Below are 288,358 nucleotides of genomic sequence, written 5' to 3'. Positions count from 1 at the left end.
AAGTGACAGGTGCTGTGTGTCTGATTCCCTGAGATAAGAACTTAAATATTTGCTGATGTTTTTCTGCTGTGCATTCATGATTGCAGGGTATACAATTGAACGTACAACCTTTCTTAATGTTGGTTGGAGATTTTCATATGTAGCTGTAATACTTTCCATCTCTGACCTCAGCGGGGAAAGCACAGTGCTCCACTGCTCAATAACAAAGGCAGGTTCCTGAATGAGCTTTTGGTGAGCAAGCTCCTCAAGTAGCAGCTCAATGTTCAGGGCCGGTTTTTGCTATGGGCAATGTGGGCGAGCGCCCTAAAAAAAAAAATAGACTGATCCCAGGCCACACAACACAAACTGCTTCCAATCCAAATAAACTGTATTTCATTCCTAAAATGAACATAGACCCATATACCTTCATGTTATTAGCTGGGTTATGTGAAAAAATGTAATAAAAACAAAAATTCTGTGCAGTCATCTACGTGAATGTATTGATTGACGGGTGAACGGACGGCGTTAATGGGAAAAGCAAAGGTAATAATGTGGAGTCATCATGGATCATCATCATGGTGAAAGACCAAAGAAGCCATCAGGTGCCCAGTTTAGAAAGAGAAGAAGATAAAGGGATGCAGATTTCTATCAGTGACCTGAGTGGCGTAGGCTATAGGCTATCTGTTAGCCTCTTGCTAATATGCTGCTATTAGCCACGACTGTGTTTGATTTTTAGTCTTGCTGAACTAGAATTAGAATTGAGGCATCATGTCATGCAGCTAATTTCACCCAAAGGCAACCTGGTGTAGTTTGTGTTTACAACACAACATGTTAATGTTAAAGCCAGCTGTAAACAGGGTGAAAAAAGCTGCTACAGTCTGAGCTCTGTTGGTATCGTAACTGCAGGAATCTGTTTTTATGCTCCATACAGTAGCCTTAATTTTTTTTATTTTAGCTTTCTTTGGTTATTTTTAGGATTTTGAGGTTATTTAAGGATTTCTGATTGATATTTATATACTGTTTTTAATTTATTTATCGTGTTTTTTCTCAGTTCTTTTTGTACCTTTTTGTATTTAAGATTATGTATAATAAAACAATACAAATAATTTAATATGTTGTTATGTTGGTGGCGGGGTAAGTATTTTTTTTGGGGGGGGGGATGGTTCGCCCAGGGTGTAAATCTAGCCAGGACCGCCTCTGTCAATGTTACCAGCAGTTGGTACTCTTCGACAGTTATGGAGATCCATGATTTCCAGAAGCTCTTCTCTGTCCACACTCTGAAAATCTGAACTGTAAGATTCAAACACCATTCGATCGGACTCTGTAACATACCTAAGGAAGCTATCAACAAGAGGACTCTTTATACAACCAAGAGCTGCTTGCTCCAGCATTACTGGAACAAGTTTTATAGGCAGGTACTTCTGTTTTTGCCAGCCAAAGGCAATGATTCGGCCAATGCTTTCCCATTGTTGCTGTCCAAAATCATGACGCAAGTAGGGCACCTTAAAGTTATTGCCCATTGTGCACTGTTCATAAAAGTCCTGCCAAAACTCGGAGAGGACATCCCTCAAAACTCCACCGTCATCAACAGCCTTTTCTCGCCTTCCATCAGGAAGCACCACTTGAATACATATGTCCTCCTGAGTGACACTTGGATCACAAAAATGTGAAATTAGTTCTTTCAGGATTTGGCCACGGTGAAGAACAAGGATTTTTTTAAACCCATCTCTCTGAACAATGGGCTCCTCCAACGAATCAAAGTGTGAAGAAGAAAGCACTGGACCAGATGACTGTGGAGACAGCGGAAGGGTATCATCAAGACTGAGACTATCTGTGTTAGAAATGTGTCCTGTGAGAAAGGTTACTTCCCAATCAACGTGGAATTGAACGCACATGTCGGAGCACCCGACTCCTCCCTGTCCACGCCCCTACTTAAATACTCAAATCATATTTAAATGAGCCCTGCACCTGCGATTCCCCTCTGTGTACGGTCAGAAAATAAAGAAAAAAGACTGAATAAGACAGAAAAAAGAAGAACTTCACGGAAAGCGAGATTTCGGTGCTACTTTCTGAAGTGGAATTTATAAATGGAGAGAAAGACTAATTTTAAATCTTATAAATAACAAAATGTACAAAGGTGAAAGCAAGATAAATATAAAAACCGAAGTCTGAGATGTAGAGAGATATTAATCTGTATATTGTTGAATAAATATTGTGCCGTAAAGGAACCGAGTGTGTCTGCTTTGTGTTTGCAGTGGTTTGGCATTATTATAAATATATATATTTATATATATATATTTTTATATATATATATATATATATATATATATATATATATATATACACATATATATATATATTATTCTTATTTTATCATGAACTAGTTAATTCAGATGTTGTTTTTTCACTTTTAAACTGATCTGAAACGTACACTCGACTGATTGACTGAAAAACTACATTTTCCAGAAAAATGCAAGCGATTCTGTGCTCCCAGCTTTTCAAACTTTTCAAACTTGAAGACATGACAAGCAGCACAGCCCAAATTCCAAAGAGGTTTGGGGCGCCGTGTGAAGTGTAAGTAAAGATTGGAAGCTGCCAAATTCAATTTTATTTACACTTTAGACTGGATCCCAACTTTTTGGAATTGGGGCCGTTATTTTAAGTTGAATGTCTTCAGACACAAACTGCGAGTCACACAAAAGGAGCAGGTTATCATAATGAACGAGTCTTGTACTTGGTCGTAGATATTTTGCGCCTTTTTCTCATTCTCAGGAGCTGATGTTACCAGTGTTAATTCAGATGTTGTTTTTGTTAGCGATGTTGGAAGTAAATGCCTAGAATTTAATTCATTGTGTAGAGGAGTTGCAGACTCCCTATACAAGCAATTAAATATAGTCAGAGATTAGTCATGTAGCATCTGGTACAGTTGGTGTGTTAGGGGCTCCATGTAGGACAGAGGAAATAGTTGGTGATGGAAACTGTTTCTTTAGGGCAGTTAGTCAGGCCATTAGTGGCACACAAAAGAACCATAGGAAGATTAGGCTTGCTGTTGTCAAGCAGATGGAAAGCAATCCTGTGGCATATCAAGGTATTTTGAGGAATCCAGATTCCTCAATGGCAGAATAGCTTGTGGTGTTAAGGATGCGTTATGTGTGCAGTTGGGCTACAGAGCTCGAGATTCAAGCTGCAGCAGACTGTTTATGTGTGAGTATTTTCACATATCACAATGACCGTTGGCTTGAATATGGTTGTCACAAACATCAATTCTCCAAACAGGCAGTTTATGTAAAGAATTGCAATGGTAACCATTATGAAAACGTAGTGTGTGTTCAATAGCCTGAAACACAGGCGTGTTATGGTTATTGTAAAGTGCAGACACGTGATGGATACAATTTCAGACACCAAACACTGTATGTATTTAACGAGCAACCTGCAGAACAGGCAAGACAAAGTTTACATATTTTACATATACAGGAAAGCTTTGGCAGAAGGAAAGCCAGAAGGAAAGAAGTAAAAGAAATTATGCTCAAAATAGTTTGTATAAGGAATAGCATAAGGCTATGAGTAAATTGAAATATAGGTTATATAGACAGTGTCAAGGAAATTAATAGGACCATGTACAGGACTAATGTCAGGTATCAAGCCAAGAAGAAGGAAATGAGAAGAACCATGTACAGGACTAATGTCACGTGTCAAGCCAAGAAGAAGGAAATTAGAAGAACCATGTACAGGACTAATGTCACGTATCAAGCCAAGAAGAAGGAAATGAGTAAGAAAATGAATAGGAACATGTATAGGACCCCATGTATGTTTTTGCCAGCCAAAGGCAATGATTAGGCCAATGCTTTCCCATCGTTGCTGTCCAAAATCATGACGCAAGTAGGGCACCTTAAAGTTATTGCCCATTGTGCACTGTTCATAAAAGTCCTGCCAAAACTCGGAGAGGACATCCCTCAAAACTCCACCATCATCAACAGCCTTTTCTTGCCTTCCATCAGGAAGCACCACTTGAATACATATGTCCTCCTGAGTGACACTTGGATCACAAAAATGTGAAATTAGTTCTTTCAGGATTTGGCCACGGTGAAGAACAAGGATTTTTTTAATCCCATCTCTCTGAACAATGGGCTCCTCCAAAGAATCAAAGTGTGAAGAAGAAAGCACTGGACCAGATGACTGTGGAGACAGCGGAAGGGTATCATCAAGACTGAGACTATCTGTGTTAGAAATGTGTCCTGTGAGAAAGGTAACATTGCCACTGTCTTCTAAAATGTCAACATTGATTGCTGCATCTAGCTCTTGGACACTGGACAAATCACCCATGTCAACAGTAGAGTAAACTAGGTGAACATTATCACTGCTGCTGTTTGTCAGGACACTGCTGTTTCCAACATATATGACATCAAAACTGTCTGGTGCTTTGGATTGAGTCAGTGGTGTGTGAACCTGAGAGTGAGTAGAAAAACTTAAAGCTTCTTGGTCATTTCCACTGGGGTTGTCTGGTTCTGAGTCACGGCCACTGTCCTTTTTCTTGGTTGTTAGGTAAAATCGCAAAAGCGGTAGTTTTGTCTGCTCATAAAGTTCTCCAACGGTAATATGTTCATCAAGTGAATGTTCCTGAAAATCTGTCATATCAAACTCAAAATCTGTGATTCTTCCCTGTGAATTTCTTTGAGACGGAAAAAACAAACCCACTGCCTTTTCAATTCACTCATTTTTTCTACAGTCCTTTGACATCATTTTTTCTTGTTCCACCACCTTTCTTTGTCCTAACTTGAAAAAACTTCCCATCTCGAGAATTCAGCCATCCTATCTCAACTTTTCGCATACTTTTTTGAGCATTTCTGATGGTAAAATTTTCTGAGATCTGCTTCTGATCGCTGCCTTTGTTCCTTGAAATCTTGGCTCTCAGTCGGTCAAAAAGTTTTGATTTCCGGCCAGCAGGATCATTTCCCCTCCGTCTGCAATATCCAAGAAGCGCCAGTCGATCACCATAAGATGGGAGATACTCCTTAAGCTGCTCATCTGGCATGAGCAGAAGGACACTGGAGTCAATCTAGAAAAAAAAATGTTAAAACAGTTATTTAACCTATAAATAAATAAGTAAAAAAATAAAAAAAGGCCAAATGATAAAACTTATCTTTCTTCACTATGTCTCTATAATAGTGTTGTATGATAACTGCTAAATGGTACTGATTTCCTCAACAATCTAACTACCTTCTCCTTTTCCAATCGTTGTATGACTTCCTCTGAAACATCCCGTGATTTTAAGAAGTCACATATCTCTTCCATCCTGTGACAGTTACACACAATAAGTAATGAATAACGTCTAATAAAATATAACATTGCAAAAGATTTATTATGAACATGATAGTAGAGTTGGATGATATTACTGAAAAACGATGCAAGCATTTCACATCAGTTTATATCAATAATTATTAATTAGTTGTTGTTTTGGTTTTTTTTATATCTGAAATGCTGCCAAACTAGTGATGTGATCTTTCCTCTTTTATCCACAGCTTTCACACCTTTATTTATTTATTTATTTTTTAAAGTTATGAGGCACGGTGGCGAAACATGAAACTGCTGCTCCGCAAGTTACTCAACAGCTTGTGGCTAGTTCACCAGTGAGTGAGTGAGTGAGTGAGGGAGTTGAATAATGCCATCAACCTGGCTTAGCTGGCCTTGAGAGGTTGAGTGGCTAAAGCCTTTCCTCTGCCTACATCCTCCAGAATGCTCTGTGGTTCTGGATCAGAGTTCAGAGAATATTCTATATATTGAATATTCTATCAGACGTACCATCTATTGATATTGATCACGTGTCTATCGTGATATATATTATTGATTTATTGTCCAGCCCTACATGATAGATAGAAATATTATTTCAGGCTCAAGATCCAGCTAAAAAAAAAAACAGGATAACAGACAACCAAGCAGCTATACAGATCTGCAATCACAAAGCAATACACAAAGAAACTACATAAAAGTCCATCCATCCATTTTCTATAGCGCTGAATCCGTTGGTCGGGTCGCGGGACTACATAAAAGTAATAAAGAAAACTCTACCAGTGTCTCCACAACTAAATGGTAAAGTGTAGAGCTTAATTTTGAAAGTTCTGTGTTTACATTTTTCCCCTGAAACATTTTAATGGTTGAACACTTCCCAAAATTAAATTCTCATCTTTGTAAAACGATCAAGTACATGAACATCATCAGAATGATCTTAGTTTTGATCTTAATTGCTTTCATCTAAACACACAATATGACAAATTGGATTTTTACAGAGTTGCAACTTACCTCTGTTTAGGTTCAGGTCAAAGGAACCTCCTCTGTCTGTCTCTTTAGGCCCTGTAGGTATCCTGAAAGTTGAGTAAAGTTAAACAGTTAAAATTTTCAACAGGGCCTGCCTGTTTTTATTTTTTGTTGTTTAGTTCCTTATTTTTCAATTTCTCTTATTTTTAATTGCTTTTGTAGATATTGTCAATCTAAAGCTGTAGACCTCCGGCATTAGCTTAGCTTAAATGTACATGAAACTGTTAAGAAAACAGGTTGGAAACTGATGTATATCACTGACATATTTTACTCTTGTCTATATATCGACTAAAACAATTTAACGGGGAAGATAGTGAATCACATTATGCATAACAAAACATGTGCATACAACAAGCTGTGGGGTGTGTTTTAACCTACTAGCTCGTGCTTGTATTTATGCCGCAAAATAATTATATATACTAACTTGTTGAATTCTTGGAGAGCATTAACAAACTTTTTTTCACACTTTGAAATAAAAACGATCTAATTAACGGACTACTTCAAAAAACCCAATTAAATAATGTCATATAACAAGGTTAACGCGCTTTGACGGTTAACCTGCGGCTAGCTAACGTTGCTATGAAAACGACCGCTGTACACACCACCACACGATCAAAAAGCATTTAAAACGAAAGAACCTTGGAACCTGGCAACACTAACCGAAACTATCCAGCAGCTTTTTTCTGATACCTGTACTTACATTTCACGCTGTTTTTCTAAGGAGACTTATCTCTCACTGCTCCGGTATATAGAAAGTCGAAATTATGACTTTGAATCTCATAATTATGACTTTGAATCTCATAATTATGACTTTGAAAGTCGAAATTATGACTTTGAATCTCATAATTATGACTTTGAAAGCCAAAATTATGACTTCCTGTTGGTCTTTTATTTTTTCTTTCATGGCGGAAATGGGCTTCCATAGTTTTGCGCCACTATATATTGCGGACACGAAATCGTGACGTCATTAACACCGCTCGCGCTCGCAGACGCTGCAACTATGCCAGAGCCTTTAGACTCTAAAGAGGAAAGTTACGGTAATGTTCATTTTGACAAATTGTACCTCAAATTTTGATTTATCTGTAAGCTGTCTTCCTTTCCAGCTTTATCTGAAAATGTGTGAAGGTGTGTCGTTGCTGGTCCAAGCTGTGAGTCTGCTTCAGTGCATTAAAGGCGCATTTCTGAATCTTTTTGCCTGAAATGTGTGAATCCTGAGTGGATGCAGATTACATTTGTGGTGTGAGCACTAGAGGGGAGGAGATTTGAGCAGGTGGAGCCATTTAACAGCGCAACATAACAAAGTAATTACAGCCTCTCTGTACAAAATGAAATGTGTGATGTCAACGCTGCTTAATTAATCATTTATTTGCTGAGTTGGAGTCCTGATATTAGGCCTACAAAGTGTAGAGATAGTGTGTCAGAACACTGAAGTCTCCCGGCAGACAAGATGAACACCTGTTGTTTTTCAGCCTTTCTTCTCAACATATAAGCCAAAGTTACTTCTTCCAGTCCAAAGTGGTCAACTGGTACTACTAGGCTACTTTTCTTTTACTCCCTCAGAGATGCTGCCTAAACCTGAGAACAAAGTTCACCCGCAGGGGAGACACGGACCAAACTGTGAAGTTCCTTGTTCTAAAAAGGTGAGTGTTTTCAGTGAGTGCTGAGGGAATTTTATTCGCTCTGGAAACGTCTCTGTGATCCTACGGAAGAGTAGCCTATTAGGGCCAGGCATAAGAAAAAATATTTATATTTTGCCTGTCGAGAATAAAGTAATTAGATGATGGACCAGAGGAGTTTACTTTTTTTCTCGAAAATTCGACTTTATTCTCGACAGGCAAAATATAAATATTTTTTCTTATGCCTGGCCCTAATACTCTTCCGTAGTGATCAATCTGAAAGCTGAAAAGGCACACGGGAAAAATCTTTAGACACACATCTACTTTATGGGAAGATCAGATACTTTTAAAGCTTTAATTAAAGCTGTCAATACATTTTTCAATTCAATTCAATTCAAAGTTTATTTCTATAGCACATTTAAAACAGCCTCAGCTGACCAAAGTGCTTCACAACAGCAACTGCATCACGAAAGTCATCAATAAAATCAATAGGAATGACTTTCAAACACAGATAAAAATAAAATATGAGATAAAATTAGCAATAAAATAACAATAACAGTAACAATAACAATAAAAGTACCAAGCCAAGGTGAAACTCCATTTCAGCTATGGAAGGCCAGGGAAAAGAGATGTGTTTTTAGTCCAGATTTGAACTGGCCTAAAGACTGAGAGGATCTAACAGACAATGGGAGGCTGTTCCACAGTCTGGGTGCTGCCACAGAGAAGGCTCTATCACCTCTGGTCTTTAGCCTGGATTTGGGAACAGCCAACAGGAGCTGGTCAGCTGACCTCAGGGCTCTGAGTGGAATGTAGGGCTGCAGCAGCTCACTTAAATAAGATGGGCCCATGGAGTTTAAACACTTAAAAACAATCAATAAAACCTTATATTTGACCCGAAAGCCGACAGGGAGCCAATGAAGGGCGCACAAGACTGGGGTGATGGATTCGCGCCTCTTTGTTTTGGTCAGCAGGCGGGCTGCAGCGTTTTGGACGCCCTGTAAACGCTGCAGAGAACGCTGGTCCAACCCTATATATAAAGAGTTACAATAATACAAACGCGATGTTATAAAAGCGTGGATTGCTCTTTCAAAATCAGCCCGAGGAAGATAAGATTTAATCTTGGCAAGAGTCCTCAGCTGGAAAAAGCTGGCCTTGATGACAGTGCTGATGTGCTTATCAAATTTAAACAGGGGGTCAACCATCACACCCAGATTCCTAACAAAAGGACGGCAGTAGGAGGACAGAGGGCCAATCACACTGTCATGTCCATGCAGGGGATTACTTTGTCCGAACACCAGAATCTCAGTTTTATTTTTATTTAGGTTCAGAAAGTTCAAATTCAACCATGCCTGTACCTCCACAAGACAATCCTGCAGCATTTTTACTGCCGACTGGCTGTCATTTGCGGTTACAGGCAGGTAAATTTGAACGTCGTCTGCAAAGCAGTGAAAAGGGATTTTGTGCTTTTTAAAAATGGAACCCAGGGGGAGCATGTACAGGGCAAAAAGAACAGGTGCTAATATCGACCCTTGGGGAACACCATAGTTCAGAGGAGACATACTGGAGGAGTACTGTCCAAGGTTTACACAAAAACTCCTATTAGAGAGATAGGACCGAAACCAATTTAGTGCTGTACCTTTAATGCCAACAAGTGTGTCCAGGCGGGACAGAAGGATACTGTGATCCACAGTATCAAAAGCTGCGGACAAGTCTAAAAGCAATAGGACTGTCGATTTCCCTGCGTCAACAGTTAAAAGAAGGTCATTAAAAACTTTTAAAAGGGCCGTTTCAGTGCTGTGACGCAATTTAAAACCAGACTGAAACTTTTCACCAATTTCATTAAGATCTAGATAAGTCTGCAGTTGGACATAGGCAACTTTCTCTAAGACTTTAGAAACAAACGACAGTTTAGAGATAGGTCTAAAGTTTGACAGCACATTTGAATCAAGGTTGCTCTTTTTGATGAGCGGATGGACCACAGCATGTTTCAGAGCAGTAGGAAAACAGCCAGACATCAGAGAAGCATTCACCATTTTTTCAATGCAGGGACCAATACAATCAAAGATATCTATAAACAAACGACCAGAAACAATGTCTGATGGGCAGGAAGAAGGCTTTAACTGTTTAACAATTTTAGTCAGTTCATTTATAGACACGGGCTCAAAACATTCAAAGGCAGCATGGCAAACTGATGGGGCAACTGGATCCACAATAGTTAAATGAGACGATCTAAGATCAGAAATTTTGTTTCTGAAAAATGTCAGGAAGTCTTCACAGAGGTTGGATGAAGGCAAAGCAGCGTTTCTGTCACACGGACTTAAAAGAGATTTCAAAGTATTAAAAAGCATTTGAGGTTTGTGACAATTTGAAGAGACAAGATTGGACAGAAAGCTACATTTAGCAGCTTTAACTGTTCTCTGATATTCAGCGAGTCTATCTCTTAGGACTTGCAGAGAAATCTGAAGATGGTCTTTCTTCCACCGGCGATCAGCGCGCCTACACGCGCGCCTGAGTTCACGCGTACGCTCGTTTAACCAAGGTTGTGCCATAGGTTTTAAGCGCTTCAGCCTAAATGGGGCTACTGAGTCCAAAACCTCTATACAAGTTTCATTAAAATAAGAAAGGAGTTCATCCGGAGTAGGGTTTTCCAAAACATAGTGATACGTTTCACTGAAAGCGCCAGAGAATAGGGAAGCGGTCTGGGAATTTATTGTGCGCACCCGGCTTACCGGGGCGCAAGGACTGTCCACACTCTGTGACAGCGTTACCGAGAACAGTACAGCAAAGTGGTCAGAAAAGTGAGTTTCACAGATCTCACTTATATTTGCATTAAGACCAAAGGACAGCACCAGGTCCAGGGTGTGTCCTTTTTCATGTGTCGAGCCCGACACCGACTGAGTCAAGTTAAAAGAATCAATCAGATTTAAAAAGTCTTTTGCTAGTGGTTTGGATTCACAGCAGACATGGATATTAAAATCCCCAACAATCAGAAATTGGTCATAGTTCAGCAATACACTTGTCACAAAATCTGTAAAATCCTGAATAAAATCTTTATTAAACTTAGGAGGGCGATACACCAGAGCACACAGGACTGGAGTATCAAAATTGATGACAAATGTCTGTAGCTCAAAACTGGAAAATGAATCTGCCGGTACCTGCCGACAGGTGTGACAGGATTTGTATACTGTTACATGTTGAATACATTTACTGATCGAATAAAAGCCCTGCATTTTAGTGTTATAAAATGCCCATGTTATAAAGGCCCATATTATCTGGGCCCGAGCCCGGCCCTGGCCCGAGGGGGTGGAGCCCCAGCCCGGCCCGGTCCGACAGGTTTTCAGAATTCTCAGGCCCAAACCCGGCCCTGCCCGACTTTTTATTTTTTTTTTAACCTCCCATAACAATGTTTTAGCGATAGAACGCTATATTCATTGAGTGCGTTCGTAAATTCAATCTGCCGCTCTGAAAATGGGATAACGCTCTGCAGTTAGAAAAAAACAGCATTCTATTTTTCTGTGAATATAAGCAAACGGTTTCTGACAGATCAAAATGGACATAAAAGAGCAGGTTAAAATAGGGGCTCATGTTTCGATCAGCAGCTTGAGAACTCGTTGATATAGGCACAGTTATAGACCACAGACCTTAACTGAGCACTTTTAATGGCATAATGGTACTTTTGTCGTTTTGGGTATTGTTTAAATTATTTCGTTTTTTTAAATGAGCGCACAGCAAGTTGACCTGAGCAATTATAATAGGCCTATAGGGTAATAAACACTTATATCCAATCATAAGGTAGGCTACAAAACCCAACAAAACGCTTAAACCTTATTATAGTGTTTATTAGGCTAAACGTAGCAAAAGCCTTTTTCTTCTTCTTAACAAAGACAACAACTGTTGCCTGGGCGTAGTCAACTCAAAAAACAAGTCTTCATCTGAACATGGCGATACAATTATAAGAACAACTATAGCCTATAAGAACAGCCTATACGTCCAATTTAACAACAGTGAGCCGCTTCACATGGCAAAAGTCCTCCGTTGTTTCAACACCACAAGAGGAACAGTCTATTTGGCATCATGCAGAAAAAGAATAGCATCCACCGTTTCAGGGGCAAGTCCAGTCCTCCTTTCTTCTATCACTCTTCCAGCTGCGCTAAAAGCGCGCTCCTACTGCTACTGCTGGCCGGGACTTCCACCAGCTCAGTGGATCCCTTCCATCAGCTTCCATGGTGAGGTTGAGGCTGAGGTAGACATGGATTTCATCAGTATCCTCGTTCTCCTCTCTGACATTTTCCCACGCGTCCTCAAACTCTGCCAGTGCTCTCCTCTTTGGTGCGGGACCAGTATGGCGTGATCTTTGTGCCACCAGGTGAGCGCGCAGTGACACTGATTTGAGGGCACAGATCTATCTGAAGGAACAATAATTTTAAGCGTGTGCGTATGAATCTCACACACGCTCGCTCATAGGTACTCGGACACGCGCTCAACTCTGACAAACTGCTTGCTCGCGGCTCTGTCTCTGCGCTCGCAACTCTGTTAGTTGTATGTAAATGAGCCACGCCACCAGCCAATCACAGACTGGTATTTGTGTGATAAATAATAAAAAAATAAAGAGGAAGAATTGTAATAATCATGTTAGAACTGGTGTAGTTGGGTGCTAGCTAGTTACTGATTACTGTTGTAGGGTGTCAGGGATAGGTCACAAATATTTTAGAGAAAGAAACCTAACATCAACTTTTTTATTTGTTTCTCTTTATATTCTTTTATGTATTTTTAATGCTTCTTCCACTCCCTGCTGCAATGCTTTTATTTTATGTAAAGCACTTTGAATTGTTTTGTACATGAAATGTGCTACAAATAAATTTGATTTGATTTTGATTTGATCAAAATCTAAAACGGTAGAAAAATAAAACTACACCAGCTTAGGAAATTAAATGTTTGAAGAATTGAAGTGGTTGTTTTTACCTAGTAAGTTATGAACTATAGCAGCTGACCCACAGTTTTTTTTTAAACTTTTAAACTTTAAACTGATCAATTGTGTGATTGGTTTAATCTGTAATGGTTACTGGTTTGACAAAAAAATATAACATCTAGTTTAATTCCTTTAGGGTGATGGTAGAAGTTCAATTGAGTCTGCACTGCAGACTCTGCTGTGATTGGCTGGCACCTATGAGCGAGCGTGTGTGAGATTCATACGCACACGCTTAAAATTATTGTTCCTTCAGATAGATCTGTGCCCTCAAATCAGTGTCACTGCGTGCTCACCTGGTGGCACAAAGATCACGCCATAGGTACAGCAGCTGCCACTCGCACTGCGCCCGACCCTGCGTAAATCATAACACAATTAGGCTATTTATAAGGCCAAGGCCTATAGCTACATTAATAGGCTACAGGGAAAGTAGTTTGTTGGTTACGCCGGAGCGTAAAGTAAAAAGACAAATAGGCCAAATGTAATGGGCAATAATAGGCTAATAAAACAAAAATACCTGATTGTGTAGACTGCTCCTGCCGACGCGCATCCTCTCCCTCCCTGAAGCGGTTTATCTGGATTCTCACCTGTTGCTGGATGTCGGTCCTCTCAGCGAGAGAAAACATTCGTAGTTGGTTGAACTTTGGCCATAAAAAGATGGCAATTTTATGAAGTGGCTGGATTTCGATTTTTTTTCATTAACCAGTCAAGGTTGGCGGATGACAGCCTGGGAAGGAGTATCAATCACGTCTGTTTGGCAGTGACTTTTCAGCTTGTTGGCCCAGAGAACGACAAGGTGCAGTGTTGGGTATTTGTCCCCTTAGCTCCTTTTGCGCGTCGCTAAATGGGCGCAGAAATTCCACCAGGAAGGCTAGAACATCTGGGGAGACATCACGCAATCGTGCGCTCTCACCACGGCTCTGAAGAAGCTCCTGCAGCTCTGCATGGACTGACTGAATTGACTCCAGTGTGAGGAAGACTGTGCTATACCTGGTCTCTGCCATTTGTTTAACAGTTCTTGGCAGCTGACTGACCAGGCCTGACTGTTTTAGGTAGCGGACTAAAGCCTTGGCCGCCAACAGGGTCTCTGCTACTTCTGGGACTACTTCAGCCAGCTCATCTGTGTTTAAGGCATGTCGGAGGACTGTGTTATACAGGTGAGCTTGACAAGCCAGGTGCCTGTATGGACGGAGAGCGGCCAACACGTTTGCGCCCTGGTCGGTTACCCAGACAACATTGTTCATAACTGATGCATCAAAGCCGAGGACTGTGACTAACTGCTGTTGAAGCTCTTTTCGGATATTATCTCCTGTTTTAGCATGGTTTGGGAAACATGTTGTGGTGAGTATAGCTTGCTCCTGAGTTCAAATGTCGGTGTTACATAGTGACATGTGATAGCCATGTAGCTCATCTTACGGAAATCATCCGTCCACATATCTGTAGTCATGCCAATATTTATGAGTGACATCACCTCCTTTATCTCCTCAACTGTCCCTCCTCTCCTTTCACTCGCCATAATTTTGCACCTTCGGGAGATTGTAGTGGGGTCGGGGAGAACTTCACTGGCTGAAATGCGGCCATGTTGCACCGACATTTATAAATTCCTGTGCTAAGTCTCTGAAACCTACTCCCACAATCGTTTCAAATGGCCGAATGTCCATGCAACAGAAGTTCACACATTTTCTTGTGACCTCTGACTTCACCCTTTCTGGTGGTGGTTTTGCGAAACTGTAATAATTGCCCACACTCAGTTGTTTGTGACCGCTGCTGGATCCGTCACATACACGTTCAAAATGTCTCTGATGTGATGAACCAGTTTTTTTGCTGTCATATGACAGAACAGCTTCGCATAGGCTACAACACACTGAACAAACCCGTTTGGCTCATCTTGAAGGGTTGTAGGCCTAATGAGATGAAACTTAGTCCAGAACTGAGCTTTTCCCTTGTTGTTCACTCTCTTCAATTCACCATTTTCAATCTTTTTCTTTATGTCGTTCTCCATGTTTGTGGGAGTCGGGAAGTCGCGCGAATCGGATGTGTGAGGTACCGTATGCCTCTATAAGGGAGGTGCTGGCGCGGGGCAGAGCAGCTGATGCTGCGTTCAATTGTTTCCATTTAAACACAACACAATTCTTTAATTAGCAGGGGTTTTTTTTTTTTTAAATAATTAAATTGATTATTATTTTTTTAATAATTAAATTGAAAAATAAAGGTGCCCGAGCCCGGCCCGTGTCCGAGGTAATTATACGGTCGTCGGCCCGACGGCCCCCTCGGGCCTATAGGGCTCCAGTGCAGGACTCCACTGCATTTGAATTTCTGCTGCCGTAGTAGTGCAGTATGCAGGAAATATATCTAAAATAAAAGTTTGCTTTATACACCGTGGAGTGTGAAGTGTTTTTACATGAATGGAACCTTGTTTATTCAATAATATGCCGTTGTCTATTGAAGAGGAGCTAGTTTAACCAATTTATATACTGCTCGGTACTATATTTAATTGAATGAGTCATATTGCATACACTGAGAATAATGTTTGGAATGTAAAATCAAAGTAACTATTTATGTTACTGAGTAATACAGCAAGTAATGTTGTGAGTACATCTTTCCCTGAAATGTAACATTGATTAAAAGTAGCATGAAATATTATCAAGCGGATGTACTTTGTTTGTATTCACTTTTGGATTCTTCTGTTATTTTGTGATAAACCTGAACTACATTGCATATTTTGCCTATAATATAATATAATATTAGTATCAGCGGTAAACCCTTCATTCACAGCCGGGTCCTCACCGCAGTTCTGTCCTGTGCAGTCAGTTAGAGGTTCGGTCAGGTTTCAGCATCCGGCTCTGCAGCCGCTCAGCTCTGACATCATTGATGCAGTGCTGAGAGCGAGCCAGCACCCACAGCGCCGACTGCAGTGGCTGCTCTCTCCCGTCATGCTGTCGGCCCGCAGCTTGACTCAGATCTGATCTGCACAGGGATGGTTGGAGGCTGAGTTAGACTCACAGCTGGTTCATACTCTTCATACGATCAGTGCAGCTTCTAACACCTGTCCCTCTCCCCTTCCTTCCAGTGCTGCTGGATCAGGAACAACATCTACAAGAAGGAATGTCACTTTTTTGAAAAGGATCTCAGGTAGGCTGAGCTACCGTTCTCTGATGATTGGACAGTCTCTGAACTGACCTTGTTTTTGCTGTTCAGTGAAGCAATGATACTGTGAGAAAAGTGCCGGGGGGGCATTTTCATGATAATTATCAGAGGTCTCCAGTAGTCTACTTTGACATAACATAGAGCTGAAAGCAGAAGTCTTTGCAATGTGCAGCAAAAAGATTAAAAGTTAAAAAAAATAATTAAAAAGCTGTAACATGGTAGTTTTTTTGTTTGTTTGTTTTTTTTGTTTTTTTTAAAAAAAGCAGTTTTGACTACTAAATGTCAACATCTACTATATGTCTAAGAACTTTTTCGTTTTTTAAATGGACGAAAGCAGGTTAAAATAAGGAAACGTGAAAGACCACTCAGGGCTGAGAAGAACTATGTTATAATGTTTTGAACTTCTGTTGGCCAACTGTCTGAAGTGTCAACAAGAAATGACAGATGAAGGCAACTCCGGAAGGTTTTCTGACAAAACTGCATATCTGACCATATGGTGTAAATGACTAACAATTATGTTTTTCTACAAGAGTGTCACAGCCCGGCTCTAAGGCTGTAACAAAAATGGGAGACAGACGAAAGCTTCCAAATTTCAAAACAACTTTTATTTACAAAAATAATCTAAACTAAAGAAACGTGGAAGTCAGTTGTCAGTCGTGTATGCATGCCTGAGTGTGTGAATGTGTAAGCGATCAAAAAACAACAAAACAGAAGCCGCCCTGCAAGCCAAAGGCAAGTCAGGAGGGATCGAAACTGGCAAGAGAGGAGCTTTTGAAGCACAAGCCCCAGGTGTGGCTCAATCAGTCTGACGAGCACTCCGCCTTACTCTCTGCAGAAGTGAAGAAGCAATAAAGAGAACAGGGACAACTAGTGGAGCGGAGGGGTCGTCACAAGAGGAATTCTGTAAGTGTGGCTATTCAAAGGCTGCTCATGAAGCCATCAAGCCAGAGGACTTCACAGGGGAGACGTGGGACAGACACAGACATGTCCGTGAGGTGCCCACTGATGCTTTTGGAGACATCAGCTTTGGTGGTTTGGGGCAAAAGACGGGCAAGGTGAACCCACTCTCGCTCTCAATACGAAGAACATTTCTGTGTTTTATCCTGCTGCATACATGTCCTCATCTGTGCCTTTTCCATATGCGCTTGTGTGCGATGCCCATGGCCAGTATGCACGAGTGTCCGCAGACACCAGCCCTGAATCGCTGTACCACTTAATGACTGAACAGTGGGAACTTTCGCCTCCCAACCTGCTCATCTCAGTGACCGGAGGAGCCAAGAACTTCTACCTGAAGGCTCGTCTCAAGAACATGTTTCACAGAGGACTCATAAAAGTGGCCCAGACGACAGGTCAGTGAGCCAGGGAGAGAGAAATATATGTGTGTTTGATCCTAACATGGAACAATCACTAGCCAGAAAATCTGTAAAAGTACGAGGTATATGAGTACTGATGTTTTCTCCACTTGCATTCAGATTCAGACCATTTGGTGGGTCAAACGTATTTAAACATAAATCTGAAGGCCTGAATGGTTCATTTGTTAAACTTGTTCTTCTCCTTTTGTTTTCACATTCCAATCAACTCTATAAATGTAACACTGCATGATCTCTCAAGTGAGAGTGAAACCTGACGGTGGACATGCTGTGTCGTTCTCAGGTGCGTGGATCATCACAGGCGGTACCCACACAGGTGTGATGAAGCATGTGGGGCAGGCTGTGCGGGATTACACTCTGAGCAGCTCCATGCAGGGCAAGATCGTGGCCATCGGAGTGGCCACGTGGGGAGTGATTCACAACAGGGACAAGTTGGTGGATCCAGAGGTAGGATGTACACATTCTTCATTTATATGTGGCAGACCCTCATCATCTGCATAATTTACTACCTTTTATGACTTATTGTCTCTCTGAATGTTCGTGTTTTTCCCGGCAGGGTTGCTTCCCTGCACACTATTCAATGGACACTAAAAGCCAGGGCAAACTGTCCTGTCTCGACAACAATCATACTCACTTCCTGCTGGTGGACGACGGCACCAACGAACGCTACGGTGTAGAGATCGAACTGCGCTCTCATCTAGAGAAATACATCGCCAGGGAGCAACTTGGACACAAAGGTTAAAAGAAGCTGATGCATTAATGCAGAAAATCTGAAAGCTTTTACAGACAACATCTCAGGGGTGATTCTTTTTATCTGACCTGCTTTTAATATCGATTTTTGTTGTCTAACATCTAGAGAGTGGTGTGACCATCCCAGTGGTATGTGTGGTTTTGGATGGAGGACCAGGCACGCTAAATGTGAGTCAGAAGTTTTTAGCTTTCCATCCTTGTGTCCTGCTCTTACACCTATCTGTGTCTCCACTCAGACCATCTACAATGCCATGCTGAACGGCACACCGTGTGTGATTTTGGAGGGCTCCGGGAGGATAGCAGATGTAATCGCCCAGGTGTCGGGACTGCCGATCAGCCGGGTCACCATCGATCTCATACAACAGCTGATGAAAAAGTTTTTTGGGCAAGAGTACGAAAGCTTCCCTGACCTACGTATTATAGAATGGACCAAAAAGGTTTGTGAACTCACAGAAGAACTCAGCAATTAGATTTATATTTTCATACTGGAGGTGTTTCACTGAGTGAGTGAAAACCTGACCTGCAGGTGGTCCCATGAAGAAAGCCATTAAAATGTTCTTATGGATATCTACTCACTTTAGTTGGCATTCTGAAGCATAAATAACCTCGTGTTCATGCTGCTGGAAGACAGATATCACCAAAAATCAACAGAATTCTTGAGAGAGCTAATTAATTTAATAGTGTTGACACGTCTCAGTCACTGCAACCCTCAGTTGAATTAAGCAGGTATGGCAAACGGATGGATGTCCCAGACCATGGTTGTGAGTGGTATATAAAGTCATGTATACTGAATAGCATTTTTCTGCAGCCAAAACACACAATATCAAAGATGTTTAGCATAAAAGTTGCCGGTTCTGCAGATGATCTCATATGAATGCACAAATTTAAGATCACAGAGGCCACTTGATTATCTCAGTTGTGATCAACGTGGTCAGAAGTTAGTACAGGGTTGCAAACAATCAGACCTGGTGAGGTTTACTAAGATTACTTCTCAGGGCTCAGAAAACATCTGCCAAATTGTTATGGCGTGCTGCATTTTTCAAGACATGGCAGTGGTGCAGTGTGGTTCCAGTCATGACTGCTGTCCGATGAAAAAGGCAGTCTACACCAAACCCTAAATACATGCAGGCTGGTTCAATTTGTGATTCAGGACCACAGACAGCACATGAAAGTGAGACTATAAAACAGAAAATTCACTAAACAGACTTTTTTTTTTTTTTTCAAAAAAAGGCAGTGATTCTGAAATGTTTGCAGTCGTCATATGGGAAAACTGACCATTTGGAAATACTTATCTTCTCTTCCAGTTAGCGACCTCGGGACCACCCAGGTGATGAAAAAGATTGTGAAATCCTTTGAAATGGATATTAACATTCAACCACACAGCTCAATTCAAACTAGAGCCATTAACGATGTTTCCATGCACGTCAATATTCTGGCCATTGACATTATTCTAAATAAGTCAGTATTTAAATTATAATGTTAATATAAGTTGCATAGAGAACATTGCATCCGTATTCCCATTTACATGTTACACAGCATAGTTCCATAAGTGAGTTAAGCCCACTTTACATCTCCCAACACAATTATGATATTTGCGCCCATCCATAGCCTTCGTTATACATACTTACAAAATACTACTCGAGGTTTCTCCCTGGCCCTAAAAGTGTTCTTCTTTTTACCCGCAGCCTTCTTATCTTTCACCGACTACTACTTTTGGAGCCAGTCTTGCCAAATTATGGAGAAACCTTATCTATGAAAACAAGTCCAAAAAAGTCACGAGGTTCTTAAAAAGAAGTCCATAGATCCTTTTAGTAACTGGACCTGGCAACTGTGGGAAAAGAAGGCTTGCATCGTAAAGTTAGTGTGTATTGCCAGATGCAGTGAAAACTCCAGGATGGATTATTACTGCAATTAAGGTGTATACATGCCAGCATAATGTGAATAATACCCCACATAACATAACTTATTCATTTTTTTTCCGAAAACGACCCTAATAGGATTAAGGAAATGCAGTTTACACCACATTGTGTTATTGAGAGTAAGGACTTAACTGGTTTATTAAGAAAAATTGCTCTGCATGTCAACATAACCATTTACAGTAAGAGTCTGTTTTTGTAGACAACTGTAGGTGCACTATAGGACAGCAGTCTCATTCCAGCGACTTTTGCTTTTTTTCTTCCTTACAGTGATTTAAAAGGGACATTAGTTCCCATGATACCATCTTAGATTTTGTCCAACAAACTCCGACGACAATCGATATTCTAAAAAACGTCTTCCTGCCATTCCAAATCAATCATCCCAAATGGATAAAATCTTCTCCTTTCCATCAGGTCTTGGCAGTATCTCCTCTTCTCGGAAGAATTAGAACTAAATTGGTTAATGCAGATTTTAGTAAATTGCTTTGCCTAATTAGGTTAAGATAGAATTCTACATCCCAAAGCTTTTCTGATTTAAAAGGGAAAGAAAACACTACAGAGGGTTTTTGCGGGAAATAACACTTTGTACAACTGACCCTATGTCCCCTTTCTTTTCCAGATTCAGGACATCATCAGGATGCCTCACTTGCTGACCATATTTAGAGTAAGCGAGGACAATCAAGGGGATATGGATGTGGCCATTCTCAAAGCACTACTCAAAGGTAACTATAAATGCCTGACTTGACTGACTGCAGTACAGGCAACAAACACAGCATTAACTCTGAAGATGGGAAAGCTTTGTGCTAATACAGCTATTATAAAGTATTATGTTGCCTCACTGTCAAGTTTGGTGGTTTTGATGGTTCCCTCAGTAAAGCTTCAACTTGAAAAAGCCCGGTCGGGCAAGGAACAACTCGAACAATGATTTCCCCTTTTTGTGTCTTTATTCAAGTTCTTTTGTTGGATTGATTTTCTTGATGGAAGGGGTTGTCTCAATCAATTAGTTAGGTTGAAAACCTGGACACAAGAATGTAACAGAAAAGATGTTATTTCAAATTTAAACAAACAGAAAATTAACATTAAAATGTAAAAAATACAAAATAAAGTAATTACCAATCAATTACTAAGTAATTACAACTGTAATTAACTAGAAATGTAGAAAATCTAGAAAACTAGAAACTAGCCTTTAACTAGAAATGCAAACCAAACTAGTAGCATCTTAGCATTAAGTTTACCACAAAACCTTTAAGTTTAGTTTTAGGAGTAACATCAAAACACAAATAAATGCAACTTGCATAACTAAGTAAGAAGTAAGTTAGATGGACAGATAAGTAACTTAAGTGGAGTAACAAAAGCACAAGTCAAATTAGGTGGCAGGTTTGCCTTTCCAAACCGTTTAAAAGTTTGAGCCACTAATCAAAAAGTAGTAAACAAAAAGGTTTTAGCTCTTCAAACTACACATTTAAGCCAAACATTCAAACTACAAACTAAAGAATCACAAGTGAAACATTCAACTTAAAGTCAGTTGTCAACCGAGAACAAACATTTCACATGTGCACATGTGAAGGATCAAAGTTCTTCCATTTCTACATTCAAACAAAAGGTAAGTATTTAAGAAAGTCAAATCTCCTACCAGTTGCTTCTGACCGGTGAACTGAGGGATTTTTTGGTTTCTTTAGTTGGTTTTTGTTTGTCTTTCTCCAAGCATTTGCTCTGAACAAACATTTGCTTCTCTCTCCTCTGCTGCATGTGTTCATCTGAAGTTAAAATTGCCATCTTTCAGGTAGTTTCTCTGTCCAGACAGGAAGTCAGTTGGGGTGCTGTGGTGTGGTTGTTCCACTGATGGTCTGCCCCCTGTAGGTCCAGCTGAAGACTGGTTGTTTGGATTGTTGTGAATGTGAATGTGATGCTTTGGATGTGCTGTTCTGTCAGTTGGCGTGACACTCAAAGAAAGCTAAGAGATTGGTCTGTGGTGTGAAATGCACTATGATCGACGATGAGAGATAGATTTGATCTACTTAGAAACGTGCAGTGCTTCCTCCAGACTTTTTCGGCCTCATTAAAACATATTATAGCCAGGCTCAATACATAGTGTGCATGGAAGAATGCTGATCCAAAGTGCACAAAAGTGTAAGTCCATCACACGAGACATTCACCCAATTAGATTATGATGAATGGTCCAGCTCGTGTGCTTTGTTCATGTTTTTCGCCACTTGGCTCCAATGAATCATCAAAACACTGTCAGACATCCACTGTCTTCTCCATCTTTGTTTATTAGTAAAACATTTGCTTCCCATGGCCTCAATTATTCCGTCATTGCAATGCATCGTCGTTAAAACCTAATGGTTTCAACTCTGATATCACTGTCAGTGATGTCAAGGTAAAAGTGATAAAGGATTATTAAGAAATATATACATTTGTCAAAAAATCTATTTATCATAGATATTGAGCAAAACACACCAAAAATAACCTGGTTCAGTTTTAGCAAATTACAGATTAGCTTGTGTCCTAGCTAGTGATTAAATATGTTTTTCAATATAATGATTGGACAAAGCGATAACAGAACTTTTTTGGTCGAAATGATCATCAGATCAATCAGTGGGTAATCAATGTAAAAGAGGGGAGAGGGACTAGATGTGGCATTTCCACAACAGTCTGAGTTTCAAGTAAGAGTAAAGACATTTATCTGCTGCTGTAAATCCTCCACTCAGCTTCGAGGAGCAATGAGACACAGGGAATCGAGTCCTGGAGGAGGCAGCTGGAGCTGGCTATAGCCTGGAACAGAGTGGACATAGCTGAGACTGAGATCTTCACTGAGGAGAGCCAGTGGAAGGTGGGTTTGCTCATTGCACATTACTCTAGAGAAGTAGCGTGATCTGAATTTAGCTGCATTTCACAAGCCATTATGTTGTTTTTATATGGGTGTAATGGAGTCACTTCCAAACGTGTTTGGAAAAGCGCATTTCTGGTGTTATGCTCCTGGAACATAACATCTCTGAGAGGTGACAAACTACTGGTGACACATTTTAATTTCCATATTGATGAACATCCCCATTAATTCTACTTTTAGCTGTATCATTGTTTTCTCAGTGTGGCACAGAACACATACAGCAATGGTAAAAAAGAAAGTGGACCCTGTTTTAATTCTAAGGTTTCACATGTTACATTTTAATTTGAGTTTTGTAAAAATGTTTAACAAAAATGTCAGAATGCAGAAGCAGTTTGTGAAACTCTAAGTACACCTCACGGTCCTGCAGGTCGTGGAACCACCTTTAACAGCAATAACCTGAAGCCACTGTTTTCTGTATGATGCTGTAAGTCTCTCACATCATTGTGGAGAATCTTTGACCATTCTTCTTTACAACGTTGCTTCAGTTCATTGAGATTTGCAGATAATAGTTTATTTATAGTAATAATGGACCCTAAATCGATCAAGCACTTCTAGACCAAATCTAGATGTTGTTCAGACATTTGACAAGGTTGTCTTTTCTACACCTTATTAACTAAATTTTGATGGATGGAAATAGTTTGAAATGACCTTGTAACTCTTCCCAGATTGATGGGCAACGGCAATTGCCGCTTTAAGATCACTGCTGATGTCTTTCCTCCTTGGCATTGTGTTAGCACCCACCTGGATGATCCTACCAGCAAACTGCCAAAACATTTGCCTTTTTTAGAGGTGCTCACACTTGCTGATGATAATTTAAACAAGTGCTTTTGATCACCAGCACGTGGCTGCTACTCACCCTGTTAATTCAAATTGAAGCAGTAAGGGGTGACTCAGTTTTTCAGACACTGCTTCTGCATTTTGGCAAACAAATACTAAGAAAACGTGAGTGTATAAACACACTTCATATCAACAAATGCTGTCGTGCCACCACTAAACTTTGTAAATGGACTAAATGAAAGCAGTCAGAAAAGCTGATGATTTAAGAAAAAAAGATTGTACCTTATATCACAAAAGTTTTATGATATTATTCACAAAGAGCAATTGTGCAATCGCTTCTTTCCCCCTGACATCCCTTCACTCTCATCTTCTAGTCCAGTGACCTCCACTGGGCCTTATTCTCAGCTCTGGTTGGCAACAAGCCTCAGTTTGTGAATCTGTTGCTGGAGAATGGCGTGGAACTGAGGGATTTCCTGCAAGAGGAGGAAACTCTGTGTAAGCTCTACCAAAAGCTGCCCAGCTGCTTCTTTCTACGCAAACTAGAGAGGCGAATCAGACCTCGTGCTCGCACAGTAAAAGGGGAAAGGATCTCATTGACTCATGTCTCTGACGAAGTGCGCCACCTGCTGGGCAAATTCACTGGGCCCATCTATCATCCCTCCACATTGACGCACCACCTCAGCATGTCTGTGGAGGAGACGTCAGTAACAGTGAGTGAATTTATCCAACATGCTTACTGTTTTGACTAAAATCATGAACAGTCTGTGGGGAATTACATTTGATTTAATCAAAGGTTAATTGTTAGTAAAAGTTGAACTGTTTTCCTACCATAACATGTCCTGTTGCAAAATAGTGAAATTAGTTTCTCAAAATTTCATGTTGCCATGACGATCCTTTTTCGAAGTTTCATGCGGCTACTTATTTTAGTGTTTCAGAAAAGCTCCACTCAGACAGAACAGTGCCGAGGACCAGAGGGACGCAGGCACAGACCTTTTCCTTTGGGCTGTCGTCCAGAACAACAAGGAGCTGGCTGAAATTGCCTGGGAACAGGTGATGAAAACACAAGAAGAGACTAAATCGACTGACAGTCCTTTGTGTAATGTGTATATGTATATGTGGGTATATGACCTTGCTTCTCGCTGTATCTGTATGAGTACAGTGTAGAGACTGCATGTCTACTGCTCTGGCTGCCACTAAGATCCTGAAGAAAATGGCAAAAGAAGGAAGCGACGCAGACCAGGCACAGGAGATGCTCGAGCTCGCCGATCATTATGAAAAGCATGCGATCGGTACGAGACAGACAGATGCTGCAGACGGGCTTTACTGACAGAGTTAGAACTGATCAGTGATTGTATATGCGTGTACAGGTGTGTTCAGCGTGTGCCACAACAGTGACGGAGAGCGCGCTCAGAAGTTGCTGGTTCGTGTGTCACACTCCTGGGGCGGAACCACGTGCCTGCGGCTGGCGCTGGAGGCTGATGATAAAAACTTTGTGGCTCTTTCAGGCGTTCAGGTGACGCAAAATTCAGATTTTTCTTTTTCGGGTTTAATAAGGCAAGAGTCTTGTAATTTGAGTCCCAAAAAAGTGCAACGGTCTGTATTGAGTCAGAGGAAGTCACAAGGAAAAGCCATTTTTCCATTTCCACATAAAGTAGCATTAAAGAATTTTTATGTGCCACTGATTAGTTAACTTGCTAAAGACACAGATATGAATGTTTGGTATCAAATCTCTTTAAAGATTACAGTCACTGGAGTGATAACAATCCCCGTCTTTCAGGCTCTTCTGACTCAGATCTGGTGTGGTGAGCTTTCAGTGGACAACCCCGTGTGGAGAGTGCTGATCTGCATCGTCTTCTTCCCTCTCATCTACACGGGCTTTCTGGTTTTCAGGTTGCTTCTGTGTAAAAGTAGTGTTGCCCTAACATTCAGCGTGGCAGAAATAGATTTAAAGATTCCTGTGCCCAGTTTATGATAATGTATGCAATATGAGACAGAAGATGTGAATTTATTTCACGTCATATACGGTGCATATTTGTCATACTTCATCAGTGGTGGTCACTAGTCTCACTGTGATTCTCCCCAGACGTGACGAACTCATACAAAAAGAAACTGAGAAGAATGAGGAGACAGTAACAGGAAGCACATTTGGCTCGTAAGTGGACAGTTGCAGCTTAACACAACTATTAAAGCTATGGTAGGTAATCCTAGAGAGCTAGCAAGAGAGCTAGCAAGATTCGAAAGTGTCCACTCCTCTAAGCTCCACCCCCCCCTCCCCATTCCGTCAGTGCTTCATCCAAAGCCGGTGGAACCGCATGCGCACATGGAGCAGGGAGCCGGCAGAGGGGGGCGTAGGCAGAAAGCAGAGGCATCTGATTGGTTTTTTGTAGGCGACCAATCCGAGATCAGCGGGACGCTGATCTCGAATTGGTCAGCTTTTTCTCAGTCCTGCAGCTGCCACAGAGGTCTGATTATTTTCGTCCCTTTTTCTAAATACATCTTGTATAGATTTCTCTCAGGATAGACGGACCATTTCACCCAGTATTACAAAATGTGTTTCTGAACAGGATTACCTACCATGTCTTTAAAGGATAACTGCGGTATTTTCAACATTAAGCCTCTTTTCTGAGTCGTCTGCAATGTTTTAGAACCCCCCTCACCGCTTTTTTGATGTTTACTGCTGTCTCCGGTATTTGCCTAATTTTGATCAACCTGCTTCAGAATGGCAAGTCATGTGCATATCCTAAAAGGTCCGTAAAAGCACCATAAACGTCCATTTTCAAAATCATCAACTCACCGGAGTGGTTACTGGTGTGCACTGGTAATCCATATCAAATTTCGTTGCGAAAAGTTGCTTCTGTCGTGTTTTATTTGACATTTTGTAAATCCCATTGAGTTCTACTGAAGACTGGATGTTCGTTGATATTACTCCGACACCGAAACCGGAGTATAGCAAGTCAGATTCAACTGCTGAGCGGAAGTTCATCCACGGCTGTGAGGTGGCTAAGAAAATAGTTCGAGCATGAACGAGCTGCCAAATAAAACACGACAGAAGCAACTTTTCGCAACGAAATTTGATATGGATTACCAGTGCACACCAGTAACCACTCCGGTGAGTTGATCATTTTGAAAATGGACGTTTATTGTGCTTTTACGGACCTTTTAGGACATGCACATGACTTGCCATTCTGAAGCAGGTTGAGATGAATCAAAATTAGGCAAATACCGGAGACAGCAGTAAACATCAAAAAAGCGGTGAGGGGGGTTCTAAAACATTGGAGACGACTCAGAAAAGAGGCTTAATGTTGAAAATACCGCAGTTATCCTTTAACTGGATCATCTATACCAAACTGAAAAATGTGTTTTCCGCCGGCATTGCATTTAAATGGGTTTATACACACCTTTGTATTTTTCATTTTTGTTATTTTGTAAGTAAACATTTCTGCTCAAAGGTGAGTGGAAAAAAAAGACAAAAAAAAGACACAAGAGTTGGAAAACAACCACTTAAAAGTCTCCTCATCCTGAGCCACCTCTCTGTCCACAGCGTGCAGCGTATGAAGCCTCTGGGCTGCTGGTCAAGACTGATGGGCCTGTACAGCACTCCACAGGTCAAGTTTTACCTTAACATTGTATCCTACTTCGCCTTCCTCTTCCTGTTTGCTGCGGTGTTGATGATTGACTTCCAGACCACACCCTCTGCTGGAGAGCTGCTGCTCTACATCTGGCTGTTCTCTCTGGTGTGTGAGGAGGTCAGACAGGTGAGAGGCTGCAGCGATACAAACAGTATCCCTAAAGAAGCACAGGGAGACAGAACATGTGAAAATTCAAAGATTTAACTTTTAATATTATTTACTTTTCTTTTTTTATGAAATAGAAACAAAATCTTGAATAGAGTGAGAGAGAGGAATGGAAAAACAGCGAGCACCAATTAGTTTCTTTCCTCTTTGAGCAGAGGTGTTGATGTTCTGTTTCGCTCACTGTTTTAACTTTGCTCTTTGAATAAAAGGCTGTGCGTGAAGTTTGTCGCAATGGATTCGTATTAGATATGGTACCTGGAACTTCCTGTACAATCTTCTGGCAATAATTTGGCGGCACAATAACATAATCAGGCAAAAATATACACGTTTTGCTTTAATAGATACCAACATGTTTGAACACAGGGCAAATATGGCATGAAAAAGAGAAGGGAAAGATCTGATTATTTTCAAAAATAGAGAAATGATTTAACTCTTCTTGCTGAATGTCAAAGTTTCTTTTGTGAAGTATGAGCTTAAGTGAGGCAGATATGAAGTTGATATAGACTGATACATAGTATTCCTCCAACTTTTTATCTATTTTATTCAGTTTACCAGGTTTTTAAGAGCAACTTTGATTGCACTTATTTGGCTTTTATCCCTCTGATGCGACCATTTTGTTCCTCTGGAGCCGGGGTTGGATTTCAAATAATTTTTTTTTTTTGGATGGGCATATTGAGTCAGCAAAAGAAATCAATCTATTATTTAAAAAGCACAACATTTAGAGTAACTTTTTTTGCTCTATTTTGAGGCATGCCTCCTCATTCTGCAAGCTGCTGAACGAGAGAAAACTATATTTGTTTCAAAATGTAGACAGCGCGCTCTCTGGAACCAGGTGGAAAGGCAGAATAACTTTGTTTTTTCTCGTCTCAATGGGCATTAATGAAATTTAAAAACACATTTTTTCCCCAGTATAAAACAGTGAAGGATCACATTGAGATAGTCCACATGCTGCTTCTGGTCTTCGGGCTGTATATTGCCCACGTGCTCCAGAGTATGCCATCTGTGAAGGGTTATTTGATTTAAAACATGCATCACATTTCTGAAATCCCATTTTAAATCTGTCTTTTCTTTCTCAGCTGTTTTATGATCCTGACGGTTTTGGGTTTCATAAGAAATCCAAGATGTACATCAACGACCTGTGGAATATTCTAGACGTCCTCTCCATCCTCCTGTTTATTTTAGGCCTTGTGTTCAGGTAATTTTTCGTGTGTCAGACAAACACCTCAGGCCTTGATAATAATAATTGCTGGATTATCTGTGACTCATCCGGGTTTGTCTACTTCAGGCTGACAACTGAGCTGTTCTATATGGGTAAAATCATCCTCTGCATCGACTTTGTGGTCTTCTGCCTCCGTCTTATGGCCATCTTCACTATCAGTCAAACCCTGGGACCCAAAATCATTATAGTCAGAAGGATGGTGAGAGCATTACATACCAATCTGAAAGCAAGTCAGCTTGATATAGTGTGATAGCAAAAGCAGAGAACAAAAGACCTCATTCCAAGTCACCTCTGTCTTGCTGGTCCTTTATATGGTGTCTGCTGATCAAATGAGCTCAGTGTGTTTATTTGAAGGTGCTCTTAGACAAAGTTATAGCTGTTTTTTGTTTTTGTTTGATTTCACAATAGATTTCAGTCTGTTAAATATCCAGGATGAGATTGTGTTCAATTACTTCAGTTATTCTACTCCTGATTTTTAAATGAGTCTGTTTTTGATTGCATGTTCAAAACTTTTATCCTTTGGCTTTTGTGGAGATTACACCTACAGCAAAAGGCTAAATGCTGAAACTTGTTACTGCAAAATATGGAATATGTTCCAGAAGGGTTTCCAGATCCAGCTTGCAGAGGTTTTTGGGTTTTATCATTTTTCCCAGTAAAAGTCAGAAAGAATGTACGTATCTGTGGTTGCAGCTGTGTTTGTTTCCTCTGTGTTTCATGCTTGTGATCCTTTTCTGTTTGTCCTCCAGATGATGGACATGTTCTTCTTCATGTTTCTACTGAGTATCTGGGTGGTGGCGTATGGTGTGGCCAAACAAGGCATTCTCATCCACAACGACAACCGGCTGGACTGGATTGTGCGCGGGGCTGTCTACGAGCCGTACCTCATCCTATTTGGGACTTTTCCCACAAATATTGATTGTGAGTTGAGCTGTATGCAGTTGTAGTATCACGCTTGTGATAGTTGAAGCACTATAAAGTTTTGTCTTGTGAAAAAAATCCTTCGTTTCTGCACATGTAAAGCTAGTTTTACCAAGATTCAGCGTTTGTCTTCTACAGATGCGGCATTCGATATAAACTCGTGCAGCATGAACGGTACGGATCCTCTGAAGCCCAAGTGTCCCGTACTGAATGAAAACCAAACACCAGCCTTCCCTGAGTGGGTCACCGTCCTCATGCTTTGTGTTTACTTGCTCTTTGCCAACATTCTGCTGCTCAACCTGCTCATAGCAATCTTCAAGTGAGTTCTCCTCCACGTCAAACTGCGTGCAACTTTTTGTCACTAGCCCCTTTCACACTGACGAATAACCCGCGTTTAATCCGCGAATTTAGCGTGTCCGCTGTTGCGTTCACACTGCCGACCCGGGCTGCCGCGTCAACTCGACTTGCCTTTCGACCCGCGTCGGACCCTAGTCTTTTTGCCGAGCCGAGTTTGATGTAAACGCAATCGACGCGGGTCGGACGTGGGCGTGACGTGAGGAGTTTAAAAGACAGAATGGACAGCTGATTCAGAACAACAGCGACAGGTGAGGACAAGTTTCACTCTGTTTTACATTAAGTTGGAGACATTTTTTAATATGGCCAACTGGGGAGACAAGGAGGTCCGCGAGCTCCTCAGCCTCCGAGCAGAGGACGTTATTTTCCGCCACATGTCGGGGACGGTGAAGGATGGACCTCTGCTGGAAGGGCTGGTGAGACAGATTGGAGAGCGCGGTTTCCCGTGTTTGTTTGAAAAATTTGATGCAGACAGGTGTATTTAACCCTACCGCCGACGCATGGCTTTTGCCTACGTCATTGTACACGCCCAGCATTTTATGTGTTTCGTGTGACGCTCTGCCACTAGGCAACGCCCCCTGAACTCGGCTTCAGGCGACACGGGTCACCAACACGCCAAGCGTTCACATTGCTCGACGCGGGTCGAAAGTGCAATTTGGACCCACTAAGGTAGCGGGTCGCAGTGTGAAAGGGGCTACTGTTAGCTTTTTTTTTTTCCTTTTTTGCCTCCGTGAGTAAGCCTTGTTGGGTGTTTTTCTTTGTGCATCTTCACAGCTATACATTCCAGAAAGTTCAGGACAACACGGACCGAATCTGGAAGTTTCAAAGGTACGAGTTGATTAAGGAGTACCACAGTCGGCCGGCTGCCCCGCCTCCTTTCATCATCCTCAGTCATGTCTACCTCTTCATGAAGACAATGGTGCTCTGCAAGCTTCCCATCATTTACAAAGAGTTCAGTAAGGACTGAGTCATTCATTTCTAAATATGTGGAAAGAGTTTAGCAACATGCTAAAACTTACTCCACACAGTATTAGGTAAGGCAGTGATACAAAGCATTGCGATGCTGTCTTTCAGAGAATAAGCTCTCAAAGGAAGAGGAAGAGGAACTGCTGTCCTGGGAAACCTTGATGAAGGACAGATACCTGCAGTCTGCACGGCAAGCGCAAAGCCAGAGCACAGAGAGACGCATCCTGGATACAGCCCAAAAGTAAAAAAAACCTGCGGGATTTATCCGTTTTAGTACTGCTGTACTTTGTATCCTCACCACATCTGCCACATTCCTAAACACCCAAAATATGACTGTACTGTCTGAAATAGTTTTCATAAGCAGCTTGTAAAGTCCCTGAGAAATAAAATGATACTGTATGTTTTCATAAACTTGGATCATTTCTATACTAACAATAATTGCCATGATTCCTAACTTAATTCCCACACATCAGATGGGAGGTTAGGAGGAGGAGATTCATACTGCTGACTTGTCCGTCTGTTAAATACAAAGCTGGGATCAGGAGATGGCTATATTAGCCCGAGTGCTGCTTAATATTTAATTAAGGCTGCGGTTGTGATCTTGAAACAGACACTGATATTCTTCTTGTTTGTTTCCTGAGGGTTACCACCATTACCGAGCGGCTGGAGAGGGAAGAGGAATCGAGCTCTGCTGCTGTGCTGAAGAGACTGGCTAGACTGGAGGAGCAGGTTGTGACCTGATTTTTCTTTGTCACTAATGTTGCACCTGTGCCTTTAAAATGCACGATGCAAAAAAAAGATGACGGGGACTCCTGTATTTGTGGACTGTTACTTGCAGATGACTACATTGAAAAAAATCTTCATGAGCAGCTATTAAAAGTATTTGACCCACTTTACTTTGCCTCATCAGCTGCAGTGGATTGTGGACAGTCTGAAGCGTCAGGGGTTTGCTGCAAAAGAATCACAAACACTGCGTCAGTAATCAAACTCCTCATTAATCATTACTGTTACATAAGTCTATGACGCTTTGTTTTTTTTTTTCATTTTAGTTCACTCCCACTTTGCCTTTCTTTTGCAGCTCCAGTCGTAGCAGATGAGTCAAACAGCTAACTCACACGCTTTCCTGTGCCTGAGGAGAAAGTGCAGTGGGAGGTGTAGCGGCCCACTTGGATTAATCACACAAAATGCTCAGAGCTTCGACTGGTGCAACTTTAATTCTCTCCTCTTTTCACCACCGACATTTTGACACCGTGAAAACTATAAAATGGACACAAAAATACAAATGCCATAGTACCATATTTCACAGATAATGCATAGAACCATGTTTACATTTTAAACTTAAATGAATCATTTGTAGTAAACGTAAGTAATGAATTTTACATGAAATTAACATTTTATGAGTTACAGCTCTAATTGAAAATAATATAATAATGACAATTTCCCTTTGTCTTAAATTAAATAAATCACTCATTAAATAAATACACCATTTGTCTCCTCCTACCTCCTTCTGCTTCCAAGGGCGCTAAGTTTGAGCTCTGTCTGCTAGCAGCCTATCTTCCACATCTCTCAGTGACGGTCTTTGCATGTGACATACAAATGACACAAAACAAGGAGCGAACCACAATAAAATACCTTTCACAACTTTCAACAGAATATGAAAAATGTGCCATTTACACTCCCACCAAATCCTGGTACAATGAATGAACAAATACACAAAAGCTAAATGAATTGTACAGGATTTCTTGACCCTTTGACTTAAATGAATAACTTCACATTGAACTATCAGAGGTATACAGGTGAACTGTACAACATCACAAACATTCAAGCAGTGAGTCTGCGCTAATCAGTTCTCAAGGAGAAGTACTATTTTTTAGATTGGCCTCTCAATAACTGAAGGTTTAGAGGGGGGATCTTGTTTTCTATGAGGCTTTCGGTCTCCTACTTGGACTTTGACTCGACGGACCAAGCTGTCGCTGTCTTGAACAGTCTCCACCACTCGTCCTAGTTGCCAATGATTTCTCGGGAGGTTGTCATCTTTAATAATGACAATGTCATTGACTGAGGTTGCGCTGAGGTAAGTGCCATTTCTGTCTTGTGGATATGTTGAGTAGATACTCCCTTTTCCAACGACCCCAGAATTGTTCAATGAGATACTGAACTCTCCTCCATCTCTTTGTGGCGTACAAATCCTCCTTAACAAATACTCCAGGGGGAGGAAGCGCAACTTTAGATTTCATCATGATGAGGTGATTTGGTGTTAAAGGTTCCATCGCTTGAGGATCATTTATTCCATCTACTTTTAATGGGCAACTGTTCATAATAGCCATGGCTTCATAGAACAGTGTTCTGAGAGAGGCGTCATCAAGTCGACCTGGGCACTGTTCAAAGGTAGCATTTAGCACGTTTCTAATGGTTCTAATTTGCCGTTCCCAGACACCACCTGCGTGGCTGGCAGAGGGGGGGTTAAAGACAAATTCGCACTGCCTTTCAGTCAGGAAGATTTCCAGAAGTTTGGTGTCATATTGTTTAAGTGCTTCCTTAAACTCATTTCTGGCGCCAACGAAGTTAGAGCCTTGGTCACAACGAAGTTGTCTAACAGCTCCTCTGAGACTGATGAAACATCTCAATGCGTTGATGAACGAGTCTGTCGACAAATCTTCGAGCATCTCAATATGGACAGCTCTAGAGTACAGACATGTGAAAATGAGTCCATATCTTTTGTATTCTGTGCGGGCTTTCTTTACAATGAATGGTCCAAAACAGTCCATGCCGCTATACGTGAAAGGTGCTGAGGCTTCAAGACGTTCTTTAGGCAGTTCAGCCATTCGCTGGTTCTCTGTCGGTCGTCGAAGTTTCCTACAAAGCACACAGGCGCGTATCAGCTTAGTGACCAGCTTGCTCCCACCAATGACCCAGAATCCATTGGCCCTAAGCTCCATTTGTGTCTGGGTTCGACCCTGATGGCATGTCTTAGCATGGTAGTGAGACACTATGAGCTTAGTTACAGGACTATTGTTTGGTAAGACGACTGGGTGCTTGACTTTGTGACAGAGAGATGACTGTTTTAATCTCCCACCAACACAGAGAAGTCCTTCCGACCAGATGGGATCAAGACTGAAGAGAGAGCTTGAGTTTGGAAGGTCCCTTTCACCTTGAAGCATCTTTATCTCATGGGGAAAGGCTTGCTGCTGTACGATCTTAATTACTGTCTCAGCAGCCTTCTCGCGCTCCTCGACAGTCACATGTTCACTATGTTGTTTTTGTTTAGACCTCAGTCTCTTGATTCTTGCAACCACCTTTACAAGTGTTGTCCATGAGGAAAACTGACTCAGACGCTCGAGGATGTCATTGCAGTTATTGGTCTCAGTTGCAAGAACCTGAATTGTCTTTACTTCAGGATCACCGACAAGTAAGTCTGCTGGACTGCTGGGTGTTAGATGTAATTCACGCTCCCAGAGAAATTTAGGTCCTCGCAGCCAGTTCGTTGAGTGAATGTCTGAAGCATGAAGACCTCGGGATGCGTGATCGGCTGGGTTTTCTGAGGTGTAGATACCATGACGCGGAAGGTGCCACTCTGTCTCTCCCTCAGATGTTGTAGGGGCAGATTCTGCATCACCCTTGTTAATGGTTTCCTCCATGAATGTTTTGTATTGATCATAGTATTGTTTGTTGGCCTTTAATTTTTTCTTAAGACACTGTAGGCGAACTGTGGCTAGCCTCTTGTTGTTTGGTAGGTTGGGTGGACTGTTGCCTTTGAAAGGGAGGGGCATCTCATAATGCCCGTCTTCCTTCTGCGTGATGTGGTCGCTGAGGAACTGTATGAAATGAACATCATCTTGGGACACATATTTATCTTCATAACTTCTCTCAATAAAGTCTGATTCCAGGGTCTTTAGAACATCTGTTGCCGTTGGAACTGGCAGTTATTTTACTGTTAGCCGATGCACAAAGCTTTGACTTCCTTGTCTGTCTAGGTGGGGGTTTGACAATCCTATTATACTCCATCCTAGTTCTGATCTCTGTGCAAACAGTTGATTTTTGTCACCTAAGACAACTTCAAGAGGAGCCAGTGCTGACAGACAGTTGTATCATATTAAGAGCCCTACATCACAGTCCTGAAGGGGTGGCAACTTGTCTGCCAAGTTTCTGAGATGAGGCCACTGTAATGCTGTTTCCTTCGTTGGAACGTAAGACTTATCCACCGGGATGAAGTCACGACTGTAGGCCTGCTGTAGTTGAATACAACTCTCAGAGTAGAGTCTCGAACTTGTAGACCATGAACACTCTTGCTCGATATGATTGTGTCGATGGCTGTCATGGTACTCAGTTTCAGCTTTACTGGCTGGACATCCACATTCAGCTTATCAAGGACATCTTCTATGACAAATGTTGAGTCACTCTGTGTGTCCAGTATTGCATATGTAAGTATTTCTCTGTGTGGTTCTTGTACTGAAGACACAAAGACTGGGACGATACTTGAGGTAGCAGAAGAGCGTTGTGTTGATGTATGGGACACGACCTTGTGTGTTTCCTGGCTTGCACGTTCTTCTGTGGAAGTGGAGCTGTTCGTTATTGCTTCCACAGGTCTTTGGTTCCTGTCTTTGTGCAAGCAGGTTGGGTGACGACGGCTGCATGTGTTGCACGTGTGTCGCCGTTTACAATCCTTAGTCATATGACCCTTTCTTAAGCATCCAAAGCATAGCCGATTTTCATGAACGAATGCCTTCTTATCTTCAACACTCTTTGCTGTGAAAGTGAGGCACCTTGTGATGCCATGAGTTTCACTTTTACAGACAGAGCACGGCGATTTGGTTTGCTGTTGTTCGTTTCTTGTTTCTCTTGAGCGAAACTATTTGGTTGTATGCTTGTGTTGAAAGCTTTGGCTCTCTTTGAAATTCTATCATCTACAGCAGTGTTTCCCAAACTTTTTTGGCCTGAGTACCCCCTGAGCCTTGTTGTCACACCACGAGTACCCCCTCACACATACAATGCGTGCGATGATTCTCCAAAAGTAGAGCAACACAGTGGTTATTACATGAAAATCATTTTATTTAATATCCTTAAAGCTGCGGTCGGCAACTTTTTTTTAGTCATATTAGCTTGAACTGTCATGGGATTCTGGAAGTAGAATATTAAATAGGCTGTTTAGGAAAAATAACGAAATCTGTAGCTCCCTCTGAAGCCTGTAATCATGCTTGCAAAAACCGAGCGCTCCCGGCTGTTTTTAACCAATCAAGTTAGGGTGGAGGAATCCTACCTGTCAATCACAGCTTGTGCACACGCTGCTGAGCGTGAGTCTGCCCCAGCTTGTGTGCGCTCACACTGGTGTGAACTCACGTGCACAACCTTGTCCACAGAGGGGGAGGGGTTTGGGGGGCGATTCGGAGCTTGTTAGAGGTTGGGGGAGGGACCTGAAAGTTGTATCAGTTCGAATTTTCCGACTTTAGACTCGTAATTTTGAAAACCTGCCGACTGCAGCTTTAACTTGAACATAAAATTCTCAGGCTTTCTCTCTCTTTTTTTTAACCTCAGTTGAATTCAACATAAGAATAAAAAACATTTTCTTGAAATATAAATAATTAACCAAAATAGCATAAATACTAAATCAAAATAATCTTCCTTTGTTATCTAACTTAAACAAGTAACATTTCTCTTTTTTTTAAGAATACATGAACATAACTCATTTCTCTCTCTTTTTAAGAATACATTAACAGGCCTAACTCATGTAACATTCATCACAAAACTGGAGTCTCCTTCATAAACAGTCCTCCATAAAAGTGTGACGCCTTAATAAATAAATAAATAAATAAATAATAATTTAAAAAAAAACTTCCCTTGCGCCACGTACCCCCTGCAGTACCTCCGCGTACCACTAGGGGTACGCGTACCCCCGGTTGGGAAACACTGATCTACAGGTTTGAAATTTATCAAGAATAGAGAGGCAATAGGGTTACAAGCTATGCGTGCCTCTCTGCTAAGGAACTCTGTGAAGCATGCAAGATCCGGATAGCTGCCAGATGTGTCAAGTTCATCCACAACAATTCGACTCCACTTTCGAACGATCCATTCTGGCAGTTTTTTGAGCAACTTGTGGTTTTCCTCACAGTCGTTAAGAATAGCTAATCCTTTGACGTGTGGGATTGCCTCAGTGCAGCTTTGGAGGTAGTCGGCGAACTCTCGTAGTGCTAGCGGATCATTTGTGCTGATCTTTGGCCATTTCATGAGCTTATCGCGGAAAGCTTTCTGTATGATGAATGGGTTCCCATATCTGTCCTGTAAAACTTTCCATGCTCTATTGTATGCATCCTCTGAATCTCGATAAAAGAAACCTTCAACAGCTTTGCGTGCCTCTCCAGCAAGATAATTTTTGAGATAAAACATCTTCTCACTTGCTGGAAGTGGTTTTCTGTTGATCAGAGTCATGAATGACATCTTCCAATCTGTAAACTTTAAAGGGTCACCACCGAACGTGGTGGGTTCAGGGATTGGCAAGCGGTTCATACTCAATGAGCTAGCAATTGCTTGTGCTAAACTGACAGACTCTTGGGTCATTGTCACTTCAGGAACTGCTTGGCGAGGTCGGAATGAAGCAGCGTCTGGATTCAACCAAGGCTCTGTTTGTGTCCTGTAGTGAGCTGAGCTAGTTCTGTTGTCATTTCTTCTTCAAAACTGTCATATGCTCTCACACGAGCTGCAGCTATAGCAACCTCTTTTGTTGCTTGTAACTGCTGCAGTTTTGCTCTCTCTTGTTCCAACTGTTGTCGCATTTCCACTTCTCTTTGTTTAATTTCTGACAACATTTTTGCCTCTTTAAGTTTCCATTCACTTTCTAGCTTGTGAAGATGTGCTCGTTGTGCTTGAATTTCTTCCATGGCTTTTGATTGTTCCAGCTTAGCAGCGATACTGGCTGAGCTGGAGTGTTGGCTTGATTTCTCTGATGACTCTGATAAACTTACACAGGGTATCTGCACATTTTTTATCAACAAATTTAATGACTTTTAAGACCTTTTTAAGACCTCTAAGAACAAATATTAAGACCATTACCACGGCAAAATATATATAAAAACTACACTCTAGACTGTTCGGTGTTGAAAAAAAGTCCAGTGTGAAATGTGTGCTTCAGTGACACTGAATTAGTGTGTCAACATGATCGCATAAGATTTGAACGCACAAGGGAACACCACACACTACAGGACAATCGTGCCCAATTTTCACACCTCTGCGAAGGAGAGGACACATAATGGCTCGGCGGCCAGCAATCGGATAAACCAATGAAGTGAATCAAACCTGTGAAAGAATGAAAACAACAAGTGAATGAAACCTGCACTCACCCATTATGAAGTTAACTCTGCCAGCCCCTCCATAATCTTGCCCCTGCTCAGCCAACTCCTTGACGTCGGGTATGGTTGGTAACGTTACTGCGGCTAGCATTAGCAACGAGGCTGCTAGGCTTGCTAAATCGGTAAGCATTAGGCTACTGAAGAAAGCTAGTCTTTTTAGCTACGTTATATTATCATCTTTCTTCTCGGCTATAAGTTAACCTTTATTTACGGCCACTGGCCCTAACCTGACGCGTTAGCTGTCAAATCACCGGAAGTTTTCACCGGAAGTACTGGCGCACACACAAAAGTTTGAACGTCAACGGTCGCCATATTGTGCACAGAGCGATAGAAAATCGTCTCTCCAGACATATCTTTCTTTCATTCCGCTCAGATGAAATTTAATGCCACTCTTCGAAAATCGGTGAAACTTAAGACATTTTAAGACCTTAAAAAACATATTTTTTATTTAAGACTTTTTAATACTATTTAAGGATCCGCGGAGACCCTGCTTACAGTTTCAGTTTTAGTTAAGCCAAAGACAGACCCATATTCCTTTTTGTTTAACGTTTCTCTTACTCTTTCTTTTTCAAGTTGATCGTTATAATTTTCATCAATAGTCTCTAGACGGTTGCTTATGAGGTCACAAATTTCCTTTGTCAGCACAACACAGGCATCCATTTTTTTGACAATCTCTGGCGTGGTGTTAGTTACGTAGAATAGGTTCATACTGCAGTTTTACAGCATCATACTTTGCTTGAATCTCTTCATGTAGTTTATTGAGGTCTTCTAATGAGCAGAGGGTTTTTAGTTTTGTCCTAGTCTCCCTTGCTGCTAGCTTCCAAGAGTCATAGGCCTTGTTAAACGTTTTTTCACGTTTTTTGGTGTCTTGGTCATGCATTTCTTGGCCTTTCTCTGTTAGCTTTCTCTCACATGAGCTAGACCTGAGTGGCGTGTCTGTGGGATTGTCTTTTTCTTCTGTTGGGAGTGACATCTTGTTTGTTTGTGCAACTGTTTCAAGTCTAGCGTGGCTTTGATTATCCTATACCTGAATTCACACCTATGAGCTGTAGTTACCTTTTACCACAGAGTAATATCTATATCAAGCATTTACAGATTATGGACATTCAAAGGGATTTTTAGCATGAAAACAGTAACAAGCGTCATAAATAATCGTTGTAGACATTAATAGCTTCACCTTTTTTAACCTTTTTCTAAACAGACATATTGTTAATTTTTAATCCCTAAAACACATACCATTTGTAAATAGTTCTCTTTTGCTCCTTAGCACTCAATGTCCTTTTCAGCATCCGTAGTTGTACCTTCAGTGTGCTGTGCCTTTTTAGTCTTGCCTGTACAGGATATCGGTGCGAGCGGAATCAGCTGGCTGGTATCGGTTTGGTAGCTGGATCTCAGATGAGGTGTCAGCTTTTTTGCAGGTTGTAGCAAGGAGTTTTCACTGTAGCGGCCCACTTGTATTAATCACACAAAATGCTCAGAGCTTCGACTGGTGCAACTTTAATTCTCTCCTCTTTTCACCACTGACATTTTTGACACCGTGAAAACTATAAAATGTACACAAAAATACAAATGCCATAGTACCATATTTCACTGTGACGGAGGAGCCGTCATAAGCTAGAACGTAGAACTAGAGTAAAGTCCGTTCCGACACACAGATACATACATACACCTGATTTAACTTACTTTTGGTTTCAGTGAAGCTGGAGCGGGTCGTCGTGGGTGCACACACGGTGTTCCTGCCTCAATCGTCATGCCCATCATAAGTTGTAGTTTAGTATCAAACATTTTGCGTGGTTTAGATCTGTAGGATTGGTTACTTCCAGGTGAGCGCTGCCGGAAGGGAGTCATGTGACAAAGCAATGGTGACGTCATCGGGATGCTTATTAATTTAGTTTGCATTTGTTAAACTGAGTAGATATTTTTGATTACAGGTTTTTTTATTTCATTTATTTTAGTACATCTACTGAATTAGTAGAAATTGTTTAGGGGTTTTCTTGTCTTTTGTTTGTAAAGAGGTGGGGTTTTATACCTCGGGGGCGGAGCCTATGGCTATAAAAACAGGGCTCGGTGCCACAGTCTGGGCTTAGACTCGCTACAAGTCATACTGAAGGTGATGGACTGTCTGAGTTTTGAAGGTACTGCTGTTTTTTCTGTTTTAACCTGCCTGGATGTCCTTTGTAATTCTTTTTTGCACTGCTGCTTCACTTTGTTTTTTGTTTGAGCCTTGAAGATGAGCACAATAAAACGCCATCTAAGTGAATTCCGGCATTTGGCTTTAATTTTTGCCCAAGTCATAACCGAGCCCCGCCACACACACAGATAATGCTTAGAACCATGTTTACATTTTAAACTTAAATTAATCATTTGTAGTAAACGTAAGTAATGAATTTTACATTAAATTAACATTTTATGAGTTATAGCTCTAACTGAAAATAATATAATAATGACAATTTCCCTTTGTCTTAAATTAAATAAATCACTCATTAACAGTGGCGGCTCCTGACATTTTTTTTAGGTAGTGCAATTTCCAGTCTGTGAAAGCTGCATCAGAGTGTCCTGTGCGAAGCTGAACCGATTGCACTGATGCAAACCTGTTATGTTCCCACACAGGAAATAAAATGTCCAATCGTCCAGAAACTCCTTGTCTTCCTTAAATAAACACAACGCAGAGTCGAGGGGTTATTTGGTCTTCCAAATAACCAAAGTGACTGCAATTTCCCCCCGTTATGTCCATAAGTACCATAAAAGTCCATAGGACTGAGGTATATTTGTCTAGGTAGCATAATTTATTGTAATAATTTTAAATAATTTTTTGTTATTTTTTGCATAATTTGCCAATCAGTTAATATTACACCTTAACCATTATTTATTTATTTTCCTCATATTGTTCCAGGATTCTATGAGATAAGTAAACACATAAGCTCTTAATGATAAGATTCATTCAATTTTCATTCTACAGAATGTATTTAAAATGACAGCATATAAATCCAAGTCAAGTGTTTATTGAAGTTTTGGAAAATATGACTTAGAAAAGCATAACCAGTTGTCAAACATGGTTAAGTGCAGCTTACTTATGTGAGATTTCTCTCTTTTTTAAATATAATACTGCACCGTTAACAATGAATGTGTCATTATACATTCTGCTATCATTGTCAACATTATATAAAAGATTTAAATCATTACAAGTCAATGATTGAGCACAAAAGGTTAAGTTATGTAGCTACATCAAATACTACCTGGAAAAATACCAGGGTTGGTGGAGCCCTGGGTTTCATCTTTGCCTCGCAAGGCGAGCCCGAAAATCCTGCAAAATTCTTCCAAACTTCCTTCTCCGCATTAGTACGACGACTAAAGGGTACTTCTTTCAGAAATACTACCGTATTGTTGCACTCGCCATGTTCTTCATAGAATGTTTTTTTTTTTTTTTTTTCTTTATTGAAAACCACAATGTTACAACAACAAGTAGAAAGTTCATGGTCCCGCGCAACAGACATATGACGAAAGCACGTTGTGCGTCGTTTGTGCGAGCACATAAACCCTCATAGAAAATGCATTGGGAACAGGATTTTTGAAAAAAACCGAGGTCCCATTCATGTGAATGGGAGCTTCCTGGTGCAAATTCGACCCTGACAGAAATCGCACAAAATGGGCGTAGCAACACCAGGCGCGACCTTAATCTGATTGGACAATGACATATACAACCAGTTTGCCTACAGCAGATCAGTCCCACCTTAGCAACTAGATTAAATAAATAAATAAATAAATACACCATTTGTCTCGTCCTACCTCCTTCTGCTTCCAAGGGCGCTAAGTTTGAGCTCTGTCTGCTAGCAGCCTATCTTCCACATCTCTCAGTGACGGTCTTTGCATGTGACATACAAATGACACAAAACACGGAGCGAAACACAATAAAATACCTTTCAACAAAATATGAAAAGTAATTCATTTGTTCTCGTGTTTTTACCAAATCTGGAGCAACGTGCAAATGTCGTTATGAGACGGGAGCAGAAAATCTAGCGTCAGCGTTAACAGGAAGTAAGGGAAGAAGAGCAGTGCTCTTCAAAATGAAAGCACAAAAATGTAGTGGCAGAACTGCATCATTTATCATAAACAAAATTAGCTGCCATTTACAGGAGGTACTTTGCACAAATCACCAGCTGCTGGGACTCAGAAAAATCACTGCGCAGAAAGATTGTCCAGGATTGTTGGATTCAGGTGGTTTTCATGTCCCGTTTTTTTTTTTTCTAGGTCAGCTTCAGCTGCTACATGCCAACTTATTATGCCTCTGAAGACTGTGGCGACCATATGGACGGGTATGTTTGGACATCAAAGGGCCAATCGTCAGATTGTGGGTTGCCTTTACTACTAAGACAATCCAAAAGGAGTTTCTCCTCAAATATTATTTTGCATATAATTAATAACCCTTAGTGACCAAGGCATACTAATTAAAACATTTTTTAAAACAATTTCAGTTGAACTAACTAACCGTCCTGACTGTGTCCACTGTCTGATTACAAAGCCTCTCCTTACATCTGCATATCTCTCATCTATTCTTTCTCCTAAAAGATCCGAACCAGAAGCCTTAGATAAGTACAGGTACGATACAATATAAGGTGAACTAGGCATCAAATAGCACGCTCAGCAACCTTAGAAGCAGGCCTTGATTTGTGATATGGATCCTCTTATCAATAGAAACCCGGGAGGGAGGACGGGCATAAGAGGACGAGGAGCACTCAGCCGCCTCGGTCCCAACCTGAATTTAGACCTTGTGCTCACACGGTAAGTTCTCTCATTGGCTTACAGAGATTTAAAAACATTGTTGTTCTTGCTTGGCACGATCTAAGACTTTCTGGACTTTCAGCTGGCGAGACAGCGAGAGGTCCGTTTTGGAGTACCTGGCCGTTTTGGATGAGAGTCGAGGAACCTTAGTTCTACCTGGAGTGAGTGCTTGTGTTTGCTCTGCTCAGGTGGTTTTTACTTTTTGCACTCTTAAAATAAATGTCCTGTTCTCTTGTGACCTTTAAACCTTCAGGGGCCCGTCGACTCCGCTGATCAGCTGCCAGCGACTCTTAAGAGAACCCTGGGAAAGAAGCTGTATGAAACAATAAATGCAAACGTATCAGAGGGAACAAAGGTGTGTTTGAAAGTTTTGGTTTCCTTCTTTAGAGTCGAGGTTTAAAGGCTGGCAAATGCATGATAAATACAAAACGCAGGACTAGAAGTGATGTGCAAATTCAAAGAAGCACAAGTATCAACATTAAAACCATTTAGATAAAAATGGTACTTTTACATTAAAGATACTTTTACTGGACACACTGGCTTTCGTGAGGGATCAGACTTGTAATCCAACATTATTCGTTTAGTTTGACTACTGCTTAGAGATGAGGATTCATTTAAAAATACTTTTCTCACTGAACTTGTAGTAGTTGAGTCTGACTTGATGATGCCGTGTTCCTGCGTTTCAGGTGTTTGAAGGCTACATGGATGACAGCAGGAACACAGATAATGCCTGGGTGGAAACCACCGTCTTAAACATTCACCTGGACAGAGCGAGCCAAGTGATGGTGGATGTCAACAATATGGTGAGAACACCCTTGGCTTATTATTATATGATATATTCAACACCCTCTATTTCTTATTTGACCCGCAATTGTCATCTGCATGTGATCATCTCCTGCCTCTCAGGTGGTGAGCGGCCACAGTGGTCTTCAGTGGCAGGAGGTGAGCAGCAAAACCAGACTGAGCTCAGACCAAAGACACTCACTGCGGCAGGTTGCAGCGCTGCACAACAGGAAGTTCTGACTGTCACGCTGCTGTAACCAAAAATGTGCCTCTGCATCCTCAGGTTACTTTCTGCCAGTCAGCATGGCCTCTTGTTAAGGCTCACGCAGATGCATTTGTGTTGCACTGAAAGCACTTGTGAAGAAAAATGTAAAAGACTCTAAAGCCATAAGTATGCTGCTGTGGATGAGCTGCGTCTGTACCTACACACTATGCTCCTGCACACATGTGAACACTGAGGGTAAATACTTCACCTACTCCAATACGGCACAAAGGCGCTGCACTTTCACTTCAATAGTTGTCTAAACACTATACTGTAGTAATTTATTATCATAGTAATGTCTTGCAAAATTGCTATAGTAATGCACAATTCTGTTTCCAGACAACACATATAAATCCATTTTGCTATCAGAAGTGAAATACCGTGTGTGAAAAAGATCACTGCATTGCAATATGAATGATTAAATGATGTCCCAACTATAACAGCCTAATAATCAGGGCTGGACTGGGGAAATTTTTCAGGCCGGGCATTTTTAACCAAGACCAGGCCACCACCAGGTATTGAAGGGGAAAAAATTAAGCGCGCTGTGACAGCGTGTTTTTTTTTTTTTGGTCCCTTAAACCAGGGGTTCCCAAACTTTTCCATGCCAAGGCCCCCCAAACAGTATTAGCTTCTGGCCGGGGACCCCCTTTGCAAACCACAGACAATACAAAATATGTAAAGAAACATCAACTTTTAGAACGTATTTTATTTCTTTTATTCACGGACAGTAGCTCGCCGTGTGAATGCAGCCGGACTAAATGCTCTTCTTTACGTCTGAAGAAGTCAACCGTTTTTTCGGACTCTGACGGATGTTTTTGTATCAAGTGACGCTGAAGTTTCGAAGGTTTTAAACACTCATTTGAGAGGGTCTCCAGACAGAGGACGCATTTCGGGCAATCGTGGCCATTTTTCTGTATGGCTGTAAAGCCAAACTTAATGTATGCTGCCTCATACTTTCTGATTTTAGTCGGTCAGTTCTTTCGGTCTCTTCCAAGTTAAAAATCTGTCCATTTTGGCTAAGCTACCTACACGCTAGCTTGAGGAGCAGAGCAGCTTCAGAACAGGCGCAAACTGCCAGGTCTACGATGTTTTGACTGGCAGCCATTCAGAAAGACAAGCATGGCAAATAACATTTTGATATGATATATTATTATAAATTGTATTTTACAATACTGATTGAAAAAAAAATTGAATTTTATTTTTTTATTTTTGCATTTTTTTCTTATCTTCACTCCAATTTTTTGAGGCGCCCCCTGGCGGCCCCCACTTTGAAAACCACTGCCTTAAACCACTGTTTCCCAACTGCTTTTGACGTGCGTACCCCTTAAGCCTTTTTGTCATACCATGAGTTCCCCTTCACTCATGCTCTATGTGACTATGCTGCACACATTTGTTAATTTTTCCACATACCCCCTGCAGTGTGCTTGCGTACCTCTGGTGGTATACGTACCCCTAACCCCTTGTTGGGAATCACTGCCTTAAACGATCAATGTGCACCAGGAGACACAAACATTTTTAACACTATGAGAAGCATTATGAAAAGTTCTCCCAAAATACTGTTATTATAGGCTTATCAAAATTATGATCTATTGACCGTAGGTCACATTACTTTTTAGACGTGTGTCATTTCTTTCAGCCTTGTTACTTAAATTTAAGTTAAGGAATTATATTAAAAGATTAATTAATTCATTTTAGTTAATATAATTATAATAAATGTAATACTGTAGGCTAAACTATGAATAATATATCATTACTTGTGTGATACAATGCATTATATAAAACAAGAAATGACTGGATGACTGTACCAATGACTGGATACAAAGGCTGAACTTCTGAAATTGCAATACACAAAAAGGCCACCAGATTGAGACAGTTGTTTATCTCACTACAAGCTACAAGTGACATCAAGGATTTCTTTTATTACCAATTTGTGTTGCTAATCAACTTAGAGAATGACTCTCAATTCAAAATAAAATGTTAGGTATGTGAAATTATGCCAGGACTTGGAAAGAATAGGATTTGTTTTCATCCATTTAATTTAGAATACAAAATAAAAAGGGATGATACACATAACAATAGAAGTTCAACATTTATCTTTATGAGTCAATAATTACTTTGTACAAAATAAAATAAATAGAAAAAAAAAAGTAAATACACAATTATATATTAAGAATATGAATATCAATAAAACAAACATTAAAATGCAAAAGGAATTGGTAACTTACATGCAGCATGCAGACCAATGAGAGCTTTCAAATGGACCCTGAGACAGAGACACACACACACACACACACACACACACACACACACAAACAAACCAACAAGTGAGAGGCTGATGCTGTCCCATCCTGTCTCTTCTCAGCAGCAACACCCAGCACTCCTTAAACATGGGAACCTTCAAAAGATGAAAAAACAGAAGAAAGATAGAAATGTGAGAAAAATAACACAGGTGATCATAGTAATGTATTTCTACTCTACAAAAACGTTCTAAGACAGTGACACAGTAAATGCGTGCTCAGATCTAATATGTTTTAATTCTAAATGACAGTGATTCTAATATAAGGTCTCATGTGCACTAAAGGTAGATACTGCTTTACGTTTTCTTTGCATTGTACTTTGTGCGAGGACAGAGTTCAATTTAATCTGATCCACTATGAGTGTTTCAAATCAGTGTCTTATTTTACCTCATCACAAAAGCAGCCTTTTCATCAGCTCACTCTTCTCAGCTACTTTGTCAATTATGACTTCGGTGTAGCATCCCCGGTTAAATGATGGTCTTACTCTCATACTGATGGATCACATGGGTTTTATTTTGATACTCTAACATTTTCCACCTTTTCCACCGTAAGAGCTGCAAGGGACAAGAAACATAAAAACATGACTTTTTTACAAATTCCTTGTGTTATAAACTGTAAACCATTTGAACCATAGTTTAATGAAACTAAATGATGAATTTTTAATAAATGACTGAAATAATTATTAACCATTCCAATCATGAATGTCTCCTTTTTTATCCTATTTCAAGACTTTTAAGACCAGAATAATTATTTGTAGGCTTACATGAAATCACACAAAACAGACACATGTATAGCCTGAACTAAACAAATCGTAGAACTCTAGGGTGGGTTGGGCAAGTAAGGGGAGTCACGATTAAGCTCTAACCTCACAGTTTGTTGCTTTCTCCCCCTCCCCCCGACTTATGGAAGGCCTCAAGAGGGAGCTATTTCGTGAGAAATGACTTTTCCGGTGTTTGTTCTCAGCACTGAGAAGGAAACCTTTTTCTTTCTAAAATGGTCACCCCATCAGTATCATATAAGTGGTGCTTCGTGTCAGTTATTAATGCACTTTAATCCATCCACCTCTCTAAGATAGTTATCAAAATGACATATATAGATGTGCAGATGTGTATACACTCAGTGCAGGGTTTTAGTCTCTTTAAAGTAGTACTTCTATGGGATGTCACATCCAACACAAGGCTATTTTTGTTCAAGTCTAAGGGTACAGCTATTTATTCTGGATTTTTTTTATTTTTTTGGTGTACAGGCTGTCATCAATTGTTGTCGGGTGGGAGGGACACGGCTGATTTTTTATTTTTTTTTTAAAGCCCCTTAACAGTTCTGTTTATACACCCTGCTGTGGTGCTGCAGAGCAAAAGGGTCTTTCTCGTGTGGGGGGGAGTAAGACGGCCATCCATTCGTCACGCCCCTGCAGAGACGAGGTCCCACCCAGACCTGGTGCATGTTGAGCCCTGCTGTCAGTACGCTGCTCTGTGGCTCGGTTGGTGTATGAAATATAAACAGATTAGAAATGATGAGTCTAATCAAGATGCTTCGAGGGAAGCTGCTGGATGAGAACACTGTACTAATGACGTTGTACAAATGGAGAGAAAGACTTATTTTAAATCTTGTAAATAACAAAATGTACAAAGGTGAAAGCAAGATAAATATAAAAACCGAAGATAAGTCTGAGATGTAGAGAGAAATGAATCTGTATATTGTTGAATAAATATTGTGCCGTAAAGGAACCGAGTGTGTGTCTGCTTTGTGTTTGCAGTGGTTCGGCATTATTTTATAATATATATATATATATATATTCTTATTTTATCATCAACTTTTTCACTTTTAAACTGATCTGAAACGTACACTCGACTGATCGACTGAAAAACGTAATTTTCCAGAAAAATGCAAGCGATTCTGTGCTCCCAGCTTTTCAAACTTTTCAAACTTGAAGACATGACAAGCAGCACAGCCCAAATTCCAAAGAGGTTTGGGGCGCCGTGTGAAGTGTAAGTAAAGATTGGAAGCTGCCAAATTCAATTTTATTTACACTTTAGACCGGATCCCAACTTTTTGGAATTGGGGCTGTTATTTTAAGTTGAATGTCTTCAGACACAGGCTGCGAGTCACACAAAAGGAGCAGGTTATCATAATGAACAAGTCTTGTACTTGGTCGTAGATATTTTGCGCCTTTTTCTCATTTTATTAGATCAATTTGAACTTGCTGCACTTATTCTTTCTGCTTGAAAAGTTACTAGTTGCCATACGACGGTTAAATTACCAAAGACAGATTTTTATTATCATGGAACAAGTGACTTGTTGAAGCACTTATTCAGCTGAAAGTTGTTGGTATACCTTTAACGTATCAGCACGTGATATTCAGCATGCACAGCAGAGGAGGACTATTGCTCTCTGGTGGTGATGTACAGCTACAACACAGATGTTTACTGATGGTTTCTCTCAAACAGGTTTTGATTACAGATGCTTCAGATTGAAAAACTTCCTCAGACACTCTTCAGTGTCAACCTATTCTTCAGGAATTTGTGTGAGCACTTCAAGCTTGCTTAAAGATATAACAGAAAGTGTGTGTCTTGAATTAAGCTTGTGCTCTGCAGCGGTGGAATTTCACCACGTAGCTGTCCTTAGGAAGTGTCCTTAAAAAAAAAAATCTCCAATTTTTGTAGTCAAGTCTCTCCTTTCCATGTTTGCTTTCGTTATAGATTTTTTATTTTATTTTTGCCAGTACAAATATTTAGAAAGTCCTCTTATATCCAGCGGCAAGAGTCGGGATTGTTGGAAACAAAACATATGAAATCGTTTAGATGTGATGCATACACAAAAATGAATCTAGAAATGAAAGAAAAGCCATCAATTACTGTTTTTGATAATCCAATAAGTCCCTTTGAAATAAAATACTCAACTTTTAATGGCTCCAATATGGAGCTGGCTTCCATTTCATGATTCTTCCTTATCGTTAATAGTTAATATTTTTCTAATTTACAGTACAGAATACAGTTTGAATTTCACATTTTCACAACAAATGTGACGATAACAAGTAAAAGTGCCCAAAAAAACCTACAAATCATCTTTCAGGGAATTGTGTTTCGAAGGGAAGTTGAGGACCAAAGCGCATTTCACGAAAGGAAGCAGGATGAGAAGCAAACTAAACTTTATCAACATGTGATCTTCATAAGCAAGGCATAAAGACCCTAGAGGAAAAGAGCGAAATATACACCGTTAAAAAGAAGCACTAACACAAATCGTGTAAATCACAACAACAAAGAACACCAAGATGCAAGCAAAGATTTCTAACAGAAGCCAACAGACTACAGCGATATAACTTTTTTTATTAGGGGTTTAGTTGCCCCTGACAATTAGACCAGTAAACTCAGTGTAGTAACATGAACCCCAGCTTAATGCTGCTAAGGGGTCACCTGGCAACACATCCTGTAAAACATGAAACATTTCAGCCTCACAAATCTTAAAATGTGTGTTGTTGACGGGGAACACCAGAAACGACTTCACGCTGTTGCTGTTTTTTTGTTTTTTTTTGTCAAGTTTAATTCAAGTTTACTTGTTGAATGAGCTGGGGGGCGTGGGTTATTTCACAAAGCTGGCTAACTGAATAAGCCTGACTTCTGCAATGAGTAAAACCTGGAAACTCTTCAAATCTGGAACAGCTTTTGATTGTCAGGGTTCTTTTGAACAGGTACGTTTACACATCAATAAATGTTTGTTATGAAATGGTAACCCAATCTCTTCATTCAAGTTAAAGTTTATTGTCACATACAAGACACCGACTTGCAACATCATTATGAGTAGTAAAATTAGAGCTAACTTAATATTTCACACGAGTAAAACATAATAAAATTACCACAGTAATCAAAACATAGTAGATGGAAGAAATAGTAGCAGCAACATATTTTACTACTGTCTAACAGTGGGGTCACCAGTCGGTAGATCCAGACTACCCATGCTTGTCACCACCACCAACCTTTCTTACTTTTATCTGTTCTAATTCTATTTGCAATTGTGAAGCACTTTTAGCAACATTTATGCTTATTATAATTATTATTAATTAAAGTCTGAGAATCATTCACTTAGTCCTCTGGGGTGTCTTGCTTGCAAACAATTTAAAAGAGACAGAAATAATTGAGTTCCATGATTTCCATCATCCGTTAATGGGTCAATTAATTGTTGAATTTCTTGCATGGTACTGTTGCTTACATTAACACTGTTTTCAGGAACCTCAATATTATTCCTGCTCTCTACTGCAGGTACTGGTTCTCCATTATCAGTGAATAAATGGTCATCAATCTGAAACACACCACCTATAGCTGTGTTGTTGCTTCCAATATGTCTGACAACACCTCTATGCCACAATTGCAATGGGGTTTGGCCTCCTTGGGTAGAGAGTCCATGGTTATTCCATTGGCTTCTGAATTCTCTGACTGCCCTTTGAACCCGAGGTAAATAAATGTAATGCGAACAAAATAAATTAAGATCACAAAGAGAGTCAAGTATGCCTTCATTTTCCATAAAGGTAAATAAGTCAGAGAAGTAGTACGAAACGACTCTGTTTAGTTCTGCCCATAGCCTCTCTTTTTTTTTTTTTTTTACTTTTTTTTTATTAAGTTTTTCAATTTACAATAGAAACAAGAAAGAAAGAAAAAAAACAAGAAGAAGGTGCACAGACGGAAAAATGTACGCATATATATCAATTACGCAGGGAAAGATACAACAATATGTATATAAGAGGTAGGTACAGGGTTTAGAGATACTTCAATAATTTTGTTCTATTTATTCTTCATTAGTCTACTCTTCATACCAAGACAGGACAAAACCATTCTCACATACAGCAAACCTGAGAGAGCACATCAAATAGGGCAGTAGGGGGCGCTGCACCCAAGCAAAGAATAAAATGAAATGAAAAAAGAAAGAAAAAACAGAGCACAAGTTATGACAGTGTCACTTATTCAGGATGAGCTGTCCATTTCCTCCATAACGCAGTGAATTTGTCCATGTTTAAGTTCAAGAAAAAAGTCAGTTTTTCCATGTCAAATATTTGCTTCACAATTGCAGTCCACTCCTCTTTAGATGGCCATCTTCGCGTAACAGCTTTTTTACTGGCGACCAACATTATTTTAATCAAATATTGATCAGTAGCACTGATTGTGGGGAAAATATCACCAAGATAAATTGTACAAAAATTATATTTAATCTCAAAGCCCAATATTGAGTTCATTTTCACCACTACATCCCGCCAGTACGTTTGTATAATTGGACAGTCCCAGAAGACTGTAAAAAGCAGTAAATTTTAGAGATCAGTTTCCGGTTTAGTTTGGATTTATATGCCTCGATCATATGCCTTTATATGCCTTTTTTTTTCTTCTTAAAAGATGTTTTTATATTATTTTCATATAATTTGCTGATGGCAATTATAGAATGTGAGTGCTTGTGTTATTATAAAACATTTAAGAAGAAAAAAAGACAGTTGTTGCTCTCGTTTATTTTGTTTTAAGGTTTGTAGATGCGCAATGTTCAGCTGTCAGAAATGAAAGGCTATAGCCTCATCTTTTGTCATATTTGGCTGTGATCACTTTCCCCTTTGGTCGAATGTACAGATCTTTATAGTAATCTTCAAATGACTTTTGTATTTCTTTTAATTTACGAAACATCTTTCCAGATTGTGTGTCCTTAATTTTATGGATGGACCTTTCCTCTTGCTGCTTTCTTATCCTCCAGGCTAACAGTTTTTTAGCCCTTAGTTATCATAGTACCTTTGCCCGATGAACTTTGCCTTCATCTCCTCATGACTATCATATAGTTTATATGTTTGTGACAACCCGCTCATTTCAGGAGCTGTGTTACACAGTTTTAGTTTCTCTTTTTGTTATGGCATTACGAACACGCCCCAAGCATGGCCGTGTACTCACCTGAGTGGTCCATGTTCAAGTTGACGCCTCATTTTTCTTTTTAAATGGCAGTTTACCTTTGACGCGCGAGGCGGACAAACATACTTACAAACTGTCACAAGCGTACATTCCAGATAAAAACTCTTATTTTTGGCACAGCGCTGAGGCTGTTCAATCCCTCACCACTGAAACTCCGCACAGAAACGGAGGAGCCTATCTCGTATTTCCATACCTGTCATCTGACTTCTACACTCTCTTGCTGTGGAGCGGAAGAGAGTTGTGCAAGAGCCTGTACCTCCTTTGAGGAGACACGTAAAGACGTTTTTCTTTTTTTTTTTTCTAAGGACTTGATTGTTCTTTTTTTGTTGTTGTTTGTCATTCAACCAATTAAAGGTCGACACCTTTGTGTGTTCGGTCCTTATGTGGCCGTATAATATACCAAAAGTATTGAAATTAAATGATCCTATTTGTCAGGAGGAATACCTGACTGGCACCCCAGAATTTTGTTGTATTGTTTTTTTCTTTTTCTTTTCTATTCTATTATACTTTTGAAAACTGTCACAAGATTTGTTTAATGAGTTTTATCTGATCTAATAATTGGGGGTTATTAAATTCAATATGTTTAATTTCTAGGTTTTTTAGTTCCTGTAATAAGTCATTTATTCGTTTCTGTTTCTCCCTCTTTTTAATTGAGGACCACATTATAAGTCTTCCCCTTATTACTGCCTTGGCAGCATCCCATACAGTACCAGGAGTCACTTCTCCAGTGTCGTTTTGTTCTAAATATTCTTTAAATTCCTTATGAATATATTGTTTACACAGTGGGTCATTTAATAAGCTTGTATTAAGCCTCCATGTCGTGTTTTTCGTTTCAGTATCCAGATGTAAGAAAAGATATACACCTGCGTGGTCTGAGATATCTTTTACCCCTATTTGACATTTCAGGATTCTGTGTCTTTCTGAGTTGAACATAAAAAAATAGTCAATCCGTGAATGAAGATTATGGGGGTGGGAGAAAAACGTAAACTGCCTTGCTGTGGGGTTCAGTTCCCTCCAAACGTCCAACATACCTGCTTCAAGGAGAAGTTTCTTAACAGTGACTGTTTCAGGGTTAATTCTTTTTGTTACATTAGAGGAGTCAAAGGACGGTTGTAATTGTATATTCCAATCTCCGCCACAGACCAGAACCCCTTCAGTCTCTTCAGCAATCAAATCGAATATTTTCTTTATAAATACTTTATCATTACCAGGGGGTCTATACACATTCAACAGTGTTACCTGCTTGTGATCAATATAACCTTTAACTAAAATGAATCTCCCCTCAGTATCCCTTATTTTTTTTAGAGATCTGGAAAACAACTTTGTTAGAGATTAGTATTATGACTCCTCTCTTTTGACCATGTTTATAAGATGAGTAATATGCATTCTTAAAATCCAACTGTTTAAACTTTTCATGCTCTTTATCACTAAGGTGAGTCTCCTGCCAAAAAATAATCTGTTGTTTTTCTCTTTTCAACTTCTGAACGGGGAGGGGAGGCCTCCAAAGGAAGGGCCCCTCCAGATGCATCCTAACATCGTCCTAGGCGGTTATAGTACTCGCAGTTTTCGGTGCAGTTTCTCATATGTATGTGTAAGTGTTTCAGACGAGTGTGTGTAATGTTTTATATATGAGCGTGCATAGGTTTACAGAGTATGTATGTATGTGTGAGTGTTTCATTAGTATGTGTGAGAGTGTCTCAGTAGTGAGTGTAAGATAGTGATGGGAAGTTCGGCTCTTTTGACTCGGCTCCCAAAGAAGAGCCGGCTCCTTATTTAGGATCTTTTGTAGCCTATATTTTACCTTAACTTTGCAACAACAAAAAAATCATGGTTTATGTGTTGAAAACCCTTTTGCTTTCAGTATTTTTATGAGAGACCTTATAATTGCCTAATCCTTTGCATTTATTCTGTGACAAAACCACTTTTACATTTGTTTATTTCAATTAAACTTTTTTATTGCACAAATTAACAATAAACTTCAAACAAATCCACAGAACAGAACCAAACTCAAGCTAACATTAATAATGTCCTCACTTAAACTTCTTTATTGGACAAATGAACCAAACAATTTCAAACAAATCCACAGAACAGAACCAAAACCAGAACCAAACTCCTTCATTCTCACGTGAATACCGCATGCTGGTCGCCATGCTGGCCAATCATAACAAAGCTCTGTCGTAACCAGAGCTGGGACTGAGCACTGAAAGTGAAACCTAAGCAGCGAATGGAAAAAAACTTGGAGTCGGCTCTCACTTGATGCGAGCCGGCTTTTCTGATTCACTACAAAGAGCCGGCTCTCAGAGCCGATGCTTGTGCGCATGACCCATCACTAGTGTAAGAGTGTCTCAATAGTTAAGTCCTAAACGGCCCCTCATAGTAATCTGTGGATCATTAGGTTTCACTTTTACGCCTGCTGCTTCTCGCTAAACTTCAGAGTCCTTTTCTTCTTGGAAAAGTCCATGATGATATCTGCTTTTACTGCCACATCATAACACCGTAACCCGTGGGTGTCGATGACGGCGTCGCTCACTGAGCTGCAGATGCACGGAGCGATAAAAGCAATTACTCAGCCCGTTCTTTCAGCCCTATCCAGTGGTGTAGTCTACCTTTTTGAGGTGGGTATACTGTATAGTTGGCCAGTCATAGGCCCGTGGTACCAAACTAGGGGTCGGGACTCGGGACCCCTCGGGACCAATAGTAGCCCCTTAATGCACGTCGTACCTCCAGTGGCGTGCTGTAATAGTCATTGAAAAGTTAAGTACCATAGTACTACAATACTATGACTTAACACAGGGCTTTTAATAATGCACTACGACTTGGTCATTGCCATTCTGGTAACAGCACATTTATAATGCTGTCTTAACGTGTTAAGGGACAAACATGTTTGTGGGGTCGCAGCTTTGCACTTACCTGGCCCTTGCATGCATGAGGGACAGGATGAGGGACATCATCAACTCACTTTGATTGTGTGGACTGTGTGCTGTGTATCTCAGTGGCAATGGGATTCCCTGTGGCACTTAATCTTTGTACTCATCCCTCATAGAGCGAGGCCTAACAGAGTGATTGTTTTAAAGCAGCAGAACACCATCACATCTTGAGACAGGTTGTTTTATATATATATATATATATATACACAAGGGCTGTCAGAATTAATTAATTGTAATATATATATGTGTATTACATTCGTTTATATATGTAATATACATAAAAAAAATATATATATACACACACATCCATTTTAGTTTTCCACCTTCCACTCCTATAGGGGGCGCTGTTGTGCGTTAGAGAATCACCGCTTTCAACTAATACAAAGAAGAAGAATTTCTATGGGAGGTTATTGTCAAACAACTGATAGTGAATCCCTGGGAGATTGACTGACAATTCCGAATGAATGCTATTCTGAAGTGTTGTCGTTGTATTGTTAAATTATAACAAGGCTTCCATGAGAAGTGGTAGTTGATGAAACGTGGCTGTGCTATTCTAAATATTGAAAAACGAATTTTAAGTGGGTATACGGAGCATTTTAGGTAGGTATACGGAAATCCCCCCAAAAAAGAGGTGGGTATACGCCGTATTCCTGCGTTCAACGTAGACTACACCACTGGCCCTATCTCCTGAAAGATGCCCTCGGTGCAATAAGGTAATTGGAAGATTGGGCCGTTTCTGTGTAATTGCAGTTTTTTGTCAGCTTAAGGTTGTAAAGAACTTTCTGTGGATCCAATAAAACTAAGAGAAGGATAAGGAAGCAGATGGTTCCAGCGTAATCCGGTTAATGATTAAGATATCAGCTGGATCAGGGTTTCACGAGGTTTCACGAGGTTTACTAAAACAACGCAAAGATTCATCAAGGCTGCGGCTGAGATGCGTTTAAGTGAGTCTGTGGGAGTCGTTTAAATGAAGATTTAGAGGTTCCTGATGCAGATTAAAGCAGAAATGAGCTGATGCTGGATGAAGGGTTACAGATCAGGTCCCTCTGATCGGACAGCTGCTGGGGTTCAGATGTTATTTCTACAGACGAATAGATCCCAAAGAAGTTTGGGAATAACTTCAGGAGTTCCTGTTTGCACCTTTTCATGTCGTCTACACCCGACTGTGGGAGTGCACCAGGGGCCACAGGACCAGGGGCCACAGCACCAGGGGCCACACTTACAGATCAGTCCCTCCAGGGTTCACTTTTATCCGACTGAACCTTTTTTGTTGGATTTTGCAGAAATCCGTCAACCCAGAGACTTTAATAATTTGAACAGACAGACCAGAATGAGCAAACCTCCTCTGGAAGGTCGGTTCTTCCACAGACTCTGAGCCAATGAGCAAACCTCCTCTGGAAGGTCGGTTCTTCCACAGACTCTGAGCCAAAGAACAGTAAAGCTGCTCTGGCAGCTCGTCTCCAACACTTGGAGCTCGGCTGTTTGTCGCTGCCTCCAGCTGTATTCCCTTCGTCCTTCCCCCCCCGCTTTAACCTGTGGTAGACGACCAAGCGTGGCATGAAAATTTTTGCATGTCGAAGGAGTCTCTGTTTGCCCTGAGTGAGGAACTCCGTCCTCACATTGAGGGACAAGTAACAAACATGAGGGCGCCTGTCCCTGTCGTTAAAACACTTTTGCGTTTCCGTATGCATGCAGATTTTCACCCTAAAACGCTCGTCTAAATGCAGATTTAATAGTGAAAACGAAACGCCACTTTTGCGTTTTGGTTTCAGATTGTTTCCGTGTAAAGGTAGCCTTAATCAGAGAGATGATAAAAGGCTACAATTACTTTCTCTGCTCAGTTAAAAACAAAGATACCGCCTGGTTGTTAAGTTAACTATTGGCTGTTGATTGGAGGACAGTGAGTATCACTGGATAACAGTCAGAGTTCTTTCACTGATAGCATTGTCTTCTTTGTAAATGATTGAGGAGTTCATTCATTTATGAGGTTCTGTCAGAACCAGGGTGGGACGCTTCCTGAAAGGCTCATCATTGATGAAGATGGATGAAGTCCAGCATTTTGAAGTTGATCAATTCAACTCTGCAATCTTATTTCTCAAAATTTGCTTCTACTTTTTTTTTTCATTCAGTCAGTGAGGTTCAAAAAATGTGTAACAATCGGGGTCAGCTCTATGTTCCCACAGCCCATTGGTCCCACATTGCTAAGAATTTTTTGTTTTTTCAAAATTAGGCCCAATGGTCCCACAGCCAATTGGTCCCACAGCCCATTGGTCCCACATCGCTAAGACTTTTTTATTCATTTTTAGGCCCATTGGTCCCACAGCCCATTGGTCCCACATCATAAAGACTTTTAACATTATTTTTTAGGCCCATTGGTCTAAATTCTAAATTTGGTCTAGAATTTTTATGTGGGGTCTGCATGGGAATGTTCCTCAACTACATGAGGAACACATATATCCAATAAATACATTTTATTTTATGGCAGCTTACCACCGGGTCATGAATGACACTGGTCAAGTGCGCCACCCCGGACTGTGATGATATTTTATAGGCCACTTTTTATTGTGTAAAGCCAATTTAGCCATGAAATACATATTATTGTTATTATTAGTAGTACCAGTGCAGTTGTAGGTGTTTTTCTACTTTTGGAAATGAAGCTAAAAAAACAGCTGAGGAAATAATAAAAAAAAACAAATAAAAAAGGTTAGCATGTGCAGGCCAAATGTCTTTACACCTTTTTCGCTATTTACTCAGAAATGTGAGAACATGGAGTTGTGGGACATAGGGCCTAAGCTGTGGGACCAATGGGCCTAAAAAATAAAAAAAAAAGTCTTAGTGACGTGGGACCAATGGGCCTAAAAAATAAAATAAAAAGTCTTAGTGACGTGGGACCAATGGGCCTAAAAAATAAAAAAAAAAGTCTTAGTGACGTGGGACCAGTGGGCTGTGGGACCAGTGGGCTGTGGGACCAGTGGGCTGTGGGACCAATGGGCTGTGGGACCAATGGGCTGTGGGACCAATGGGCTGTGGGACCAGTGGGCTGTGGGACCAATGGGCTGTGGGACCAGTGGGCTGTGGGACCAGTGGGCTGTGGGACCAATGGGCTGTGGGACCAGTGGGCTGTGGGACCAATGGGCTGTGGGACCAGTGGGCTGTGGGACCAGTGGGCTGTGGGACCAATGGGCTGTGGGACCAGTGGGCTGTGGGACCAATGGGCTGTGGGACCAGTGGGCTGTGGGACCAATGGGCCGTGGGAACATAGACACGCTCCCTAACAATCAATAGCAATAGGAAGCATCAAGGGTCCAAAGTGGACCTTTAAAAGGGCTTATAGTACCGATTCGTTTTAAGCAAGTTGGCTGTATTATAAATCCACTAATACAGCATCAAACTAAATGCCAATGTCAGTGTTTTTGCAACTTTCTAATACAAACTCCATTTCCAGAACAAAGAGTAACCTGGCCAAGTTTGAAGTCTATAGCATTAAATCTGTAGGACGAGTTCGATCATATGCAAGGTGTGGAATGGGTCAAAAATGGCCCAAAAGCACTTTCCATCCAAAATGGCAGCCTTCCTGTGGGCGTGGGACCATGGCGGCATTAGACTTTTTTGTGCGTCTGGGTATGATGAATGAGTGTACCGAATTTTGTTGTCCCACGCGAAACTAACCCCATTTCGGGGACCGATTTTAAGCATCATAGGGGGCGCTACAGAGTCAATGAGCAACTCCCAAAAATATAAAGTTTAGATTCTTTCATGTCGTCGACTGGCAGGTGGTGCTTGCAAAATTTTCGAGCACCTTTTGCAAAGAAAGAAAGAAACGAAGAAAGAAAGAAAGAAAGAAAGAAAGAAAGAAAGAGAATATTTCTTACAGATACAATAGGGTCCTGCTCGGTCCCTAATAAACCTTACAGATTCGTGACGGGAAGTTCGGCTCTTTTCCGAGAGCCGTCTCTTTTGACTCGGCTCTTTTCCGAGAGCCGTCTCATTTGACTCGGCTCCCAAAGAAGAGCCGGCTCTTTCGACTCCCAAACGGCTCTTTATTTATGATCTTTTGTAGCCTATATTTTACCTATAAGAGCTCTGTCGTAACCAGTAGTGATGGGTCACGCGCACAAGCATCGGCTCTGAGAGCCGGCTCTTTGTAGTGAATCAGAAGGGCCGGCTCGCATCAAGTGAGAGCCGACTCCAAGTTTTTTTCCATTCGCTGCTTAGGTTTCACTTTCAGTGCTCAGTCCCAGCTCTGGTTACGACAGAGCTTTGTTATGATTGGCCAGCATGGCGACCAGCATGCGGTATTCACGTGAGAATGAAGGAGTTTGGTTCTGCTTTTGGTTCTGTTCTGTGGATTTGTTTGAAATTTTTTGGTTCATTTGTCCAATAAAGAAGTTTAATTGAGGACATTATTAAAGCGATACAATGTAACTTCTCAAAAAGCCCACTCTGGAGCTCCCCCTACAGGCTTGGAGGTAATGTACGGTTACACTGTCGTAAATACAACACCCTTTCACTTTCACTTTTCACGTTTGTTGAGAACCGGCGAGGAGTCAGAAGGTGCAAGCTATGTCGACCGAGAAGGTAAGAGTAATCAAATGTACCTGGGAGCGTGAGAGGGGTCTATTTGTTTTTGCGGTAGGTGTGCCAGAAAGCAAGTCGAAATACTTCCGCTCAGCTCCCGGGCCGCTACCGGGCCGCTCCAGCAAAGTTACATAGCACAGTTTTTCCAACTCAGACCCCCGAAGGGCATAGGAGACAGGCCAATCGTAATATTAAAACTCATTCTAGCCGCACAAATTTTTTCAAGCTGTTATTTTAAAGTAGAAATGTTACATAGTATTGCTTTAATGTTAGCTTGAGTTTGGTTCTGTTCTGTGGATTTGTTTGAAGTTTATTGTTAATTTGTGCAATAAAAAAGTTTAATTGAAATAAACAAATGTAAAAGTGGTTTTGTCATAGAATAAATGCAAAGAATTAGGCAATTATAAGGTCTCTCATAAAAACACTGAAAGCAAAAGGGTTTTCAACACATAAACCATGATTTTTTTTTTGCAAAGTTAAGGTAAAATATAGGCTACAAAAGATTCTAAATAAAGAGCCGTTCGGGAGTCGAAAGAGCCGGCTCTTCTTTGGGAGCCGAGTCAAAAGAGACGGCTCTCGGAAAAGAGCTGAACTTCCCATCACTAGTAACCAGAGCTGGGACTGAGCACTGAAAGTGAAACCTAAGCAGCGAATGGAAAAAAACTTGGAGTCGGCTCTCACTTGATGTGAGCCGACTCTTCTGATTCACTACAAAGAGCCGGCTCTCAGAGCCGATGCTTGTGCGCATGACCGTTCAATATTACAGATACAATAGGGTCCTTGCAGTTTCACTGCTCGGTCCCATATAATGCTTCAAGGTGTAAAAAAATAAGAATAACCGAAAAAAAGTGTTCTTTCTCAGCTGTTTTCTGGTTAAATATTGAGCTACTACAATGGCATCAATCTGTTATTGAAGATATAAGTAAGCATAACCTTAAAATAACAGCAATATAAATAAAATGCTGAGTAAACAAAAGAAAAGTTTTCATGAAAAAGGATAAATAAAACACCATTTGTTCTAGAACTACAGAGTAGAAACATGTTCATGCACAGAACATTTAAAGTATGTGACTGATATAAGAAACAAAACATCAGAAATTATTCATAAATGATTTAAACAACCAAGAGCTGCTTGTTTACAAGCATGGTGGCCATATCTCAATTTTTAACTGTGGAATAAACCAGCTTTTGTGGCCTCAAGTAAAATGATTAAAAGTAAAAAAAAAAGTCATAGCAGCAATACAAAATCTTTAAATTAAACCCAAAATATTGAGGAAATACATTTTACTGCAGACTCAAATTTATGTTTTAAACTTTTTCTTTAACTTTGGTGTACTTTAACAGAAAAAAACAAACACCAGTAGGAGAGTGCCTACAACTAAGACATTGCAGGTCTTATAAATACTCCAGAGAACAATACATTGCAAAAATACAAACACCGTGGAGGTAAGATGAGCTGAAAACTGTGTTTTTAAGATAATGCTAAACTTTGAAAGTGTAATGCTAAAAAATCCTTAAACTCACATGTTCTTCAGCTGAAGTCTGTTTCACTATATCCATCACCCATACACTGCTTTCTAGGACCTTGTTTATTTCGTATCGAAACTCTGGATAGTTATCATAATTAACCGGCAACTCAAGGTAGCAACCGCATGTGTGGGCAACTGGCCGTCTCTGAATACCTTGAAGTTGAGTGAAGCTAACACTGATGGTTTTTCCAAGACACAAATCAGATCCCGTGCAGAACCGAAGAAAAAGTGACAGGTGCTGTGTGTCTGATTCCCTGAGATAAGAACTTAAATATTTGCTGATGTTTTTCTGCTGTGCATTCATGATTGCAGGGTATACAATTGAACGTACAACCTTTCTTAATGTTGGTTGGAGATTTTCATATGTAGCTGTAATACTTTCCATCTCTGACCTCAGCGGGGAAAGCACAGTGCTCCACTGCTCAATAACAAAGGCAGGTTCCTGAATGAGCTTTTGGTGAGCAAGCTCCTCAAGTAGCAGCTCAATGTTCAGGGCCGGTTTTTGCTATGGGCAATGTGGGCGAGCGCCCTAAAAAAAAAAATAGACTGATCCCAGGCCACACAACACAAACTGCTTCCAATCCAAATAAACTGTATTTCATTCCTAAAATGAACATAGACCCATATACCTTCATGTTATTAGCTGGGTTATGTGAAAAAATGTAATAAAAACAAAAATTCTGTGCAGTCATCTACGTGAATGTATTGATTGACGGGTGAACGGACGGCGTTAATGGGAAAAGCAAAGGTAATAATGTGGAGTCATCATGGATCATCATCATGGTGAAAGACCAAAGAAGCCATCAGGTGCCCAGTTTAGAAAGAGAAGAAGATAAAGGGATGCAGATTTCTATCAGTGACCTGAGTGGCGTAGGCTATAGGCTATCTGTTAGCCTCTTGCTAATATGCTGCTATTAGCCACGACTGTGTTTGATTTTTAGTCTTGCTGAACTAGAATTAGAATTGAGGCATCATGTCATGCAGCTAATTTCACCCAAAGGCAACCTGGTGTAGTTTGTGTTTACAACACAACATGTTAATGTTAAAGCCAGCTGTAAACAGGGTGAAAAAAGCTGCTACAGTCTGAGCTCTGTTGGTATCGTAACTGCAGGAATCTGTTTTTATGCTCCATACAGTAGCCTTAATTTTTTTTATTTTAGCTTTCTTTGGTTATTTTTAGGATTTTGAGGTTATTTAAGGATTTCTGATTGATATTTATATACTGTTTTTAATTTATTTATCGTGTTTTTTCTCAGTTCTTTTTGTACCTTTTTGTATTTAAGATTATGTATAATAAAACAATACAAATAATTTAATATGTTGTTATGTTGGTGGCGGGGTAAGTATTTTTTTTGGGGGGGGGGATGGTTCGCCCAGGGTGTAAATCTAGCCAGGACCGCCTCTGTCAATGTTACCAGCAGTTGGTACTCTTCGACAGTTATGGAGATCCATGATTTCCAGAAGCTCTTCTCTGTCCACACTCTGAAAATCTGAACTGTAAGATTCAAACACCATTCGATCGGACTCTGTAACATACCTAAGGAAGCTATCAACAAGAGGACTCTTTATACAACCAAGAGCTGCTTGCTCCAGCATTACTGGAACAAGTTTTATAGGCAGGTACTTCTGTTTTTGCCAGCCAAAGGCAATGATTCGGCCAATGCTTTCCCATTGTTGCTGTCCAAAATCATGACGCAAGTAGGGCACCTTAAAGTTATTGCCCATTGTGCACTGTTCATAAAAGTCCTGCCAAAACTCGGAGAGGACATCCCTCAAAACTCCACCGTCATCAACAGCCTTTTCTCGCCTTCCATCAGGAAGCACCACTTGAATACATATGTCCTCCTGAGTGACACTTGGATCACAAAAATGTGAAATTAGTTCTTTCAGGATTTGGCCACGGTGAAGAACAAGGATTTTTTTAAACCCATCTCTCTGAACAATGGGCTCCTCCAACGAATCAAAGTGTGAAGAAGAAAGCACTGGACCAGATGACTGTGGAGACAGCGGAAGGGTATCATCAAGACTGAGACTATCTGTGTTAGAAATGTGTCCTGTGAGAAAGGTTACTTCCCAATCAACGTGGAATTGAACGCACATGTCGGAGCACCCGACTCCTCCCTGTCCACGCCCCTACTTAAATACTCAAATCATATTTAAATGAGCCCTGCACCTGCGATTCCCCTCTGTGTACGGTCAGAAAATAAAGAAAAAAGACTGAATAAGACAGAAAAAAGAAGAACTTCACGGAAAGCGAGATTTCGGTGCTACTTTCTGAAGTGGAATTTATAAATGGAGAGAAAGACTAATTTTAAATCTTGTAAATAACAAAATGTACAAAGGTGAAAGCAAGATAAATATAAAAACCGAAGTCTGAGATGTAGAGAGATATTAATCTGTATATTGTTGAATAAATATTGTGCCGTAAAGGAACCGAGTGTGTCTGCTTTGTGTTTGCAGTGGTTCGGCATTATTATAAATATATATATTTATATATATATATTTTTATATATATATATATATATATATATATATATATATATATATACACATATATATATATATTATTCTTATTTTATCATGAACTAGTTAATTCAGATGTTGTTTTTTCACTTTTAAACTGATCTGAAACGTACACTCGACTGATTGACTGAAAAACTACATTTTCCAGAAAAATGCAAGCGATTCTGTGCTCCCAGCTTTTCAAACTTTTCAAACTTGAAGACATGACAAGCAGCACAGCCCAAATTCCAAAGAGGTTTGGGGCGCCGTGTGAAGTGTAAGTAAAGATTGGAAGCTGCCAAATTCAATTTTATTTACACTTTAGACTGGATCCCAACTTTTTGGAATTGGGGCCGTTATTTTAAGTTGAATGTCTTCAGACACAAACTGCGAGTCACACAAAAGGAGCAGGTTATCATAATGAACGAGTCTTGTACTTGGTCGTAGATATTTTGCGCCTTTTTCTCATTCTCAGGAGCTGATGTTACCAGTGTTAATTCAGATGTTGTTTTTGTTAGCGATGTTGGAAGTAAATGCCTAGAATTTAATTCATTGTGTAGAGGAGTTGCAGACTCCCTATACAAGCAATTAAATATAGTCAGAGATTAGTCATGTAGCATCTGGTACAGTTGGTGTGTTAGGGGCTCCATGTAGGACAGAGGAAATAGTTGGTGATGGAAACTGTTTCTTTAGGGCAGTTAGTCAGGCCATTAGTGGCACACAAAAGAACCATAGGAAGATTAGGCTTGCTGTTGTCAAGCAGATGGAAAGCAATCCTGTGGCATATCAAGGTATTTTGAGGAATCCAGATTCCTCAATGGCAGAATAGCTTGTGGTGTTAAGGATGCGTTATGTGTGCAGTTGGGCTACAGAGCTCGAGATTCAAGCTGCAGCAGACTGTTTATGTGTGAGTATTTTCACATATCACAATGACCGTTGGCTTGAATATGGTTGTCACAAACATCAATTCTCCAAACAGGCAGTTTATGTAAAGAATTGCAATGGTAACCATTATGAAAACGTAGTGTGTGTTCAATAGCCTGAAACACAGGCGTGTTATGGTTATTGTAAAGTGCAGACACGTGATGGATACAATTTCAGACACCAAACACTGTATGTATTTAACGAGCAACCTGCAGAACAGGCAAGACAAAGTTTACATATTTTACATATACAGGAAAGCTTTGGCAGAAGGAAAGCCAGAAGGAAAGAAGTAAAAGAAATTATGCTCAAAATAGTTTGTATAAGGAATAGCATAAGGCTATGAGTAAATTGAAATATAGGTTATATAGACAGTGTCAAGGAAATTAATAGGACCATGTACAGGACTAATGTCAGGTATCAAGCCAAGAAGAAGGAAATGAGAAGAACCATGTACAGGACTAATGTCACGTGTCAAGCCAAGAAGAAGGAAATTAGAAGAACCATGTACAGGACTAATGTCACGTATCAAGCCAAGAAGAAGGAAATGAGTAAGAAAATGAATAGGAACATGTATAGGACCCCATGTATGTTTTTGCCAGCCAAAGGCAATGATTAGGCCAATGCTTTCCCATCGTTGCTGTCCAAAATCATGACGCAAGTAGGGCACCTTAAAGTTATTGCCCATTGTGCACTGTTCATAAAAGTCCTGCCAAAACTCGGAGAGGACATCCCTCAAAACTCCACCATCATCAACAGCCTTTTCTTGCCTTCCATCAGGAAGCACCACTTGAATACATATGTCCTCCTGAGTGACACTTGGATCACAAAAATGTGAAATTAGTTCTTTCAGGATTTGGCCACGGTGAAGAACAAGGATTTTTTTAATCCCATCTCTCTGAACAATGGGCTCCTCCAAAGAATCAAAGTGTGAAGAAGAAAGCACTGGACCAGATGACTGTGGAGACAGCGGAAGGGTATCATCAAGACTGAGACTATCTGTGTTAGAAATGTGTCCTGTGAGAAAGGTAACATTGCCACTGTCTTCTAAAATGTCAACATTGATTGCTGCATCTAGCTCTTGGACACTGGACAAATCACCCATGTCAACAGTAGAGTAAACTAGGTGAACATTATCACTGCTGCTGTTTGTCAGGACACTGCTGTTTCCAACATATATGACATCAAAACTGTCTGGTGCTTTGGATTGAGTCAGTGGTGTGTGAACCTGAGAGTGAGTAGAAAAACTTAAAGCTTCTTGGTCATTTCCACTGGGGTTGTCTGGTTCTGAGTCACGGCCACTGTCCTTTTTCTTGGTTGTTAGGTAAAATCGCAAAAGCGGTAGTTTTGTCTGCTCATAAAGTTCTCCAACGGTAATATGTTCATCAAGTGAATGTTCCTGAAAATCTGTCATATCAAACTCAAAATCTGTGATTCTTCCCTGTGAATTTCTTTGAGACGGAAAAAACAAACCCACTGCCTTTTCAATTCACTCATTTTTTCTACAGTCCTTTGACATCATTTTTTCTTGTTCCACCACCTTTCTTTGTCCTAACTTGAAAAAACTTCCCATCTCGAGAATTCAGCCATCCTATCTCAACTTTTCGCATACTTTTTTGAGCATTTCTGATGGTAAAATTTTCTGAGATCTGCTTCTGATCGCTGCCTTTGTTCCTTGAAATCTTGGCTCTCAGTCGGTCAAAAAGTTTTGATTTCCGGCCAGCAGGATCATTTCCCCTCCGTCTGCAATATCCAAGAAGCGCCAGTCGATCACCATAAGATGGGAGATACTCCTTAAGCTGCTCATCTGGCATGAGCAGAAGGACACTGGAGTCAATCTAGAAAAAAAAATGTTAAAACAGTTATTTAACCTATAAATAAATAAGTAAAAAAATAAAAAAAGGCCAAATGATAAAACTTATCTTTCTTCACTATGTCTCTATAATAGTGTTGTATGATAACTGCTAAATGGTACTGATTTCCTCAACAATCTAACTACCTTCTCCTTTTCCAATCGTTGTATGACTTCCTCTGAAACATCCCGTGATTTTAAGAAGTCACATATCTCTTCCATCCTGTGACAGTTACACACAATAAGTAATGAATAACGTCTAATAAAATATAACATTGCAAAAGATTTATTATGAACATGATAGTAGAGTTGGATGATATTACTGAAAAACGATGCAAGCATTTCACATCAGTTTATATCAATAATTATTAATTAGTTGTTGTTTTGGTTTTTTTTATATCTGAAATGCTGCCAAACTGGTGATGTGATCTTTCCTCTTTTATCCACAGCTTTCACACCTTTATTTATTTATTTATTTTTTAAAGTTATGAGGCACGGTGGCGAAACATGAAACTGCTGCTCCGCAAGTTACTCAACAGCTTGTGGCTAGTTCACCAGTGAGTGAGTGAGTGAGTGAGGGAGTTGAATAATGCCATCAACCTGGCTTAGCTGGCCTTGAGAGGTTGAGTGGCTAAAGCCTTTCCTCTGCCTACATCCTCCAGAATGCTCTGTGGTTCTGGATCAGAGTTCAGAGAATATTCTATATATTGAATATTCTATCAGACGTACCATCTATTGATATTGATCACGTGTCTATCGTGATATATATTATTGATTTATTGTCCAGCCCTACATGATAGATAGAAATATTATTTCAGGCTCAAGATCCAGCTAAAAAAAAAAACAGGATAACAGACAACCAAGCAGCTATACAGATCTGCAATCACAAAGCAATACACAAAGAAACTACATAAAAGTCCATCCATCCATTTTCTATAGCGCTGAATCCGTTGGTCGGGTCGCGGGACTACATAAAAGTAATAAAGAAAACTCTACCAGTGTCTCCACAACTAAATGGTAAAGTGTAGAGCTTAATTTTGAAAGTTCTGTGTTTACATTTTTCCCCTGAAACATTTTAATGGTTGAACACTTCCCAAAATTAAATTCTCATCTTTGTAAAACGATCAAGTACATGAACATCATCAGAATGATCTTAGTTTTGATCTTAATTGCTTTCATCTAAACACACAATATGACAAATTGGATTTTTACAGAGTTGCAACTTACCTCTGTTTAGGTTCAGGTCAAAGGAACCTCCTCTGTCTGTCTCTTTAGGCCCTTCAGGTATCCTGAAAGTTGAGTAAAGTTAAACAGTTAAAATTTTCAACAGGGCCTGCCTGTTTTTATTTTTTGTTGTTTAGTTCCTTATTTTTCAATTTCTCTTATTTTTAATTGCTTTTGTAGATATTGTCAATCTAAAGCTGTAGACCTCCGGCATTAGCTTAGCTTAAATGTACATGAAACTGTTAAGAAAACAGGTTGGAAACTGATGTATATCACTGACATATTTTACTCTTGTCTATATATCGACTAAAACAATTTAACGGGGAAGATAGTGAATCACATTATGCATAACAAAACATGTGCATACAACAAGCTGTGGGGTGTGTTTTAACCTACTAGCTCGTGCTTGTATTTATGCCGCAAAATAATTATATATACTAACTTGTTGAATTCTTGGAGAGCATTAACAAACTTTTTTTCACACTTTGAAATAAAAACGATCTAATTAACGGACTACTTCAAAAAACCCAATTAAATAATGTCATATAACAAGGTTAACGCGCTTTGACGGTTAACCTGCGGCTAGCTAACGTTGCTATGAAAACGACCGCTGTACACACCACCACACGATCAAAAAGCATTTAAAACGAAAGAACCTTGGAACCTGGCAACACTAACCGAAACTATCCAGCAGCTTTTTTCTGATACCTGTACTTACATTTCACGCTGTTTTTCTAAGGAGACTTATCTCTCACTGCTCCGGTATATAGAAAGTCGAAATTATGACTTTGAATCTCATAATTATGACTTTGAATCTCATAATTATGACTTTGAAAGTCGAAATTATGACTTTGAATCTCATAATTATGACTTTGAAAGCCAAAATTATGACTTCCTGTTGGTCTTTTATTTTTTCTTTCATGGCGGAAATGGGCTTCCATAGTTTTGCGCCACTATATATTGCGGACACGAAATCGTGACGTCATTAACACCGCTCGCGCTCGCAGACGCTGCAACTATGCCAGAGCCTTTAGACTCTAAAGAGGAAAGTTACGGTAATGTTCATTTTGACAAATTGTACCTCAAATTTTGATTTATCTGTAAGCTGTCTTCCTTTCCAGCTTTATCTGAAAATGTGTGAAGGTGTGTCGTTGCTGGTCCAAGCTGTGAGTCTGCTTCAGTGCATTAAAGGCGCATTTCTGAATCTTTTTGCCTGAAATGTGTGAATCCTGAGTGGATGCAGATTACATTTGTGGTGTGAGCACTAGAGGGGAGGAGATTTGAGCAGGTGGAGCCATTTAACAGCGCAACATAACAAAGTAATTACAGCCTCTCTGTACAAAATGAAATGTGTGATGTCAACGCTGCTTAATTAATCATTTATTTGCTGAGTTGGAGTCCTGATATTAGGCCTACAAAGTGTAGAGATAGTGTGTCAGAACACTGAAGTCTCCCGGCAGACAAGATGAACACCTGTTGTTTTTCAGCCTTTCTTCTCAACATATAAGCCAAAGTTACTTCTTCCAGTCCAAAGTGGTCAACTGGTACTACTAGGCTACTTTTCTTTTACTCCCTCAGAGATGCTGCCTAAACCTGAGAACAAAGTTCACCCGCAGGGGAGACACGGACCAAACTGTGAAGTTCCTTGTTCTAAAAAGGTGAGTGTTTTCAGTGAGTGCTGAGGGAATTTTATTCGCTCTGGAAACGTCTCTGTGATCCTACGGAAGAGTAGCCTATTAGGGCCAGGCATAAGAAAAAATATTTATATTTTGCCTGTCGAGAATAAAGTAATTAGATGATGGACCAGAGGAGTTTACTTTTTTTCTCGAAAATTCGACTTTATTCTCGACAGGCAAAATATAAATATTTTTTCTTATGCCTGGCCCTAATACTCTTCCGTAGTGATCAATCTGAAAGCTGAAAAGGCACACGGGAAAAATCTTTAGACACACATCTACTTTATGGGAAGATCAGATACTTTTAAAGCTTTAATTAAAGCTGTCAATACATTTTTCAATTCAATTCAATTCAAAGTTTATTTCTATAGCACATTTAAAACAGCCTCAGCTGACCAAAGTGCTTCACAACAGCAACTGCATCACGAAAGTCATCAATAAAATCAATAGGAATGACTTTCAAACACAGATAAAAATAAAATATGAGATAAAATTAGCAATAAAATAACAATAACAGTAACAATAACAATAAAAGTACCAAGCCAAGGTGAAACTCCATTTCAGCTATGGAAGGCCAGGGAAAAGAGATGTGTTTTTAGTCCAGATTTGAACTGGCCTAAAGACTGAGAGGATCTAACAGACAATGGGAGGCTGTTCCACAGTCTGGGTGCTGCCACAGAGAAGGCTCTATCACCTCTGGTCTTTAGCCTGGATTTGGGAACAGCCAACAGGAGCTGGTCAGCTGACCTCAGGGCTCTGAGTGGAATGTAGGGCTGCAGCAGCTCACTTAAATAAGATGGGCCCATGGAGTTTAAACACTTAAAAACAATCAATAAAACCTTATATTTGACCCGAAAGCCGACAGGGAGCCAATGAAGGGCGCACAAGACTGGGGTGATGGATTCGCGCCTCTTTGTTTTGGTCAGCAGGCGGGCTGCAGCGTTTTGGACGCCCTGTAAACGCTGCAGAGAACGCTGGTCCAACCCTATATATAAAGAGTTACAATAATCCAAACGCGATGTTATAAAAGCGTGGATTGCTCTTTCAAAATCAGCCCGAGGAAGATAAGATTTAATCTTGGCAAGAGTCCTCAGCTGGAAAAAGCTGGCCTTGATGACAGTGCTGATGTGCTTATCAAATTTAAACAGGGGGTCAACCATCACACCCAGATTCCTAACAAAAGGACGGCAGTAGGAGGACAGAGGGCCAATCACACTGTCATGTCCATGCAGGGGATTACTTTGTCCGAACACCAGAATCTCAGTTTTATTTTTATTTAGGTTCAGAAAGTTCAAATTCAACCATGCCTGTACCTCCACAAGACAATCCTGCAGCATTTTTACTGCCGACTGGCTGTCATTTGCGGTTACAGGCAGGTAAATTTGAACGTCGTCTGCAAAGCAGTGAAAAGGGATTTTGTGCTTTTTAAAAATGGAACCCAGGGGGAGCATGTACAGGGCAAAAAGAACAGGTGCTAATATCGACCCTTGGGGAACACCATAGTTCAGAGGAGACATACTGGAGGAGTACTGTCCAAGGTTTACACAAAAACTCCTATTAGAGAGATAGGACCGAAACCAATTTAGTGCTGTACCTTTAATGCCAACAAGTGTGTCCAGGCGGGACAGAAGGATACTGTGATCCACAGTATCAAAAGCTGCGGACAAGTCTAAAAGCAATAGGACTGTCGATTTCCCTGCGTCAACAGTTAAAAGAAGGTCATTAAAAACTTTTAAAAGGGCCGTTTCAGTGCTGTGACGCAATTTAAAACCAGACTGAAACTTTTCACCAATTTCATTAAGATCTAGATAAGTCTGCAGTTGGACATAGGCAACTTTCTCTAAGACTTTAGAAACAAACGACAGTTTAGAGATAGGTCTAAAGTTTGACAGCACATTTGAATCAAGGTTGCTCTTTTTGATGAGCGGATGGACCACAGCATGTTTCAGAGCAGTAGGAAAACAGCCAGACATCAGAGAAGCATTCACCATTTTTTCAATGCAGGGACCAATACAATCAAAGATATCTATAAACAAACGACCAGAAACAATGTCTGATGGGCAGGAAGAAGGCTTTAACTGTTTAACAATTTTAGTCAGTTCATTTATAGACACGGGCTCAAAACATTCAAAGGCAGCATGGCAAACTGATGGGGCAACTGGATCCACAATAGTTAAATGAGACGATCTAAGATCAGAAATTTTGTTTCTGAAAAATGTCAGGAAGTCTTCACAGAGGTTGGATGAAGGCAAAGCAGCGTTTCTGTCACACGGACTTAAAAGAGATTTCAAAGTATTAAAAAGCATTTGAGGTTTGTGACAATTTGAAGAGACAAGATTGGACAGAAAGCTACATTTAGCAGCTTTAACTGTTCTCTGATATTCAGCGAGTCTATCTCTTAGGACTTGCAGAGAAATCTGAAGATGGTCTTTCTTCCACCGGCGATCAGCGCGCCTACACGCGCGCCTGAGTTCACGCGTACGCTCGTTTAACCAAGGTTGTGCCATAGGTTTTAAGCGCTTCAGCCTAAATGGGGCTACTGAGTCCAAAACCTCTATACAAGTTTCATTAAAATAAGAAAGGAGTTCATCCGGAGTAGGGTTTTCCAAAACATAGTGATACGTTTCACTGAAAGCGCCAGAGAATAGGGAAGCGGTCTGGGAATTTATTGTGCGCACCCGGCTTACCGGGGCGCAAGGACTGTCCACACTCTGTGACAGCGTTACCGAGAACAGTACAGCAAAGTGGTCAGAAAAGTGAGTTTCACAGATCTCACTTATATTTGCATTAAGACCAAAGGACAGCACCAGGTCCAGGGTGTGTCCTTTTTCATGTGTCGAGCCCGACACCGACTGAGTCAAGTTAAAAGAATCAATCAGATTTAAAAAGTCTTTTGCTAGTGGTTTGGATTCACAGCAGACATGGATATTAAAATCCCCAACAATCAGAAATTGGTCATAGTTCAGCAATACACTTGTCACAAAATCTGTAAAATCCTGAATAAAATCTTTATTAAACTTAGGAGGGCGATACACCAGAGCACACAGGACTGGAGTATCAAAATTGATGACAAATGTCTGTAGCTCAAAACTGGAAAATGAATCTGCCGGTACCTGCCGACAGGTGTGACAGGATTTGTATACTGTTACATGTTGAATACATTTACTGATCGAATAAAAGCCCTGCATTTTAGTGTTATAAAATGCCCATGTTATAAAGGCCCATATTATCTGGGCCCGAGCCCGGCCCTGGCCCGAGGGGGTGGAGCCCCAGCCCGGCCCGGTCCGACAGGTTTTCAGAATTCTCAGGCCCAAACCCGGCCCTGCCCGACTTTTTTTTTTTTTTTTAACCTCCCATAACAATGTTTTAGCGATAGAACGCTATATTCATTGAGTGCGTTCGTAAATTCAATCTGCCGCTCTGAAAATGGGATAACGCTCTGCAGTTAGAAAAAAACAGCATTCTATTTTTCTGTGAATATAAGCAAACGGTTTCTGACAGATCAAAATGGACATAAAAGAGCAGGTTAAAATAGGGGCTCATGTTTCGATCAGCAGCTTGAGAACTCGTTGATATAGGCACAGTTATAGACCACAGACCTTAACTGAGCACTTTTAATGGCATAATGGTACTTTTGTCGTTTTGGGTATTGTTTAAATTATTTCGTTTTTTTAAATGAGCGCACAGCAAGTTGACCTGAGCAATTATAATAGGCCTATAGGGTAATAAACACTTATATCCAATCATAAGGTAGGCTACAAAACCCAACAAAACGCTTAAACCTTATTATAGTGTTTATTAGGCTAAACGTAGCAAAAGCCTTTTTCTTCTTCTTAACAAAGACAACAACTGTTGCCTGGGCGTAGTCAACTCAAAAAACAAGTCTTCATCTGAACATGGCGATACAATTATAAGAACAACTATAGCCTATAAGAACAGCCTATACGTCCAATTTAACAACAGTGAGCCGCTTCACATGGCAAAAGTCCTCCGTTGTTTCAACACCACAAGAGGAACAGTCTATTTGGCATCATGCAGAAAAAGAATAGCATCCACCGTTTCAGGGGCAAGTCCAGTCCTCCTTTCTTCTATCACTCTTCCAGCTGCGCTAAAAGCGCGCTCCTACTGCTACTGCTGGCCGGGACTTCCACCAGCTCAGTGGATCCCTTCCATCAGCTTCCATGGTGAGGTTGAGGCTGAGGTAGACATGGATTTCATCAGTATCCTCGTTCTCCTCTCTGACATTTTCCCACGCGTCCTCAAACTCTGCCAGTGCTCTCCTCTTTGGTGCGGGACCAGTATGGCGTGATCTTTGTGCCACCAGGTGAGCGCGCAGTGACACTGATTTGAGGGCACAGATCTATCTGAAGGAACAATAATTTTAAGCGTGTGCGTATGAATCTCACACACGCTCGCTCATAGGTACTCGGACACGCGCTCAACTCTGACAAACTGCTTGCTCGCGGCTCTGTCTCTGCGCTCGCAACTCTGTTAGTTGTATGTAAATGAGCCACGCCACCAGCCAATCACAGACTGGTATTTGTGTGATAAATAATAAAAAAATAAAGAGGAAGAATTGTAATAATCATGTTAGAACTGGTGTAGTTGGGTGCTAGCTAGTTACTGATTACTGTTGTAGGGTGTCAGGGATAGGTCACAAATATTTTAGAGAAAGAAACCTAACATCAACTTTTTTATTTGTTTCTCTTTATATTCTTTTATGTATTTTTAATGCTTCTTCCACTCCCTGCTGCAATGCTTTTATTTTATGTAAAGCACTTTGAATTGTTTTGTACATGAAATGTGCTACAAATAAATTTGATTTGATTTTGATTTGATCAAAATCTAAAACGGTAGAAAAATAAAACTACACCAGCTTAGGAAATTAAATGTTTGAAGAATTGAAGTGGTTGTTTTTACCTAGTAAGTTATGAACTATAGCAGCTGACCCACAGTTTTTTTTTAAACTTTTAAACTTTAAACTGATCAATTGTGTGATTGGTTTAATCTGTAATGGTTACTGGTTTGACAAAAAAATATAACATCTAGTTTAATTCCTTTAGGGTGATGGTAGAAGTTCAATTGAGTCTGCACTGCAGACTCTGCTGTGATTGGCTGGCACCTATGAGCGAGCGTGTGTGAGATTCATACGCACACGCTTAAAATTATTGTTCCTTCAGATAGATCTGTGCCCTCAAATCAGTGTCACTGCGTGCTCACCTGGTGGCACAAAGATCACGCCATAGGTACAGCAGCTGCCACTCGCACTGCGCCCGACCCTGCGTAAATCATAACACAATTAGGCTATTTATAAGGCCAAGGCCTATAGCTACATTAATAGGCTACAGGGAAAGTAGTTTGTTGGTTACGCCGGAGCGTAAAGTAAAAAGACAAATAGGCCAAATGTAATGGGCAATAATAGGCTAATAAAACAAAAATACCTGATTGTGTAGACTGCTCCTGCCGACGCGCATCCTCTCCCTCCCTGAAGCGGTTTATCTGGATTCTCACCTGTTGCTGGATGTCGGTCCTCTCAGCGAGAGAAAACATTCGTAGTTGGTTGAACTTTGGCCATAAAAAGATGGCAATTTTATGAAGTGGCTGGATTTCGATTTTTTTTCATTAACCAGTCAAGGTTGGCGGATGACAGCCTGGGAAGGAGTATCAATCACGTCTGTTTGGCAGTGACTTTTCAGCTTGTTGGCCCAGAGAACGACAAGGTGCAGTGTTGGGTATTTGTCCCCTTAGCTCCTTTTGCGCGTCGCTAAATGGGCGCAGAAATTCCACCAGGAAGGCTAGAACATCTGGGGAGACATCACGCAATCGTGCGCTCTCACCACGGCTCTGAAGAAGCTCCTGCAGCTCTGCATGGACTGACTGAATTGACTCCAGTGTGAGGAAGACTGTGCTATACCTGGTCTCTGCCATTTGTTTAACAGTTCTTGGCAGCTGACTGACCAGGCCTGACTGTTTTAGGTAGCGGACTAAAGCCTTGGCCGCCAACAGGGTCTCTGCTACTTCTGGGACTACTTCAGCCAGCTCATCTGTGTTTAAGGCATGTCGGAGGACTGTGTTATACAGGTGAGCTTGACAAGCCAGGTGCCTGTATGGACGGAGAGCGGCCAACACGTTTGCGCCCTGGTCGGTTACCCAGACAACATTGTTCATAACTGATGCATCAAAGCCGAGGACTGTGACTAACTGCTGTTGAAGCTCTTTTCGGATATTATCTCCTGTTTTAGCATGGTTTGGGAAACATGTTGTGGTGAGTATAGCTTGCTCCTGAGTTCAAATGTCGGTGTTACATAGTGACATGTGATAGCCATGTAGCTCATCTTACGGAAATCATCCGTCCACATATCTGTAGTCATGCCAATATTTATGAGTGACATCACCTCCTTTATCTCCTCAACTGTCCCTCCTCTCCTTTCACTCGCCATAATTTTGCACCTTCGGGAGATTGTAGTGGGGTCGGGGAGAACTTCACTGGCTGAAATGCGGCCATGTTGCACCGACATTTATAAATTCCTGTGCTAAGTCTCTGAAACCTACTCCCACAATCGTTTCAAATGGCCGAATGTCCATGCAACAGAAGTTCACACATTTTCTTGTGACCTCTGACTTCACCCTTTCTGGTGGTGGTTTTGCGAAACTGTAATAATTGCCCACACTCAGTTGTTTGTGACCGCTGCTGGATCCGTCACATACACGTTCAAAATGTCTCTGATGTGATGAACCAGTTTTTTTGCTGTCATATGACAGAACAGCTTCGCATAGGCTACAACACACTGAACAAACCCGTTTGGCTCATCTTGAAGGGTTGTAGGCCTAATGAGATGAAACTTAGTCCAGAACTGAGCTTTTCCCTTGTTGTTCACTCTCTTCAATTCACCATTTTCAATCTTTTTCTTTATGTCGTTCTCCATGTTTGTGGGAGTCGGGAAGTCGCGCGAATCGGATGTGTGAGGTACCGTATGCCTCTATAAGGGAGGTGCTGGCGCGGGGCAGAGCAGCTGATGCTGCGTTCAATTGTTTCCATTTAAACACAACACAATTCTTTAATTAGCAGGGGTTTTTTTTTTTTTAAATAATTAAATTGATTATTATTTTTTTAATAATTAAATTGAAAAATAAAGGTGCCCGAGCCCGGCCCGTGTCCGAGGTAATTATACGGTCGTCGGCCCGACGGCCCCCTCGGGCCTATAGGGCTCCAGTGCAGGACTCCACTGCATTTGAATTTCTGCTGCCGTAGTAGTGCAGTATGCAGGAAATATATCTAAAATAAAAGTTTGCTTTATACACCGTGGAGTGTGAAGTGTTTTTACATGAATGGAACCTTGTTTATTCAATAATATGCCGTTGTCTATTGAAGAGGAGCTAGTTTAACCAATTTATATACTGCTCGGTACTATATTTAATTGAATGAGTCATATTGCATACACTGAGAATAATGTTTGGAATGTAAAATCAAAGTAACTATTTATGTTACTGAGTAATACAGCAAGTAATGTTGTGAGTGCATCTTTCCCTGAAATGTAACATTGATTAAAAGTAGCATGAAATATTATCAAGCAGATGCACTTTGTTTGTATTCACTTTTGGATTCTTCTGTTATTTTGTGATAAACCTGAACTACATTGCATATTTTGCCTAAAATATAATATAATATTAGTATCAGCGGTAAACCCTTCATTCACAGCCGGGTCCTCACCGCAGTTCTGTCCTGTGCAGTCAGTTAGAGGTTCGGTCAGGTTTCAGCATCCGGCTCTGCAGCCGCTCAGCTCTGACATCATTGATGCAGTGCTGAGAGCGAGCCAGCACCCACAGCGCCGACTGCAGTGGCTGCTCTCTCCCGTCATGCTGTCGGCCCGCAGCTTGACTCAGATCTGATCTGCACAGGGATGGTTGGAGGCTGAGTTAGACTCACAGCTGGTTCATACTCTTCATACGATCAGTGCAGCTTCTAACACCTGTCCCTCTCCCCTTCCTTCCAGTGCTGCTGGATCAGGAACAACATCTACAAGAAGGAATGTCACTTTTTTGAAAAGGATCTCAGGTAGGCTGAGCTACCGTTCTCTGATGATTGGACAGTCTCTGAACTGACCTTGTTTTTGCTGTTCAGTGAAGCAATGATACTGTGAGAAAAGTGCCGGGGGGGCATTTTCATGATAATTATCAGAGGTCTCCAGTAGTCTACTTTGACATAACATAGAGCTGAAAGCAGAAGTCTTTGCAATGTGCAGCAAAAAGATTAAAAGTTAAAAAAAATAATTAAAAAGCTGTAACATGGTAGTTTTTTTGTTTGTTTGTTTTTTTTGTTTTTTTTAAAAAAAGCAGTTTTGACTACTAAATGTCAACATCTACTATATGTCTAAGAACTTTTTCGTTTTTTAAATGGACGAAAGCAGGTTAAAATAAGGAAACGTGAAAGACCACTCAGGGCTGAGAAGAACTATGTTATAATGTTTTGAACTTCTGTTGGCCAACTGTCTGAAGTGTCAACAAGAAATGACAGATGAAGGCAACTCCGGAAGGTTTTCTGACAAAACTGCATATCTGACCATATGGTGTAAATGACTAACAATTATGTTTTTCTACAAGAGTGTCACAGCCCGGCTCTAAGGCTGTAACAAAAATGGGAGACAGACGAAAGCTTCCAAATTTCAAAACAACTTTTATTTACAAAAATAATCTAAACTAAAGAAACGTGGAAGTCAGTTGTCAGTCGTGTATGCATGCCTGAGTGTGTGAATGTGTAAGCGATCAAAAAACAACAAAACAGAAGCCGCCCTGCAAGCCAAAGGCAAGTCAGGAGGGATCGAAACTGGCAAGAGAGGAGCTTTTGAAGCACAAGCCCCAGGTGTGGCTCAATCAGTCTGACGAGCACTCCGCCTTACTCTCTGCAGAAGTGAAGAAGCAATAAAGAGAACAGGGACAACTAGTGGAGCGGAGGGGTCGTCACAAGAGGAATTCTGTAAGTGTGGCTATTCAAAGGCTGCTCATGAAGCCATCAAGCCAGAGGACTTCACAGGGGAGACGTGGGACAGACACAGACATGTCCGTGAGGTGCCCACTGATGCTTTTGGAGACATCAGCTTTGGTGGTTTGGGGCAAAAGACGGGCAAGGTGAACCCACTCTCGCTCTCAATACGAAGAACATTTCTGTGTTTTATCCTGCTGCATACATGTCCTCATCTGTGCCTTTTCCATATGCGCTTGTGTGCGATGCCCATGGCCAGTATGCACGAGTGTCCGCAGACACCAGCCCTGAATCGCTGTACCACTTAATGACTGAACAGTGGGAACTTTCGCCTCCCAACCTGCTCATCTCAGTGACCGGAGGAGCCAAGAACTTCTACCTGAAGGCTCGTCTCAAGAACATGTTTCACAGAGGACTCATAAAAGTGGCCCAGACGACAGGTCAGTGAGCCAGGGAGAGAGAAATATATGTGTGTTTGATCCTAACATGGAACAATCACTAGCCAGAAAATCTGTAAAAGTACGAGGTATATGAGTACTGATGTTTTCTCCACTTGCATTCAGATTCAGACCATTTGGTGGGTCAAACGTATTTAAACATAAATCTGAAGGCCTGAATGGTTCATTTGTTAAACTTGTTCTTCTCCTTTTGTTTTCACATTCCAATCAACTCTATAAATGTAACACTGCATGATCTCTCAAGTGAGAGTGAAACCTGACGGTGGACATGCTGTGTCGTTCTCAGGTGCGTGGATCATCACAGGCGGTACCCACACAGGTGTGATGAAGCATGTGGGGCAGGCTGTGAGGGATTACACTCTGAGCAGCTCCATGCAGGGCAAGATCGTGGCCATCGGAGTGGCCACGTGGGGAGTGATTCACAACAGGGACAAGTTGGTGGATCCAGAGGTAGGATGTACACATTCTTCATTTATATGTGGCAGACCCTCATCATCTGCATAATTTACTACCTTTTATGACTTATTGTCTCTCTGAATGTTCGTGTTTTTCCCGGCAGGGTTGCTTCCCTGCACACTATTCAATGGACACTAAAAGCCAGGGCAAACTGACCTGTCTCGACAACAATCATACTCACTTCCTGCTGGTGGACGACGGCACCAACGAACGCTACGGTGTGGAGATCGAACTGCGCTCTCATCTAGAGAAATACATCGCCAGGGAGCAACTTGGACACAAAGGTTAAAAGAAGCTGACGCATTAATGCAGAAAATCTGAAAGCTTTTACAGACAACATCTCAAAGGTGATTCTTTTTATCTGACCTGCTTTTAATATCGATTTTTGTTGTCTAACATCTAGAGAGTGGTGTGACCATCCCAGTGGTATGTGTGGTTTTGGATGGAGGACCAGGCACACTAAATGTGAGTCAGCAGTTTTTAGCTTTCCATCCTTGTGTCCTGCTCTTACACCTATCTGCGTCTCCACTCAGACCATCTACAATGCCATGCTGAACGGCACACCGTGTGTGATTTTGGAGGGCTCCGGGAGGATAGCAGATGTAATCGCCCAGGTGTCGGGACTGTCGATCAGCCGGGTCACCATCGATCTCATACAACAGCTGATGAAAAAGTTTTTTGGGCAAGAGTACGAAAGCTTCCCTGACCTACGTATTATAGAATGGACCAAAAAGGTTTGTGAACTCACAGAAGAACTCAGCAATTAGATTTATATTTTCATACTGGAGGTGTTTCACTGAGTAAGTGAAAACCTGACCTGCAGGTGGTCCCATGAAGAAAGCCATTAAAATGTTCTTATGGATATCTACTCACTTTAGTTGGCATTCTGAAGCATAAATAACCTCGTGTTCATGCTGCTGGAAGACAGATATCACCAAAAATCAACAGAAATCTTGAGAGAGCTAATTAATTTAATAGTGTTGACACGTCTCAGTCACTGCAACCCTCAGTTGAATTAAGCAGGTATGGCAAACGGATGGATGTCCCAAACCATGGTTGTGAGTGGTATATAAAGTCATGTATACTGAATAGTATTTTTCTGCAGCCAAAACACACAATATCAAAGATGTTTAGCATAAAAGTTGCCGGTTCTGCAGATGATCTCATATGAATGCACAAATTTAAGATCACAGAGGCCACTTGATTATCTCAGTTGTGATCAACGTGGTCAGAAGTTAGTACAGGGTTGCAAACAATCAGACCTGGTGAGGTTTACTAAGATTACTTCTCAGGGCTCAGAAAACATCTGCCAAATTGTTATGGCGTGCTGCATTTTTCAAGACATGGCAGTGGTGCAGTGTGGTTCCAGTCATGACTGCTGTCCGATGAAAAAGGCAGTCTACACCAAACCCTAAATACATGCAGGCTGGTTCAATTTGTGATTCAGGACCACAGACAGCACATGAAAGTGAGACTATAAAACAGAAAATTCACTAAACAGACTTTTTTTTTTTTTTTTTTCAAAAAAAAAGCAGTGATTCTGAAATGTTTGCAGTCGTCATATGGGAAAACTGACCATTTGGAAATACTTATCCTCTCTTCCAGTTAGCGACCTCAGGACCACCCAGGTGATGAAACAGATTGTGAAATCCTTTGAAATGGATATTAACATTCAACCACACAGCTCAATTCAAACTAGAGCCATTAACGATGTTTCCATGCACGTCAATATTCTGGCCATTGACATTATTCTAAATAAGTCAGTATTTAAATTATAATGTTAATATAAGTTGCATAGAGAACATTGCATCCGTATTCCCATTTACATGTTACACAGCATAGTTCCATAAGTGAGTTAAGCCCACTTTACATCTCCCAACACAATTATGATATTTGCGCCCATCCATAGCCTTCGTTATACATACTTACAAAATACTACTCGAGGTTTCTCCCTGGCCCTAAAAGTGTTCTTCTTTTTACCCGCAGCCTTCTTATCTTTCACCGACTACTACTTTTGGAACCAGTCTTGCCAAATGATGGAGAAACCTTATCTATGAAAACAAGTCCAAAAAAGTCACGAGGTTCTTAAAAAGAAGTCCATAGATGCTTTTAGTAACTGGACCTGGCAACTGTGGGAAAAGAAGGCTTGCACCGTAAAGTTAGTGTGTATTGCCAGATGCAGTGAAAACTCCAGGATGGATTATTACTGCAATTAAGGTGTATACATGCCAGCATAATGTGAATAATACCCCCACATAACATAACTTTTTCCTTTTTTTTCCGAAAACGACCCTAATAGGATTAAGGAAATGCAGTTTACACCACATTGTGTTATTGAGAGTAAGGACTTAACTGGTTTATTAAGAAAAATTGCTCTGCATGTCAACGTAACCATTTACAGTAAGAGTCTGTTTTTGTAGACAACTGTAGGTGCACTATAGGACAGCAGTCTCATTCCAGCGACTTTTGCTTTTTTTCTTCCTTACAGTGATTTAAAAGGGACATTAGTTCCCATGATACCATCTTAGATTTTGTCCAACAAACTCCGACGACAATCGATATTCTAAAAAACGTCTTCCTGCCATTCCAAATCAATCATCCCAAATGGATAAAATCTTCTCCTTTCCATCAGGTCTTGGCAGTATCTCCTCTTCTCGGAAGAATTAGAACTAAATTGGTTAATGCAGATTTTAGTAAATTGCTTTGCCTAATTAGGTTAAGATAGAATTCTACATCCCAAAGCTTTTCTGATTTAAAAGGGAAAGAAAACACTACAGAGGGTTTTTGCAGGAAATAACACTTTGTACAACTGACCCTATGTCCCCTTTCTTTTCCAGATTCAGGACATCATCAGGATGCCTCACTTGCTGACCATATTTAGAGTAAGCGAGGACAATCAAGGGGATGTGGATGTGGCCATTCTCCAAGCACTACTCAAAGGTAACTATAAATGCCTGACTTGACTGACTGCAGTACAGGCAACCGACACAGCATTAAGTCTGAAGACGGGAAAGCTTTGTGCTAATACAGCTATTATAAAGTATTATGTTGCCTCACTGTCAAGTTTGGTGGTTTTGATGGTTCCCTCAGTAAAGCTTCAACTTGAAAAAGCCCGGTCGGGCAAGGAACAACTCGAACAATGATTTCCCCTTTTTGTGTCTTTATTCAAGTTCTTTTGTTGGATTGATTTTCTTGATGGAAGGGGTTGTCTCAATCAATTAGTTAGGTTGAAAACCTGGACACAAGAATGTAACAGAAAAGATGTTATTTCAAATTTAAACAAACAGAAAATTAACATTGAAATGTAAAAAATACAAAATAAAGTAATTACCAATCAATTACTAAGTAATTACAACTGTAATTAACTAGAAATGTAGAAAATCTAGAAAACTAGAAACTAGCCTTTAACTAGAAATACAAACCAAACTAGTAGCATCTTAGCATTAAGTTTACCACAAAACCTTTAAGTTTAGTTTTAGGAGTAACATCAAAACACAAATAAATGCAACTTGCATAACTAAGTAAGAAGTAAGTTAGATGGACAGATAAGTAACTTAAGTGGAGTAACAAAAGCATAAGTCAAATTAGGTGGCAGGTTTGCCTTTCCAAACCGTTTAAAAGTTTGAGCCACTAATCAAAAAGTAGTAAACAAAAAGGTTTTAGCTCTTCAAACTACACATTTAAGCCAAACATTCAAACTACAAACTAAAGAATCACAAGTGAAACATTCAACTTAAAGTCAGTTGTCAACCGAGAACAAACATTTCACATGTGCACATGTGAAGGATCAAAGTTCTTCCATTTCTACATTCAAACAAAAGCTAAGTATTTAAGAAAGTCAAATCTCCTACCAGTTGCTTCTGACCGGTGAACTGAGGGATTTTTTGGTTTCTTTAGTTGGTTTTTGTTTGTCTTTCTCCAAGCATTTGCTCTGAACAAACATTTGCTTCTCTCTCCTCTGCTGCATGTGTTCATCTGAAGTTAAAATTGCCGTCTTTCAGGTAGTTTCTCTGTCCAGACAGGAAGTCAGTTGGGGTGCTGTGGTGTGGTTGTTCCACTGATGGTCTGCCCCCTGTAGGTCCAGCTGAAGACTGGTTGTTTGGATTGTTGTGAATGTGAATGTGATGCTTTGGATGTGCTGTTCTGTCAGTTGGCGTGACACTCAAAGAAAGCTAAGAGATTGGTCTGTGGTGTGAAATGCACTATGATCGACGATGAGAGATAGATTTGATCTACTTAGAAACGTGCAGTGCTTCCTCCAGACTTTTTCGGCCTCATTAAAACATATTATAGCCAGGCTCAATACATAGTGTGCATGGTAGAATGCTGATCCAAAGTGCACAAAAGTGTAAGTCCATCACACGAGACATTCACCCAATTAGATTATGATGAATGGTCCAGCTCGTGTGCTTTGTTCATGTTTTTCGCCACTTGGCTCCAATGAATCATCAAAACACTGTCAGACATCCACTGTCTTCTCCATCTTTGTTTATTACTAAAACATTTGCTTCCCATGGCCTCAATTATTCCGTCATTGCAATGCATCGTCGTTAAAACCTAATGGTTTCAACTCTGATATCACTGTCAGTGATGTCAAGGTAAAAGTGATAAAGGATTATTAAGAAATATATACATTTGTCAAAAAATCTATTTATCATAGATATTGAGCAAAACACACCAAAAATAACCTGGTTCAGTTTTAGCAAATTACAGATTAGCTTGTGTCCTAGCTAGTGATTAAATATGTTTTTCAATATAATGATTGGACAAAGCGATAACAGAACTTTTTTGGTCGAAATGATCATCAGATCAATCAGTGGGTAATCAATGTAAAAGAGGGGAGAGGGACTAGATGTGGCATTTCCACAACAGTCTGAGTTTCAAGTAAGAGTAAAGACATTTATCTGCTGCTGTAAATCCTCCACTCAGCGTCGAGGAGCAGTGAGACACAGGGAATCGAGTCCTGGAGGAGGCAGCTGGAGCTGGCTATAGCCTGGAACAGAGTGGACATAGCTGAGACTGAGATCTTCACTGAGGAGAGCCAGTGGAAGGTGGGTTTGCTCATTGCACATTACTCTAGAGAAGTAGCGTGATCTGAATTTAGCTGCATTTCACAAGCCATTATGTTGTTTTTATATGGGTGTAATGGAGTCACTTCCAAACGTGTTTGGAAAAGCGCATTTCTGGTGTTATGCTCCTGGAACATAACATCTCTGAGAGGTGACAAACTACTGGTGACACATTTTAATTTCCATATTGATGAACATCCCCATTAATTCTACTTTTAGCTGTATCATTGTTTTCTCAGTGTGGCACAGAACACATACAGCAATGGTAAAAAAGAAAGTGGACCCTGTTTTAATTCTAAGGTTTCACATGTTACATTTTAATTTGAGTTTTGTAAAAATGTTTAACAAAAATGTCAGAATGCAGAAGCAGTTTGTGAAACTAAGTACACCTCACGGTCCTGCAGGTCGTGGAACCACCTTTAACAGCAATAACCTGAAGCCACTGTTTTCTGTATGATGCTGTAAGTCTCTCACATCATTGTGGAGAATCTTTGACCATTCTTCTTTACAACGTTGCTTCAGTTCATTGAGTTTTGCAGATAATAGTTTATTTATAGTAATAATGGACCCTAAATCGATCAAGCACTTCTAGACCAAATCTAGATGTTGTTCAGACATTTGACAAGGTTGTCTTTTCTACACCTTATTAACTAAATTTTGATGGATGGAAATAGTTTGAAATGACCTTGTAACTCTTCCCAGATTGATGGGCAACGGCAATTGCCGCTTTAAGATCACTGCTGATGTCTTTCCTCCTTGGCATTGTGTTGGCACCCACCTGGATGCTCCTACCAGCAAACTGCCAAAACATTTGCCTTTTTTAGAGGTGCTCACACTTGCTGATGGTAATTTAAACAAGTGCTTTTGATCACCAGCACGTGGCTGCTACTCACCCTGTTAATTCAAATTGAAGCAGTAAGGGGTGACTCAGTTTTTCAGACACTGCTTCTGCATTTTGGCAAACAAATACTAAGAAAACGTGAGTGTATAAACACACTTCATATCAACAAATGCTGTCGTGCCACCACTAAACTTTGTAAATGGACTAAATGAAAGCAGTCAGAAAAGCTGATGATTTAAGAAAAAAAGATTGTACCTTATATCACAAAAGTTTTATGATATTATTCACAAAGAGCAATTGTGCAATCGCTTCTTTCCCCCTGACATCCCTTCACTCTCATCTTCTAGTCCAGTGACCTCCACTGGGCCTTATTCTCAGCTCTGGTTGGCAACAAGCCTCAGTTTGTGAATCTGTTGCTGGAGAATGGCGTGGAACTGAGGGATTTCCTGCAGGAGGAGCAAACTCTGTGTAAGCTCTACCAAAAGCTGCCCAGCTGCTTCTTTCTACGCAAACTAGAGAGGCGAATCAGACCTCGTGCTCGCACAGTAAAAGGGGAAAGGATCTCATTGACTCATGTCTCTGACGAAGTGCGCCACCTGCTGGGCAAATTCACTGGGCCCATCTATCATCCCTCCACATTGACGCACCACCTCAGCATGTCTGTGGAGGAGACGTCAGTAACAGTGAGTGAATTTATCCAACATGCTTACTGTTTTGACTAAAATCATGAACAGTCTGTGGGGAATTACATTTGATTTAATCAAAGGTTAATTGTTAGTAAAAGTTGAACTGTTTTCCTACCATAACATGTCCTGTTGCAAAATAGTGAAATTAGTTTCTCAAAATTTCATGTTGCCATGACGATCCTTTTTCGAAGTTTCATGCGGCTACTTATTTTAGTGTTTCAGAAAAGCTCCACTCAGACAGGACAGTGCCGAGGACCAGAGGGACGCAGGCACAGACCTTTTCCTTTGGGCTGTCGTCCAGAACAACAAGGAGCTGGCTGAAATTGCCTGGGAACAGGTGATGAAAACACAAGAAGAGACTAAATCTACTGACAGTCCTTTGTGTAATGTGTATATGTATATGTGGGTATATGACCTTGCTTCTCGCTGTATCTGTATGAGTACAGTGTAGAGACTGCATGTCTACTGCTCTGGCTGCCACTAAGATCCTGAAGAAAATGGCAGAAGAAGGAAGCGACGCAGACCAGGCACAGGAGATGCTCGAGCTCGCCGATCATTATGAAAAGCATGCGATCGGTACGAGACAGACATATACTGCAGACGGGCTTTACTGACAGAGTTAGAACTGATCAGTGATTGTATATGCGTGTACAGGTGTGTTCAGCGTGTGCCACAACAGTGACGGAGAGCGCGCTCAGAAGTTGCTGGTTCGTGTGTCACACTCCTGGGGCGGAACCACGTGCCTGCGGCTGGCGCTGGAGGCTGATGATAAAAACTTTGTGGCTCTTTCAGGCGTTCAGGTGACGCAAAATTCAGATTTTTCTTTTTCGGGTTTAATAAGGCAAGAGTCTTGTAATTTGAGTCCCAAAAAAGTGCAACGGTCTGTATTGAGTCAGAGGAAGTCACAAGGAAAAGCCATTTTTGCATTTCCACATAAAGTAGCATTAAAGAATTTTTATGTGCCACTGATTAGTTAACTTGCTAAAGACACAGATATGAATGTTTGGTATCAAATCTCTTTAAAGATTACAGTCACTGGAGTGATAACAATCCCCGTCTTTCAGGCTCTTCTGACTCAGATCTGGTGTGGTGAGCTTTCAGTGGACAACCCCGTGTGGAGAGTGCTGATCTGCATCGTCTTCTTCCCTCTCATCTACACGGGCTTTCTGGTTTTCAGGTTGCTTCTGTGTAAAAGTAGTGTTGCCCTAACATTCAGCGTGGCAGAAATAGATTTAAAGATTCCTGTGCCCAGTTTATGATAATGTATGCAATATGAGACAGAAGATGTGAATTTATTTCACGTCATATACGGTGCATATTTGTCATACTTCATCAGTGGTGGTCACTAGTCTCACTGTGATTCTCCCCAGACGTGACGAACTCATACAAAAAGAAACTGAGAAGAATGAGGAGACAGTAACAGGAAGCACATTTGGCTCGTAAGTGGACAGTTGCAGCTTAACACAACTATTAAAGCTATGGTAGGTAATCCTAGAGAGCTAGCAAGAGAGCTAGCAAGATTCGAAAGTGTCCACTCCTCTAAGCTCCACCCCCCCCTCCCCATTCCGTCAGTGCTTCATCCAAAGCCGGTGGAACCGCATGCGCACATGGAGCAGGGAGCCGGCAGAGGGGGGCGTAGGCAGAAAGCAGAGGCATCTGATTGTTTTTTTGTAGGCGACCAATCCGAGATCAGCGGGACGCTGATCTCGAATTGGTCAGCTTTTTCTCAGTCCTGCAGCTGCCACAGAGGTCTGATTATTTTCGTCCCTTTTTCTAAATACATCTTGTATAGATTTCTCTCAGGATAGACGGACCATTTCACCCAGTATTACAAAATGTGTTTCTGAACAGGATTACCTACCATGTCTTTAAAGGATAACTGCGGTATTTTCAACATTAAGCCTCTTTTCTGAGTCGTCTGCAATGTTTTAGAACCCCCCTCACCGCTTTTTTGATGTTTACTGCTGTCTCCGGTATTTGCCTAATTTTGATCAACCTGCTTCAGAATGGCAAGTCATGTGCATATCCTAAAAGGTCCGTAAAAGCACCATAAACGTCCATTTTCAAAATCATCAACTCACCGGAGTGGTTACTGGTGTGCACTGGTAATCCATATCAAATTTCGTTGCGAAAAGTTGCTTCTGTCGTGTTTTATTTGACATTTTGTAAATCCCATTGAGTTCTACTGAAGACTGGATGTTCGTTGATATTACTCCGACACCGAAACCGGAGTATAGCAAGTCAGATTCAACTGCTGAGCGGAAGTTCATCCACGGCTGTGAGGTGGCTAAGAAAATAGTTCGAGCATGAACGAGCTGCCAAATAAAACACGACAGAAGCAACTTTTCGCAACGAAATTTGATATGGATTACCAGTGCACACCAGTAACCACTCCGGTGAGTTGATCATTTTGAAAATGGACGTTTATTGTGCTTTTACGGACCTTTTAGGACATGCACATGACTTGCCATTCTGAAGCAGGTTGAGATGAATCAAAATTAGGCAAATACCGGAGACAGCAGTAAACATCAAAAAAGCGGTGAGGGGGGTTCTAAAACATTGCAGACGACTCAGAAAAGAGGCTTAATGTTGAAAATACCGCAGTTATCCTTTAACTGGATCATCTATACCAAACTGAAAAATGTGTTTTCCGCCGGCATTGCATTTAAATGGGTTTATACACACCTTTGTATTTTTCATTTTTGTTATTTTGTAAGTAAACATTTCTGCTCAAAGGTGAGTGGAAAAAAAAGACAAAAAAAAGACACAAGAGTTGGAAAACAACCACTTAAAAGTCTCCTCATCCTGAGCCACCTCTCTGTCCACAGCGTGCAGCGTATGAAGCCTCTGGGCTGCTGGTCAAGACTGATGGGCCTGTACAGCACTCCACAGGTCAAGTTTTACCTTAACATTGTATCCTACTTCGCCTTCCTCTTCCTGTTTGCTGCGGTGTTGATGATTGACTTCCAGACCACACCCTCTGCTGGAGAGCTGCTGCTCTACATCTGGCTGTTCTCTCTGGTGTGTGAGGAGGTCAGACAGGTGAGAGGCTGCAGCGATACAAACAGTATCCCTAAAGAAGCACAGGGAGGCAGAACATGTGAAAATTCAAAGATTTAACTTTTAATATTATTTACTTTTCTTTTTTTATGAAATAGAAACAAAATCTTGAATAGAGTGAGAGAGAGGAATGGAAAAACAGCGAGCACCAATTAGTTTCTTTCCTCTTTGAGCAGAGGTGTTGATGTTCTGTTTCGCTCACTGTTTTAACTTTGCTCTTTGAATAAAAGGCTGTGCGTGAAGTTTGTCGCAATGGATTCGTATTAGATATGGTACCTGGAACTTCCTGTACAATCTTCTGGCAATAATTTGGCGGCACAATAACATAATCAGGCAAAAATATACACGTTTTGCTTTAATAGATACCAACATGTTTGAACACAGGGCAAATATGGCATGAAAAAGAGAAGGGAAAGATCTGATTATTTTCAAAAATAGAGAAATGATTTAACTCTTCTTGCTGAATGTCAAAGTTTCTTTTGTGAAGTATGAGCTTAAGTGAGGCAGATATGAAGTTGATATAGACTGATACATAGTATTCCTCCAACTTTTTATCTATTTTATTCAGTTTACCAGGTTTTTAAGAGCAACTTTGATTGCACTTATTTGGCTTTTATCCCTCTGATGCGACCATTTTGTTCCTCTGGAGCCGGGGTTGGATTTCAAATAATTTTTTTTTTTTGGATGGGCATATTGAGTCAGCAAAAGAAATCAATCTATTATTTAAAAAGCACAACATTTAGAGTAACTTTTTTTGCTCTATTTTGAGGCATGCCTCCTCATTCTGCAAGCTGCTGAACGAGAGAAAACTATATTTGTTTCAAAATGTAGACAGCGCGCTCTCTGGAACCAGGTGGAAAGGCAGAATAACTTTGTTTTTTCTCGTCTCAATGGGCATTAATGAAATTTAAAAACACATTTTTTCCCCAGTATAAAACAGTGAAGGATCACATTGAGATAGTCCACATGCTGCTTCTGGTCTTCGGGCTGTATATTGCCCACGTGCTCCAGAGTATGCCATCTGTGAAGGGTTATTTGATTTAAAACATGCATCACATTTCTGAAATCCCATTTTAAATCTGTCTTTTCTTTCTCAGCTGTTTTATGATCCTGACGGTTTTGGGTTTCATAAGAAATCCAAGATGTACATCAACGACCTGTGGAATATTCTAGACGTCCTCTCCATCCTCCTGTTTATTTTAGGCCTTGTGTTCAGGTAATTTTTCGTGTGTCAGACAAACACCTCAGGCCTTGATAATAATAATTGCTGGATTATCTGTGACTCATCCGGGTTTGTCTACTTCAGGCTGACAACTGAGCTGTTCTATATGGGTAAAATCATCCTCTGCATCGACTTTGTGGTCTTCTGCCTCCGTCTTATGGCCATCTTCACTATCAGTCAAACCCTGGGACCCAAAATCATTATAGTCAGAAGGATGGTGAGAGCATTACATACCAATCTAGAGCAAGTCAGCTTGATATAGTGTGATAGCAAAAGCAGAGAACAAAAGACCTCATTCCAAGTCACCTCTGTCTTGCTGGTCCTTTATATGGTGTCTGCTGATCAAATGAGCTCAGTGTGTTTATTTGAAGGTGCTCTTAGACAAAGTTATAGCTGTTTTTTGTTTTTGTTTGATTTCACAATAGATTTCAGTCTGTTAAATATCCAGGATGAGATTGTGTTCAATTACTTCAGTTATTCTACTCCTGATTTTTAAATGAGTCTGTTTTTGATTGCATGTTCAAAACTTTTATCCTTTGGCTTTTGTGGAGATTACACCTACAGCAAAAGGCTAAATGCTGAAACTTGTTACTGCAAAATATGGAATATGTTCCAGAAGGGTTTCCAGATCCAGCTTGCAGAGGTTTTTGGGTTTTATCATTTTTCCCAGTAAAAGTCAGAAAGAATGTACGTATCTGTGGTTGCAGCTGTGTTTGTTTCCTCTGTGTTTCATGCTTGTGATCCTTTTCTGTTTGTCCTCCAGATGATGGACATGTTCTTCTTCATGTTTCTACTGAGTATCTGGGTGGTGGCGTATGGTGTGGCCAAACAAGGCATTCTCATCCACAACGACAACCGGCTGGACTGGATTGTGCGCGGGGCTGTCTACGAGCCGTACCTCATCCTATTTGGGACTTTTCCCACAAATATTGATTGTGAGTTGAGCTGTATGCAGTTGTAGTATCACGCTTGTGATAGTTGAAGCACTATAAAGTTTTGTCTTGTGAAAAAAATCCTTCGTTTCTGCACATGTAAAGCTAGTTTTACCAAGATTCAGCGTTTGTCTTCTACAGATGCGGCATTCGATATAAACTCGTGCAGCATGAACGGTACGGATCCTCTGAAGCCCAAGTGTCCCGTACTGAATGAAAACCAAACACCAGCCTTCCCTGAGTGGGTCACCGTCCTCATGCTTTGTGTTTACTTGCTCTTTGCCAACATTCTGCTGCTCAACCTGCTCATAGCAATCTTCAAGTGAGTTCTCCTCCACGTCAAACTGCGTGCAACTTTTTGTCACTAGCCCCTTTCACACTGACGAATAACCCGCGTTTAATCCGCGAATTTAGCGTGTCCGCTGTTGCGTTCACACTGCCGACCCGGGCTGCCGCGTCAACTCGACTTGCCTTTCGACCCGCGTCGGACCCTAGTCTTTTTGCCGAGCCGAGTTTGATGTAAACGCAATCGACGCGGGTCGGACGTGGGCGTGACGTGAGGAGTTTAAAAGACAGAATGGACAGCTGATTCAGAACAACAGCGACAGGTGAGGACAAGTTTCACTCTGTTTTACATTAAGTTGGAGACATTTTTTAATATGGCCAACTGGGGAGACAAGGAGGTCCGCGAGCTCCTCAGCCTCCGAGCAGAGGACGTTATTTTCCGCCACATGTCGGGGACGGTGAAGGATGGACCTCTGCTGGAAGGGCTGGTGAGACAGATTGGAGAGCGCGGTTTCCCGTGTTTGTTTGAAAAATTTGATGCAGACAGGTGTATTTAACCCTACCGCCGACGCATGGCTTTTGCCTACGTCATTGTACACGCCCAGCATTTTATGTGTTTCGTGTGACGCTCTGCCACTAGGCAACGCCCCCTGAACTCGGCTTCAGGCGACACGGGTCACCAACACGCCAAGCGTTCACATTGCTCGACGCGGGTCGAAAGTGCAATTTGGACCCACTAAGGTAGCGGGTCGCAGTGTGAAAGGGGCTACTGTTAGCTTTTTTTTTTTCCTTTTTTGCCTCCGTGAGTAAGCCTTGTTGGGTGTTTTTCTTTGTGCATCTTCACAGCTATACATTCCAGAAAGTTCAGGACAACACGGACCGAATCTGGAAGTTTCAAAGGTACGAGTTGATTAAGGAGTACCACAGTCGGCCGGCTGCCCCGCCTCCTTTCATCATCCTCAGTCATGTCTACCTCTTCATGAAGACAATGGTGCTCTGCAAGCTTCCCATCATTTACAAAGAGTTCAGTAAGGACTGAGTCATTCATTTCTAAATATGTGGAAAGAGTTTAGCAACATGCTAAAACTTACTCCACACAGTATTAGGTAAGGCAGTGATACAAAGCATTGCGATGCTGTCTTTCAGAGAATAAGCTCTCAAAGGAAGAGGAAGAGGAACTGCTGTCCTGGGAAACCTTGATGAAGGACAGATACCTGCAGTCTGCACGGCAAGCGCAAAGCCAGAGCACAGAGAGACGCATCCTGGATACAGCCCAAAAGTAAAAAAAACCTGCGGGATTTATCCGTTTTAGTACTGCTGTACTTTGTATCCTCACCACATCTGCCACATTCCTAAACACCCAAAATATGACTGTACTGTCTGAAATAGTTTTCATAAGCAGCTTGTAAAGTCCCTGAGAAATAAAATGATACTGTATGTTTTCATAAACTTGGATCATTTCTATACTAACAATAATTGCCATGATTCCTAACTTAATTCCCACACATCAGATGGGAGGTTAGGAGGAGGAGATTCATACTGCTGACTTGTCCGTCTGTTAAATACAAAGCTGGGATCAGGAGATGGCTATATTAGCCCGAGTGCTGCTTAATATTTAATTAAGGCTGCGGTTGTGATCTTGAAACAGACACTGATATTCTTCTTGTTTGTTTCCTGAGGGTTACCACCATTACCGAGCGGCTGGAGAGGGAAGAGGAATCGAGCTCTGCTGCTGTGCTGAAGAGACTGGCTAGACTGGAGGAGCAGGTTGTGACCTGATTTTTCTTTGTCACTAATGTTGCACCTGTGCCTTTAAAATGCACGATGCAAAAAAAAGATGACGGGGACTCCTGTATTTGTGGACTGTTACTTGCAGATGACTACATTGAAAAAAATCTTCATGAGCAGCTATTAAAAGTATTTGACCCACTTTACTTTGCCTCATCAGCTGCAGTGGATTGTGGACAGTCTGAAGCGTCAGGGGTTTGCTGCAAAAGAATCACAAACACTGCGTCAGTAATCAAACTCCTCATTAATCATTACTGTTACATAAGTCTATGACGCTTTGTTTTTTTTTTTCATTTTAGTTCACTCCCACTTTGCCTTTCTTTTGCAGCTCCAGTCGTAGCAGATGAGTCAAACAGCTAACTCACACGCTTTCCTGTGCCTGAGGAGAAAGTGCAGTGGGAGGTGTAGCGGCCCACTTGGATTAATCACACAAAATGCTCAGAGCTTCGACTGGTGCAACTTTAATTCTCTCCTCTTTTCACCACCGACATTTTGACACCGTGAAAACTATAAAATGGACACAAAAATACAAATGCCATAGTACCATATTTCACAGATAATGCATAGAACCATGTTTACATTTTAAACTTAAATGAATCATTTGTAGTAAACGTAAGTAATGAATTTTACATGAAATTAACATTTTATGAGTTACAGCTCTAATTGAAAATAATATAATAATGACAATTTCCCTTTGTCTTAAATTAAATAAATCACTCATTAAATAAATACACCATTTGTCTCCTCCTACCTCCTTCTGCTTCCAAGGGCGCTAAGTTTGAGCTCTGTCTGCTAGCAGCCTATCTTCCACATCTCTCAGTGACGGTCTTTGCATGTGACATACAAATGACACAAAACAAGGAGCGAACCACAATAAAATACCTTTCACAACTTTCAACAGAATATGAAAAATGTGCCATTTACACTCCCACCAAATCCTGGTACAATGAATGAACAAATACACAAAAGCTAAATGAATTGTACAGGATTTCTTGACCCTTTGACTTAAATGAATAACTTCACATTGAACTATCAGAGGTATACAGGTGAACTGTACAACATCACAAACATTCAAGCAGTGAGTCTGCGCTAATCAGTTCTCAAGGAGAAGTACTATTTTTTAGATTGGCCTCTCAATAACTGAAGGTTTAGAGGGGGGATCTTGTTTTCTATGAGGCTTTCGGTCTCCTACTTGGACTTTGACTCGACGGACCAAGCTGTCGCTGTCTTGAACAGTCTCCACCACTCGTCCTAGTTGCCAATGATTTCTCGGGAGGTTGTCATCTTTAATAATGACAATGTCATTGACTGAGGTTGCGCTGAGGTAAGTGCCATTTCTGTCTTGTGGATATGTTGAGTAGATACTCCCTTTTCCAACGACCCCAGAATTGTTCAATGAGATACTGAACTCTCCTCCATCTCTTTGTGGCGTACAAATCCTCCTTAACAAATACTCCAGGGGGAGGAAGCGCAACTTTAGATTTCATCATGATGAGGTGATTTGGTGTTAAAGGTTCCATCGCTTGAGGATCATTTATTCCATCTACTTTTAATGGGCAACTGTTCATAATAGCCATGGCTTCATAGAACAGTGTTCTGAGAGAGGCGTCATCAAGTCGACCTGGGCACTGTTCAAAGGTAGCATTTAGCACGTTTCTAATGGTTCTAATTTGCCGTTCCCAGACACCACCTGCGTGGCTGGCAGAGGGGGGGTTAAAGACAAATTCGCACTGCCTTTCAGTCAGGAAGATTTCCAGAAGTTTGGTGTCATATTGTTTAAGTGCTTCCTTAAACTCATTTCTGGCGCCAACGAAGTTAGAGCCTTGGTCACAACGAAGTTGTCTAACAGCTCCTCTGAGACTGATGAAACATCTCAATGCGTTGATGAACGAGTCTGTCGACAAATCTTCGAGCATCTCAATATGGACAGCTCTAGAGTACAGACATGTGAAAATGAGTCCATATCTTTTGTATTCTGTGCGGGCTTTCTTTACAATGAATGGTCCAAAACAGTCCATGCCGCTATACGTGAAAGGTGCTGAGGCTTCAAGACGTTCTTTAGGCAGTTCAGCCATTCGCTGGTTCTCTGTCGGTCGTCGAAGTTTCCTACAAAGCACACAGGCGCGTATCAGCTTAGTGACCAGCTTGCTCCCACCAATGACCCAGAATCCATTGGCCCTAAGCTCCATTTGTGTCTGGGTTCGACCCTGATGGCATGTCTTAGCATGGTAGTGAGACACTATGAGCTTAGTTACAGGACTATTGTTTGGTAAGACGACTGGGTGCTTGACTTTGTGACAGAGAGATGACTGTTTTAATCTCCCACCAACACAGAGAAGTCCTTCCGACCAGATGGGATCAAGACTGAAGAGAGAGCTTGAGTTTGGAAGGTCCCTTTCACCTTGAAGCATCTTTATCTCATGGGGAAAGGCTTGCTGCTGTACGATCTTAATTACTGTCTCAGCAGCCTTCTCGCGCTCCTCGACAGTCACATGTTCACTATGTTGTTTTTGTTTAGACCTCAGTCTCTTGATTCTTGCAACCACCTTTACAAGTGTTGTCCATGAGGAAAACTGACTCAGACGCTCGAGGATGTCATTGCAGTTATTGGTCTCAGTTGCAAGAACCTGAATTGTCTTTACTTCAGGATCACCGACAAGTAAGTCTGCTGGACTGCTGGGTGTTAGATGTAATTCACGCTCCCAGAGAAATTTAGGTCCTCGCAGCCAGTTCGTTGAGTGAATGTCTGAAGCATGAAGACCTCGGGATGCGTGATCGGCTGGGTTTTCTGAGGTGTAGATACCATGACGCGGAAGGTGCCACTCTGTCTCTCCCTCAGATGTTGTAGGGGCAGATTCTGCATCACCCTTGTTAATGGTTTCCTCCATGAATGTTTTGTATTGATCATAGTATTGTTTGTTGGCCTTTAATTTTTTCTTAAGACACTGTAGGCGAACTGTGGCTAGCCTCTTGTTGTTTGGTAGGTTGGGTGGACTGTTGCCTTTGAAAGGGAGGGGCATCTCATAATGCCCGTCTTCCTTCTGCGTGATGTGGTCGCTGAGGAACTGTATGAAATGAACATCATCTTGGGACACATATTTATCTTCATAACTTCTCTCAATAAAGTCTGATTCCAGGGTCTTTAGAACATCTGTTGCCGTTGGAACTGGCAGTTATTTTACTGTTAGCCGATGCACAAAGCTTTGACTTCCTTGTCTGTCTAGGTGGGGGTTTGACAATCCTATTATACTCCATCCTAGTTCTGATCTCTGTGCAAACAGTTGATTTTTGTCACCTAAGACAACTTCAAGAGGAGCCAGTGCTGACAGACAGTTGTATCATATTAAGAGCCCTACATCACAGTCCTGAAGGGGTGGCAACTTGTCTGCCAAGTTTCTGAGATGAGGCCACTGTAATGCTGTTTCCTTCGTTGGAACGTAAGACTTATCCACCGGGATGAAGTCACGACTGTAGGCCTGCTGTAGTTGAATACAACTCTCAGAGTAGAGTCTCGAACTTGTAGACCATGAACACTCTTGCTCGATATGATTGTGTCGATGGCTGTCATGGTACTCAGTTTCAGCTTTACTGGCTGGACATCCACATTCAGCTTATCAAGGACATCTTCTATGACAAATGTTGAGTCACTCTGTGTGTCCAGTATTGCATATGTAAGTATTTCTCTGTGTGGTTCTTGTACTGAAGACACAAAGACTGGGACGATACTTGAGGTAGCAGAAGAGCGTTGTGTTGATGTATGGGACACGACCTTGTGTGTTTCCTGGCTTGCACGTTCTTCTGTGGAAGTGGAGCTGTTCGTTATTGCTTCCACAGGTCTTTGGTTCCTGTCTTTGTGCAAGCAGGTTGGGTGACGACGGCTGCATGTGTTGCACGTGTGTCGCCGTTTACAATCCTTAGTCATATGACCCTTTCTTAAGCATCCAAAGCATAGCCGATTTTCATGAACGAATGCCTTCTTATCTTCAACACTCTTTGCTGTGAAAGTGAGGCACCTTGTGATGCCATGAGTTTCACTTTTACAGACAGAGCACGGCGATTTGGTTTGCTGTTGTTCGTTTCTTGTTTCTCTTGAGCGAAACTATTTGGTTGTATGCTTGTGTTGAAAGCTTTGGCTCTCTTTGAAATTCTATCATCTACAGCAGTGTTTCCCAAACTTTTTTGGCCTGAGTACCCCCTGAGCCTTGTTGTCACACCACGAGTACCCCCTCACACATACAATGCGTGCGATGATTCTCCAAAAGTAGAGCAACACAGTGGTTATTACATGAAAATCATTTTATTTAATATCCTTAAAGCTGCGGTCGGCAACTTTTTTTTAGTCATATTAGCTTGAACTGTCATGGGATTCTGGAAGTAGAATATTAAATAGGCTGTTTAGGAAAAATAACGAAATCTGTAGCTCCCTCTGAAGCCTGTAATCATGCTTGCAAAAACCGAGCGCTCCCGGCTGTTTTTAACCAATCAAGTTAGGGTGGAGGAATCCTACCTGTCAATCACAGCTTGTGCACACGCTGCTGAGCGTGAGTCTGCCCCAGCTTGTGTGCGCTCACACTGGTGTGAACTCACGTGCACAACCTTGTCCACAGAGGGGGAGGGGTTTGGGGGGCGATTCGGAGCTTGTTAGAGGTTGGGGGAGGGACTTGAAAGTTGTATCAGTTCGAATTTTCCGACTTTAGACTCGTAATTTTGAAAACCTGCCGACTGCAGCTTTAACTTGAACATAAAATTCTCAGGCTTTCTCTCTCTTTTTTTTAACCTCAGTTGAATTCAACATAAGAATAAAAAACATTTTCTTGAAATATAAATAATTAACCAAATAACATAAATACTAAATCAAAATAATCTTCCTTTGTTATCTAACTTAAACAAGTAACATTTCTCTTTTTTTTAAGAATACATGAACATAACTCATTTCTCTCTCTTTTTAAGAATACATTAACAGGCCTAACTCATGTAACATTCATCACAAAACTGGAGTCTCCTTCATAAACAGTCCTCCATAAAAGTGTGACGCCTTAATAAATAAATAAATAAATAAATAATAATTTAAAAAAAAACTTCCCTTGCGCCACGTACCCCCTGCAGTACCTCCGCGTACCACTAGGGGTACGCGTACCCCCGGTTGGGAAACACTGATCTACAGGTTTGAAATTTATCAAGAATAGAGAGGCAATAGGGTTACAAGCTATGCGTGCCTCTCTGCTAAGGAACTCTGTGAAGCATGCAAGATCCGGATAGCTGCCAGATGTGTCAAGTTCATCCACAACAATTCGACTCCACTTTCGAACGATCCATTCTGGCAGTTTTTTGAGCAACTTGTGGTTTTCCTCACAGTCGTTAAGAATAGCTAATCCTTTGACGTGTGGGATTGCCTCAGTGCAGCTTTGGAGGTAGTCGGCGAACTCTCGTAGTGCTAGCGGATCATTTGTGCTGATCTTTGGCCATTTCATGAGCTTATCGCGGAAAGCTTTCTGTATGATGAATGGGTTCCCATATCTGTCCTGTAAAACTTTCCATGCTCTATTGTATGCATCCTCTGAATCTCGATAAAAGAAACCTTCAACAGCTTTGCGTGCCTCTCCAGCAAGATAATTTTTGAGATAAAACATCTTCTCACTTGCTGGAAGTGGTTTTCTGTTGATCAGAGTCATGAATGACATCATCCAATCTGTAAACTTTAAAGGGTCACCACCGAACGTGGTGGGTTCAGGGATTGGCAAGCGGTTCATACTCAATGAGCTAGCAATTGCTTGTGCTAAACTGACAGACTCTTGGGTCATTGTCACTTCAGGAACTGCTTGGCGAGGTCGGAATGAAGCAGCGTCTGGATTCAACCAAGGCTCTGTTTGTGTCCTGTAGTGAGCTGAGCTAGTTCTGTTGTCATTTCTTCTTCAAAACTGTCATATGCTCTCACACGAGCTGCAGCTATAGCAACCTCTTTTGTTGCTTGTAACTGCTGCAGTTTTGCTCTCTCTTGTTCCAACTGTTGTCGCATTTCCACTTCTCTTTGTTTAATTTCTGACAACATTTTTGCCTCTTTAAGTTTCCATTCACTTTCTAGCTTGTGAAGATGTGCTCGTTGTGCTTGAATTTCTTCAATGGCTTTTGATTGTTCCAGCTTAGCAGCGATACTGGCTGAGCTGGAGTGTTGGCTTGATTTCTCTGATGACTCTGATAAACTTACACAGGGTATCTGCACATTTTTTATCAACAAATTTAATGACTTTTAAGACCTTTTTAAGACCTCTAAGAACAAATATTAAGACCATTACCACGGCAAAAATATATATAAAAACTACACTCTAGACTGTTCGGTGTTGAAAAAAAGTCCAGTGTGAAATGTGTGCTTCAGTGACACTGAATTAGTGTGTCAACATGATCGCATAAGATTTGAACGCACAAGGGAACACCACACACTACAGGACAATCGTGCCCAATTTTCACACCTCTGCGAAGGAGAGGACACATAATGGCTCGGCGGCCAGCAATCGGATAAACCAATGAAGTGAATCAAACCTGTGAAAGAATGAAAACAACAAGTGAATGAAACCTGCACTCACCCATTATGAAGTTAACTCTGCCAGCCCCATACTCTTGCCCCTGCTCAGCCAACTCCTTGACGTCGGGTATGGTTGGTAACGTTACTGCGGCTAGCATTAGCAACGAGGCTGCTAGGCTTGCTAAATCGGTAAGCATTAGGCTACTGAAGAAAGCTAGTCTTTTTAGCTACGTTATATTATCATCTTTCTTCTCGGCTATAAGTTAACCTTTATTTACGGCCACTGGCCCTAACCTGACGCGTTAGCTGTCAAATCACCGGAAGTTTTCACCGGAAGTACTGGCGCACACACAAAAGTTTGAACGTCAACGGTCGCCATATTGTGCACAGAGCGATAGAAAATCGTCTCTCCAGACATATCTTTCTTTCATTCCGCTCAGATGAAATTTAATGCCACTCTTCGAAAATCGGTGAAACTTAAGACATTTTAAGACCTTAAAAAACATATTTTTTATTTAAGACTTTTTAATACTATTTAAGGATCCGCGGAGACCCTGCTTACAGTTTCAGTTTTAGTTAAGCCAAAGACAGACCCATATTCCTTTTTGTTTAACGTTTCTCTTACTCTTTCTTTTTCAAGTTGATCGTTATAATTTTCATCAATAGTCTCTAGACGGTTGCTTATGAGGTCACAAATTTCCTTTGTCAGCACAACACAGGCATCCATTTTTTTGACAATCTCTGGCGTGGTGTTAGTTACGTAGAATAGGTTCATACTGCAGTTTTACAGCATCATACTTTGCTTGAATCTCTTCATGTAGTTTATTGAGGTCTTCTAATGAGCAGAGGGTTTTTAGTTTTGTCCTAGTCTCCCTTGCTGCTAGCTTCCAAGAGTCATAGGCCTTGTTAAACGTTTTTTCACGTTTTTTGGTGTCTTGGTCATGCATTTCTTGGCCTTTCTCTGTTAGCTTTCTCTCACATGAGCTAGACCTGAGTGGCGTGTCTGTGGGATTGTCTTTTTCTTCTGTTGGGAGTGACATCTTGTTTGTTTGTGCAACTGTTTCAAGTCTAGCGTGGCTTTGATTATCCTATACCTGAATTCACACCTATGAGCTGTAGTTACCTTTTACCACAGAGTAATATCTATATCAAGCATTTACAGATTATGGACATTCAAAGGGATTTTTAGCATGAAAACAGTAACAAGTGTCATAAATAATCGTTGTAGACATTAATAGCTTCACCTTTTTTAACCTTTTTCTAAACAGACATATCGTTAATTTTTAATCCCTAAAACACATACCATTTGTAAATAGTTCTCTTTTGCTCCTTAGCACTCAATGTCCTTTTCAGCATCCGTAGTTGTACCTTCAGTGTGCTGTGCCTTTTTAGTCTTGCCTGTACAGGATATCGGTGCGAGCGGAATCAGCTGGCTGGTATCGGTTTGGTAGCTGGATCTCAGATGAGGTGTCAGCTTTTTTGCAGGTTGTAGCAAGGAGTTTTCACTGTAGCGGCCCACTTGTATTAATCACACAAAATGCTCAGAGCTTCGACTGGTGCAACTTTAATTCTCTCCTCTTTTCACCACTGACATTTTTGACACCGTGAAAACTATAAAATGTACACAAAAATACAAATGCCATAGTACCATATTTCACTGTGACGGAGGAGCCGTCATAAGCTAGAACGTAGAACTAGAGTAAAGTCCGTTCCGACACACAGATACATACATACACCTGATTTAACTTACTTTTGGTTTCAGTGAAGCTGGAGCGGGTCGTCGTGGGTGCACACACGGTGTTCCTGCCTCAATCGTCATGCCCATCATAAGTTGTAGTTTAGTATCAAACATTTTGCGTGGTTTAGATCTGTAGGATTGGTTACTTCCAGGTGAGCGCTGCCGGAAGGGAGTCATGTGACAAAGCAATGGTGACGTCATCGGGATGCTTATTAATTTAGTTTGCATTTGTTAAACTGAGTAGATATTTTTGATTACAGGTTTTTTTATTTCATTTATTTTAGTACATCTACTGAATTAGTAGAAATTGTTTAGGGGTTTTCTTGTCTTTTGTTTGTAAAGAGGTGGGGTTTTATACCTCGGGGGCGGAGCCTATGGCTATAAAAACAGGGCTCGGTGCCACAGTCTGGCAGTCTGGGCTTAGACTCGCTACAAGTCATACTGAAGGTGATGGACTGTCTGAGTTTTGAAGGTACTGCTGTTTTTTCTGTTTTAACCTGCCTGGATGTCCTTTGTAATTCTTTTTTGCACTGCTGCTTCACTTTGTTTTTTGTTTGAGCCTTGAAGATGAGCACAATAAAACGCCATCTAAGTGAATTCCGGCATTTGGCTTTAATTTTTGCCCAAGTCATAACCGAGCCCCGCCACACACACAGATAATGCTTAGAACCATGTTTACATTTTAAACTTAAATTAATCATTTGTAGTAAACGTAAGTAATGAATTTTACATGAAATTAACATTTTATGAGTTATAGCTCTAACTGAAAATAATATAATAATGACAATTTCCATTTGTCTTAAATTAAATAAATCACTCATTAACAGTGGCGGCTCCTGACATTTTTTTTAGGTAGTGCAATTTCCAGTCTGTGAAAGCTGCATCAGAGTGTGCTGTGCGAAGCTGAACCGATTGCACTGATGCAAACCTGTTATGTTCCCACACAGGAAATAAAATGTCCAATCGTCCAGAAACTCCTTGTCTTCCTTAAATAAACACAACGCAGAGTCGAGGGGTTATTTGGTCTTCCAAATAACCAAAGTGACTGCAATTTCCCCCCGTTATGTCCATAAGTACCATAAAAGTCCATAGGACTGAGGTATATTTGTCTAGGTAGCATAATTTATTGTAATAATTTTAAATAATTTTTTGTTATTTTTTGCATAATTTGCCAATCAGTTAATATTACACCTTAACCATTATTTATTTATTTTCCTCATATTGTTCCAGGATTCTATGAGATAAGTAAACACATAAGCTCTTAATGATAAGATTCATTCAATTTTCATTCTACAGAATGTATTTAAAATGACAGCATATAAATCCAAGTCAAGTGTTTATTGAAGTTTTGGAAAATATGACTTAGAAAAGCATAACCAGTTGTCAAACATGGTTAAGTGCAGCTTACTTATGTGAGATTTCTCTCTTTTTTAAATATAATACTGCACCGTTAACAATGAATGTGTCATTATACATTCTGCTATCATTGTCAACATTATCAGGGGCGGTTTTAGGCAATCTGAGGCCCTGGGCAAAGAACCATTTTGAGGCCCCCCTTAACTCAAACACATAGAGTAATAATGAGAAAATCAACCATATGTATTGATGCACATATTTTAATGAACATGTGGAAATCATTGAAAAAATAATATACACTGAGAAACAAATACTGAAATGTATATCCTTGTTAAAAGGCATATAAACACAGCAGGTAAGTATTAACTAATTTACAACCTCTCTTTTACAGGATTTTGAGCCAAAATAGGTGATTGTTTGCCTCCAAGTATACTTTTCTAGGAAATAAATTGTCAGCACAACTGGCTCAATGCTGAAATTGAACAATTGGACCCAATAAAGATCACGGTCAGACTATCTGGATATAAGCTGTGTGTGTGTGTGTGTGTGAGAGAGTGAGTGAGTGAGTCTGCCTGCCTGCCAGTCTCATGGATGGTGGTGGTGGCTAAAGTGGATGAGACCTGCACAAAATGACAAGGGGAGAAACAAAAAGCAGGGGGTACATGCTGTATCACAGGAAAGGGAACACAAGGCCTGCCATGAAATGCTCCCCATCTGCACAATTTTATTTCTTTGACCTCAGCATTAGGTACTGTTAACTGCATGTATTTGGTGCCAATATATGTATGAGTTTGATAGGTCTGATAAAAGATATGTTAGTGGTGGATTGGTTTATTGTATTTTATCTTAAAGCAGCAAGAAAAATATTTAATTTCTTAAAAACAAGTGTAGCTATTGAATATGAGAATATGTCCTTTAATGGTGAGAAACACACAGATGCTATGACTTGTCTATCAGGCATAGATCAAATTATATTTTCATATAGTGATATTCAGGATCAGAAGGCTATTGTTTCGACCTATACAGCCTACAGGTTAACACAAATAAAAGCACTTACTTTTGAACCTTGCAACAAAAGCTGGAATCATATTTAGTCTTGTGAAACCCCAAGTCAAATATATTAACCTTGTTTTGAAAAAAATCAAGTCCATTCATTTTGTACTTATGGCTGGGGTATATATTTTCACAGAACAGAAAAGTGTTGTTTTGCGTTCGCTATAACGCGATTTTGTGTTGAGAAGATAATCGGTACACTCTTTAGACTTCCTCTGTACATGGGACGGCTGCTTAACCCACTACGCCACCAACCGCCCCCTCTTTAGACTTTTAAAGACTGAAAGCAACCGATGTTCTTCTCTTACATCTCCTTCATAAATAATTAAATCGTAGAATAGTATGTTCCCCAGCGTTTGTTTTGGCGAAATGCTTCACTTTCTGAACAAACGAGTGGGGTGCGCTCGCTCCCGCGAGGGAGTGCATCTGACGGCAGGGGTGACGAATTCGGCACAACAGGGGTCGGGGTACGAATTGTTTGTCAGTAGAAACTTGGGACAAACCGATGTAAAACAAAAAAAATGTATCTGAGTGATGGATCTGCCGCTATTGCTGTTGATGACCACTACGGATATTGCTGGTGGACTACTCACAGAGTTACTCTTCAGGCACCAGAGCCAGAGCGAATCCAGATCAGTGTTGCCAGATCTTGGACGCGAAATAAGCGACTACCGTCCCAAAAACAAGCCCAAAAGACTGCTCAAAATTGCTTATAATAAGCGGAATTGGCAACCATGATCCAGATTGCTGTGTGTGACGTGACGACGTCACACACGCCACATGGGCCTATGTAGTTTCGCTGGATAATTTAGCTGCAGGATTACACGTGAATCGTGCTTACTTATATTGCTTTTATTATTCTCCTAGCAATGTGATGCTCATGTCGACCAGAAATGTGTATATTGACTATTATTAATAATATTAATAATTTATTAATTGTATTTATTTATTAAAATAACAAATGCAGGGAAACAGGAATACCGTGACGTGACGACAAGGAGGCCCCTGATTGGACGAGGCCCCGGGCAATTGCCCGACCTTGCCCAATGGACTAACCGCCTATGAACATTATATAAAAGATTTAAATCATTACAAGTCAATGATTGAGCACAAAAGGTTAAGTTATTTAGCTACATCAAATACTACCTGGAAAAATACCAGGGTTGGTGGAGCCCTGGGTTTCATCTTTGCCTCGCAAGGCGAGCCCGAAAATCCTGCAAAATTCTTCCAAACTTCCTTCTCCGCATTAGTACGACGACTAAAGGGTACTTCTTTCAGAAATACTACCGTATTGTTGCACTCGCCATGTTCTTCATAGAATGTTTTTTTTTTTTTTTTTCTTTATTGAAAACCACAATGTTACAACAACAAGTAGAAAGTTCATGGTCCCGCGCAACAGACATATGACGAAAGCACGTTGTGCGTCGTTTGTGCGAGCACATAAACCCTCATAGAAAATGCATTGGGAACAGGATGTTTGAAAAAAACCGAGGTCCCATTCATGTGAATGGGAGCTTCCTGGTGCAAATTCGACCCTGACAGAAATCGCACAAAATGGGCGTAGCAACACCAGGCGCGACCTTAATCTGATTGGACAATGACATATACAACCAGTTTGCCTACAGCAGATCAGTCCCACCTTAGCAACTAGATTAAATAAATAAATAAATAAATACACCATTTGTCTCGTCCTACCTCCTTCTGCTTCCAAGGGCGCTAAGTTTGAGCTCTGTCTGCTAGCAGCCTATCTTCCACATCTCTCAGTGACGGTCTTTGCATGTGACATACAAATGACACAAAACACGGAGCGAAACACAATAAAATACCTTTCAACAAAATATGAAAAGTAATTCATTTGTTCTCGTGTTTTTACCAAATCTGGAGCAACGTGCAAATGTCGTTATGAGACGGGAGCAGAAAATCTAGCGTCAGCGTTAACAGGAAGTAAGGGAAGAAGAGCGGTGCTCTTCAAAATGAAAGCACAAAAATGTAGTGGCAGAACTGCATCATTTATCATAAACAAAATTAGCTGCCATTTACAGGAGGTACTTTGCACAAATCACCAGCTGCTGGGACTCAGAAAAATCACTGCGCAGAAAGATTGTCCAGGATTGTTGGATTCAGGTGGTTTTCATGTCCCCTTTTTTTTTTCTAGGTCAGCTTCAGCTGCTACATGCCAACTTATTATGCCTCTGAAGGCTGTGGCGACCATATGGACGGGTATGTTTGGACATCAAAGGGCCAATCGTCAGATTGTGGGTTGCCTTTACTACTAAGACAATCCAAAAGGAGTTTCTCCTCAAATATTATTTTGCATATAATTAATAACCCTTAGTGACCAAGGCATACTAATTAAAACATTTTTTAAAACAATTTCAGTTGAACTAACTAACCGTCCTGACTGTGTCCACTGTCTGATTACAAAGCCTCTCCTTACATCTGCATATCTCTCATCTATTCTTTCTCCTAAAAGATCCGAACCAGAAGCCTTAGATAAGTACAGGTACGATACAATATAAGGTGAACTAGGCATCAAATAGCACGCTCAGCAACCTTAGAAGCAGGCCTTGATTTGTGATATGGATCCTCTTATCAATAGAAACCCGGGAGGGAGGACGGGCATAAGAGGACGAGGAGCACTCAGCCGCCTCAGTCCCAACCTGAATTTAGACCTTGTGCTCACACGGTAAGTTCTCTCATTGGCTTACAGAGATTTAAAAACATTGTTGTTCTTGCTTGGCACGATCTAAGACTTTCTGGACTTTCAGCTGGCGAGACAGCGAGAGGTCCGTTTTGGAGTACCTGGCCGTTTTGGATGAGAGTCGAGGAACCTTAGTTCTACCTGGAGTGAGTGCTTGTGTTTGCTCTGCTCAGGTGGTTTTTACTTTTTGCACTCTTAAAATAAATGTCCTGTTCTCTTGTGACCTTTAAACCTTCAGGGGCCCGTCGACTCCGCTGATCAGCTGCCAGCGACTCTTAAGAGAACCCTGGGAAAGAAGCTGTATGAAACAATAAATGCAAACGTATCAGAGGGAACAAAGGTGTGTTTGAAAGTTTTGGTTCCCTTCTTTAGAGTCGAGGTTTAAAGGCAGGCAAATGCATGATAAATACAAAACGCAGGACTAGAAGTGATGTGCAAATTCAAAGAAGCACAAGTATCAACATTAAAACCATTTAGATAAAAATGGTACTTTTACATTAAAGATACTTTTACTGGACACACTGGCTTTCGTGAGGGATCAGACTTGTAATCCAACATTATTCGTTTAGTTTGACTACTGCTTAGAGATGAGGATTCATTTAAAAATACTTTTCTCACTGAACTTGTAGTAGTTGAGTCTGACTTGATGATGCCGTGTTCCTGCGTTTCAGGTGTTTGAAGGCTACATGGATGACAGCAGGAACACAGATAATGCCTGGGTGGAAACCACCGTCTTAAACATTCACCTGGACAGAGCGAGCCAAGTCATGGTGGATGTCAACAATATGGTGAGAACACCCTTGGCTTATTATTATATGATATATTCAACACCCTCTATTTCTTATTTGACCCGCAATTGTCATCTGCATGTGATCATCTCCTGCCTCTCAGGTGGTGAGCGGCCACAGTGGTCTTCAGTGGCAGGAGGTGAGCAGCAAAACCAGACTGAGCTCAGACCAAAGACACTCACTGCGGCAGGTTGCAGCGCTGCACAACAGGAAGTTCTGACTGTCACGCTGCTGTAACCAAAAATGTGCCTCTGCATCCTCAGGTTACTTTCTGCCAGTCAGCATGGCCTCTTGTTAAGGCTCACGCAGATGCATTTGTGTTGCACTGAAAGCACTTGTGAAGAAAAATGTAAAAGACTCTAAAGCCATAAGTATGCTGCTGTGGATGAGCTGCGTCTGTACCTACACACTATGCTCCTGCACACATGTGAACACTGAGGGTAAATACTTCACCTACTCCAATACGGCACAAAGGCGCTGCACTTTCACTTCAATAGTTGTCTAAACACTATACTGTAGTAATTTATTATCATAGTAATGTCTTGCAAAATTGCTATAGTAATGCACAATTCTGTTTCCAGACAACACATATAAATCCATTTTGCTATCAGAAGTGAAATACCGTGTGTGAAAAAGATCACTGCATTGCAATATGAATGATTAAATGATGTCCCAACTATAACAGCCTAATAATCAGGGCTGGACTGGGGAAATTTTTCAGGCCGGGCATTTTTAACCAAGACCAGGCCACCACCAGGTATTGAAGGGGAAAAAATTAAGCGCGCTGTGACAGCGTGTTTTTTTTTTTTTGGTCCCTTAAACCAGGGGTTCCCAAACTTTTCCATGCCAAGGCCCCCCAAACAGTATTAGCTTCTGGCCGGGGACCCCCTTTGCAAACCACAGACAATACAAAATATGTAAAGAAACATCAACTTTTAGAACGTATTTTATTTCTTTTATTCACGGACAGTAGCTCGCCGTGTGAATGCAGCCGGACTAAATGCTCTTCTTTACGTCTGAAGAAGTCAACCGTTTTTTCGGACTCTGACGGATGTTTTTGTATCAAGTGACGCTGAAGTTTCGAAGGTTTTAAACACTCTTTTGAGAGGGTCTCCAGACAGAGGACGCATTTCGGGCAATCGTGGCCATTTTTCTGTATGGCTGTAAAGCCAAACTTAATGTATGCTGCCTCATACTTTCTGATTTTAGTCGGTCAGTTCTTTCGGTCTCTTCCAAGTTAAAAATCTGTCCATTTTGGCTAAGCTACCTACACGCTAGCTTGAGGAGCAGAGCAGCTTCAGAACAGGCGCAAACTGCCAGGTCTACGATGTTTTGACTGGCAGCCATTCAGAAAGACAAGCATGGCAAATAACATTTTGATATGATATATTATTATAAATTGTATTTTACAATACTGATTGAAAAAAAAATTGAATTTTATTTTTTTATTTTTGCATTTTTTTCTTATCTTCACTCCAATTTTCTGAGGCGCCCCCTGGCGGCCCCCACTTTGAAAACCACTGCCTTAAACCACTGTTTCCCAACTGCTTTTGACGTGCGTACCCCTTAAGCCTTTTTGTCATACCATGAGTTCCCCTTCACTCATGCTCTATGTGACTATGCTGCACACATTTGTTAATTTTTCCACATACCCCCTGCAGTGTGCTTGCGTACCTCTGGTGGTATACGTACCCCTAACCCCTTGTTGGGAATCACTGCCTTAAACGATCAATGTGCACCAGGAGACACAAACATTTTTAACACTATGAGAAGCATTATGAAAAGTTCTCCCAAAATACTGTTATTATAGGCTTATCAAAATTATGATCTATTGACCGTAGGTCACATTACTTTTTAGACGTGTGTCATTTCTTTCAGCCTTGTTACTTAAATTTAAGTTAAGGAATTATATTAAAAGATTAATTAATTCATTTTAGTTAATATAATTATAATAAATGTAATACTGTAGGCTAAACTATGAATAATATATCATTACTTGTGTGATACAATGCATTATATAAAACAAGAAATGACTGGATGACTGTACCAATGACTGGATACAAAGGCTGAACTTCTGAAATTGCAATACACAAAGAGGCCACCAGATTGAGACAGTTGTTTATCTCACTACAAGCTACAAGTGACATCAAGGATTTCTTTTATTACCAATTTGTGTTGCTAATCAACTTAGAGAATGACTCTCAATTCAAAATAAAATGTTAGGTTTGTGAAATTATGCCAGGACTTGGAAAGAATAGGATTTGTTTTCATCCATTTAATTTAGAATACAAAATAAAAAGGGATGATACACATAACAATAGAAGTTCAACATTTATCTTTATGAGTCAATAATTACTTTGTACAAAATAAAATAAATAGAAAAAAAAAAGTAAATACACAATTATATATTAAGAATATGAATATCAATAAAACAAACATTAAAATGCAAAAGGAATTGGTAACTTACATGCAGCATGCAGACCAATGAGAGCTTTCAAATGGACCCTGAGACAGAGACACACACACACACACACACACACACACACAAACAAACCAACAAGTGAGAGGCTGATGCTGTCCCATCCTGTCTCTTCTCAGCAGCAACACCCAGCACTCCTTAAACATGGGAACCTTCAAAAGATGAAAAAACAGAAGAAAGATAGAAATGTGAGAAAAATAACACAGGTGATCATAGTAATGTATTTCTACTCTACAAAAACGTTCTAAGACAGTGACACAGTAAATGCGTGCTCAGATCTAATATGTTTTAATTCTAAATGACAGTGATTCTAATATAAGGTCTCATGTGCACTAAAGGTAGATACTGCTTTACGTTTTCTTTGCATTGTACTTTGTGCGAGGACAGAGTTCAATTTAATCTGATCCACTATGAGTGTTTCAAATCAGCGTCTTATTTTACCTCATCACAAAAGCAGCCTTTTCATCAGCTCACTCTTCTCAGCTACTTTGTCAATTATGACTTCGGTGTAGCATCCCCGGTTAAATGATGGTCTTACTCTCATACTGATGGATCACATGGGTTTTATTTTGATACTCTAACATTTTCCACCTTTTCCACCGTAAGAGCTGCAAGGGACAAGAAACATAAAAACATGACTTTTTTACAAATTCCTTGTGTTATAAACTGTAAACCATTTGAACCATAGTTTAATGAAACTAAATGATGAATTTTTAATAAATGACTGAAATAATTATTAACCATTCCAATCATGAATGTCTCCTTTTTTATCCTATTTCAAGACTTTTAAGACCAGAATAATTATTTGTAGGCTTACATGAAATCACACAAAACAGACACATGTATAGCCTGAACTAAACAAATCGTAGAACTCTAGGGTGGGTTGGGCAAGTAAGGGGAGTCACGATTAAGCTCTAACCTCACAGTTTGTTGCTTTCTCCCCCTCCCCCCGACTTATGGAAGGCCTCAAGAGGGAGCTATTTCGTGAGAAATGACTTTTCCGGTGTTTGTTCTCAGCACTGAGAAGGAAACCTTTTTCTTTCTAAAATGGTCACCCCATCAGTATCATATAAGTGGTGCTTCGTGTCAGTTATTAATGCACTTTAATCCATCCACCTCTCTAAGATAGTTATCAAAATGACATATATAGATGTGCAGATGTGTATACACTCAGTGCAGGGTTTTAGTCTCTTTAAAGTAGTACTTCTATGGGATGTCACATCCAACACAAGGCTATTTTTGTTCAAGTCTAAGGGTACAGCTATTTATTCTGGATTTTTTTTATTTTTTTGGTGTACAGGCTGTCATCAATTGTTGTCGGGTGGGAGGGACACGGCTGATTTTTTATTTTTTTTTTAAAGCCCCTTAACAGTTCTGTTTATACACCCTGCTGTGGTGCTGCAGAGCAAAAGGGTCTTTCTCGTGTGGGGGGGAGTAAGACGGCCATCCATTCGTCACGCCCCTGCAGAGACGAGGTCCCACCCAGACCTGGTGCATGTTGAGCCCTGCTGTCAGTACGCTGCTCTGTGGCTCGGTTGGTGTATGAAATATAAACAGATTAGAAATGATGAGTCTAATCAAGATGCTTCGAGGGAAGCTGCTGGATGAGAACACTGTACTAATGACGTTGTACAAATGGAGAGAAAGACTTATTTTAAATCTTGTAAATAACAAAATGTACAAAGGTGAAAGCAAGATAAATATAAAAACCGAAGATAAGTCTGAGATGTAGAGAGAAATGAATCTGTATATTGTTGAATAAATATTGTGCCGTAAAGGAACCGAGTGTGTGTCTGCTTTGTGTTTGCAGTGGTTCGGCATTATTTTATAATATATATATATATATATATTCTTATTTTATCATCAACTTTTTCACTTTTAAACTGATCTGAAACGTACACTCGACTGATCGACTGAAAAACGTAATTTTCCAGAAAAATGCAAGCGATTCTGTGCTCCCAGCTTTTCAAACTTTTCAAACTTGAAGACATGACAAGCAGCACAGCCCAAATTCCAAAGAGGTTTGGGGCGCCGTGTGAAGTGTAAGTAAAGATTGGAAGCTGCCAAATTCAATTTTATTTACACTTTAGACCGGATCCCAACTTTTTGGAATTGGGGCTGTTATTTTAAGTTGAATGTCTTCAGACACAGACTGTGAGTCACACAAAAGGAGCAGGTTATCATAATGAATGAGTCTTGTACTTGGTCGTAGATATTTTGCGCCTTTTTCTCATTTTATTAGATCAATTTGAACTTGCTGCACTTATTCTTTCTGCTTGAAAAGTTACTAGTTGCCGTACGACGGTTAAATTACTAAAGACAGATTTTTATTATCATGGAACAAGTGACTTGTTGAAGCACTTATTCAGCTGAAAGTTGTTGGTATACCTTTAACTTATCAGCACGTGATATTCAGCATGCACAGCAGAGGAGGACTATTGCTCTCTGGTGGTGATGTACAGCTACAACACAGATGTTTACTGATGGTTTCTCTCAAACAGGTTTTGATTACAGATGCTTCAGATTGAAAAACTTCCTCAGACACTCTCCAGTGTCAACCTATTCTTCAGGAATTGTGTGAGCACTTCAAGCTTGCTTAAAGATATAACAGAAAGTGTGTGTCTTGAATTAAGCTTGTGCTCTGCAGCGGTGGAATTTCACCACGTAGCTGTCCTTAGGAAGTGTCCTCAAAAAAAAATCTCCAGTTTTTGTAGTCAAGTCTCTCCTTTCCATGTTTGCTTTTGTTGTATAATTCTTTTTATTTTTGCTAGTACAAATATTTAGAAAGTCCTCTTATATCCAGCAGCAAGAGTCGGGATTGTTGGAATCAAAACATATGAAACCTACAAATCATCTTTCAGGGAATTGTGTTTCGAAGGGAAGTTGAGGACCAAAGCGAAAGGAAGCAGGATGAGGAGCAAACTAAACTTTATCAACTTTATCAACATGTGATCTTCATAAGCAAGGCGTAAAAACCCTAGAGGAAAAGAGCGAAATATACATCGTAAAAAAAAAAAAAAAAGAAGCCTAATACAAATCGTGTAAATCACAACAACAAAGAACACCAAGATGCAAGCAAAGATTTCTAACAGAAGCCAACAGACTACAGCGATATTTTTTATTAGGGGTTTAGTTGCCCCTGACAATTAGACCAGTAAACTCAGTGTAGTAACATGAACCCCAGCTTAATGCTGCTAAGGGGTCACCTGGCAACACATCCTGTAAAACATGAAACATTTCAGCCTCACAAATCTTAAAATGTGTGTTGTTGACGGGGAACACCAGAAACGACTTCACGCTGTTGCTGTTTGTTTACTTTAATTTTCCTTCACATAAAAAGAGGATCTCAGGACAATAAGAGGAATATCCTTACGGTAATGTTCATTTTGACAAATTGTACCTCAAATTTTGATTTATCTGTAAGCTGTCTTCCTTTCCAGCTTTGATCTGAAAATGTGTGAAGGTGTGTCGTTGCTGGTCCAAGCTGTGAGTCTGCTTCAGTGCATTAAAGGCGCATTTCTGAATCTTTTTGCCTGAAATGTGTGAATCCTGAGTGGATGCAGATTATATTTGTGGTGTGAGTACAAGAGGGGAGGAGATTTGAGCAGGTGGAGCCTTTTAACAGCGCAACATAACAAAGTAATTACAGCCTCTCTGTAGAAAATGAAATGTGTGATGTCAACGCTGCTTAATTCATCATTTATTTGCTGAGTTGGAGTCCTGATATTAGGCCTACAAAGTGTAGAGATAGTGTGTCAGAACACTGAAGTCTCCCGGCAGACAAGATGAACACCTGTTGTTTCTTCAGCCTTTCTTCTCAACATATAAGCCAAAGTTACTTCTTCCAGTCCAAAGTGGTCAACTGGTACTACTAGGCTACTTTTCTTTTACTCCCTCAGACATGCTGCCTAAATCTGAGAACAAAGTTCACCCGCAGACAGTAATTGAGCATCTGCAGGGGAGAGACGGATCAAACTGTGTTGTTCCTTGTTCTAAAAAGGTGAGTGTTTTCAGTGAGTGCTGAGGGAATTTTATTCGCTCTGGAAACGTCTCTGTGATCAATCTGAAAGCTGAAAAGGCACACGGGAAAAATCTTTAGACACACATTATAGGAAGATCTGATACTTTTAAAGCTTTAAAGCTGTCAATACAATTATTGGTCGAATAAAAGCCCTGCATTTGAATTTCTGCTGCTGTAGTAGTGCAGCATATGCAGGAAATGTATATCTAAAATAAAAGTTTCCTTTTATACATCGTGGAGTGTGAAGTGTTTTTACATGAATGGAACCTTGTTTATTCAATAATATGCCGTTGTCTATTGAAGAGGAGCTAGTTTAACCAATTTATATACTGCTCGGTACTATATTTAATTGAATGAGTCATATTGCATACACTGAGAATAATGTTTGGAATGTAAAATCAAAGTAACTATTTCTGTTACTGAGTAATACAGCAAGTAATGTTGTGAGTACAACATCTTTCCCTGGAATGTAGTAACATTGATTAAAAGTAGCATGAAATATTATCAAGCAGATGCACTTTGTTTGTATTCACTTTTGGATTCTTCTGTTATTTTGTGATAAACCTGAACTACATTGCATATTTTGCCTATAATATAATATAATATTAGTATCAGCGGTAAACCCTTCATTCACAGCCGGGACCTCACTGCAGTTCTGTCCTGTGCAGTCAGTTAGAGGTTCGGTCAGGTTTCAGCATCCGGCTCTGCAGCCGCTCAGCTCTGACATCATTGATGCAGTGCTGAGAGCGAGCCAGCACCCACAGCGCCGACTGCAGTGGCTGCTCTCTCCCGTCATGCTGTCGGCCCGCAGCTTGACTCAGATCTGATCTGCACAGGGATGGGGGAGGCTGAGTTAGACTCACAGCTGGTTCATACTCTGGCGATCAGTGCAGCTTCTAAACAACTGTCCCTCTCCCCTTTCATCCAGCACTATGCCTGTGCCTATTGGATCAGGAACAACATCTGCAAGAAGGAATGTTGCTTTTTTGAAAAGGATCTCAGGTAGGCTGAGCTACCGTTCTCTGATGATTGGACAGTCTCTGAACTGACCTTGTATTTGCTGTTCAGTGAAGCAATGATACTGTGAGAAAAATGCCGGGGTGGCTTTTTCATGATAATTATCAGAGGTCTCCAGTAGTCTACTTTGAAATAACATAGAGCTGAAAGCAGAAGTCTCTTTGCAATGTGCAGCAAAAAGATTAAAAGAAAAAATAATTGAAAAGCTGTAACATGGTAGTTTTTTTTGTTTGTTTAAAAAAAAAAAGAAAAACAGTTTTGACTACTAAATGTCAACATCTACTATATGTCTAAGAACTTTTTCGTTTTTTAAATGGACGAAAACAGGTTAAAATAAGGAAATGTGAAAGACCACTCAGGGCTGAGAAGAACTATGTTATAATGTTTTGAACTTCTGTTGGCCAACTGTCTGAAGTGTCAACAAGAAATGACAGATGAAGGCAACTCCGGAAGGTTTTCTGACAAAACTGCATATCTGACCATATGGTGTAAATGACTAACAATTATGTTTTTCTACAAGAGAGGAATTCTGTAAGTGTGGCTATTCAAAGGCTGCTCATACAGATGAAGCCATCAAGCCAGAGGACTTCACAGGGGAGACGTGGGACAGACACAGACATGTCCGTGAGGTGCCCACTGATGCTTTTGGAGACATCAGCTTTGGTGGTTTGGGGCAAAAGACGGGCAAGGTGAACCCACTCTCGCTCTCAATACGAAGAACATTTCTGTGTTTTATCCTGCTGCATACATGTCCTCATCTGTGCCTTTTCCATATGCGCTTGTGTGCGATGCCCATGGCCAGTATGCACGAGTGTCCGCAGACACCAGCCCTGAATCGCTGTACCACTTAATGACTGAACAGTGGGAACTTTCGCCTCCCAACCTGCTCATCTCAGTGACCGGAGGAGCCAAGAACTTCTACCTGAAGGCTCGTCTCAAGAACATGTTTCACAGAGGACTCATAAAAGTGGCCCAGACGACAGGTCAGTGAGCCAGGGAGAGAGAAATATATGTGTGTTTGATCCTAACATGGAACAATCACTAGCCAGAAAATCTGTAAAAGTACGAGGTATATGAGTACTGATGTTTTCTCCACTTGCATTCAGATTCAGACCATTTGGTGGGTCAAACGTATTTAAACATAAATCTGAAGGCCTGAATGGTTCATTTGTTAAACTTGTTCTTCTCCTTTTGTTTTCACATTCCAATCAACTCTATAATTGTAACACTGCATGATCTCTCAAGTGAGAGTGAAACCTGACGGTGGACATGCTGTGTCGTTCTCAGGTGCGTGGATCATCACAGGCGGTACCCACACAGGTGTGATGAAGCATGTGGGGCAGGCTGTGCGGGATTACACTCTGAGCAGCTCCATGCAGGGCAAGATCGTGGCCATCGGAGTGGCCACGTGGGGAGTGATTCACAACAGGGACAAGTTGGTGGATCCAGAGGTAGGATGTACACATATTCTTCATTTATATGTGGCAGACCCTCATCATCTGCATAATTTACTACCTTTTATGACTTATTGTCTCTCTGAATGTTCGTGTTTTTCCCGGCAGGGTTGCTTCCCTGCACACTATTTAATGGACGCTAAAAGCCAGGGCAAACTGACCTGTCTCGACAACAATCATACTCACTTCCTGCTGGTGGACGACGGCACCAACGAACGCTACGGTGTGGAGATCGAACTGCGCTCTAAACTAGAGCAATGCATCTCCGGGAAGCGACTTGGACACAAAGGTTAAAAGAAGCTGATGCATTATTGTAGAAAATCTGAAAGCTTTTACAGACAACATCTCAGGGGTGATTCTTTTTATCTGACCTGCTTTTAATATCGATTTTTGTTGTCTAACATCTAGAGAGTGGTGTGACCATCCCAGTGGTATGTGTGGTTTTGGATGGAGGACCAGGCACGCTAAATGTGAGTCAGCAGTTTTTAGCTTTCCATCCTTGTGTCCTGCTCTTACACCTATCTGTGTCTCCACTCAGACCATCTACAATGCCATGCTGAACGGCACACCGTGTGTGATTTTGGAGGGCTCCGGGAGGATAGCAGATGTAATCGCCCAGGTGTCGGGACTGCCGATCAGCCGGGTCACCATTGATCTCATCCACCAGCTGATGAAAAAGTTTTTTGGGCAAGAGTACGAAAGCTTCCCTGACCTACGTATTATAGAATGGACCAAAAAGGTTTGTGAACTCACAGAAGAACTCAGCAATTAGATTTATATTTTCATACTGGAGGTGTTTCACTGAGTAAGTGAAAACCTGACCTGCAGGTGGTCCCATGAAGAAAGCCATTAAAATGTTCTTATGGATATCTACTCACTTTAGTTGGCATTCTGAAGCATAAATAACCTCGTGTTCATGCTGCTGGAAGACAGATATCACCAAAAATCAACAGAAATCTTGAGAGAGCTAATTAATTTAATAGTGTTGACACGTCTCAGTCACTGCAACCCTCAGTTGAATTAAGCAGGTATGGCAAACGGAAGGATGTCCCAAACCATGGTTGTGAGTGGTATATAAAGTCATGTATACTGAATAGCATTTTTCTGCAGCCAAAACACACAATATCAAAGATGTTTAGCATAAAAGTTGCCGGTTCTGCAGATGATCTCATATGAATGCACAAATTTAAGATCACAGAGGCCACTTGATTATCTCAGTTGTGATCAACATGGTCAGAAATTAGTACAGGGTTGCAAACAATCAGACCTGGTGAGGTTTACTAAGATTACTTCTCAGGGCTCAGAAAACATCTGCCAAATTGTTATGGCGTGCTGCATTTTTCAAGACATGGCAGTGGTGCAGTGTGGTTCCAGTCATGACTGCTGTCCGATGAAAAAGGCAGTCTACACCAAACCCTAAATACATGCAGGCTGGTTCAATTTGTGATTCAGGACCACAGACAGCACATGAAAGTGAGACTATAAAACAGAAAATTCACTAAACAGACTTTTTTTTTTTTTTTTTAAAAAAGGCAGTGATTCTGAAATGTTTGCAGTCGTCATATGGGAAAACTGACCATTTGGAAATACTTATCCTCTCTTCCAGTTAGCGACCTCGGGACCACCCAGGTGATGAAAAAGATTGTGAAATCCTTTGAAATGGATATTAACATTCAACCACACAGCTCAATTCAAACTAGAGCCATTAACGATGTTTCCATGCACATCAATATTCTGTCCATTCACATTATTCTAAATAAGTCAGTATTTCAATTATAATGTTAATATAAGTTGCATAGAGAACACTGCATCCGTATTCCCATTTACATGTTACACAGCATAGTTCCATAAGTGAGTTAAGCCCACTTTACATCTCCCAACACAATTATGATATTTGCGCCCATCCATAGCCTTCATTATACATACTTACAAAATACTACTCGAGGTTTCTCCCTGGCCCTAAAAGTGTTCTTCTTTTTACCCGCAGCCTTCTTATCTTTCACCGACTTCTACTTTTGGAGCCAGTCTTGCCAAATGACGGAGAAACCTTATCTATGAAAACAAGTCCAAAATAGTCACGAGGTTCTTAAAAAGAAGTCCATAGATGCTTTTAGTAACTGGACCTGGCAACTGTGGGAAAAGAAGGCTTGCATCGTAAAGTTAGTGTGTATTGCCAGATGCAGTGAAAACTCCAGGATGGATTATTACTGCAATTAAGGTGTATACATGCCAGCATCGGTCGGGCACAGCCCGAAGAAACAACACGGGTCCCCCTTCTGACGGGCTCACCACCCGTGGGAGGGGCCATGGGGGTCGGGTGCAGTGTGAGCTGGGCGGCAGCCGAAGGCAGAGACCTTGGCGGTCTGATCCTCGGCTACTGAAGCTGGCTCTTGGGACGTGGAACGTCACCTCTCTGCTGGGGAAGGAGCCTAAGCTGGTGCGCGATGCTGAGCGGTTCCGGCTAGATATAGTCAGACTCACCTCGACGCATGGCTTGGGCTCCGGAACCAGCCTCCTCGAGAGGGGTTGGACTCTCTTCCACTCTGGAGTTGCCCGCGGTGAGAGGCGTAGAGCAGGTGTGGGCATACTTATTGCCCCCCGGCTGTGCGCCTGTACATTGGGGTTTACCCCGGTAGACGAGAGGGTAGCCTCCCTCGGCCTTAGGGTGGGGGGGACGGGTCCTGACTGTTGTTTGTGCTTATGCACTGAACAGCAGTTCAGAGTACCCACCCTTTTTGGAGTCCCTGGAGGAGGCACTGGAGAGTGCTCCTCCGGGAGACTCCCTCGTCCTGCTGGGGAACTTCAATGCTCACGTGAGCAATGACAGTGAGACCTGGAGGGGCGTGATTGGGAGGAACGGCCCCCCTGATCTGAATCAGAGTGGTGTTCTGTTATTGGACTTCTGTGCTCGTCACGGACTGTCCATAACGAACACCATGTTCAGGCATAAGGGTGTCCATATGTGCACTTGGCACCAGGACACCCTAGGCCGCAGCGCAATGATCGACTTTGTGGTCGTATCATCGGACTTGCGGCCGTATGTCCTGGACACTCGGGTGAAGAGAGGGGCGGAGCTGTCAACTGATCACCACCTGGTGGTGAGTTGGCTCCGCTGGTGGGGGAGGAAGCCGGTCAGACCTGGCAGGCCCAAATGTATTGTGAGGGTCTGTTGGGAACGGCTGGCGGAATCTCCTGTAAGGAGGAGTTTCAACTCCCACCTCCGGCAGAGCTTCAACCATGTCCCGGGGGAGGTGCCTCCATTGTTGAGGCGGCCGACCGGAGCTGTGGCCGTAAGGTGGTCGGTGCCTGTCGTGGCGGCAACCCTCGAACCTGCTGGTGGACCCCAGTGGTGAGGGAAGCCGTCAAGCTGAAGAGTCCTATCGGGCCTTTTAGGCCAGTGGGACTCTGGAAGCAGCTGATGGGTACCGATAGACCAAGCGGAACGCGGCCTCGGCGGTTGCTGAGGCAAAAACTCGGGCTTGGGAGGAGTTCGGGGAGGCCATGGAGAATGACTTCCGGATGGGGGGAAGCGGTGCACCGTCAACACCGTGTATGGTGAGGGCGGGGCTCTGCTGACCTCAACTAGGGACGTCGTGAGTCGGTGGGGGGAATACTTCGAGGGCCTCCTCAATCCTACCGACACGCCTTCCGATGAGGAAGCAGAGTTGAGGAGCTCGGACGTGGGGCCTCCCATTTCTGGGGCTGAGGTTGCCGAGGTGGTTAAAAAACTCCTCGGTGGCAAGGCCCCGGGGGTGGATGAGGTCTGTCCTGAGTTCCTCAAAGCTCTGGATGTTGTAGGGCTGTCTTGGTTGACACGCCTCTGCAGCATCGCGTGGACATCGGGGACAATGCCTCTGGACTGGCAGATCGGGGTGGTGGTCCCCCTCTTTAAAAAGGGGGACCGGAGGGTGTGTTCCAACTATAGGAGGATCACACTCCTCAGCCTCCCTGGTAAGGTCTTTTCGGGGGTACTGGAGAGGAGGATCCGCCGGATAGTCGAATCTCGGATTCAGGAGGTGCAGTGTGGTTTTCGTCCTGGCCATGGAACAGTGGACCACCTCTATACCCTCGGCAGGATCCTGGAGGGTGCATGGGAGTTCGCCCAACCGGTCTACATGTGTTTTGTGGACTTGGAGAAGGCGTTCGACCGTGTCCCTCGGGGACTCTTGTGGGGGGTGCTCCGGGAGTATGGAGTGCCGGACTCCTTGATATGGGCTGTTCGGTCTCTGTATGACCGGTGTCAGAGTTTGGTCCGCATTGCCGGCAGTAAGTCGGACATGTTTCCTGTGAGGGTTGGACTCCGTCAGGGCTGCCCTTTGTCACTGATTCTGTTCATAATTTTTATGGACAGAATTTCTAGGCGCAGCCAGGGCGTTGAAGGGGTCCGGTTTGGCGACCTCAGAATCGGGTCTCTGATTTTTGCGGACGATGTGGTTCTGTTGGCGTCGTCAGGCCGTGACCTTCAGCTCTCACTGGAGCGGTTCACAGCCGAATGTGAAGCGGCTGGGATGAGAATCAGCACCTCCAAATCCGAGACCATGGTCTTCGGCCGGAAAAGGGTGGAATGCCCTCTCCGGGTCGGGAATGAGATCCTTCCCCAAGTGGAGGAGTTCAAGTATCTCGGGGTCTTGTTCACGAGTGAGGGACGAAGGGAGCAGGAGATTGACAGACGGATCGATGCGGCGTCCGCAGTGATGCGGGCTCTGCACCGGCCCGTCGTGGTGAAGAAGGAGCTGAGCCAGAAGGTGAAGCTCTCGATTTACCGGTCAATCTATGTTCCTATCCTCACCTATGGTCACGAGCTGTGGGTAGTGACCGAAAGAACAAGATCGCGAATACAAGCGGCCGAAATTAGTTTCCTCCGCAGGGTGTCTGGGCTCTCCCTTAGAGATAGGGTGAGAAGCTCGGTCATCCGGGAGGGGCTCGGAGTAGAACCGCTGCTCCTCTGCATCGAGAGGAGTCAGATGAGGTGGCTTGGGCATCTGGTTAGGATGCCTCTTGGACGCCTCCCCGGTGAGGTGTTCCGGGCCCGTCCCACTGGAAGGAGGCCCCGGGGAAGACCCAGGACACGTTGGAGAGACTATGTTTCTTGGCTGGCCTGGGAACGCCTCGGGGTCCCCCCAGAAGAGCTGGAGGAAGTGGCCGGGGACAGGGACGTCTGGGTCTCTTTGCTCAAGCTGCTGCCCCCGCGACCCGATCCCCGGACCAGCGGAAGATAATGGATGGATGGATGGACATGCCAGCATAATGTTAATAACACCCCACACCCCAACATAAGTTATTCCTTTTTTTTTTTTTCCCGAAAACGACCTTAATAGGATTAAGGAAATGCAGTTTACACCACATTGTGTTATTGAGAGTAAGGACTTAACTGGTTTATTAAGAAAAATTGCTCTGCATGTCAACGTAACCATTTACAGTAAGAGTGTTTTTGTAGACAACTGTAGGTGCACTATAGGACAGCAGTCTCATTCCAGCGACTTTTGCTTTTTTTCTTCCTTACAGTGATTTAAAAGGGACATTAGTTCCCATGATACCATCTTAGATTTTGTCCAACAAACTCCGACAACAATCGATATTCTAAAAAACGTCTTCCTGCCATTCCAAATCAATCATCCCAAATGGATAAAATCTTCTCCTTTCCATCAGGTCTTGGCAGTATCTCCTCTTCTCGGAAGAATTAGAACTAAATTGGTTAATGCAGATTTTAGTAAATTGCTTTGCCTAATTCGGTTAAGATAGAATTCCACATCCCAAAGCTTTTCTGATTGAAAGGGAAAGAAAACACTACAGAGGGTTTTTGCGGGCAATAACACTTTGTACAACTGACCCTATGTCCCCTTTCTTTTCCAGATTCAGGACATCATCAGGATGTCTCACTTGCTGACCATATTTAGAGTAAGCGAGGACAATCAAGGGGATGTGGATGTGGCCATTCTCAAAGCACTACTCAAAGGTAACTATAAATGCCTGACTTGACTGACTGCAGTACAGGCAACCGACACAGCATTAAGTCTGAAGACGGGAAAGCTTTGTGCTAATACAGCTATTATAAAGTATTATGTTGCCTCACAGAAAGCTAAGAGATTGGTCTGTGGTGTGAAATGCACTATGATCGATGATGAGAAATAGATTTGATCTACTTAGAAACGTGCAGTGCTTCCTCCAGACTTTTTCGGCCTCATTAAAACCCATTGTAGCCAGGCTCAATACATAGTGTGCATGGAAGAATGCTGATCCAAAGTGCACAAAAGTGTAAGTCCATCACACGAGACATTCACCCAATTAGATTATGATGAATGGTCCAGCTCGTGTGCTTTGTTCATGTTTTTCGCCACTGGGCTCCAATGAATCATCAAAACACTGTCAGACATCCACTGTCTTCTCCATCTTTGTTTATTAGTAAAACATTTGCTTCCCATGGCCTCAATTATTCCGTCATTGCAATGCATCATGGTTTCAACTCTGATATCACTGTCAGTAGCCCTTTTTCCATCAGATTCTGTAGCGAATTAAAAGTTATATCGCATTACTTTGTTGCGATATAAGATGCGTTCGGTTGGTTTTCCATCAAACAGGACGATTCTTGCGAAATAAAATGACATCACCGGAACGTGCTGATGCGCATTATTCTGACTCGACCAGATGATTTTCCATTACAAAAGTGGCGAATTGTAGCGAATTAGAATGCTGGGTAGCGGGAATTTAATTGCTCGCGCTGTTATTGTCAGCCTCCTGTTATAACAGTTGCTATAACTTTCAAGGCTACGTACCTTTTCACCACTGGCTTTCGTTTTATTTGTTAGGCTAGTTACTTATTTAGAGTTATGGACCGCAGGATAGGACTAAACATGCTGCTAGTGCTGCTATGTCAGCTTATAATAGCCGTCAGAAATTCAAGAAGGAGGATGAGAGCGAGGCGAGAATTAATTATGCTGCTTCAGGACCTCCCGAATTGTGTTTAAAAAAAAGCAGAGTCTCTGCTCTCGACCAGTTGTTTCTTTTATCATCGGACATTGTTGTTACTAGTTGTTGCTGGTGTTTTGATACCGACAGGATAGGTGGAATGGGGCGGCTGAGCGGCTCAACAACAACATTCGAATCCTCGCGCTTTACCAATACCATCTGCGCATGCGTGGCTAGTCTGAATAGCATTGACCTTTTCCATCACTTCTGTAGCGATACAACTTAGCCCTGAACCACCTATTTCGAGTGAATTGATTTAATGCGACAAAACAGGCGTTCTAGCGATTTAACCGTTTTTCCATCACATGTATCGCACTAACTTCTTGATGCGCATCAAATTAAAGCGAATCATGTCGTTGATGGAAAAAGGGCTAGTGATGTCAAGGTAAAAGTGATGTAGCGTTATGCACTTATAAATGAATATATATAACAAAAAGCGGGGCACCACCTCCGTTAGTTTTAACTTTGTTTTAGTTACAGTCCAGGGAGGAAAGACTGTTAGGGTTATGAAATAAAAATTCTAATTGAAATGAGTTCTGTATTGAAGGGACAACCGGGCTTAATAACTTGTCCATGACGCTCTGATGAATTATTACAAGCATTTATTTAACATTCCACAAGCATATATATATAAACAGTTGATAAAGGGACAGAATATGGATCCAGAGAAAGGATCCAGCCTTGTCCTTCTTCTTTTAGGACTTTAGAATTCCGCGCCTTACTTTGTCGGAGAGTCGGCTTTTCTACTGGTGAGCGTCGTTATTGGAGGCGGGTTTCCGTGGTAACCAGCGGGGCGACGTCAGTCACTTGTACTTTCTTCTTCGGGTGGTATATGTAGTCATCCGGTGTTGTCTAAGTTTAGCCAACAGTCGCGGGTATCGGAGCCAGACTTAGATAAAAAGGGGAAGTCTAAAAAATGGGAATTACTGGTTACGGGGCAAACAAAAGAGAGAGCTTACGAGTTACCAATTTGAAAACAAGAGAGGTCAAGAATTTGAAGACCACAGAGGTCCAAGAGTTACGAATTTGAAACACAAGAGAGAGAGTTCGAACTCGCGCTTCGGGTTATAAGCCTGAAGTCACGTGTCAGCTTTCGTCCAATCAGCGTTTAGCTGACCCTTAACCAAAGGGCTAAGAAGGGGGGGTTAGGAGAAAAAAAAAGAAAAGAAAGGTTTTCTCTCTTCCAAACGTATTTAACCCACGTTGCATCCATTTCAGAAGATATCGTGTTCATAACAGACAATAATGTTGCATGAGAGCAGTATAAACACAAATATGAGCATGAAACGGTCATCAACACAGAATACTTCACATTATCATGATGAAAATGGTATGACAATTATTGGGGATTCTTGCTAATGAAGGCAGATACAGCTTTTATAGTAAATACCTGTAGAATTCAAACCATTGGATTAGGCATTGCAATAATGAAAACATTAAAACATACATGGTATTTTAACTGTCTGATTACTGGCTGATATAGTGAAAAGTGTCCGTTATTCATGTCCTTTGGGTGGCGCTGTGGCTCCACGGGAGAATTTCTATAAAATCATATCTTTCATAATTCAGTAAATATTTCATGCAGAAGAATGGCAAAAGTTTTAAAATGACCTGTGGACTTATCCAGTCCTGATTTTCACACTTTTAGTCCAAGAAAACCGTGGCTTCTGGTGGATTTTCACTCTCTGGGAAATAGAGAGTTGAACATTCCTTTGGTTGAGACAAGGCAAAAGGAGTAGACCGCAGCTGGCTTTCTTATCAGTAGTTGTCGATTTGCATGAATTATTAGCATAGATAGCGTGGGGGTTCCTGTTGGGGGAGAGAAACTCGAACAAAGGACCCCATTTGGGCCAGGGCTCACATCTGGCATTCTTGTCCCTTTTAGTTAATCCGTTAAAAGGTCGTAAAAGTAAAATGTCTTTTGGTGTCAAGAAGGGAGGATTTTCATGTAAACATTCTTCTCCCCCTCTCTCTGAGCACGCTACAGTGATAAAGGATTATTAAGAAATATATACATTTGTCAAAAAATCTATTTATCATAGATATTGAGCAAAACACACCAAAAATAACCTGGTTCAGTTTTAGCAAATTACAGATTAGCTTGTGTCCTAGCTAGTGATTAAATATGTTTTTCAATATAATGATTGGACAAAGCGATAACAGAATTGTTTTGGTCGAAATGATCATCAGATCAATCAGTGGGTAATCAATGTAAAAGAGGGGAGAGAGACTAGATGTGGCATTTCCACAACAGTCTGAGTTTCAAGTAAGAGTAAAGTCATTTATCTGCTGCTGTAAATCCTCCACTCAGCGTCGAGGAGCAATGAGACACAGGGAATCGAGTCCTGGAGGAGACAGCTGGAGCTGGCTATAGCCTGGAACAGAGTGGACATAGCTGAGACTGAGATCTTCACTGAGGAGAGCCAGTGGAAGGTGGGTTTGCTCATTGCACATTACTCTAGAGAAGTAGCGTGATCTGAATTTAGCTGCATTTCACAAGCCATTATGTTGTTTTTATATGGGTGTAATGGAGTCACTTCCAAACGTGTTTGGAAAAGCGCATTTCTGGTGCTATGCTCCTGGAACATAACATCTCTGAGAGGTGACAAACTACTGGTGACATATTTTAATTTCCATATTGATGAACATCCCCATTATTTCTACTTTTAGCTGTATCATTGTTTTCTCAGTGTGGCACAGAACACATACAGCAATGGTAAAAAAGAAAGTGGACCCTGTTTTAATTCTAAGGTTTCACATGTTACATTTTAATTTGAGTTTTGTAAAAATGTCAGAATGCAGAAGCAGTTTGTGAAACTCTAAGTACACCTCACGGTCCTGCAGGTCGTGGAACCACCTTTAACAGCAATAACCTGAAGCCACTGTTTTCTGTATGATGCTGTAAGTCTCTCACATCATTGTGGAGAATCTTTGACCATTCTTCTTTACAACGTTGCTTCAGTTCATTGAGTTTTGCAGATAATAGTTTATCAAATCTAGATGTTGTTCAGACATTTGAGTTGTCTTTTCTACACCTTATTAACCAAATTTTGATGGATGGAAATAGTTTTGAAATGACCTTGTAACTCTTCCCAGATTGATGGGCAACGGCAATTGCCGCTTTAAGATCACTGCTGATGTCTTTCCTCCGTGGCATTGTGTTAGCACCCACCTGGATGCTCCTACCAGCAAACTGCCAAAACATTTGCTTTTCTTAGAGGTGTTCACACTTCCTGATGATCAAATAAACAAGTGCTCTTGATCACCAGCACCTGGCTGGTGATCAAGAGCACCCCTTACTGCGACTCAGTTTTTCACACACTGCTTCTGCATTTTGGCAAACAAATACTAAGAAAACGTGTGTGTATAAACACACTTCATATCAACAAATGCTGTGCCACCACTAAACTTTGTAAATGGACTAAATGAAAGCAGTCAGAAAAGCTGATGATTTAAGAAAAAAAGATTGTACCTTACATCACAAAAGTTTTATGATATTATTCACAAAGAGCAATTGTGCAATCGCTTCTTTCCCCCTGACATCCCTTCACTCTCATCTTCTAGTCCAGTGACCTCCACTGGGCCTTATTCTCAGCTCTGGTTGGCAACAAGCCTCAGTTTGTGAATCTGTTGCTGGAGAATGGCGTGGAACTGAGGGATTTCCTGCAAGAGGAGGAAACTCTGTGTGAGCTCTACCAACAGCTGCCCAGCTGCTTCTTTCTACGCAAACTAGCCAAGCGGGTCCACGGCTCTCGCCGCAGCAGGAGGCGAACGTTGCGCATCAGACCTCGTGCTCGCACAGTAAAAGGGGAAAGGATCTCATTGACTCATGTCTCTGACGAAGTGCGCCACCTGCTGGGCAAATTCACTGGGCCCATCTATCATCCCTCCACATTGACGCACCACCTCAGCATGTCTGTGGAGGAGACGTCAGTAACAGTGAGTGAATTTATCCAACATGCTTACTGTTTTGACTAAAATCATGAACAGTCTGTGGGGAATTACATTTGATTTAATCAAAGGTTAATTGTTAGTAAAAGTTGAACTGTTTTCCTACCATAACATGTCCTGTTGCAAAATAGTGTAATTAGTTTTTCAAAATTTCATGTTGACATGACGATCCTTTTTAGAAGTTTCATGCGGCTACTTATTTTAGTGTATCAGAAACGCTGGCTATAGCTACACTTAATGCAACCCTTTACATCACTTCTCCTTTAGCTATCTAAACTTCAGGCAGCTTCCCAGGCTCTATTCAGACAGGACAGTGCCGAGGCCCAGAGGAACGCAGGCAGAGACCTTTTCCTTTGGGCTGTCGTCCAGAACAACAAGGAGCTGGCTGAAATTGCCTGGGAACAGGTGATGAAAACACAAGAAGAGACTAAATCTACTGACAGTCCTTTGTGTAATGTGTATATGTATATGTGGGTATATGACCTTGCTTCTCGCTGTATCTGTATGAGTACAGTGTAGAGACTGCATGTCTACTGCTCTGGCTGCCACTAAGATCCTGAAGAAAATGGCAAAAGAAGGAAGCGACGCAGACCAGGCACAGGAGATGCTCGAGCTCGCCGATCATTATGAAAAGCATGCGATCGGTACGAGACAGACAGATGCTGCAGACGGGCTTTACTGACAGAGTTAGAACTGATCAGTGATTGTATATGCGTGTACAGGTTTGTTCAGCGTGTGCCACAACAGTGACGGAGAGCGCGCTCAGAAGTTGCTGGTTCGTGTGTCACACTCCTGGGGCAGAACCACGTGCCTGCGGCTGGCGCTGGAGGCTGATGATAAAAACTTTGTGGCTCTGTCAGGCGTTCAGGTGACGCAAAATTCAGATTTTTCTTTTTCGGGTTTAATAAGGCAAGAGTCTTGTAATTTGAGTTCCAAAAAAGTTCAACGGTCTGTATTGAGTCAGAGGAAGTCACAAGGAAAAGCCATTTTTGCATTTCCACATAAAGTAGCATTAAAGAATTTTTATGTGCCACTGATTAGTTAACTTGCTAAAGACACAGATATGAATGTTTGGTATCAAATGTCTTTAAAGATTACAGTCACTGGAGTGATAACAATCCCCGTCTTTCAGGCTCTTCTGACTCAGATCTGGTGTGGTGAGCTTTCAGTGGACAACCCCGTGTGGAGAGTGCTGATCTGCATCGTCTTCTTCCCTCTCATCTACACGGGCTTTCTGGTTTTCAGGTTGCTTCTGTGTAAAAGTAGTGTTGCCTTAACATTCAGCATGGCAGAAATAGATTTAAAGATTCCTGTGCCCAGTTTATGATAATGTATGCAATATGAGACAGAAGATGTGAATTTATTTCACGTCATATACGGTGCATATTTGTCATACTTCATCAGTGGTGGTCACTAGTCTCACTGTGATTCTCCCCAGACGTGACGAACTCATACAAAAAGAAACTGAGAAGAAGGTGGAGAGGAAGACGGTGGAGACAGTAACAGGAAGCACATTTAGAACTAATTCTTTTGGCTCGTAAGTGGACAGTTGCAGCTTAACACAACTATTAACTGGATCATCTATACCAAACTGAAAAATGTGTGTTCCGCCGGCATTGCATTTAAATTGGTTTATAAACACCTTTGTATTTTTCATTTTTGTTATTTTGTAAGTAAACATTTCTGCTCAAAGGTGAGTGGAAAAAAAAGACACAAGAGTTGGAAAACAACCACTTAAAAGTCTCCTCATCCTGAGCCACCTCTCTGTCCACAGCCTGCAGCGTATGAAGCCTCTGGGCTGCTGGTCAAGACTGATGGGCCTGTACAGCACTCCACAGGTCAAGTTTTACCTTAACATTGTATCCTACTTCGCCTTCCTCTTCCTGTTTGCTGCGGTGTTGATGATTGACTTCCAGACCACACCCTCTGCTGGAGAGCTGCTGCTCTACATCTGGCTGTTCTCTCTGGTGTGTGAGGAGGTCAGACAGGTGAGAGGCTGCAGCGATACAAACAGTATCCCTAAAGAAGCACAGGGAGGCAGAACATGTGAAAATTCAAAGATTTAACTTTTAATATTATTTACTTTTCTTTTTTTTATAAAATAGACTGAAAAAAATGGCAGAATTGGTGGAAACAAAATCTTGAATAGAGTGAGAGAGAGGAATGGAAAAACAGCGAGCACCAATTAGTTTCTTTCCTCTTTGAGCAGAGGTGTTGATGTTCTGTTTCGCTCACTGTTTTAACTTTGCTCTTTGAATAAAAGGCTGTGCGTGAAGTTTGTCGCAATGGATTCGTATTAGATATGGTACCTGGAACTTCTTGTACAATCTTCTGGCAATAATTTGGCGGCACAATAACATAATCAGGCAAAAACATACACGTTTTGCTTTAATAGATACCAACATGTTTGAACACAGGGCAAATATGGCATGAAAAAGAGAAGGGAAAGATCTGATTATTTTCAAAATAGAGAAATGATTTAACTCTTCTTGCTGAATGTCAAAGTTTCTTTTGTGAAGTATGAAGCTTAAGTGAGGCAGATATGAAGTTGATATAGACTGATACATAGTATTCCTCCAACTTTTTATCTAATTTATTCAGTTTACCAGGTTTTTAAGAGCAACTTTGATTGCATTTATTTGGCTTTTATCCCTCTGATGCGACCATTTTGTTCCTCTGGAGCCGGGGTTGGGTTTCAATTTTTAATTTTTTTGGATGGGCATATTGAGTCAGCAAAAGAAATCAATCTATTATTTAAAAAGCACAACATTTAGAGTAACTTTTTTTGCTCTATTTTGAGGCATGCCTCCTCATTCTGCAAGCTGCTGGACGAGAGAAAACTATATTTGTTTCAAAATGTAGACGCTCTCTGGAACCAGGTAGAAAGGCAGAATAACTTTGTTTTCTCTCGTCTCAATGGGCATTAATGAAATTTAAAAACACATTTTTTCCCCCAGTATAAAACAGTGAAGGATCACATTGAGATAGTCCACATGCTGCTTCTGGTCTTCGGGCTGTATATTGCCCACGTGCTCCAGAGTATGCCATCTGTGAAGGGTTATTTGATTTAAAACATGCATCACATTTCTGAAAACCATTTTTCTGTCTTTTCTGTCTCAGCTGTTTTATGATCCTGACGGTTTTGGGTTTCATAAGAAATCCAAGATGTACATCAACGACCTGTGGAATATTCTAGACGTCCTCTCCATCCTCCTGTTTATTTTAGGCCTTGTGTTCAGGTAATTTTTTGTGTGTCAGAAAAACACCTCAGGCCTTGATAATAATAATTGCTGGATTATCTGTGACTCATCCGGGTTTGTCTACTTCAGGCTGACAACTGAGCTGTTCTATATGGGTAAAATCATCCTCTGCATCGACTTTGTGGTCTTCTGCCTCCGTCTTATGGCCATCTTCACTATCAGTCGAACCCTGGGACCCAAAATCATTATAGTCAGAAGGATGGTGAGAGCATTACATACCAATCTGGAGCAAGTCAGCTTGATATAGTGTGATAGCAAAAGCAGAGAACAAAAGACCTCATTCCAAGTCACCTCTGTCTTGCTGGTCCTTTATATGGTGTCTGCTGATCAAATGAGCTCAGTGTGTTTATTTGAAGGTGCTCTTAGACAAAGTTATAGCTGTTTTTTGTTTTTGTTTGATTTCACAATAGATTTCAGTCTGTTAAATATCCAGGATGAGATTGTGTTCAATTACTTCAGTTATTCTACTCCTGATTTTCAAATGAGTCTGCTTTTGATTGCATGATCAATACTTTTATCCTTTGGCTTGTGTGAAGATTATACCTACAGCAAAAGGCTAAATGCTGAAACTTGTTACTGCAAAATATGGAATATGTTCCAGAAGGGTTTCCAGATCCAGCTTGCAGAAGTTTTTGGGTTTTATCATTTTTCCCAGTAAAAGTCAGACAAAATGTACGTATTTGTGGTTGCAGCTGTGTTTGTTTCCTCTGTGTTTCATGCTTGTGATCCTTTTCTGTTTGTCCTCCAGATGATGGACATGTTCTTCTTCATGTTTCTACTGAGTATCTGGGTGGTGGCGTATGGTGTGGCCAAACAAGGCATTCTCATCCACAACGACAACCGGCTGGACTGGATTGTGCGCGGGGCTGTCTACGAGCCGTACCTCATCATATTTGGGACTTTTCCCACAAATATTGATTGTGAGTTGAGCTGTATGCAGTTGTAGTATCACGCTTGTGATAGTTGAAGCACTATATAGTTTTATCTTGTGAAAAAAATCCTTCGTTTCTGCACATGTAAAGCTAGTTTTACCAAGATTCAGCGTTTGTCTTCTACAGATGCGGCATTCGACATAAACTCGTGCAGCATGAACGGTACGGATCCTCTGAAGCCCAAGTGTCCCGTACTGAATGAAAACCAAACACCAGCCTTCCCTGAGTGGCTCACCATCATCATGCTTTGTGTTTACTTGCTCTTTGCCAACATTCTGCTGCTCAACCTGCTCATAGCAATCTTCAAGTGAGTTCTCCTCCACGTCAAACTGCGTGCAAGCTTTCTCTGCAACATTTTGTCACTGTTAGCTTCTTTTTTTTTTCTTCCTTTTTTGCCTCTGTGAGTAAGCCTTGTTGGTTTTTTTTTCTTTGTGCATCTTCACAGCTTTACATTCCAGGAAGTTCAGGACAACACGGACCGAATCTGGAAGTTTCAAAGGTACGAGTTGATTAAGGAGTACCACAGTCGGCCGGCTGCCCCGCCTCCTTTCATCATCCTCAGTCATGTCTACCTCTTCATGAGGAGAATGGTGCTCTGCAAGCCTCCCATCATTTACAAAGAGTTCAGTAAGGACTGAGTCATTCATTTCTAAATATGTGGAAAGAGATTAGCAACATGCTAAAACTTGACTGTTGAAGCAAAAGCGCTTACTCCACACAGTATTAGGTAAGGCAGTGATACAAAGCATTGCGATGCTGTCTTTCAGAGAATAAGCTCTCAAAGATAGAGGAAGAGGAACTGCTGTCCTGGGAGACCTTGATGAAGGACAGATACCTGCAGTCTGCACGGCAAGAGCAAAGCCAGAGCACAGAGAGACGCATCCTGGATACAGCCCAAAAGTAAAAAAAACCTGCGGGATTTATCCGTTTTAGTGCTGCTGTACTTTGTATCCTCACCACATCTGCCACAATCCTAAACACCCAAAATATGACTGTACTGTCTGAAATAGTTTTCATATGCAGCTTGTAAAGTCCCTGAGAAATAAAATGATGCTGTATGTTTTCATAAACTTGGATAATTTCTATACTAACAATAATTGCCACATTTCCTAACTTAATTCCCACACATCAGATGGGAGGTTAGGAGGAGGAGATTCATACTGCTGACTTGTCCGTCTGTTAAATACAAAGCTGGGATCAGGAGATGGCTATATTAGCCCGAGTGCTGCTTAATATTTCATTAAGGCTGCGGTTGTGATCTTGAAACAGACACTGATATTCTTCTTGTTTGTTTCCTGAGGGTTACCACCATTACCGAGCGGCTGGAGAGGGAAGAGGAATCGAGCTCTGCTGCTGTGCTGAAGAGACTGGCTAGACTGGAGGAGCAGGTTGTGACCTGATTTTTCTTTGTCACTAATGTTGCACCTGTGCCTTTAAAATGCACGATGCAAAAAAAAGATGACGGCGTTTGGTGCACTCCTGTATTTGTGGACTATTACTTGCAGATGACTACATTGAAAAAAATCTTCATGAGCAGCTATTAAAAGTATTTGACCCACTTTACTTTGCCTCATCAGGTCATCCAGTCAACCAAAGCTCTGCAGTGGATTGTGGACAGTCTGAAGTGTCAGGGGTTTGCTGCAAAAGAATCACAAACACTGCGTCAGTAATCAAACTCCTCATTAATCATTACTGTTACATAAGTCTATAACGCTTTGTTTTTTTTCTCATTTTAGTTCACTCCCACTTTGCCTTTTTTCTGCAGCTGCAGTCGTAACAGATGAGTCCCCCGACTCTGTGAGGAACACTTTAGAAAAAAAGGACAGTTTCCACGTGAACTGCCGTCAGTTTCACTACCCAAACAGCAAACTCACACGCTTTCCTGTGCCTGAGGAGAAAGTGCAGTGGGAGGTACTTTGCACAAATCACCAGCTGCTGGGACTCAGAAAAATCACTGCGCAGAAAGATTGTCCAGGATTGTTGGATTCAGGTGGTTTTCATGTCCCCTTTTTTTTTTCTAGGTCAGCTTCAGCTGCTACATGCCAACTTATTATGCCTCTGAAGACTGTGGCGACCATATGGACGGGTATGTTTTGACATCAAAGGGCCAATCGTCAGATTGTGGGTTGCCTTTACTACTAAGAAAATCCAAAAGGAGTTTCTCCTCCTCAAATATTATTTTGCATATAATTAATAACCCTTAGTGACCAAGGCATACTAATTAAAACATTTTTTAAAACAATTTCAGTTGAACTAACTAACCGTCCTGACTGTGTCCACTGTCTGATTACAAAGCCTCTCCTTACATCTGCATATCTCTCATCTATTCTTTCTCCTAAAAGATCCGAACCAGAAGCCTTAGATAAGTACAGGTACGATACAATATAAGGTGAACTAGGCATCAAATAGCACGCTCAGCAACCTTAGAAGCAGGCCTTGATTTGTGATATGGATCCTCTTATCAATAGAAACCCGGGAGGGAGGACGGGCATAAGAGGACGAGGAGCACTCAGCCGCCTCGGTCCCAACCTGAATTTAGACCTTGTGCTCACACGGTAAGTTCTCTCATTGGCTTACAGAGATTTAAAAACATTGTTGTTCTTGCTTGGCACGATCTAAGACTTTCTGGACTTTCAGCTGGCGAGACAGCGAGAGGTCCGTTTTGGAGTACCTGGCCGTTTTGGATAAGAGTCGAGGAACCTTAGTTCTACCTGGAGTGAGTGCTTGTGTTTGTTCTGCTCAGGTGGTTTTTACTTTTTGCACTCTTAAAATAAATGTCCTGTTCTCTTGTGACCTTTAAACCTTCAGGGGCCCGTCGACTCCGCTGATCAGCTGCCAGCGACTCTTAAGAGAACCCTGGGAAAGAAGCTGTATGAAACAATAAATGCAAACGTATCAGAGGGAACAAAGGTGTGTTTGAAAGTTTTGGTTCACTTCTTTAGAGTCGAGGTTTAAAGGCAGGCAAATGCATGATAAATACAAAACGCAGGACTAGAAGTGATGTGCAAATTCAAAGAAGTACAAGTATCAACATTAAAACCATGTAGATAAAGCAGTAAAAGGAAGACAGATGTATAAAACTGTGTGTAGGACAGAAATAAAAAATGTTCACATGTATTATGTGTCCTAGTTCATGAAGACCTACAGGGTTCTCTTGATAGCCAGTGCAGTAGGAATCAGTGAAGAATAATAAGTAAAGTGCACCAGAAAGCAGACCTCCTCTCAGATATGTCTCGTTCTGATCCCAACAGAAGGCAAAAATCTTCCACCACTGAAGTTGGTACAGTAGCTTAATGACCTATGAGTAGCTTAATGACCTAAGCTACTCTGGGCTTTGCTTTAAAGATACTTTTACAGGACACACTGGCTTTCGTGAGGGATCAGACATGTAATCCAACATCATTCGTTTAGTTTGACTACTGCTTAGAGATGAGGATTCATTTGAACATATAGCTGCAAGCAGCGATGGGGGGGCCTAGCAGCATTGCACAATAGGCAAGGCTTGGGCTGCTCAGGAAGGCGTCATGAGTCTGTGTTAGAAGTTTAACGTCATAACATCAAATGGTTGCCAAGATATGGCCTCACTTCCGGTTTGGCGGCGTCAACCTCGAGTTTGATTGGCTTTTATGGAAAAACGGAAGCGTAATTAAAAGTTCCACACAATAACTTTTGTGCGGCTTGGTCTTAAGTCTATGTGCCAAGTCTCGTGAAAATCGGACAATCTCTGTGACCTGAAATGCTTTTTAAGGTTTCTGATAAAATTAAAAATGGCGGAAAATCTAAGTATACGCAAATTGACATCATAGGGTGCTCATCATGATCCAAGGCTTCCAACGATGTCTCATTTGTGAAATTTGGACCATGGAGTCAAAAGTTATGCATTTGGATGCACTTTGAACTTTGACGTGTTGGTGGCGCTAGAGAGTACACTCTTCGGGCATGAAAATTCTTGACATTGACTTTGGCACTGTGCTGATTACGTGTGCCAAATTTCACAACTTTTTATCATAGCGTTTATGGGGCTGCCATAGACTTCAATTGCAGCGGAAACGGATCAATAATAATAGGAAAAGCTACTAACACAATGGGTGCCTTTGCAGTTTCGATGCTAGGCCCCCAAATACTTTTCTCACTGAACTTGTAGTAGTTGAGTCTGACTTGATGATGCCGTGTTCCTGCGTTTCAGGTGTTTGAAGGCTACATGGATGACAGCAGGAACACAGATAATGCCTGGGTGGAAACCACCGTCTTAAACATTCACCTGGACAGAGCGAGCCAAGTCATGGTGGATGTCAACAATATGGTGAGAACACCCTTGGCTTATTATTATATGATATATTCAACACCCTCTATTTCTTATTTGACCCGCAATTGTCATCTGCATGTGATCATCTCCTGCCTCTCAGGTGGTGAGCGGCCACAGTGGTCTTCAGTGGCAGGAGGTGAGCAGCAAAACCAGACTGAGCTCAGACCAAAGACACTCACTGCGGCAGGTTGCAGCGCTGCACAACAGGAAGTTCTGACTGTCACGCGGCTGTAACCAAAAATGTGCCTCTGCATCCTCAGGTTACTTTCTGCCAGTCAGCATGGCCTCTTGTTAAGGCTCACGCAGATGCATTTGTGTTGCACTGAAAGCACTTGTGAAGAAAAATGTAAAAGACTCTAAAGCCATAAGTACACTGCTGTGGATGAGCTGCGTCTGTACCTACACACTATGCTCCTGCACACATGTGAACACTGAGGGTAAATACTTCACCTACGCCAATACAAAGACGCTGCACTTTCACTTCAATAGTTGTCTAAACACTATACTGTAGTAATTTATTATCATAGTAATGTCTTGCAAAATTGCTATAGTAATGCACAATTCTGTTTCCAGACAACACATACAAATCCATTTTGCTATCAGAAGTGAAATACTGTGTGTGAAAAAGATCACTGCATTGCAATATAGCAGAATGATTAAATGATGTCCCAACTATAACAGCCTAATAATAACAACTAGAAATGCACTCAGAGAGTGCAGACCTCCGCCAACCGCCAACCTGTAGCGAGCCATGTATGGACATACGTTCCTGATGTGGGCTACTTATTCTTTGGCGCTGTCAGCAGAAGAGGCATTCCCTTCTCCCTATTCATTATTGAACAGCAGTGTTCGCCGTTATTAATTATTATTAATATTATTATTATTATTATAATGTTTTGTCGGGAAGAAGTGTTCTGTCGGGAAGCAGTGTTCGCCGTTATTATTACGCTATATGCAGTTATGCACACTGGCTTGCCGTTGCAATCTTTTGTTGTGTTAATTACAGTAAATCCGCGCAATATACATTCAATCCGCGCACTATGCATTCTGTCTGGCTTTGGCTCTGTTTGGCTTTGGCACCTTGAGGTCGCGCCACCTTGTGGAGGTCGCGCCACCTTGTGGAGGTCGCGCCACCTTGTGGAGGTCGCGCCACCTTGTGGCAGGTCGCGCCACCTTGTGGCAGGTCGCAAGATTGCAGCACGAACAGACGAACGAACATCCAGACAAAGCAACAGACAAACTCGGGCGATCACATAACCTCCTTGGCGGAGGTAATAATGCAGAGATGTGACTTACTCTGTGTGTATGGAAGCAAATCGTGATCATATGTGTGATCTATACTTCTGAAAAGGGATCAAGCCACATCAATACTGCTTTCATTTTTATATATTTTGCTTCCCTGTTTTAGTTGGTGTAAATGTTTGTATTTACTTGTAATAGAGTTTTTTTTATTTTTTTACTTTGCTGAACTTCTGCATTTGTTTATTTGAAGTTTGACCAGTAAAACAAGTCACCGGCTCAGTTTTCCTCGGCGTTAGTTGCGGTTTACATAATTGGCAACTTATTAAACATCTGCCTACATATTTGTCTTGGCCTCTTTTTTCTAATTCTGTTTTCAGAGTGTACCATGAAGGTTTGTCTTTTTGCAGACAGGTTTATCTCAAACGACTCGTCTGTACAGGGGATTTTCTCCTCCTGCCAGGCATGCTGCAGTTGTATTAGTTTCGGAGCAGCCTCAGCGGTCTCTGATTGGTCGAGGCGGAGGTGGCCAGACGGACGGCGCAGTATCGGTTTCACTCCCCCAACCACTCCCCCCCCCCCCCCCCCACTCCCCCCCCCCACACACACACACACACACACTGTTTTCCCTCCTTCTTGAGATAACGGATTTTGATAAATTCATAAGGTCACGAGCAGAAATCGCGCTCTCGGTCTATAGAATGAACTTCTTCATAAGCGCAGTTGATTGATTATGCAACATCATCGAGACAATGTGAAGTTCTTGTTTGGACTTTGTGAAGACCCTTAAAAGCAGTGATTAAACGGCGCCCGAAACGCTGAAAGGTAAAATGTCACTTTTGCTCAGACCTCCCTGCCATTATAGTTATTATTCATCCTGTAAGTACCGGCGGGCGCAGAGCAGCTATTTTTAAACACAGCGTCACAGAGAGAAAACAAAGAGAGGAGCTCCCACTCCGCTTTATTTTCGTACCCATAAACCTCAGTGAATCACTGCGGTCCTCTGTTTTTGTGGGCTAAGTTATGTTTTGGGATCGTTCCCCTGGATCACATTGATTTGATAATGATATCCACTGAACGTGTAAAAAATACTTTTCAGCACCACTTTCCGAAGAGCAGCGTTGGTATCATATTGTTCATACAAATTCACAATGTAATCCGTGAAAAAAGGGACTCCTGACAGCTTTGCATTTAAAAACCTGACACGTGAATTGCAAACTGTAAAGCTAATCATAGCAGTTCTTAACACGAGGAAGGGGCAGAGGCAATTAGTGTATAACACTTAATGTACAAACAGAATGCAGCACAAATCTATCTATTAAAAAACATACTTCCCAACCCTTCGGCTCTCTGACTCTACAGCTCCAAGCTACCTCGAAGCCAAAGGCACTAATATACTGTTTTGTGAATTATAAATAAATAAATGATAAGTACAAGGTCATCAGGCTGCACAACTCCTCACTTGGGGGGAGGAGGTAACACTAACCACCTCACATCACAGTGAATAGTTGTTTTTCTTTTATTCAACAGCAATACCTATTTATTTATCAAAATGTTCATCCTATGTGCAATAATCTGCCAACCACAATACAATGACTTAATTTAATTTAATTTCACGAAATACCCGGTCAATTATCCACTGTTACTTTTCTAGAGTGTATATTTTGTTATCTAATTTGTGTATTTTTATATCTATATATATTTTTCTTTTTTGCCCTTTGTGTGCTGACTCTTTCCTATCGTATCGTATAAACTGCCAGTCATTCCAAAGGGGTCAATAAAGTTGAGTCAAAGTCTAACTCTAAATCTAAGGTAAAAAAAAAAAAGGGAAATTTGTTGGAGTGTGAGTGTGAAATAGGAGGACATGGAAATACTATCCCCTCAAAACTGCACTTAGGCGCAATAAAAATATATATTTACTTAATTACCACGGGACAACTTGCCAGTGAACTGATTAAGCAGTTATTGCTCGTCCTTCACAGGCCGGGTCGTATTCGCCGCTAGTCATGTTCTCAAAGGACGACGATCTTTGACGAGCGGTTTACAGGTGCCACAGAGTGAGAGTGTCCGGAAGTGACGCAAGACGCTCATGAGACCGTCACCGTACCATTCTAGTAAATAGATGAACCGAAAGACATCAGCGGTCGGACATCTCTGCGGGATTCAGAAGCGCTAAACGGTAAAAAATAAAACTCAGGTTTCCGTTGCTTTTCACTGAACTTTTTTACCTTATAGCGAAATTAAAGCGTCTCCGTTTGAAGAGTTTGAAGAAAAACGCTCTGGTTTGTGTTTTGCGATGAGGATAAATGTGCCGACTGAGGCAGCTGTCATTGAGCTGCGGTTTACAGGCTTTAACTCGACTACCCCAGATTGTTACAACTGTTTAGTCTATCTAATGAATGGACTTTGAGCCACAAATCAGCTTATATTTGAATGCTGGTTCAACCCAACCTGGTCCCCGTAGCTATCATTTTTGGAGACTAAAAGGAGATGTACAGTAGAGCAGTTGCTGCCCGTGCCAATAAGGTTCGTTTTTTTTATTTTTCATTTGCCCTCATTATGTAACGATCTTGTTGATTACTGAACTGTTTAAAATCTACCAAGTGACTCCTGAGTTGTGTGTTTCAACCAGGAGAAGGAAGAAATTATAGGTTGCCGTGGGCTCGTGCAGGAAGAAGAGGCGAAATTATAGAGGCAAGAGAAGAAATGTTTGTTTTGTGTTCTCAGATTGTACTTTTGTTTGGAATTCTTGACTACGTGGCTGAAGAGCTAACGATCTCCTTGCTGGGACAGGTTGGCTCTAGTTTCGTATTCTGTTTTTTTTTTTTTCATTTTCTGTTGTTACTATATGATTTACTCACCAGTTACACTCAGCTGAAAGTAACACAACTCAATAACAACACAACAGGGCTGCCATACATACACGACACTTCTTGTTTAAGGTGTTGTTGCATTTTGATATCACTGAGATGAGACCAAATACTGGTTCATTTGATTTAATTCCCTAACAGTGAACTTTGTTACTGTCCAACACATTAAAGCCATGGTGTGCTTTGTTATGAACTTATGTGCACCCTGGTGTGGACTTCTGATTCGTATATGATTATCGGTCATCTGTGTGTTGGTCCGCACGGCCCAATGAACGGTTCCCTCCTAAAGTGTGTTTTTAAGGAAAGTGAAGACTTGTTTTCCTGTGCATCTTTTTCTTTTTGGGTTGAATTTCAGTACAGTGTCTCTGCATTTTAAAACCCATGTCTTGTCTAGAATAGCCTTGCTCATGATGGGCGGGTAACGTATGTCCAATTTAAGGCGCAGTTTATTGATGTTAAGGGTCACGTTGCAGGTCCTCATTGACTTTCGCCAAGGAGAGCTTAAAGTCTCCAAACCGCAGCCTCCAGACAGACCTCAAAGGTGATTTAAGACGTCTCTGAAGCGTTTGTGACAGAATTAGTCATTAGAGCTTTTGCATTATTGCTGAGCTCTCCCATTGAACTTCATTAGTTCCGCGTAGATCTATCTAAACGACGTGGCCACCCGTGATCGCTCGTTGTCAGATGCGTTTCTGGAAACGTCTCACTCTGCTTGCTCTCTGTGAGCAGCACTCGGAAGCCATCTGACACAGATCGCACGCAATCATTCATCTGCCTTTCACGAATCCTTCACGCCACAACAGTCCCACGGTTTCGACCGCCTCGTGTTTGTCTCTGCCGACGTGCTTTGACAGTGTGTCCGCAGTGGATGCTGTGCTCTGTCACCACAGCAGCATTATGTTCCACCGCTCATTGTGCTGAGAGCTACGTTTCCAGCTCGGGTCCACGTGTTTCACTCATGGCCTCGGCTCCCTTGTAGCTGCTGCTCGACTGTGGTGCTGTCGCAGGTCAAGCATGACACCAATCAGCCAAATGTGGTCCCCCGCTAACACTGTGCTTAAAGGGTTTGCCTCTCGGGTGTTCTTGTGTATTTAAGCGTGGCATGCGGACAGCCAACACCAGCTTCACAGCACACGTGAGCAGCAACACATGTGGGCAGATTTATTTCTTTTATGTGTCAAGACGGCAGGGACACAGAACCTGAGCTCTGGCACCAAGAAAGAAAGAGTAGACATTAGTTCAGTTTCAACACAGTGTAGAGGCTTGAAACTATATGTGTGTAATTCCCTGGGACATTACAACTGGAAAAGAGTGGAGTTTCCTCCAGTCTCGCATGCAAATGTAATAAAACGCATGCATGCAACAGGATTTGAATTTGTCTCAACGGATGACGCCAGACGTATTGTTTGTGGAGATTTTTTATTTTAGATTAGTCAATTGGGACAGTTTTGATCACCGGTGACGCAACATGGAAATATTATCTGGCTCGGGTTGATGTTTATCGTTTCTGTCTTCTGATTGACAGGCCAAATGATCAGGGTTAGGGTTAAAGTACGAGGCAAAGTGTCCCTCCGTCACGTGACTTGTAGTAACATGCAGGAAAAACACAAAATGAAGATGCATGACGTGGCTTTGTGTGTTAATGATGATGTTTCAGGAGACCAGACCGGTTTCAGGTTCCTGCCTGAATTTGATGTTTTTTGTCTCACGGAGACACTTAAACCAATGATAACAATATCCCAAAGTGACTGTTTGTCTTTGCCACACTGAGAGCCACATTCCTTCATAATGATAAATGCAGGAACTGGTTTATCTTGGCTCAGTCCTACAGACAGTGCAGCTTCCCAGTGCTGGAAATATTGTTCAGCACACATTCACTTATTGCTGCTGTTGAAATGAATCAACAACTTGCGCAGTTTCAGTTTAGATTTTAGTTCAGATATTTTTGAGCACTTTTTTTCATTTATTTATTTTTGTCCCTCTTGCTTCAGAAATAAGTCGGTCACACTGGTGAAACTGCCACATGGTGTTTTGTTTCATGTGTACCTGCACATCTGTGCTGTGGAGAGCTGAGCGCCAGCACACAGGGAGGCAGGTCCTGATGCTGGCGTCCAGACAGGAAGCTGTATTAATGCAATTGACATTTGGAGCAACGGAGCCAGTGTGGCCTTGCAGCTGGTCTGATCTCTCTAATCCCAGCCTTGGATACTCGCCTGGCCTGTTTTTTTGGTCACATTAATGCAGCAGTAGGGGCTCTGGGATATTTCGACCTTCTCTGTGCTGTAATTTGTCATGATGAATCATTTCAGTAGTTTATATGTGAGAGTGAGTGATACTTATTTCTCAGTGGTGATTGATTGCTCTTCCTGTCAGGACTCATAATGAGCCAGGATCAATGTAGGAACCCATCGACAATGGTCTAATGACCGTGCCTCTGAGGACTAGTAACTAATATTTCTGGGCTTCCGGTGAGCGGATGTCTGGATATTGGATATCTAGGCAAAGGCTTCCTGTTCTGTGCTCCGGTCATTGTTTAAATGCAGATACATTTAGAAATCTAACTTACCGTCAGATGAACGCTGATGGTTCTGAGATTGTGAATCAGTGAAAATGTTCCACCCCTTTTGCTCAGTTACATGATACGTCAAGAAAATTATAAGAAAACAACTCTTGAGGTCCCTTCGCTGATCTGTGGGTCTCACTGCTGTGCTGACCAAAGACCACCGCATCCTAATTGAAGGTTGACCAAAAACAAAAGTTTTAGAGAAAACGAAGAACTGGAAATCTTTAATTTTCTTTAAAAAGTATTTGTTTGGGTGTGTTGATGGGCTGAGTGCCGACAGAGGGGCAGATGAGTGGAAACAGCCGGACAGATAAATGGTAGACTAAGGGAGGGAAGTTAAACAGGATGCCTTTCCTCCATCTTTTTCATCCTCCAATCTTTATCTTTGTCCTCTTCCTCAGCCCCCCTCCCTTATGCCCTCTCCTCCTTCCCTTCCTGCTGACTGACATTTCAGTAATGACGCTTTCTGAGCTCCACGGGACCTCCCTCCACCCCATCCCGGCTTACTGTGCACACACGCAGGGTCAGCTTGTCACACCGAGAGCCCGCTCGGCACTCCTTACATCTATATCAGACCAGTAAATGCCAATAATTACTGCTCAGAGTGGTTAAGAGAGTAATCATGGTCCATCTTCCGGGCTCATCTGTGCTGTTGTCCCTCCTGGTGAGGGAATGCCAAAGAGCACATTGGACACACTTGCAGGAGGCTCATTGGTCAGCCTGTTTGAGGGCTGGGATTTTGTTAAGAAGTGGGTTAAGCTCTACATCCCTTTATATTTGGGCGGGGGTATTACAGTTGCGACTGTGAGGTTGCTTACATTAACTTAGCATTGTTGAACTCTTAAGTGTGCCAGGGCTTTGCTTCTAATATTGAGCTGGCTTTACTTCATGAAGGCCAAACACCTTGAAAAGCCTTGGCAGGGGAGCTGGCATACAAAGTTGGATCAATGTGCAGTCATAATGGATGCTCGCCGTCTATGCCGCCGTTTCTTTAGTGTGTGCTTTGTATGCACTGCACTGTATTCACGCAGCAGAGCGCGGTTTTCAATGTACTTCTCTCTTGTGATATTTGTGCTGGCAGTGCTTCTATAATTACCACAGCCCGCAGCCCCTCATGGGCAGCATATTAACACACACGAGTGGACGAGCAAGAGCCGGAGCACAAGTCATACGGGCTGCATGTGTGTGCGAGTGTGTTTGAGTACCTCTGACCTCCGATGTGTCTTTAGAATAGACCATGAATAGCAGGGATGCATAGAGCTCTATGTTATTCATAGATTAGATGGTAATATTTCGTGCTCGTGTATCTGTGAGTAATGGTCGTCGAATGCAATGAGAATAATAACTCCATCAGATCATCACCTGACCATAAAATAGTTCAACTAAAAATGATGATGATAATTTGAATATTTGAGGGTTTTTTTCATTAAAACAAATGAAAGGATAACTTAGTGGGCTTTAAACTACTGGCCAAACAAAGCATTTGAACTGAAGCCCATATTGGGGCTGCTAACTGACTTTTTTTTTTTAATCTTATTTTTAAAACTGATAATAATTCTTAGTTGCAGACTTTCAAAGTTTGAGGTGTACTCAAAAAACAGGAACTAATCTTCTTTAAGCATCTCCAAATGTTAGTTAACACCCAGAGAAATGTGCTCCAACAATGTAACAACTGAACAAATACCTGAGATTCTTTATCTTATCGAGGCTTTGATCATCCTCTGAATGTCATGCCGCCGTAACATGTGCACAAAGCATACAAATTTCTGATCAGGAGTGTCATGTGTGGTTTTATTTGTAATCACCTGAAACCATTAGGATCTTATTTTTAGTACCAGGAGACGGAGACGGGTTTCACAAAACCAGTTTAACAATGTAACCAGGATTCTGAAAGCACTGGTTGGCATGTAAACATGCTCAGTATTGTGGTTAAATACTGCACAGTGTGTCTCTTCTCTTTGTACATCAGTGACCTTGCTTCTTCTCTTTCTTCTAACCTCTCACCCCAGTGACGATCGTCAGCTCCCCCAGCTACGCAGCTGTAATCGCAGACAGACCACTGCCTGCCACCCCACATTCTCTCTTCCATCCTCTCCCTGTGGGTATGGAAGTGGGAGGTGAAGTGTTCACGAACACAACATCCATGTTTGTGTCCACTTCCTCCCACTTCTGCAATTATCCTAAGTGTAATAATTAGAAGGAAGATGAGCCTTCAAAACATTTTGTGTTATCTAAGAGTGGCTGCTGTGTGTCTGCATTGTAGGCCGGCATGCAATCCGCTAAATCACGCTTGGGATTACCAGGCGCATGCAGCTGAGAGGGAGGATAGTACAACCGGGCTTTCTGCCCGCTGCTCCTCATCCGTTTGCTCCTGCAGCCCACTCTGAACTCACCATAAAGAAGAATTCAGGATAGATGGATTGTCGTGATGGTGCGTGCAGAATCCTCTGTGGGTGTGGAACAGTCATTGTTATGTAATTTCCTCTGAGTGCAGATTGGTCAGGGTATGGGCTGTTGGTTGGCTCAGCACGGTAATCTCACAAGTATTATCTGTCTCTCAACATTGTGCGCTGTTGTGGGCAGAACTGGCTCATCAGTGCCCGCCCATGCACGACCGTCCACAGCTGGCTGGGCTGGCACGCTTGCTGCCATCCATTTTAGCCGAACTGGTTCGTCCGTGAAGTCAGCAGTTTGTGCCGGTCTTATCCCATCAGACGCATCTAACACCCTCAATCAAATCATTTGTCAGATCATTGTTCTGCTGACTCGGGTCCGCACCATTTATTGGAGCGCAGTTGGTACCTAACAAGCATTTGGGGAAACGCTGCTAAAATCACCCTGCAGATCACCTGATGAAGGACGAGAATAAGTCGGCTCAAGTTTTGAGAGTGAGTCTCCACCCCAAAATAAAGCTCTCTTTCATGCAACAAAAGGAGCACGATAGTTTCAGGGAGGCGAAAGGGTTTTCAATTTTTCAAGGTTTCACGCTTAAGCTGATTATTTTGATCCAGAAATGTTTTGGCATATGTTATACCTAAAATAATCCTTTTATCCTTCAACTGTAAAATCCTCCACTTTTCTGACCACTAGTTGTTAATGATTGTTAGTATACTGACAACTTGTATTTGACTTTGTTGCGACACACAGTTTTCTGATAAAGAACATATTATACAGTGAATTTTACACAATGAAATAAACTTTGAAACTGTATTCATGGTAAGATCCCAAGAAGACGGTAAACTAAAGGAATTCTGAGCAGAAAATCGGGCACCGTCTTTATTATCTTTTGTTTTCCACAGTTGTCCACAGTGAAAATATTAAGGTGGTTAGTTACTAAATCCACCTGTTTGCCAACACATTGCCGGATTTATGTAACGTCTGTGGAAATAAATTGTATATGTAAGTAACTACAGACGTGTGTGTTTGTTCCTGGTCCCTGCCTGCGATGGCAGATTGGAAAGGTAAACCGCTGTAAGCTGATGTGTGCAACGCTGCTTTGTTTCTTATTAATGTGGGGGACACAGGAGCTGTCAATGCTGCTGTTCCGCTGCTGGTGAAATAATAATGAGTGTGTATAACGGAGCTGAGCCAGTGTGGTTTACAGCTCTGTTGCACTCGGAGGCGAAGCCAGGATACGTTGAGCACCGACTGGCTGCTCATCATGTGTGTATCAGAGATGGAGGCAGAGCAGGAGGCTTCGGCCATCACTGGAGGAGGGAAAGCTAAGAGACGGAGGTGAGATTCATTTTCGAATGTTTGCTTCGGAACTGTTCCGAGAAGCCGTTACTTTTCGATGTCGCTCAACTAAACCATCTAAAAACTCAGGAAGTAAGAATGATATAATCAGCCATCGCGTTATCAGCTGTGGATTTAGGTTTAAACTCATGCTGTCACCAGTGACACTTGAATTATGCCAAATAGTTAAATTAATAAAAATGTTTTATAAATTACTAGTACTGCTTCCCAGTAGTTAAAAAAGAAATGTTATAAGCCAGACCGAAAGACAAAAACACAACGATAAAAGCAAATAGATTTGTTTGATAAAGACTGATCAATGTAGAAAAAGCTGTTCTTCTCATTTGAAAGTTAAACCACATGGCTGAAAGAATTTGTGGATTATTATTCCCAGTAAGTGGAACTGTTGGTAGGGCCGAAGGAGAATTTTAAGAAGTTATTTTGGGCCCTGAAAAATGTCCAGGGTGTACCCTGCCTCTCACCCAATGGCAGCTGGGGGTGAGTGGATTTACTGGGTATTAAAAAAGAAAAAGGATGGATAAACTGCTTATTTGAGAAGATGGTAGACGCACTGTTCAATAATGTGTGTGTTTGTGTGTAGCAATGTGTTACTTTCGATGTCCAGAAGAAGTCAGGGGTGAGCGTTGCGTACGTTTGTGTTCCAACCCCTTCGGGACGTCTCTGGGAAAATTCGGGGCCCCGTTACACGTGTGAGACTGACATGTCGGATCATTTTCTCATAGTCGCACAGCCAAAAACAGGAGCTGGCCCCTGCTGTATGAACGTCTCCATGAAACAAGTAGCTCAGGGCTATTTTTCTCTGCGTATATGCAGACTTTCTGTTGAAATTTGTTTACAGGAAATTTAAATTCCTTGAAACTTGAAAAAGACTGTGACAGAAAGATGTTCTTCTATTGCTGTGTTACTTAATAAATTAATTAACAATCTCAAAGAATACTCAAAATTACAAGCGGTCAAACGCTAAAGTTTTGTTCATTTTATGTTGCCAAAGGTGGTGGTGACAAACAGAATGTTTGCAGGCAACGTTTCAGCAGACATACTGCACTGAAAGCCAGTCTCTCCTTGAGGAAACTGTTCAAGGTAGAAACAAGGTCGCTCGGACGTCACCTGCTCATCGCTCTCCAAAGGTGCAATTTTAAATCATGTGAGGAGGTTAGTTGAATTCTTATTGCTGATACTAAAATTGGATCAAGGAAATTCCACGACAAAGTGACTCAAACTCTGAAGTCTGGATTCATCTTTTTACTTGTCAGAGTGTGAATTTGTGCCTTTTAAGTGTGCTGTTTGAGATAAACCTAGGCTCTTATATCTGCATATTTAGAATATGCACTCACAATGATCGGCCACAACTTTAAAATCATTCAAATCGTGCATACAAATGGACTGAACTTCCAAACTTTCTATGAAACCCTTTTCAGTGTGTATCATTCAAACGAACGCCACACGCCAGTGACAGCAGACCAGATTGGGCTCTCTGGTTAACCGAGCTGCTCTTTGACGTGTTCTTGAGTTATTCCTAAGCAGTTTTTATGGTGTGTTGCTGTATAAATTGATCAGAGTGACACTCACATTTATGGCGGGACTCTCGGTTTTTAAAGCAGAACTTTGCATTGTAATGATTGGTGTTGTTCACTTCCTCGGTCAGTGGTATTTATTTAGTATGTCGCTTTTATCACTGCTTATATGAAAATAGAGGCGTTACGATGTGTGAATGTGTTTGAGATTTTTGAGAAAAGCAGAGCAAGAGCTCACGTGTGCCAGGACCTTTGAGCTTGTATTTATATTTATTGTACAGCATAAACAGTGTAGTTGCTGGAGAGGCCTTTACAAGCTGAAACCTAATATCCTCAGATTGTTTGATTTTACTTTCTCAAAACTTGTGTGAATGTGTCGAGGGTTGTTTTGAAGTACACGGCATCGCTTGTACCCATCTCTTATGCTGTCGTGACTAAGCTGGCACGCAGTGGCTATAGATTTATTTTCTATAAAAAGAAAACTTGACCGTGGCTTTCCTCTTGTGTCTGAGTGTGGCTGTTTGTGCTTTTCCACATGAGCTCACGGGCTTATGATCGGCTGAACTTTGGAATTTCAGCTTTAGAGCAGGGCTTGATGTTCTCGCTGAGCAAACAGATCAGGTATTAGAGCTTCACCCTCCTGTAGATATTGAATGCCTCTCACTCTGTCAATATTTAACTGGAGCTCTATTTTTGGGAATTCCCCAGCTCTGTTTTGTGTATGCAGGGTTGTCTTCAACGCCACAGCGAGAATAGCAATTCATCTTGAGCACCCTCTTTTTTTTTTTTTTTTTTTTTCTTTGTCATTGTCAAAGAAGTGCTTCAGCTATGCCTAAAATGTGCACTTTTAAGTGATCCAGCAGTCCGCTGACATCTTACCATTCGACATCGTCAGTCCCCTAAGAGCCAGCATCCACCGCCATCTGCACCGTGACTCGTTTAAGTGTCATTTCACGCCATTTATAGGCAGTGTTTGAATGCCTCTGCCTCCACTTCACTCTGGGATACCATCCCTCCTCCACTGGCAGGGTCCCCTGCTGGGGTGTGGCTTGAGGACAGAGACTGGACAATGCTGCCCTAAAATCCCAACCCCCCACACTCCATGCAACATTACATTCCTGCTGCCCCACCCCATCATCGTTTTCCCCAGAGGTTTGGGCCTGAATCAAGAACACTAGGGAAGCATCTGTTCCCTAAGCATTTCCTCTCAGCCGTAAGTCTCCCTCTGAATCAGCCTTTTTTTTTTTTTGTTTCCCCTCCTTTTGTCACGGTCAGTTTCAGACTTTGCCACAACCTCGTACACGCCACCATTTTTTTTTCTCTTTCTTTTTTGTCAGTCTAACTTTCACTGTTTTTTTCCTGCTCTGTGTGTTTGTGTGCAGGTGAGAAGCAAGAACCAGAGACCAGATCCCACCGTGCAGACCTCTGAGATGCTCAGAAACCACCGAACAGGTCAATACAGGCTCTGCCACACTCACACAGACACGAAAACTGAAGACTGAAAAAAAGAAGGCTGAATAAAGTGGGGACTTGAGCACACTGAAAGGAAAAAGTCAGAGATTGTGAGAGACATCTGATGACCTTTTGGAGAAAAGAAAGAGCACTTCTTCAGACTTTCTGGCTCTGCCCTTTAGATTGTTTTTGTCGTTGCCTTTCATGTTCAAATTTCAATTGTATTTAACCCCCTTAACATCAAATTATTAGCCTGGCGACGCCATCCTACGTACTTCCGCCCAAAGATTTTGGCTCCGCACATAGTCTGGCCAAATCCCCCTACCTCGGTTCGCTCGGTGTTTTGCCAATCAGCAAACAGTTGCGAGTGGTGACGCAGAACTCACGCGCGGAGTCCATTGTAGTCCATGTAATTGTAGTTCAACCGCAGCGGAAGTAAACATGGCGACGGAAGAACGCTAGAAGCTATCCATGAAGTTGTCTCAACTCTGGAGATCATTACACAATTAAAACAAGAGCAAGAGGAATGCCTCGTCAATTTTGTTAGGGGCAAGGATGTCGTAGCTCTCCTTCCAACTGTCTTTGGGAAAAGTTTGATTTATCAAATGATACCGGTATAATGAAAGCGGATGTGGGAAATGTGATTCGCGAGCAAGCATGAACCTCGCGCATAACCTACGTCCTTTCCAAACATTACTGATTGGTTAAGGGAACTCCAATGAATTTAAGTTGCTGAGTAAGGTCCCACCCTCCATGGAAACGGATTCCTCTTGGGTTTTCCCAGACTGTTTGACGGAGTCAACAGTCGGCTTTCGCCCAGGCTAACAAATTATTGGTTTGATTTGAGATTTGACTTGGAACAGCATCAACAGAATTGCTGTTGAATGTTCACTAGTTTTTCACTAAGTGAAGATGCAGCTGTAGAGCGCAGTTACACTTGGAGGTAAAAATGGAAGGTCAAAGCGAAAAATTCACGATCACAGTTGTATCCCAAAAGTTCTTTTAACAACAGGAACAGGTTCTGAATGATTGAGAGAAAAGTAATCGGAAAGAGGGTTCAAAGACACTTGCTTTCATGTCTATATTATGTCATGTTTATGATATGCTAAAGAGTTTGCTTTCAAAGTGATGTAAAAAGCCTCAGCACTCTGTTAGATAGTTAGCTAGCAACAAAGGTCAAACTCAGCACTAGTTTTGGTCCACTGTTTATTAAAATGGCAAATATACAGGATTCATATTTTGTAAATCGTGACATCAGTTTTGCTTATAAACTGTTTACCAGTGTTATGACGACCATGTATATTGTCTTTGAGGACGGTGGAGGAGAAAACACCAGCCATCAGACTTTTGTTGTATTTAATTAAAGGAAACCCATTAGTTCCAAGTGTAATATTTGTCTTTCCTACTTTACTATTCACGTTTGCTGCCTTTCCTTTTAACTATATCCTGAAACTATAGACAAACTGTTGTTGCTTTGACTCTTGGGCTACACAGGGTGCATTTTGTTGTGCCGCCACACGTGACCATAAGGCGAGATATTTTGAACTGTAGGCACAGTGAAAGACTGCACACACTAATGTTGCATTGAAATGCAAATAGCCAATGCAGTATACAGCCTACAGTCGTGTCACAATTGGAAATGAGCAGAACCGATTACCGATTTGGTACAAAGGGATTTTCTCTTGTGCAGAAACTGTCTGTCCTACTTACAGAGACGCCACAGCAGCCTAACCTGCTGTGCACAGCTGGTGCCGCTTTGAAATATATCCCCCCTCCTCCATCTCCCCTCCTCTGCTTTCATCTTCATCCCTCTTTGCTCCTCCCCCCCCGAGTCCTCTCAGAAAGCGCCGCCCTCGAAGCCCCCATCCTCCCTCCTCCTCATCTGCTCTGTAAGCAGCGTCCTTGCTGCGTCAGACACTTCCATTCATGAAAAGCGTGACGTGTACAGGTCTTTAACGACCCGGTGACGATACATGCCGCCCACCCACTCACAGCACAGGTGCTGCGGGAGTTAGAGGAATGTCTGTGTCCCTCTGTCCCTGCTTTTCTTGCCGTTTTTCCCCGCTTCATGACCGTCAGCTCAGCCATCCTGACCAGGGTTTTATCTTTTTTCCTTCATCCCTGCCTCAGAGCTAAGAGAGGACCATGAATCTGAGCTCTGTCCTTTGTGAGTAATCTCTTGATGCTGTGTCTTTGTCATTCATCTGAGTGGAAGCTGTGTGATGTGGAGGTACCTCTTCTTTTCCTCCTTGTTTTTATGATTTGTCTCCACTAATAAGCAGTTCATCTTTTGTATCCGTCACGTGTGTGCAAAAAGTCATTTTCTTCTTTTGTTTAGTTTTTTATCCGTGCTGTTTGCATGTGAACCAGATGTCGGTGTTTGTTCAGCAGTGCTGCAGGAGTGTGTTGAGCAGTCGTGCGTTGGTGTGTGCAGGCGCTATTTTAGGCTCAGCAGTGACGCTGCTGCTGCTTTTTGATGCAGTACATCTCTGTGCCCTCTGAAGGACAGGTGTAGATGTACGTAAGGTAACACAGCCCCCCCACCCCCCTCTGCTTTTAATTTATGCAACCAAATGAATCAAGCGGACCCTCTGGGGATTGGTAGTCAGAGATGACAGGCTTTTCTGGGACACACATGTTTTTCCTGTACAGCCACGAGCAGCTCTGAATGTGCACAAACGCAAATCACACTGACTTTTTATCCACAGTCTCTTGCTTAACCTAAATTCACCCCGTCGTTTTTTATGTCCCTCTGCCCGCTTTATCATCTTTGACTTTCCTCCCACCTCTGTGCATCCTCATCCATCTCTTAATTTGCTTGGCAGCAGGGAAGCTCAGAGTGTGTCCACCTCTGTCCTCTGCTACTAAGCATGTTTATGTAACTGTACAGGAAGAATATCCAGCAGGCAGGCTTTAGAGGAGAGGAAGAAGAGGTGGGGTGGAGCAGTGGGGAGATCCATCCATCCATCCTCGTTTTCCATAGAGCATTTTCAAAAGATTGCAGCATAATAATGTCTTTCTGAGGTTTGACTCCATCGTGGCTGACTTATGCTGATGGGTTAGGTTTACTTTTGAGGCTTGCATGTGTGCTGTGTTTGTGTTGTTTTTTTTTTCTTTCTCTTTTAAGAGCAAGTAGGGATAGTACAAGGCCAGGCGCTAACAGTAGCCACTAATGTGTATTGATTTGCAGGCTTTCTGCTATGGCATAGTCTGTCTTTAGGCAGGAGAAAAATCATCAAGTCCAACACCCACTGGCTCCCATTTGGGAGGGTCCACTTTTTTCTTTTAAATCTCTCTTGAGCTTTGTGTATTTCCATATTCCATCCATTAAAAGAGACTGGTTGTGGTATCAGTCACAGCCAGTCTCTTGCAATATGCATGTTTGTCTGTCTCTCTCCTTGTTGTAGGCGGGCCAGTTAGGCAGTCCCTATTAAAAGAGCACAAGGGGAATTGTTGTGGCAGCAGCTGCTCTGTTGCGCTCTGTTGTATGTGTGTTTGTCTATGTGAGAGTGTGCTGCTGTCTCCTGGTCGTGCAGGGCAGACAGGCCCAGTTCACATGGAGCCGGCTCCTCTTGTGTCCTTTGTTGTCACTTTGGGAGTCTTTCCCGTTGGAGCAATGGTCGGTACAGCAAAGTGCCGCAAGCAGCCACTGTAGCTGCAGAGTAGCAGCTTCTCCTTCTCTGTTTATGTGCGTCCCATTCATGTTTCTCTGCTTTCGGTTTTTCTTTTGCCTGCTTGAACATTGTCTTCAATATCGTCCTCATTCCGCATCTTCCTTGTGCTTCCCTGTTACTCTAATCTGCTTGTTCTTGTTCCACATCTCCTTGGCTCCACCTTCATGTTTTGTCTAGCTTAATTCATCATGTATCCAGACAGATCTGGTCAGGATTCATAAATAAAGCTCTATAAAGCTGTTTTGTGCGGCATCACCAGAAGCAAAGAATCAGCTTGATTCAAATAGGCTGATTTCTTGTGGATGATGGTTGCAGATTTTTAGCCTGTGTGCCCTGGTTGCAGCACTGATTGCAGCCTCTCTGAGAGGCAGGGGAATGAAGCTGGAGGGAAGAGTGTGTGACGTGTCTGTGGCGCACACTATTTCCTTAGTTATTTATTTTCTCCGATTCTGGCTGGTACCAGCTGAGGCTATTTGAGGCACAAGTTATGTGTGTGTTTGGAGTGCTAATGATTCACTGCCTCTCTGTATCTGACATTTGGTGGTTTCCTTCGGGAGTGTGAACTTAGTTCGTTAAACTCCCTGACAAACTGGTTTTACTCACTCTTTGATGCAGAGCTCTCCCGTCAGCCCTATCTGGCAGTTTCATTCACGCACCTAACTTGTCTGCTCTCATCCTCTCTCAGACATAATCCAGTCTCCACAACAAACACCCCGTACAGCACACAGTCCCACCTGGCACTTTCCCTGTGGCTGCAGCCACAGCTTTGACCTTGTTTCTATTTTCCCAGCAGGACCAGTCAAACCCTAAACTGGCAGGTAGACAGGCAATGATTATTGCTCTGTGACTTGCTTTCTTTTCTAGCCATCACTGGATATTTAAGTCGGCCTAGGTGAATCATCACAGGGAATCAAAATATGATGGAAAAAAAGGATTATAGGGAGTTGTCAGCTGTGAGATGGCAGATGCCTGAATGCTTTGCCAGATTTGGTTTATTTTCCCCACTACTGCTGTCCCCCACACCAGCAGAAGATTACTTTCATCCACCTACATCAGGCTGTCCAGTCCCCTCTGGCAGGACTCGTGGCAATGGTAGAGGGAGAAAGCTCGTTTAGACACTGACCCACATACAGAATCAGCAGAATCACATTTTTTTAGATTTCTCTCTTTGATATTCTTAGCTAAATATCTTCTAGTTTTGTCTGCTTCAGCGATAACAAAGGCACCAGCAAAAACAAAGACATCTGTGAATGTCATGTTTGCAGATTCTGTTTTGAAATATTGTTTGCACACATAGCGAACACTGGCCATGAAAGTCCATAGTCTGTGATGACTGGGGGAACGATTACAGATATCAGAGTTCAGCTGTTCAACTATCACCCAGAATAACCGACTCTCACATGCTCAGTGGTGGCCAGCCCCTGCTCTCACCATCTGCTTTTCACCTTGTTTGTTTCAAGAGAGGAGGTCAGGAGGGATGGAAAGGTTCTGGCACAGATATTTATCTCTCCTCCCAGAAATGATGTCGCCAGACTGAGTGAAAAAGACGTAACTCTGGTTCTCTGTGCTGCAGTCTGTCTGCCTTAGTCAGATTATCTGAAAGTTTGGCATAATGTCTGAAAATGTCTGAGATATTTACCTCTCTTATTTTGCAAGTGTAAAAGACATTACTCCACAATATTAAGGCTACATTATTGTTGTCATTTAAACAGAAAAAACTGTTGTGCTCTGCCTGTGTGACGGCCTCCAGTCTTTTGGCCTCTCCAGACCTGAGTGCTGAATGAGATTGAGTGTGACTACTAGCATAAGGTCAGGATGGATGCTGTGTTGACATGGTAACGTGTGAATGATGAGGTGGGATCGAGGCTAAATTGGTTCTTTGTTGGAGACGCAGCTGTCACCTGAAAGGAGGTTCCCACTGTGGGTCCCAGCGGGGCTTCTCTTAATGAGGAGCAGAGTGATGGAGACACAGATTACACTGCTGCTGCTGTGTTTCAGGGTGAGCATGAATGCTATGCGTCTGCTGATGTTAAAAGTGTCTCTGCTCCCACATTAACACTCACTGGAAGGTTCAGCTGCTGTTTATAAAGCTACAACTACCAACCTGGCATTTATGGAGTGATACGAGGAACTGCTTTCCCCGGTGGATTGCTGGGAGTAGTGGGATTATTGGATCGAGCCAGACACGCCCTGGGCGTATGTGCGTGCATGTGAGTGAGCATGTGAGTCCACTGAACCTGATCCCCCCTCTGCACCACCAGCTGCTGTGTGTACACACATACACACACACGTAGTGATACAATAACCGTAGCGAAAAGATCTTTCACTGCCAAAACTGCTGCATGGCTTTATGACCGCGGCTCCCTGGGAGAGGAGATCTTGTATCTCAGTCGGACCTTCCGGGGCTAAATAAAGGAAGTTTAAAAAAAAGTTTAAAATAATCAAATGGATACTGTAACTGTAAACTGACAATGTGCACACCCTAACATTGTGTTATCTGCTCTTGACGTGAAGTCACCTTAAGAGAGGCAAGAAATTTGAATATGAAAAAGATGAATAGAGGGGGAGGACTGAACAGGGTCTGTGTTTGTACAAGCATGTCTCTAGAGCCTTGTAGAGGGATTAAAGGATCAGCCCTTGATAACTTCTCCCTCTCTGTCTCTCTCATTTCTGGCTCTCTCTCTCTTTCTTCACATCATTCATTTTGTTTAATATGTGCATTGTGTTCTCCTCCAAACAAATTTCCACTTTTTGCCAACCCTTTCATAACATCAGTGGGACGGTCATTGTGTCCTTGTATGCTTTTGCGATCCCTTTCGGAAAGTCCTGTAAATAAATGACTATGTAAATGAAACCCTCAGTCCCTCTTGATCGGGCACAGACATTATTCATGGGAGTCTGCGCACATAGAGATCTTCCATTAGAGATTGTTGAAAGAGAAGAAGAGGTTTCTTTTTTTAAATTTTTTATTCCTGATGTCAAGACGTTGAAAGGCACAGCGTTTACTGTCAGGTTGTGCTCTGTGGAGACAAATTTAGCGTTTCAACCCTACGCGGTTGGCTCTTGGTGTGCATGTTGCGGCCTCACCGACCACGTCCACCCAACTGCAGCTGGCATCAGAAGCCCAGCTGTGAGAATTGTTTGTGAGGTGGAATTACAGCGTGGGACTGTGCTCGCACAGCTCGTTTGTCTCTGCTTTGGAGGGACGGATTTATTGGATACCTGAGAGAGCATTCTCTCCTTCCCCTGCACTCTCAGCAGCCTGCTTAGAGACAGGCCTGCATTATAGATGAGCTCCTGGCAGCTGCCACACTCTCACAGCGCTCAGGTTACCTCCAGTGGATCATGCTGATACAGTACATGCATCTGCACAAACATGCAGGCACCATCCATGTGGACTTGTGGCCTTGGATGCATAGGTTGTGGCTATAAACAGGTCTTGTTTGCGTCCTATCAGGAACTTTTATCAGCACAATTCCTGCTCTCCCCAGCTTCGTGTCAAAATCAAGTATCGTAAAAACATAAGAAATGCAGGGTTTGTATACATTATGGGGTTCGACATCCGCTTTGGATGTTGTGGCTTTCAACGCAAAGATAAGTCTATGAGAAAGCTCTGGCTTCAGTATTACATCATGCCACAGCTTTCTCTAACAGGGCAACATAAAACAAGTGTGTTTGGTCTGGGCAACACGAGTGTCCTCTCGTTTATGAAACTTCCACGTAACACCAAGCCAGCTCACGGCTCTGCCCCTCTGTCTCCGCCCCTGAGGACTTTGATATCTGGTTTGTGATCGTACACATTGTTTCTTACCGTGTCATCCTGAACTGTCTGTTTTCCGTTGCCCCCTCAAACTTGATTGGATTGCAGAGGTTATGTCCTCATGGGCTTAAAGAAAGGGGGGGGGCACATATGATTTCCAAAGCAATTGATTCACTCTTTTGTGCTTTTGTGCACTCTTGATTCTTTCTTTGGCCAAAATTTGCTAATGAGCCGAGTCAGACTGGATAAAGTGCCATCTGTTTGTCTTAAAGCTCTGTGTACCACATTTGCAGCGAATTGAAGCTCTTGTGAGAGTAAGCTCTGAGCAGTTTTGATTTTTGGCAAGTTAGTGTTGGAAAAAAGACACCCTGGCATGCAGCATCGTGTATCAATACGCCTCTCACGCACCACACACAAATGCATTATTTGATTAAAGTTAAATCAAAGTGGCTATAAAGTTAGGTAAGAGAGAGCTGCACTGTGTGGCAGTTTTCCTACTTACTTGTGTGATGTATTTTTAATTAACTATGTGATACAAATAATATCAATGAGTTGTATAACAAATAGAGATTTAGTTTATTAGAATTTCTTACTAGTGTGGATTATTTTGACTGAAATGTATATTCATACACTGTCCTGGTGCCACAAATGCTCATGTTAGCCTGAAAAGTGTATTTATTCCAGTTCAAAGGCTCCCCAACATGTACTTTTTCTCATGTTTTAGTATCTCACTACAACCTACTGCTTTTAGCAGCTCTGAGCTTAAAGCTTTTAAAAGATATTAACAAGACTGGATTAGAAGATATCTTCTTTTTTCTTTCAGGCCACTGCATGTTGGTATACAAAAATGAATCAAAAACTTTTCCGCTGCTGTTCACATTCAGCCTATTTGTGATGAACTATTTCTATAATCACACGTCACGCAGACCTTTCGCCGGCGGTGAACGTGAAGTTTATTAGTTTTGAGGGTTCGGTATGCATGACTAAATGAGCTTATGAGCTCTTTGTGAGCGTTGAGGTTGATTTCACAGTCTTTATGTTATCACGTGATCACACTTCCTCTCCTGGTTTGCCTGATGACACCTGAGCATATTTCTCATAAAGACTCTGAGACGTGAGCCAGAAGGTGGAGCTTGAGTTTATTATGATTATTTTGTTAAACCTCATTATCCTTGTTCATCCATGTGTAATATTTCACTACAGGTGAACATTCGAGGCGGACTGAACTCTCTTGCTGTGGTTGCTCATCCGTGTTTTTGTTTCAGGTTGTTGTGGACAGTAGTCTCGACTATGTTTGTGCAGCCCTTAAGATTGTCTATACATATATCAATAGACTTGAGGAACTTTCCTTTTGACATCCTGCATTTATTTCAAATGTTTTAATAAGTGGGATTATTTCCTCTGGTTAAATCTAGAAGATTTTAATCTCATGGATTATCCGAACAGACTCTTCTCCGACACCCTTACTGTGAATAAACCAATAACAGTGTCACAATACAGAATAGTACGTGCTGTGGTAGAGGATTGTTTTTATGTCCTTTCACTGAAACTGGCTCAGCAGTGTTTTGTGTAACTAAGAGACTAAGATGTTGAAGAAGGAAACCCACATATTTTCTGCTGCAGACGTGTTTTTGCTGCCGCCTTGGTTCAGCAGGCATAATGGACTGTGTGTGCCAGATGTCTCGCTCTCAGGCCTCCTAATACACAGCACAACCTTTAATCCCTTCCACAGTGTTACTGCTTGACAGAGATGATAGAAAAGAATTAAAAAAAAAGTTGTGTGTTTGTGTGAGTGCATGTGTGTGGTTTAGTCCAACTGTTTGCCATAAGTTTCCCAGAATTGCATTAGTTACCTTTACTCTGCAAAGTAATTTTGTCTCTCATGCACTGATTTGAAGCCCGTTTGACATCCTCCACTCTGCAGTGTTTGCACTCCATTGCTTAGAATAACAATCATTAATGTAATCCCTCTTGTTTCCACATCTATGAGAGGAAATAAGAAGATTGCGTTTCAGTTTGTGGAAGTGATGAGGTCCCTTCGTGACAACAGTTGTAATCGTGTCCGTTTTTCATTAAAAGTGACCACAGTACAGCCATCTAAATGGATTCCACTTAGCTTTTAATGTTAATGTGTACTTTTTAATTTTTTTTATTACTTCTTATTAATGCCTCTCTCTTTCTTCTCTCTTCTCGGCCTTCCCATTCTGCAGGTGATTTTAAGCATTCAGACAAACCAGTGCGTTAGGACGCATCCCTCCCATTGTCACTGGGCTGCCCATGCACATGCACGACACCATGGGTAGCTCCCCAGAGGTGCTGTCATGGACTTCCTGCCCTAGTTTGTTGGTGGGAAAGCTGAAAGAGGAGCTCAAACTCACCGTGGTTGGGGATGCCATGAAGAAATCCAACTCGCCCAACTCCCAACCCCTGCCTCCTCAGGCCCCTCCCTCCAATTTACCTCCTCAGATTATCACAGACCTCGCCCCTCCAACACACTTGCCCGTTCCTTTGCCGACGCCAGGCCAGGATGAGGACTCAGTGTTGGGGGGTATCAGCCCAGCAAACGTGGCCTTGAGCGTGGACTCGACTCGGAGCGAAGGCGGACACTTTGACAACAGCGTTCTTCAGCTACAGGAACAGGATCCGGACGAAGCAGTGTCACCAGCATCCTGCGAGCACGGCGGATGTGTCAGCGGCATGGATGAGCAAATGGGAGAGGGAGACTGTCCCGTGGACCACGGTGGGGAGGGAAGACCAAGTCACCCGCATCACCCTGATGACATCAAACTCCACTTTCAAAGAGCAGGGCCTGGGTCGGGAGGCTTCTTAGAGGGGCTATTTGGTTGTCTTCGTCCTGTCTGGAACATTATTGGGAAGACCTACTCAACAGAATACAAGCTGCAACAGCAAGGTAAGCTCTGGGTTGCATCTTTCGTCATCCAATCTGTCTAATAAACTAAATCCAGTGTGTGTTATCTCTAAGACTTCTAAGAAACAAACAAAAGATTCCCTCCTGTTTCCCTGAATGTACTCCGACACTGTAATTGAATATTCATTCTAGCTTGAGCGCATTACTGTTGGGAGTGAGACTGCACAGCTGTCAGCTTGAATTGAGGTCATGGTAAAGGTAGATTCACCTTGCTGCTGGGCTGCTTGGTCAGGCTTGACAGAGGCTACAGGATATGATCCTAGGTCAAACTCAACTGAGCTGGGCCTTGCTGTTGGTCAGCCCTGCAGTGGGCTTCAAGTCAAGGCAGCATAGCTTCTCTTCACCACTGTTTCCAAAAGCATGTAACGAAGATTAACCAGCATGAATAGCTCATTGAATATCTAAGTCGTTTATAGATGATTGTGTAGAACTTATGTTAAGAAATGTAAGATTTAAAAAAACAAAACAGCTTTTGTTGGTCAGGAAATGACATGTAAGTTCATCATCTGTAGGTATCCTTTTAGGCAGATATTTTTACCCTAATAGAGAGCCAGGCATGTTGACATTTCCTTGTGCTTGTAGTCTTTTGTGTTGTACCTTTATATCTGCCATTTAGGCCTAAGAGTGGTTGGCAAAAAAGCTTGTTCCTCTTACGGAGCAAAAGTGACACCACAGTGGATAGATACATGGATGCATGTTTGGACGATGATCAACACAAGGAACAGGGTGAAGTTATCACAGTGACAAAATGCATTTCACATGATTGCAGACATGTGGGAGGTTCCATTTGAGGAGATTTCAGAGCTGCAGTGGCTTGGCAGCGGTGCTCAGGGAGCCGTCTTCTTGGGCAAGTTCCGCTCTGAGGAGGTCGCCATCAAGAAGGTGCGAGAGCAGAAAGAGACTGACATTAAACCCCTGCGAAAACTCAAGCATCCCAACATCATCAGCTTCAAGTAAGTCTACAAGCAAGTCTACAAGCACTTCCCTTTGAGTGTTACCTGGGATTTGTTGTTAGTTTATAGAGCTCCGTGGGAGAGTACATTGTTGACAGATATTTGGTTTGTCTCATGGTCTACAAACATTTATTGTGTGTGTCTTAATTTCTCCCAGGGGTGTGTGCACCCAGGCGCCTTGTTACTGCATCATCATGGAGTACTGTGCCCAAGGTCAGCTGTATGAAGTGCTGAGGGCAGGGAGGAAAGTGACCCCCAGGCTGCTGGTGGACTGGGCCTCCGGCATTGCCAGCGGCATGAACTACCTACACCTGCACAAGATCATCCACAGAGATCTCAAGTCTCCCAAGTGAGAAGCACTTCTGCTAGTATTGTCAGATGGGAATATGGAAGACTTTCTTCAGTTCTTTGAAATTCTTACTCTGTACACAAACTTTGTTTCACCTTGACAGCTGGACAATCAGATCCTCAGATAAATGCAGAAATATGACTACATTGAAAGCGTTGCAACATGTAAAGCAAAGTTATTTTCTCTCGAGCATTGGGAAAGTATGTATACTTTCCTGGGGCATGACTGTTATTCCGCAGCACATGGAAGCCGTGGTCACGCTCTTCAAGCTGATCTGTAAAGCTGAGTGAACGAGCTCAGCAGTTTTATTTAAGTCGCCTTGGACCAACAATTTATCCTTTCAGCTCCGGATAGGACAAAATTACCTCAATTGCCATCCGTAGAGCTAATAAAAGCTAGTTGTCTTAATGTAAGAGTAAGACAGAGTGTTCTTTTTCATCCTGCTCTTCTTGTCTCTGCAGTCCACTCTCTGTAGCACTGTCTCTCTAATCAATATAATCATGCTGCAGCAGCACCGCCGAACACTATGTTTGTCAGCAGAATGATAGCAGGCTGAATGTGCTGGAAAGGTCAGTCTCATTCGGCTAATGGGGTGATTCAGAAACGCGTGTGTCTGTAAAAACAGTGGAGTGTGCCACAAAAAAAAGAGAAATACAGTAAAAAATCAGTAGAGAAAGTTCAACATCAGACTGAATCTGCTATCCTGGCAAGCTTTAAATGCCTGTGGGCTTTGGCTGCCTCTAAATCAAACTACACTGATCATAATGCTAACGAGCTGTTATTTTCTGTGTGCGCTTCAGTGTTTTGGTCACCCACAACGACACTGTGAAAATTTCTGACTTTGGAACATCCAAAGAGCTCAGCGACAAAAGCACAAAGATGTCATTTGCGGGTACGGTGGCATGGATGGCCCCGGAGGTGATAAGAAACGAGCCTGTGTCTGAAAAAGTAGACATCTGGTGAGTAGTAACATACCATTCATTAAAAATGATTAATCATTTATCAAGAAATGCATTGAACGTGCGGCTTGGTGTTTAGGCATCATAGGTGAAACTGAGAAATATGAGTCATCTCTCTGGTGATGATATTATTGTGATTAGATCTGTCTGTCCTAACCTAATGCAGGTCATTTGGAGTCGTGTTATGGGAACTGCTCACAGGAGAGATTCCCTACAAAGATGTAGACTCCTCTGCCATCATTTGGGGTGTCGGAAGCAACAGTCTTCACCTTCCTGTCCCCTCCACCTGCCCTGATGGGTTTAAGATTCTTATGAAGCAAACATGGTGAGTGTGGACCAGATATTAAAAGCAGCCACTTCGGTTTGGATGTTGTTCTTAAGTTGGTTTAGTGCTGTGTTTGTATATATGGATACATCCTAATTCCTTTACTTCTACATCGAACCATTTCTTGCAGGCAAGGCAAGCCCAGGAATAGACCTTCGTTCCGTCAGATTCTCCTACATCTCGACATTGCCTCTGCTGATATTCTAGGAACTCCTCAGGAGACCTACTTCAAGTCTCAGGTTAGAAGTAATACTGAGACGTAAAAATAAACCATCTTCACCTATTCACATACACCTATTTTCTAAATATGTGTTTTTTTCAGGTATGTGATTATTTACATGTTTTCTGTGGAGATTGTATTGCTTTCTCAGCCATAGCAATGACAGTCAAAAGGCTGACATCTATCCATATTACAGGCAGAGTGGAGGGAGGAAGTAAAGAAGCATTTCGAGAAGATCAAAAGTGAAGGCACGTGCATCCACAGGCTGGACGAGGAGCTGATCCGACGCAGGAGGGACGAACTCAGGTGTGTTAGCAAAGAGAGGGTTGAAGAAGGTGATAGTAAGCATGTTTTCTGTTGATAGAAGCTGATGAGACGCGTTGTTGAATTTAATTTGGCGACTTTTTTATCGAACCCTCAGGCATGCACTGGACATCAGGGAGCACTATGAGAGGAAGCTGGAAAGAGCCAACAACCTCTACATGGAGCTCAGCGCCATTATGCTGCAGCTGGAAGTCAGAGAGAAAGAACTTATGAAGTATGTAGACACATTCATTACAGCAGACATTGCTTTCCTTAACTGAAATCCTTCTCATTTCCTCTTTAGCTGAATTTACCGGACTGTACTAGTGTTTCCTCCTTCAAAAAGAGTCTTCCAGTGACAAATATTTTATTTCTAGATCATTTGCAACACAGCTGAAAGTTTGTTTTGATTCACTTTTAACAGGAAATATTGGTCTTTTTTCAATTAGATACTCTATTTAGTTTCATTTTGTCACATCATAGGTTTTTTTAAACCTATTCTTTTTTCATTACTCCTCAGAATTTTGTTACGCGTCCTATTTTTTTGTTTTTTTTCTCAGAAAAAGGAAAAATAAACAACAGTGAGGTCACAGTATTTACTTTACCATGCGTCTGTTTCAGAGATATGCAGATGCTTGATTTGTCGAGACGTGGCTTGAGTAACCTCTTTAAAGGTGAATGAGAATGATTGTCGCCATCATAATAAACCAAAATAATTTTGCCATTTCTGCAGGAGAGAACAAGCAGTGGAGAAGAAATATCCCGGGACCTACAAACGCCACCTGGTCCGACCCATCGTCAGGTCCAATGCCGTTGAGAAGCTCATCAAGAAAAAAGGAAGCATCTCCCACAAACCTGGAATGCCTTCTGCCAAAAGGTCTGAACTTCAGCTATACGACCTTTTAATCCCTGTTGCAAACATTCTGAATCTGTTTGCATTTGTGTGCAATTCTAAATGTCATGACGGCTTTGGAGGACAGTCAAATATGGGGACTCGTGAAAGCACCGCCCAAAGTTCTAAACACAATCAAAAGCGTACAAGTTTTTCATTTCTGCTCGCACCCGAAGCAGAAAGTACATCAATTATTTCGGTAAGCTGTGTAACATTACTTTCTCGTCTTTCCTTTGGCCAGAAATCTATTCTAGTGAGAGAAAGTGGTGGCTGTTTCATGCTGGCAGGTGCAAAGACATAAAGAAGAAACTTTTGTCCAAGTCATTAACCCATTAAGATTGGATGCAACATGTGGCAGTGTCCGTGCCATGTATAGAAGGCGCTCAGTTCTAAATGATTTTATTTAAGAGGGCTATAGTCATGACTGCAGTTATGTTTTTCTTGGACATTGTCTGTTTTGGATTTATGACGTCCCAGAAAACTTTAAAGTTGATCGGAAGTGCTTAACTTGAATGTAGGTTCAAGGAAGACTATTTGTCTTCTATTTAAGCAAAAGACAACCAACTCCTTTGTGTTATTGTGACCAAAAAGTAAAGACCCTGTAGTATTAAGTTCTGAAAATTTAATCAAAGGCCAATAATGTTGAGATATTGTAAATCAATGTTTCCTAAGTATGACCATGCTCCCGAGGACGGCCGTTAAACTTGAAGCACACAATTTCTTTGAACTTAGTTCCCTTTTTTCACCTGCTTTATACAAGAAACACAAATTATTTATATATTTCATCTGGATTATATTGTTTTCTACAAGCTGTTTTTTCTAGTTTTCACCTGATCGAAAGTCAATGTCAGGAGAAGAAATGCTTTTGGGATCAAACTTAGAAAACAGATCACGGAAAAGGGAAAAACGTTAAAGGTTCTCTCACTTGCCTTTTAGGGCCTCCAAATGTATCCAGCAACACTTCCCAGTGTAATACGCATCAGTTATTGTATCTAATTGAAAATTTCCACGTGAAGACAAAGTGTATTTCTTTCAGGCCGGACTTGCTGCGCTCCGATGGCATCCCCAGCGTTGACTCTCTCCCCTCCCCCTCACCACTGTCAGCCAGCCCGAAGGTCTCCACACCCCCCGGCAAAACCCGCTACAGAAGCAAGCCTCGCCACCGCCGCGCAAACAGCAAAGGGAGCCACAGCGAGTTCAACGCCGTGCTGAAGCCTGTTGTTGGGGCACTGGAAGACACTCAGTCTTTGCAGGACCAGCAGTTCCACCATCACCACCACCATCATCACCATCCACAGGCTGATGGGCAGTTTCTCCCCTTGAAGGGCCGCGAGGAGGCCGTCGTCAACTGTGCCAACAACCTGCGGTACTTTGGCCCCGCTGCTGCACTCCGCAGCCCTCAGACTGACCACCTGCAGCGGCGCGTTTCCGGCTCCAGCCCTGACCTCATTTCCACAGCTATGGATGCAGACACGCGACAGCAGACTACGTCCACCGGCGCCAATCCCATGTCAGGTGCTGGTTCTTTATGTCCCTGCTGCCAGGCTCACCCCTTCCCCGGCTGCCTTCACTGTCAGGAGACCCCTCCCACGCTAAGCCACCCAGAGTTGCCGCACTACTCGCTTCGCAACACCCAAGAAAGCACCCAGTCTTCTTCAGGGGCACCCAATAAGATTGAAATTGCAGATGGAGAGGGCACAAAGAAGGCTGAACCACCGGAGCATGATCCAAGCCAGCAGACACACACCCTGCCCTCTGCTCTACCCCGCACCCTCAGGCCACTCAGGAAGGTGAGCGCTGCTTACAGCTGTAAACCAGTGGATGTGTGGTCGCCGTTTGTGTTTAGGAAACTTTCTTGTCGATTGACAGCCCTTATTGCTGCTCTTGCAGGGTGGTGATGAGTCATCTGAAGAGGAAGAGGGAGAGGTGGATAGTGAAGTCGAATTTCCAAGGAGACCGAGGTAAAATTCATTTAGGTCATTTAGTTTGCAAATTTGTCCTTTTTAGTGTGTGATAACAGTCTTAAGTCAAAAATATAATGATCTTTTCCACATCTGAACCAAATTATGTCTAAGTTCCAAATATAGCGAAGCAAGTATGACTCACTCTCAGTAGCACTGAATTCATGAAATATTCTGCCTCATCACAGACCTCATCGCTGTATGAGCAGCTTCCAGTCCTACTCCACCTTCAGCTCAGAGAACCTGTCAGTGTCTGACGGCGAGGAGGGAAATACCAGTGACCACTCACACAGCGGACCCCTGGAGAGGCTTAGTGCCAGTCAGGAGGAGCACCTGGATGAACTGCTGTCACACACACCAGACATCCCTATTGACATCTCCACCCAGTCAGACGGCCTCTCCGACAAGGAGTGTGCTGTGCGCAGGGTGAAGACACAGATCTCGTTGGGAAAACTTTGCTCAGACGAACACAGCTATGAGGTCAGTGAAATTTCCTTCATTCAGTCGGTCCATCGCTTTAACTCCGCTTTAATTCAGCTCGGGGAAAAGTTCCAATTTCCTAGAAACACTTAAAAAGGACCTGTCAGATTTATTTGCTCATTTTTCCACATAGGAACCTGATTGGGCTTGAAGTAGGCCTATTTGGCTGTGTATGCAGTTAAAGTCTTAAGAAAGACTAACTTTATGAAATCTAGATAAGAGTAGATGATGCAAAAGAAACTTGTACAAAGGTGAATCGTTTGCATCTAGTTAAAGATGGCTCAAAGGCTAAGTTTCTTATCAACACTGTGATATCCGTAAAGTTATCTTCCTAACGATGCAATAAATAATCTATGTACATATAATCTAACAAGACCAACTACCTTTGGGCTACGTTGTTTTTATTTATCACAAAATTAAAAAAAAAAAAAAAAAAGCACATAAGTATGGACAGAAGCTTATTTTTAATTCTTATACATTTTTTCTTGCATTTTAATACCACTCCTGACGATGGATGTAACGTTTCACTGTGTTTTCTCCTTTTGCCATCAGAACCCGCTGCAGTTCGGGGACTCGGACTGTGATACGTCAGAGGCAGAGTGCTCTGATGCCACCATTAGAAACAACAAAGTCGGGGCTCCATCCTCGTGGTGAATCTCGCTGCGTGGTGCGGCTCTGTTTTTGCCTGGAGGCCGCCATGTCCCGCGTACCAATTTTGAGGCTTCATAGAAAACACAGCAATAAGAGGACAACATTGTAAACTAAGATCTCCCCAAGGCAAACTCCCTGAATTATCCCCTCCACCCAAACCCCACCCTTAATGAAACCCCACTGCCTCTGATCTAGCACTGCATCCAGGCAACCCATGGCAGGGATTCCCCTTTTGAATGATAATGTACAGTAGATAGTTTAACATTCTTAATTTATTTTTGTTTTGAAGTGAAATTCAGGACCTCTGTAAATTCTCTGATCTGAGCAGAGGAAAAAAAATAAAAAATAGAGCGAGACTATGACTTCAGGGTGGAGATGACGACGAGAGAGAGAACGTGTTGCAGCACTTCTGTATCTGAGACTTACAGCTGGCAGTGGGGAATTGCATAACTGCAATAGACGTGCATCACTACGAGCCTTTATCTGGCTGCAGTCGTGTTCAGCATCTCACTTTGAGGAGAATCCGCAAAAAAACAAGCAATCTCTCTTACTGCAGTTTGACAAACCTGGTTCATATAAGTTTACAACGCAGAGACCCGGTAACCCCACCTTCTCCCCTTCCATCCTGTCCTCACTGTGGGAATATTATGAACACCAGCATGAACAGCCCGGTTCGCAGCCGGACTCCCCCATCCTTCCTTAACCTGCAGTATGCGTGTCGTCATCAGGATCCCCACATAGCTGTCAAAGCATGCCTGCGCGGCTCGCAAAAATGCAAAAAGCTGCCCGAAGACTGCATGAAGCGGACAAGCTAGCAGAGCAGCACAGATGAAGACTCCACTGACAGCTAAAAACTAGAAGAAAAAAAAAGATCTTCCTCTCTTCTCATCCTTCTCTTTAAGACACGTCATCAGCAATCAGATGTCACAACCAGAGTCGTTGAGTGAGTTCAGTGTGTGTGTGTGTGTGCGCGCGCGTATGTGAACTCTAAGCTCCTTCCGCATCGTTAGACATTACAGTTTCAAGTCTCATCTCAGGATTGTTCAAGGACTGTGAAACTGGACCAATTGTTGTATGAAGGAAAGTTCTTCAAGTGGCACTTGTATGGACCGTGCAGGAATATTTAACAAAGCCTTGATGTTCAACCCTTTGTCGTTGTAACGGACATGTAGATGATTTAGTTCCAATCCAGGTGCAGTGTCCCTTTTCTTAAAAATCACTCGGTGCTGCGAGTTCCATATACCATTTTCTAGCAGGGTAATTTATACTGTCTGGTACAAAGTGTCCAAAAAGTCTAAACATTGTCTGTGCTGTAGTAAATAGAACAGCAATAATATACAGTAGGTTGACTCTCAGGGGAGAAAGGAGGGGCTTGCTCAGGATGGGGGATGTCTAGCTGGCTAGACACAGCCACAGTGGCTGTTGGCTAGAGAAAAGCATCAAGTGGCTTTATTTTGAATTTGTCCCATTTTTTTTTTTGTGAACTTGCCTTTGTTGGGTATGATGCTCAGGTTTTGTGTTGCTGTTTGAAAGCAATATATCAACAGCCACTAGATGGTGACAGTTACACAGACTTATTTTGCCTTGCAAATATGTAAATTCCTGGCCTAATCCCCCCTTTTTTTCTATCCAATGTAATTTCACTTTCATCCTCCCTGTGATCAAGTGAATCTTAGAATCCCAGCAATATAACTATTTTTTTCATCTGCTTGTCTTTGAAGAGGGACACTGCATCTGCGAGAGCTTTTTTTTTTTTTTTAATTGTCTAATCCCTTTTTGTCACCCACCTTACTGATCTCGTCAGCCAGGGTTGAATTTAACAATAACAATGTCGCAATGTCAGCTCAAGTGCGTGTGAGGCTGAGATTCTGCGTGAGGAACATAAGCCAGTGACAAGGCCACGGAGCACGAAGCTGCTCTGGGTTTTCAGCAACCTCATCACAGTGTTAATCCTGTATATAAACGTCTGTAAATGTAATGTGACACGTTTTTTGTCTTCTCTCGTTAATGTATCGCACGGCTCTTATGACCAGCCGACGGGTTGAAAACGAGCAGGAAATTCTTACATCAGTATTGAACACTAAAAGGGGGGGGGCGGGGGTGTGACTCAGAAAAGCAAGCGGCACAAGGTGAATCTAAAATTTGTACCGATGGACAAATTACAGCTTGCTTGAGAGCTCTGAAAAGGCTGCTCCTGGAAACGGGGGCAGCTTTTCCAAAGCGTCCCCTCTACCTTCTTCACTCTTGTTTACGTATATATGTGAAATAACCTTGTGTAATTTAATGACTGGGTGGTCTGATCAAGCTTTTAATAACACTGTCCTTCTGGCATTCATCCTGTGAAGTACGATTGTTGTGAGATTTTAATTTAATTTTGATTTTTTTTCTCCTTTTTTTAAAAATGTTTTCTTTCTTTTGTAGCTGGCCTACATGATTGTTGAATTAATTTATTTGAAATGATTGGTCAGGAGTAGTGTTCTTTATAATTTCAGGCAGCTTCAGAAATGTCATGACCAACAGTTTTTGCCTGAGAAGTATTATGTAAAAGGAAGCACAATGAATTGGTGTGGGAAGAGGACAGTATTTGTATGGTGGAACAAAAGCATTGTCATATCATTTGACCCTGCGGGGGACCATTCATCGTTTAGATTCTCATTGCAGTTGAGGTATTAAATTAGGGCACATACAGAGTTAGCAACATCAAGTGTTCTTAAGGCTTTTTCATCTCACCACAGGCTGTTAGGAGTCGGTGCTGCCACAGCAGGGTGAATGAGATGTGAAGCCTGTGGGCACGTGTGAAGCCGATTTCTATACTTCTGCAGTGATCCCTTCCTTCATTTTTAATTAAAAAAACAACAACAATTACTTATACCTGAATTTCTGAAATCGTTTCTCTAACTGTGGACATCATCTTATGTATCAAACATCTGTTTCTTTGTAACTCATATTTCCAACTCCTTTTCCTGTTGAATGGCATTATGATCAACCAATCCTGTCAGTTTCCTGTATTATCCAGTGTACAGTGCAATGGGAGAATAAAATCAGAGCAAACAACTGCATGGAATAAATGCTGCTGTACTGTACCCAAAACTGTGGTCCGTCTCATTTGTTACCTCGAAGGTCTTTGTTTGATGTACTTTTAAACATTTGGATGGTGTAGTGGTAAAATTGCCACCTCTCATGTAGGTGACATGGGTTCAAATCCCCTGCATGAAAGGTACTACCTCCAGTATGGGTCCTTAGGCAAGACCCCTTTACCTTACCTGCCTACCTGCAAATCACTTTGGATAAAAGCGTCTGCCAAATACATAAACATGTATGTGGCTGGATAACATGATCACCGCCTTGAAATTGGTGGAAGATTGCTGAATCCCTATTTAATCCCCCTGAAATAATTTCTTAACTCTATATGAAATCCTCTCGGGATGATTAAAACGTTTAATTTCTCAGACACACAACAGTTGTCTGTTACACACCGGCAATTACATTGCGTCATAGGGTATGTAACTTTGAAAAAAAGAAATTAAACTTGGGCATAGACAGTTGATTTGTCCCTTTTCTCTGCTGAAAAAATCTTTGTGTGTGTATTTGCCCTCGGCTGTGCATATGTAAAGATTTACATGGTTTATATACGTCATTTTGGTTACTTTTTAATCTATTTGTGGCCATGTTCGGTCTCTGCTTGGTTGTTTAGGGTCTCATTGGTCATGTTGCATTTTACCTGCTTTATATATCTCTGTGATGATCCTTAGTTCTTAAGTATAGAGTATGCAGTATGCATACAGCTGCATTTGAAGTATGCAGCTGGAAGTCTTTCCTTGGGTACACAGATGTTTTACCTCTTTTACAAAAGGTTTCCTCAGCTCTAACTGACTGGTGGTGGGGAGTTTCAGTTTAAATGTTGTTGGAGTATTCACGGCCTGAGAGTTGATTAACTCGTGTGTCATTAACACATTCACCCATCCAGAGGGCCTTGATGTCCCTTGTGAGTTGTTTACCTACTTGAAAACATCTGATTGGTTTTGGTCCCATGATTCTTGGTCTGAATGATTGTGAAACTGCCTGGGTACACGATCACAACTGCATTGTAACAGATAGGTGACACCTGACGTCACCCCAATTCTTTAGTATCTGTATCAGTATGAAGGGTGTCAGGGCTTTGTAGAAAGCTGACAATCAGGTTTGCCTGAATATACTTATTCATGCTGTATTTCACTCACTTTTGTACTGCTGTCCATTGTTTTTTTTGTTTGTTTGTTTGTTTTATTTGTTTTTATGGTAAAAGCTGCAAATGCTTATGATTTTATTTAGGTATCAATAGTTTGATGCGTACCACTATGTTTTATTTGTGGATCGTTGAGTGTTAAAACTGTGATTTGGACCTTTACTTGGCATGCTTGACATAGTTCCACTGTTGGGAAAAACCAGTTAAGGAAACCTGGTCTACATTAACATATCTTTGTGGTTGCTTTGCATCTTGTGTCTCTATGCTCATTTTACATTTCTACATAGCACATCTGTTTATATTTGTCTGTCTGTCTCATTTTAGTTGCACTGCGCATTTTTGAGGTTGTTTTGTGATAAAATGTGGCTATTTTGTGTGCATTTTTTGACTCACGTTCATCTTTGTGTCACTATGTGGTCATTTAATTCATATTTATGGCTATGTTTAATCTGTTCATGATTGCTCATTACCCCTGGTTTTATGATTCCTGTGATTTCTCCTCCCTCCCATCATAGTATCTTTGGATGTTTTTCCTATCGTTGTGGCCATTTTGTATGTCTTAATTCAAATGTTCCTTATTTAGGGGGGTTTGTGTCTCTTCTTTTGAGATGTACATCACATTTCTGGGGAAAAGAACTGACAATGTGCTTCATTGGGGTGTCAGGTTTGTGCACAATATGATCGTTATATTGAGGAGTTGTTTCAGTGGCTAAATTCTGCCGCAAAGGTTTAATCTCTGATATTACATCCAAATGTTAAAGAGGTGCGCATTAATGCAATTTGTTGACCACTTCATTATCCCAAAGTATTGTTCATGTCATAATCCGTTGCAGTTGTTAAACGGTGCTTTCTTCCGATTGACTGATAGCGTAAATGAAACTGTCGAAATCAATCCGTGTTGTACGTGCGATTGACCCGTTCATAGGTTATCAAGCTCGGGATTCAGCGGGTAGGCGGGGATACAGTGAAAAGCGAGGCGAAAAGAGGAAAGCGGTGTCTCCGGGCAGCGCTGAGTTGTAAAGTGAACGCTCCCTGTACACTCCTTTGTTGAGCAGGGCGGAGTCAGTGAGCGTAGAGGTGCCACGGTTGGGGGTTCACGACTACAAGGGTTTTGAACCTGCTTCCAAAGAGGAAGTAACAGCGGGGATAAACAGAAATACAACGGACACAACCTTCTGTGGCCTGTCAACGGACTTCTCTTCATTTTTATTCAGTTCATTTGATTTGAGGTGAACAGGTTAAAAAATGACTTCGATGGATTTGGAGAAGCTGAAGATGACGGGGGCTGGTCGGGCCATAGCTGTGCTGACCAGCGGTGGAGATGCACAAGGTGACCTTAAAACTCAGCCAGTATGCCATTATATTGCAGTTTGTTTCTTTTATGCGCATATGAAGATATTAAGCTACGTTTCTGTACATGTATTGAAATGTCATATGTGTAAGGGGGTTGTTAACCGAGTGGGTTTTAGCTGAGTCTGCACTCAGTGACAGCTGAGTAATATGTCTTGTTTAATCTTCAATTTATGGTCGACTCCGGGGTCAAAGGTCACAAATGGTTGGCAGGCACAACGGTGCTTATGTTGCATATAAATCGCCATCTCGAAAAGTAACACCCTATGTATAACTAAGTACTAGAGTTGAGGAGTCTTCCTTGGATTTGTATCGTACTCGGGCCCCGTCGCAAAGGGGCTTCGAGGCCCTGCGCGAGCACGTGTTCACACGCGTGTACGCGCACGAATACGGGAAAAACATTGTTTATGGTCCATAGCTTATATCGTGTTTCAAACACAAGATATATATTTATATATATTTTATTATTTATATTCATAAAGCGACTCATGCTGCAGGCTGTACGAGCAGGCTGCAAAAAATATAATAATGCACAAACAGAGACACGGTCCAGCTCTCTTTAATGCTTGTGGTGTTTCTTGGGGGGTAAAACTGCGCTCTAATGCGGCTCGGATGTAACGCCCTTTTTAATGGATCAAGGAACAAGCCCAGGTTTGCCCTATACGGCACGGAGCTGCGCAGGTATTTTAGTTAGTTTCGGCTCCAAGAAGCGTCACTCACATATTTTATTGCCCAATTTATGTTTTCTCCCTTGGGAAATATCTCTCAAAGTGCCCTCAACTCCTGAAATTTTCTCCACAGTTGTGACTAGTTTGTAGACCGTGCTTGATGATATCAAATATGATCAATATTTGAAGACTGAAGCACTGAAGATGAAACTGCTTTCTTTCCCAGAGGGAAAAATCACCAGTTATGCCACACCACAGTGGTTTAAAATAAAAAATAACACCTGTAATCCATCGAATGAGTTTTATCTGCAGCTTTCAAGGCCGTCATCGCTGCTTCTTCAGATTTTCACAGTCACGTGATTTTAGCCTATGATAACACATTTTTTGCCACTCCTGGTTCTTTGTTGTTGCAAATAATTGCCTCCAAGTTACTGTTTTAATCATAGAAAATGAATATCAGTGGACGCTCATGAAAAGGCAGCCGGTTGAATATTAGAAGTTAAGCACAAGTTAAACTGTTAGTTTCCTTGAACCGCAGCCGAGGAAGGAAGAGCAAGTGCTGAAATGATCAAATCTGGCATCACATTTGGTTTTATCTCGCTGTTTTTATACAGATGTGTTGAAACAATTGTTGAATAATAATCACAGCCAACTCCAATCTTAGTGCTCAGCCGATTATGCAATAACGGTGACAAGCTTAGATTTGAGTACTTCCCCTCCTGCTTGCAACTCCCATCAGGGTCTGTTCTAGCAAATCCTATCAAGAACTATTGTTAAAGCCATCGCAGGAAGAGTTATCACAGATAAGGACAGTTTAATTTCCACATACGAAGCCATGATGCAACAGATTGTGTGCCAATCAGGAGGCTGAGTGGCGAGTGATGCTTTTGTTCTGCTGTCCTCGCCGCAGGGATGAACGCTGCTGTCCGAGCGGTGACCAGAATGGGCATTTATGTGGGGGCCAAGGTCTATCTTATTTACGAGGTAAACGAACTGCTGGGACCCTCATCAACATACACACTTGAGTCAGGTTACATCTTTACTCAAGCTTGACTGAAGTACATTCACGGTGTGCTTGTGTTTTTTCAGGGATACGAGGGTTTGGTTGATGGAGGAGACAACATCAAACTAGCACACTGGCACAGCGTGACCAACATTATCCAACTGGTAGGTCAAACCATTACTAGGCCATTAGGCCGTATGCTTTTTAACTGTTTGTTGTTCTATCTAACCCACATAAGGATGTCTATTGATGTAAATCTAGTGTGCTTATAGCTCTGTGTTTATGATACAAAGCAGTGCCTACAGGCACGTGTGTGGCTGAGTTTTTTTGTGGGTTAGGGTCCTTTTAGCGTGATATTTGTCACACAGGTCACGCTGTCCTGCCCGTCTTATTTAGGTTTTGTGACTTTTTCACTGTGTTTCTCCTGCAGGGTGGGACTGTGATCGGCAGCGCCCGCTGCAAGTCCTTTATGACTCGCGAGGGAAGGATTGCTGCTGCCTTCAACCTGGTCAAGAAAGGCATCACCAACCTGTGTGTGTGTGGCGGTGATGGCAGCCTCACTGGAGCCAACATCTTCCGCAGTGAGTGGAGCAGTCTGCTGGATGAGCTGGTGCAGAAAGGTGAGCTTCTCTCAGGAACGTCTTTGACGCTTTTCACCAAACTATGTCAAAGTAAACTACTGGCATAACGTAATTGTCTTGGAAACGGCTTCGGCCAACAGTGGTACTTTAAGCACATTGTTTAAGAGAACGCTTTACGTGTGCGTCTTCAGGAAGGATCACAGACGACATGGCTAAGAAGAACAGTCACCTGAACATCGTCGGGCTCGTCGGCTCCATCGACAACGACTTCTGTGGCACTGACATGACCATCGGAGCCGACTCCGCGCTGCACCGCATCATGGACATAGTTGATGCTATCATGACCACTGCGCAGAGGTCAGCCGCCGTTCGATGCTGAACAGTGACAGCACTGAAGCAGCTGCAGTGATATCCAAGCATTTACTGTCTGGTTGTTCAGTAATTCTGACTAAATATTGAGATCTAATATTATTTCTTCTTTGTCTCATGGGATAGTGATCTTTTTTGTGTGTGTGTGTGTAATATGCGTCTTGTCCTTTTGGGATTAGACTCACTGATAATGAAGATAAGTCTTAGTCAGTAAAAATCAGACCGATCTCAGTATATTTACACCTGTGTGGTTTACTCGTAATGGAATGCAGTGTTTTCCCTCTTGAAAGCATGTATGTCTAATCATGCCCAGACTCGCTTGCTTCGATATCAGTATGCTGCTTTTTTGTCTGCTCATATAATATGAAGCACAACTGTTTTGGCCTCTTTCAAGTTAACTGTGTTTTTTTCCCCTCCTACAGCCACCAGCGCACATTTGTTCTCGAAGTCATGGGTCGACACTGTGGGTGGGTAACACTGACTCCTTTTTTATTTTTTGCTATCCTTCACAACACAACAAATGATTGTACATTCATTCTGTGTTACTATTCAAGGTATTTGGCCTTGGTGGCAGCACTGGCATCTGGGGCAGACTGGCTCTTTATACCAGAAGCTCCTCCACTGGGGGGCTGGGAGGACCGCATGTGTGCCCGTCTGGAGAGGGTGGGGCACGAAACAGTCCAGATTATATATTAGCTGCAGACACAAAGGCATATACATCTCATGTTTAGACAAGCACCTTGCCTCCTTAAACATTTCTACTTCCATCTCTACTTCCAGAGCCGCACAAAGGGGTCAAGACTCAACATTATAATTGTTGCAGAGGGAGCCATTGATTCAGATGGAAAGCCCATCTCCTCGGCTTACATAAAAGATGTGAGTTTCAAGATTCAGGGACTTGATGGACCATGATCTGTATTAGAATTTGAGACTTGAAACTCACTGATGTGTTTCATTTTTTGTTTGAAGCTGGTGGTAAAGAGGTTGGGCTATGACACCAGGGTGACAGTTCTGGGCCATGTTCAGCGAGGAGGGACACCTTCGGCGTTCGACAGAATACTGGTAAGCTGGTTTTATTATATGAATACCTTTTTTTTTAATTATGTCTATAAAATGCTTTTCTGGAATATTTTGAAGTATATTCTAGTGGATGGTCTAAACTGTAAAATGTAAAACATGCCTCTTACAATGTATGACAATTTGAACTCAGTTTATGCTTTGGTTTTGATTAGAAACCCATTTACACATGCATAAATACACAATGAGAAGTCCTGATTGAGAAAATAACAAAATCTGTCAGTGTTTTAAGACTCGGCTGCATGATTTAGCATGTTTCAGATTTAATTAAATATATTGCTCCCTTAAGATGCCTTCAGATCTAAGTGACTGATAGAAAGTCCCGTGTTTTGTGGGGTCATTTGTACCTTTTCGTCAATGGGATCACACGTGTGTCCTTGACACACCCAGCCATCATGTGACTTGTTGCGGTCACAATGAATCGAGGTGTAAATGGAGAGACACTGAGGGCGGCTGACATTTTGGGGTCAAACCGTTGTTTTTGTGTAGGAAGCTTCCTGACTGAATGAAGTGATGCGGAAGTATCAAAACAGCAGCCACGATAAGAGCTGGTTGAATTCTCCTTTCTGAGAAAAGGAGCTTTAGTGCCTCTTTTAGCGTAAAGAAGGGAGATAATTCTGTCTCACCACCCTTTGCTGTCATAGCAATGCTGGATCATTTTCACCCAGTTGTACGAACTGTGATCCGTCTTTCCTTTTTTTTTTTAGTTTGAACCTTGGTAATGAAATAATATTCAATATTGCATCTAATATGATATATATGAGATCATCTTCTTGTAACAATGGGATAATGTTGCATTGGATGAAGTATCTAAAGCACTTTTTGTAGAACATTCATTGGACATTTATTGAAAGACTCGATTTTATTAATTGATATCAGACCATTCAAATGAAGATCAGTTTAAATTGGAAAATAATTATTCTCCCAGCCCTGGTGCCTTATCCTAGCAGTTGCTTGACCTCTCCTATTAATGGCTCTGTGCATTCCTTGATTCACTAGACTTCGTATGCGACACTGGTCAGCTTGTGGGATCACAGGGGCCGTGGCCCATGGCACCACCTGTCAGCCACATGAAGTGCAGGCTTGACCTCTTTCCACAGGCATTTTCCACCATTTACACCTTGATTAATGTGACACCAGCAATATATATGATGACCAAGTGAGTAAAGAACCCACATGAAACCTTAATAACCAAAACAAACCCACACGAATAGTATGTGGGTCAAAAACAAAACCTGACCCCAGCAGCAGTAAAGGTGCTACTCGTAACTGCTAACCGGTCCATAGTAGTGAACTTATAATCTTAGGGTCTTGTCAGAATGTTAGAACCTCGTCTGCGTAATCTGAGATGGAGAAGTTGAAAATGAAATCCCATTTGTTGTCGGCATTTTGTAAATTCCATCTGTATTTTTAGAGCAGTAAATTGGGTGTGGAGGCAGTGATTGCCCTGATCGAGGCCTCTCCAGACACCCCGGCCTGTGTCATTGGCCTGTCAGGCAACCATGCGGTTCGTCTGCCTCTAATGGAGTGTGTGGAAATGGTGAGTGTCTCTCCCCTCCTCTGTTACTGATTTTATTGGACAGACCGCATATATGTATTTAGTGGAAAGTTGGTCATTGATTTTTTATTTTTTTTTTCCACGCCATCCTTTGCAGACCAAGCTGGTGCAGAAGGCCATGAAGGAAAAGAGGTTTGCGGAAGCTCTGGCACTGCGTGGAGGGTGAGAGCGTCAAATTAGATTAGATATGTGTAATAATGCAAACTATCAATAATCCTACAAGCAGTTGAATAAAATCAGTTTGAGCTAAAATGGGTTATGTTTTTTGCAGGAGTTTTGAGAACAACTGGAACATCTACAAGCTTCTTGCCTTCCCGAAGCCTGCCCAGACTGAGGTAAGTCACACACCTGCACGTTCATGCAATTTTAACCCCAAATATATATCTGAAATGTGTCCGACTCCTGTTCCATCAGAGTAATTTCTCTTTGGCTATTCTGAACGTGGGGGCTCCGGCTGCGGGGATGAATGCAGCTGTGAGGTCAGCTGTAAGGTTAGCACTCGCTCATGGACACAAAGTCTATGCTGTCAACGACGGCTTTCAGGGACTTGCCAATGGATCGGTGAGACTGCACTGTCATCACACGGGAGTCCATTAAAGCAACCTCAGTCACTTCTTTGAAACTGAAAGGAAAATTTTCTGCCACCTGCTCTTGTCCGCAGGTGTTCGAGATGAAATGGCACAATGTGGCCGGGTGGACGGGCCAAGGGGGCTCACTACTGGGTACCAAACGGTGAATAAAAATATGCTTTATTTAAATCGGTGTGAATTAGTCTTTAGAGTACTTCAGTAGTTGAAAGACACTAATTTAAATAAGGCTCAAAATTAATTCCGCAAATGTCTGGAAAAGAGAGGTTTGTGCACACGTATGGTTAGATTATATCATGTCAGCTGTCAAGTAAAACTGATTAATTGCTTTATGGTGATTTTTAACTTCTTTCATGTTCCTCTTCAGAACCCTTCCCGATAAAAACATGGCGAAGATTGTAGAGAACATTGTCAAGTTCAACATCTCAGCTCTGCTTGTAATCGGAGGGTTTGAGGTATATTAAGAGAAAACGCTTCAAACTTTTACATTCTCTGACTGTATTAATCTACAATGTCAGTGTTTTTAAACTACACCTCTGCCACTTTCACAGGGGTATGAAGGTGTGCTGCAGCTGTACGAAGCCCGGGCTCACTATGATGAGCTCTGCATCCCCATGTGTGTCGTCCCAGCTACCATCAGCAACAACGTCCCTGGAACTGACTTTAGCCTGGGAGCAGACACTGCTGTCAATGCTGCCATGGAGGTAATTCTGAGCAGATTGTGCATTTTCACAGAGAGGCTTTGATGTCTCGGGTTCAAGATGAAGAGAGACCGAACCAGAGAAAATCTCTGCTAATATGAGCAGCTTTGTTTTTTACTGACAGACTTTGAGCTCTTCATACAGAGTCAGAACAGGGTTCAAGTGTTTTAGTTTTGATCTTTAAACTTTGAAGGCAAAGCAATAGAGACAGTTTGCAGCTTATCCCTTTGGATCTGTATGAAGAACATATACGGGACATCGTTTGTGCTTTATCTTTCTGTCTGTGAGGAGCAGATTACATCTTTTCTGGCAGCTCGCGTCTGCTCTGTAAAGCTGACACAGAGCTTAATTCAGAGCAAGTTCCACAATCTCCATTTCATATTGCAATTTTAAATTCTTCTTCAGGGCTGTGACAAGATCAAGCAGTCTGCTTCTGGGACCAAGAGGCGAGTGTTTGTGGTTGAGACTATGGGCGGATACTGCGGCTATCTGGCAACCTCCACCGGTATCGCTGTAGGTGCTGACGCTGCCTACATATATGAGGACCCATTCAACATCCATGACCTCAAGGTAAAAAACAAACAGAACAACAAAAAAAAACGTAGCTGTTTCTTACGTTTCTAAAGTCTTTCTCTTTATGTGCCCTGTTGACAGACCAATGTGGATCATCTAAGTGAAAAGATGAAGAAGGACATCCAGAGAGGTCTAGTGCTGAGGTACATGACACACTATAGGGTGTTGAGTCTGCTTATCTTTTATTTATGGATAAACTCTTGTTGTTGGTAGTCCTTGTTTTGCTTTCCAGTTTGCAGTTTGGAAAAAAATGACAGTGAAGGAGAAACTACACCTCTTTTAATTTAAAGGTTTTACCAGTCAGAACACACACACACACACAAAAAAACAATCTCATCATTTTTTTCAACTAAGCAATAAAAAACACAGAGGAGCTTTGAGTCTACCATGAGCTCTTTAAACAGGGGGTACAGTCCTTTTGCTGTGTATGTATTATCTGTATTAAAGGGGAATTCCTGTATTTTCAACTTCCTCTTTTCTGAGTCGTCTGCAATGTTTTAGAACCCCCCTCACCGCTTTTTTGATGTTTACTGCTGTCTCTGGTATTTGCCTAATTTTGATTCTTCTCTGTGCTTTTACGGACCTTTTAAGACATGCACATGACTAGCCGTTCTGAAGCAGGTTGAGAAGAATCAAAATTAGGCAGACAGCAGTAAACATCAAAAAAGCGGTGAGGGGGGTTCTAAAACATTGCAGACGACTCAGAAAAGAGGCTTAATGTTGAAAATACAGGAATTCCCCTTTAAACAGACACTACATGCTCTAGATATACAGCATCACTCACAGAAATCCACTCTGCAGCGACAGTAAACACGAGCTATGAGCGGGGTGCAAAATCTTTGGGTCCATACTTGGCTCATTAGTCTGTAAATTATTAGAGCAGATGTTCTTAAAAACAGTTTTTTTTTAACTTATCAGACAGGAACTAAATAACAGGTGTCCAAGGGAAAGGGGAAAGTGTGTTTCAGACTGTAGGAAAACCATCATAGCTGTCCTCTTGTGATCAACTGAGACTCATTGTGATGTTATCAGGTGTGAACAATATTGGTTGTACTTTGGCAAGGTGTTTTGAGTTGTATATCACTGAGCTGACACACACTGACAATACTAACAATGCCGATGTTGTGGAGGTAATATTTGGTCATAAAGAAGTCAACTGAGACACTCATTGGGCCTCATGACTTCATTATGACACTAAATCTTGATTCTGAGGATCAACAAAGTGAGAAGTACGTGTCACAGTTCTGTTGTCCGTCTCATCTGCCTTAACAGGAATGAAAAATGCCATGAACACTACACTACAGATTTCATCTATAGGCTGTATTCAGCAGAGGGGAAGGGCGTCTTTGACTGCCGGGTCAACGTGTTGGGACACCTCCAGCAGGTACAGAGCCTATGAAACAGCCACTTAATAATGATATAAGCTGTTTCCTTTGTCCATATACTCAGTTTGTGTGTTTGTGCTGTAGGGTGGGTCACCTTCTCCCTTTGACAGAAATTTCGGCACTAAGTTGGGCGTTAAGGCAACCCAGTGGCTTTCTGCAAAGTTAACTGAGAACTACAGACAAGGTGGGGTTACTACACAGATACAGACGACATAAACAAGTTGTTCAGAAAACCAAATCAAACACCAGAGGTGCGCTGATGACATTGTTTTATCTTCCAACAGGCCGCGTGTTTGCCAACACACCCGAAACGGCGTGCTTGCTCGGCCTCAACAGGAAGGTTGTGTCATTCGTCCCCGTCACCGAGCTGAAGGATATCACTGATTTTGAGTAAGTAGAATACAAATTTTGTTTTTGCCAAATATCCAAAAGGTCATTGTTAATCAGTATTCTGTTGCATTCTGTTTCTCAGGCACCGGATGCCCACGGTTCAGTGGTGGTTTAATCTGAGGCCAATGCTGAAAATGTTGGCCAAGTACCAGACCAGCTTCTGTGAATATGTCCCTGGAGAGATCGAACATGTGACTCGACGCTCCATCAGCATTGACGCTGGCTACTAAGTGCTCTCAGACAACAGCGCTGACCCACATTTTAACCCTTATCGCTCCATCCTTTGTTTCTGTGACTACAAAAAAAGGAATATTGTCTTATCGTAATTCAAGAGTGTGGCCTTTCAGAGCTCTACCTCAAAACGTGGTAATAAGATTGTAGCGTTGATGCGCACATCTGCAACCAGATGGATATTCTTGCCTGTGCTCTAACTTAACTCCTCCTCACTGCACTCAACTTGCTTCTGTTTGCACTATGAACCTGTGCCCTCAAACCTCTGTCATGCTCTCAGGTTTCTGTGTAAGAGGTTTTAATGAGCTAGCACATACAAATTACAGCAAACGCCTTGAGGGTTTCTCGCTTTGATTCACAGCCTTTTTATCGCATGTCGTTGTGCCCCTCTCAAATCGAAAGACCCTGCTCTTGAGATAAGATAGGAATATGCCCCCATTTTAAAACGCTTCATAAACTCAGTCTGTCGTCGGTGTTATAGTGGCTACAATGGATTAAATAATGTAAAAGTGCAATTCAGACATTCATTTATTGAGTGAAGCATTAAGTACAGTGTTCGTATCTCTTGTGCCAAGGTGCACGAGATGCTTTCTACTCAAATCGCTGCTATAAACAGACAAAAAGATTTTATAGATTGATTACTGAAAATACTACACAACAAATGAATGTAGGTGGTGTGGTATGAATGGTTTGCTTTCAAAATCAAATACAAATAAAACTAGACAGATTCTGAGCCAAAATAAATGGAATCAGGTATTTTCATTAACTTCTAGCATGTTTCATCAACTATACTATGAGATCTACTAATGTTGTGAGTATTGAGTGTTTTGTGTGTGCTAACGTGACTGTATGACTCAAGGGACCAGTAAGATGTTAATGATTTGTTGTTGTTTTTGGTGTGTGTGTGTATTTTATGAGACTGAAACGATGCTTCCACCACTAATCGAACTGAACTGAACTATAAACATTTCTTACAATGTAAAATGCTTTAAAGTCTAAAACTACTGTTATTAAGAGAGGGGGGGGAATCTGTAATTTAATATCAACCGTTGAATGTATTAAGTTGATATAAATGCCCTATCCCGGTTTTAAATAAATGTTATTAAACTATGACACTATGGAAAAAACAAGTGTTATTTTGTGATGAACTGAAATAAGTCTATAAGTTAAACATCAGGAGCCACATGACAGAACAAACTGACTATTAGAAAGTCACGTGTCATTTTACCTTTAACCACTGTAACTGCCTGCAAGCTAACACAACAGAGATAATTAACTGAGGGACTTATTGTACAAACAAATAAATTTAGTAGTTCAAGTTCTTTGAAGAACTCTTAGAAGTTGAATGAAAATGGAAACTCGTCCCTGGTGTTTTCTTTGTTGGCTGACTGAGGGCTCTTGGCAGTAAAGGCAAACTGGAAGTCTTCACTTTGCCCTGGTTGGTCAAACAGGAATTCAGGGCCTGTAAAAAAGGTATATACCTGCAGCTAAATACAAGTGCCACTTTACGAAAAAACAAACACTGGCTAGATACTTACAGCTTGAAGGCTTTGCTCTCGTGGTTTTCTAGAAAGATGGAACAGACTCAGGAACAGTTTCAGGACGGTGCAACGCAAAGCTTGAAGCAACAATGCATTACCTTGTCGTTGAAAAAGGATCCAGCGAAAGCAAAAGACGAGTCCTGCAAAGAGACTCGGCGGTAACTCTGAAAACTATAAGAATGAATGCTAACAGATGGTGTATTCTTTTTGCGGTCTCCTCACCTCATCAATCGACGCGCCAACATCAAACCCAAATCCAGAGAAGCCTGGTGTGCTCGGATCGGAGTTCAGAGAGAAAAGGAAAGCTGGAGATTTAGCGTCAGAGGTCCCCCCATGTGGGGAGCTGCTGGGGCTAAAGCTAAAGTGAACACATGGAAAATAGTTAGTGTCACACTGATTCCTAGTGTTGGAAGAACTCCAGACAACATCTTACTTAAATGCAAACGTTGGGGTCGAAGGAACAGCGGTTGTCTTTTCTAGGAGAGGATTGGCCTGAGGAATAGCCCCTTGAGATGATGTCTGAGGAAACTCAGCGGCTCCCTGGGGGTCATCTTCATTTGGTGCATGCTCTTCATCTTCAGCCGAGCTTCCCTGCATCTCATCCAACGGAGCATCGTCTAAACCTAATACTGTGGGCTGCTGCTCCTACGGGAAGTGAAAAATAAATTGATAAAAAAAACGATTGTAAAAACATCTCTAACAAGGAGAGAGTAAGCTTCTGCAGCATCTGTCTAAAAGTCACAAAATAAATAGTTAAGTTGGGCAGAAATGAGCCTGTTGAACACTGACATCTGTGGTGTAACCACATCAAATTCAGATTTATTCTGGAGACAGATGCTGCCATCGAGCCCCTCAGTTCTGATATAATAACGAGAAACATGGAGTGAGTGGAAATTCTTCTGACTAGTAAAAAGCCGTAAAATCAAGGAATTTGTTTGTTAATGCAAAGCGTGCTATGAGGTGGGGATCTCAAAACCAGCGCACGCGTGATACACTGAGGCAGCTGGCAGACAGGATGAATCAGCCAATACCTTAAGTGACCACTTTGCCCTTTAGAGGTCAGTCCAAGTATAGCAAATACAAATTTACTTTGACCTGGTCCTCTTGTGACGTTTCCTGGTCCCGTGTCTCAGAATGCATTTCATCTGGCTGACTTTGCTCTGGAGAAATAAATATTCCCACTGATGGAATTTGATATGATAATAATATCCACACAAAACAACCTCTGGCACTTTGAGAAAAGGGAATCTGCCTAAATACATGTTCAGATGTTGTCTTCCTTACCACAGGACCACTGCTCTTCACTTGCTTTTTCGGGGGAAGTACGGGTGGGTGAATCCTGGACCTGGTTTTGTTCAGGGACCTCTTCAGCATTTGCCTCTACAGATGTTTTATGACCACTCTGCAAAATCAAGATAGAGGTTATTAAAGAGGCTCGATAGAAACAGAACCGGCTACACTTTTACAATTCGCAACTTCAGGAATTTGATTGGTTTTAAAACGCCAAAATGATGCCTGGCTGAGATGAAGAGATGAGATGTCAATAGAGGAATCACTGTCCTCCTTAGTAAAATGTTCTTCTTCCATTACAGGCTGCTGGCTGAAAACACCACAAAGACAAACCGACTCAGTCAGAGGAAAAATCTGCTTTGTGAGAAACTTTGAATGATTATTCTTTGCTGTTTGTAAGATTCACCTGTCTGGTGGCGTCTCAGTGGAAACAGAATTCCCTGCTGGACCTGCTCAGACAGATATCAAATGATTACATAAAGAGCTACAAATATCTCAGCTCTGCCAGGGCAAGAAGCAATGAAATAAAAGAGTTTATTACTGGTGAGAAGGTCCAGCTCCTTCTGTTTTATTGTCACGTGATCATCAAATGCCTGGATTCTACGCTCAATCTCCTCTTTTTCGGCTTGCAGCGCGAGGAGCTCTTGAGCGAGAGGGTTTTGGAAATAACATTCTTTGTGTGACTTCAGAGTTATTCTGCAACTTGAAATCCTCTCTTCGTAGACTTCCCTTGTGGGGTCACAAATAAAGAACAATTCAGCTTTGTTTGTTACAGTGACCACTAACATTTTGACCAGAAATCTTAAGTGCAAGTGGAACTCACAGGTCATTGTTGTAGCTGTTTTTTCTGCTCTCCAGTTCTGCTTTCAGCGTCTGCTCATACAGAAGAAGCAGGCTGTTGGTCGCCTTCATGCTGGAGTTGCATGGATAACAAAACAAAATAATATAAAACCAGCACAGAATAATGCACTCATAAAAGTGACAATTGAATCTGATTAAGTGAAACCCCTTCTTTTTTTTGATTATCTTACCTTTTTGCATTCACTTTAATCTGCATTACAGTATTCTGCATCGCACTGATTTCCTCTTCAAGTTTCTTGATATTACTGCTCACTGTATCAATGTAAGACCTCCTCTCAGCAATGTTGGCTCTGCAAACTGTTGACAAAAATAGTTTAAACACTTGAGGAGCACCACGTAACACAGTACACAATACTGTAATATAAACACGAACAGAACATTAACCTATATGATTCTCAGGGAGCCCTAGACTGTTTAACACCTGTTACGGGACACACGTTAAAGCCTTTGACACTTGCATGTAATAAGATGCTTGATATGTGATATGTGAAAAAAGTGGATGGACATTTTTCAGAAAAGCCGCAAGCAGCAATCACTGAGCATCGACAAGGTACAGACACTGGATCCCCAAAAGTAAAAAGGCTGTTTGTTTTATCTGAGAAATGCATGTTTTTGGACTATAGAGAAAGCAGGAGTACCCAGAGGGAACCACCACATGTACAGGGAGAACTGCAAACTCAAAACAGAAAGGCCCCAGCCACGTTTTGAATCAGGAACCATCTTGCTGTGAGGCGACAGTGCTAAAAAGAAAGCATTCATATTTAACAAATAGGAGACAAAAGATTGCATCTCCAAGTTCCACAGTTGTTGGGGTGGGTGGGAAACGTGTGACCAGGGGCCAGCTGTTTCATAATTTGTTCATGTATATGGGGAGCAATGCTTATGCTTAGGAAAAAGGGAACCTCTGAACAATTTATAATGAAGTAAATTATCCATATGCTAGGGATATGGATCCTTAGCTGATCTGAGAAGAGAGAACCAATCATAAACATGCTGTAGTAATAAATTGGGGGCAATTTTGTTTGAGCCATGTCTATAATGGAGAAGTGCCAATGGAGGGTTGTAACACGACAAATCAGACAAACCTTTAATTTGTTGATCGATTTCGTTCTTCTTTTGAGAAAGCTCTCGAGTTTGAAGAGCTACGAAACACAAAACGAATAAAAAATTAACTCATATTAAAACATACACCCCAAAATGTTTACGTTATGAATTTACAGGTTGTCGTTAGCTAACTAGTTAGCTTGCAACGGACATTTGGTCCAGCAGTAACTCCGGCTAAACCAAGACACGAGACAAATTACTGTAAATAAAAGAGAAAAAAACACATAAATTAAAAAAGTCATCACAGTTACCTAATTGAAAGAGGAGGCTGTCGATATTATTAAGTGAACCCTCCTTATTCATTTTTACACAAGCGTCCAGACGTTAGCTGAATACAGTGGCTGTTAGCAGTTAAAAGATAACATACTCAACCAGGGAAATGTTCTTGTACGTGAAAAAAAAATGGTTCTGTGTTAAATTTTTAATAACCAAGCTTATGAAGAACAAGAGTTCAAGTTGTAATGTCCTCTTAGTAAGAAAGCTACCTTATAAATTAAATTTCGCGCACAAAAACGATTTGGATTAATCACAGGTGTAAAATCAAATTTAGTGACCATCACATCATGTGACCTCACTGATTTGCTGTTATAGACTACTTTTTTGCTTTTTTTAAACTTAGTGGTACCATAGTACCATTTTCATTCATGTTCTTTAATTAATATGTTAAAAACGAATGATGATACACATCAGAACACTTTTTAATTTTTTTCATATGATAAAATATTTATGCAAAGGCAATAACTGAGCATCCTGCAGCATTTTGGTCATGAATTTTCTCCTCAATATTGTGGTAATACCTCCCTCTTTTGTGTTGCGCTTTGGCACACACCTATTGTAATATAAAATCCTTAAATACATCTAACTGTACAAATTTATTTCTTGCTATTTTCACAGATGCCGGTGAAGTTTTCCCCCCATCTTTTTTCTGCTTGCTGCGGCGGCAGGACCGAGGACCATGGACGGTTTGGATTGGTGTGACAGAGGTTAGAGGAGGGGCGGGATTTGTGCTATTCTGGAAATCTTTTTGCGTAGCGCATCTGTATCGTCAAAAACACAGGCTGTGATGAGTGTGTCCGTGCAATGTGTCAGACAGACCCGGTAATTTATTCTCACACGGCTGTTTCTACCCGCTGCTCCTGCACCTTATAAAAGGTAAGATTGCTTTTCCTTTGTAGTATTGAAGTAGCAACACACATTCGCCGGCTGATGTCTGCAGACAAAAGAGCGGACATGGGTGGGATTTAAATGGGAGGGGATCAGCTGTATGAAGGGGTTTCATTGTCGATTTGAACCATGAGAAACGATGCAGTCTTTTGGAACAATCAATGATTGTGTGGTTTTTCTGTTTTCGTGAATGTAAAGGGGATTGAATGATATTAGCTTGATCTCGCAGCTCTTTGACAAGCCGTGCTGTCATCCAAGGAAAGACCACCCCCACTCCCCCCTCCCTTACACTGAACAAATCTAGGCTATCATGCTTTGTTTGTGTTACATCCGGTGCGATTTTTCCTATTCATCCAGATGCCATTAGATCAACTGACAACTGTGCAGAATCTGGGCCAGGATGACTGCACACTCAGGATTAGATAGTGACTAAAATAATAAATAAATCGTTTCCTAATGGTTCTTTCTCCTTTTCCCCTTTTGTGAATGTGTGCTACTGTTTACAAAAGCAATGGTTGGATGTATTGCAGTTTCTGCATCTTAATATTTCACAATTAATCTCCGTACATAAAGCATCAGCAAAGGAGCCAGAGAGTCACTTGTGTGAAAGAGAGCATGGCACAGGCAGATGATACTCAAACTGAAGGAGAAGGCAGCCCCCAAATGGTCTCCTTAAGATCGGACATATCTGGTAATCATGTGGCCGATGGAGAAGCGGGACCCTCTATGAGGAGGAAGAGGAGGAAGAAGAAAGAGCCACGTCCAGAGTCCATTATTGTGTTCCGCTCTGAAATGGAAAGGGGACCTGGTGAGGAGCAAGGTGGTGAGGAGGGAGCAGAGAGGAACTCCGAGGAAGGAGCGAAGTTCCTCTGCACACCCACAGGCGAAGGTGAGAGTTTAAGTGATCCTTCTTTCAAGGATTTCCATGTCTTAGTTTTATTTTATGTTGAAATCATATGCGCACAATGTTGTCTGTGTTGTCTTGCTGTAATAAGCAAATCCTTCTCTGAAAATGATTTCACAAGATGCATAGGTTGCTTCAAAACTTCATTTAGCATCTTCACAGATTTATCTGTCTGGCTCCCTTAGACATGAAGTGTTTATTATTATTAGTCTTGTTTCTTATTTTGAGATTCCTCTTCATTTTCTGAATCTCTCAAAAAAAATCATGTGTAAATGATTGAAAAATCCTCAAATTCTCGAAGCTGAGAAACATTATTCTTACTTTGCTGAGTTTTTTCGCCAAAGGCCTTCACAGTCTTTGAACTTTCTGACTTTGTAAGACATCGCTTGAATTACTTTAGAAGTGAAAACAAAAAGTAAGTGTGAAACACTGCTGACGCATCTATCACTTCATGTCATCTCTGGACAGGAGGAGGATGGAACCTTCCCCCAGACAGCCGCTATGTGACCCTGACTGGCACCATCACGCGAGGAAAGAAGAAGGGTCAGGTGGTAGACATACATGTCACTTTGACAGAGAAAGAACTCAGGGATCTGGCCAAGTCAAAAGAGCGTCTCGATGCAGAGTGCGAGGCGGGGGAAGGATCAAAACGCTCTTGCACCTTAGGTGTGTGTCAGGGACCCCACGTTGTCCTGTGGAGCATCTCATGTGCTCCTGTGGTTTTCCTCCTCTCCTTCATCACCTCCTTCTACTACGGCACGCTCACCTGGTACAACGTCTTCCTGGTGTACAACGAGGAGCGGACGTTCTGGCACAAGATTACAATTTGCCCCTTTCTCATCATCTTCTACCCCATGCTCATCATGCCCATGGCTCTGTCGCTGGCTCTGTACTCGGCTGTGGTGCAGGTGTCCTGGGCCTTCAGCGAGTGGTGGCAGGCGGTGCGAGACATGGAGAAAGGCTTCTGTGGCTGGGCCTGCGGGAAGCTGGGACTTGAGGACTGTTCACCCTACAGCATTGTGGAGCTGCTGGACTCTGATACCGTTTCTGGGACCCTGCAGAGCAAGGCGCCCAGTGAACTTGCCCAAACATCATCAGTGTGAAGGAGTAGATACTGAGGTCACGGAACATATTCCTGTCGTCTTCAAAAGTGTTTCGAGATGAGCACCAGAAGTTAGAAGTCTGTTACACAGGACTGGTTGTAAAGGCAGTTTGGCAAAATTCTTTTTTTAAGGTCTTATTTCATGGCTCAAGTAAAATGGCCCTTTTAATGAAGGCTCTAAGATCTTCCTTAAATCCACAGTATCCATCCAAATAAATGAAAAGGACAATTTCACAAGATTTTTTTTTTCTTTTCGTCAAACTGTCTAAAAGCTACTTCAACACACTTTCTTACAAAGTACAACTTGTTAATCACTGCCTGAGCTGTCCGTAGGTGCTGAACTGGTTTTACGAACCTTTATTGAACCCTGAACATATGTGGATATCGACGGGTCCGTTTTTCTATGTACAGGTTCTTTATAGACTCACACAGGTCACCAAATAGCTATCTGTTATTACTGAACAGAACTTGGAGACCTTTCAGAACACATGGGCCTTGGTTGCATGGCCAGGCTGTGGATGCTTACACACATTACATGAGTGTGAAGGTTTACACTTCAGTTTCAGTTAATCTGTAAATATCTTTACCTAAATGTTTGTGATCACCGTACTGTGCAATGACATCAAATGTCTCAGTATCCTTGAAGGCAATGCCGTTTTGTTTGTGAAGTCATTGTGATCCCTCTAAGTTATTGGACTGAGGCTGATGGGCTAAATTTGGAATTTCCACCATGAGCACAACTTTGACTAAAACAATAATCTTGTCCTGTGGGGGACAAGATTTATTTGTTTTAATATTTTCAACAAATCAAATGTTATGACCAAAAGCAACAGTTTGTTAGCCTCTTTCCTCTTCCTAAGAAACACAATCCCACAAACATCAGTTACTACTGAAGACTGCACTGTTTTCCCTATATTTCTTCACTTCATGGCACTATTTTGTTGCAGATTAATACACATTGAATGCTTCAATGCGCATGTTCTGCACAAGGATGATGTGAGCAATGCGTGTGGCATTGACCCACAGCGAAAATGTTATTATTGGTGTTTTAATCATAATTCCAGTGGAAGATAAACGCTTGTGCTCATCGGAATATCAGGCTTTACCTACACAATCTAGCTGGTTTAATCCATTGCTGATTAAAGTCGTTTTATTTGGCTTGATTAAAAATTACGATGGATATTGAATATTACCAGCTTTTAATACAAATAAGTTACAACAGCTGTGTGATTCCTGGTGATTTCTGTGTTTAATGAAGTTGTCTCAAACATAGTGAGACAGATAACACTGAGGAAAGATGTACATGGGGATGTGAGTGCATGTTGGTTTCTGGGCTGTAGGCGCTTGATTGAGTTGACAGATCTTGCATCTTTTATTCAGCCATGTAAATGTTATAATCAGGATAAGCTGATGTTTCTTTCTTTTAATATTAAAAGCATCACCTCAATGGGTGTTTGTGAACTGTAACTACTTTGGTTATTTTCACTGAAAAATCAGATTCTCAATCAAGTTCTGTCATTCTTTTTTAGTTGGGAACTTCTATCATATTTTAGATTTCACTTAGATCAATTTGATATATCTAAGGGTTGGCGCATTTGCACTAGCTCGGCACGGCTCGATACGGCTCGGCACGGCTCGGTCTACACTTCAAAAGCTGTTGTAGCTAGGTGTTTAATCCTCTGGCACTTTGACATAATTGTACTGCAAACAGCTATCATTAAAAATGAATGAATGTGCACTTGTTTGTTTGAAAGGATCAGATGGTTTACACACTCAGTGAGTCAAATATTCAAGTATGTTGGGTTATGTTTAAATGTTTGTGGGTAGCCCTGTTATTGTATTTATTTTCATTTTTTACAAAGGAGACGGTAGTGAGGACTTTGACCATTGGTTTTGGATTGAATCTGTATTCCACATTCCTTTCATGAATTGACAAGATGCAAAGAAAAGAATTACACAAATCGAATAAAATGTTGTATTCCTACTTTTCAGTAATGGGATTATTTTTAAAATTTAAAGCAGTATCACACCTCCCTCTGTAGAGCAAAGTGTGACCACCACTATTTTCTGTGCTCCACAACATCCACTGCTGCAGATGGCTCTGTGGGTTTTGGGTGCTTTGAAAACAGATTATCGACACCCCATTGGTACAATGGGATCCTTACCGAAGAAAATACATTGTCTCCCATACAACTACATACAGTGTGCTGGAGAAGAGAACTGTTAAGTGAAAAGATATTTACCAACTTGTTGTGTTCTGGACAATTTTAATCTGATTTTGTTAAATGACTGATAAAGCTTTAAAATGACATCGCAGAACACGGTCCAATGAAAACAAATCATATGTCAATTTTGTAATTAGTATATGGGGTTATTATATTACAGAAAAGAAAAAACGAATCATTTTTAAATCAGTTTGAACGCAAACATTAAAAATATTGCACCATATTCAAAGAAAATGTGTCGAGCTACAGCATTTCAAGTTCTTTGTCTTTGAATGTTTCAAAGCTATTTAAAATTGTTGAATAATCACTGCATCTTAAACAAGAACCAGACAAATGAGATGTTTGTGGATTTGGGGAAAAACAGGAATAAGGCCATTTCCATCCCGAGAGAAGAGATGGAGGTGGTGGAGGACTACAGATACCTGAGTGTTCACTGAGGCTGTTTACAAGAAGGGACAGAGTAGGCTCTACTTCTTGAGGAAGCTTAGGTCCAGTTTTTGCAGCAAAATATTTTTCATGTCTTTTATAAAACAGGTAGAGAGTGCAATTTTTTGATTGGCTCTTTGTTGGAGACTACTTTGGAGCCAATTGAGCTGTCTGTGCAGCGTTAAATGTTGCTGAACATATTAGACAACACTAAACATCCTCTACACAATATACTGATGATGTGTTTTCAACCAGAGGCATGTTCAGCTCCTCTGCAATAAGGACCAGTTAAGAGGATAACTCTTTAATGACAGGGAAGGGACCTTCTTTTCGTTGAAAAACATCTATCTTCCTCTTTATTTTGTTCTTATTTTTTCTATTAACTTTTTCTTTTGGTCCATGATAAACTGCACCAATTCATTTTTACTTTGGGATGGTTTTTGTTGCTGTTGTTTGTAATTAAGGACCACATAGAGGACTTTGTTTTGCACTGCAAGCTTAAGAATAAAATCTATAAAATTCCACTAGATACAAAATAGTTTTAAGTGACTTTTAAGTTATCTTTAACACAATTAGTTGGCAACCATAGGAGAAACTGACAAGCTGCAGAACATATTCTTCATATATATTTGGTCAGATTAAGTTAACCATAATGGCATTAACGTTTAGGGGTCAACTGTGTTCATTATCATACATTTAATTAATATTACTTTATAATTAAGGTATATCTTTTTTAATTTAATCATAATAATTTTCAGATTCACTCTGATGTATTAATTTATCAGTATTAATAGAATTTATTTTCTGAAGTCTTGGCTCAAGTCGGTAAACTCACTTGCAGAACAGCACTGACTCCATATTCTTACTAATACATCCATGATTCTTACAGAGAGCCTATGAAGCGCTGGAGGGCGTTTGACCTATATCCGATTTCTACATTTTATTGGACCCACTCATTAGGCTTAGCTTCACGAACAATATCAAGGAGGATTGACAAAGGGGTAGCAGCTTCTTTTAAAAAGTAAATGCAAATTTGGTGAGAGCAACGATCATTAGAGATAGATAAAGCTTGTAAAGGTAACTGCAGAGCAATTTAAGCTGTAAACAGGAACTTCCTTTCGTTTCCAGGGGTTAACGCAGTTCCACATCGGACCCATAACAGAGTAACACACAGTCTTTGAAAGAACGAAATAAAAGAAGATGGCGGGTTCCAAAGTAAGTTAATTTATCTTTTAATTCTTGAAAGACTTTTTACACGCTTGGGCTTATTTGTAAGACAATATATGCCCTTTTTTATTGTGCGATTTCTGAACAGCAGAAATAAATAGTTATTGTTTTATTGAGCTTTAAACGTTAAACAGCTGTGGCATGTTGAGACATGTTGAGTCTGAACAGTGAGACTATCACACCCTCAGTTGATATTCACAAATATGACTTTATGCTGTTTTTAACCATAGAATTGTTACGATGTTATCAGCACGAGAACATATACTCATGGCATAGTAAATTAAGAAATAAAATGTTTAGTGGTCATATGTGTGTCACCTCTTAAGTCCACAAAATTGTTTCTTGAACCTGAGATGTTTGCTCTCTGCAGTCAGCTCTGGTGCTGTGCATGGATGTGGGGTTTACCATGTCCAACTCAGGCCCAGGTGAAGAATCCCCCTTTGAGCTTGCCAAAAAAGTTATGCAGAAGTTTGTCCAGCGACAGGTACAGAAACACTTTAGCAACACCAGGCACAAACCCCAAATCACTATAAAAAGAAAAGTTCCAATTATCTTCAGCTTACATTGGACCTTTTTTTTTTTTCTTTTCCTCTGTCAGGTTTTCGCAGAGACTAAGGATGAACTTGCTTTAGTTCTGTTTGGCACAGACGCCACCAAAAACCCTCTGGATCAGGATGGTCAGTACCAGAACATCACAGTGCACCGTAAGCTCATGATACCAGACTTTGAGCTTCTGGAGGAGATTGAACATCAGATCCACCCAGAGAGTCAGCAGGCTGACTGTATCCTTTCCAGTTCTTTACAATATGTTGACACACAGCAAGTGGTGAACATTTCATAAAACAAAATGTACAATAACAGAATTACCTTTTCATTTAATACTTGTTGTTTATTGTCAAATTGCTTCACTTTTGTCAAAGTAATGATATCTATTTGGATGCATAAATAAAAGTTGTTTTTTTTACAAAGTTATTTACATATTCAGGGAAATTCAGTTTTAACAGTGAAGCAGTGAAGCTCAATATGCACCAAACCAAAAGAGAAGCAATTTTATTATGTGAGGATTTTGTTGAGTTGTCTTTTCTTCTGAATGTTCTCATGTTTTGAGCTCTTTAACTCGTGTTTGACAGGGCTGGATGCCCTTGTAGTCTGCATGGACGTTCTTCAGACAGAAACTCAGTAAGAAACAGCTTGTAACTAATTGATAATCCCACCTGGCCACTGAAAAAAATCTCAAACTCACACGAGTTCATGTACATCAGTGCACTTGTTGCTAAAGACATTATTTGGTGCTTCTTTAAGGGGGAAGAAGTGTGATCGTCTCAACATTGTCCTCCTGTCCGACCTCAACACCCAGGCCAACCCAGACAACCTGGATGTCATAATTGAAAACTTGAAACAAGCTGACATCACCCTGCAGTTCTTGTAAGTTTGAAACATATTCAGAATTAGCGTTTTCAAATGACTCTGTTAATAAATGTTTTGATCGTACTGGATTTTGTATCTGCACATCTCCAAACCCCCCCCCCCCATACACATACACACTTCTTGTTTTATTTAACACTTAAAGGATTTAAAGAGACTCATGCATTCTAACTGAAAAAAAAATATGATAAAGCTCCTTTAGCCAAGTTTTAAGGTATACAGTTACTTGTATCATTCAACTGCTTTTCATTTTCTGGCTTTAACTACAACGGTTTGATTTCCAGTTTGCCTTTCCCTGTGGAGGACGATGAGGAGGGCAAAGACGATGGGGATAGAGGGGGCCCTGGGCACCCCGGTTGTGGCAAAGGTCTGTCTGGGGAGCAGAAGAGCGGCCTGGACATGGTGAAGCACATCATGCTAAGCTTGGATGAGGAGGAGGGCCTGGATGAAATTTACACTTTCAGGTTAAAGAGCATCTTATTTTTTGTTTTTCTGGAACACAGTTTTCTTATGCCTCTTCCCTGCTAAATTCTTGACCTGTAAATCACATACTTAGAAGTAGTTGGTGCTTGCACGTGATGGTGTCTCATAACCTGATTTCCATTTGCTTTATTCTTGCTGTAGGAACGCAATGGAGCAGCTGCGTATGTTCAAACGCATTGAAAGGAGACCCATGGCCTGGCCCTGTCAGCTGACCGTTGGCAGCGCTCTGTCCATCCGTATTGTTGGCTACAAATCAGTAAGTTATTGTGAGAAATACTACTCCTGGTTCACATCAGCCTGACAAGTTCTCTTTGATTTCATGCAAACATACCGATAATGACTCATCAGTAACAGTCACATAAAGCTCAGAAATATCATGTGGACCAGGTGACTGAGGAGAAACTGAAGAAAATGTGGGTAACAGTTGATGCTCAAAGCAACCAGAAAGATGACGTGAAGAGAGAGACAGTCTATTGTTTGGATGATGACAACGAGACCGAGGTGCAGAGGGATGACACCATTCAAGGTGAGGGTGCTCTCTGAGATCAAAGTGCTTTCTATTACTTCTCAACACATACTTATATCTGACTCTTGGCATCCAGTCACATTTTAAGTTCTTTTGTGTTTGCAGGTTTTCGGTATGGAAGCGACATCGTCCCCTTCTCCAAAGTTGATCAAGAACAGATGAAATACAAGCATGATGGGAAGTGCTTTGCTGTGCTGGGCTTCACCAAACAGAACTTGGTAATATACATATTCATCACAGCAGTGACTGAACATGGCATATGAAAACGATATAGCTTTAAGACCAGTCTTTTATGTTCTTTTTTTTTGGGTCCGTAGGTACTCCGCCATCAGTTCATGGGAACACAGGTTGTCAAGATTTTTGCTGGCAAAGATGATGAGGTGGGGATGTAGAGAGTGTGTACATTGCTGGTGACACCATTCAGTTTCTGACCTCCTTTGTTTCTACCTTTCTGTCTGAGCAGCATGCGGGCGTGGCTCTGTCGGCTCTTATACACGCACTGGATGAGCTCAAAATGGTGGCCATCGTACGTTATGCCTATGACCGGCGCAGCAATCCTCAAGTGGGCGCAGCTTTCCCGTGTATCAAGCGAGACTATGAGGTCAGATCACAGACCCAAAATGCTTAATTTCCCGTGTGTATCCACAGTTTTTTCACTGAATCGTCAAATAGCACACAGCTAACAGCCCTCCTCTCACCCTCTGTAGTGTCTGCTATACGTCCAACTGCCCTTCATGGAAGACCTCAGACATTTTATGTTTCCTTCACTTGACAACAACAAAAAGATCACTCCATCAGGTACCATTTCTTAGCTACTGAAGATCAGCTGCTATAACTAAGAACGTCTTCATGACATGTTTAAGATGGTTCTTCATCAGGAAGTTTGTCAGAAACTTAAAAACTGTATCCACTCCTCTTTTCCAGATGGAAAAACTAGCTCAGCAGGGAACATATTTTCTATGTGAGCCCAAATAAACACAATACTTTGTTTATCACAAGGTCAACAGTGGATATTTGGCCCAATCCTCAGTTCTGTTTACTTTTGGCAAAACAGCTCAACAATTTCACGGTGCAGACTAAATGACTGACACTGTATATCAATTTTATGCCAAAAAGACTCGTCAGCATTTGTATGTAGTTCCTTTTCGAGCTTGATGTGACATGACATTAAGACACCCAATGATTTATGTATTTATTCATATATAAACTCAGTATTTTACAATAAAACAGTTTAACCACATAAATGTTTAAAAGAAATGTCAAACTTTTTTTTTTTCTTTAGATTTTAGTTTTTTTGAAGGTGATTCAGGTCTCGGTTTGTAAAGAGAGATGGAGGAAGGAACTTGATGAACTTTTGGTTCTGCCTCCTCCAGACGCGCAGCTGTCAGCCGTAGACTCTCTCATTGACTCTATGATGCTGGTAGAGGAAGATGTGGATGGAAAACAGAAGGACCTGTTCAAGCCCCACCACATTCCCAACCCTGCCTTCCAGAGGCACTTCCAGGTAGTGGAGAACAGTTTGTAAGTGCAGTGAAGGTTTGTGAGCTCTTTGCAACATTTATGTTGCAGGACAGACTTTTAACTGTGCTTTCCAAAATATTGACTTCCTTATGGTTTAGGTATGGTGTTGCTGTGGGAACCACTTTTGCTTCAGGTTCAGTTTGCAAACTGACTCTATTTGGGATAATTAAAAGTATTAATTAAAAGAATGATTATATTTCTTGTTGAACATCTGAAGTTTTCTTAGAAAGCTTAGAAAAGAAACATTAACCACCTAGATGCTCTTAATATTCAACCAGCATTGCCTCTTTATAACTTATTCTGTCTCCCTCCATTCCTTCTTTAGTGTCTTCATCACCGGGCAGTCAACCCTGGTACCCCTCTTCCCCCCATAGAGCCATGGATGAAGGCTGCTGTTGATCGCCCTGAGGTCATTAATGAACGCTGCCAAGCTCCACTGGAGGAGATAAAGAGGAAGTTTCCTCTCACCGAAGTGGAGAAGAAAAAGAAGCTGAAGACTAGCGCTCAGATTTTTGGCAAAGAGTAAGTTTGGAGTCAGTTTGCACACAGCTACGGTGTTTTTGCTGTCAGAAATGTAAAGATGGAGTTTTTCTTTTAAGCTTTTGCAGTGAAATTGGATACATATTCTGATTTTAAAGCCAACCGACTTTGTCATATATAGCACCGAGGAGACCGATGCCAAGAAGGCAAAAGAAGACGAAGCAGAGGAAGAGTACAACCTGGCAGACATCTCTGAAGGCTCTGTTACCTCTGTAAGGATCGGAGGAGATACATTCTCTCTATAAAAACGGCACATAAAAGGAATCCACCAATTGGTTTCATTTGCTTGACACAGATTTCCATTTCTCTGTCTTACCAGGTGGGAAGTGTGGATCCAGCCAGAGACTTCCGCACTCTGATCAAGCAGAAGAGTCGTCCGTTTGACGAGGGTGAGATCCACTTTCTGTTTCAGCCGATAAACTTTGATCTACCACCATGACTCATGCTCAGGCCTTGTAATTATGTTTCTCTCTTTGTTTGGTTGTGGTGATCCCTGTGTCCTTCCAGTCTGCCAGCAGCTGATTCACAGGATAGAGCAGTTGCTTAGCAACAAGAACACACACTACTATATGAAAAGCATCACCTGTGTCCAGGCTTTTAGAGAGCAGTCCGTCATGGTAAGCAAAGACTGGGTGTCAGATTAGAGTCTGTTTCTTTTCTCATGACTTGAACTGGGGCCAAGTGTTGTAAGTATGAGCTTTTACAAGACCGTAGAAGAGAATATGAATGTTTTATATTTTCCTCAATTCAGCTGGGGAATGCTGGTCTGTACAATAGCTACCTCCAGTCCCTGAAAAGGAGTATTCCCAACAGAGGCTTAGAAGTCTTCTGGGACCTGCTTGTTCAAGGTACGATAAGACTTTTTACTTGGAGCTGCAAGGATTTACTTAAGTTATTCTTCGCCTGAAACAAAATTAAACCTTTCCATCATTTCTGTGTAAAATTATGCTCGAGTCACAGCAGAAATCTACAAAAAAGTTCTGTTTGCCGACTTCTTTCTTTGATGGACAGATGCTGTAACTTTGATCAGCAAGGAGGAGGTTGAAGCAAGCACGGTTTCGAAAAATGAAGCTAGTCAGGTGACCTAAATGTATTTGAGTTGCATATATGGATAAAAATGATTGGAACTGTGCTTTTCACTGACTGAAGACTAAATATACAGTTTCTAGTGGCTGACGAAAAGAAAGAGGAGAAAGCTGCTCCACCAGTTGAAGACACTGGAGATGTTGATGACTTGGTAAGTCCATTCCCAGCCGCACACCCCTCTGGACAATTGCATTCCCACCCATAGTGTCTATTTATTGCAAATGTATTTATTATTCTCATACACAGCCCTATTTTACCACTCAAATTCCATTCTTACTGTTCTGTATTTCTAATTTTTATTCTTTTATGTTATTGTTGAGTGTTGTACTTTGCGAGTGAAGTTTTACCGGAGTCAAATTCGTTGTTTGTTTAGTCAAACCTGGCCAATAAAGCTGATTCTGATTCTGGTTCTGGTATAGTTCCAGGATCCAGTATGATCCAGCGTCTGTTGGCTTTAAATACATCACGAGTGTGACTTGAATGTATATTTAAGTGTCTTTGCAGGACATGCTGCAATGTGTGGTAGCTACCAAGACCTCGGTTATAAATGAGGCTCACGTCTTTCTGTTTTTTCTCTCTTCCTGTGCAGCTGGACATGATGTGAGAGGAGAGGCTGGAGGAGTGTCTGCAGAAAATCGAAAGAATGCAATCTTAGAACCCAGCCAGACCAAACCAGTTCAGCCGTCCATTGTTCTTTGTCCCACTTGGAAGCCCATGATACTTTGTAACTGGTGACACCGAGTAGCTGCGAGCACACTATATAGAGCGGCATTTAAGTCAACATTCTTTGTAGAAATGCTTTCCTTAGAATTGATAAAAAAAAAATATTCCAGGTATATGAGATTTAATTCTTTTGGTCCAGTTTCAAATGTTCAATTTATTGTGTCTTTTTGCAAATCTCCTGTAGTTCCATTATAGTTTGCCGTAATGTTGGATACAGCGAGTACTTAAAATTCAGGATTTTCATGCACTAGAAACCCTATTGAGTCCACCAAACTGAATGTTTATTATGTTAAATAAGTAAAGCTCAACGATTACAAATATATGTTTTGTATAATATTTTTGTGTAAAAAATGTTGTTTTTTAAGCACAATGCCGTGACATCATTTGCAAATTGTACAGTGCATAGCAGTCATAATAAACCAGTCTCAAGTTTGAAAGATAATTCCAGTTCATTTCAACATGGTGTTTTTCCCATGAATGTGCCTGCTCTTGCTCTATGGGAAATGTTGACTTTACATATTTGTAGTAGATTTTAGGAAATGAAGTGTTGTTGACAACAGTGTTCAACAAAAACTGTTTGTTTTACATGAATTATAAACATCTCATTATGCTTCTGAGAACCACTGCTTGATATTTTCTTTTTTTATGTCCATGTGAACAATCTGAATCTGGTCTGTGTTATTTCCATCTCAGCGACAACACCGCAACACACATGCTGGCTGTTTTTGTGTTCCTTGTCTATATTACCGTGTGAGAAAAACTTAAAAGTTTATTTTTTATTTTTTTTTTTACTATTATCGCCACACATATTCCCTTTCCTGAGAGAAAAAAAAATAAATGGTTACAGTTTCTTCTCAATGTTTCCCACCGGTACAACCGCACACTTTTACTTGGTCACCGCTCATGTTCCTGACGAGTTGTGTCTGAGCTGGGCTGTATTTGTATTTTGATAGCATATATTCCTAAAAGATTAGACCCATCATCTCACTTTGTTTGGCCAATGTGGACTCATGACATGTAAGTATACTAATGACATGTTTTTTTTTTAAATAACTGATTTCAGCTCAGTTGTTTCACCCATTACTCGGCTGTAGGTCCTGGCTACTTTGCCAGCTAACACAGAATTTACATCTTAACATCTTCATAGTGTTTATGTCAGCAGATGGATCTGTTTGTTTGACTTGACTTTTTTTCCAGCTGCACATAACATCTTTTCTTTGGTTACAGTTTGCAACTAACCTAATCACAAGCATATTCACCATCACTTACTGACCATTTCAAAGGTGATTGCAAGTCTTTTTAATATGATTGTAGATGCAAAGACTTAAGCACCTCAAGACACTAATTAAAAACTGGCTGAGATGATCCCCCATACTGAGCTAAAGCAGTTAGTAAGTCAGCTGTTACCGACAGCTCATTTCTGTCTTTGATTTCAATCAGACTTGAACTAAAACTTTTTTCAAAACAATCCTAGTAAGTTTATTTATTTACTTTTTTGGGGGGAAAGTTTTGCTTCTTCATTCCGACAATTATTTAAAACAAATATGCAACTTCTTATCTCCCAAAATCTACTATAGAGGTGGAGCGCACCAAGCTGACATGACCATAGAGCCACAATGATCATTAGTGGGGACACAAGTTTACACTTGGTTGAAATAAACAGGAATCAACATTCAAAATGTTAACTCAGCAATAGCACCAGTATGATGCTCATATGAGCATATCTCTTTAACAGACCCACCGGATAAAACGGTCAAACATGCTGGATCGTAACAGATCAGAGAATTTTTGCACTTTGAAGATGGCGTCCTGATCATTCAATGCAAGTTTCGTTAGGATTTCTTGGTCAACATCACTTCCTGTGGCTATCACTGTGGAGATAATCTGTTCCTTGCGCATTGCACTAACCGCCTCATCCAGGCTACTGCTGTTAGTGATGCCATCTGTGATGAAAACAAATGAAATCTCAGCACCTCGTCTCGTCTTGCGAGTACTTCCTTTGCCCAAGATGCTGCCAATGGTGTCAGTGATAGCAGGCCCCGTGCAAGAGGAGGAATCCAGGTAAGGTAAGCTCGATATTCCAGTAGTAATGATAGCAGGGTCATGTGTGAGAGGGAAGGCGACATGATTCTCGTTCTTCTTGCCAAACTCTATCAGTGCCAGACGGGCCCGCATTCGATCATTCTTGGTCCTGGCCATTATCAGTTTGTCTGCCACCTTCTGGACAAATTCACGCACTAGTTGAAAGTTCTCCATCCCGAGGCGCTCTGAGCCATCTAGTAGGAAAACCAAATCCACTGGCCGCCCAACACATGGAGCTAAATCTGGCTCTGTAATAAAAGAGGACAAAGAAATCACTTACTGAACTGCACTTCATTCCAGCACAAACCAATATACAAGTTATTGATAAAACCCACCACTTTTACATGGGAGATCTGGGCACTTAATCACTGGATCTGAAAGGGAGGACAAATAGACATACACTGTAGCTTAGACAAACGGGGCCAGTATTGTCATTGAACTGGGTGTACTGGGACAGACTTACTAGGACAGAGCACAGTTTCCATCTTCACTATAAATTCCTCGGCCACCAAGTCAGTGAACTGCCTCATCTCAGTGGTTTGGTTCTTATTGTTGCATGCTATTGACAAAAGTGTCTCGCTGTCATGTCTCTTATCAAACATATCACCTACGCCGATGGCATTCACCACCACTCTGGGGTCATCGCAAAGGTACCTGAGCTGACTGTCATCGTCACGAGGGTCAAATCGGCCGTCTGTGACCACTATGACAGACACATTTGCGCGGGCTCTCTTACTGTCCCTAATGAGGTTGTCGTAGGCAAACTTGAGAGCAGATGGTGTAAAGGTTCCCCCAGCAATCCACTGTAGATTCTTCACAGCTGTTTTAAAGGCAGACATGGAGTTTATTTTAGCGTCGTCCAGACGAATAGCCTCAAAGGTCCCGTTGTGACTGAACTGTACAACTCCAACCCTTGTGCCTAGAAGATAAAGAAACCACAGATGAAATGTGAGTCCTGCTTTAAAGAAAAAGAAAATAGCTTTTTCTCAACAAATCCCAGAAAATGTCTGGAGGTTTGCAATTCATTGAAAATGCATTATCGATTTTTTTTTTTTTGGTCTTATTACTTTTACTGCAGTTTTTCAGATGCAAGCAGGGCATTTGTTGGGTGCTACTTTTCAACCACACACAATGCTACTGTATAGCAGCAGGATGGTTGTGGGATTAATTTATAAGTACACTAGAGTCCCCAAGGACTGTCTTAACGGCAAACTAAAATTGTTCAATGCAACTAGCACTACAGGAACTAAAATATACCAAGAACATAATGGGTACCAGGATAGTGGTTTATCAACGTTGTTTGTTAACCCAGACTTCTCCAATAAGGCACTGCGCGCCTCAAACTCATGAAGTGTAACTCATCAAGAGTTATGCATTGCACACAGTGATACTATGACTGCAGAGCTTTTTGTTTTTTGGTGGTATGATGCATGGCTCAACAGGTTTGCATGTTTCACAGATACCCTGAGATTAGAATCGACATATTTAGGTTGATTGCTGAGAAGACGCCTTTGAATCAGCACTGTATTATGGTTCAATCTGACGAATCAAATGTCAACATTTCATCAACAATATTTCCGTGCAGCACAGATGGACTTTTTAGATGTCAGTTGGATATTAGTTCAGTAATGGCTGTTAATCTAACATTTATTCCACATCAATCAACTGCTTTGAAATTGATGTCAGTGTCAGGCATCGACATAATTCTTTCCGTCTGATTATATTTAAAGGGTGTTTCAGTCTGCTTTTGCTGTCTGGGATATCATCAAGTAAAATCTCATGTTAGGGGGCCACTTTTAATGTCTATTGAACATCTCAGCATAAAGTACCATGGATCTAGCCAGGTTAAAAGAGAGCCACATTTGTAACGCCTGAAAACTGATTTGAGGCCATTATCCCATTATTATCACTTTGTTGTACAGACTCTTGTGGCATATTCTTATAGGCTTTAGACAATAATGTAGGTTTATGATGTAGATGAATAAGTTAACTTTGGTTTAGGCTTCATAAGTAGTAATGGACAACCCAACAGGCAGGTGGATAATGTGGTGATCAAGTGTGTGACACTGAAAATCTGTATTTAGTTCTTATTGAACAGTCTCAGTGTAAACTGAAATACCTGGTCCTGTCCAAATACTGTAACTGTGTTAAATTAGTCACTCTTTGGAACTGATTAGTTTCTGTATCTCTGTGTTTGCTTGACTGTACCGGTTGATGATGCAGGGTCGGAGGCCATGGATCCCAGCCTGTTGATGGTGTTGATAACAAAGTTCTTTTCCAGGGTAAAGTTAGTCAGCCCCACGCTTTCTGAGCTATCGATTACAAAAACAATGTCCAGAGCTCCACAGTGCTTCTCACAGTCTGAGACAAAATAGAAGATGAGGATCAGCACTTTGACAGATGTCGTCTGCAAAGCTGTGCTTGAATGTTGAAGAGATGCTGCTGCTTACCACAACAACCACACGTCTCCCTGATGTACATCATGACATCACACTCCTGCGGTGACATGTATGCAGGTTAGAAGCAATTCACTGAGGAGAATAAAGGTAGTTTAATTAATACCTGTGATTTAAGTTAACTCACAGTGAGTCCAGAATCGCCCTGAGGTCCTGGACCTCCCTACACAGAGACGGCATAAAGACAGAGCAAAAAGACCTGATCTGAAATTTGCATGCATGGTCAAGTCATTATTTGAGTGGTTGCGCGGTGGCTTACATCAACTCCACGGTCTCCTCCTGGTCCTCTCTCTCCTGGCTCTCCTGGCTGGCCTGGTTCCCCCTAAATACAAATATAGTAGGAGTGACTCATTCCTCTGACTAATAACCTCTGCACATGTTTGAGAATATTCTGCCAAAGACTTTTACAGAAAGGCAGAAGCTGATGGTCTTTTAGAGATAATTTTAGGTAGTATTTGTGGCCACATTGACAGTTTCAAAGAAAACAAAATATTAAAAAAAACGACCAATTCAGTTACAGAGGTATTATTGAGTGGTGATGAAGAAGGAAACACACCATCAGTCACATGATACCTGGGGCTGCTGTGGTGTCATCATTTATGAGCTGCACTTGGTAAAACTATTCACCGGCCTTTATGGTATTGCTTTTCAGCTTTCAAGAAATAATATACTATTTTCTGGGACACAAAGGCAAGCTGATGCTCTGATGTTCTAAATGGCAATTTTAACTCAATCATAACGTCTCTTCACACACTGCAGATATTTTCAGCTCGAGCAGCACAGCTTTTCACGAACTGTATCTCAAAGTTTTCTGTCTCAATCCCAAGCAGAGGTTGATGAAGCCTCTCTTAAAATCTAACAACAAATTGTAAATCACTACCAGAGACTAAAACGGATTTAGCTTAACAATACAAAATAGACTAAATTAATAAATTATGTTGTAATGTTATTAGAAAAAGAGAAAACTTAATTGCTCCCTGAGGGGAGATTCCCAACATATATTTAAACAGTAGTATTATCGGCTTTGGCATCAAAGGGATGAATACATGAATACATTAAAGCATCCTGATCATTAAATATGCAATTTTGCATATGAGGTCTTTTAATCTTGATATTTCGGGTACATGTTGAGGCTTATATTTCAGTACTTTTACTTGGAAAAAATGTGAATGCATGGCCATTCACTTATTTTCACACTGGTGTAGGTACTTTTATGGAAGTACTTCTTCCCCACATGCATGTGAAACATCCTTTAAAATGCTTCAGGCCCAGCCGCATACTCGGCATATGTAGTTTCAGATAAGACTTTCTCCCCGTTTCAGCAGATCTACAGTACATAAACAATGGCCTCTGTGTATCTGGTCAGCATCTCTTATTAAAAGAACAGACATTCAGACATTCTTTCATTCTTACAGCCTCTCCTGGCGGTCCTTTATCTCCGGGATCTCCTTTGGCGCCGCATGTACCTCTGCCCCCTCTGGGTCCTCTGCTGCCAGGTCCACCTCTGTCTCCCTGGACAAAACATGATTAATTTACACTCAGGCAGAGATATTTAAGTCATGCAGGAAAGCTAAGAAAGTAAACATAAAACCATACGGGGGATCCTCTTGATCCTGGATAGCTGAAACCTAATCTTCCTTTGTCACCCTTTGGAAAAGGAAAATCAATCAGGGGATTGTGTAGCATTTTACAAACAAGCACTTATTTGTTGACAGTGATCAACAGAAGTTCCTGCTCCTCACCTGTGGGCCTGGTGGCCCAGAGTCTCCCCTTGGTCCAGGATCTCCCAGATTTCCCACAGTGCCCTGCAGTCACATAAGATAAAAGTTCTATCCACTCAAAAAATGAGTTCTAACACTGTGCAGCTGGTATTTATGGTATCATAAACAACACACATTTTTTCCAGGGATCCCTGGTCCTCCTGGCGGACCCCTTGGTCCTGGTAGCCCCCGGTCTCCCTGGAAAAGAGAAAGTTAACAGAAAAACCTGCACTGGACACTACTTTGACCCCAGCCCCCACACACTCATGCTGATGTGAATTTGGCAATGTAAAATACTGGACAAGTAATTCTAAAAGGTTTATGGTTTCCTTGGAGAATGTGTTTTCACAATAACAGGCTCAGTTTTAGTTATTTTGGCAGGGCAACTCCAGTGTTAGCAGTCTATAGAGCTCACTGATTTCTGAAGAGGCTGTCGAGTCATCCTTCTGCCAAAATCCACCCACAGCGTGATCTCCTCACCTTATCGCCCTTGAATCCATATTCCCCAGGTTGACCTCTGCCTCCCTGGGACCCTCGTTCTCCCTTATGAAGAAATGCATGTGTCAGAATTCACACCACACCATCAATCTTTGCCCAATGAACACAAAACACAACAGGAACTGGGAGGCAAAAAGGAAACGTGCGAAGAACTTTACTGAGAATCTGCAGAAATAATCGATAGCAACACAGAACCACAAATATAAAAGTTTTTGTGGAGCAGGGCTGTTTGCTTGGAGAGTAAGACCCTGCTGAGAAACTGAAACACAAAGTACAAATCTCCAGTAAGGTCAGTAAAATCTGGAGCTGTTTGTCAGTGCTTCTAAAAGAGTTATCTGGCTTTCAGATCACTGACAGCTGCTCTCCTTCATGCTCTTCTCAACATCTTTTCTGTTTTTTACACTCTACAGTACAATGAGTCACACTACAGTTGAAACTCAACTCAACAACTTTTCCGCGTTAATTAAGCTGTAAATGCAACAGAAGTGCTTAAAAACCCAAATTAAAAACATGAAATCACATAAAGTCAGTGAAGGTCACTTTGTCTGAAAGCTGAACTTACCGTTGGCCCTTTTGGCCCATTAGGTCCTCCTGTCCCCTTTTTTCCAGCATCCCCTCTCCTCCCCTGTTAGAATTTGGTAAATACACATTTAGAAACAAACTATAGCAAGTTCCAAAAAAAAAAGATAACTTTTAAGATTACAAGTGTTTAAAATACCAGATCGCCTTTTGGTCCAGGATTGCCTATAGTTCCCTGAAAGAATGAAGATGTATTCAAGAGTCAGCATCTAATAATACTTTATAGCACAAGCAATTAAAAACAAATTAGACAATTTACCGGAAATCCATTTTCTCCCTGTAGCCCTGGATTTCCAGGACTTCCATTTTCACCCTAAGAAACAATGATTCTGGTTAGAGACTCGGCTTTAAAAGAAGAGAAAAAAATGTTCTTTTTGCTATTGTATTTCACTTTAAAGGTTACCTTTGGTCCTGGCTCACCCTCAGAGCCTGGAGAGCCTGGCTTCCCAGGGTTACCTGGATCACCCTAAAGTAACACAGCAAATGGAAAATTAAAAACAAAACAAAACAATTAAAAACCAAAGGCATTAATTGACACATTTACATTTAAAACACGGACTTAGCAGGACACTGAAAATATTGTATTGGATGCTTGTTTGTCAGCTTAAACCTGACAGTTTAATTGGCAGTTCATCAAAACTGTTATAATAGTCCATCTAAACTGCTTTTGCCAAATTCATGTCACATAATTTTCAAAAATCTCTAACACATTTTATGAATAAAGTGGAAAATATCTCATATCAGATCCCAACTTTAGACAGATTCAGTTTCAACAGATAAACTAAATACTTCACGTCTCCCACGTGACCTCACTCCTCCTTCTGCATTAAGCCACACAATGAAGTATTCTCCACAGTAAGCTCATTCACATTAGAAATTTGTATGCCTCTGATTCTTTTCAAGGCAGTTTTAAACGTGCCTGTGTTTATCTGCTGCTAGAGGAACCTAATTTGGACCTCTTACCTTCATGTGTGTACAAACCAATCACAAACTGTCCTTTTTATTCTACATTTGATGTAATTTATCAATGATATAAGTGGTTTCAACAGCTTTCAGTTTGGTTTCAGAGCACCTAATGGTACAGAAACAGCTCTTGTTAAGGTGATCAATGACTTTCTGCTGAGTGCAGACAGAGGGCACTGCTCACTTTTAGTTTTTTTTGGATGTAATGCATCCGTTGATACTGTCGGCTCCAGTTGTTTCGAAACATGGCAGCTTTATTCTTTACTGGGACAAAAAGGCGTGGTCATCCCTGCGCTTGCTTCCCTGCTCTGGCTTCCTGTCAAATCTAATACTGATCCTACATATTGACCTGGTATCTTCCCTCCTGACCACTGGTATCCACAGATAGTACCCTGCTAACCTTTCTTAGGTCACAGTTTGGGACAAAGATCGGGCCTTTTCCATTAGAACTTGCATTGTACGTGGAACTTACTGACCACTGAACTCAGACACTAGATAACTCATACTATACCTTTTTGTAAAGCACTTTGAAACATTGGAAAGAAAAAGCTAGAAAACTAATATCTTTGCTATCACTCAGCCTATAACAGGCAGTGTAAGGACCACTTACATCAGTCCAAGAGCTATTTGTGTTTAATACAATGATGAAAGAACTACAGAAATGGCTGCCAAGTCATACATCTACAGAGTTAAATCTAAAAATGGAATATGAAACAGTTTGCTTGTTATAGTTGCCATTTGTTTTGCCCTTGTCATCACTCTGTTATATTTAGGTGATATAATAATAATAATAAAAAAAGATATAATAGTTTAACATGTCTCCTTGATGGAACACAGCGAGGTTAACTAGCTGCAACAGTAATGTCTGTTACGTGTGTGCAAGTTAAACTCACATGTTTAGCAGTTCCACAGCTCTGTTCAGACTATATAATATTCAGTCTATCCTTCAACTCAGATTTGTCTATCAAAGGGTTGGAGTGGGGGGGTGCCATCAAGCTGGCTGCCTTCCGTTTTCATTTTCCCCTCACATACTGCAGTGTTCCCACAAGACTATTTTCTGAGACAAGACTAGAGTCTTGAGTAGAGCTCTCTGCCACTTACACCGAAGGCTGCATCTACCACTCACTTAGTATAATAAGTTTGAAATGATGTATAGTAAACATTGTTCAGATCTGCTTCCATCAAGTCTGCAAATCATACAGCTAAAAGTCATACTGCCTGAATGAAGCCTATCAGGTGCTCCACACACTCTCTGCTTTCACATAGATATCCAGGTCACAAAGGTTTATGGTGTTTGCCTAATTACACAAAAAACACTGTGTGTGTGTGTGTGTGTGTGTGTGTGTGTGTGTGTGCAGATCAATGTGTGTGGGAGGTGTGCTCAATCAATGCTTCATACTGTTGCAATTTTGTTTTTACTTTATTTTTGCAACCCGTCTTTGTGTTCATATTTTCTGTTTGCTTGCTTTTTATTGCTTTTAGTATTTCGACAAACAGAAACCTGTGTTTATATGAGTATAAAAAAAAAACCTCATATTTTCTTGTGCTGTTTTTCTGGCTGGCACAGGAAGTCGCCAATCCTAATTCTAAAAGTTTTATTGATTTGCTTGCTTGGGAGTCAGCCATCAGTGAACACAACACGAGACACCGAGTGCATACAAAATGAAATGCTCACTGGAGATGAAGGATGACAAAGAGGTCCTGAACCAGTCGATCTTACTGCAGTGAAGTCTAATCTTTGTAAGAATAACTTTTCTGACTTACTGCAGCGTACTGATAATCAAGTAATTTTTTTAATTTGACACCACTTTGTTTGTCCATGTTTGCCAACTGTAATCAGCCCTCATTTTCTTTTTTTCCTTTGGCAGAGCACATTGTTCAGCTGCTCTGACAGCTATGTTAAATTGGAAATGGTTCTTGTAATGTGCCACCTTTCAGCTGAAGCGAGCACGCAAACTTTTTCAGGTTGCTGCAGCGGTTCCGATATTCTGTGTCTGGAAGTCATTCATTTACTGTACATATTTCAGTCTGACTGATTTACCCATTTCATCAAAATACAATTCTCCAATTAAGTCTGCAAATACTACACTGTTATTTATTTTGTTCCCCTTGAAACTAAATAAATAGATCATAGTTAGGATTTGATTCTCACCTTTTCTCCATTGTCACCAGGTGGCCCAGAGTCACCAACCTTTCCTTGGTAGCCATCAGGTCCCTTTTGGTAACAGACAATAAGTCAAAGGTTTAATAAACCAGACAAGCTAAAAAAAAAAGATGAAACAAAACTTGCAATGTGGTTGATGAATGATGAACATTCTCACCTTGATCAAAATATTCCGCATTCAACCTGTTGAATATAATCTGCATGGCAGTGTGTACTGGCAGTGATGCGAACAAAAGGTCAGAAATTTGACTTACCTTGTCGCCTGGATCCCCTTTGCAGCCAGCTGCTCCAATTCGGCCTTGTTTGCCCTGAAGAGTTCACAGACTTTTATGTGACATCGATGTTTCAAACATCCTGAGGTCATGGCACACGTATCAACACTCACCTTTTGTCCATCCGTTCCGTTCCAGCCAGGAGCACCTGCCACGCCCTGAGTGTTGCAACGCAAATAAACTTAATGTATACACTACAATTGAGCTGAATATGAATATGTTTAATGTTAGGGAAGAATAACGTTAAAATACCCTCGCACCACTCAATCCAACGTCACCCTGTTGAGATAAATCAAACCCATCAATCCCAACAACATCGAATTCAGTTTCTCAGATGAACAAAAAGAAGATTTAGCTCTCACCTTTTCACCTTTAAAACCAATTTCTCCCTGGGCAAAAGCAAAGAAGGACAAATTAAAAAAAGATTTAAAAAAAACAAAAAAACATTTTATGTAACTGCAGTATGTGACACCAAAAATCATCAACTAGTATGTCTCAGCAAACCTTTGTGCCAGGTCGTCCAATTGGACCCTCAATCCCAGCATCACCCTGAAATTTAAGAAATTATATGCAGCTATAATTTATAATAAAATATATTTCTAAATATTTTTTTAAGGTTCTAGATGTTTTTGCTACAAACCTGGTGCCCCTTTTCACCTTTTGGCCCTATATTGCCTCTGTCTCCTTTTGTACCCTAGAAAAGAGCAGAAACGTTGACATTTCATCAAATCAAGCAAGCAGAAAAAACATTACAGACTTTGCTATTATTCCTAGTCTTTTTATACTCACTTTTTGACCTGAAAGTCCTCGTCCTCCAGGAGCCCCACGTCTTTCTTGGCATGTGGGTTTAAAACACTACAGTTTCAAAGAGAAAAGCAAAATGAAATGTGATTCTTTATCAAAATGTAGAAAACAAGAAAGGCTGGTTGAGAGTCTAAAAATAGAATGTATTAACACCTTGTTTCTAAATATCAGGTTTGTTAAAGATCCTCACATAACGAATGACAATCTGTCCTAATTGTGTGAAATTGTTCTGAATGGGCCTGAGTGACATGTTGTGATGTTGTGTAGATGGAGTAAAAGTAGATTTTACCAACGGAGGTCTATCGAGTAAAGTGCACACCATCTAGTTAACATTTAATTCATGCATCTTCATTTTCATTTGCTACAAGAGATATGGGATGCCTGATACTGTGCTGCTGAACCACAAAAATGTTTTAAATAAAGCTTTCTCTTGTTGTTGTTCAGAACATTCAGAAGAGTTAAAGCTTGCATTAAATGGGTCCAATGTTTCCTTGAGACTATGGGGTAGATAATCTTTCAGATTGATGTTCACTTCTCCTGAAGAAACAAACGCAGGACCTGTGTCTGAGCGGGAACAGTTTCTGAACAGCCTCTGGTTTTGTTAATGACACATAGTCTTTCTTACCTGTAAATAAGCTTGATATTTCTGCAAAGAAACAACAACAGTCAGTAACTGATAGCGATACAAGTGAATCTAAAATATGAACGGACAGAGAGGAAAGATCTTAGATCACCATGACTTTTATGATACGATCAATGGTTTCAGTGCTTAGTCTTGGTTTCCCATTAACGATCTCCATGACTATGTAGTTGTCACGGTACATCTCCGTGGGAGAGCTGGCAATCTCTCTCATTCCTAATTCATCGATGCTCCTGGACGCTGCCACTGAGAAAACCTGGATTCCATGTTCTCGAGCTTTTTCACCCATCAATTTGATCCCAGCACATGGATTCCCTGTCACGTGGCCATCAGTGATTACCACAGAGAAGAGGACCGCCTTGGTCCCTGCATAGTGTTGGCTCATGTGGTGAGTCATGTTCTTGAGGGCACAGTCGATGTAAGTGCCTTTGCCAAGGTATTTGATCCGACTGAGATTCCTGATGAAGTTCTCTTTGGTGGTAAACTGGCTAAAGACCGACTGCGTCTGGGAGAAGTGCAGGCCTCCAAAGGTCCAAGTGATCTGGATCTGGCCCCTGTACTCCTCGTCAGAGAGCTTCTGAGCAAATATCCTCGTGAATTCCTTGATGCTGTCCACCAGGCTACCAGGTGGGGGCTCCTGCAGGGCTATGGTCTCTGAGGTGTCAATGGTGAAAAACAGCCTGATGGGACAGTCAATTATCCCTGATTGAAGAGAGAAAATTGACAAAAGATGAAATAACTAAACTGCAAACTGTTATCTTTAATACTAGTTGTGTTTACACAAACCACTTTTAATCAGATGAAAAGTCCAATCAGAATAAAAATACTTCAGTCAGATCATAATACATATTTCATCCGATTAAGAGGGGTGTTCATCAACATGAAAATATAACCAAGTATATATTTCATAAGATTTTTTCTCTCTAGTTGGAATAACCGGACCGAGTATTTCTCACAACTGCCAGGTTTGTAGTGCACAATGACGATTTGCAAATGTGGAATGGGGACTCTTGTGGCCACCTCATTTGGGGCCATATACCTCTCTTCTGAAGTACATACTTTCAAGAACTAATGTGATTCATTTGGAAATTTTTCCTGACTTTCATCCACAGACTCTTGGGAGTTCAGCAAGGAAAATGCAAAGAATGAACTGAGCAGTAAAAGTCTGCTTATTCTCTTCTCTTGTTTATAGACAGCAGGTCAAGTAGGCCTATGTGCTGTTTATATTGCTGTGAAATGCAAAATTCCTTGCAGAAGACAATATGGCTCCTTATTACTTCTTTTTTTGACAAATAACTTTTTTACCCTCCTCTTTCGTTATATCACCTTTCAATTGGCAGCAAGAACTGCTTTGCACGTGCCCATTTCGATTAAATGCTTTATGGCGCATACTTAATCACTTTATTTAATGTCCATGTAAACGAGTAGAATTGGTATCTGTAATCACAAGTGATTTCGATTAGATTTAAAAAAACATTTGTCCATGTAAACATACAAAAGTCCAATATTAAGGTGAGATTTGTGGTTTACATAGATGCCATTTGTTGGTCTGTTATCTGTCTCTTCATATGTTTGTCATCAATTTATAAAGAAAAACTACCAAGATAATTTCCTGAAACTTGATGGATGCAAATGAAATAAGAAGCCATACAATTTTGAAACTATAAAAAGGTGACTATGCTCTGTGGATGTACTCTGCGAGCGGCCATCTAGTTACAAAGATTATGCAGCAGTTGAATGGGCCTGTACTTATGTACTAGATGATTTGTACGTTATTAGGATTTTAGCATATAAACTGGAAGAGTGAATGGAATACAATGCTCTTATTATGCCTGTAATCATTCGAACAATTTTATTTTTACCAATAATAGTAGTACGAATAGGACTATTTGTTGGAAAAAAAATCAGGCTCTTTGTCAGCTTTCCATGTATCGTAGTTTAAAATGAGCTGTAAACACAGCAGCAAAATCCTGCTTGAACATCAGTGCATCGGTAATAATAATCTAATTAAACCACACAGAACATAAAAAATACTTTCAATCACTAAGACTCATTTAGCTGTTTACATTGGAACACTTATGTGGTCAATTCATGATTAGTGTGGTATTTTAGTTTCATTTCTTTCTGTTCAGTACGCTGAAAAATCTGAAGACCTCTTTCAACACAAGGAATGTTTTCCTCACTTGAGGCGTAGGCTGCAGTGTGTCATACTCAAGCTCTATTCACAGTTTTTGCCCCACTTTGTTTTCATTTTTATCCTACATCACTGAATGTAAAAAAAAAGATTTTACATTGTAAGTATAAATTTTTAAAAAAGGCCTTACGTTCTACGAGGTACATCCAAATAACTTCCCATTATCATTACATTTCACTGACGGAAAATAACTCACTCTCACAACCTTCAGGTTTTGGTGTGGGCCATGGTGGGAGTGGAGGTGGAGTTGGCTCTGGACTGTCACCTCGCCCAGGTATGGGTCTAGGTCCACGAGGTGTGACACGTTGAGGCACAGCAGCTTGGAGCACACACAAAAGGATGAACCCTGAAATCATTTCCATTTTACCTGAAACACACAGACATGGGCAAATAAGAGTGGACAGAAATATTTCTACAGTTCTTTGAGTTCTTCCATTTAAATGCAGGAAGTAGCTGTCAGAGAAGTGAAGCCTCGCAGGAGGTGTCTCCACAGAGCTTAAGAATGTTTATGGTTGTTTCAAACTATTCCAGTGAAAAAAGGGAAAACAATATTTCTGAGTAAACTCTTTTTGTTGCATCTTGCTGGTTAAGTCAAATCAACGTCCACTGCAGGAATATTCAAACTAAATTAGATTTTGTGTAAACAGCTCTCCTCCCAGAAGAGTATTAATGTCGGATAAGACCTGATAAGGGAACGGTGAGGAATATTTTTACTGGAAGCCGCCCTTTCCTAAAGTGTAAGCCAAGATCAACAAACAGCACATAAATAAGACCCCAATTAATGACAGCCTATGATTCTTTTCTCAGTTTTCTGTTAAGTACATAAAGTCAAATCTTCATAGTAAATGTGGCCAACGTTTCAAGTTATGAGCTAAACCTCTATGAAGTCAGACTTTTAACAGGGACATGCACCAAAACAAGTTTAAAAATAATCTGGTTATGACAGCAACCATTATGCCACACAATGAGCAGGTGAGGAAATGTAATTAAACCTGAACATCCCGCTATAACTTGTTGCCATTCACTACGTTCTGGACGTTCTGGATTTAGGCTCTGACATGTATGGATAGATTTGAGAAGTTGCTCTTTCCAAAAAGAACGTGAACTTTTATTACTTACTAGGTGGATATTTTGATTTCTGAACTTCTGCAAAGGCAAGAACAAGTAAAAGTTTCAGTAACGCCTGAGAGGGGAGGAGATAAAGAGAGAGAAACATTTTGTATGAGACGCCTGAAGGACTGCATACAAGGTTTGTGTCATATAAATGAGCTTCTAGAATGGAGCCCAGGTATAAAAAATACCTGGAAAAAGGCTTGGAAATTAACACAAATTTCTAGTGTAACCTCAGTGTGCTGCTGTGGCTCCCAAATCATTTATTCTCAAGAACACAGGAACACATAAAATAGTCATAAATGAAATCCAGGACACATGGTGTTTCGAAATGATTATCTAAATGCAAATATATCATCTTAGTCTAGGTACTGTATTTTCAACTATAATATAATAGAACAATAATGTGTAATAATAGTGTGAAGTGCTGTAAGGGTTACTGAGTACCACCAATCTCTAAGGACACAGACCCAAAAGAGAGGGGTGGCGTGGAGTCAAGTGGGTCAGTCCACGCCCTGAAATAAGTCCTAGGGGACAGAGGTGTTAATCCGTGGTGGATAAGGAGCTTTTGCATGTCTAAAACAACATAATTAAGATCATTTCAAGACCACAGTAAGATATATAATCAACTCAAATTATGTAAACTTTTGAAAAAAATGATATGATACGTCTCCTATAAATATTTATATATTCTTTCATTTACTTTATGCTTCCAAATCACCGCTACTTTTACTTACATCTTTACGGATTAATAAGAGTCCAATCTCTAGGCTACAAGAAAAGCTACAAGCCATGATTGCGCACCTACTAATGTCTGTGCTTTCTCTCAAGTCTTGATAGCAGGATCCTACACAAGATGAACAACAACAAAAAAATAACATTAAAAAAAACCTTAAATATATTATGGAAGTGTAGCCTACCTAACCGAGTGGCCCTCACCCAGTCCCTCAAAACTCACTTATAATGTGGAGTAAAAGCGCGGCCTTAATGGTTTTTTTTTTTTAAATAAAACTGTATGCCTGTCAGCGCAGCTCACATGTCACAGCTCTGAACTTTTCATCAAAGGTAAAATAAAGAGCTACTCACCAGAGAAATTGAGCTCCGACCTGTGTCAGGAAATTCAAGCAATCTCCACAGTCTACACAACACAGATAGTCATCTCAATAGGAAAGTTCCCATAACAGCCGACTCATCCGGGGTCAACTCTTGGTCGTTTCAGATATCCTCAGCTCATGAACTTGTGTGCGCCACGGGGTAGCGCGCGCTCGGACAGGCACCCTTGAACGCACTCGCGGGAGGGCTCCGCTAAATAGCCTATTATGTTTAGATGATAGCCTTCCGTGTGGAACAGCAGCTGGACAGAGGCAGCAGCACAGCCTCCAAAACGAAGACACACTGCAGGAGACATGAAGTGGATTTGGCTAAATACAACATGTTGCAGTAACCTATTTATCTAGCTGATCTGACAGAATATATCTCTGAGTCACAGACAGAGACTCTCCAAAGAGCAGCTTTACAAACACATCGACTCCCACTGCTGCATACCCTTACATGGAAAGAACTGCTCACAGTCACTCCCTGTTTAGATTTCAAGACTGTACAGCATGAGAGATGTTGTGCTGGAATTCAACTGCTGCAGTCATCCAAAATTACAGCTTAAGAAATAATTATTTGAGTCATTGATAAGCAGCAAAGGCAGCAACGCAGTGTGCAATTATTTCTGTTAGCATATAAATTACTAATTTTCAAGCAGAAATGCTACTTTTGCTGGCTACAACTTGTCAAGTGAGAAGATGTGCTGCTTTTTTTTTGGTCTAATATCAGACTTCATTGTGTGGTGGTGTGTGTGTGTAGAAGTGTGCAAAGCTTTTACTTATTAAGGAATGTTTTACACTTGGTTTGACTCGATTTGGGCCTTTTTCCTTGCTCATGAAAACATTTACATTTCTTTTTTCTGTGAAGCTTTAGGACTGCATTATCGTTTATCTTTTACGTAAAGGATAAACTATTTTCCACCCACCACTCATTATGAGGTACACACAGTGCCACTGTAATTTAAACAGTTTAATCAGGAACTTGTTAAGGTAGCCAAAGTTTAATTTAATTTTGTTCCCCTTTCACTGACACGTAGCTTACTTGGGAAAATACAACAATATTTGTTGTTTTTAGAATTTGGCAAGATCGCAGCTGCTGCGACATGAGCTTGCTTCTCACTGCTGTGAAACATACATTTTTTTTATTGTCTCATGAAAGACATTTTTCCTGTCCTACCCCATGGATAGATGATCGTAGATGACCCGCGTGTCTTTTCATGCCTTCATGGTTTTAATCATACTTTAATGAATCAAGAGCAAAGATTTGTCCTCTCTGTGACACTACCTTGTCCTGATGATCCACATTTTATGCATCATTTAACCATAGTATATCAAACTAAGTGCAGCTATGCTTTGGTGAACATGTTATGAAAGGCACTTCCAGACTCTGGAGTGTATAACTACAGTGTAAGTCTTACTACAGCTGAACTTGGAGTCTTACCATTAGAATGATCATTTAATGCAGGGATACTGGGTTAATCTAAAAAGACAAAGCTTATTAGTGTGATTATCCATTCATTTTAGTTATAGAATAGATAGTTAAGGGAACTGACAATTAAAACTTGTGTAACCATTGCTTGTAAATGCATGCTAATGTAAGTAAAGTCAAGCACAATTACATTCTAAGCAATTTAAAATATTCAGCTGAGGAAAATCTATTCTTTACACTTTACTTGGCTTTATGGTAACTGTCTTTGAAGTTGACAACGTTGGACTTTTCCTTCAGAACAATAATCAAGGCTAGAAAAAATGCAGACCCTCGTGTAGAAATACTGAAAAACACGGGTGTGTCCTTGATAACAGAGTTGATAATCTTACTCTGATTGGATAGGTCCCCATGTTTTTCAGTATAAACAGTGAAGAGCGGACATGTTCAAAAGGGGGTAACTCTATGAGACTGGACATTTAGAGGCATGTGCCCTAATTTGAGAGATGCTTTAAATCGGGTCACACATTGGAGTCTGATGCTGTGTGACTATCAGAGGGAATGCTTCAGTTGGCCATCAGCGTTCAAAGGCAGCGAGCTCAGGAAGTCCCTCATCGGGGGCTTGATTAGAGAAATGGAGTGATCTGCAAACAGAGAGCTGCTGTTGTTTATAAAGCACTCGTGTGTGTGTGTGTGTGTGTGTGAAGGGTGGAGGTTTATTTCCGATTGGGCGCTGAGTGAGCAAGAGAGTGATTAAGAGAGAAGCGGGCAATCGGAGAGTCTTTCTCCTGGGCAACACTCTTTTTAAATGCTTGCTGCAACCAGATGAACACCCCATGGTAAAGCAACTGTGCATCGTGAAAAGAAACCGAGCATCAAATATCAGCGGGAGTGCCACTGACTGTAAGATACATTAAACATTGAATATAATTTTTTGCACTAATTGTGTGTATTTGAACATATTGCTCAATGTTGGTAGTCTGTAATATATTGACACTTGGGGATAGACTGATTCATCATTCAGTTGATTGATAAACAAAATTGAACGCAAACACACAAGCAGCGTGGGCAGCTTTTTGAGTGTTGCTGAAGTGGAGTGATGTGTTCAATTACCCATGAACATCTATATAGGTAAATGTGTTTTCAAAATTCAAATAAGTTGAGACAGACTGCATAATAGAGCTACTTAAGACAAGGCTGACTTAATGGTGTTTGATAAATATCAATTTTAGTTTGTATTTTATTAGAGGAAAAAAAAAGAAGAACAACAGTAACATCATTTCTGCAACTGACTGCTCTGCTTTCCAAATGATTGACATCAGGAGCTCCATTTAAAATAACTCATACTTGTTCATCATGACAGACAATACGCATTTCTATATTTCTGTGTTCATCCTCCAGGATCATGTAAAAGTAGGCCATTACTGATGTAGACAGCGCCTTTCTCTTTTGCTCCTCAGCTCTTTCCACTTCTGGCCCTGAGGGTGATACAGTGCGAAGCAGTTACTTTTCACATGTTATTTTAAATCTGTAATTCATAGACTGCTCGTATCTAGAGGGGTAATGATGAATATGAACTAATCAAGTGTTTTATAGATACTTGTTTGGCATTTCTGAGCACAAGAAAGTGAAAAAAGGGGAGAAAAAATGAGACAGTTGAAAGCCAAGACATAGTTTTCTCCTCCCCAAGCCTCCAGTCCTCCCCAAATCTTCAGAATTGGCATTTGTTAAGGAGTGGTTTGTAAAGTGAGTTCTTACACCTCTCAAAATTATAGGAACAAAATCACAACAAATCCCTTTAAAGAAGTGTGTGGTCACTCAATGTCTGGTGAGTTGTGAGCTGAAAGGACATATAACCTCCATTAATTCTAAAGTCCTGTGGCCCTAAATGACTATGAAATGCACAATATTGGAGCTATAAGTACGTTACATTAACAATGTTTGAGTAAATACATTGAGTCATGACCACCTGTAATTTCATAAACTGTAGGGAAATTCTGTCACAGTTGGCAGTTCCTCCTGTAGTTATAGCAGTGTTAAATTCTTTCTCATATTGTGTCTCTTTGGCGTAAAGAATGCTAAAGAAGAAGTATGTGAATGAGCCACCAGGGGGGGAACATAAGCTGCAAAAACATGCCACTGCTAAGCATTTGTATTACTTATTATCAGTTTTCACAAGAGAAGTACAGACTGCCTTTCATCTTTACAGTTTGTTACACTCTTGTAAAAGCCTATTAAAACATAATGAAAGGTCCTTGATAAAGTATTAATCTTTTTCTTGACACAGTGAATGTTTCTAAACAGAGGAGCGACAGTGGTTTGTTCTGCCATCTCACAGCAACCATTCTGGGTGTAAATCTCAGCGCTAGATTTCCTGTTTGGAGTTTCTTCCTGTTTGTGTGTGTGTGTCTGTGCAGCTTTCCGCTGGGTCTTCCGTTTTCCTCCCAGGGTCAAACTATTAACTGTTGAGAACAAAAAAACATCTGTTTGTTCTTCAGAAGAACACAGAATGAATACCACGTTTGCCTTTAGCAGCCTCTGACCCTGAACAGCAATGAATGGTTATAGAAGACGGATAGTTATATAGACTCTAGTTATCTCTATAGTTATCTCTGCTTCCAGCTTCTAATACCCATTATTTAATCTCACCCCAATAAGAATCACTCTAAAAAAAAGTATTCTTTTTAGCTTCACTGTGAGGAGTTGCAGGGAGTGAATGTGGGCCTCAAATTTAAAAGAACCTGCATGAATAGCATGTTAATGATTTGCAATTCTTTTTGAGTCCGTTTTTTGCAAATATGTACAATAGTTTGATTACAATGAATGGTAAACAGAAGAAAGAAGACCCCTGTTAATCACCTGTTAATGTAAAGTATAAAAAACATATTTGACTTTGTTTTTGTCTTGATTTTGTCAAGCTGAAACTTGACAATTTTTTTGCTAAAAATTCAGCCATTTCTGATCGGGGGAACATTCCAGGATTGAAACTGCATGCATGATAATAACATGTATGTGTTAAAATTAGGTACTTGCACTGAGCCAGTCCCAAAAGATAAGATGATAAAATCCTGTGCATGCGTAGGTGATCGTTGTCCATTGTTGATTTTTTTTAGTTGCATCAAAACCAAATGTGTGTGTCTGTGAAATCCAAGAAACAACGTGTGAAGAAAAGCGAAGTGAGCAGATTCACGGTGAACTCTCTGCAACCTCCCAGCTCCTTGCGAGTTGGCTCTAAGCAACAGCTCCCACCCATTGATATCAGCTCTTCAGGGCTTAAATAATTCAGAGGGAAATCAAGGTGCCACCTGATTCTCTGCAGACATTGTACTCTTGGAATTTGTTTATGAGGTGCATTTAGCAAATAATGAAAACAACATTACAGGCTAAGCAGAAAGCAGATAACATTTGAGTATGCTTTTTAACAGCAAACACATGAGTGCTTTGTTAATAACAATGTGAAATTGTTGAACAAATGTCAAAACTGTTGTATTGATAAGAAAAGGTTACATTATGTTCCTGCTGCACTGCAGGAAACTACAGGCATGGAAAACAGCTTGACATTAAGCTCCAGCTTCCCTTAAATTAATCCCTCTCGTTCATATCAGATGCATGTTTAAGCTAATGATGTGTTTAATGCAATGCATGTTGGAAAGGGCTCAAAGGCATCTGAGGCAAAGCTTGTGAAAAATATTTCACACTATGATCAGCTTCTGGATCTTTGCTTGGAATGGACAATATTAGCATTCAAATTATTTTTAGTAAGTTGCATACAAATGTGAAAGTGCCCAGTCATGCACTGTTCTGTATTTCTTTCTCGGTAAGGGAAAAATAGGTAATATCAACACCCCCAACACACCCTGCTATGGGGATGTTTTTAACAGTGTTTCTTCCTCTCACAACATGCCTCAGAGACCTGGTGCCCCCTGAGATAAAACTTATCCTTCTTTGACATGAAACAAGAGCTGTGAGGAAATATCAAAGAGCATATCTGAATTTGAGAGCCAAGAGTTGGGGAAAATCGCTGGCTTTGTGAGCCAAATGCGTACATGAATATCAGCCTAATGGTCTGCAAGTGACACCACTGCTTTGGAGCAGAAACGTGGTTCCATGAATACGGATACAGGCTGAAGCAATTAAGCAAACTAGCTGATAGCTTTCTTTACTGCAGCTTCACTCCATTTTTCAGATGCATTGTTAGGAATATGATGACATCCCTCATTTTAAGCACAATTTGCTCAAAAAGGAGTAAGCTTCAAAATCCCATAATGATGCCTGTAAACAGAATGCAGCACGAAAAAACTCCAAAGAAAATGACATTCCTCCTTAAAAACTGTGCATCAATCTGATTTGATGTTGTAGTGGTAAAAACTCTGCTTATTTCTTCAAATTGCTTTGGAGTTTAATCCACATCAAACCTACTGTAATGTCACTTCTGATCACCATCTATCCATTTTCTATACCCGCTTAATCCAATTCAGGGTTGCAGGTACACCCTGGACTGGTCACCAGTTCATCACAGTGCCCACACAGAGACAAACAGGACAAAAAATGCAAACACTTGCCCCTAAGGTCTATTTGGAATCACCAATTAACCTAACATGCATGTCTTTGGACTGTGGAAACTCCCTGATCACAAACCTCTGATGAAAATTCTTTGAATCCAGTGTCAGTGTGCCAGGAATATCTATGTTCACAGTTTCTTAATTGTTTAATAATTATTCCTCCTTTTCCTTAATGTTATAGTTTGTGGAGGGTACTTTTCCTGCTAAAAAAAAATAAATAATTAAAATCGAAACCCACTATTATTACAGTCTTGAATCCTATCTTTTGGCACATTGCAGGATTTCAGTCTGTTTTGGAGGTGCTTTTTTAAAATTTAAGTCTGATATTTGGTTGAAAATTAAAAAAATCTTAAAATTTATGAACACACTGGCTAGCCATAACATTATGAGCACCTGCCTAATGTTTAGTAGGTCCTCCTCATGGTGCTAAAACAGCTCTGATGGTCAGGCTGTGGACAAAGGGCACGTGAGGATGTCTGGAAATGTCTGGAATATAAATTAGTTTGATTCTTTGAGCCTTTGGGTTTTGAATTTTGTGGATTGGGCTTTATTCCAATAGATGCTATCAGACACAGATTGATGGCTGGGGAGCTTGGGCCAGGGTGAACACCTCTTACTCTTTGTCATGTTCTTTGAGTCCTTCCTCAACAGTTTTTGGAAGGCCCCCTGCTACATTAGTGCTGCTGCCATGTGAATGGGGTGTGACTGGTCTATGAAAATATTTAGGAAGGTAGCAAGTGTCAAAGTAACATCCATATGAATACCAGAATGCAGGTGAGCAGAGATACTCACTTACCTGTCAGTGGTTTTAATGTCATGGCTGGTCAGTGTACATTTGAACACTGCATCACAGTATTTACAATGTTAACATTACAATGGATCTGATAAATGGACAGAAACATGAGGTACATCATGAGATTTCTTCTGAACCATACTTGTCCGTACTTTGATTGAGATCAGAGAGTATAAAAAACCCAAAATATTTTCAACTGCTTACAAATTAAAAAATTAAAAAATAAATCAGAAGATTGTATTGTTATTTCTTTTTTCCTTTTTTTTTTTTTTTTAAACCTAATGGAAAACTCCATCCATTTTCTATACCCACCTAATCAAATTCACGGTTGCAGGGGGCTGGAGACTATCATTGTCAGCTACCATTGAGCGAGATGAAACGTATACCCAGGACAGATCACCAGACCATCACGGGGCCAATACAGAGACAAACAGCCACGCACACTCACACTCTCTTCTAGGGCTAATTTAGAATAATCAATTAACCTAACATGCATGTTGTTGGACCGTAGGAGGAAGCCAGTGTACCCATGCATGCATGGAGAGACAAATACAAACTCCAAACAGAAGGCCCCTGCCAAGATTTACAGACATGTGTCCAGGTAAGATTCTTCGCAGTTTCAAAAATGAGCAGAATCTGCATCATGCTCAAAAGAGTGTGATGTAATTTCTTTAAATCATCAGTAAAATGTTATTTATTGGGTTTTTGGGATAAACTAACCGGTTGCCTGTTTGACATATAAGTTCTAGCTGTTGGTGCGATTTTGTTCCAATTGATTTGAAGAAAATGAAATTACGATAGAAAGGTGCAACAGTAAATAAAGTAGCAAATTATTTACAGTCTTCAGAGATTAATTTAAAGGCACATCCATGCACATATTTTTTAAATATTAAACTGGATAAACACTCAAAATAACTATTCTCCAACCAATTCTGCAAATCAAATCACTTCGACTTTTATTCAATCAATGTAAGGACATCAGAGATGCGTTTCAAAATAAACAAGAAAATGTTATTGATCCAGTGCAGTTACGATAGTACTTGTTTTCAACTGTCAGCTGTTTCCGCAATCTTCCACGTCCATGAGAGATAAGGCCTCAACTGACTCCTCACACTGTAGTGACTCTCATGACCAGCTCTCTTGTGCTATTGCTGGGTTGGCTGCGGGCCTCTGGCTGCCTCAGGTGGCTGAGTAGGTGGAGGATGTTGTAGGGACAGTGTTGGTCTGGCACTGCGCTGCCACTTTCGGGGTCCACATGTGTTCCAAATTCTCCTGCAGCCGTCACGACGGTTGTAGAAGTGGAGCCAGCAGCTGTGGAGGCCACCACCATTAGCGAGGAGGTAGAAGTGGACACGCCTATCCCTGTTTGATAGCCTTGGCTTGGCTGAGGCTGAGTCCTGTCCACAGGGGCGTTCTTCAGGTCATCGCTGTCCATGGACTTATCATAGTTCAATACCTTCCACTGCTGGTTCACAGCCTGCCAGCGGTGGAAGATGCGAAACACAGAGGGTCCCTCGTGGACAATTAGTGCTGTGGAGATCAGAGTGTTAGTAAGACAATGTCACTGTGGCAGCAGTCTTAATGACACCAATAAGTGCTATCTCTGCAGTAGTAGATTCACAGTGTTAAAGCCTGCAGAAAGTATGAATTGAGGCAGTAGCAGAACAAAACAACTCATCATTCAAGTACTGCACCATAACGCAGAGATAAAATCTTTATTTCTTAGATAAAGTGAAGCCATGGAACAGCAGCCATCACCGTTTTTTTGGATTCAGGTCAACAAAAACGATGCATCTGTTCTCAGCAGTTGTTCAATAACATCTTATCTCAGTCCAAAATTGCTTATTGATTCATGTTCAATGAACTCGGTATCTGGAAAATTGAAGTCAGTCTGTAACAACAGATGCCATGACACCACAATTTTCAACATTTTTTTCTCATATGTGAGTCACGTAAAAGGAAATACGGTGTGCATAGTTTTTTATTTTTATTTTAATAGCACTGTCAAGTAGATTGCTTTTACTAATTATACGCAGCAGATAAGCATTAACAAAAGGCTAGTAGCACTATGAAATGTAGCTGTAAGCATTTTTACTGAGGTAACTTGTATCTAACAGGATTTTTACATCTAAACAGATACAAATGACATATAACGCAGCTGTATCAATATAAGATATATCTTTACGGTTGAAAATACTGTGTATAAGAACACCTGAAAAGCTTTTATATCAGCTTATGAAGTCATTATGATGCATTATACATCTTTTATATGTATATGTGCCACTCACAATGATCAAATAAGGGACTGTTGGAGTGTTACTAATTGTATCGATAAGTTAGGATACAGTGAACTAAAAAATAGATAATAAAGTATTTTATAACAGATATAATACAGTTTCCTGGGATATGAGCCATTACTTGTGAAATCTCGTCGCCTCCCCTGAACTCTCCTCTCTCCCGATGTAACTTTGTGAGATAAATGAAAAATCAGGTCTTTGCTCCTTAATGTCTACCAGGTGACAAGTTAATCTCTGTAAAGTGCCGAGTTAATGACTGCACAGTCAATCCTCGCCGCCAAACCAGCGACTATCAATCTCCTCTTCCTCTCATCCCGCTGTCTGCTGCGGTGGCAGTTAGGAGTTTTCTTAATATAAGTTGCCGACATACACTCATCCAAAACATGCGGGCCCTCGAGCACAGGAGGACAGCCAGCTTGCAGTACGGATGCTATAAGTTTCATTTTGGACACCCACTCAAATTCAGAGAACTGTTAAAAACGCTTCAGTGCACCTTATTACCTCTGGTGTTATGGCAGTGCACAGTGAGATTCAAAGTTTGCCAGAATTTTTGTGCTGTAGCTTTTTATCATAGATCGAAATGCAATTGACTTGGTGCAAAAACTGGGTTTTTGAACATTTAGCATGCACATCTAATTTATAAAGTAAAGGTTGATTCGGCATTTCATCATATTTAATGTAATAACTGAGATAAGAGTAGTATACTGATAAAGATTGGCCAAACAATTATGTATGAAATCAAATATTGACCAATCTAGACTCCACACACTCAATATTGATTTGAAGGAGTTGACTGTGCGGAATAGTTATAGATTGATGGAATTGATTCTCAGTGGTGTAAATTGCTCATGGCATTCACGAATATTTGACGACAACTGTCAGGTATAATTACTGACACTGCTGAGGACTTGTGACATTTAATTTTGTCCTGCTGAGCGCACCTGGATTAATGTGAGCAGACTGGATCTACTTAATATTGCTCTCAGTCATTAAAAGCACAAGCTCACTTCAATAAGTAAATAAAAAACAGCAACTTAGATGGGAAAAGTAATAAAACCAGAGTTAATCGCTTTGGCCCTCACCGATGCAGACGACATCCATGAAGCCATACATGCCGTAGCAGATCTGGAAAAGCAGATCCTGACGCTGCCAGCGGGCTGACGGGCTAAAAGACGACCACACCAGCCAGGAGATACTGGCCATCAGGAACAGGGAGCCCAGGATGGCTGCTGCTATCTGTACTTTCTCTATCACAGTCAAGGAGATGGCCTGCCACTGCAAGAAGACACAGCACAGATTCATTTTTTGCTTTTCTTTCTTATATCTCTTTAGACTTTCCTGAAAACAAAATACCATATATTCAAGGCAGTTAATGGAAGCATTCACAATGATGAGCAACCAGGTGGATGGACTGACTGATGATCTATTCCACCACAAAAAACCCCCAGCAACATTCAGGTATAAGATGCCCCAAACTAAATAGCTCTTTCAAACATCACTTCTGTCCAGAAAAACCTGAAAGACTCACAAATCATCATATCATACCACCAATGTTAAAAACCGAGAGAAAACTGCAACCCTTCTGTTTTAAGGATCAAAGGTTAAATATCTTGTTTAATTCAAAATGTTTTTTCACCCTCAGTTTATGATCAAAGAAAAACTAGCACTGCACTTCATACGGAGTGATTACTGAAATTTTGTTTTAGGTGTTACGTCCAAAATAAATGTTGATATGAAGACGAAAAAGTATTCTAAATAAGGCAGGGGAAAAGGTACATTTTTACACACAGGATTTGGAGTTGGTCAGCAGTTTGCCCGTAACTGCAATAATCCCCCGACAAAGATCTGAAAACATTTTCAGTGGCACCTAAAACTCACCTGTAGTGGGTTCTTGGTGCTGATGGCAATGACCTGATATTTGTAGTAGCAGAGCTCACAGGCCCAAGAACCTCTCTCACTGATCCATTTGATGAGGCAAGGCTGGTGGGTGCAGCGTACCGACCCACAGCAACGACACGGGCTCAGGAGCTCCCCCTGCAGGAGGGACAAAGTGTCACAAAGACTTCGCTCAAATTGCATGCTTTTTATTTTATATATATATATATTGTAGATTTCAGTGAATATTTCAACCCTACTGTGTACAAATGTAAAAGTAAACATTTATTGGTTTATAACACTTAGAACAGGCATCACACACACACACACACACTCACTTGCACAGAGCACACAGCACCGTGCAGAGCTTTTACTGCAGAGCACCAGTTCAGGTGTGAAATGAAAGCTTTGCCTTACACCTTGTTGACAGGCAAAATACTTGATAACCAGGTCCATTTGAACTGGAGGATTAATGTGGCTTCTGTGAAAGAGCAAACCCCAACTAAGCTGCAAAAGCCTACGCTGAAGTTACACTGACACCACAGCTCTTTAAATGAATGGAAAAATGTATACATCAGTCAGCCACAACATTAAAATGACTGAAAGGTGAAGACAATAACATGGATCATTGGGATACAATGCAATGTTCTTCTTGGACACCAAGTCCTGGCTTTAAAGGAGAAGTTGTTGTTTTTTTTAAACCTGATCCTTATTTCTTGCATAAAATACATCCATCTACTCACTGATAACAGTTTGGTGAAAGTCGGTGTCCTTCGGACGCTATTTAGATCCGCATATATCCATATAACGAAAGTAAACGAGGGCATCGGCTGATGCCCCTATATATGGATACTTCTCCTTTAATGTGGATGTTCCTTTGGCATGCATCATCTGACCAAAGTGGTCTCCGTCAGTAGAACAATGTACCTTGCCACACTGCAAAAAACTTCTCAGATACAGCTAAAGGAACTTCTGTCCATGGCCTCTAAACTTCCCAGAACCCAATTAGACCAACTCAAGCAGGACAAAACAGAACAAGATCAAAGTCCCCCCCCAAAGTGCAACCCACAGGACCTGAAAGATCCCCTGCAAGACACCACAGGACATCCTCAAAGGATCTCTTGTCAAATACTTTGATGGGTCAGAGCAGTCTTGGCGGAACAATGGGGACCTGGATAATATGAATTGGCTTCAATTTTGCGACTGACTGGTGTAAAGCTTATTTCAAAGTTAAGGTTATAGCGACCTCAGACCAAACAGAAATAAAATTAAATTTAATCTTTTACTGTCCCCTCATTCTTTTTCCAATATTCGTAAGCCAATTCAAAAAAGATTGCAGCACTTACTTTGTAGAAAGCACGATTTCTTCACACACTCTATCTTAGAGTGACATTTTTTAACTAACTGTCAGGAGCTTAGTATTGCTGAAGGCATTTCAAATCCCTTATGTCGGCCTGTTGACAACCACATACTGTTTGATTGATCTGACAGAATAAAAATGCTTGTACTGTGTGTTTAACCTCTTGGTGCTATCTTCAGGGGCAAAGCAGCTGAAATAAGACATGGCTTCACATCAACGCTTCAAGTAGTTGAACTTAGGGCCAGTTTTAGATTCTAAAGAGGTACTAAGTGGTCAGCAGTAGTGCACTTACAACATCTTGAACAACATGAAAATAACTGAAAAATGTATTGCTGTAAGGTTTTAGAACAGCCATATTTTAGCTTTAGTTTCTTTTTTCCATTTTAAATGCCTCCAATGAAGTGAAACCATGGAGTTCATTACATCTGCCATCACAATCTCTTGACAGAAATGCTGTATGTGCTCAGCTACACTATTAGCTAATCATTCTGCTTAATCCCTATTAGCCTTGGGAAAAGATGAAAGTTTTACAATCTTTCACCATGGTCCCTAAAGCTCATATAAACTTATTACTAATCTTATCATATTGGATATTGATGATGAACCAAAAGATGTAAATCTACCAAGCATTTCAGGTCCTGACCTGCACTTAAGAAACTTGTATCTATTAAATGAATAGCTGGGCCTTCTAATGTGGATGTTTTAATCTTAATGTGAAAGAAAAAGAAGCCTGTTGTGGATTAGAAAAATAAATCAGCCAGTCCTGTCTGATGTAAGACATCTCTCCACTCTTAGCTGAGGCATTGCATTTTAAAGTTAATCCAGTATTCCCTTTCTCTGTATATAATGAACGTAAAGATTATCATGCAAACGTAATTTTAAAAAAAGGGGAAAAAAACGTGGTAAGTTTCCAAATTATTTCTCCATTATTATGCTGACATCTCCGACAGATGGAGCGGCACCCTGGTAGAAGAGAGGAGAGGAAAATGCAGAGAGTTACAGGAGAAAAGGCCTATCTACAGATGGCCAGGGTGGGAGTGTATTGGCAGGAGCACCAGAACACTTCTGTCGTGTCCAGTGGGACTCAGGCCGCTCACTGTGACTGCCCTGATCGCAGCCAAGAGCTGAAACCTGGATCACTCCAGTACAACTGAGGCTGAAGAGAGCAGGAGTGTCCGATAACAAACGTGGCACTATAGCCCACTCCTACAGAGAGTGGCAACTAAATATTCTTTTGTTGATCAAACAGCAATAGTCACTAAACAAAAAATAATAAAAAAACAAAACACACAACAGAGCAATGTTTTGACGATGTAAGGCTGTTAGTTTCAGCTGCATTATTCCACCTATTTGTGCTGCATTGCCCCAAAACAACTTAGTAATTTTCCTTATAAAATTGGATCCAATCCAATGCATATATATTGGCACTGTATATAAATTACTTTGCTATTCACATAAGGGTCGGGAATCAATGCAAGTGAACTGTATTAACTCTAACTGAGGGTCAATTGTGGTATAATAAAGTTTCTCACACAGAAACTGAATGAAAGTGATTTTTATAATGGCCAATCGTATTCAGGGCACAAGCGGTCTTCCATAAAAACCTGAAATAATGCAGTCATCTTGAAAATAGCTTCATCTATATATTTGAACTGTCTTCAAGAAGTTAGAGGGGGGAAAAAAAGAGCATATAATTTCAAATTTATTTACCAATAATGACCTAAAATGATGCTTTTACGGGAACTATCATGCATACACAGACAGTTAATAACACTTTAAAGCAATAAAAGAGGAAGTAAGGTTTCTCATTCAACTTTACAAATTCACAGCTCTTGTTTGTGTACTTCAGCAAAGCCCAAAAAAGTGATGTGCTTATATAACTAGTTTATCTCCCATTCCCAACAAATGGCAGAGCAGCCATCCCGCATATGATGGAATACAAAAAGCATGGTGCCTCCACACAGTGGGACCATTTAGAAAGAATTATGACACTTGACCCCTCGAGGCCTCTCACTGTGCCTCAGACTAACACATTGAGCAAGTCTATTAACTGTGTCAAGATTAAAAAGCAAAAATTTTTTTCAAAGTAGCAGCAAATCACAACATTTTAACACACAGATAGAGTGAATACAAGACACTACATAACCTCAATGTAATGATTAATTACACCTGATGATCCTTCCTCATGGATATAATACATGACTTTATTTGTATGTCACCATTTAAGTCTTTGAGTGCCACATGAATATTTCCAGGAAAAGTCTGCTTTGGAGAATAAAGAAGAAAAAATGCTTCTTTGTGTGATCAAGCTTAGGTTGAGTCTGAAAACACAAGCCTGAAAAAAGCCATAGCTGCATGCAAGCAAGAAGGAGTCTACTCTCTGACATTTAGCTAAATAGAGCCAATCATGGGTTGAAATTTGACTCATACTATAATTTTATAAAAAGGTGGGTGAGGAACCTATTGTATCATGATAAAAGGCGTGATTTTATGTGATTTATACCGGTATTGGCTGTTCATTATATTGTACATTATAGCTCAAGTCTGTCCTAATAAATAACTCATATGCCCCTCCTGTATATGCATTAAAAAGGTTGTTGAGCAATGTAATCAATCATCCTGCCCATATAGACCACAAGGTAATATCTTATTATTATATTTTCAGTATAATAGATGCAGAACAAAAGCCACAGCTCTTGAATTCTGTAATCAAAATTGTAGTCGGAAACAGAAGTGAATATGAGTTTTTTTTTGTGTGTTTTCTTGTTGAACTACACAAAGGGATAGTATTCACAGGAAGAAAAATTTCATATCCTTTTGATTATTCTTGATTTGTGACCAACACTTTAGATCTACATTTGAGTTCCGAGAATTGCAACTAATTTGTAAAACTAAACCCGTCTTTTAAAACAGCTGAATTTTGGTTGTGAAAATCAGCTCAAAGTAAATGGCACAAAAAAAACGCTGATATGGATTACACCGAGTTATTTCATTGTGTGGAGTCATGTTAAATCAAAATACAATCATCTTCCCATGGTTGCCTCTCTCAGACACTCAAGGCCATAGTGTCATGCTTGAGAAAAGCTATGTCTTTCTCTCCCTTCTTTACTCCATCTTGACTACCTCAGCCTTGGGGATGGAAGTGTTTTGGAGGTGGACTGTCAGATCAGATACTCGCTGGCTTGGTCTATGTGACATCCCAGAGGCTAAGAGAGAAAAGAGGATAACTAATGTCCCCACTGCCTGTAACACACAGAGACACACAGGGTCCACTCATCTCTCTTTTCAAATGGGGCCTCATTCTCCTCGTGCCCATTTACACCTCAGCAGATCCATATCTGGACTCCACCCAAACGAACAACTCACAGACGACAGGAGTAGGAAGGCGGATGAGAGATAAAAACATGCATAATGATAAGATAGGATGAAATCAAGTGCTATTGACTTGCTGCAATGTCTCAAGGAGGCATTAATGAGATGTATTGGAGGAGGCCATGGGAAATACTGCGAATTTAAAGGCAGTACTTTGTATGCACTACAGACTGTGCTGACTATCTGTGGAGTTTTTCAGAAAACAAGGATGACACCTTATCTTCCAGCCTGATAATAGACCCAATGTCATTAATAATGATAAAATCTGAGCTCAGGGGTGGACTGGTGCACACAATTGCTGTTGGAGTAATTAGTAGATGAAACATAGAAAGATTATAGGCTATACACAGTGCAATGACCATGAAATGATAAAGTAACTCTGCTGCTGTTAAAGGAAAAGCAACAGTGAATACAGACCGTCGGCTAAAAACTTTGTGTTCCACACCTCAGTTCTCTTGCTTCTTGACATTTTTTATAACCTCCCTTCCTCCATTACCAATTGGTGAGGTGTGACATATGCATCTATGTGGTCTCAAAAGCTCTGTCAAACAGTGTAACTAATGTGTCTGTAAATTGCCAAGAGTCCTCTTCCCTGTTATAATTCAATATTTTTATTGTAGCCATCTTTCTACATTTTCTTCCCGTGATTGATGCAGGGTGACATTATCATCAATATGGTCCCAACGGCGGAGGCATGCAGTGTGATTAACCTGAAGGCTCTTTCCTATTGTTCTGTGTAAAATTGTGTTATTCATTTCTCTATTTTTGTCTGTTTCCAGGTGGCTTGTGTGAGCTGAGTGAGAGGTATTATTTGGTTTTGTCATGCATATAATGCTTTGATGTGTTTGGCTGTTATGAGCTGTCCCTGGATCTCTGTGAATTATCAACACTATAGTTGTGTGGCTGGACTAACAAGACATTGGTTGTGTTTTTCCCCCTTTCTGGATGGAAAAGAAGCTTGCCAGTATAACAAAAAAAAGACCATGGACTTGTCATTCTTATGAACCAGTGCTCATCAAAGAGCTACCAGTTTGAAGATTACTTTTGATCTGAATGTTACACTCTCAAATTTTGTTTTATAAACCCTTGGTTTGAAGGTTTGATATAATTATTGGCAATCAATTGATTGGATGGAACTTATTAAGCATAAAATGGGTAGTCTGATTTTAATATTAATAAAATAGTGGAATATTTTTCCATGACTTACATGTTCTGGTCCCTGGAAGCAGATCCTGCACAGAGGTGTCCTGAAGCCACTTTCTGTGTAGCTGGTAAGAGAGAACCTCTCTTCCAGTTTGCCCTTTGAACAGTCATCAGAAGAGCTGCTGCAGCCGCGCAGGGCCGCCGACAGCTCCGCAGCATCAACCCAACCCGCCACGGGTCGCTCTCCATCCGGCTGCCCAGCGGCTCCGGTCGCTGATGGTGCAGTTCGGTCCCCTGCGTGCTGGTGGCTCCGTGTTAAAGTATTGTTGTTGTCGGGGACGGTGACGCTTGCCTCATTGCTTTCCGAAGCTTGTCCGCTCATGGGGGTCAACGGAGGCAGCGGTGTCGGCGGTGCCGGTGGCCCGAGAAGGAGCACCCTCAGGTCACCAAGCAGAACGCAACAGCGGCTCTTCAGCATGCCCCGGCTGAGCAGCATCGGGCGGTATCCGGTCAGAAGATCACAGCACCGTGCAAAGGTGCTGAAAGATGACTTCTGTTTGTGTCCCTTTCATAAGCAAACACCTCCTCATATGTCGTTGGATGAAACAGTGGGCACAGGGGTGCGTTTTCCTGCGTTTGTTGGGGTTTGAAGCAATCTTTTAGTTTTTTTATGCTGGCAGAGTGTACTATTATAATCGGGTACCTTTTATTGTCTTTCCACGAGGATGTAAATATAAAATGCAAATAAATCCCATCGATGCAAACAAGTGTCTGAAGCCATTAAGTTCAATAAATTAAAGGGTTTAAAGGGGAAAGTCAGTTGTGAGACAGATGGGAATATGCATTCAAGTAACACGACTATGGGGTTGTTCACTCAGTGTTCACTGTCAATTCATGGCCTTAATAGTCTGCTTGCTACAACACAAACTATCAACACAAGCATTTCCCTCCAGATTCCCAACGTGTGCAAAATAGGCTACTCAAATCTGTTTGTTGCACAATGAACTGAAACAGACGCGAACACAAATGCTCAGCGCTCAGTCTTAAAATTCAAATATCCCAACAACAATGAAAGCCGCGTTTTTACATCAGCCGAGCTCAGATTACTGTCGACGTCTTAAGATTTTGAAATGAAGTCAATCGATGTCGTGCCATATCGGGAAGCAAAATCTGTCTTACCTGGGGAGCTAAACCGATTTCCATACAATTCACATTTTCATGCCCCCCTCCCCACCTCTTAGATTTTCAGCCAGACTGCAGGTCGTTAGAAAATCTGTGTGCAGCTCTCATTCCCAATTATCGAATCTCCACGTCCGAGGAACAAGCGGAGAGGTTTAAAATCCATCCGTTAAAATCCAACGCGTTTGTCGGACTGTCCTGCGGTGGGTGAAAGCGTCCGTGGCCCCGGATTCTCCTGTGATCATTGGCTGCTGAATCGGTGCTGCGGCTTCAGCACCATGATTCCTGGGACAGCTCCCAGACGCCACACGTCACCACCCCACAGTGATGCAAGCAGCCAACTCATTACTACAACTGTGGACAAATACATAGGAACATGCTTAATTACGTGCCTTCGGAATACAATGAGGGATTAGTAAATTAATGGTGACATCAATTTATTTCCCCTGTTTTGAAAGGAGGAGATGATTTATGCCTTGGGCTACATTCATGGCTGCTTAAAATGTCAAAGACAAATTACCCCGCCAAAAAGAAACCCAATTTGAGTACTTTTGATCACTTTGAAATCAAATATTCAGAGTAGCTATTTTTACCCCCCCAACAAACCTAAACTGTATTGTAAATCGATTTACCCCTACAAAGACACTTCTGGCACAGACTAGAGTGTGTGCACTCTGCAACATGTGGGATGCTGGTTTTTATGTAGGTGTTTGTAAATATGGAGGCCACAAAGAGGATTTTGTTCTCATAACACAGAGGGACAACTCACTCAAAATGTTCCATTTGTAGTGTAGATAAAGTCAAATAACTTCATCTTCTATCTTGTTGTTCAGTGACAAAAAGAAGTATCTAGATTTTGACAATAGGACAAACCAGCTTTAAAGAAGAAGGTATTTGGGATTTACTATTGATCGCAACTTTGAAACATTTTCTAAATGTAATCTGGAAGTTTGAGATGTATTATGTAGATCTACTTATTCTGATTACACATTGCCAATCATATATAATCAATTATTAAACAAACCTGCTACAACAGGAAATTAACCTTTAACTATCAATAGGGAATTCAATTAACAGGGCAAAATAAATTCTTGACAACATAATTAGTGACTTTCAGCCGTATATAATTCGTTTGAAAGTGGAAATATTCTAATAGAGTAAGCATTGAAACTTTGGCTATCAAAAACATCACAAATTTGAAAAAAAAGCTTAAAAAAAAGTGATTCTAACCTGTCCTAAAGGAAGTAGGTCTATACTTGTTATACACTTCATAAGGGCTGCAACTTAAAGGACGCATCTGAGACCTGTAGTACTTACTAACCCATGGAGCACATTATTACTCTGTGAAAGAACATACAGTAAATAGACTGAGAGCTCGGACCACACACCAAACTGATAGATAAATACTTAAGTAACAATTTTATACTTAAATACATTTTTTCATCAGCAGCTAGACCATGGACAGGTGACGGGCTACAGGCCCTCTTTTAAGCACAATCTTGTCATGACTAATGTGTTGAAATGGCCCAAGTTATTAAAAAAATAAATCACAGACACAGTGGCTGGAAGCCAGTTAAGAACACCAATACTCATGTGTAATTCCTCCATCAGATATTGGAGCACAAGTTAGTTTATTAAAGGCTCTGGAATAAATCTTCTTATCATTGAAGAAATTCATGATTACATTAAGAAGACATCTGTGATCACTGTAATCATCAATTATTCATAATATTTCTTGTATCATTACTACATCACCATATGCAGTTTTTATGTTGTCACTAGTGAGGGTAGAGCTATACTTACTGTTTTATATACTGCTTTAGTTTTATGTTAAATGGTGTAATGCTTAACATTAGCAGGCCATTTGAATTTGCATCTAAAGAAGGGTAATGTGTAGATGCCATATAAAAGCAGTGAAATAAAAAGCTAATTTACCATGAAATATTAGGGAATAGTCATACAATGTATCACTTCAAATTTTTATTTGTAGATAAGTAAACTACTTTTGTAAATGAGTTTGGTTAATTTTCTGGGACAAAAATGAACAGTTTGGCGAGAGCTAAAGAAAAGAGACAGACACAGAGGAGGAGCAATTACCTGGCTGGTCAGGCCAGCTGTGGAACTTAAATGAATGATCACAATGGAAACACCTGTGGCTGTACTGAGTCAGCCAGAGTCAGTTCCTTCATTTATCAGAATTCTTATAAGACTGCGATCAAGCTAGTGGCCATGAGGTGGACATTTGATGAAGTGCAAACAATAAAATGAGACACTGAGCCCTCCCTCCTGCTGGTATTCTATTCTGGCAGGAATGTGTCAGTGATTGCTCTTACATCGCACTTCAGCTGCAAAGTAGCGCCGGATCAAATAGATACTGAAACAAGCCAACCATGGCAGCTGATCAATTTAGGCTTCGAGAAAAACATCAGATACAAAATATAGTCTACTGTATAAAAGCGGTGGTGGAATCAATGTCAAATTCTTGTAAATAACTTTTCCTTTTTCTCATAACTGTCTTTCACTCAGTGCTACTTCACCTTGAAGTTTAATGTGACTTTCAGCCAAATGATGTATAGGTGCTATTCATTTGTAAAACCTTTAGGCCATTTGTAGCTGAAAAGTTCCTCAGTGTTCACATCTAATTTGAATTTTTTTAAAAAACATGTAAACTGTGCTACCAAAGGTGGTTTGTACAAAAAATAAAAAACTTCTAACTTTTTAACAATAAAAAAACAGAATATATGACTTGGACTAGTAGGCGTTTTTTTCCTCTCCATACAGCACTAAGCAACGGCCAGTACCACATGGGCTTGTTTTTCTACGTCACTTCCTGCGCGGCATTAACCGAATCAGCCAGCAACAGATGTTTCTCTGTCTTCGTTCGTTCAAATTCAATCATCTTTGATGTCTTTAGATAACATTATTATTCGTTCAGTCTGCAAAATGTGAATGCTCACTTAGTGTAGCGCCATTGTGACACTTCCGGTAAGGTTTTGTTGCTAAGTGTAACTATTAGCTTCATTAGCTGCTACCATTAGCAGGAATGAGTCAATAGTGCAGGTTTCTTCGGGTGCTTGCACACAGTGAACGAGACGCTGGATCCCATGGGTTTTTATGCATCGCTCATTAACAGGTAGCTGTTCGTAAAGGCTAACTCTGATTGGGATTAGTCTTAATCGGAATTTGAGCTAGTTATCGCTTGCTGTTACACAGCAACAGCCCCTCAATATGTCAAATCAGCTGACTGCGGAGCAGCAGCGAAAGATCGAGGAGAACAGACGGAAGGCTTTAGAGCGAAGAGCCCAAAGACTTGGACAGACTGTCAGCTGCAGCAAGCAGCCTTCAACAGTCTTCAAGGGCCCTTCCGAGCAAGCACAGCTCCATAAACAGGGCGTTTCCCAGGATCATGCTGTCACCTCTCACCACAGAGAAACCCTAGCCTCTGCACAAAAAAGGTTTGTTCCACCCTTTAGAAAAGAGTCCCAGAGCTCCAGTAACCAAATTCAACGACCAAACCATCCGGTGCTTTCTGGCACAAGCAATCAAATCATCCAGAATACTCTAACAAACTCTGCTTCGACCAGACAGGTGAGATTTGTGCTTAAACGTGCACTGTGTGAAGATGTGGGTCTTTCACATTGTAAGGCTTTGTGTCGTGTTTATTTGTAGATACAAGTCATTGGTCCACTTCCTCAGACAATTAACCAGCTGAACAGCACTGTCTCATATGGAGCAAGTGTTGGGGTTAAGTCAGCAAAGCCCAATGCCAACCTTACCACGAACAGCTCTGGAGGTGCAGTGAGCTCCTTCTACAAGCAAGCCAGTAAACCCACAGAAGCTCCTGCAGCACAGCTTCCCTCAAACACCACCACTTTGAACGCTGCACCTGCAAAAAAGCCTGCCATCTCTGTGAGGGGAAAGTGTGTGCCTCATACAGAGAACCGTTTCAGAGTAGAAGTGGGCTACCATGCAGAGCTCATCGCTGTTTTCAAATCCATACCCACGAGGAACTACGGTAAGTGTCTACCAGTGCAGCCTTAGGGAAAACTGTCACAAGGTACAATTTCAATTTGGGTTAACACTGTAACACGGTGTATTTCAAATGGAAACATATCAATTCTGTTGAGCCGTATCTTTTGTTTTATAACTGATTGTAGATGTTCTGTCAAAGGCAGCACAGAAATAGTAAAGCACTTGAAAGGATACATTCAATACAAAAAAATTGTAACTCACCGAGTATAAGACGGACAAGATGTCAAAAACTGCAATAGATTCTGTCTCTCATGTGTTCAATATATCTGCGTGTCAAACTTGAATCTAATCAACATGATTCTTTTTTTAGTAACCGGGATACCGCATTCTAGAATGTCATTATTTTCTGTAGGTTTTGTTTGGAAAAAATAACATCTTTTTCTCTGCTTTAGACCCTGCAACAAAGACATGGAACTTCAGTCTGGAGGACTATGAACAGCTATGTATGGGAATCAATATTTAAAAGAGCCACACAGGGAAACATTTCAGCTTATGCACTCTTTATTTGTCTTTTTTTCACCTCATGTCGCAGTGGAGCAGGCAGCTGCCATTGCCTCTGTGTCATTGAGGCCTCTGGAGGGGATGGAAGCGGTGGACTCTGCAGCAGCCACCATTCGACCCCGTGACGGTGCAGCACTGGTGGCGCTGCTGAAGCTGTGTAATGGCTGGCAGAAAGCTGGAGCTACTTTGCAGGGACAGTGCGTCCTGGTGTCTCCGACAAAGTTTGAGGTTGACATCCTTTACCACGCTGATGTCATTGCAGCGTTTAAGCAAATGCCGACAAAAAGCTATGGTAACAGAGGCTTCTTTTGATCTGTCATTTTGTAATTTCTTTAAAGGTTTCTGAGATGATAATCTTGTATAATTTTGTCTTGCTTATGTTGTAGACATGGGCACAAGAAAGTGGAGCTTTTCGCTCGAGGATTACAAGAGACTCAGTGAGAAAAAACACGATATCATCGTGTTCCTTTTTGTCGGTGTTTCATTTGCCATCTTGTCTGACCATGCTGTGTTCCATACTCAGTGGATCTCCTCAGTGGGATAGCAGCAGTGGAGGTGGAGCCTCTACCCAGGGCAGTGATCCAGGCTTTCTCTGCCAGGTTTGATGGGACTGGCGCCAGGTCTTTAGATGTCCCTGAGGCAGACCTCTCCAGCATCGACCCTACACTCACCTCCAGCCTCATGCCTTTCCAAAGAGAGGGAGTCAAGTAGGTGTCTCTGGGCAGCCAGTAGTGCTTTCTGCATGATGTAGCAAATGATTCGATGGCAGGTGACAATATGTCTTTTATAATATTCACAGCCTCGTTCAAATTAGGAGATACTTCTCACAATAAGTCGGTATTTGTGTGCCACTTTCTTAAAAAAGTTTTTACATGCCTGCAGCTTTGCAGTGGCGAAACAAGGCCGTCTCCTCCTGGCTGATGACATGGGCCTGGGTAAAACCGTGCAGGCCATCTGTATTGCAGCCTACTACAGGAGTGAGTGGCCTTTATTAGTGGTGGCTCCGTCATCTGTGCGATTCACCTGGGCTGAGGTAAAAATATTCAGCAAAATAATTCTATGATCATTGCTTTCTTTAATAATTGATTGCCTCAAAAAATACTGCTATTTATTAGATATGAAGGCGTATTCAAATGGCTGGTTTTATCTAATGAGAAGTCCAAGACGTTCTGGTATTCAATTTCATATGATCTCTAACAACAGAAAAGTGAAAACGGAGAACTTTTGACATGTGTTTTTGAATATTAACTGAGTGCTATCTTGTCAGTGGACCTAAAAATAAACAAGCTGTTGTTAAACATCTAATGATTATAATAGGCTCACCTTCTTTGTGTGCATTTGTTTAATAGCATGCAGTTGATATTTTAAGGTGGCAGCACCCTGATGTCCCCTCTTTACTTCTGCATTTTCAGTGCTTTCTAATTTCACACTTCATCTCAGGTATCCACTTGTTTGCCTCGTGTTTTGGCATCTGTTGTCAACACAAGTTCACAGACAAATGTGCAATAGCATTTTCTGAGGAGCTCATCTTGGCCTTGTCTCCACTGAAAAGATGGTGTTCTCTCTAAATAGATATCTTGGATCAAATGCAGTCCTCCAACCAGGAGTTGAAATCACAGAGAAGTTTAGTCACGGGATGTCGTCCCATTAAAGAGGACACTTACTTTGTCTGGCGGGGCTGTTATCTGCTCTGTTAGTCATGTGCTTTTGGCCAAATCTACGATGAAGCATGGGAGCTACACTTTAATGGTTTTAAACCAGGTTGACAAGCGAATGGCAAATGGTTAAGTGAGTTGTCAGGAACCTTTTTCGGTACAGTGGACATTAAGGGCACATTGTTACAGTAGTGAGCTTGAACTGTCAGTCATTAATAACAGCAAACCAGCTGTTAGTCTCAACATTTGAACTATAAATCACAGAAATGGGTGTAATCCCAGTGGTGGGAGTAAATTAATTCCAGACAAATAATGCTGTTTCTCTGAGATGTATTGTTTATATATTTTGCTAATATTCGTGCCTTTAGGCCTTCGGACGCTGGCTTCCCTCTCTGCCTCCCGACAGCATCAACGTGGTGGTAAAGGCCAAAGACAGTCTGCGATCTGGTTTGGTCAACATCATCAGCTATGACTTGCTGAACAGGATGGACAAGCAGCACCCAGCAAACCCCTTCAAAGTTCTCATCATGGTGAGCTATTGATAAAGCAGGTCTCCTTCCAGTTCATGTTTATTTTCTGATTTTGATGCCCTCATTTTAAATTATGTCTGTTCATTTGTGAGTTTTTCCAAATTTCTCTTTAAAGGCGGGGTAGGGGATCTTTTTCTGGAACATTTTTTTTACATATTGCTTGAAATACTCTTCACACCCCCATTGCAACCAATTAATTAAAAGTTTTGACACAAATATGAAAAGTTTTAGTGGCCTCTAGAACGTACAATCTAGGAAAAACAGTATCCAATCATTGTGAACGGACCGTCCACAATGATTTGGATTCTGATGCCGTCTATCAAACTGCAATCTGCCCCCCCCTCCCCCTCCTTCCCCCTGTGCGCGTACCCTGCTCCGTGAACGAAGCTTGGCAGGAAGCTACACAAGAGCCAGCTTGGCTAGCACCTAGCATTATTAAACGTATAGTTAGCATAAACTAAATACTAAATACTAAATACTAAATACTAAATACGGCAACGATCGATGCTTGCTGTCAGAACAGCGCTCGTGCACCTTCGTGCTCGTTCATGTACTCTAGAGGCGTGCCTTCGGGGGGAAAGTGAAGAAAAGGGTTGGGACTTTTTACCGGTGTATTTTCAAAATGCAGCTTCGCTGGACTCAAAATCCAGGATCTCCTACCCTACCTTTAAATGCCTGATTTTTATTTTTTTATTTTTATTTATTTATTTATTTATTTTTAAACTACGTTTCTGGTATTCTGTGCAGGATGAGTCTCATTTTCTGAAAAACATGAAGACTGCTCGTTGTAAAGCAGCCTTGCCGCTGCTGAAGGTAATGATGAGAATGTATTATTTGTTGCTGTACAAATGATTGCACACATTGAGGTTGCACTCAAGCAAACGGAACTGTTGAATCTACTGATTCAGGGTAAATTAGATGCAAAAAGTTTTAATGGGATTTTTTTTTTTTGTCTTTCTCTGTATTAGACAGAAAGGTTTGTTTTGTGTGTACGGCATATGAATATTGAGTGGAAAACATTGTTGTACGTGGCGCATCAACAGCGGTCTGATCGGAGGCATTTAATCTTCTATCCTCAGGCAGCAAAGAGGGTGATTCTTCTGTCTGGAACCCCAGCAATGTCCAGACCCTGTGAGCTCTACACCCAGATTCTGGCTGTCAAGCCTACACTTTTCCCTCGTCTCCATGAGTTTGCGATGCGCTACTGTGATGCCAGAGAGGTATCTTGCTTCTGAGGAATCTTCCTCTCTTCAAGTGTGATGCTTAATGGCACTGAGTTGTAAGTGCCTGTGATTGCAGGACATTTTCAAGCACAGCGGACGCCTTTTAAGTGTGTGTTAAGCAGACATTTATTCATGTGCTTCGCTTGCACTGAATAGTTACAGTTCTTTCAGGAGGATATCTTGTATGTGCATTAGGGCGGGAAAATCTGACACTAGCATTCTGAGGGTAAAATTATTGTTCTATAAAGCCTGTGGCTGTATCAGTTCAGTGTGTACTCTTTTAGCCGTTGGGTGTAAAAGTGACAGCAGAATCCATTTGCTTTCTTTTATCGCTCTGCTGTGGCCACTTGAAGGAGCTCTTAAAGGAGCCATCTGGACTTGTCTCATTAAGGAAACAAAGTTTATGTTAAAATTCCATGTTATGTTCCAAAAAAGCCTTTTTTTGCACGATATATCAATACGTTTGGCTCATTTTACCACATCCTGGCATGTTATCACCATTTGTCCATCAATGGAAAAGTGTGACACCATTAGCTGGACTGTATTTTGCATCGTTTGCATAAGTTTGCAGGTGTGTCCTGGTGCATGCTGATGAAGTAAAGAAGACGGGGATGTACAGAAAAACTGCTTCATTAGAGGTCAAAGCCTCTGCTGGGAATGTTTTAAATACTTTGGAGGATCAAGTAGGAAACGTGCTACATGGTTTAAAAGACACTTGCGGCATTTTTTCCCACCATGAAAGATGATATTGGATTGAAATTTACGTTGAACTCTTTCTGTGTGTTATATCCCATCAGTCTATTACTCCTTCCCATCATCATTATTTTTAATTCCCTCCTCTGCCTCGATCCCCTGCAGAGTACTTGGGGCTGGGACTACTCGGGCTCATCAAATCTTGGCGAGCTGAAGCTCCTCTTGGAGGAGTGTTTGATGTTGCGCCGCCTCAAATCTGAAGTCCTCTCCCAGCTTCCTTCTAAACAGCGCAAGGTGGTCACAGTGACCATAGATGGGATCAACACCCGCACGAAAGCTGCTCTCTCAGCCGCAGCCAAGATGTTGGCCAAGGATCATCGCAGTGTAAGTCATCAGTTACATATAACCCTGGTTTCCAGGAATTGATATTTTCTTTAGTTTCAATGTGAACAAAATGCTCAAATCACCTCGAGCATTGAAGAAATGATTCCACTTTTTTTCCCCCACTATTTGCATGTGCTTCCATATCTAATATGTATTACAGCATTTCCTCAAAGTCATATTGAAAGAAGTAAAATATCCCAAAGATTCTGCCAGTTCATTCCTGATGCAGTAAGACCGACACGGAAAATGTGTTTCATGAATTACCTGAAACTGTACCACTGTAAGATGTTTCCTAATAGTATGCAAAATAACTTTCCACTATCAAAAGGTGCTGAATTGACCTTCTTAAAAGGGGGGGTATGTCAGGAGATAAAGTGTCGGTATTTCAAAGGGAAGGTTGCTGATTTAATCCCCCAACATCCCCAGTCGACTTGCCAAAGCAGCTTTGGGCAAGTTACTGAACTCCACATGGCCCTCAGTGCGTATCTCACTTGAAAGTTTCCTTGGATAAAAGTGTCTGCTTAATAAGTGTAATAACGATTATGATGATGCTAATAAATACTGGCTAGCCTAACCTTTTTGATAAAAGGCATAGCTGCAGCAACAATATATCTGCACCCTTAGGGATTGAGACTCCATGTGATGTCATGGAAATCTTTCAAGACTTTGGATTGATAAAAAGTATTTGTAAAAGTAGATTTAGATACTATTGGTTTGAATTATATCACGGGAAAATCTGGACGTTTTCATAAATTTTGTTTTGATAGCTTTTTATTTTATTTAAGTACATATTCACTATGAAGATGATATGTTTTATGCGCAGACTCTCTTTTTAGGGTAATCACATCCCAATTAGAAAGTATTTAGGAACTACGACTTTTTAATTTGAACTCTTTAGCCCTTTAAACACAATCAATCTTCTTAAAGAATGAAGAAATGCTAAAAGGATAGCTTACAGCTGTCAATGAAATGCTGTTGGATTTAGTCATCTAATTTTATTTGTGCTCCTAAAAGAAAAAAAGAAGGTTCGACCTATTTAAGAGCTGAAAACCTTTCCTCAACTAAGACGTGAATGACGTCAAATTGAACACGATAGTCTGTATTTTATGCCCATATTCATTATATAACTGCAATTTCAATATGATTTGGTAAGATGCTAAATAAACAAACAAGCCTACCTAAAATTGTCTAAATATTTCCAGGCCTAATTGTTTGTTCCTAAAATGCTCCAGTATGTACTGCTCAGAATCAAAGCTCTGTGACTAAAACGGCAGCACGATTAATATTTAGTTTCGCTGAAATCAGAATCAACCACTCGGAATACTCCCGCCCGGCCTTTTATTTCTCTCTGATGCGAGTGAGTCGCTGAGTGTGAATGTGCTAAAAATCCCACTGCTCATCAGAGTAATGGCAGTCCTATCAAATCATCAAACACAGTCTGCTGTCAGTTCTTATGTTGTGGTGTTCCTTATCGCTTTTTTAGAAAAAAGAGGAGAAGGAGGCTTTGCTCGTTTTTTACAACCACACTGCTGAAGCCAAGCTACAAGCCATTATGTAAGTACAAACCCTCTAATGATGGAGATCAGTTAGCCGAAACAGCTTACGCTTGATGGGTACGAAGATTAAAATCTAAAGTGAATCGTTTGTGAGAATGTTGCGACTGAATTTGATTTAACAGAACCTAAATGCTTCATATAAGGAGTGAATATGTCTTTGTCTTTCTTTGGAATAATCCTGTGTGTTGTTCTGTTCTTGTCAGGGAGTACATCACAGACATGCTGGAGTGTGGGAGGGAGAAGTTTCTCGTGTTTGCCCATCACAAGTTGGTCTTGGATCACATCACCGCTGAACTGGTTAAAAAGGTCAGATATACCCACAATAAACCGTTCATGGGGCTTCAATCAGATCAGAGTACCGTTTTTCCTCTTTCAGCCAATAACTGTTGATTCCATCGTTTATGGCAGTTAAAGTCAGGAATGTCATCTGTAGCTGCTTGGAACAAGTGTGGCCAGGACTGTGCACATTTTTAACTACTAGGACTTACCGTCATAAGTTTCATGCTGTTTCATAAGAAGAATGATTGGTTAGCTTCGATTCATCTCGATTCACCTCCTTAAAATGATTATTTTTAACGTGTTGGTTTTTGAGAAAGGTTGAAAGTTGGCCGCCATTTCTCCCAACAGAGTGTCAGCTTCATCCGTATTGATGGGACGACGCCATCGGCGGAGCGACAGCAGCTGTGTGACAAGTTTCAGTACTCGACCAAGAGCTGTGTGGCTGTTCTGTCCATCACCGCAGCTAACATGGGCATCACCCTGCACTCTGCAGACCTGGTGATCTTTGCTGAGCTTTTCTGGAACCCTGGGGTAAGCCATGGGAGTTACCTCTGCAAAAAAAAAAATTCTCTGCCCTCATTGTCGTTACAATCTTCACCAGAACTCGCCGTATTACTGTTTTTGATTCCAGCCGCGAGTTTTAACTTCTTTTAGCTCCAACTTGTGATTTAGGCCACATATTTATGACAGGGTTGAGACTCATCTGAATGTACATCCTTCCGGTGGCATCAAACATCTTGAATGCTTAAATAATTTGGTATCCTCTGGTCTCATGAGCGTATAATATCTGGTAGCACTTTAGCCATTAGATTTGTATAAACCAGTACAATATATATTACAGTTTTTCATGTTTATTGATTTAGATGCCACAAAAAACTGATAAATGCTGCTTGAAAAACATCATTGGGTAATGAATTTTGTGAATCTCTGGATTTCTGCTGCAGGGCAGGAAAATGGAGGACAAAGACGGATGATGAAGCCCTTTTGTCACTAAAAATAAAAAAAGACTCAAAGGAAATGGGGGGGGAAAAAGGATATCCCATAGACATAGACTTTGACATATTTGGACAAGCTAACGATCGAGTCTTTCTGAAAGAGTCACTTTTAATAAAGGTGGTGTACTTGAACAGAATGACTGGAAACTTAAGCTTTCTCCATTAATCATAACAAAAACGATCGATAAGTGTAAGAACGTTCGGTGGGAAAAGTAATTACATCCTTTGCTCCAGAAGCTAGTATTGACCCCTTTTGCAGAAATAAGTTCTTGTCTGCATTTTGCCTGGTGGTATAATTGCTCACTGGTCAACTATTGGGCAGCAGAGGCTTTCTCCTGGCAGACATCCAATGCAGGTCAAGTGAGTGCAGTGCTCCTAATTTAAGAAGTTTACGCTGCAACACCAACAGTGGCAAGAATTTCCTGCAGATGCTGTGGTGAAAATGAAAGGTTCTTGGAGACTTGTTTTTGTATCGGTGCTCTACTTACAGGCTGAACTTGCAAAGTGGTATGTCCTGGATTAAGTAGCAGTCATTTAAAATCTACCCCACATTTAGAGATCTTTTTCAGTCCTATTCAAACTTTTTAGATGCATAGGCATCAACAATCTTTTTTTTTTTTTAAAGCCCTCCCTCAAAGCTCTTTAGATTCTGGCATGAAGACACTTCAGCATTAAAGAGAAAATCTAAAAGTTTTAAGACAACTTCAACCAGGCTCTTCCTGAGGAAGGTTCTAATCACTGGTGCTTAATCTGAAACTAATTCTACTTTCATGCATTTGTAGGTGTGATCCATGTAGGGGTTCATTTACCATGTGATACTGATTTGTTCTTTTTTTTTTTTTTTTATTGGAATCACGAGAATGACAAAATGTCAATATCATCTGTCATTTTATTTAAAGGTGGGGTAGGGGATCTTTTTCTGAAACATTTTTTTACATATTGCTTGAAATACTCTTCACATCCCCATTGCAACCAATTAATTAAAAGTTTTGACACAAATATGAAAAGTTTTAGTGGCCTCTAGAACGTACAATCTAGGAAAAACAGTATCCAATCATTGTGAACGGACCGTTCACAATGATTGGATACTGATGCCGTCTATCAAACTGCAATCTGCTCCTCCCTCCCCCTCCTTCCCCCCGTGCGCGTACCCTGCTCCGTGAACGAAGCTTGGCAGGAAGCTAAACTAGAGCCAGCTTGGCTAGCACCTAGCATTATTAAACGTATAGTTAGCATAAACTAAATACTAAATACGGCAATGATCGATGCTTGCTGTCAGAACAGCGCTCGTGCACCTTCGTGCTCGTGCGCGTTCATGTACTCTAGAGGCGTGCCTTCGGGGGGAAAGTGAAGAAAAGGGTTGGGACTTTTTACCTGTGTATTTTCAAAATGCAGCTTCGCTGGACTCAAAATCCAGGATCTCCTACCCTACCTTTAAGTGTCAATATAAGCAGTCTCAAAGAAGATCAAGTGAAATTATGTTGGAAAATCAACTTCCACAGAGTTTTTTCTGTCACTCCAGCTGTTGGTTTATGATGGCGATCTTCTCCATTGGTTTAGTGGAGAAACATCCCAGAAACAGATCATTTTATGTGGTCTGACCCCGTGTGTGTGAGAGGAGGCTGTCTAATAGTGGCAGGTAAAACGAAGCATTCAAAATCTGGAGTGTAAGAATGAAACAAATCCAGGAAAAATGCTTCAGTTTGTTCTGAACACTCTATGGACCTATGACTCATGGGCTGGTACCCGCAGCTTCACTTCTTACAAAGAAATGATGCTTTTATTTCAGCCGTCGCCAGATGAATTGCAATCTTGCAATGAAAAGCCTTTCATTTTATAAATAATTTTTCCTTGAGTAGTTTTCAGAGCATAGTAAGGGCAGGAAACACGTCAGTAGAGTAAAACAATCACATTCTGTTTTTCTGCAGATTCTCATTCAGGCAGAGGACAGGGTTCATCGTATCGGACAAACCAGCAATGTGAACATTCACTACCTGGTAGCTAAGAGAACTGCTGATGACCATCTGTGGTACGTGTCAATCAGGCGGAAATGATGAATGACTAAACTGCAGAGACTGTTACTGATATTCTCTTTTTTCCATATTGATCAGTGTTCCTCTTTTCTCAGCCACTGAACCAAAACCGAAGCAGAAAGGGGGCAACTGACTGATATGCAAATTGTGACAAACATGAAATTGAACCTTGTCTGCCATAATGAAATACTTTATTCATGTAATGACCCAGGCCAATGATCCAGGCGAAAATGAATGTGCTGGAGAAAGTGGGTCTGTCTGAGTCAAACCTCTCAGATAACGCTGTGAACGCCAGCTTCCACTCAAAGGTAAACGCTGCGTAGATCTAATTCTGGCAAATGTTTTAGAGTTTAATTTACATGCATTTCATACGGGAAACGCATGCACAGTGAGTTTAGCCATTTCTGCTGAGATTCAAGTCTTTATTCTGAGCATTTGGATTTGTCCAGGACTCTAACCAGAGGAGCATCATGGAGATGTTCCAGAGATCTTTCTCTGCAGATGACGTCACGGACGAAGCCATCTTAATGGAGGCTGCAAACGACTGGGAGGACACTCCGCCTGAAAACACGCCTGCTCAGTACCACGACACCAAGGCCGTCAGTCAGGGCCCCAGCAAAAAGAGCCTGAAAGACTGTTTCAGCAGATAACTCTAAAAGTGTTGCATTAAGAAATGTTATGTGTCATAATTTTGGTTTGTTTATTGAGCCTCGACCTATTTTTAAATTGTCAGCACATCATGACAGAATCCGGTTAACAAATACTTAAAAGTTACTTTGATAGAAGGTGAAAAATGCCCCAGTATATGTCTTTGCTAATAAAAGAAGGTAAATAAATGTGTCTGAAGTAAGCTTGGGGTGAATGTGCTGACTGAATGTAAACTTAAGGTTTCTTGAAATGGTTACTGCAGTTCAAACAGAAACTGCTTTTCATCTTAAGTCATAAATCCTGGTTCAACTGATTCACCAAGTGGAATATCACTTTTTATCACTTGCTGTTTTGCTCATAAGCAGAACTAAGTTGGCCTATTTATGCCTTTTTTTTTTTTTTTTTTTTTTTTTTTTTTTAATCCACTGTATCCTGTCACCATTGAGCCAACAGGAAAATAATACTCAAGGCTAATTGCTCAGCTATAATCCCCACATTCTGCTCTTTGGAGCAAGGAGAGTAACTCCCTTTGGTTCATATAATTTTGGGAGTAAATTTACTGTTGAGATCCTGACAGTAACACGAAGCTATCATGATTTATCAGGACCTTCTGGGAACACTGAGATTAATATCTCTGTGCCTGCCAAAAACAGACATCAAACCAGCTGTATAAAGAGAACCAGATTTTTCTGCTCACAGGTACTCCATCAGTGTGTTACCTTTCAGCGCCGACAACAAAAGGTGTTACGTGTGATATATTTGTCTTGTTTATTGGGTGATTTGTGTTCCCATGATGATACACGCCATAGTACAAGAGACTGGTGATTCAGTTAGAGTGGTTTAGATCATCACTTCTTCCGATTAGTGGACTGCAGGGATTTGAATTGTGTCGATCATCTGTGAAATAAAGGAAGATGAAGTTAATTCCTTTCAATGTCGCTGCTGAAAACTAACACAGCTCAATACAGTTGCTCAAGTGTACAGTTGTGTCCTGAGCTCAATAAGCAATGTTGGTTTGTTCAAATTCAACCACAGGATGTGCACAAATGCAAGAGTTTTATGATGTTGATAAATCAACAAAATGGGATCATAAGGATCATTTATGCTGCAGTTTTCCCCCAGACTTCATCAAGTTTAACTTCATTCTCTACTTAGAGACGGTAATAGATACTTAAGTGGTGCTATAAAGACAAGTGCCATCGATTTTCTTTGATGTGTCCCAATTTCCTAATTTAGGATATCTCGGGGGGGGGGGGTGGCTTATTTTCAGTAGGCATGAAATTAAAGAGGAAGATTACATTTCTATGATCATCATTTACAATTTCAAAATAAGAAAGAAAAGGCCCTGAAGTAAGATTTGGACACCTTCCTCAGTCACCACTTAGTATGCCCCCCCCCGCCCATCATGACCCCTCGCCAAGTACCGCAGTATATCTGCTTGTGAAGCTTTTTATTTTCAGTTTAGAGTCTTTCATTTCTTGTCCTGCATTTTATTCAGTGCTGATCTGAGGTTTTATATGATGTGTGTGTTTGGGGGGGTGGGTGTTGAGGTTGGTATGCTGTTGTAAAATCCCTTCATGTTTTATCATCAGTGTCTTGTTTGCGTCCAAAATTTGCTTGTATTTCAATGACTTAATTTGTCCTTCTAAGAGTGAAATGTTCCCCGTGTTATTTGTTGCTACATGAGCTCGAAGCATAAACCCTGAGCTTAACAGTCAGAGAAGATTCTTTTTATGAAATTCAGCATTATAGTTTTCTCCAAACATTCATCCATCTATTTTCTATACCCTTTCTATCCAATTTGGGTTCACGGGGGGCGTTGGAGCCTATATCAGCTGCCATTGGGCAAGAGGCGGGCCACACCCTGGACGGGTCATCAGTTCATCACAGGCCCAGGGTTGCAGAAAAAGTTTTCTTCTAATCTACTGGTTCTTCCTGAATGCAAGATTTGTGCAGGTTTAGCTGCATAGTTAAACACTGCAACACCACTTAACAGTATGATCAGTCTCTTGAAGTCTAATTGCGGTTTGGATTTACCTCTCTGTGGTTAGTTTTTCTGAGCTAACAGACCTCCATTTGGTCTCCACCTTTCCTTTCATGTTAACTGTTGTTTTTTGATTATAACATGAGCAGAGAACACAGCTACCTGAAAATGCTGCCGTCATTTAGCCTTCTCAGTAATACCAAAAAAACCCTTCCTGTTACTGACAGTCGTACCTTCACGTTGATGATAGTTACTGGAATTGTCCTTGGTTGATGAGCTTGACACTTCTGTGTTTTCATCTGCAGAACTGTCTCGCTCTTTTGCTGAAATAAATAGACTTTTTAATTTAAAACCAAGCTTGCAGAACTTGGATCATAAAAAATATCGCTGACAGAAACATTTGTTTAGTTTCTAGCAGGAAAAACCATCAAACCCAAGAAACAGCAGGGAACATTGTTATTCACATAAAAACCATATGGTGTGACAGATGGAAACAACGCATCTCATATGATTACCTGAAATGTTTTTGTCTGTCTCTCTGTCACTGGAGAGCTCTGCGTCTGTGCTGATGTCACCAAAAATAAAACGTATCTTCTCGTCTGCATGCCGCTCACTGGAGGAGCCATGAACCGAGTTGTGGAGGATGTCAGCAGCAAAGCGGGCCCTCAGACACATTGGGGATGTTTCCTTAGCTTTCTCAGGGTCTGCGGGGCCCATCATGGCCCTCCACTCCTCCACCGCATTTTCTTTGGTCAGGACAAGTATCATACAGGGCCCCCTGAAACAGACAATAACAGGATGTTTACATATGGAAGAAAATCATATGCCATATATAAATAGACAAAATTAAAAGATAAAAGAAAAATATTCCCCTTTGCCTTGATCCATTCCAAATAGGGTTTGACCAAGAACGATGGCAGCATTTTTGGATGATGTTTTTCCACGCATCATTCTTTGCATGATAGAGCTTTAAAATTTGTTTTTGTGGACGCTACGGTGAACTGTGCTCACAGACAGTGACTTCTTGAAAAGTTTTCCACAAACCTATGCAGCGATTTCCGTGACAGAATCATGCCTGTTTTTTTATGCAGTGCTGACCGAGGGGCCGGAATATTACAGGTATCCAGTGATGATTGTTGTCTGCGTCCCTAGAATACAGAGATGTAGATGATAGAATACTCAAAGTCCTTGTAATTTTACGTTGAGGAGCCCCATTCTGATAATCCTCAGCAAGTTGTAGATGTAGTTTTAAACAGATTGCTGAATCTATGATCTTCATAAAATAGTCAAATTGAACACTTTAAACGTTTGATGTTTTCGATGTACTTTTGCCAATAAAATATTGGTTTATGGGATTTTTAGACTTTTTCTCTCTGCATGCTTGGGTTCATCCAGCATTTTTGCAGAAACAGCTGCCTGGTATAAAAGTGAACACTCAAGCTGAAAGCTGTTCCCTATGAAATTGACTCAAATTCAGGTATTAATTGTCAGCAGGTTATCACTACAGAAGATACCTTTGTTAATAGAAATAACACCCCTGTAGATTTTCATTTCTGATCGCCAAATTGAAATGAAATGAAAAAACAATTTATCAATCCCGAGGGGAAATGATCCTAATAATCCATCTTCTTACCTAGCAAGTTTTAATGAGGTGTACATCAACAGTGAACTGTTGGATGCCATTTTAGATGGTACTAAGCATAGTTCTGATCTGATTTTTTGTTGTTGTTGTTTTCTTGCCAAGAATTGGTCATAAAACTGAGTGAAATCATCCAGATGTGTCTAAACGATATAGATGATAAGAGCTTTTTAAATTCTCTAAATCCTGCTTTTTCCTGCTTAGGTTATCTCAATTCTCATTCTTCTCTTACCTTCTTTATAAGAGCAAACACTTGTCAATAATTTACAAGATGAAATGAGATAACGCTTTACCTTGTGGCTGAAAGTTTCAAATCCACACTCAGTTACAATCCTACTGATTGGAGGACAGGAGAGTGACTGTGAGCAACTAACTTATTTTGAAAACAAAACATTTAAGCTTTCTGGATTTTCTTTTTTGAATAACCAACGTGGTTATTGAGCAATATTTTCAGTGGGCTGTTGTCCACATGTATATAGCCTAATGTTAATGCACAGTTTCAGACTGACGCACCCATCTCTCCTCTTCACTCTGTCCAAGTGGTTGTGTAACAGCCAAGTGAAGGAGCTAATCGGAGTGGAAGAATCTAGAAGTATGACTGAACAGAGAATGAAACTGAGAGGGACTTCAATGCCACTGGCCTGAGGCTGCATGGTGTCTAAGCTTCAAACATTATAGTTTAAAGTGCAGATAAAACTTGCAGTGGAATCGGAACAGGTCTGTTGTCATCTTTTTGCCCTGCTCCTGTAGCTGTGTGTAGGGACAGACTAACCGACACATGAATTCCACCAGCTGGCTGAAGAAAGGCTTCTCTCTGTGCTCTTTGTAAAACTCCTCAGCCATCTCCAGTGAAAGCACCGTCTCTTTCAGCCCTGTTACAGAAAAACCTCTTCCACGGATCTCCTCCAAAATCGTCTCTGTTGAAGTCGAGAAAAAAAAATCATGAATACTGACAATCTCTAAAGACCAAAATAAATTAAAGTAAATAAATGTGAACATTTCTCTTTTGTTCTGACGGATCAGGAAGGACCTTTGTGTTCCTCCATTGCATCAGGTTTTATTACTGCCAGTGTGCGCTGTATAGGAAAGAAAAAGTTGATTTCTCGTTCTGCATCCTCAGGGCTTGCGCTACCATGAAGCTGGTTGATGGGCTCCTTCTCCACTGCAAACTGGGCCCGTAGACTGAATACGGGGGAAACAGAAGCTTGCATTATAAGTGTGATTACATGGTTGGGTACCAGTATAGTTTCTAGAACTTTATTTAGAAGAAATTTCTTTGGGGGGGGGGTCCCTCTCATTTTCTGAACTGGTGCTCACCCTGCCAGTTAGTAATTTTACTAAACTTTGAACATGTTACATTGCGAGTGGAGACAGACAACAATGAACAAAAAAGGTTTTGTCATGTCAACGGCGCCGCTGTTGGAAAAGAAACTTTTTGTCCGTTTGGAGAAAGATGCGAAAAAGTAAGACTTTTCTCTTTTTATCAAAATTTGACAATGTGAAACAGAGAGGTCAAACGAGGAGTTCCATTTAACAAGCTGTCACATAGATTAGCGGGGAAAAGTCCACTGCCTTTCAGCTGCTAATTCTACCACAGTGACCCTGAGCTCTCTTTTTAGCTGCTGAATGAAGATAACTCTTCACTCACCACTCAGGACTTTCCTCTTTGGCTTTATCAAAGTCAGCAGGACCAAGGATGTTCTTCCAGTGATGGACAGCCCCTGTTCTGGCAAGAGCCAAAGCTAGCACTGGCCCACTATAATTACAGACATGGGGAATAAAAGTCTGAAGCAGCACTACGATATCTAACTGAATAATTGAGCAGGTCAAAGTTACCTCATCATGCTTTGTAGCAGAGCAGGAAAGTAGTCCTCATCAACATGTTGGAAGTAAAACTGTCTGACCTGCTCCTCTGACAGCATCACCTCTCTTTTGAGGGCAACAGTGAAGCCTGACTTGTGAATCTGGGCCAAGATCTCTTCTGCAAAATGACAGATATCAGAAAAATGATTATAATTTACCTAGTCATTACTCTCTAAAGCTGCTATATTTGATAAAGTTTGCCCTGAAGAGTACAGAATGTCTCTAAAGGTGTCTCTGGGTTAAAAAGAAGTCTGCACCTGTTTCACTCAAGACCTCTCCAGAGAGAATCGAGACAAAGTCCCAATATGGGAAAAAGGACAGTGATTGTGTTTTTATCTGTGTTCGCACTCGTGTGCATTTGCGCTTGTGCATTTGGCTTGAGCCCCACCTCTGTTCTCCCTGGCAACGTCGGGCCGGATAAGAGCCAGTGTCCTCTCCACACGCTCTTCCTCCCCATCCTGCTCCGTTACTGATGCCCTCCTAAAGTTGGGGAAGAAGAAGGCAAGCTCCCTGCTGGCCTGGTTGCTGTCCTCGCTACCGTGCACTGCGTTGAACAGTGTCTCTGTGCCGTATTGTGCCCGCAAGCTGCAGGAAGCCGTTGGGGGAGGAAGAAGAGAGAACCAGATGGTTGCTCGGCTGGTGCTCAACCAAAGAGAAGCATAATGTTTGGGTGTGTCTGATCAAGCAGGCAAGAATGAGCTGTTCATTTCCTGTTCCAGCCTCTGAAGTGAGAATGTTTGCCACCGTTGTAATCAACAGTGCAGACATATTGCTTTTACTTTTTCTTTTTCTTTACAAAGACGCAGTAATGATCATTGAATCATTTCTCAGCTCTTTTACTACACGAATCTCAGGTATAATATCCAATAACTAACCTCTCTGGCTTTTCTCTCCTGGCTTCCTGTATATCAGCTGGGCCAATGAACTCACGCCAAGCTGGTATCACGCTGGCTGAGCCCTCTATATGAGAGAGTACCAGAACATGGGAGGGACCACTGGACATAAACTGCACTAAGTCCTCAAAGCAAGCCTGAAAACCAACATCACACACAGGAGAAAAGAGCACACACATAATGTACAATAATGCACTGAATAAGCAAAACTCAGTTTTACAGGAAAACAGCAGTAAATGTATCCGGATAACTCAATGAAACTTTTAGGATGACTTATAAAATATACAATTAATAATATCAAAAGTAATTAGCCATTCTCTATCTGCCCACCTTTTCTCATATGCTCTGTATTAATCTCAAACATTTTGGTCTCATCACAAACAGCACAACAAGCAAAAAAAAAAACTGCAGACAAAGCAACTCTATTTTAAGCCCTGTGTGAAAATGCAGATGGATGTCGAATGTATTGCAAAGAAAGTGAAATGATTTTTGCACTGCTTTTGGCCTGTTAACTCAGGATATCAGTGGCCCTGCTTACTCTCCCAAACATCGTCCATTTACCTGATCTCCGCAATTGTTTCTTCAGGACGATCATATGTATTATGACATATGTGAATCTTTCTCACCTATTCTGTGATATTTTCTGTTTTTAATTTCAGTCAAATATACCACACCTCTGCTGCTTTGTGTTGGTAGAAATCCTGAGCCTCAGCCTCAGTCAGTGTGCGCTCCTCATGCGCAAGGATCTCAAACCCAGCATCCTGAACCTAGCCGTAGGAGTAATGTCAACAGAATGAATGAATGTAAGTGGGAAGGCTTAATACAATCTTGTCTTTTCAGAATGAGAACAACTTAAGTCTCCATGTACCTTCATAATGATCTCATTTGCCTTGCCATGAGCAACAGCATCTGGTTTAATGATAGCAACTGTGTAGGATTTACTTGCGGGAACTGCAGGAGAAGAGAGGAGTTGGAGAAATAAAGTCCAAAGTGGTATACAGGATCACCGGTGAACAACATTGTAATTATAAGAACAGATCTGACCAAATGTAAATCAAAGATTGACAATATGTTATACTATATTGTTTCCACAGTACCAATTAAGCTTTCCTCATTTTTCTGCTCAGGTGGTTCCTCTTCTTTGTCCCCTTCATCCAACAAACCAACATCTTTTACCTGATATAAACAACAAAACCCCATGAAATATAATGTTACCCAAACACGACTGTATCTCAACAACAAAGTGTAAATACTGGAGTTTGTTTTTCCTGTTTTTCTAATTCTAAAAAAAAAATCATTTTAGATTTCATGAAACTTAATAGAGACACTCATCTGTAAAGGAAACACGTAATAGATTCTGAGGCAGATCTGGAACAATTACTTTGAAACTGCATTACTCTTAAAAGTGCCCTTTTTCAGGCAGTGCACAAAAGAATGACACAAAACTGTGACACCGTGGCATCTACATGCTTTTTTTGTTGTCCAATCACCAGTCCGATCCAATCATAATTTGTCACATTAAATAAGTACAAGGAATAAAAAGTGAACCTTTATTACACTGTAGCCAGATAATTCTTTTTTTTGCATTAAATGCGACTTAAACAAGCAAATAATACATCAGAAAGATTCAAAACAAAACACAAAGACCTGAACAGCTGAATGTCAAAGTAGTTGCTTTAATTGCTTTCTGTTGATCAAAAGAATTGATTAATTCACTATTAGGAGTTTATTTTCAGAGAAAATGTTTACATGAGGAAAAGCACATTACTGTAAAAATAATGATGAATGATTTGCAGGTAAAAATACTTGAAGCAAAATCATTGTTAATGTTATTTGTAACAACTGTGACAAGTCAAGTTATTATTCCAGCGGCATTATGTGAAATCATATATTTATGCATCTCTCTGCTTACCACTTTGCGTTCACCCCCTTGCTCCAGAACCAGCTTCTCCTTGGCCAGCTCCTCCACAATTATCCTTTGGAGCATAGGAGCATTGGCCCCTCGCAGGACAGCCACCAGCTCCCCACCCTGCTCATTCAACACAAGCTTGGTCATGTTTTCAATTTTCAATTAAAATCTAAAAAAAGCCGTGAGACCCAGATTAACCACAAAGGCCAATGGAGACAATCCATAAAGACATGGAAAACCCCAATGAGTGAGGAAGAAGCTTAGGAATGAGTTTAAATCTTAATAAAAGAAAATGCTAATAGATTTGGAAACATCAACACATGAGTTGTAATGAAACTCAGTGCTGTGTTTTCTGACCCACAAAATTAGCTCCAATGAGCAACAGAGTCAGAATGAAAGGAGAAATATACAATACAAATAAACATAAATATGAAAATAGCTGCAACTCTTTTGTCTACATCCCATCATTTTTGTGGATTTGTACCAGCCAGAAACTAATTACTTAAATACTTCAAAGTAGTAGACATGGATTATTACAATAACATTACTTTACATATCACCGGTTGTATCACGAAGCAAGAAGTTGTATGCAAACTCTAAGACTCGACAGCTCATATTGAACTGTGAACACACACATTTAAAGTCCAAACATGCATAAACATACATGAAATACACACATAGACTTACCCCATAGAAAAGGAAGGTGGGTTCACATTTACCACGATACCTCTCCAAGGTATCAATGCTGTCTACCTCAGCCTACACACACACACACACACACACGTCAGTTAAAAGCTGCTCCTACGCAAATTTTGGCTCATTTTGATAATCTGCACATTTTCAACTAAGTCAGGGCTTACTGTGGCAAAATGTAGGAGGTCATCACCCAGTTCATTTTTTATTTTTCGTAGAAGACTAACCACAGCTCGACAGGGGCCACACCACTGCTGGTACACATCTACAACTGCAAGAACCGTGACAGTGTGTGCGTTTGTGTGCATGAGCGAGAAGTAGAAAGACAGATCAGATAAGATGGCTGGTAGACGAGTGCAAGAATAGCGTCTGCTGTTATTCCAATGAACACAGTGGGGCAGTAGAATACAACAAATAACAGCAATCACAACGTTGTAGGTCATCTACTACTTCTTAAGTATGTATGAGTGAGTAGCCGATTGTTACAACAACAATGATGCTTCACTTGCAATATTAACTTTCATCATTACAAAGAGAAAAAATAATTCCTTCTGAAGCTTACCTGTTAAACCTTTAGTGGTGAGCATCTCCTCCCATTGTTCTTGGTTTGTAACAGATGCCTAAACAAGAAGAAAAAAAAAATCCTATCATGAGGTCGAGCGGTACAAAAGTATCGATACAGCAAAGGAAAGTTGTCAATATCACAGAAACCATGGAGCGTCCATCAAACCTGTAGGCTCGCCTCTTTCTTTTTCCCTGCCATTTTATATATAGATCAAATCAAACTTAGATCCTATGACTTTTTAAGAAAAAAGAAAAAGGCCTATCGAGTGGCTAGTGATTTACTAAACTTGCTGACTTTGTTTAATTAAGCTAGCTAAAATGCTAATGATCCTCACACAGTGCTCGTGCTTGTTTGGTCCCTTAGTTGCTAAGCAACACCTTCATCCGCCTTCCGGAGGCAGTAACAAAATCGTGGTCCTACGTTGCCGTACAACGTGGCCTACAATTTGTTGGCCTAAGTTTTCATAGTTAATTAATGCCATGGCCGGTCATATTCTCTTCCTGTTAGGTTAATGGCGCATTTGCAGTACAGAGCAGTTCAGAGCGGGAGCTCACAACTCTTTTCTGCACTTTTCCGAACCCTGTTTTTACACATACAAAAACCTCTATATGTCCGCCAGGGGTCACTGTTGTCAAACCCTTTTTTTACTACAAAACATTGCCTTTGCTTATCTACTTGTATTCAGTATTATGATTTGGGCTCTGATAAAAAAAACAATTATGTTAAAAAACAAACAAACAAAAAATAGTACTCTGATAACTTCCCTGTGGTTGATATGTAGTCTTTACTATGTGTCTGAAAGTGTTTCCACACAAGAACAAAGAGTGGGGAAGGGGAAAATGGTCATGGCTGTAAAACACAAGTGAATCACAAAATGAATCTGAAAGAAAGCACCAGGAGATCTAGATAAACATTGCTAGTTACAGGAGGAAAACTTATTGACAGCAGCCATGTAATGTGGGCAGATGGCATATAAATGAGAAAGCTCATAAGTTTTACACTTAAAAAACAACCCCATGCCAACCCTCCTGTTAGTTCGGTCTATTTATGTGTACTGTAATTTACACTTTTTAAAAAAGTTGTAAAAAAACGTTGCACTACATATATCCTTGGATAAATATGTTCTCACTGCCGTGGGTGTGATACAGATGCACATATGTCTGTGTATATGTGTCTACAGAGACTACACACCTATCATCAAGGGCTAAAAAGCCCATTGAGCTTTTTATTCATCTGATTTTTTTGTTTCATGTCAAATGGTGAGTGTTGCATGAAAGCATGTAAAATCATCTTTTCCAATTGAGCCATTTAATTCCTATACAATCACACAAAACAATATGTTTCAAGCTCCAGTTTTTAATGAACTAATGTGACATTGTCCTGGATGTAAATACTTGTACTTGTAAATTCTTGTAATGCAGAGAGTATTCTTGCCCTGAACTTATTTTGATTGTTGCCTTGTCAGTTCCCATGAGTTAACAGAGTAGTGTGCCGACTGCAGATGGCATGACTGCATACCGATTTGCTGATTTATTTATTTCCAGACTTTCTGGATCTACTGTGCTAAACCATTTAAAGTTTAGGTTGTGGATATATTGAGCTATTAACGAACAAATATGCTGCCAATGAAGATATTCAGCTTCAACCCCATAATTGATCAAATAGTCCTGACAAGATTATAGAGTTTTTTTTCTAGAAGGCTGGTTTGATGGCTAAACAAATTAAAGATGAAAGTGAAATAGTGTGCTTCTTGAGAGCCTTTTCAAGCACAGATTTATCTTGTAATGACCACTTTACAGGTGCACCATGAAAATGAAATTACAATGAGCTTAGAAACATCGGCCCTTAAACATTAGAAATATTGCTGATATTTACGGAGCTGATGTGTGACCTGATGTGCCATCCAATATTTGCTGAGACAGAGCTCAGACTGATGCCCCACATTTAATGTATAAATGTATGTGAGAAATGTCTGAAGCAAAAGATTAAAAAAAAAAAGAAAAAATAGGACGAAATTTAGAAATAAAATGGGGAAATTTCCATTTACTGACGCCCTGATGCCTTAGAAGTGGTCCTTCAAGTGTAACATTTAATTTGAAAGTGAAATACATCCTCCAAAGAAATCAGACCACTTGCATGCCCCTCTTACATGAATTTCAATGACATGTTGCACTTAAACAGTTCAGCTCCACAGCTTCTGCACTCACAAAGTAGGCCCTGAAAAGCAACTGTCAAAACTGGAGTCATTTTGTAAAAAAGCAAATCACAGTCAGCTGTAACCATAAGTGGGATATAGAATTGAAAATGAGACAGTGTAAAATAAATGTAGTTTTTTTTATGTTATCCCTCCTGTGCAGTTTGATTTGCTCCCACTCGGCTGCATGTGCTGCATGGCATGTTTGTATCTGTAGCCCTGTGTCTTTCTCTGAGTCCATTATGCGTCCAGATGGGAACAACAATCGCCTCCCTCCATCACAGCAGCTGTGACAAGGTCCTGACAAAGCCCCTTGCCCGTATAAACAAGATTTACTCATGTGCAGTCCTGTGTTTTTGTGTTACATTTCAACAGTGAGATGCAGGGAAGTGACTGTTTTTGGCATATCAAACCAATGGCAAACTCTGATTTAACGCTTTTCATTTTATCATTAATGACTCCTGTTGCCCCCCTGCAGTTTATGACAGATGTGTAAACTGGAGCGGAATTATTTCGTGCCAGCTATGACAGAATAGTGTTGAAAGGTACTTGGACAGTATGTAACTGTCTCTTTCAACACTATTACGCTGAACTCAATATGGAGTGTGTCAGTAAGAGAAATGAATGTACGCGCTTCAAGTTAATATGCTTTAGGCTTTACACAGGTAGTGACTAACCATGTTCTGAGTCTGTACCTTCCTGTTGCAGAAAGTCCTCAAAATCTGGCAGCATCATCAATTAGTTTCAAAATGTTGTCAGACTTGTTTATATCTGTCATGTAGCTAATGAATAACTTCTGCATATTTGTCCGCTTAGATTAGGCATTCTTTTTTATCTTGGCCTCAAAACATTGTGCCTCATACACATCAAACAAACTACCTTAAATCCAGCAGTGGCTCTCGTCTGAATTCAGAAAAACTCTTTTTATGCGTTACTGATGCATGATGTAAGAGTGACTGCCACAGGCCATTTGTATAACAGACTTTGAAGGTCTTTCCTTGAATTTCGCTACCATACCGATGATAGAAGCTTCCATTTACTGTACAAGCCATTTCCCAGTCTCTCACTGGACCCTAAGTCCCAATATGGTCTTAGGAACGGAAAAAAAACAAAAAAACATATATCATCTCCCCTTGTGAGCGGTCGTTAATCTCTTCTAGGTGATGAGAGACAGTAAATCTGGAGTCTCCATGACACTGAAGATTAATCTCCATCAGTAAATCTTGAGCACAGAAGTCTATGTTTATGCCTCATTAAAGAAGAACTCCATTTGTTATGTTTATTTTTGAGAAAAGTCTTCCTCCTACCGCCTGAAAGCCTCGGCCCACAGGTCTTCAGTCTAATTATTCAGAAAATGTATGAAATCCCAGTCGGTCTTTAGTGTTTTGCTGTTATGTGAGAAAAACAAATATCTTCATTTCTTCTTTATCATTTTATGTTTGCTGCAGGACTGCAACAAACAACTATTCCAATAACTGTGCAATCTGTGTATATAGTTATTCATGAATAATTCGAACTAAAGGCAGCAGCAGGTTGTTTTTTTAACAGCAGCTACAACATGAAAAGCACAAGTTAAAATAACTCATACATACTTTCGAAGTCCTTCTCCCATACCCAAGTGTCCACATGTTGTAGAACACATTATGATTCATTCGATCATCCACCTTTGTCCACTGCTCCATGGTTCAGTCGTGGTGCTCATATACCCATTATCTGCACTTTCAGCAGTGGAAAAAGGTCAGCATCAGCCCCTTTCCTGGCCTGTTGCTGTGATGCATCTTTCTATAGTCAGCATTATGCTTTTCAGTTGTTCAAAACATTTGTATGTAAGATCAGACCGTACAGCCCAGTTTCACAAGATAACATGGAATAGGTACATTTGTCCACATGTCCAAAATGTAGTAGTGTCACAATAAGAATGCTGGAATTGTGAGATGGGAGGCATCTGGACAACATGATGGAAAACTGTCACCTTGCATTTGTCAATATTTGACCAAAAGCATGTGTTATTTATCCCAAATACCTAATCCTACCTCCTAACAAGCATTTTTGAATGGACAGTTTTTTGATATTGTAAGACAAGTTATAGCCGTGTTACAATTTGCAATAGAAAAGCTTTTATGTAACATTTTTGAAATCTTGAAACTGTTTTAGCATGCTTCACAGTTTCATATAATGCAAATATAGATTTGCAAGAATTTTGTAAAATGAGTCATTTTACATTTATTTTCAGTATTTACTGTGAAACTGCAAATTTTTGAGATGCAAACCAAATCAGTTATTACACAACTATTGGCGTGAGACATTCATGTGTAAAATAGTAGTGTGTAATGCCTACATTTAGCTCCAGTCAATAACTGATAATAAAAATTGCCCTATTTGTATGTGTTTGTACATAATGACACTGTGACAAATAAGATGAGCTTAAAGAGAAAATGTTCGTAATTCTAAAACAAAACACCTCTCGCTATTACTTTCATGCACAAATTGTGGCTCATGAGCTAAATTGTGTGACTAATAGATGGATATCCATGCCACAGCAGAGGCTGGGAGTTTTTAAAAGCAGAAAAGTCCTGTGCCCTCTGTATGCTGGTTGCATTCTTATCAGCTCCTCCAGCTCTAAAAGTTTCCCGTAAGCAATACGGCAATTGAATACAGAATAGCTTCATTTTTTCTGGCATCCAGTCAAGGCGTATAATATCAAGTACTGTTGAATTGAAAGAATTAGAAACACCATTTCATCTCACTGTGTCACCAGGCTGTGTTTGGAGTGGCAGTTATGCTTCGAAGCAGTGCTGTGCTGAGTATAATGACTGCCAGACACACTTTCAGACTTTAGTCAATATTTACTTCAGCCAACCCTCTCCATTTTTTCTGCCCTATAGCAACCAAGACCATGTGTCTTGATATGAATATGAGCTGAGAGATGTTTTTCTCTCTTTTTGCTGCATTAATAGAGATTTTATACCAACTGAATAGGAATTATTGTGAGCCATGGGAGGCTGTGTAGCAAGTCAGTCTCATATACTAACAGACAGTGTTGGTGATTAACTGTCAGTCTGTTAACGCAGGAGGGAGCTTCCCTCCTTTTTGTTCCGACAGGCGCCTGTAACGGTGACAGAGGAAGCCAGTATGGAGGAAGTCATCTGCATCTAAATAAAGACCGCCAATGGCTTTGTCAGAGTCCATTAAGCAAATTGCCATATTTGATGAATGCATCCACCATTTCCTTTTGTCTTACCCGTTCATACAAATCTGCCTCAAGCGAAAATGTTTTTTGTTTCCTTTTTCTGTACAGGGTCGCGACACAGCGAGACTTGAGAGAAAAAGCACACTATCATTTAGATGCAAATAACGATTGATTTGAGCATTGCATGACGCATGAAATGAGTTGCCTCATCATTCAAAGGTATATGCACCTGCTTGGAAAGTCATAATCACCTTTGCACGGGTGCCAAGTGAGACCGTAATTGTTTGTGTGAGTTTAAATATTTATCGTTATTGTTCATTTGTACAAGCAGGGAAGTTAAAGCTGATTGAGCCCATCATTGTAGCTTAATTTGTGATCTTTCTCTTCACAATTAAGCTGCCAGATTGTTGCTCTGACTGCAGCATCATTAGAGGCAGGTCTCTGTTATCTGTCAAAGCTGCGACAGCTCCAGGTTAATAGCTGCAGTCTACTTATTCAGCTCTGCTGCTTCCAGAAAGCCTCATTTTCGAGATCTGCAGCTCACTCGCTCAATTTCTTCAGCACAATGCGTTTAGGTTGAAGGAAAAGCAGAAATGAGTCTTTTACATCTATAAGGGCTTTACAAAGGTCAGATTTTGACATATATGTTTCAAAGAAATGTCCTTTTATACTGATCAATTATATTGAAAATAGTGTGACAAAATGATAACAGCAAGAGGAACAGAGTTGAAGTGATAGGTTGATTAGCTGGTAATCAACAGTAGATGGTACGGCTGGTCAACTGAATTGCAGTTTTTAGATTTATATATATAGTGGTATCACAACACAAAAGATAGTAGAGGACACTTTACATAGTAATGTAAAGGCCCCTCTGCATTGTAGAAAATAACCCAAAGCTTCTCTTTGATGAACAGTTTAAGATAGAGGGAAGAAACTACTGGCTGAACGAGACTCAATTTGGTTGTCTTATTTCTTGAGTGGTCTGGATGAAGTTGCATGAAGAGAGAAAACAAACAATAAACTGGGCAGAATTGTCATGCAGCTTCAGAGGCTAATATACCTACAGAATGACAGACTGAGAACATACAGAAAGAAAACGCAGAAACTGACTGTGACCAGCACTAACTATGAGCTTTGTTCAAAAGGAAAGTTTTAAGCCAAATGTTATTAGTAGAGAGGGTGTCTGCCTCCCAAAACCAAACAGGATGCTGTTTCCGAGGTAGAGGAGCCTGGTGTGTCACATTGCTCTAAACCACAACTTAGCCTGCTCTCTCAGACTGGAGTGCCTCACTGGGATTACACGGTCCTATTTGGTCTTCATTATATGATGGAGGTTGGTCAGTAAGGGCTTTATAGGTGAGGGGAAAGAGTTTTAGTTCTAATTTGTTTTTTACATGGAGCTAACAAAAAGTCGCTCGATTTTAAGAAATGTATCTTTGTCTGTTTTCACACCCTGCCTGCATTATTCTCCAAAGAGTTGTATCCTTACCAGCAGGGACATCCAGATATATGAACTTTTTTGGCTGCTTTACTCTGTGATAAGATGTTCCCAACTTTATTTCAGAATTGACAGAAGTCCATCATGAACACTTATATGAGTTGTAGGACATGTGCTGGTCAGAAAAATGCAGTTAAACTTTTAGTGGTGTCTATCATAAAAATGTAGGAACTAGACATTTGTTTATGTGCTGATATTTTTCTTTCTATTTTGTTTATTGGTTTATTTTGACCAAAATCACTTAGAACTGAGATGCTGTGGACTTGTTTTGGACAGCCAACACATACAGTTAAACGCAGAAGTGAGCCATAGCTGTGGTATTATATTATATGTTTTTAAATTTCTATTATTCCATCCATTTTCTCTACCAGCTTATCCAATTCTCCCAGCTGTCACTCTGCGAGAGGCAGGGTACACCCTGGACAGGTTGCCAGTTCATCACAGGGTTTATCAATATCCAACATGCTGATATTTAATTTCATGAACATATTGGCTGATACTGATGATTGTGCTGATCATGCATAATGCATCTTTTGTCTGGTGCTTTACAGACCAACAGCAACTAATCAATAAAAAAACTTTTAGGTGCAGCTCAACAGAAGTTTGAAAAAGTAAATAACAGAAGTGTGTAGTTTGTAAAATATACTGCAGAAAGAAAAGGGACAGATAGAGGCCAAAAACAATCCCTTAAGACTTGTGGTAGAAATTAAAGCTATGACACCACATTTATCTAAGTAAGAAACAAGAACACAGTGAACTGTGAATCCAAATGAGCTGGAGGCCACAGATTAACCTTTGCTCATCTCACCTCCAAAGCTGTCATCAACAACCCCTGCACAAACACAAAAACGCTATCATGGCCCTCGGGAGATTGACTGACCTGCTATCTTCGATGTGGCCTCAGTGCTGATAACTCAAAGTGATACCTGTCCTACTGGAAGAACAAAAGGCCTTGGGCAGCATAGGTTTAAGGGAAGTCGAAAAAAGAAGTCAAAGCAGACGTATTTAGTAGATTATGACTTATCTGCAGAACACCATATAATTGGTTTTGTGTGATCATTGTAACGTCAGATAGGTGCTAATTGAAATGCCAGTTTATGAGCAAACAGACAGTCTTCAGAGGATTGGATTGTGGTTTAAAGGTCTTGTTTCGAATAGTCTCCCAAATGATTATAGATAATAGACTGTTTCTAAGGCAGCTCAGTCTTTTGAATGTAATTCCCCCGCCAGCTTTCTGCTGCGTTCAGTCTTCTTAGCCTCTAAGTTATATGAGAAAAGAACTCATGTAGTTTGATTCTGAAGCTAACATTTGATTCCAACTGTCACACACTTCAGCTTTTTTATTTGCCAGCAGCACTTTTAAAGTAGCAGTGTTTTCATGTACTTGACATAAGCAATATGTCTGAAGTCATTGTGAGTCATGAAGCAGAACAAGCAAACACTGGAGCCCCAGCCATGTAATTTGTGGGGCTTTTTGTGAAAACTAAGGTTAATAAAGGAGCTTTGCCACAGAAGTGCTATTTTTGCATTTTGTAGTTTTCTGTCTGTTGTTTGAAACGTGTCTTGATGATGCCAAAGTGTTGTGATCACTCATACAGAGAGTCCAAGTCCTTTGATTTTTGGCATACTGGTATTAAATGGCAACAGTTGATGCACGACTGCCAAGATTTATCTGGCCATGGCAAAATGATAAAAGATTAAAAAGGCCTCTGTTCAAAACATAAAGCATATAATCCAAAAATCTCGGAGCAAGCTGCAACAATTAAGACTTGGAAATCAAAACAAAACCACTGTAAATGCTAAAAGAGGAAAGTGTCATCACACACATTTTCAAAGCACAGAATCTGTGGCTCGGTCATACTTTTCATAATAACAGACGACATTACGCTATAGGAATACGCTAGAGTAATTCTTAGAGGCCATTCAGTATGATAGTAAAGCCTCTCACGTTAGGTCTGTGCCCTCAGAGTGCTGTAGATAGCACAAAACGAGCTGTGAAAATGGAGTATGGAGCTGTGATCCTTGCCATCCAAATGCTGAAAAAGCAGAGGTGCTGAACCGCCAGCTCTGCCTTGGTCCATCAGCTCTCACATCTGCACATCTCTGTTGTTGGGTGTAACAGAGAGTCAGCAGTGGATGAGAAATCTCCATCTACTGCTGACAAAAAAAATTCCAAAAGCAGAGCTGTTTGAAGGGGGAGTTGTAGCAGTGCTGCTTCTGGCTGCTTTTTCACTGTTGATGGGTGCAGATGTGCTGCTTGCAGTTTTGCTGTAGGAAGAATGAATGCCTCAGAGGCTGCTGATGCATGTGGCTAGCCAGCATGCATTATTCAAAGACTGAATGCAGAGAAGATGATGTGCCTGGCTTACATTGGAGGATGCAAATATTTAGACATTTCCCTCAATGACGCTCAATCAGCAAAAGGAACACTTTCATTTCAAGCACAAATAACCCACCTGTGACAAGTGACAGCTAGTTCAGTGAAAAGGTGTTTCTAGTTTAAAAAACTAAAAGTGATGCAGCAAAATAACGTTTGTGATGCTTTAGGCAGTGGAGCAGTGATGCTGCTGTGTTTTTGTTGATGTTAGAACATAGAGGATCTGCTCACTCTCTCAACAGCAGATGCCAGCGACAACGCAGGGTGTATATGCTGAAAATGGAGGTTATTTGAATTAGCTTAGCCTGTAAAGTGAATTGGAATTGATTGCAACAGTCAGTTTGATTTTGCTGGATATGCTTTTATCTCCAAATATGTTAGCAGCAAACCAAGGATTTGTAGGCTGAACTAATCTCCTCTCCTTTGGTGAGCCACACAAATCATTACATAGTATACAATATATGATGCAATAATTAGAGCTGTTGGCCCTCAGCAAGAAGGCTCTGAATTCAAACCTGTTTGCAACTTTCTGTGTTGAGTTTTATAGTTTCTTCCTGTGCCTGCTTGGCTTTTCCACTGGTGTGCTTCACGCAATTCAAAGACAGAAATGAAAAGTTAATGAATCTCAAATCATTTTAAGCTGTCAGTGATTGCCTGTCACTTTTAGTCCTGTCTAATGGATTAAGTGCATATACTCTAGCTAATAGAGAGATTGCACAGCAATAAGCTGTTGACAAAAAATTGATCTACAATATTATCACCCCATAAACCTAATGGTCTTAACCTAGCTGTTTCCTGTTTACGCATTTATTTGATGCTGGGTGTCTGTTCACCTGTAAAATGTAAAAGGCTTTATGTTTAGCCCTGGTTTGGTCTCCACTGACGCAGGAGCGAACTGTCTTTCACCTCAGGTGGTAAAAGCCCCCACTAGGTCTTTGTAATTGTTCTGAATACTATGGGCAGGTTGTGCACATCAGGTTTATGAGAGCTTGTTTTCTGATGCAGCCACCTGCTGTGGGAAATAAGATGGTGCTGTGATAATGAACCATTGAATCTAAAACTCAACATTTCTGTGGAGCTGTGGGGAACTGCAGAGTCAGATGATATTTCGCAGTGGTTTCATCATTATCAGTGAAAACTTTCACATCACATATAGTCATTTCATCTCCCTTTTATGATATTTTAACATAAAATGTCCATTAGAACAGCTTTAAGGCTATGTCTGTTACATTGAACGATGATTCTGTAAATTTGTGCATGAGCCGCATAATAAAAGAGCATATAAGATCGTAGAGTTGTCCTCCACTTCACTCCTTGGCAAAGTAGACTTTGGCAAGTAATTCAACCTCCTCATTGTCTCTGTTGTGATAGAGATAAAATTAAGCTTGTATAAAGAATACAAGTGGAAAAGTTGACATCATGCGTCAGTTTGTTTAGAAGCCATATTGCATTTCTACTTGCTCCAAGATTGTACTTTTGTGTACACAGAACATGAATTCTAATTTCGAGATAGTGTTTTTATGCTCAAACTGTTGAATCAACCTAAATTAAATAATTTAACAGTCAATTTCTACCCTGATTAACCAAATGCTAAACACATCTGTCCAAAGCCAAAAAAAACAAACAAACAAAAAACACATTTTTTATGAGTTTTAACGTTTGATACACATCTTTATTACCAGAATAGTGACTTGAAAACCCACAGCATATGACTAAATATTAACCTGCTGATGAATGTATTTGAAACTTCTACAATCCATTTACTTTGATAAAGTGACAAAAAAAGTGGGGGTTGCATTTCGTATTGGATCAGATTTTGGCACAATATCGGCTTATTAATTAGCAGATCTTTAATTCAGCGGTGCAGTTCAACTACTCTCCTTTTTTCTTTCACCATATTTCCCCTTCATCATTAGATCTGTCTGTTTTTGGCTTAACAAAACCAGAACTAAACAGCCAACAATGGCAGTAGGCAGAGGTTAATGACAAAGCATTCCTTACAAAATGATGCCCCAATCCCAGCATGCGACACGTTGTGTGACATATGTTTCTCTGCAGAATAAAAAGTGTTGTATGAATGTGTGTGTGTTTGTACAATTGGATGAATGATAAACACATTTGAAAGTGAAACTAAGTGAATCTTAGTCAAATCTAGCCAAGGTTAAAAGGTGATATATACAGTAAGTAGATACCATTTGCCATTAGTAGATACTAATACAGCACTAAACTCAATGTTTAGCAAAGAGGACTGAGGACTTTCCATGTTTTATTCAGATTTTAATGAGACAGTGACAGTTTTAGGGCACCAGAGATTGAATTGAAGAGACTATGGGCAGAGTTTGCTCTAAAGCAGACAGTTAAACAAAGAAGAGCTCAAGGGCTGCGAAATGGAGTATAATATTTAAGGTTTCAGCAGGTCGCTGTGCAGCAAACACTAAAACTGTAATACTAAACAGTGATACTGTTGTTCAGAATATTTGTGTTGTTTCTGGACCAAAGGAGACACGTCTTTTTTTTATCTGCTAATAGACAAATGAAGCTAATTACTTTAAATCTGGATGAAGTCTAAAAGAAGCTAAATACATTAGTTCTGTCCACCGACAGTTGAAATAATGCAATTCAATACTTAAAAGAGCTCCCTCAGTGTTGTACTGTTGTTTAAGCCACGCTGAATTATTTCAAAAGTTCCACTGTCTTTTATAAAACTTTGCAACTGTATGTGCTTGACCTTCTAAAGAACAGAAAAGGAACCTAATTTTTGACAGCTGGTTCTGAGTTTTTCTTTCTGACATGATGCATATTTATCGACTGCTGGAACACAGCTTGAATTAAGTTTTCAACACCACAATACACGACCCAACATTATTACAAAATACTTGGTGTAAAGGGACACTAAGTGAATATCATTGACAACATATGTTAAACCAGCATGCTGATGCTTTCCAGCTGATGTATAACAACATTTTCGGTAATTTTGAGTTGTGCTTCTGGCCATCCATGAAGTCAAATGCTGCGTTTCTTTTTAACACTGTTTTGGCTCTTGGGATACTAGCAGCTACTTAGTGTTTGGAGAATGGAGGCAGTGCACAGTGGGTTTTTAAAGATTTTTGGATGTAAACAACTTTTTGCTGCAGACAGCTGACGCTCTGAGAGCAGTGAAGGAAAACCTGACACGTATGAGCCAGAGAGCTAATCAGGCTGAAATACTTTTTCAGTCTTGGTCGAAACCCAGGAGAGCTGCAGCTTCAGGTGATAATTCATGGCACAAGTGGCCCCATTTACACCTCACAATGATGCAGACATGTTCTGCCTTATTTCACTGCTGATTTTTCCAGTGTGAAAGACCGCAATCATTCCTCCAAATTTATTAAGATCTGTAGGCAAAAATAGCAATGGTAGAGTTACATTGTTATTAAATTGATGTGATGTGAGTGGACATTGTATTACAAGAGTAGATAAAAGTCAAATTTATAGCTTAAAAGAAGAACTAGTGTTGCTGTGTGCTTGTTTATGTTTATGCATTTAGCAGACGCTTTTATCCAAAGTGACCTACAAATGAGGATATAACATTACAGCTAACATCAAAACTAACAATAAGCTACATAGAAGGGAGCTTGTGCTAGCAAAAGGGTAACATTTCTTGTATTCATTGTTTTGGTGTTTACTATATAAATGCACTTACCAGCTGAAAAGTTAGTCCCCACTTTTATTTAATTATTCTTCTCCAAATAACTATTTTTCCACATTAAGTGTGTTAATTAACATCATGCTTCAACACAACATTTGTCAAATTATGCAAGATGATCTTAAAGTACTTTTTTTGGACCCCTGCAGCTTGAGCTAAAAGCCCGTTTCAAAGATCACTGGACTATTTACTATCATAGAGAATGACAATCAAGCCTTTTCAAGATGATTGCCTGATTATCAGTGAACATTGCCGAACTAAAGAGCTTGTCCTCCTTGAGCCCACCGTGCTTCCTGCCTGCTCTCCTTCCCTCCTCTTCTACTCCTCCTCTCCAGCCGCCTCCAGCTCTCTGAACTCTGCATCCCCACAAGTTCAAGGGAAAAATCAGCCGCCATCAATCATTTATGCAAATAAGAGGAACAAGTTCTCTTGAGCTGCTCAGCCTGTTGAACATCAGAGAGCACAATTAAAAGGCCTGAATGCAAATCATCTTCAGAAAAGAGCCTTCCTTTCAAGAGTGGCAGGCTTTTCAGTGCTGCTGGCCCACGTGTGTAGTTTAATGATGGAAGCCAGGAAGGAGAATGTGTCAGAGGCACACTGCACCCTGCTTGGTAAGTTTGGTACCATGACATTTTGCAACAATATCAGGCCACTGAGGATGCTGTAACATGTTATTTGAATATGCAATGTCTTTCTTATTTAGATATCCAAATACGCCGCTGCTCTGAGTCCTCCCTAACTCCCATCCAAACAAAGCGGACTACTGTAGGTAAAACGTGACTAATTACAAGAAATACCAGTAGGGACTTTGGTGATTTACGTCTGTTAATTACAAGCGTTTGACCTTTCTGCCTTTGCAGTAAAGTATGGGAGAAAGGTGAAACAATTTTCTTAAGACTCTGGCCGTAACTAAGTAATTAAAAAGTGCTCCACTTTGCTTTAACCTTATCATACCAGCCTTTGAGGAATACCTTCAGATGTTAAGCACTCCTCAACTGGCTGGGCTAAAAAGGCTTGTATCAGTGGGAGGTTTTTGAATAAATTTTGTATACAGTGTGACATTTTGAAACCTAAAAGTCATTCTTATTAGGAGTGGTGTTGCCTTGCATCCCCTCTAACAGCTTTGTTCTCTCTAGCTCCAGGGTGGAGCATGTTTTCCTGCTCCACTTGATGATAGTCACGTGACACACACGTCATATTGTACAAAACAAGTTTGCTATGTTGTTCAGGGACAACGGTCCACTGAGTGCAGTCATGATATTCTTGGGTTTTATCATTAATGTCTCACAGCAGACAACAGAAAAGGCTCAAATTCTACATTTCTGACAGTGGAAAGTGTGGGTGTATTACTAATACAACACATTTCATACTCATAGAACATTCAGAATGTTTGATATTCTATTTGCTTTGACATGACATTTCAAGCTATGTTTTTGATCAGTTACAGCATTCAAATAATGTTTTTGTCAGAATATGATTTTATTCCTTTCATCACATTTAATGGAAAACATATTGGGTCAGCTTGGGTTTAGACGTGCTTTAGACATGAAGGTGACTTGATTTAATGAGAAGAAAAACAGTGAGGATTTCCACAAGTTGACATAAAAGCGACTTGGCTTAACCAAGCATAAAGACTGGAAACAGCAGTATGCATATAAGCACCAATAAAGCTTAATAATAAAACGTCTTATCTGTGTACAACAAATCATGAGAAAAAATTAATTCTCTAGCCTGGAACAGTTCATTGGATATCTATTGCCATGGAACCGGTAGACACCTCAACAAAGTCCATCATTGAGATCACAATTTATCATTTTCCTTCAAAAATGCAAACAAATATCAAGTCATAAGAAAGCCCTTATAAGTTTGAATTATTCAGTCACTGTTGGTGCCAACATCACATGTGCTCTATGTCCTGCCTATAAAATAAATTTTGTCAGTACTATAGTGTTTTGTATAATGTATGTCACAGTTTTGATTAGCACTTTAAATCATCTCGGCAGAAACATGCATTTTCTAGATTAAATTTGAAAATCAGCCCTGCAAATTACACATCCTTTAATTAATACCAGAATATGAAAGATGATGTAAATCCTTGTAATGAGGCCACCCAGTGAAATCTGGGTTTTAATGAGGGTAAAGCACAAAGTCTCCAACAAAGCTCAGGATGGCTGGGAAACGATCACCTGTAGATTAAGTCTTTCCTGTCGAGAGGGTAATTGTGACTCCTAGCACATTCATCCACAAGGAAGTACAATGTCACTAATTGGTAAGCATTTGTGTGGGTGTGCATGTCATGAACATTGACATTAATTAGAATTGTTAGCTGGCTTCCAGGCAATCAGTATTTTGTGTTTAGCAAGCCGTGTGGCATCTTCACAAATTGGGTTTGATAAAGGCAAAGGCAGGAAGAAGAAGTATTACTGTTGTTAGCTTCCTCTGTACTTTCAGGTCATACAAGTGTTATTGACCTGTTGCAAGTGAAACTAATTAGTTTCCTGATGTTCGACCAGCTGCTGTTTTAACCATTACACATTGTTTTCCTGCTGTCCCAAGAATAACGTATCAATAATCAATGTCTTGCTTTTGTGTTGTCTCTGGATATTTTCACCAAAATAGAGAACAATAATAACCTGCACCACGGCTTATTGTTTCTGACAGTTTTGGACAAAATACTGTTTTTAAGGGATTTCCGAATCACTGCACATTGTTCTAGCTTTCTTTGAAATAGGCTGTCACTGCAGCTTGTAGAAAAAGGATGCATTTCCACTCTGTTGTTGCTGTCTGCCACTGAGCCCAAGGTGTCACAGTTTTGTTGTCTGGATATCAGGGGCACCTATAATCAATATATCCACTGCCTGAGACCCTGCTTTTGATGGCCACAAACAGCCCAAAGATGAGAGGATAGCAGCCAGTCTGAAGGCATTCATACCACTCACCATCGGCTTATGGATGGTAAAGGTTACATGGTGAATCAGATTCCCCCATCACCTTTACCATGACCATAAAGCTTCTTCCAGCCTGAAGGTGACGACTTTTGAAGTTGTGGTCCAAAAGCTGACAATCAGTGCTGCACTGGAGGTTATTATCTCAGACTTTTGTCTGTTTTGTTGGGTTACAATGAAATTGAAGATGCTAATTGAGAAAGGAGGACATTGACAGTTTTTCAATATTATATATTTTATGTTATATTATTATCTATACTCTGCTCCAGGGTAAACAGCTGTTAAAGCACTTGAGATGATGTAGCAAACTGCTCTCTATACACATATAATACATATACAATATGTAAAGAACACAATGATTATTGATATGAGCTCAGGTGACCTTATGGTTAATAAGGGCTTTGTTCACTCTTCGCATTTCTATGTGGGTCACCCCCAACCCCTTATATTGTCTCTCTTCGAGGACATTGGATTTTTATGTGTGTGTGTGTGTGTGTTCTTGCTTTGTATAGAAAAAACACTGATGGCAACAGAGAGTGTAAATCAAAACATGCTTTGACAAACCGAGAAGAGATGTGGAGCTGGGTTCACCACTCGTCCTCCTACACGTACTAAAAAGAACTGACAAATCCTATTCTCAGAACTCAGTCCCTTTATTCATTTAAGTGCATATTTCATATTTCAACACTATGCAATCAATCTTGTCTCCATAATGTTCTCTCTGCTCTGTGCGCATCTTTTTTTGTAGTTCAGTCTGTCAGATGCTCCCTAAAGTTTTCCCTTGGTTTCCTACGACCATGGACTCCCACCTGAGGCAGACGTGGTTCTGTGCTTTGTGTGAACTGTTGATAAATGAGACACTCCAACTCGCTGGGGACACTCTGCAATTCAAACAAGTACAATAATGTGGCTGCTCACCTGTTTTATTTCCTCTGGGTGTAGGGACATGCTCATCTTTAAGGAGGCTACAGTGATATTGTGGATGATATTATCGAAACACAAACCCAAACACACAGGAAGCTTTCATCACATATATATACGATTAAAAATAATAAATTACTGTGCATCTCTGCCTTTTTAACATTGGGGAAACACTCTCTGAAAGCATTAGTAATTAAACACGCTATTTCTAAATTTGCACCTATCTTTGCATTGAATAAAAGCAGCAACTTGCAAGTAAATTAATGTGTAAACTTAAGGTTTGTTGCTTATTCATAATTAAAATAAGTCTTATCACATGCACCTTGTTTCCAACAAAAAGCTGATGTACTTTCTTTAAATAAATATTTTCGTTGGAGCTTAACCATAGTAATGTGGTTATCATATCAGTCTTATGTGTGGTTGAGTGACGAACAGAGAGAGCTTCATGAAGAGTCGCTGAGTGGCCATGTGGGGAGGGGTCATATAATTAATTGTTTATAGGATTACCAGTGGTTTGTGCTAGGAAGCAGGATTTGGGATGAGCAATGTATCTTCAGGTTTGTCGACAGATTTTCCGTGTTATGACAGCGGTTACTTTCTTACTAGGGTACATGCTGACTTATGCTGAAATCTGAGACCAGTCCTCTAGAGAGGTCGATGCTGGAAAATGACATTCAACACACCAAGCATCCTGTGAAGCTTGCTGCATGGATTGTGCGTGTATCAGGAAGGCAAGAGTATGCATCTATGAGTGATATCTAATCTCAGTGGCGAGAAATGCTTATCTAAAGCGAGACTGATTAAAGCACTGAAGCGTTGTGCTTGTTGACCTTCTTAGATTGACTAGTAAGCCTATTTACAGGTTTGAATATGTTTTAATATAATCTTTGCTTGCTCTGAAGATTGCTTAACCTAGCCAATGTTGCTTCGATATAAGTCTAAAAGTGTTATGCATTATAAGAACACATCAGCAACATATAAGTCTTACAAAATATAGAATTACAGTCTAATCTGTTCATATCTCACGTCAAGAGTCAGTGATGTTGATGAGTTCCTTAACGTATGCATTCCCACAACATTTACCAGCTTGTGGCAGTTTTGAATTGACATCAAATAGATATGATTACAGTGAATTTTATTTATTGGACTGTATTCAGTTGGACGTATTGATCTTAGTTATTTTCTTTTTAAAGTGTCTTGAGATGACTTTTGTTGTCAGTTGGTGTGATACTATTTAAAGCAATACAATGTAACATTTCTACCTTAAAATAACAGTTTGAAAAAAATTGTGCGGCTAGAAAGAGTTTTAATATTACGATTGGCCTGTCTCCTATGCCCTTCGGGGGTCTGAGTTGGAAAAACTGCGCTATGTAACTTTGCTGGACCGGCCCGGGAGCTGAGCGGAAGTACTTCGACTTGCTTTCTGGCACACCTACCGCAAAAACAAATAGACCCCTCTCACGCTCCCAGGTACATTTGATTACTCTTACCTTCTCGGTCGACATAGCTTGCACCTTCTGACTCCTCGCCGGTTCATCAACAAACGTCAAACGTGAAAGCGAAAGGGTGTTGTATTTACGACAGTGTAATCGTACATTACCTCCAAGCCTGTAGGGGGAGCTCCATAATGGGCTTTTTGAGAAGTTACATAGTATTGCTTTAAAGGAATAAACCAAAACCAGTCTGAAGCTGAAACTTGCCCTCCTGGCCGCTGTTTTTGCTTTTTTTGACAATAGTTTGTTTCTCTAGTCAGAAATATGCAGCTCTCAAAATCTGTACATGTTTGTAACTGGTTCACTCCCTGAGTGATTTGATGGTTAAATGAGATTCAATAAATTTCTAATGTGGGATCTATTTGTCTTTAGTTTACTCAAGGCATTCTCTGAGTTGTCTTCAACATTTTTCAGACAAAAACAGTTATACTGTGTGTAATGCTTGTGTTGAACATGTGCAATTTTTTTTTTGGATGTACCCTTGTTTTTTTATGTGATTAACTTTTCAAAATCTAAAAGTCAATTTGGTCCATATGTGAACAAGAAAATCTGGAAAATTTGTTTTTTTTCTTCCACACCATCTCCATGTAAAAAAACCAAAAAAAACCACACACATTATCAACAACTTAATACCTGATTTCATGTATTTCTCAGTGCTAAGAAAGATAAACAGTGCTAAGCAGTAGCCCCAGGACAATATTAAAAAAAATCAACAGCTTCTAAATGATCCAGTCTTGACTGGATCATTCACCACAATCTTACATTAACTAGAAAGAAAGATTCACTCAAATGCTCAAATATTTTTGACACATTAACTTTGACACACTTGCTGTTGTTTTTATTCAAAATGAATGCTTTCCTGCTGTATTTGGCATGTGATTGGAGGAGTTAATTACTCATACTAAATCTAAAGTAGAGACATTATCACATTGTCAAGGCTACCAGCTACGCTGCTCTTCGACATACTCCGTCAATGTTTTTTGTTTATTCCTTACTGTGTGCTTGTTTCCTGTATATTTCCATCCAAGGCTGCTATGCTCATTAGGGTTCACGCAAAATGCTGTAAAATGAATGCGTTTAGCAAGAGCCCAACCTCTGTGACTCTGCCTTTAAACAGCCGTTTCTCTCACAGGGACGAAAAATTCAGTCTGGAAAATAATTTTGCCTCCCACCTCGGATCAGATATGTTGATTTTTCTGAGAGAAATAAACACACTCGCAGCTCATGCTCACTCCCACACAGGCAAATTAGCTGTCACCAAGGACGTTAAGCTGTCATCTTTTGAGGTTTCCCTCAGATAGATGCTCTGCATGTTACTGCTTAAATGTCTTTGTCGAGATGGTTGTATAAAGTAGTATGGTTTGTGTTTACTTTAATGACTGTCAGGACAGAAAAATACATTTTCTTTCATATGAATAACATGTTACACGTTGTTTACAGCCCTGCTGTTGCTCATGAAAAGTGCCACTAACTACAGAAAACACCTGACCTTACAGTCCTTGTTACACAACAGCATTACAGTGGCACTGCTTGAAGTTAATTTTCTCCCTGTGTGCAAAGATGAAGTGCATCTCATTGTGCATACTAATGGCCTATATTCATGATGATCGAATCGCAGTGTTGTGGAGATGACAACTGAAACTAAGAAATGTTTCAGCTCATAGACACATCTCTTCCATCAAAAGGATCATTGTTTTGTTGATGTACTTGTGCAAAACAGTAAACAAATATCATGTGCTTTGAGGTCTCTCCAGTGTGACGCTTCGGGACAGGCAACTGGCCTGGCTTCAAATGTGTTGCTTTGCCTATGCTCATAATATGAGCCAATCAGCACTGAGATGATTACTGTCAAAATTGATGGCTCTCTGCTGTTGTTCAGGCCTTATATGTCGTAAACATTGTAACTTTAGCCTGTCATTGCAAATGTTCATCAGTGCACACATAGCAATGTGGAAGAAGAAAACACTTGCTTTGAGCCCCAAGTTCACAGATCAGTAAAACCAGTACCAACACTGCAGCTGTAAATTGTTGTGTTGATGATTGTAAATCTCTGTGAAGGTGCTATTTACACTACCACTGCATGACTCTAGGCAGTGTCTGAACTAGAGCAATAGAGCATTCTTACAGCAGTACTTGCTTTTGAGGTAATCACTATAAATCAGTAGGTGGACTTCTATTGATTTTTGTCAAACTTACTCCTGTGGTGCCACCAACATGTTGACATATTCTGATTTTAGTAAAACTTCACAACAAAGACTGGCTAGACTAAATTAGCCTAACAATGATTAGTCTTTCGCCATTTTTTTATTTTAAAAACCTAAATTTGAGGAATACATATATCTCATCAATGACTTTGACATAGACTATATCTTTAATACGGTCTATTATTCTATTGTTTTCTCATCTTTACCATAGCTAAGTAAAACAGATAACAGTAGGGAACATGTTAACCAGTACATCTTCTAAACTTAAGCATGTTAAAGGAATTATTCAGACAACAAAAGAAGCACTTCATGCCAAGCTAACTAAGTGGCATAAGTGTGATATTGAGTTTCTAATCTAACAAGCAAGCAAACAAGACACCATCCATATTAGCATGTGGATGGTAGCATTTAAATCAACTAGTGTTGTGTTTGGTTGACTCTTGTGTTATTATAGTTATAGATTTGAGTTTCAAAGTTTATCAATTTTACAAAAATGATCAGAAGTTAAATAACTATTTTCACACAACCAACTAATACACACTCACACGCCGAGGAGGCACAGTGGTTGTCTTTTAATCCATAACTCACATCCTTTCAAGATACCACGCCCCACATATTCCCCATGTGTTCCTCACCTGCATGTCACTTTGGATAGAATCGTCAGCTAAATGACCGTAAGGTAGTTTAATGTAATGTAATGATATTGCTGTCGGAGGGTCAATCGTAATGTGACGTCATTGATTGTAATATTCCACTGTTTGTTATTATGTTGTCTTTACAGTGATTTGATGGTGAAAAATGTCCTCAAAGCAAACTCCTACAAAATATAGTATAATATGATATAATATAATATAATATAATTAACTGTGGTACATAAAACTGTGCATGTCCACAACCAAATATTCTTGGGCCCTTAAGCTACTAATATTTAAGAGTTTAGGGTGATAAATTCTTGTAGCAAACATAAGTGAGTAACAGGATCAGACAGACCCCCCCCCAAAAAACACACACACACACACACACACACTACACTGAACCAAAAATAAACAAAAGCAGAGTTCTTTTTCCAAACAATCACCCTACTGCAGTGATCTTGACCATACAAAATTCAGCAGTAGTCACGAATTACTGCCCCTTCCTTTCTCATCCTTTCTTATTCACTTACTGTAAATGCTGTACAATATCTATGACCTCTCATCTCCCGTTATAATATTGTGTGAAGCGCCCAGTCATTTATCTTGTGGGCAGGTGGGAAAAGGTTGCACAAGTTGGGCTGGTGGCTCAGTTTGTTTCAGGGTGAGGACTCTGATCTGATAATGTCCTCATTAGCTGGCTCCAGCTCAGCGGAAACCTCAGCAAAGGAGCGGGAGGTCTGCTTTTCTGGTGACAGCTGCTGCCTCAGGGCCATCATAGGCCAGATGAGCCCTGGATGGCAACTCAAACATCCCTAGGCTCCATCAGTCACAACTTATCTATAAGAAAAAGGGAGAGGCTTAACGTTAATGGCTGCATTGCTGATTGAGGATGACTCTGATTTTCCTCTCAATCAGTGTGAAGCACGTAACATGCTTCGTGGCAATGGAAGAGCTCTATGTGTTGATGATGATTAGTAAGATGTGATCTTCCTCACATAAAACCATCCCACTTTTAATGTAAAAAGAATTGCAGAGGCTCTTTTCTCTCCTTTTGTCCTTATAATGAAGGATTTGAACAGGAAATCGTGCTCGCACATCTGGTGCTTCATCTTCAAGTACAGACAGAATGATATCCAAAAAGAAAGCTGTACTGTGGTAATAACCCTGCTCCTGTATGCTGCAGCTGCATCTGGGTCTGCTTAAGGCTCCTTTGTTCTTCCTGCAACAGAGATCAGTTTATATCCTCAGCATGAAACTGTGGAGGAAGAAGGTTCAGTTGCTTCGCTCTTTGTGATGGGTTTCTGAATTTATTTCTGCTATCAGCAAAGTCAGCATGAAGAGGTGCCCCCTGAGTGTGTACACAAACATGTTTGATGCTGCAGAATGATGCTGCCACTCTTTGGTTGAACTGAAAGGCAAAACAAAACAAACAAAAAAAAAACAGCAGATGGTAGAGCTTGTTAATAAATGAACAAAATGTATAAAAAGCACATTTTTTACGAGGTTACATTATCCATTCATTAAAGGACAGCATTAAAACATTTTTTCACAGTCATTCTCTGTAAGAATGCCAAATGTCAAACATTTACTGGTTAAATCCTCTCACATGTAGAAATTGACTGTTTTTCTGATTTTCACTGCTTTACTCCACAGTAAGCTACTTTGCACAAATGTCAGGAATTGTTATTATTTTCTGTAATTCCAAACTCCAAACCCTGTAGAAAGTCACCCGATCCTCTCGCTGTTAGAGAAGTATAGTAACTAGAACACCATTATTCAGTTATCGCTGCAGATTCTTCCCAAATGCGGGCCAAATTATTCTCATACAGTGTATGGGCCAGCGCAGCTTGGTCTTAGGGCAAAATGCGAAATAGCCACCGAACATAAAACTATGTACTTGTGCTGATGGACACAAAAGTTGCATTATTATTTTCTTTTTGACTTTCAAAATAATTGATAACAGTGGAACTCGTCGGACATTCAGTGTGAGCATAGAGGGTGGGGCTCAGCAGCTTGGAAAACAAGAGATGGATATTTTGATGTGACACACTGTTACATAGTTTAATGTAAACATCAAATGTTTTTCTTACTTTAACCATTTTTGATATGCAACACTAACATTGTTATTTTTGTTTGATGTGTTAAAGAGCACAGCAACAATACAATGAGTAAAAGTACAAGTGACTGAATGCAAAAGTGACACAATGCTACACCAGTTTGGTGTGTGGTCTCAGCTCTCAGGTTATTTACTATATGCTCTCTCATATGGTAATAACATGCTCTGAGGATCATTAAGTACTACAGATTTAAATAATGCTAGATCCTGAAGACGAGAGGGGCAGAGTGGAGCGTAGTGGGTCAATCCACGCCCTAAAATGATCCACTTGAACAGAGGTGTAAAAATGATGCTGCAGTGCTGTCTCTGTGTTATTTTGAGTGCAGACATTTCATCAATACCTGTGGAAATTGTATGAGCTTGTGGAAAAAAAGAGCATAATATAACTCCTTTAATACAGAGACTGTCCTCCTTACCGAAATGTGCCCATTTATGGCTAATAATTACTTTCACAGAATATGCAGCCACCGGGGGTCATGAGGCAAGTGCATGTAAAGGGTAAAAATGGTGTCCATGATGGTGAAAGTCACAATGTAAAAATAATATAATTTTCTAGACCTAACCTCGATTGTTTTCAGACCCAACTGAGCTCCTGTTTTGTTGTCGTTGTTTTGTTTTTTTTAAATTTGGCCTAAACCTGAATAAAAACACTCAGAAAACAGATCTGAAAACAGCCTAGTAACCATCAAAGAAAACAGGGTATCTCCTACTTTTGTCTCGACTGTTTCCGAAAAATAGTTTTTTTTTTTAAAAATAAAAATTTTCAATTGAGCAAGGACAGTGGGGTCTCCACTGTGACCCAGGTACTTGTGTGTTCACCACAACAGCGCAGCAAATGGACTTTTTATTTGAATAATTTCTAAAGTGCCATCACATAATTTCAACACATTACATGCCACTTCTATGTAATGTAGTGTTAATGAGATCATGCTCATCTCACACATTTCTGTGAGATCAAAATGACAAGAACAATTAAATCTCTTGAACTTTATATGGGAGTACCAAATAGAACCTATTTATGATCGGTATGTTTTTGTTTACTGTTGTTTATTTGTAGCTGTTTTTGTTTGTTTTCACTTTTGACACTTAAGCTTGAATGGTGTTTTCACTCAGATATAGGAAGTATTTATCAAGTACACATTTCCGCGACTAAATCTTAACAGCAAGATTATCAAGGTTGTGAGGTTGTGGATTGTCATGGAATACAGCATTTGAAGAGGCTACACATTCCTCACAAAGAGCTACTGTGTGGCTGGGTGGGAGTGACAAAGGCCTCTTGTTGAAAATTAAAGGGCTTTAATTAAGTTGGTGGCTTTAAAAAGCCTAGATTCCTTTTCTTTGATATGTGTCCTAAGTGTCCTAAAAGGCAACACACGTGTCCGGAGATTAATTTATGCAAGCTGTGAAAAACATACTTTTTTCAAAAAGAGAAAAAGAGTATATCAGTAGCTATTCTGCAGCTTTGAATCATATCATATCATCCTCAGTAGCGAATGAAGCTTGCCTGATTAATTCTAATTTTGTCTTTAACTTTGATTTCATCCAGACACTGAGGCTTATGGTCATATTAGATGAGGTTGGGATATGGTTACGAATGCTTAAATTTAGATTTTCCGCTTAACTTGAACAACTTCTTGTCCAGGCAAAGACATTTCCAATAGCTTTTTTCTCTGGGTAAGGGTAACCCTAACCCTCACCCTCTGTGATTTAAAAAAAAAAAAAAGTAATCAATAGATGAAAACAATTTTTTCTACAGGATGAAGACAGTTCAAAGGCTGTTTTTCAGCTGCAGAGTTGCAGTGTGAATAGAAGATGAATTGCTGGCTGATATTTATTGGCTTTAGTTAGAGAGAGGGTAAGGAGGATAGTGCTTTCAGAGTTGTTGGTGCTACTGAATGTACGGCAACTCATTTCACCTGTCAATCCATCTGTTTCTTGCCTTTGCCGCAGCCTGCACTGATGGCTTTTCCTTCATCACCCTCACTTGAGTTGTTTTGCCAATCTTTCACTGTCGTGTCACTTTTGTGCCTCTTTTGGGAGATCTGAGCATATGGGCAAGATTAACAGTAGTGAGTCTATATATCTGTTGATCGGCCATGCAGATCATTTTTCAATCCTCGGCCTCTTCAGACTCCCTCGTACAGTTAAGCCATGCTGGAAGATGGGTAGCAAGTTCCTTATCGGCCATCTGTCATTTCCGGCTGCCATCAGCACTAAACAATTGGAGCTCACAGCAACTACAGAAGCTATTTCACATGAATTTCAGTGATACTCACTGTCATAATGTTTTCAGGAAAACACTTAGAAAGGCCAAACAGCCTTTGTTTTTTGTTTTTTTCTGTCACCTTTCTGTCAGGTATTATTCTGCGTAGGAAAGCATTAAGCTGAGAGGAAAACCATGTAGTGAGTCATAGAGTAGGCGATGGAGCCCCCAAAGGAACCAAGGTTTTAAAGGCAGGTGTTTCCAAGACTTCTCATGTATGCTTTATCTCCGTTTTTTTCTTTTTGCTAATTTGAATAATGTCACCAGCATAAATGCTGTTTAAGATGATTGCTTATTTAAGTTGTTTTTAAAGGGTAAAAAAAAGTCTAAATAGATTAAATAAAGCATAAGATGACTACTACTACAACACTGTCGTGCTTTATTTTGACTCAATCCGACACACTTACAATGCTGTAAAACACTCATTAGAGCACCAGCTGTGTATCAAAATGTGGGTTGGTAAAAATATTTTTTTGTTATTAATCAAATTTTACATTATGTCCTTTTGGCATATTGGTGTTTAAGTGGTCTGAGAGGACACTAGACTTCTGCACCTCTTTATGGCTCCATTGTCAGTCTTCAGAAACTCTAGGCTAGGTGAATGAAGAGCAACAAAGCACATTAAAGGAGCACATTGTGTCGTATTTCATCCAGAGGAATCCTGTAGAGAGCAATCTTTTTTAGGCTTAGGACACCGTATTTTCAAACTGTGGCATTAGTTTTTGCCACAGCTGATATTGTTTCCCAAAAAACATATTCTCCACAGTTTATTGGGCATAAATGTTTTGTTTTTTTTTACCTATCAAACTTTTGCAGTGGCTGCCCCTAAGCTGTGGAATGGTTTACCGCTTCATATCCGTTCATCAGAAACTCTGGACATTTTTAAATCCTCTCTTAAAACTCACCTTTTCTCCCAGGCTTTCGGACCTGGGTGAGACGAAAGTTGTCTTTGTGTTACGATTGCATATATCTTTTGCTGAAATTGTCTTTGTTAAATTCATCTTTTGGATTGTATTGTTATTTATTCATGTAAAGCACTTTGGTCAACCTAGGTTGTTATAAGGTACTCTATAAATAAACGGGACCTTGACCTTTTTATGAATAAAATATTAAGAAGTTTCAAGGAAGATTTTATAATGTTTGTGACCCATTTTCAGTTATATACACATGTACTATACATTTTCTGGTGAGGCTGTATGTGAGAATGCAATTCAGGCTACATCACACTGAATTACAGGCTTTACACTGCCATCCTCAAGGTGTCAAGCACAATAAACGTGTAAATAGAACAGGTTATTCTGAAGAGAATTCACAGCAGTTGTGTGTCCTGTTAACAGTTGCAGCTTCATACTGCTTTCTTTTTTTTTTTACGTTGTTCTCTACTTATTAGTCAATAATGCAGATGTTATAGATGTAAGATATATCAATTCAAACACAGTCATCATTACTGTTAAGTAAGGAGCCTCATCCACCATCCTCAATGTGTTGTAAACAAAACTCTGATTCATGTAGCATGCTTTTTTTCATTTTCCATCACAATCTGCCCCCTGTGAGCTCTACCCAGGTGTCACTGTGGTATTTTTCCAGAGGTGAAAATACATTTTGGGAAGAGAATCTTCTGTTCTCTTGTGCATGTGTGAATAGGCGATTCTCTGATATTTCATCCCTGCCTCACGGTAAAATGTGAAACCCTTTTGTGGCATAACTTTCAATGTTATCATTTTAAAAGGGAGGCTTCCGTCATAACCAAACCACACATATATCTTTACAAATGCTGCGTAACTTGGGTGGTGACATATTATATTATATCTGTATTATACACTGTAAAGGTTTAGCTGTTTATCAAATAGTTCTGTGCCCTGGATTTATGTTGTCTGAGCTGTATGTTTTTTTTGGAGTGAAACACTCCTGGAGGTAGGAACAACTACACATTAAGGTAAAACCCTCAAAGCAGCAAATAACATTTAAACCATTTTGCACAGTGTAATACTTGTGAGACTGTAAAAGGGAACTGTATCTCTGCTCTCTGCAGGTGTTTCTAATACATGTCATTTAAATATTGATGCGGTTTTCTACTTATTCTCTACAGAGTTTTACCTTCAATGAAAACAACCCCATTAACCTGGTAGAAAGGAAGGAAAGAGCAGAGGAAATGCAGCTTCATTTACTAAAGATTGCTCTTATATTTGATGAGGCTGAAGAAAACTCCACCCTGCCAGACAGTGTGGCAGACATGTTTGTCCATGTCTCTGCATTGTAAACATTTACATCTGCGTGTAAGGGTTTTGTGAGAGAAACTGCGGTCCACACACTCCTCTGTTTTCCTCTGAGACAACCAGCACAGCACTAACATGGCTCATAGTTATTCCTGTTCACTCGTTCATGCAAACTCTCCTCTTCTAACTCCTCTGCCTCATGCCCAATATTCCTCCTGCTGCCTCCTTCACTCACTTACCATCCCGTCTTTTGCAGACGCACTCATCCATGGCAGCTACATCGGTGTCCAGCCTATGTGCCAGGCCCGATGCTGATAGGCTGCTTTCAGATCTCTGTCTCACCCCTAAGCAACAGCACAGATTAAATGCTTAACTTTATTCATTTTTTTTTCTCCTGCTCACTCTTTCTCTCCCTCTCTCTCTGGCTGGGCATTAAAAATTCATCCACTCTGTGTTGTGTTAAAAGCACGTTACGCAAGACTCTAAATTTACCCCCTCCCAGGCAGGATCCATTTGTCCCTTGCTGTCTTTACATCTGTGCACTCTCTGTGCGTACGCGTGCATTTTATAGGTGTGTGTGTGTGTGCATGAGACTGAGCTGAGGGGCTTTTTCATTGCTCTAAAGCCGCATCTGTTTTATCTGTCAAATCCCACGGGGAGGGCAGCTCGGGAAAGCCTCTCAGGTGGCAACAGGGTAAACCAGCAGACAAACAGATTGACTTAACAACGTCTTGAATCAACAAACATGCTTTTAATGTCACAAGGGCGGATCTATTTTCTCCTCAGATGATAGATCATGGTTGAGGAAGAGAGTCTCTCTGTTTATTGTAGGATAGTCCCCTTGATTCTTTTTCTGTCCAGAGGTTGATTTCTGGAGAGTTAAACTGATCCTTCTGAAGGTGGTTTATCATGTAAAGATGGACATTGGGAGGAGAAGAAAGTGCTGCTGTCTCTCCCCAGCTCGCCTGTCTGCCCCCAGCAACAAAGGCTGACAGTGGAACCGTTTGATGCTGCCTCCTGGATGAAAGGCCTCTGTAATTGGTTGTCATTACAAACTGTACACCACCCTTGACAATGGCAGTGGGAAGAGAGATAAGAAACACGTTCCCACCATCTTTTCAAATACAGTGTCTGCCACAGAGCAAAAGACCAAGTCTTTTGTTGTTTGAATAAGAACCATGAATGTTTATAATGTGTTAATTTTCCCCTCAGTAAGCACTGTTTAATTACTTTTATCTGTGTTGTACAGAAATTTTTATTTGCTCTTGGCTGTTCAGTAAAGAATATAATCTACTGAAGTGTTCAAAAAGCTTTCCCCCCTTTGAGCTGTCTTTTATGTTGATTATTTTTGTACTTTAAGGCCGCTACGTAATAATGCGCTTCCTGTTAAAGTATTAAACATGTTTAATTCCCTTTATTGGATAAGATACAACGTGTAACTAATAAGTGTGGAGAATCCAGTTACAGCTGTGACATCCTGAGTCGCTGCACTGCACAGTTGCATACCAGAGTACACAGACTCACATGCACAGCCCTCTGTTGCACTTGCAACTACTTTTTGTAGTTTGGGGGTGTGTTAATTCAGTGGATATTATGAATATCCTAAGGTTGGCTGTGACAGAATAATACTTTGTAGTGTTTCCCCAATCCTCTCCACATGTGATACCTTCTGCTTGCCAGAGCATCTCTCCATACACAACACCAACTAGCTCATCCTGCCAGTCCATACTGATGTGTGGCATCCCTAACTCGATCACAATTGAGAGCACAGCACCTGCGATCTACAGAGATGGGGAGGCTGCCAAGGTTCTCTCTGTGTCTGTCTCTTTTTTTGTTGTCTCTTGTTGCCCTGTGTATCAGGTGTGCGTGTGCTAACAATGAGAGCGGCTTTGTCACCTTTCTGTAGAGGCTGCAAGAAGTTGAGGTGCAAATACTTCCTTTGCTCCACACTGGGTAACAACACCAATACCTGAAATAGATGAGAAAGCAAGCAAAGCCAAGTAAAATGTACATGCTATGCTGCAGTGCAATGCCAAGAGCACTTATCTGTAAGAAGAGGCAAGACAGTAGAGGAACATCTGGTCCCTTGTGGCCAACTCGTCTGTGTGCACCTTGCGAATGCAGTAGTGTCCCCTCTCTCTTCAGCAGAACCACATCTGAGTGACAGTTGTTTGCTGCATGTTGGTATGTTCTCTCTCCCCATGGGTCTAATTTGTGCAAGCTGCTTTTGAATTGTTCCATAGAAGATGCAGGAACAAAGCCAGCTCAGGGGGGTTGCGGCGTCCTGGACCTGCTGTTCCCCTGTGCCTTTAGTTCTGTTGCCAGTTCATC

At 40.9% G+C, this 288,358-nt stretch overlaps 11 protein-coding genes across 15 annotated transcripts; 8 read left to right on the top strand and 3 right to left on the bottom strand.

Annotated features, from left to right (window-relative positions):
• Positions 1–16,970: 16,970 nt before the first annotated feature.
• On the top strand, positions 16,971–44,473 carry LOC142395982 (transient receptor potential cation channel subfamily M member 2-like). The gene is made up of 30 exons (XM_075478530.1): positions 16,971–17,075; positions 17,189–17,369; positions 17,674–17,837; positions 17,947–18,127; positions 18,247–18,308; positions 18,377–18,577; positions 20,676–20,778; positions 22,768–22,889; positions 24,098–24,461; positions 24,664–24,773; positions 24,883–25,012; positions 25,091–25,236; positions 25,501–25,613; positions 25,807–25,875; positions 27,247–27,478; positions 28,594–28,712; positions 28,803–28,935; positions 29,483–29,654; positions 29,793–29,973; positions 30,783–30,964; positions 31,083–31,215; positions 31,616–31,703; positions 32,091–32,126; positions 42,563–42,627; positions 42,881–42,910; positions 43,007–43,093; positions 43,176–43,254; positions 43,347–43,448; positions 43,780–43,896; positions 44,000–44,473. The coding sequence occupies exons 2-30, from the start codon at positions 17,237–17,239 to the stop codon at positions 44,114–44,116; spliced, it is 3,771 nt and encodes a 1,256-aa protein (XP_075334645.1). The 5' UTR covers positions 16,971–17,075; positions 17,189–17,236; the 3' UTR covers positions 44,117–44,473.
• A 34,125-nt stretch (positions 44,474–78,598) lies between these two features.
• Positions 78,599–108,081, top strand: LOC142395981 (transient receptor potential cation channel subfamily M member 2-like). The gene is made up of 30 exons (XM_075478529.1): positions 78,599–78,703; positions 78,817–78,997; positions 79,302–79,465; positions 79,575–79,755; positions 79,875–79,936; positions 80,005–80,205; positions 82,309–82,411; positions 84,401–84,522; positions 85,729–86,092; positions 86,295–86,404; positions 86,514–86,643; positions 86,722–86,867; positions 87,132–87,244; positions 87,438–87,506; positions 88,878–89,109; positions 90,225–90,343; positions 90,434–90,566; positions 91,113–91,284; positions 91,423–91,603; positions 92,413–92,594; positions 92,713–92,845; positions 93,246–93,333; positions 93,721–93,756; positions 106,177–106,241; positions 106,495–106,524; positions 106,621–106,707; positions 106,790–106,868; positions 106,961–107,062; positions 107,394–107,510; positions 107,614–108,081. The coding sequence occupies exons 2-30, from the start codon at positions 78,865–78,867 to the stop codon at positions 107,728–107,730; spliced, it is 3,771 nt and encodes a 1,256-aa protein (XP_075334644.1). The 5' UTR covers positions 78,599–78,703; positions 78,817–78,864; the 3' UTR covers positions 107,731–108,081.
• A 6,767-nt stretch (positions 108,082–114,848) lies between these two features.
• On the top strand, positions 114,849–136,257 carry trpm2 (transient receptor potential cation channel, subfamily M, member 2). Its single transcript, XM_075478735.1, has 32 exons — positions 114,849–115,012; positions 115,548–115,716; positions 115,830–116,010; positions 116,315–116,478; positions 116,590–116,770; positions 116,890–116,951; positions 117,020–117,220; positions 122,335–122,437; positions 125,759–125,880; positions 127,012–127,386; positions 127,666–127,803; positions 127,913–128,042; positions 128,121–128,266; positions 128,531–128,643; positions 128,837–128,935; positions 129,155–129,386; positions 130,519–130,637; positions 130,728–130,860; positions 131,407–131,578; positions 131,717–131,897; positions 132,036–132,217; positions 132,358–132,490; positions 132,891–132,978; positions 133,168–133,252; positions 133,356–133,501; positions 133,612–133,676; positions 133,933–133,962; positions 134,059–134,145; positions 134,228–134,306; positions 134,399–134,500; positions 135,777–135,893; positions 135,997–136,257. The coding sequence occupies exons 1-32, from the start codon at positions 114,849–114,851 to the stop codon at positions 136,111–136,113; spliced, it is 4,416 nt and encodes a 1,471-aa protein (XP_075334850.1). The 3' UTR covers positions 136,114–136,257.
• Positions 136,258–139,245: 2,988 nt separating this feature from the next.
• map3k13 (mitogen-activated protein kinase kinase kinase 13) lies at positions 139,246–169,827 on the top strand. 3 transcript variants are annotated; one of them, XM_075479797.1, is made up of 15 exons: positions 139,246–139,314; positions 149,221–149,290; positions 158,935–159,635; positions 160,423–160,606; positions 160,764–160,955; positions 161,756–161,914; positions 162,081–162,239; positions 162,370–162,478; positions 162,656–162,765; positions 162,881–162,997; positions 163,496–163,639; positions 164,691–165,444; positions 165,545–165,615; positions 165,804–166,095; positions 166,648–169,827. In XM_075479797.1, the coding sequence occupies exons 3-15, from the start codon at positions 159,002–159,004 to the stop codon at positions 166,747–166,749; spliced, it is 3,027 nt and encodes a 1,008-aa protein (XP_075335912.1). In that variant the 5' UTR covers positions 139,246–139,314; positions 149,221–149,290; positions 158,935–159,001; the 3' UTR covers positions 166,750–169,827. The 3 variants fall into 3 exon arrangements, with proteins under 3 accessions (XP_075335912.1, XP_075335914.1, XP_075335913.1); XM_075479799.1 differs by lacking the exon at positions 149,221–149,290 and having other exon boundaries at positions 139,273–139,314; XM_075479798.1 differs by lacking the exons at positions 139,246–139,314; positions 149,221–149,290 and adding an exon at positions 151,302–151,457.
• Positions 169,828–172,038: 2,211 nt separating this feature from the next.
• LOC142396749 (ATP-dependent 6-phosphofructokinase, liver type-like) lies at positions 172,039–182,557 on the top strand. The gene is made up of 22 exons (XM_075479800.1): positions 172,039–172,301; positions 173,900–173,973; positions 174,079–174,156; positions 174,423–174,612; positions 174,765–174,930; positions 175,365–175,409; positions 175,497–175,605; positions 175,723–175,818; positions 175,912–176,004; positions 177,434–177,559; positions 177,675–177,739; positions 177,849–177,912; positions 177,992–178,138; positions 178,239–178,309; positions 178,532–178,619; positions 178,716–178,868; positions 179,271–179,435; positions 179,520–179,581; positions 180,711–180,822; positions 180,908–181,007; positions 181,108–181,213; positions 181,296–182,557. The coding sequence occupies exons 1-22, from the start codon at positions 172,217–172,219 to the stop codon at positions 181,441–181,443; spliced, it is 2,343 nt and encodes a 780-aa protein (XP_075335915.1). The 5' UTR covers positions 172,039–172,216; the 3' UTR covers positions 181,444–182,557.
• A 4,721-nt stretch (positions 182,558–187,278) lies between these two features.
• Positions 187,279–191,023, top strand: tmem169b (transmembrane protein 169b). Of its 2 annotated transcripts, none has more exons than XM_075478733.1 (3): positions 187,279–187,392; positions 187,978–188,293; positions 188,777–191,023. In XM_075478733.1, the coding sequence occupies exons 2-3, from the start codon at positions 188,020–188,022 to the stop codon at positions 189,409–189,411; spliced, it is 909 nt and encodes a 302-aa protein (XP_075334848.1). In that variant the 5' UTR covers positions 187,279–187,392; positions 187,978–188,019; the 3' UTR covers positions 189,412–191,023. The 2 variants fall into 2 exon arrangements, with proteins under 2 accessions (XP_075334848.1, XP_075334849.1); XM_075478734.1 differs by having other exon boundaries at positions 187,914–188,293.
• A 2,166-nt stretch (positions 191,024–193,189) lies between these two features.
• LOC142396747 (X-ray repair cross-complementing protein 5-like) lies at positions 193,190–200,212 on the top strand. Its single transcript, XM_075479796.1, has 21 exons — positions 193,190–193,276; positions 193,659–193,772; positions 193,887–194,070; positions 194,419–194,467; positions 194,591–194,713; positions 194,998–195,177; positions 195,338–195,452; positions 195,584–195,722; positions 195,828–195,940; positions 196,040–196,102; positions 196,186–196,323; positions 196,430–196,520; positions 197,096–197,226; positions 197,569–197,765; positions 197,905–197,995; positions 198,103–198,172; positions 198,291–198,400; positions 198,535–198,631; positions 198,795–198,862; positions 198,946–199,020; positions 199,459–200,212. Exons 1-21 carry the CDS (start codon positions 193,262–193,264, stop codon positions 199,471–199,473), a joined length of 2,178 nt encoding a protein of 725 aa, XP_075335911.1. The 5' UTR covers positions 193,190–193,261; the 3' UTR covers positions 199,474–200,212.
• LOC142396746 (collagen alpha-2(VI) chain-like) lies at positions 199,852–216,370 on the bottom strand. 2 transcript variants are annotated; one of them, XM_075479793.1, is made up of 28 exons: positions 216,201–216,370; positions 214,201–214,371; positions 211,905–212,512; positions 211,796–211,816; positions 211,156–211,221; positions 211,007–211,060; positions 210,871–210,915; positions 210,729–210,755; positions 210,619–210,645; positions 210,480–210,524; positions 210,349–210,402; positions 210,083–210,145; positions 207,371–207,433; positions 207,227–207,280; positions 207,107–207,142; positions 206,951–207,013; positions 206,371–206,433; positions 206,026–206,088; positions 205,873–205,935; positions 205,727–205,777; positions 205,544–205,642; positions 204,390–204,452; positions 204,258–204,293; positions 204,125–204,170; positions 203,883–204,035; positions 202,138–202,593; positions 202,010–202,048; positions 199,852–201,922 (listed from the first exon to the last, which is right to left on the bottom strand). In XM_075479793.1, the coding sequence occupies exons 2-28, from the start codon at positions 214,364–214,366 to the stop codon at positions 201,321–201,323; spliced, it is 3,126 nt and encodes a 1,041-aa protein (XP_075335908.1). In that variant the 5' UTR covers positions 214,367–214,371; positions 216,201–216,370; the 3' UTR covers positions 199,852–201,320. The 2 variants fall into 2 exon arrangements, with proteins under 2 accessions (XP_075335908.1, XP_075335910.1); XM_075479795.1 differs by having other exon boundaries at positions 214,210–214,371.
• A 7,549-nt stretch (positions 216,371–223,919) lies between these two features.
• Positions 223,920–234,501, bottom strand: LOC142396182 (E3 ubiquitin-protein ligase MARCHF4-like). Its single transcript, XM_075478732.1, has 5 exons — positions 234,216–234,501; positions 233,101–233,666; positions 227,165–227,320; positions 226,369–226,561; positions 223,920–224,519 (listed from the first exon to the last, which is right to left on the bottom strand). Exons 2-5 carry the CDS (start codon positions 233,530–233,532, stop codon positions 224,098–224,100), a joined length of 1,203 nt encoding a protein of 400 aa, XP_075334847.1. The 5' UTR covers positions 233,533–233,666; positions 234,216–234,501; the 3' UTR covers positions 223,920–224,097.
• Positions 234,502–237,055: 2,554 nt separating this feature from the next.
• Positions 237,056–248,932, top strand: smarcal1 (SWI/SNF related, matrix associated, actin dependent regulator of chromatin, subfamily a-like 1). The gene is made up of 17 exons (XM_075479792.1): positions 237,056–237,803; positions 237,885–238,230; positions 238,640–238,690; positions 238,780–239,040; positions 239,135–239,185; positions 239,272–239,455; positions 239,631–239,781; positions 240,772–240,933; positions 241,681–241,746; positions 242,013–242,153; positions 243,015–243,233; positions 244,717–244,787; positions 244,993–245,095; positions 245,417–245,599; positions 247,992–248,092; positions 248,308–248,404; positions 248,546–248,932. The coding sequence occupies exons 1-17, from the start codon at positions 237,444–237,446 to the stop codon at positions 248,744–248,746; spliced, it is 2,748 nt and encodes a 915-aa protein (XP_075335907.1). The 5' UTR covers positions 237,056–237,443; the 3' UTR covers positions 248,747–248,932.
• Positions 248,933–249,475: 543 nt separating this feature from the next.
• nme9 (NME/NM23 family member 9) lies at positions 249,476–258,341 on the bottom strand. The gene is made up of 16 exons (XM_075479791.1): positions 258,288–258,341; positions 257,893–257,996; positions 257,720–257,791; positions 257,036–257,152; positions 256,221–256,299; positions 255,992–256,074; positions 255,798–255,890; positions 255,106–255,260; positions 254,619–254,815; positions 254,204–254,348; positions 254,016–254,123; positions 253,398–253,549; positions 253,140–253,284; positions 251,244–251,506; positions 250,962–251,051; positions 249,476–249,641 (listed from the first exon to the last, which is right to left on the bottom strand). The coding sequence occupies exons 1-16, from the start codon at positions 258,310–258,312 to the stop codon at positions 249,571–249,573; spliced, it is 1,899 nt and encodes a 632-aa protein (XP_075335906.1). The 5' UTR covers positions 258,313–258,341; the 3' UTR covers positions 249,476–249,570.
• Between the last annotated feature and the right edge of the window lie 30,017 nt (positions 258,342–288,358).

Source organism: Odontesthes bonariensis, chromosome 12 (assembly GCF_027942865.1).
Source record: "Odontesthes bonariensis isolate fOdoBon6 chromosome 12, fOdoBon6.hap1, whole genome shotgun sequence".
Classification (NCBI taxonomy): Eukaryota; Metazoa; Chordata; class Actinopteri; order Atheriniformes; family Atherinopsidae; genus Odontesthes; species Odontesthes bonariensis.
Note: the sequence above shows the minus strand (reverse complement) of the source record. Positions and strands in the feature narration are given on the sequence as shown.

Bases quoted from the DNA above. Each gene is read 5' to 3' on its own strand.
- trpm2 (XM_075478735.1), top strand. From the start codon at position 114,849: ATGGGGGAGGCTGAGTTAGACTCACAGCTGGTTCATACTCTGGCGATC. The intron at 115,013-115,547 runs GTAGGCTGAGCT...TTTTTCTACAAG, and splicing joins TTTTTTGAAAAGGATCTCAG to AGAGGAATTCTGTAAGTGTG. The intron at 116,479-116,589 runs GTAGGATGTACA...TTTTCCCGGCAG, and splicing joins ACAAGTTGGTGGATCCAGAG to GGTTGCTTCCCTGCACACTA.
- LOC142396747 (XM_075479796.1), top strand. The intron at 197,227-197,568 runs GTAGTGGAGAAC...TTCCTTCTTTAG, and splicing joins CCTTCCAGAGGCACTTCCAG to TGTCTTCATCACCGGGCAGT. The intron at 198,632-198,794 runs GTACGATAAGAC...TTTGATGGACAG, and splicing joins CTGGGACCTGCTTGTTCAAG to ATGCTGTAACTTTGATCAGC.
- nme9 (XM_075479791.1), bottom strand. From the start codon at position 258,312: ATGCTCACCACTAAAGGTTTAACAG. The intron at 257,153-257,719 runs GTAAGTCTATGT...TTGAATGAGCAG, and splicing joins CCACCTTCCTTTTCTATGGG to GGTGGGGAGCTGGTGGCTGT. The intron at 251,507-253,139 runs GTTAGTCTGTCC...TGTCTGTTTCAG, and splicing joins CTGGTGGAATTCATGTGTCG to GGGGCCCTGTATGATACTTG.
- LOC142395981 (XM_075478529.1), top strand. From the start codon at position 78,865: ATGACTGAACAGTGGGAACTTTCGCCTCCCAACCTGCTCATCTCAGTG. The intron at 78,998-79,301 runs GTCAGTGAGCCA...TGTCGTTCTCAG, and splicing joins AAAAGTGGCCCAGACGACAG to GTGCGTGGATCATCACAGGC. The intron at 79,466-79,574 runs GTAGGATGTACA...TTTTCCCGGCAG, and splicing joins ACAAGTTGGTGGATCCAGAG to GGTTGCTTCCCTGCACACTA.
- LOC142396746 (XM_075479793.1), bottom strand. From the start codon at position 214,366: ATGGAAATGATTTCAGGGTTCATCCTTTTGTGTGTGCTCCAAGCTGCT. The intron at 210,525-210,618 runs GTATTTTAACGT...TGCAACACTCAG, and splicing joins TTGGATTGAGTGGTGCGAGG to GGCGTGGCAGGTGCTCCTGG. The intron at 205,778-205,872 runs GTGAGGAGCAGG...CCTTTTCCAAAG, and splicing joins CTGGGCCACCAGGCCCACAG to GGTGACAAAGGAAGATTAGG.
- map3k13 (XM_075479797.1), top strand. From the start codon at position 159,002: ATGCACATGCACGACACCATGGGTAGCTCCCCAGAGGTGCTGTCATGG. The intron at 159,636-160,422 runs GTAAGCTCTGGG...ACATGATTGCAG, and splicing joins ATACAAGCTGCAACAGCAAG to ACATGTGGGAGGTTCCATTT. The intron at 162,240-162,369 runs GTGAGTGTGGAC...CATTTCTTGCAG, and splicing joins ATTCTTATGAAGCAAACATG to GCAAGGCAAGCCCAGGAATA.
- smarcal1 (XM_075479792.1), top strand. From the start codon at position 237,444: ATGTCAAATCAGCTGACTGCGGAGCAGCAGCGAAAGATCGAGGAGAAC. The intron at 239,186-239,271 runs GTGAGAAAAAAC...TTCCATACTCAG, and splicing joins CGAGGATTACAAGAGACTCA to TGGATCTCCTCAGTGGGATA. The intron at 241,747-242,012 runs GTAATGATGAGA...TTCTATCCTCAG, and splicing joins CAGCCTTGCCGCTGCTGAAG to GCAGCAAAGAGGGTGATTCT.
- LOC142396182 (XM_075478732.1), bottom strand. From the start codon at position 233,532: ATGCTGCTCAGCCGGGGCATGCTGAAGAGCCGCTGTTGCGTTCTGCTT. The intron at 226,562-227,164 runs GTGAGTTTTAGG...GTCTTCTTGCAG, and splicing joins GCACCAAGAACCCACTACAG to TGGCAGGCCATCTCCTTGAC. The intron at 224,520-226,368 runs GTGAGGGCCAAA...TGATCTCCACAG, and splicing joins CATGGATGTCGTCTGCATCG to CACTAATTGTCCACGAGGGA.
- LOC142396749 (XM_075479800.1), top strand. From the start codon at position 172,217: ATGACTTCGATGGATTTGGAGAAGCTGAAGATGACGGGGGCTGGTCGG. The intron at 173,974-174,078 runs GTAAACGAACTG...GTGTTTTTTCAG, and splicing joins AGGTCTATCTTATTTACGAG to GGATACGAGGGTTTGGTTGA. The intron at 179,582-180,710 runs GTACATGACACA...CTGCCTTAACAG, and splicing joins CAGAGAGGTCTAGTGCTGAG to GAATGAAAAATGCCATGAAC.
- tmem169b (XM_075478733.1), top strand. From the start codon at position 188,020: ATGGCACAGGCAGATGATACTCAAACTGAAGGAGAAGGCAGCCCCCAA. The intron at 188,294-188,776 runs GTGAGAGTTTAA...ATCTCTGGACAG, and splicing joins CTGCACACCCACAGGCGAAG to GAGGAGGATGGAACCTTCCC.
- LOC142395982 (XM_075478530.1), top strand. From the start codon at position 17,237: ATGACTGAACAGTGGGAACTTTCGCCTCCCAACCTGCTCATCTCAGTG. The intron at 29,655-29,792 runs GTGAGTTGAGCT...TGTCTTCTACAG, and splicing joins TTTTCCCACAAATATTGATT to ATGCGGCATTCGATATAAAC. The intron at 31,216-31,615 runs GTAAAAAAAACC...TTGTTTCCTGAG, and splicing joins ATCCTGGATACAGCCCAAAA to GGTTACCACCATTACCGAGC.